At 40.8% G+C, this 288358-nt stretch overlaps 1 protein-coding gene across 5 annotated transcripts; it reads left to right on the top strand.

Moving 5' to 3' along the window:
• Positions 1-77734: 77734 nt before the first annotated feature.
• NOL4 (nucleolar protein 4) lies at positions 77735-278726 on the top strand. 5 transcript variants are annotated; one of them, XM_074880413.1, is made up of 12 exons: positions 77735-78772; positions 113180-113329; positions 123830-123941; positions 124453-124565; positions 128560-128692; positions 196445-196728; positions 229800-229979; positions 230720-230911; positions 242493-242606; positions 266261-266441; positions 270508-270588; positions 276782-278726. In XM_074880413.1, exons 1-12 carry the CDS (start codon positions 78563-78565, stop codon positions 276973-276975), a joined length of 1944 nt encoding a protein of 647 aa, XP_074736514.1. In that variant the 5' UTR covers positions 77735-78562; the 3' UTR covers positions 276976-278726. The 5 variants fall into 5 exon arrangements, with proteins under 5 accessions (XP_074736514.1, XP_074736507.1, XP_074736521.1 ...); XM_074880406.1 differs by having other exon boundaries at positions 77735-78829; XM_074880429.1 differs by lacking the exon at positions 77735-78772 and adding an exon at positions 79351-79724.
• The last annotated feature ends 9632 nt before the right edge of the window (positions 278727-288358 follow it).

The raw sequence follows: 288358 nt of genomic DNA, 5'->3' as shown, positions 1-288358 counted from the left end.
TAATGATACTTTGGAGCAATATAGGGCTTTACAGAGACTTTAATTTCATTAGCACATTGCTGCTGTCAGTGCCAGACAGCTAAATAGTGTGCAGCATTTTAAAATGGAAAGTAGTGTTAAACACGTATCATCAAGATCTCTGCACATACTGAGGGAAGTCAGTGGTTCATCTGTGGAGGTAATGTGATGCTGCTGCAAGAATGTGGGATGGGGATTTGGCAAACCTGGTTTCACTTCCTAACCCAGCTGGAACTGTGTTGCCCTTGGCACAGCCCTTTCCTTTCTGTTCCTCCACCTGCGAAAGGAGAGGGTGGGGTCCCTTGTAAATGCTTTAAGATCTGCAAAGGGAAAATGGAAGCTATCCTTATGGTGACTAGGTCTATCCTTAGCCACCATTTAAAATAGCTACAAGGAAGGTTCTCTATGGGAGCAGACACTTGAAACAAGAGTGTCCCGCACTTCAAACATGGGCACGTGCAGGATGTGAATATGAAGCTGTACAATCTTGAGAGGATAACGTCCATGAAATAATCTGCTGTTGGATCTAAAGAAGCCAAAGCTGCTTTGTCAGTTGTGTACATGCTACGTTGCGTGACAGGGAGCTGCTGTGTGACTGCACAACCTCCCTTCTGTCCTTGTGACTGCAATGAGCCCTGGCACCATAGAAATACCCTACTGCACTGCAAGATTCACCTTACAGAGTAAACAACACTGGGATCACACAAAAGCAACTGTACAGAAAGGGATACAGGGACAAAGGGTGCCTGAATAGGAAAGATGCAGAAAGGCACAAAATGAGTCACAAGGGACAAATTGTAATGACAAGTTTAAAAGGATGTTAGAAATGGGGGAAGGCTGAAGGAAGGTCTGCTGCTTAGTGGGGAGCGAGAAGAAAAGCAGGTGACACCAAGATTGACATATTCAGTGGTTTTCAGTCATAGACAAGGTGCTGGTACCCAGAAACTTAGCATGCTTCATTTTAACAGGTGTGTAGAAAAGTCCAAAATCAAGGACAGAATACATTTAAAACATTTAAGAAATGTAGATATATTGAAATAAACCAGGCCTGCTGAGCTCTGTGCTAGCAAATTTAAAGCACTGGAGCAGTCTTAGAAGTGCTAGCAATAATCTTTGACAGCTGCTAGAAGAAAAATCCCAGTGGATAAACATAGTACCTGTCATTAAAAAGGAGAAAATTAAGAAAATAGGGACTTTCAGGGGAGTCAGGTTATGATTGTCACTGAGAAACATTTTAAAACAAATACAGTTTGTTCCTAAACATGTAGAATGCAGTCAGGCCACAAAAATTTTTGAAGAACAAATCCCGTAAAATGGATCTAATCTCTTAAAACGAACAGTCTAGTGCCATAGGCACCTACTCCTATTGCTGCTGGTGACATGATGTCTCTGGGAGGCGTGCAGGAGGTGCCTCGCTTTCCCCTTCTGTTATGGAAACTTTGTACCCACAAAACACTTCATGTCTGCAGAAGTCCATCCCTTTCTGTGGGTGCTGGATTTACTGGGCAAGTGCTACAAAGATCCTGCATACAGGTGAATCCCTCCCTAACCTCTGACCATATCTGGAGGGAGACGGTCAGCTGAAGCCCTGCTGCTGTGTTGTTAGGACAAGGCAATTTGCTGCCTACGTAGGTAAGGCAGATGCCTGGCAGTTGGGTATGGGCTACATGCACTAACGTGGAGGATACAGTCCATAAGCTGTGTACATTGGGCATCCCTGACCTAGCTGGTATATGGTAAGCATCAGATGTGAGTAAGGCTTTTTAAAAGCTTTTGATGTAGTCCCACGTGATGTTATGTGCTGAACTTAAAAAAAATGAGGCCAGGCTAAAATCTCTCTGCAGTCTGGTAGGTGCACAAGTGGTTGAAATGCCACTTGTCCAGAGTAATTATCAATGATTCACTGTCAAACCAGGGGAATGTTGTAAGTGAGGTCCCACAGGGGTCTGTCTGGGGTCAGTTTTATTCAATGCTTTCATTAATGACTTGGATGAGAGTAACGATTTGTATAGAGAGTAAAATTTGTGGATGACATCAAGATGGAAGGGTTTGTGAGCACTTTGGCGAACAGGATTAGAATTTAAAATAATCTTGCTACACTGGTGAAATGCTCTGAAATCAATAAGATCAAATTCAATAAAGAATGCAAAGGACTCCTCTTAGAGGGAAGAAGTCAAATGCAGAGGTGCAAAGTGGAGAATAGCTGGCTAGGCAGTGGTACTGGAGGCAAGGGTCTGGGTGTCTGGGTCCTACAGTCAGTCAGTCATGAACTGAAGATGAGTCAGTAGTATAATGCTGCTGAAAAAGAATTCACCCCTACAACGACTTTACTGCCCCATAAGCTGAACAAAAGTAATTCTGGTGAATATAAGGATAATTACTCGGCACTACTCAGCACTAATTACTAAGGTTTGTGCCCAGTTTGGAATACCATAAGAAAAAAATAAAGCAAGAATGACTAGAGAAGAGGAAAAGGAGTGATGAAATTTATTTAATCTAGAAAAAAAGGAAACTGAGCAATAACCTGATAGCATTCTTTACCTGTGTAGAAGACTTGCAGACAAAATCAAGTCTTCTCCACACCAACAAAATGTAAAATGAGAACTGATTTGCAGCAAGAGATCATAATTTTCTCAGTATATCTCAGCATTTGAAGAGGTTTCTTAAAGAATTCCTATCATCAAAGTTTTAGAAGAACAAGACAGACAAACTTTTTTCAGGAATATGCTACACAGAGTTGGTTCTTTCTCAAAGGAGATAGGACCTTTATGTTTCTTCCAACCTTATGTATCCATGATTTTTGTCTAGCAGCTTAAATCACAAGAGATAACAAAATTCTTAACAATCTAATTCTGCAATTCAGTATTAAAGTGTGTAGTCAATACCAGTCAATTAATTCTGAGCTCTTGCAAGATAGTGGTGCACAGAACCAAAAAGCTAATATACTATAATATTTTGTTATGGCACAGATTCTTCTACTAAAGGGCTCAGTCCTAAGAATCTTCACAAATGTCTTTGGAGAATTATGTTACCTTTACTCAGGCAAAATAAAGGCTACTCATGTCTGTATAAAATTGAAGGATTGGGCTTCTTTATGTACTACCGGTGCACACAGTGCAAAACCATTTATCAACCTGGTGATATACGTCATTGACTTTTTTTCACTGGTATTTGTGGACTGAGTCCATCTAAAACTAAATCTTGATCCAATTCCATGTGTGAAAAGAAATACTGCGAACACTTGCTTTTGCACTTGTGTAATTCGTGCTGACCACTGCCATGCAGAACTGCACCGTGCCGACTGGGCGCCAGAAGGACAGGCTGGGTGGGCAGCTCGCCCCGGTCTCCACAGCTCTGCTGGGTACAGGACTTGCTCAGGTTGCAGCAGCTGAGGATCTGGCCTGCAGCATCTCTAGAGCACTGTTTTGCAGCTCTGATAATAACGTCATGAAAGGCCGCGATTTATTTTTGCCATGTACCCTCTGTTCTAGCATTTTGCCTTCTTCTCTTCTATTCCCAGAATCCTTGACTTTAGAGTAGAAGAAATGTTGTAAAATCGAGCAAGCAGCAGTGAAATGCCTTGTTCTTACCTGAAGTTTAATTTTTACCCTTCTTTCTCTCCTGAGGAAGTTTCAGATGGGAAAGAGCTGGGAAGCTTGCCTGGGTGTAAGTATAAGGAATGAGAAAGCTTTAATTTAGCGACCGAAACTGAGATCTGCAAAATCAATTCTCTTTTGAGGTAGTCAGGCTAGGCACCTGGCTGAAGGGTCACTCTAGGGATAGGGTTTTAGGTTCCAGATTCAGGTAGAGAAAATCACAGAGCTACTTACCACTGTGGGAGGAGCTAGGCAGGGGCTGTGACAGGGTTAGAGCTTGGGTTAGAGTAAGAGAAAAAGACAAGGAACAGAGTGATAGTGAGGTGGGGCTGTCAGGCAGCTACCAAAGGAAGCTGAGGGCTGCAAAAAGAGTTCTCATCTGAGGAATTTATTGTCTGGGTACAGCTAATCCTAACCCTGGAGTGCTCTGGGAGGGCTGAGGTTGGCCTTTGGGAGAGGATGTGTAGCAGAATCCAGCTTCTCAGGACAAAGCTGACCAGGAAGAAGTAGTAACATGAGGGTGGCTGGAAAGAGCCCAGAGCTCAGGTTTGAGTTTCTCCTAGTCTCATGGAGTGGGGGTTGGGGTAAGGTGGCCACAGGGAGTCTGCAAGAGAGGAATGACCAGTCACTTCTGAGCAGAAGCCTGCAGTTAGCTCCACAGGTTACTCAAAATCCTGCAGAAACCTGGTCTCTGCCCCACACCCTTTCTCTAACCCTGGCAACAGAGGCTGGAAGAGAGAGCTGTGTGGACGTGACTGAAAAGGACAGACGAGGTGCTGGCCCTTTTGGAGCCCAGATATCATCTTGGCTTCCTCTTCTCATGTCTCTCCTCATATCTCCACAGCAAACCTCCACCCCAATCCGTTCTGCAGCCTGGGCGGGGGGTACCTTGGGGCTACCTTCAACCCTGCTTCTGCCTCTTCAGTCTTCTGTTTTGCTTCCTTCATCCTGATCTTCTTGCTTACTGTAGTCTTGAAAGTCAAGTCTGGCTAAGTGCAGGTGGTAAGTGCTGCTGTAGATCTACTTACCCAATCTTCTGACCAACCCTTATGTGCATTATGATCATATAGTACTTAAGAGAAAAATCATCTGAACTTCGACTCTGAAACTGTAAAAGAACGAGAACAGCAGTAAGATGTCAGAGTCTAGCACCAACATCTATTTGGCTTTGGAGAGCGCTTGTCTCAGTGGCTGAACAAAGTGGATTTAATTTTATGAAGAGATTGCTTCTGATGGAGACACAGAACTGTTCACCAGGGGAAAGGCTGGATAGTTATATCTGCTCTGATTTGTGGTTAGAGTATTCCCCATCCAATGCTAGTGCCAGCTGTGCAGGTAGGTAGTGGAAAGAAGGCTCTATTTTCTCTAACAAATTGCATTAAGATTACAACAGAATGGGGTGAATGGCACAAGGATACATTCAGTATCTCACAAAGTTAAGGTCAGCTGAAGTGCACAGCATTTTATATTTCCTCTTGTGAAAACAGAGACAGAAACAGAAAAATGGAGCTCCAGGGGCTAGGTTTCATTCATGTCTGGCAGCAGAAGGAACAAGCACAGAGGTTAACACCTAATCACACAGAAGCTGGTTAGTGTTCTTACCCCAGTGAATATCTCCCCCCTGGCCTCTACAGCTTTGGCTGAGAGCAGCAATCCCAGCCTCTCCTGGTTTATGCTGTGTGACACTGAGTGCACATGTACTTGGCTGCAGAAGAGAACTGGTCTTTGGGCTCATCTCAAAGAGCAACTTTTTCATTGATGATACTGTTGACTTTAGTCACAACACTCAGCCAAGTAGAGACTCCATCATCTGGCTGTACATGGAAGAAAAGTAATAGGATTTCTTCACTTCCCTGATTTATGGAGGAGACAGGAAAGCCCTGATTTATTAAAACAAAATAAGTATTTCTCCAAAATAAAGAACTATAGAACTTCACTCAGCCAAGCATTTCTCAAGCTACAAGAAGACAAAGAAGTAGCAAGAGACTATGAATCAAATAAATTATTTTTTTATATCTCTTCTGTAGCTGTATCTGTGCCTTCCATCTGCAAGACTCTCTTTCCTGTTCAGCTATTCAGTTTGCAGAACAGAAACATTTGAAAACCTGACTAAATTGAAGAATGTTAGACTCTGTTTAAAAAATGCCTATAATATCCCTATTTTTTGAATTACCCAGCAACTAGTTCAAATACTTAGTATAGAGTGCATTTATTTTGTTGAACTCTGTAACAGTCCAGTGACAAATTATGGTGAATATCATTCTTTTTCTTTCATTCTGTGGTGAAGAATTTTCCCCAAAGGCAGATTTTGCTCAAATTGTAATTTAGGCCAGAAAGTTGTGTAACATTCAACTGCCAGTCATAAACTACGTTTCTGAGAATTGAACAGAAATGACAAAGTACAAAATAAAGTCAAATAATTACACTTTAAGGAATTAGCAACAACAAATCAAATAGGATATTTGATAGCAGAGAAGCAGGATGAGAAGCAAATGCACAAAATGTTTCTTCCTTGATAGCGGCACTTTAACCTTTTCATATCTTCTGGCAAGCAGAGAGAAGATCTAAGATTGATATGAGAAGATAAGGCCCCTCTGTGCTCTTCACACACTCTCTCCTTTGTATTTTTTGCAGGTCAGCATATCTACTTCCATTCCCTTTTTTTCTTTTCCTTTCAAATTATATTTTTGTCTTCAGTGAAATCACACCTGAAATTTTGGACTTTCACTATTACCCAATGAACCCCCCTCAAAATGTTGCACCTTGAAGCTCTTCGTTTACTGCCAACTCACAACTCTCCCTTGCTAGATTACCCAGTGTTCCAAGTCCTGTGTTCCAAGGCCCCTCTATTCTTTCTTTGCTATTCTTGTAAAGTTTATTAGTGGAAAAGTAGGGATAAATATACACATGACTAGATTGCGTCCAGAGCCAGTGTTTCTCTAGAATGACAATAGCCATGTTTATGCAGTGCTGGGGCCAACCAACCAAACTTTGCTAGAATCTAGCTGCGATTTTGGCAACCACTCAGGTGTTTGTGCCTCTCACTGCCGGCTGCTGTGGGGCTCATTGGCTCTGCTGGAGGCCTGTGCAAGGATGGCTGTCCTTGTTCTAGAGCTGAGCTGGCTTCATTCATTTGCCCTGCTATGGGAGCTAATATGTTACTCTGGAAAAAGAAGGAATGGGGGAGGTGCTGCCTAGACAGCTGAGCTGGACCTGCTGTAGTGACGGTTAGTTTGGAAGCAGCAGTATTATCTCTAGTGATATCAGCCAAAGTCATAGGGGTTGAATTCTTCCATTTTCTGAAGTTTCCTAACCCCGCAGTACCTGGGTGATGAAGAGTTGGCAACATATGTGTAGATGTTGAAGGTTTACATATAGCATCGATAGTGTCTAGACTGTTAAAGGTCTCACACTGTGGCATCCGTGCTGCTGAGATGATATCATCTGGTGCAGCACTGAGATCACTTACAGGAAAATCTTCCCTGGACTTGTCATAGCACCTGTCCTGGCTGCATAATGGTGTTAAAATCAGGCCTCGAAGTACAATCAGCAAATAATGTCAATGAAAATCTTGGAAAATAGCAATAGTAGAAAGAAAAAACATGAAAAATTGTCCACCAACCTGTGCATATTTCTGAGACATTAAAAAATACATTTAATTTCAGCCCTCAGGTGTTCACAAGACACTAAATTAGAAACATAATTATTCAATGCATTACAGTGAAGAGAAGTAGAGAGAGAACCCCATTTAGTGGTAAGGGAGCAAATAGCTGTGAGTAAACTGTGCTGACAGCCTTCCAGCTGTATCAAGGTTCATTTTCCTAAACAGTTTTGGGGCAGATTAAATAGGTGGGGCTGAGCTCTATGGCGACTACTGCCTTTTCTGTGGAGAAGACACCATGGACATTTAACACCATGCATCAGGAGAAAGATATCTTCTAATATTGATATATTTATGTGTTCCCAACCTCTAGATATGTTGGTTCCCCAAGTCATCAGTTAAGACATGACTGGTAATGAGTTTCGTAGACGTGCCATGATATCTGGTGTGTCAGCTAGAAAACAATGTCACCGATGACATATCTGCTGTTACCAGTCCCAGTGATGGTATGAAAGTAAGACCCAGGTTTTTTCGCTGATGTTTAAACGTGTTCACTAAAACTTATAAAACAACCCCTGATATTTTCACATCTCACAGAGGCATAGCGCTTGAGATACCAGACCTGTGGTATACAGTTTTGCTTCTACTGGGAGAACATTAGCACCACCAGCAGTGGCCTTATGTTATTTACAAAGTCCTGCTTATCTGCAAACTCCTCTATTATTCACACATCCATGGCAGCCAGGGTCAGGTCCAGTGGCAGTGAGTCAGGGAAAACACACGTATTTCATAGCAGGAACGTGGACAATGTGCTGCTGGGCAGCCTCCCTGGTGCATCAGCTGAACTGCTCTGAAGGAGACAGATTATGTACAACAGATTATATACAACAGACTTATATGCAACAGGATAAGACTTCACAGTTTATCAGTTTAATAGTAAAGCAGATGGATTTTAAAGAATTGGGGACTAATTGTCTTAAGTTGTGGTTCCAAGAGGAATCATGCGAGGCTTTAAGTACCAAGCAGTGGGGAATTGAAGTACTGCAGCTGTATGATGAAAGGCACTGAAGTAGTACAACTCACTTGACTGCTTCATATTTGTTCTAGAAATTTTGAAGCGATAACTTTGTTTGCACAGACTGTATTCCAGATCAGGTATTCGCTGTCCTCTTAGCACTGGTACTGAATGAGGAATAACTCAGAGAGGCGTTATAAAGCATTGTCAGTGTGATTCATGTTCTGGGTGCTCCAGCTAACTAGGCAGAAATGTAATTTCCTCCCTGATCCCGATCAGCTTTCTTTTCCCAAGTGCTGTAGTGGTCCAATATTAATAATATGGAACCAGAGCCTTACAGACAGCAAACAGATTGAGTAACTGTACAAATGAATACATAATAAGCCACCAGAAATCACAACAGAATTTGGGCACAGTAGTTTCAATACTCCGATGTGGTAAAATAAGGCTGCGACTGTTTGTGTCAGCTGATCAATTGACATAAATTATATACATGATTTCAGCTTCATTTAGTCTTTTCACCATTACTACTTCTAGAACCCCAGGGATAATTGTATTTCAAGAAAACAAGTAAACTTTTCCAGTGTTTGACAAAGTGAGATCTCTTTTGAAAAGACAGTCCTTTTCAAAGGCATTCGCTGCTCTAAACATGAGGTGGTGGCTCATAACATTCTTACAAAAAGCCTTTTAAAATTGACTGGCAGATTCAGCCCCACCTCGTTCAATTATAAGAAAGCAAATGGGCTGCAAAGAAAACCTACTTAAAAAGTCTCCCAGCAGGCCCTTTGGTTACTACCCAGTGTGAGTTACAAATTAGGTAATAGGAAAAGCAAAGAAATAACAGGCTTTAATAATGTTAGGCCTAAGCTAGTATTAGTCCACTTCTTATTAGAATCATATTAACACAAAGACAAAACCTTAGCACAGCTTACTTGAATAAGTTGAGCTACGTGGGAACATAGACTTCAGAACATTTTTTAAGTCACATTGCCCTGTGATCTCTCTATAAAAAATATAATTATCAGAGTCTTCAGCACACTAACACAAGTAGGGTACTTTTTAAAGCATCAGAACTCAAACAGACTATCAAAACTGATTTAAAGACTGACCTGCTTAAATATGAATGTTAATTCTTGAGTACAGGTAGATTGCATTTAGCATTCATGCAATGCATACCCTTCCTCACCCCCTCCAGCACTTTTATAATTGACTAAACACTGCTAACTTAAATCATGAATAACCAAGAGTGACAGACTTGGCAGAAAAGGCAGACCTCACAGAAAGCTGAGAGAATCGTCTTCTTGTGAATGCATTGTTTTTCAGGGATTTGTCCAGTTTGCTCATTAACACAATGCATCATTTTGGTCATGCTTGCTTGCTCCTAAACACCTTATTAGTTAAATGAAGATAGTGCACTACTGCTGCATCTTTTGGAGGCCGCTGACTTTGCAGACAGGGCTGAGCCACTATCTTTGCAGATGACTCTCTTCACCAAGACACCAGTACTCCTGTGCTGGAGGTTTCCACATGATAGCAAAGCTAGCAAAGGGGATCCTCAGACTCACCTGTGCAAAGGCATCTGCATGCAGCTGCTTTGAAGCTGAACTGTGCTAACGTTGGTGATTTTACACCAAAGCAGATTGAGCAGTGCTCACGTATTTGACTGCGCCTGATGATGAGCTGGATGGGACCCTTGTACCAGTGAGTGGTTACACGTAGGGAGCCACAATAGCATCTTCAGGTGACAAAGCTGGGGCCAGAAGACTCCTACTGTTGGTGCTCTCAGCCTAAGGGTAGTGACACTCTATGCACTCATCTACTGGGTAAAGAGACATGCTTAAATCAGTTTTGGTTTCCTGTTCCTCAGCTATCGGAGCCTTTCTATCAGTTATTACTTTAAACAACTGTAAGTGCAGTAAACAGCTGGCAAAAGGTTATTTGGGTTTGTACCACATTCATCAGATTAACCACTTTGAAACTTTTGTTTACAGTAAAGCAGAGGCTATTATATTGCCTTGCGGATTTAAGGCAGCAAAATCGAGCCCATGGGTTTTAGTGCCTTCAGTTACAGGCAGCAATATCTGCTGGTTTGCTGAGTTGGCATTATTGGCATGAATATATATGATCATGTCACCTGAGGGACATGAACACGACTGTATGGAGGCAAGTAACTTCAGCTGTGTACTCTGGGTTTATAACAGAGCAGCTCAGATAATGCCAGCAGAGAGATTAACTCCAGCTTGGATTCCACAAATTCTTCCTCTACGTGTTCCACTTTTCTATCCCAAAACAGCCTCCTTGGGCAAGACTGGAGATGCTTTTGAATACTCTGGAGTGATTAATCCCACTAAATGTTGACTGTCTAACCCATTAGCCCAGCAAAGATTTTGGCAAAGGGGTGCCATTTTAATGAAAAACAAATTATCAACCACGAGATCTACTGAGATATGAGGAGAACTAGCAAGACCATTAATCATTTCATTCACAAAGAAGAATATTTAGAAATTCCCCTGAAGTAATTTGATGGCTCCTTTGTAGCCTGTCCCCTTTTTCTGAAGTATGATCTGTCTGTCTTTGAAGACTGGACTAGATTTGCCATCCTGGATAAAAACCTCTGCTTCATGTCTTCCTAACATACAAGTTTAGTTCAGTATAGACCTCAGCTTTGTACTGTCCTGACACCTACGTAGGGGATATCTTTTCTAATGGGGATTTTTAGTTGCCTCTGCAATATTATACTAACCGTATGATGATAATAAAAGCAATGAGATGGCCTGAAGCTTCATGGGGGACTATCTGACAAGGAAAAATTTTGGAATTAAAAAAACCCCACAGGTTAATTTCACAGTCAGAACTTCTCCACATGAGAGGATTTCCACTGAAATGAGATGCTTCTCTTTAACTGCTTCACATTATCTACTCTGGAATAAGTAGAGATAAAAAGCAGTGGCCTTTTATCTTGCTGTAAGTAATTGTTTCGTTGTGGTGGTGATTTCTTTCAAAGTACTTCCTCAGTGCTGCAAACTAGAATTTTGTGCTCCTTGGGGCTGATGGGGACACAGTGCATTTTGGGATTGTGCCACTGGAATTAGCAGCATATTTTGTTGTTTGTCACTGTAAAGCTGCATTTGCCATATTCTCTCACATAAGAGTAAAAATACCATGATTTGTCTTTTGCCACAAGAGTTCATTGCTGTCTGACTTCAAATTTGTGGCTCAGGACAAAATAGTGATTGATGTGGATAGATACAGGACATACTTCTTCTAGGTACCCTGTTCCTGAGCAGTCAGAAGGCGGCAGCAGCATCTCCTAGATTATCTGCAGTGGAATTTACCAAATCAATGGGCTGGAAGGGACCTCAAAGTTCATCTGAGCTATCTGCCTGCCCCTAGGTTCAACTGTCCTATTTCAGTCTTCACTCAAATCTTCTAGAAGCCTGCACTGTCTAAAACTCCATAGCAGTAGAGTAAGAAAGCAAAGAGCAAGAAGTGTCACTGATCTCTGAAAAGCTTCACATTGGGTATGGCCCTTTTCAGGATCAGGGAATGCAAGAACAGCAACACTTCTGTGGTAGATCAGTCAAAGGTCTGGCTACCTCAATACTGTGTATCTAAAATGTTGAAATAGGGCACGTATGTTGAAAAAGGCCTTATAAGGAATTTCTCCTCTGATGAAGACGGTATTCAGACTATCTTGCTTAATAACACCAATAGATCTATTCTGCATTACCTTTGTAATTCCTTTTTAAAACTGTTTATGCTTTTAACCTGCACAATACCCTGTTCAATTAAGGTTCATGATTCAAGTCTGACTTGAAAAAAACCCTTAATTTTCTTTATTTGAAACTAGAGCCCTGAAGTCCTTTGACTATTGATTTGTGAAAAATAGTGACAGACTGTTCCCTGCTCACCTTTCACAAACCATTTGGAAGCTGAAGATTCCCACAGTATTTAGTTTGCCACCATATGGGAGCCACTCTATGCATTTATTGTTCTGAAATATTTCTTCTTCCTTCCTGTGCTCTTTGTGAAAGCAGGTGATTAGAAATATCTTGTACCGGGTTTGCGTGGCAAGGTTTTGGTTGCAGAGTGGGGGGCTACATGGGTGGCTTCTGTGAGAAGCTGCTAGAAGCTTCCCCCATGTCTGATAGAACCAATGCCAGCTGGATCCAAGATGGACCCACCACTGGACAAGCCCGAGCCCATCAGTGATGGTGGTAGTGCCTCTGTGATAATGCATTTAAGAAGGGGGAAAAAACAACCTGCGCAATTGCAGCCAGAGAGAGGAGTGAGAATACGTGAGAGGAACAACTCTACAGACACCAAGGTCAGTGAGGAAGGAGGGGGAGCAGGTGCTCCAGGCACCGGAGCAGAGATTCCCCTGCAGCCCCTGGTGCAGACCATGGTGGGACAGGCCGTGCCCCTGCACCCATGGAGGTTAACAGTGGAGCAGAATCCACCTGCAGCCTGTGGAGGATCTCACGCCAGAGCAGGTGGATGTGCCTGAATGAGGCTGTGACCCTGTGAGAAGCCCACGCTGGAGCAGGCTCCTGGCAGGACCTGTGGTTCCATTGAGAGAGGAGCCCACACTGGAGCAGGTTTGCTGGCAGGACTTGTGACCCCATGGGGGACCCATGCTGGAACAGTCTGTTCCTGAAGGACTGCACCCCATGGAAGGGACCCACGCTGGAGCAGTTTGTGAAGAACTGCAGCCCATGGGAAGGACTCATGTTGGAGATGTTCATGGAGGACTATCTCCCTGTGGGAGGGACCCCATGCTGGAGCAGGGGAAGAGTGTGAGGAGTCCTCCCCATGAGGAAGAAGGAGCAGCAGAGATGACATGTGATGAACCGACCACAACCCCCATTCCCTGTCCCCCTGCACCGCTGGGAGGGGAGGAGGTAGAGAAATGGGGAGTAAAGTTAAGCCTGGGAGGAAGGGAGGGGTGGGGGAAGGTGTTTTAAGATTTAGTTGCTATTTCTCATTATCCTACTCTAATTCGATTGGTAATAAATTAAATTAATTTTCCCCAATTTGAGTCTGTTTTGCCCATGACAGTAATTGGTGAGTGATGTCCTTGTACTTATCTCAAGCCAGGAGCCTTTCATTATATTTTCTTTCCCCTGTCCTGCTGAGGAAGGGGAGTGATAGAGCGGCTTTGGTGGGCACCTGGCATCCAGCCAGAGTCAACCTACCACAATCTGCTGCATTCAGGATGGGAATGCATGATAGATTTTTACAGTGGTATGATCATTTTTACTGTTATTTTCCTCTGCTCCTTTTCTAACAATGCTTAATATGCAATTTGCTTTTTTTGATCACCGAAACTTGCTCCAAGTCCACTTTCCTGAGTGGTAACAGCTAATTTATGTCCCATCACTATATATGTATAGTTCATACTTTTTTTCCTGTGTGTTACACTGCATGTATTCGCACTGAGTTTCATCTGCTACTTTGTCACCAATTAGTAAAATACAGCAAGAATCCTTTTTGCACATCTTCACAGTCAGCTTTACTCTGAACATCTGTGCCATCTGCAGACATTGCAACTTCACTCTCTACCTTTTTGCTATGTAATTTGTAAACATCTGGTACAGCACAAGCCCCAGCATAGATTTCCATAGTACTCCTGTCTTTTATTTCCCACCTTTTAACTGGGGAGTGTGTGACAGTTTATTAAGATACCTTCTCTCTTCTCAAGAGGCTTAGCTTCTTTGAGAAACTTGTTGAAACTTTGGCAATTGAAGTATATTACATCAAATTAATCCCTCTTATGCTCATTGACTTTAAAAAAGACCCTAATAAAATGGTAACTCAAAAATTCCATTTATAAGAACCACAACCTTTTCCCGTTGTGTCATACTTTGGCTTTATGTATGTTAAATGTATTCATTATCTTAGTTTCTACTAATTTACCTTGTACAGGCAGAAGTGGAGATTGGTTGAAGGGGATTTTGCAGCAGAATTGGGATGACCAGTGATGGCTGAATGACTTCAGACTGTCAAAGGATATTTTCCTGGAAATAAGCATACAGGAAACTCACAATGTCTAGTTGCTTCTAGTTAATTACAAGGAGATTGAGACTGAATGGACCACTGTGGGTGGCTGTGTTGCATGCTGCCATGAAGAGGTATCTTCTCTGCCTATCACATGTTGTCCAGCCATGGGAAGTTAGAAGCAGCTCTGCAAAAATGCTGTTCCCTGTTTTCAGCACATACTGTTTGTCTCCATACCAACCCACTGAGTTTAGAAACAAAAGGAATATGTCTCTTCTAACTCTTATTCTTGATAGCAACAGCAATGTGAATCTGTTTGGGAAAGATAGTGAGTGAATATTTATAATCTATCATCTATTTTCCCTAATGAAAACAAAACACAACACAAATTTTCGACATGGTTACTAGTCTGAAGATGAATGCTATTAGCATTTGTCTTCTTATCCCTCTACAATCATGGCTAAGGAAATCTTTCCTTGGACAGAAAAAAAGTAACCCCTATGTGACCATTACTGAAGCATCTGCAGCATGACATTAAGTTTTCTCTTTAGGAATTATAATTGAGTGCTATGCCCTGCATAACACTGAGACCAAAGGTTAGAGGTCAAGGTTGCTCGACAGAGGTCCAAAGACTTTCAGAACAGGTTGAACAGCCCACAAGACACCATCCTGAACAACAGCTGCCAGCAGCATGCAATCTGAAATGCCTGGCACACCTGCCACGAAGAGAGAACATGTTGTTTTTAAAATACTGCTTGGAAATTTTAAGTTGCAAAGCATTTCTTTTTTGTGCTCTGCATGTCCATGTGGGTGTTAAAATGGAATAGTGCATGCCAACCCACCAGGTGCGAAGGGGCTCTGCGTGATGGATCAGAGGGACCATTTTGCAGCCTGCACGTGCTTTTATGAACGCTGATCATTGTTTATCTGTAGCACAGTGGATGATCTATGTGAGAGCCTTCAATGAGAGGTTGAAAACCCAGAAAGGTTTTCCATGCATTCTCCAGATTTTTTCCCTCAGTGAGACTTTACTCTTTTATTTCTAACTGTGTACTCGGTGTGAATGCTCTGCCTTTCAGAATTAGCAGCTTCATTATCTATATAGATTTGTTATCAATTTTAGAAACAGCTAATGAGAAGAAGGTAGAAGATGCTTAATCAGTAAACAAGATGTGGCTTCACTAAGCAAATAAAATAAGACTCTGTTGTCCTTGATGTGCATCAAAACAAATATCACCAAAGGTGCATACACACATTTTTGAGACCATTTTGAACTATGCAAAGAGGGAAATTAAGGGGGTAAGTGGTAAGAATATAGTGTAGCAGTTAAGGATGAGTTAAATTTAATGTAAGAACTTCTTGTGGGAAGGTTTAGGGTCTTGGTGAACAGTCTCTTATTGGGGATCACCCACATATTGAGGGACTGTATCAGATTCATAGCATCTTTGGGAGCAGTTTGGTGTCTGTCAGAGTAAGCTACGTTGTGACTGGGGTAGCCAAGTGACAGATGCCTTTTCCCAGTAGAATAAGTACTAGGGACTAGTAGGATCAGGACTTGCAAAGTTTTGTGATATATCTCAAAGTTTTGAGATGACAGAAGTAATGGGAGGCAAAGGGATGACAGCTTTGTCAGGCCTTTCTTTACAGTAGTAATAATGACCTACGGATAATGCTCCTGCTCTGTCACACTGTCTCCATAGACACTAGTTGCCCCCTCTGTTCTGGCTAGACTGTGCTCTGTTATCTTGAGGCTGTTTCTGGCAGCTGCCAGATCAGATTGAAACCCTTTTTCTTTCACTAGTGCTTCCGTACATTCTTTTCTTTGCTCTTATCCTTTTTACTTCCACCTGTTCTTCACTTTCTATAGTTTGAGAAATTCTGTGTATCAGAGAGCTGGAGGCTCCCATGAGATCCCTGAACTTTGTTTCACTTTTTATTTTCAGTTCACTTTAAACTGTGTGATGATTAAGCCTGATGCCTCTAAGGGATGTTACAGGTGCTGAATTGGCAAAACTTAAAAGGCTGGTGCATGGGTTTGAGGGTTGGTTTTGGTTTTTTTTTCATCCCATAATTTTCAGTGACCTATGGTGCTGCTTGAAATCTTGGGAAATTTTGGAGATGCCTTTCTCCAGATTCTGAGGTTTCTTAACACAGATAGTTTTCTCTGGTCCATGAAACTACCAAGGTGTGTGCTGGGTCACTGGTATGGGAACAGGGAAAAGATGACCCTACCTTACAGTGAGGAACTTCACTGAAGGACTTGCTCTTTGTTGTGCCACTCTGGCTGTTCTGCACTTGGGAATGATCATGGGAGGTTTGTCCTTTGCACTTGTGTGGTGTATTGCTTGCTTCTATTTTGGATGTGACCACCACACAAAACTCTAAAATGCCCTGGTGAAGTCTTGGCTGCTGCAGAAACTACCAGTAGCCACTTACTTAAGACTCATCATCATCTAAGAAGGGAAAAGGAAGAAAAAAAATAATTTTGGCTGTTCTCAAATAAAAGAACAAAACAATTTTAAAACAAATAAAATCATAAATTTGGTACAAGGAAGAAACTCCTAAAAAAATTTACCTTGGACCCTTTGTCAACACTGAACTAATGGGTGCAAAAGAAAGAAAATTAATGATGCTAAAGTGGAAGATTGATTTCTGTTGCTATAACATTTCTCCCAAAACATTATTCAAGATTAACATGATGATGTAAGAAGCCAGCACTAATTTTTGGTATTACCCTCCTCATCAAATCATACATGGGATAATCATACACGGGTTGTTTTAGATAAATTTTAGTTAAGGAACTGTCCTGGTTTCAGTTGGGATAGAGTTAATTTTCTTCCTAGTAGCTGGTATAGTGCTGTGTTTTGGATTTAAGATGAGAATAATGTTGACAACACACTGATGTTTTGGTTGTTGCTCATCAGTGTTTACACTTAAGTCAAGGACTTTTCAGCTTCTCATGCTGCCCTGCCAGCGAGGAGGCTGGGGGCACAAAAGAAGCCTGTAGGGGACACAGCCAGGACAGCTGACCCAAACTGACCAAGGGATATTCCATACCATATGACGCCATGCTCAGCATATAAACTAGGGGGAAAGCTGTGTGGGGGCTGTAGCTCGGGAACAGGCTTGGCGTTGGTCGGTTGGTAGTGAGCAATTGTTTTTCATTTGCATCACTTGTTTTTCTTGGCTTTTATTTCTCTTTTTGTTATTTTCCTTTTCATTACAATTTATTATTATTATCATCATCACTATTATATTTCATTTCAATTATTAAACTGTTCTTATCTCAAACCACGAGTTTTCTCACTTTTACTCTTCCAATTCTCTCCTCCATCCCACCAGGGAGGGGAGTGAGCAATGGCTGGGTGGTGCTTAGTTGCTGGCTGGGGTTAAAGGAACCCAGGAACCCAGAAAATAACTTGATGTGATAAGGACCAGAATAAGTGGCATGGGGGACTAAGATCAAGGACAGCCTCCACTGTTGAAGAAGACTTGAAGCAAGCTGAGTGATAAATACATATGTTATGGGATATGGATTTAGGACTTATTTGGTCAGTGAAATAGGAGCAAGCAGGAGATTTTCTTGACCATGGTCAAGAAGCATTTTGAAGACTCAGAGGGAAGCAGTAACATGAGGTTGTCAAGGAGCTGGGGAGGAACAAAACTCTCAGCTGAGCTGTTGGTGACCTGAATGCTCAGGCAGCGGAGATGCAGGGCTGGGTGCCCAGGCTGGTGTGAGAGGAAAGTGGGTCACTGTTCTAGGAGACAGAGAATTCCTGTATGGACTCTTGGATGGCATCACAGTCTCCTTGATGTCCTAAACTCTTGCCATGTCACTGTCAGAGTAACATGTCAGGAAACTATCTCTGTAGTCTGGCCAGGTGCCCTGAGAATTGCTGGTCTTGTCTATGTTGTTTCCAGAGCACTTCAAATCCCATGACTTCATATGGCCCTGTAAATTGTCCTTCTCATGCAATGTTCAGCTTCAAAATTGTTCTCTAAATTCTACACCACCTTTTCCCATAAGTTCAAGTCTAGAAGGTGTGTTCCATCAGAAATATGATCTAGAGGTAGGGTAGACAAAACACTCTGATGGGCTAGCAAGGCGATGATTCAGGGACTTAGGAGTGCACAAAGGGAGAACTGATGAGCGTGAATAGACAGAGACATCTAAATGCTGTCATGTTAGAGCAGGATAAACAGAGAAGCCCAGAAGCAAGTAGTATCAAAACACCCTGGTCACATTGTCTTTTCTCTCTCTGTGCATGTGCCTCATTTCTCATTGGCTATCAAGCTCTCTAAAATAAATGCTATACAAACCCATTCAAATAACTAGAAAGGTAAACACAACCTAGTTAACTATAGTTTAAACTTTGTGCGGAGGGAGTTCATCCTGATGCATGTGCTTATTTGATTTTACATTATTGAAATGAAAGACAATCCAGTATTAAGCAACCAAACAATTTAGACAGTGACAGTTCTGAGACGATTTCTCAAAGTCAGTAACAGTGGCTGAGCAGTGAAGAGCCCATCCCTCTGCTGCTGTTGGCTGGCATAGCTCTACTGAAGCTCATGTTGTTAGCTAAGCATCAATTTTTGCAAGACACGAAAAAAAAGTAGTAAAAGACTCAGGATAAATTAAGAGACTTCTTAGCATTCAGTTTATTCATGTTGGTAGCCAAACAGATATGTTTGCTTAGTCCACTAGGATTCAATATTACCTTTAAGTATATGCTTAATAAGCAGAATAATAATACCTGCAACATTTCTAAGTGGCAGTAACAGTTCACTGGATTAAGAGGCTGAATGTTCCATAATACACAACAGCAATTGCTCATATTATTCTAAGAATTTTGCAGTGATGTAAGTGCCCTTTCCACTGGCTCAGGTATCACCAGGATTTAACAGACAAGCAAGGGTATAGCAGCAGTGGTACACGAGGTTACACCACAGATTCTGAGTTAGTATCACTTACTAATGTAGGAAATGGGAGCTTGCAGTACTGATGACAAAAGGTTGAGCCATCCAGTGCCAATATAAACTATCTTGGCTTTTACTGACAGCTCCTTTTCTTCATTTCCAGAGAAGCATTTCCAAGACACAAGATTTGTATCTTGCTGCTACATGCTTTCTACACACAGTGCTTAAGGGATAATCCCCAATGCACTGTAGTATATGAAGCAATAAATGGCTGCTGAGATTAATAGACTGAGCAAAGCTGAAGCATTTAATCAATCTCCAAAAAGTACTCATTGCCAGAATATTACAGGCAAGAGAATTTATTCCTCATGTATAACAAACCTTAACAGGAAACAGCAAAATTTCTATTCACCAGTGAGGACTTAAACTGCTGAGCTGTCCTCTTTCTTAAGAGGACACCTAAGTATGGGGTGGAGATGAGGGGACTGACTGCAGTCATACCAAGCAGGAAACAGGTACAGTCTTAGACCTGACTGGATAAATCTGCTGCAGGTAAGGGTTTCCATGCTTTATGTGGAATGGATAATGTCCTACTTCTCTGTTCCATGATATCTTTATTTAAGACAGAAGAATAATAACAAGTATTAGAGCCTCTTCCTGGTGTAAGAAAGAGCAGAATATGAGGAGACTTTGGACCTTTTTGATCCAGCCCAATTTAGATACAATTTACAGTAGCTGCCAGACTGCTGCAATTTACAGCACTGCTTTAAAGTTCTTAACTGTGCATCAGCAGGGATTACTACAATGAGGCTTACTCTTATAGACCTTGATGGACACCTTACAGCATCTAGGTAGTAGAATGGTAACAAGAGTAAGGAGCTCCTGTCCACAGGGAGCTCTTGTATGAACACATACGCCTTACCAGCATGGAGGTCAGCAGTCAGGCTTTCTGACTTCAAAAGTTGCCTGTAGGGTCCCAGTTTTCCATAGAAACACATTCAGTGACCTGCCTCAGAGGACAACACACTCCTCTTCCTGGCCTGAGCCACCAAAACAATCCACAGAGTTCAACAAGTCTCTCTCAAAAGAAATTCGTGTTTCATGATAATGATTGATGTAAAGATGTGATCCTTGAGGGGGCAGGAAGAAGATGGGAATACCTTTCCCTACACCTCCCCTCTTCACTCACACACTTTCTCCTGTATCCTTACATTATAAGTTTACTTGTACTTTACCAATATCTGATCAAATGGAGAATTAGAATTTTCACTATGAAACCACTTGTTATTTAACCTGGTCTGAGAAATGCTGGTGCATGGGTTGGATGCTCTGAGAAGTGCTGGTACGGCAGGCCATCTCACACTGGAGTCTTATCTCTGTTTGCACATCTTCTCTAGGTGACATACACCTCCTCTCCTTCTCCATACTATTGTTGCTGGTTGTCCCAGTTGTACATGTCCCCTACCACAGTCTCTTCCAGCCCTTCTTTATGATTTTCAGAATGTCGGTGCTAAACACTTCCAGAAAAATCATGCATGTTAAAGGAAATATATAATCAGTGGTAACTTGAAAATCTCCTATGTGACCAGTTGATGCTTCCTAAAGGCTGTCTGAGAACACTGATGAAGAAGCATCCCTGCTTCAAGCTCAGGTGTTTCAAAAAGCAGATCAATAGACTGGATTGGATATGAATCAGGTTTCTGATACTAATCTTTTCAATTTCACAGAGAGGGGAAAATTATAAAAGCACAATAAAGAGGATAATGGCTGTTCATTTGTAAGGACTTTTAAAACAAACAAATAGACAACAAGCAAAACCAGATTTACCTTGCCATAAATCCAAGGTAATCTGCTTTTCTCTAGTATCTTAGTAATGAATTCTCATTAGTTTACAGATGGGGTTGTGGCACTTAAGTGGATAATATTACATGCCATTGTTTATCTTTCTTCACTCATCTGATGGATGCCCACAGCATCCCTAGGGTGTTCTTACTTTTGAACTCCACGTGACTGAAATATGTATTAACTTTCAGTCTTCTATATAATGTTGTAAAGTCATGATGATTTTTAATGCCTGCAATTGAGAAATTATTTTTTAGAACAATACACAGACTAATCTGAACTGAATGTTAATAGAAAATTGTCCTAGTAAGTTAAATGGGAGGAAGGACTTTCTTAAGGCTTTACTCCAGGTTTCCTTTAGACAGGCTTTATGCTGAAGAGATTCTCCAGATTTTATTTACATCAACATAAACTTGGAGTAAGGGCAGTATCAGGTACTTTATGTTTCCAGCTGTAGAATATGCTCTCCAGAAACATTTTCAGAGCAGAAGGAACTCTAGATATACTTATCTTTCACAAAAGTAGCACAGTAGGAATAGTTGCAAGTTTTATTTCTTTTGCATGAGAAACATGTGAAAACCTTTGGGTGTTTTCTGGAGCCACTTATGTTCATCAATCCTTATCACTCCCAGTTCTGAGACTTTTAAGGGACAAGTTAGAGCCATTGGCGTTGCTAACTCGAAATGGCCTAATGTTACATTTTTTATTTTCTAGTTCTGAAAAACAGTTCAAGACTATATCCACATTTCAGATGTGTATTTTACAGGTGTTCTGAAAAACTCTGTCATCAAAACTTACATCTCTTCCCATGAGAACTTCAGGGATGGAAAATGTCACACTACTGTAAAGAAACAGATTTTGACTGTGACAATCCATAACTACTTTGAAACAATATTACCAATTAGTTTGAACTCAAAGCTTGGCCTGCCTTAAAATTATTTTCTATGACAAGAAATGTGTTTTTCATCTTAAAATCACATTTTAACTTTTTTTTTTTTAAAAAAAGAACATCCACTACTTTTTGCTGAAAAATAGAGTAAGTTCTAACAGAGTAACCATTTAAATGCATGATATTTGAAGTACTGTTGCAAAGAGAAGAGCTGTCCATGTAGAGAAAACAAATTAACAAATGGGAATCCAGTCCAATTCTTTTTTCCGTTGATGAGCAAAGGTACTTAGGTGAGACTGTATACCCTATTTTCAAACTACTGTTGACTTTACATTGCAGATATTCACGAAAAAATCCCAAAGTAAACTATATCATATGCTTTTGGCTTATGATCCATAAAAAGCGTAGAAGGGGGAAAACATTATTCCTATTGACTTCACTGGGAAGAAGAATTAGGTGCTTGGAAGAATACATAACAGTGTCAGAACTGAGGTCACTCAGTCCTTTCCCACATATTTAAAGGACAGTCTTGTCTTCTGACAAAGACATAATTTCTCTGGTTTCTTTAAACTGTACTTAAATATCTACAGCAAGAGAAGTGGATTTGTTATTGCCATATTCAGGAATTGACGCCATAGTAAAATAAGTGTGAAGCTCACTGCAGCCAGAATAATGGCTTTTTATTCTGACTGCATATTAACATTTTTATGCCTACTTTGTAAAAGATGTAATATTGCAAGTACAGGGTGACATGGGCATCAGAGATATTTCCCAATTAGCTGCTTTTATTAATTCAGAGAACCAAGAGCAAGTTCCATCCTGTGCTAGGGCAGGCAATTTTCAGTAGGGGTTTACTCTGACACAGTTACTCTAATGGGAACTTCTTAAAAATCAAAACACATGTTTCCCAACTTCTTTAGGTACATATATGACCATCTAATTGCTCCATGAAGAGCTTTTTGTAATCTCAGCTTTCCTGTTCTTAGCTTGAGGCCCTTTCTTCTTGACCTGCTATTTTCTGAGACTAAATCATTCCCTTCTTTAATTTATGCTGTTGGCTTGATATTATTTATAAACCCTGCTTGTTTCTCCTTTAAGTTTTCACTATATTAGACAATACAAAATTTGCCTTATACTTTCTCCATATAGTACAACTTATTTTCTAGGTTGTCATGGTTTAACCCCAGCTGGCAACTAAGCACCACACAGCCGCTCGCTCACTCCCCACCCCCCCACACCCCCCCCACCCCCCCCCCGCAGTGGGATGGGGGAGAGAATCAGAAGAGTAAAAATAAGAAAACTCTTGGGTTGAGATAAAAACAGTTTAACAGGTAAAGCAAAAGCCGCACGCACAAAAAAAGCAAACCAAGGAATTCATTCACCACTTCCCATCATCAGGCAGGTGTTCAACCATCTCCAGGAAAGCAGGGCTCCATCATGTGTAACGGTTACTTGGGAAGACAAATGGCATCACTCCGAATGTCCCCCCTTCCTCCTTCTTCCCCCAGCTTTATATGCTGAGCATGACATCATATGGTATGGGATATCCCTTTGGTCAGTTGGGGTCAGCTGTCCCGGCTGTGTCCCCTCCTAACTCCTTGACTCTGTGTAAGCACTGCTCAGCAATAAGGAAAATATCCTTGTGTTAGCAGCACTGTTTTCAGCACAAATCTAAAACATATCCCATACCAGCTACTATGCAGAAAATTAACTCCATCCCAGCCAAAACCAGCACACAGGTCTACAATAATTTTTGTTGCTCTGGACCATATTTTTTGGTTCTTTTTTATGGGTGCAAGGATTTTTACACTGTGTGAATTGGAACTGCTCATAATTCCAGGTGTGACTGCTACCTAAGCCATGCATAATCATCTTAACTCAAGATTTACCTATAATCCTCCCCTTTGATATATAACCATGAATACATTTGAACTTTCTGGTAATGGAGCTTCACTGCAAATTTTATTTGGTTTCTTACTGTTCAGAAAAATCCTAATCCAGCCCCAAAGAAGACTTGATATTAAAGCTACTTAACTGATTGGGAGGAAAAAGGAGAACTGAACTGTGCTATAGCTGAAATACCATAAAAGAAACAAAAAAGAAGGGGAACAAAATTCCGGGAGTGTATGTAGAAGCAAAGTTAGAGGAATTTAAGGTGATTCCATCAAATGTTACCAGGTGAACAGGATCCTTCCTTACAGACCAAACTCAAGGTTTCCCACCAGGACAGATCAAACTGAATTTACCACCTCAGGTCTGGGAGGCAACAGTCTGCCTTGACCAGCACCCTCATCAAAGAGAAAACGGGGGATGATTGTAATTGAAATGCAGTGTATCGGGTAGAGGGAAAGACAGAGCAGCTTCTGGATTCATACTCTCCCCTTCCTTTATTCCTCAAGCAGTGGCTACTGCCTCAGGCATCCTTCATCCTCCCCTGGTAGCACTACACCAGGTCCAAAGCTTGTGGTTTGCAGGTATTTTATCATCACTAGCTTACTAGCAACAGCTCCCTTCTTTGTCTATAGCTGGCCATGCTTCTTAATGCATGAGAGCTCAGAATGGCAATATGGACTCATTTGTGTTTGAACCTTTAGAAACATATACTGGGGAGGTTTTCCAGGCTGATCTTTATGTGCCTGCTTCCTCTATTTGAGCTTGAAACATCAATTCGAGCAGGCCATACCCAAGCAGTGAACCTTCAGCCAAATGCTCTTTCTACATATCAGGATGATTTGGTTTGGGCAGCTTAGATGATAACTTTTAGCAGAACAGAAAGAGGAAAATAAAATCTAAAATAATAGGAAATAAACTACTGTCAGCAATTTCTATAACTCAGTGGAGTTTCATATGCAGGAGGAATACAGAGTGATCTTGAGTGCATGGCTGAGACTCATTCTGCTACTGTATTCTGTATACTGGCTACACTGCAGCACACTTGAAGTTTTATGAAGATGAGTCAGGGGCTCCTGAGGTAACAGGAGCCAACAGAGAAATACCGGTGAAATACCTCAAAGGAATTAAGGGGTGTTCCTCTAAGAAGATTACACGGGTGACAGACCAGCTGAAGTGCCTCTACACCAATGCACGCATCATGGGCAACAAACAGGAGGAGTTGGAAGCCACTGTGCTGCTAGAAAGCTAATGCCTAGTTGCCATTACTGAAACTTGGTGAATCAAATCCCATGACTGGAGTGCAGCTATTGATGGCTACAGGCTGTTCAGAAGGGACAGGCAAGGAGGGAGGGGCAGAGGTGTTGCTCCCTATATCAAGAAATGGATAGTGTGCAGAACTGTCTCTGAAGAATAGTCATGAGCAGGTTGAAAGCTTATGAGTGAGAGTAAGGAACCTTGTGGTTGGTATCTACTACAGGCTGCCAGATCAAGGGGAGCCTATTGATAAAGTCTTCTTAATTCAGCTACAGGAGGCATCATGCTTGCAGGCTCTTGTCTTGCTGGGTGACTTCAACCACCTCAACAACTGCTGGAAAAGTAGCACAGCAAGCTGTAGGCAATCCAGGAGACTCCTGGAATGTACTGAGGATAAATTCTTAAGCCAGGTAATAGGCAGCCCTACCAGAGGGGATGTGATAATGGACCTGATGGTCATGATCGCAAGTGAGCTAATTGGAGAGATCAGGATTGGAAGCAGCGTGGGCTGCAGTGATCAGGCACTGGTGGAGTTTGCAGTCCTGAGGGATGTGGGTCAGGCAAAGAGTAAAGTCAGGACCCTGAGTTTTAGGAAAGCGAAATTCCAGCTGTTCAAGGAGTTAATCAATAGGATCCTCTGGGAAGCTGCCCTTAGGCACAAGGGAGCAGAACAGAGCTGGCAGATCTTTAAGGACGCTTTCCATAGAGTACAAGAGCTCTCAATCCCCAGGTGTAAGAAATCAGGAGAGGAAGGCAAGATACTGGCATGGCTGAGTCAAGAGCTGTTGGTCAAACTAAAGGGCAAGAAGGAAATGCACAGGCAGTGGAAGCAGGGACAGGTAACCTGGGAATAGTATAAGAATGTTGCCCAGTTGTATAGGGATGGGGTCAGGAAGGCCGAGTCACTTCCGGAGTTGAACTTCACAAGAGATGCAAAGAATAAAAAGGATTTCTACAGGTATGTCAGCCAGAAAAAGAAGGTCAAAGAAAGTATACCCCCCATGATGAACAAAACTGGTGAACTGGTAACAGCATACGAGAAGACTGAGGTACTCAACAACTTTTTTGCCTCGGTCTTCACTGGCAGTCTCTCTTCCCACACCTCTCAAGTGGATGGACTGCAAGATAGGGTCTGGGGGAGCAAAGTCCCTCCCACTGTAAGAGAAGATCAGGTTCGTGACCACCTACATAACTCTATGAGAACTGATGAGATGCATCCCAGAGTCCTGAGGGAATTGGCTGATGTAGTTGCCAAGCCACTTTCCATGATATTTAAAAAGCCACGGCAGTCAGGTGAAGTGCCCAGTGACTGGAAAAAGGGAAGCATTGCACCCATTTTTAAAAAGGGTAGACAGGAGGACCCTGAAAACTACTGACCTGTCAGCCTCACCTCTGTGCCTGGGAAGGTCATGGAACAGAGCCTCCTAGAAGCTACGCTAAGGTACATGGAGGACAGGGAGGTGAGTCAAGACAGCCAGCATGGCTTCACCAAGGGCAAGTCGTGCCTGAGCAACCTAGTGGCCTTCTATGATGGAGCGACTACATCAGTGGACAAGGGAAGAGCTACGGATGTCATCTATCTGGACTTCTGTAAGGCCTTTGACATGGTCCCCCACAACATCCTTCTCTCTAAATTAGAGAGATGCAGATTTGATGGGTGGACTGTTTGGTGGGTGAGGAATTGATTGGATGGTCACATCTAGAGGGTAGTGGTCAATGGCTCAATGTCCAGATGGAGATTGGTGGCAAGTGGTGTGATATGGACCCTTAGGAGTCCGTACTGGGACAAGTACTGATTAATATCTTCATCAATGACGTAGACAGTGGGATCAAGTGCACCCTCAGCAGGTTTGCAGACGATACCAAGCTGAGTGGTGTGGTTGACATGCCTGAAGGATGGGATGCCATCCAGAGGGACCTGCACAAGCTCAAGAAGTGGGCCCATGTGAACCTCATGAGGTTCAACAAGGCCAAGTGTAAGGTCCTGCACCTGGGTCGGGGCAAACCCTGTTATCAATACAGGCTGGGGGATGAAGGGACTGAGAGCAGCCTTGTGGAGAAGGACTTGGAGGTACTGATGGACATGAGCCAGCAATGTGCGCTCACAGTACAGAAAGCCAACTGTATCCTGGTCTGCATCAAAAGAACGTGGCCAGCAGGTCAAGGGAGGTGATTGAGACCTCACCTGGAGTACTGTGTCCAGCTCTGGAGCCCTCAGCACAGGAAAGACATGGATTTGTTGGAGCAGGTCCAGAGGAGACCACAAAAATGATCAGAGGAATGGAACAACCCTCCTATGAAGAAAGGCTGAGGGAGTTGCGGTTCAGCCTGGAGAAGAGAAGGGTCCAGGGAGACCTTATTGCATACTTTCAATATGTAAAAGGGGGCTTATAAGAAAGACTTTTTGCTAAGGCCAGTAGTGACAGGACAAGGGGCAATAGGTCCAGTCTAAATCTAGCCTCTTTCAGTTTAAAACTAAGGGAGACATTTTTTACGATGAGAGTGGTGAAACACCAGAACAGGTTGTCCAGAGATGTGGTAGATGCCCCATCCCTGGAAACATTCAAGGTCAGGTTGGATGGGACTCTGAGCAACCTGATCTTGTTGAAGATGTTCCTGCTCATTGCAGGGGGGTTGGACTAGATGACCTTTAAAGGTCCCTTCTAATCCAAACCATTCTATGTTTCTATGATTCTGTGAAAAACACAGTGTGGAAGATCATCTTTGACCTGCATATATGCAATGTATGCACTTTTTCTAACTACTCCATCTTTGGTACTTCCTGAAAACTTTGCACTGAGATCCACGCCTCACCCAAACTGGGAGGCAGCAGCTACTTCATTCACCCCATCAGCAACAGCACAGCAGACATCTGCAGAGGACAAACCAGGCATTCCTGAATAAAGTATTTCTAATGAGCATGACTGGAAATCACGTGAAAAGTGACTTAACATTTGCACATCATGTTACAAAAGATATAATTCAGCCACCAGTTAAAAGGATCTTATCAGGCTTTTTAAGAGATGCACATTTTGCACACCACAGAGAGATTTCTCCCCCAAAAGACAGCAGGAAAAAACATTCTAGGTACTGATACAAGAATATTCTCATGAACATCTCTCCTACACTATAACCATCAAGGGTGTTACTCTGGGTATTTGTTTTCTGTCATAAGACATTATAGCTTCTTGAGTGTTTTCAAACCATAGAAACATAAAGCAACATAAGTGTGGTAGGTAGACCTTGACTGGATGCCAGGTGCTCACCAAAGCCTCTCCTCAGCAGGACAGGGGAAAGAAAATATAATGAAGGGCTTGTGGGTCGAGATAAGAACAAGGAGATCACTCACCAGTTACCAACATGGGCAAAACTGACTCAACTTGGGGAAAATTAATTTAATTTATTACCAATCGAATTAGAGTAGGATAATAAGAAATAGCAACTAAATCTTAAAACACCTTCCCCCACCCCTCCCTTCCTCCCAGGCTTAACTTTACTCCCCATTTCTCTACCTCCTCCCCTCCCAGCGGTGCAGGGGGACAGGGAATGGGGGTTGTGGTCGGTTCATCACATGTCATCTCTGCTGCTCCTTCCTCCTCATGGGGAGGACTCCTCACACTCTTCCCCTGCTCCAGCATGGGGTCCCTCCCACAGGAGACAGTCCTCCATGAACTTCTCCAACGTGAGTCCTTCCCATGGGCTGCACCTCTTCTCAAACTGCTCCAGCGTGGGTCCCTTCCATGGGGTGCAGTCCTTCAGGAACAGACTGTTCCAGCATGGGTCCCCCATGGGGTCACAAGTCCTGCCAGCAAACCTGCTCCAGCGTGGGCTCCTCTCTTCATGGGTCCAGAGGTCCTGCCAGGACCCTGCTCCAGCACGGGCTTCCCACAGGGTCACAGCCTCCTTGGGCACATCCACCTGCTCCGGTGTGAGATCCTCCACAGGCTGCAGGTGGATTCTGCTCCACTGTTAACCTCCATGGGTGTAGGGGCACAGCCTGTCCCACCATGGTCTGCACCAGGGGCTGCAGGGGAATCTCTGCTCCGGTGCCTGGAGCACCTGCTCCCCCTCCTTCCTCACTGACCTTGGTGTCTGCAGAGTTGTTCCTCTCCCATATTGTCACTCCTCTCTCTGGCTGCAATTGCGCAGGTTGTTTTTTCCCCCTTCTTAAATGCATTATCACAGAGGCACTACCACCATCACTGATGGGCTCGGGCCTGTCCAGTGGTGGGTCCATCTTGGATCCAGCTGGCATTGGCTCTATCAGACATAGGGGAAGTTTGTAGCAGCTTCTCACAGAAGCCACCCCTGTACCTTCCCAACAACCAAAACCTTGCCAAGCAAACCCAGTACAATAAGACCTTTCACTGCTGGCTCATCAGGAGATCAATCTGTTCCTCTCAGCCACTGAGCAATGTTTCTGTAAGAGCCCTTACATCTGTGTCACTGCAGTTCTTTCCATTTAACCCCTTCTGGAAGCTCATTTAGAAACCACTGCTTGCAGGGCAGGTAGAAGTACACTTAGCTATTTCAACAGATCTGCAGCGTCTCTGGCTTTCCAGTACTTGTTTAATGTTCAGGCCCTCAGGAGATGGGAATCTAGGTGTTTCAGAGCAGATGCCCCAAATTATCTCTGTTAATCTTATTGTGTGCTAAGGTCCAAGGATCTTTTTTCAGCCGAGGCAGAGATCTCTGTAGCATGCAGCAGCTCAGCACCCTCCGTGGGGCAGAAGTACAGTGAACAGAAAAACATGGCAAATTACTGATATTTTTCACTTGGTATTGCGCTTATAAGGCTGCTGCCCATCCCTTTACAACCTGCTACTGGCACAAACCAAGCCTGCCGCTATTGTCTTTCTGCTGCTATTACCTTTATCAGAAGAGGCAACACCACAAGTCAGTTTTTCTAACCCACCAGGGCAAGAGGATGCCTATTAAACCTCTCTCTACCCAGGGGTGGATCTCAGCATCTTACAGTCTGTCACAGCAAACATTGCAGCCCTATTGGTGGCGATGTTAAAGGTTTCCCCCTAAACTGAGTAGAAGGAGAGCTGCAGTTACAAATAGCAGCTCAGGCAATCAGTTTCAATTAAAGAGTAATTCAGTGACAAATAAAACTCCAGGCACTACTGAGTTCCCATTTTGGTGAAAGAAAAAAACCAAACACCACTTTCAAATATATCAGATCTGCTTACATTATTTCATTATTAATAATTAGGATACTCGGGCAAAGCAGACCAAGCCTTTATTAGCTGAAGCAGCAGTTTGGCAGTGACTGGAGTTTGATTTCTCATTGATTAAGCAATAGATACAAGCTGAACCAGTAACCTCGTGTGAAGGGTATTAGAGCTGAATGCCTAGCAGATTTGTGTGAAGTCTTATGGCCATGGGACAGATCTATATATGTTGCCCAGGGTAAAACTGCATGAATGACTATGAAAGGAGAAGGCTGCTGCATCACATCATAGCAAATAATTGTTAATCGATCTTAGCATGAAATCTTTTTACACCTCACGTACAATAAACAACTTCTGTGGAAGGATTGATGCAAGAATATTCCCTTTCAGTACTCATGGGACTAAATGCTGCCTTTTATGTGGAAAAAATGGACAGTTGTTCAGTGGACTTCAGAGAAAAACCTGCTCTTCCTTTGCTAATCCCCACTCTGCCAGAAATACTGAGCAGGTACCTGGAGAAATGTCCTGGCACAGATGGTGACACCCAGTCCTGTACCCACCAGCTGCACAGCACCTACAGAGAAGCTCTAGCAAACCCAGCCCTGTCGTTCCCAGATGTCAACCTTGCCCCAGTGCCTAGAAATAACACTTCTGTAGAGGAGCTGTAAGAACACATTTGTTCACAGTCTGGTGCGGACATACTGGTTTAAACCTCTGATGAAGATGAATTTACAGTGATACGTCTGCTCTGGCATTGCAGCGGCTGAGGTGCGAACATTTTATTGCTGACACTACTGTGAGAGAACTAATCTGCAAAATAGAGCATCCTAAGCCACAGCAGCTCTTTGCCTCAGGGAACGTGAGTCAGGGTGCTTAGATTGCACTGGTTTCTATTAATTGCCTACTTAACTCCAAAGAGCCAGACAAGGCTATTTCATTTAAACTTACATTTTTACAAACTTAAAATAGAATAAAATATAGGTTATAGCAGGAGTTGCCTAAAAACTCATTAGACTTCATTTCCCTGTGTTGTAATGTGATGTGAGAATGAAACGATGGCACATATGGAGCCCCATGTATAAAAGAGCCTCTCTTGAACATTCCCTTTGCCCAATATTCAGGCCTTACATTTGACAGGAATGTCACGGTCTTCACAGAACAGACCTTGCCCAAAAGGCTCAAGCTCTGTCTTGCATAAGCATAAAAATAAATCATAACTAACACCTCATAAACTAGTAAGCTTACACTGTGTCCTGCCTCATGTTCCTAAAAAGCCAGGAATGCAAATACCCATCTGGATTTAAAGAGAGTTTGAAATGGCTACAGGAGAGATTTCCTGGGCAAACAGAGGCATTTGCTTTATTCGTGGTCGGTGAATTTTCCTCTCATATAAACCCCATAGCTGGGGCCAGCTATAGCAGAAAACGGTTATTAAAATCTGCTCTGTATTTCAGAGAATGCATGATCTTGGTCAGTAACACTTTGGACTTTCTTTTATTGCGTTCTGTAAAAGCAGCCTGGGATGCAAGCGGGCTGTTGAGGTAGAAAGCAGATATTTTCTCCGTATCTGAGTTATTGGTTGTTGCATGGCAGTTAGTGGATCCCATTTTGCCTTATGATTTCCAAGTGAAACTCTCCTTGAGTGGAGCCTAATCTGTGCTTGGGTGTAATGACCTGCGCAAACACAGGCAGAATTTCACACTGCAAAGAAGAGCCTCCCATAAGCTGTTAAGAGATGCAGTTGTTGAAAACAAACACTGGAAGCAATTTTTAAATGCCCAAAGATGCATTATTCAAACATTAAAAGCCCTGCTTCACTACAATATAATAGTCACTGACTGTTGCAGTGCTGTGTGAGAATGCAGAACATTTCACTGCAAAAATAGGATCTCCTGGGCTGAACAGCAGCTCTCCAGTGCACTTGTTTTACAGCAATTTGGGGACTGAGCCCAAGAGCAGCAAAAGGTCTGTTTAACTTCATTTCCCACAGGCACAGACTGAAGCAATATTAGAAGCAGACTGCACTGGCCTGTAGGAAACTCACAGTGTTGGGTTTTTTTCTCCACCGCCTGCCAAAACCCCTGATGCTCCAACTTTACCCCAACAGGGAGACAGAGGAAAGAGAGGGGGATGTAATGGCAGATGGCAACCCACAAGGAGGCGAGAACTACATGCTGCACTTTGGCACTTGGTGACAAGGACAAATTTACAGTAACCTAGTTTGCTTATAAATTGGATGAGAATTATTTGCCACTTTTTTTTTCCCCCCATCTTCAGTCAGATCGTTGCAAGGCATGCTAAAAAAATTTGATTAATTAATTGACTTAGCTTTGGGAAGCTGTACTTCTAATGCTGATGAAACATGAGAGAACTGACTTTGACATAGTTAAACCAGACATTTTTGTGTTATTCAGGCTTTGATACAGTTTCAATGTGTAGAGGAGCTGGGGGACAAATTTCCTTACTCAGTAAAGCACCAATGAGTTCTCAGTCATCACTGTTACCTGGCCTGAATGCTTCAGAAACTCAACAGAGGTTTTGCTGTGCTTTCTGCGTGTCTTTGCCTTCAAACAAAAGTGTGTTCGATGGAGGTAGACAACAGGTAAGGGGAACAGAAATTCACTTTCTCATAGTTTTCCAAAATTGCTTCTCCTGTCTGCTTCGATCCATTAAAATTAACTTGCTATCTAAAAGGATCTTGTCTAAATTAATTGTGCTGTCTCTGTGTAGTGTTTCCCCAAGGAATGCACAGAAATACTGTTATGTCTTTGCCTGTTCTTGGCTGATTGAAATATTAATTATATGAATAGGCCTAGGAAAATAAAAGTAGGTTTCTGTCTTAATTCATGTGAGTAGTGAGGTCTAATGCCTCATACGTGGAGCTTGCCAGTGGCCACTTTGCTGAGTGACCTGGTCCACTACTTAGTAGTGCTCTAGTCGGTCAGGGCAGATGCAAAGAAGAAACCAAGTCACGCAGGGAGTAGAGGCATATGCGTGGTGTGGGGCACTGCGGACGGCTCCAGGCGAGCATTGTACGGGGACTGGTGCTGCAGTGGGCACAGGTACCCTCTCAGGTCCTGGCTGCAGGGTCACACCCCTTCGTGCAGTGCTGCTCTGGTGTTAATTCAGCCTGGTTTTGCAAAAGTCAGACAGGGCTTAGTGCACTAACACTGCTACCTTGCTTTCTGCTCAGGGCTCACTCATTAGGTGATCACTTAGGGATGTCTACCCTGCCTTGCCTGACATAGCTAAGTCCCACACACACCAGAACCTGGCAGAAAGCCTTTGGACAAGTGGGGAGCCTTGGGGTTTTTTGAAACTCCTGGACAAACAGGACCTGTTTTCTGATCCAGCAAATTGAAATGTGAATGCTCTGCAGTGCTAACATATTTATGATTAAGATGGACAGGGCAGCTTTGTTTTCTCCTTGGTTGGTTGTCATTTGCTCATTTTACAAGGCCTCTCCAGGATTTTTAGCTACAGGAAGAACTTCCTTATTGACACTCCTATTCTTTCCACTGAAAGCAAACATCTAAATCATATAAGCTTACCTTGTCTCTAAGCAGAGGGAAAGGTAAATGTACATTTTCTCTGCCACTAGCTTACTTAGAACATTATATGTCTGCATATAAAATCATAAATATTTAGTTGGAACAAGAAATGAGTGCTTTGTATTATTTAAGAATGCTGAAATTGCAAACTTAATAGTTGCAATGGCTATTTTATGCTGCTCACCAGTGAACGTTTTATGCTCCTGCAATATCCTATTTCCAGTGTGCCTATTAAAAAAAACCCCAAGCATTTAAATATTTGAAAAACAGAACTTACTCTGTAATTTAGCTATGACCAGTAATATTTACATTTCAAAACTCAGACTTGATTCAAAAATAAGCATATTCCAGGAAAGTAGGTGTTTGCTTCTATGTTTGGTCCAGAACTTTCTCTCTCTGTATGTTGTACAAGCTTGTGTAATTCATATTCAGACAAATACACTGAAAAGAGTTCAGGTGTTTGCTTCCCACAACACAAGAAATTCTTTCAGACACAGTTGGGATTTACCAAGTCCCTTGGTTTCCCATCACAGGGTTGGTGCAGCCCAGAGCCCATGGGAGAGAATAGGCACTGTTTGTAACACCTGAACATCCCAGAAATGCTCAGACTTTGCTGTTGGCTCCTCTGAATTAAATGCAGAGCAACTCATTAACTTTGATGCTGCTGCCTTGCATTGCCCCTGACTGACTGAGAGCACGACTTGGTTCTGTGTAACTGTCACCTTGCTGATTTTGCACAATCATTTTGCTTGAAATGATGAATAATACCTGGGTAGTGTAAATTCCCCGAGGGCCGAAGCAGATGCTATCAACCCTGCCAGTGGTATTGAGGCATCTGGGAAATACTTTTATTTCCATACTTTATGCCTTAAGAACTTTGATACTTGATTGCAAAGGAGTTTGTTTTAAGAGACTGCAATTTCAGAAGACACACAGATAGCACTGAAGTTTTCTCAGACAATTAATAAAAACTGAAGAGACTGATGAACAGGAAAGATATTCTCCTGTCTGTAGTTGACACAAGGAAAAAATCAGATTCAGCTCAGCATTAGCATTTAATATCTATTTTTCATATGTCATCTATTGACCGTGACAGGGTCATCCTACCTTTGACCCAGATACCCCACATCCCACAAGCAGCTCTGAAGTTTGTGACAAGCAAAGACATATTCAAGCCCTGAAAACCCTGAAACTTTGCTTAGGAGTGCTGTAATTAGAGCTTGTGTCTCTCTACTTTGAGCTTCAAATCTGCTTAGCAAACCTGGAAGCTTGGCTCTAAAACTAGAATTCATGTTCAGATGCTGTGCTAGTTACACTCTAGATTTGTCAAAACAATCTAACCAACTCTGATAGGAAACCAGAAACAAGAAGGAAAAATTTGGCCAAATTCCTATATCCAAATATTTTTACAGCATGGGAAATTGAACTAATAATGCTTCTGTCTGGTTAACAGCTGTCAAAGGATGAAAAATAAGCTACTGGGAATGCAGTCAATCACTCACTCCTTTTAATGTGGTGTGAAATCCATAAAGGCATTTATACTGAATCTTAATGTGTTTTATGGAAAAATCACTGGTAGCTGTGTTGAAGAGATGCCAATTTTTAACAAGCAGCGTCTGGTGCTTTCCAGGCCACTCTACGCATGTGTGCTCTGGAGGGAAAGATGAGTCTGCACTCTGTTTGCCTCTGGGAATGCATGTTTAGTAACATTCCCTCTCTTCCCTCTCTGCTTGAGGTGGGTCACCAGGACATGAGCTTCATTCACAAAACCACAACTGAGCTTCATCCAACTCCTCTCTGTTGGTGACTGCAGTTTTTACCTGCATGCAGCACGACGGCTCCTCTCCTGGCAAAGTGCACATGCTGCAGTCCTGCAGCCGCAGCAGCGCCCGGGGATATAACTACCACAAGTCCTACTGATTTTGTGAGACTGTTTTTCTAAGACAGTGGAGCAGGTGTATCACTGATTGCAGGGCTGTAGCCTTAAGTTGTGTGCTGTATTGTTTAGCCAGTGGGTAATACTAACGCTTCCCTCCATGACACAATGAGATATTAATGCGTGTGAAGAGCTCAGTGTTGAACTGCACAAAGAACAGCCTATATATAGCCATAGATAGCAGCTTTTTAAATCAGGATGACAATTTTTGTGACCGATAGCATTGGGAAATGAAGTGCTCAGCGACTGTGCATAGAGAATGTGTGCTCAGGTTGTTGAAGGATTTGTGTTTCCCTGTGGCCTTGCTCTTCACTGGGGTTTGTTGGATGGATACAGCTGGATACAGCTGTGATGGTCACGGTCTGTGGCATCTTCCTCATCCTGCCCCGGAGGAGATATACTGTATCAGGTGGTGCTAATGTATGGTCTAAAGCCCCCTTTGGTCACCCTCCTCCTCTGGCTCAGCAGACCCATGGCAGGTTTTAGGCTGGTGAGTCCTGGGTGACTGCAGGGAAGCTCATCCTGCCCAAAGCACTCATACACGAAAGAAGAGCCAGTCCTGAGGCTTTCTGCCATTGTTTAAGGTGAAAGCACCATGTGAAATGTAACCTGTGACACTCTTTTCTTTATACCTCCACCAGTTCATCCAACTATCAAAATCAGGCTAGCCATTAAGGGCCAGTCTCAATGGTAGTTTTACACTATATAAACCCACAGTCCTAAGGACCTGAATAGGTGACAGCTCATTTCCCATAAACTCACAACCACTTGAACCTCACTTCCCTTGTGCATAGCATAGAATATTGTTGTGTTTTGAGTCTCATCTGGTATGCTCAATCCAGGTGATGTTTTTAATTCATTTCATAGAGAGAGGAACAGAAACAAGACAGTACCCCAATTATAAACTGACATATAACTTCCATATATGAGAATGGTAAAAAACATAGAAAAATACTGAATAGAGTCTTGCAGTTTGCTTTGCTGTTGATTACCTTTACCTAGTGATCTGTAGAGGTGAGCAGTTACTGTTCCTCAAATCAATAATTTACTCAGTTTCATAATGTGTCTTTCACACGTGAGTGAAGGCTCTGGTCCACACTTCCTCATAGCTCCATAATACAAATTATACAAATCAAGGCCATAGAAATGCTTAGTGGTGGGATGACACTCAGCATCTCTTCCTGATGTCTTGTCACATTGAATTCTGCTTCCCAAACTGGGAAGGACACGGGCATTGTCATAACAGGTCAGCCCAAAATAGAAAGTGAAAGTGCCTCAGGATGGCTGTAGGGCTAACACTGGTGTCATGGTTCCTGTCCAGCCTGAAGCCATCAGTGTAATAAAAGCTGTGGTTTCAGCTGAGTTCCTTCCAGACATTAGTTCAGAGTGCAAAAACTATCTGGCAGAAGCAGGCTCTGTGGAGGAAATGACCAGGGCTGAACAACCATGATAGTTAACCCAATTCAAAAAGAAGGTCATCTGTAAGGTGAATACACATTATACAGCTGTCCGCAGCCTGCTAAGCCAGTGAACAAATAGGAGCATTGGACTTCCAGTCCCTTAGCTCTAAGGAACATAACCATTCCTGAATTGTTTCTGAATTTATGTACTGTGTAACACGCAACTACAACTAAATATATTATACCAAACCAACAGTCAGGCTTTCTTTGCTCTATTTATTAATTCTCCTCTTTTAACTTAGATCAGCTCCCAGCCTCCAGAAATTGCATCTTACAGTAACATTGTATATTAGCAATATACAAAAGTTGGAGTCTTTCCTAATATAACTCCTGTGTTCCAGTGTGCTGCTCTTTTATTCAACTAAACATGTTATGGCCTTGTGCTTCTCCCTTTCACTCGTGCTGGAAAAGATACATAATTTGTTTCATTAAGATCATACCTCATAAAATGCTGTTTTTCCTACTGGATTACAAGTTCCCTCAGCTTCCACTGAATTCAGTAGTGATGGGGGACGCTTATGAGACTGAGCCTGAATTCTCAACTAAAAGTGAAGCATTTGGGATTTATTTCAGTCCCACTAAAATCACTGCGACATAAATATAATTTCAAACAAACATTTAAGTACTTTTCCAAATGCAGCTAGACTGCTGAACACAGGTCTCAACAAGAAGCTGTTTTCTATTTCTTACCATGATAACATATTTTGACACACCTTTATGATACCAAGTCAGTCATATATACTTTAAGATATTACAACCAAGAAAGAAGTCAGCCTGCTGTACTGAAATTCATGAATAAGAATCATCTTTGAGTGGTATTTCTGAAAATCAGCTACATCCATTTTTTTATTAAAAGTGCAGTGTCCCTATTTCCTGTGAACTCTTTCACTTCTGTATCTCCAAGGAAGCTCAGACTAGGAGTTAGGCAGCGAGTGGATAGACCAGGTGCACAGACTTCCAGACAGATGCTTTGCCCATGTGTGGAGAGGGCAATATTACACATGAGATGCCCATTAAGTGCCTACGGGTGTGAGCATGCCTAAGGAGCACAGGGGCCCATTTATGTACCACAAAAATCTCATGAGGACTGCTGTGACATTGACCAGAAGTTTTATACAGCCAAGTGTATCTTCCCCCACACACCTTCTTTTAATGTTTGGTTTTAATTACTATTTTCAGTGTATGGTTTCTTTTTCATTTAACTTGGGTCTTTGTATCCATTCCAGCATTACAGCTATAGTACTAAACATTTCCTTGTTGTCCCTGCAGTTACTTTTGTCTTCCCAGCTTTGATTAATTTTTGGAATTTATCTGAATTATTCCTTAGAGAGTCTGTGGTAATAAATCGTTGTCTAGCTGCTAGTTTCCCCCCTCAAATTCAGATACTAAAGCAGTAGGTGTTCTGGAAATGACTGTGAATGTAATACTTGTGATGGTTATGTATATATGGAATTGTTCTCCCAGTGATCAGCAGCATGAGCTTATCGCAGGTAGGACAATTCAATTGATGCAATCAGCTCCTGAGACACCTGAGAGCCTGTATGCAGACAGCTAGACTGGCAAGGGTTCCCAAAGTCACAAGCCACCAAAAGTCCCTTCGGGAGAAAGCTTTATAAAGAGAGAAGAACCAGCAGCAAACCCATCCATGCACATTAAGGCTGAAGTACCATTCCGCTACCAGCTCTCATTAATCTCCTTTATCAGACCACCGAGAATATCCCAAATATTAATTCTTGCTTCCCACTACCTCAGTGTGGCTTTACAGCAATGCTACAAAATCCTTTCTCCTGCCCTGCCGCCGCTCCTCCATCCCCCGGGAGCTCCCACCGCCCGACACAGCTCAGTGCCGCAGCTTTGCAGAGATACCCGTCGAGCCTTAACGCGAGGCCTCTCATCTCTGCTTGTCACCTTCATCTTCCACCACGAAGCCTCGTCCGAGGACGAAGGCGAGCAGAAGCCCTCCCCAACACTCCCCCCCGCGGGGCTGCGCAGGCTGCAGGGGAGGTGGGCAGGGAGTGGATCCCCTCCGCCGGTGTTTTGCCCTTTTTACCAGGAGAGGGAGCAGATCTCTGCACATCCCCCGGAGCTTTTGTTAAACCTCTCCACAGACTCGCAAAGCTCCGCGTTTTCTTAGCTGCACAGTCAGATGAGCGTTTAGCTTAAGACTTTCTCACACACGCACACAAAAGTGGCTTTTAAGCAGTTCTTAAATAGCTGTACATTTTTGCACCTGTGAGTCATTAGACACAGTCCTGCCACCCTTACTCATAATCCCGATTTTCACAAAGAATTTCCCTGGAACCTGTTTTTTTTTTGTTTGTTTGTTTTTTTTTTTTTGTTTTGTTTTTTTAAAAAAAAGAATTCCTGGAATTAAAGAAGACAGGAGTAGGCTGTCCAGAGTATGTGAAGAAATGCTACACATCCTTAGTTTCAGCAAGTGGAAGGTAATGTACTCGATTCAGGAATGAAAGACAAAAAGAGAAACAGGAATGCGTTTGAAAGATCATGGAAAAACAGCACGTGCAAGAGGAAATAAATACGATTTTTCAATAAAAATGTGAGAACAGCTGGGTTCAAATTGCAATACAGCAACAAATACCTGTGGCACTGTCTGTAGTACAACTCCAATTAAACACAACTTTACAAAATGCACAGTATATTATTTTCCTTTCAGATGTGAGGGATATAAAGCTTTTCTTGTTCCAGAGTCTCACTAAAATAAAATTGCCCAGAAGACACTATCTCAGAAAGGGAAGCTGTTAGGGCTGACAATGCTCCCACACGTGCAGGCAGGACAGTGGTCACTCCAGTCAAGTCATGTCTCCTCACACACTGCAAAGTAATATTCTGAAAGACACTAAAGACTGTTTGAATTTAGACAACTTCACAAGCCCACAACAACTTCATTTCATTGTTATCTGCCCTGGGGAGTAAGTTGCCTCTTTATAGCCTGTGTGCCATGTAAAAGCATCCAGTCTGTGTTTACATAGTTACCATTTATTTTAGACACATAATCAGTTCAATATGCTGGAAGATGCTAGTGTTACCAATGCGTCTTTTATATCTTGTGACAGAGACAATTTCATCTGCAAGTATTACAGGGCAGACTATGCCTAGGAGTCCAAAGAGGAGGCAGCTCTGCTCCCTGACCTTTTGTGCTCTTGGCAAGTTCATGCCAATGCCCAGAAACTGCAGGAGCAGCTCCAGCACTGCTACACGGCCATCCTTGCCCAGGAGTGTTTCATTTGCTAAAAAAACCACTGTTTTCTATAGCAAGCCATGAAGTGGGACCACCTGATGCCCCAGGCCCTCTCAGGCAAGTTAGACAGCACTGCAAGGGTCGGGAAACAGAGGGGCCTCCACCTCTCTGATGTGATTTCCTACCAATATAATGCCAGTTCTTCCACAGTTCTTTGGTTACGTTTCTGTATCTGGTCCTCCATCTTCAGAAACCTTGGCTGTGCAAGATCTGCCAGACCTAGGGACTGGGAGGATGTCTGCACAGCTTTTTAGAGGGTGATGTGCTCTGAACTGAATGGAAATCATATTGTAGGTGCCGTGCCTTTAGAAATAAAGGAACCTGAAGACATGCCCTGAGCCAATTCCAGTGCTTAGAAACCAGAGATAAACAGAAAGCAAAGTGACTGCTACTGAAATAGATGATGAACGGTTGTTTGAGGGAAGGCTTTGGGTTTTCTTCTCCACAGAGTTAAAACTGGAACAGAGTTCAAGTGGTGGTTCTCACCCTGCCATTTCCGCCTGCATCCATAACCTGTGTCCATCTGACTTCCCAGTTTTGCAGAAAGTCATGCCCAGGGATGAGAGAAGAAGGTCTCTCATGAGCGCCAGCCATGTTTTCCCAGCAAAGAGGAGACAAAGTTCCCCACACCAATGCCCAGCTCTGTGCAGGCTGCAAGCACTTTTCCTAAACCCAGCAGCTGGCCTGATTTCCTGGTTTCATGCTATTGTTAGAAAGGAAAATCAAAGCTGGGTATTAAAGAAATGGGTTAAATGGTGCCCTAAGTCCGTGAACACAGATGGGTGAGAGCAGAGCCTGTTTATAAACTGCAGCGACTCCGTCGCCTGGAGATGACTTCATGGCTGAAGAAATCCTGTAACCTTTTTCAATTGATGCCTTTCTTCTTCTCTCACATAAATGTCACATAAGGACATACACTACATTACATGAATGTCAGAGATAACTGCCCAGCAATTGTGCTTTGCTTTTACTTCCCTTTTCCCTCAAAAGCGAGTCCGTCCTTTTCTCTGCATGTGAACAAAAATGGGATTTGATGACAAAATCTAATACCCAATCTTTACCAGTCTATCTTTACCAGTAAAATTTTCAGAAAAGATGATAAGCAGACACACAAGTGCAGCTCTTTGCTGTGATTATCACAGAAAAGTATAATGAAGAATAGTCATCACTTTATCAAACTATATCCATTTTTTAAGCACCTTGATTAAACAACAGCTTAAATTCTGTAGAAGTGGCTGAGCCAAAGATGTGCCATGGTGATGTGCTAGTGTCTTCTCTTCCTGAGGAGCCCAAGGACAAATTCTTGCATGCTCTCTGCAGCTGAGCCAGAAGCAGTAGCACAACAGTTAGCTTCATTCCCACTTCTGTGCTATGGGCTTCACTGCATTGGGAGTTATCCCAAATTAACTACCTTCAATTAATTTCCTGAGTAGATGCTCTTATTTCGGAGCAAGTGCACCTACTTGTGAATTGGCATAACTCATTTTGCACACAGATATAAATTATGTATTCCTACATAATACATGTGCAATGTCATATCACTCATGCATGCCCGTGTGCAAGGCAGTAGGTACAGATGGGATCAGGCACATGGTGAAATTAGGGCAGGCTGCTCAGGCTGAAGAGGAGACATTTGAGGCTGAGCAGCATCTGCAGCTCCCCGTTATCCTCATTCCCATGTTATTTGTAAAATTGGCTGGATGGGGAAGAGGGGAAGCAGCTGGGTCCCAAGGGAGTGCTTGCTCCAAAGCCATTTCCCCTGCCTTCTCCATTCTTCTGCGGTGCCCACAGCTGCCCAGCCCTGCTGCATCGCATTATGGGTGCTCCAGGTCCTGTGCCCCCAGCCTTTCTGCCGTCTTTATTTCACACTGTGGGCATCCTCCTGGGGTGAGGCAGGCTCCTACTGCACTCCCACACCCCAGCAGGGTCTAGCTACAGGCAGGGCACCCAGCAGCTAACCCCCCACCCCAAGAGTGTCTCACAAAAACTAATACGTATTTGAGCTATGAGCTAAAAAACTACCCTGGTTTAAGAAGATGCAATGATTCCTAAGCGCAAAATTCCCAGACCATAAAATCTTCAAAACACCATTTCTGATCATTCTTGCAAATAGCCTTACCCAGGTGGGAAACACAGAATTCTCCTGGTTTCCCTGTAAATGGCTTACTGGTGGGCAATGCCTTAAGACCCAAGTTTTCAGGCCCTTCAGTTTCATTTATTTACCATCACTGTGACTAGTCAAGCATGTGCTTAAGCCTGTTGTTGGGATAAAGCCCCGAGGAGCTGTGCTATGGCATGGACATGCACACACAGATGGCCAGCGCCTGAACAAGAACAGTCATTACACTGAATCAGGTGTGGGCAAAAAACCCAAACGCCTTTTTGTGTAGCACCAGTAAGACTGAATAACATTCACATACAGGCTGACTACAGACACCTTTTTTCTTGAGGCCTCAGTTGCCAGTCACTAAGGGAGCAGAAAGGCTTTCGCTGTGGCTGCCTTTTGCTGGCATCTTTCCCTGAGCATCTGCTGTGACCCCTGTTGGGGCAGGAACCAGAGGGATGCCTGAGCGGCTCTCCCTGTGCTCTTTCCACCAAAGTCCATGGGGTACCTTCCTGAAATAAGTATCTTTCTACTAGTTGTGGGATATTTCAGTCCGCTTGCTCCTGTTTTGCTCTGAAATAATTTCTCCAGGAAATGCTCACCCTAGAAGTACTTGGAGATTTGCCTGACTGAGAACTGACTTTAAAAATGCAGATTTTCAACCTCATTTTTTAAATCTAATAGATCATTTAACTATAATTCATATTTCTGTGTTCCTCTCTATATACTACAATTAGACAATATACTACAATTGAATGCTTGAAAATAAAGCAAGCATAAGGTGCTCTGACAGATTTCTAGGCCTTCTGACATGGCCATTTTCAAGATAATATTAGGAGACAATAGGAAGCATAATCATTAACTACCTGGTAGTGATGTCAGACCTTCTGTCCTTTTGGGTTAATGTATGATTTAATTACCACAAATGGAGGTCTTCAGTATGCCCTTTTACCGGGATTAAGTTCTGGTTACATTTTGACATCCATAAAGACTTCAAACAAATACAGTGATCTATATGCATAATATGGTAATTGTGTCAACTTGAAATCGAGACAGATATTGATAATTATATGTAGTGAAAATGGCTGATAGCATAACCTATTTCACTGATTAATAGCACTAGTTAATAAAACTCCTGCTGACTTAAATCTTACCTATCTATCTTAAGATACAGAGAAAAAGTAAAAATGAAATATATAATATTTTATACTGCGAATGTAGCACATCTGGCTGGCATTTTTGGCATGATATATATGTGCAGACACATCACAAAGCCCAGGGCTGCATACATTGCAGACTAACAATGAACCACTAAACCCTTTATGCTGTGACTCTGAGGCCCCTGAAAATTACTGTATTTTATCCTACAGTTTCCTTTCCTTAGCCCACCCTTACTTAAAGTATACTCTACTAAATGGGCACTGATTTCTCTTACTAGCGGCATTCTAGAAACAACAGCAAAGCTAAATCCTGTGTAAATTTGCCTTGCTTTACTGCTATTTTTATTTATATCAAAATGTGGCTTGTGCGGTGGAACTGGTGGTGCTAGAGCTCTGCAGACAGTGAGCCTGCCCAGCCACTGGCCCCACAAGCTGCCTTGCCTCTGACCTGCCAGACCCCCATCACAGGCTGGGAAGGCAGCTCACTCCAATCTATCTTCACTACTTTGGCTAATTGTGGTGTAGATAGTTGTCAGCAGGACTTAAAGCAAAAGCATCAACTCATTTTCCTAGGTTAGTGATTTACAGCCAGATAACAAGTTATGGTCACTTTGGACAAGGATCAGAGGTGAAGCAGTGACCCGGAGTTGAAAGGTAATGCATCCTATTACCAGTCTGTATCTGACCACTGCCTTGCAAGCCTCCCCTTGCACTTGCTAGGGGAAAGCAGATGTCTTATTAGCTGCCATCCTTAAGTGGCTTTTGTAATCATGTCAACCTTGAAATAAGACGGGAGGGGGTGTGTGGGGTGTGTGTGGGGGGTGTGTGTGTGTGTGTGTGTAAACGATGGCCAAAAATGAGCTGCTAGATGGTTTAAATAGAGCAAGGAAAGACACTAGTGTTTAGAAAAAGAAAAATGCAAAAATCCACAGAAATATTTTTTCTACCTTTGTGGTCAATGAGGGAATAAGACTTGCATCCAGTTATCACAGATTATTGTGATACTTAAAATGGGAGGTGCTTCTACTGGGAATGGACTGAAGAAAGCAAGCTGCGGAAAAAATTAGGGTAATGCTCAACACTCATACCTTTATAAAATGCATAGTTAGTGTAAAGCCTGTCTGACAGGTAACCTACCCTCTCTCCCAACATCTAATTTAATTGATGTTTTAAAAATGTGGATGCCCATGCAGACTTCTCACTTGACTGCTTGAAAGATATTCTTCGTACCACTGAAAATCACTCTTTTAACCAAAGGGATTAATTTACTGGGGCTGAGATAAAACCTTTGATCCCTCTTTTCTGTCCATAAGAAGGAAGGCAGGTGAAGCAGAAGGTGGCACCGAGCTAATCTCAGGCCATGTGTATTTCAAAGCCGGGGAGGAGCACACCCTGCTCATGGCAGAGCGGCCAGGGCACAGCGAGGGCTGGCGGCTCCATGATGGGGGACACGCTGGGAGATGAGGGCACCCACAGCACGAGCCGTGCCCTCAGCAGTGGGGTGCAGGCCCAGAGGGTCTGGCCATGGCGGGCAGAGAGGGGTCCATTGACAGCCCCATGCAGGGCATGGGGTGAACCAGGCCTGGAGTCCATATGAGGAGGCCTAGGCACCTGGTTTGGCATTTGCCACATTTTTTCACTCACAGAAGATGTCATGTTCATGCTGTTACATATGAGAGAGAAGGTTTACAGCTGTTGGTCCAGTTGTTCCTCTCGCTCCAGAGAGGGCAATGGCCATGTGTGCTCTTGGAGGAAAAACTATCAGCAAGGAAGGAAATTAATGATGGAGTTGCTCTGGGATCAGAATTAACACTGCCCTTGCTCTCCTTTAGAGGTAGAAGTGCAAGGCAGGAGGTAAAGCAGCATACTGTTGACACCAGACTGGGAGGCACTGCCAGCTGGGCAAGGGATGGAATATTATGTGAAGGCATAACGCATGAGCATGAGGACTAGTGGGGTAAAAATGGAAATTTATCTAACAGCAAAGTAATAGTCTTCATGTTTCGGGATTAATCATGGAAATTTCTTTGAGTTCATCAGCTGTGAATGACAGAGGAGGAGTAAGTCTGGGTTTTATTAGTCACAAGGTGACAATGAGCCACTGAGATGTCTTGGCTGTGAAGAAAAAAAAGGTGACCACAAAATCTATTAGGCAAGGCACTTCCTACAGAGAGCAAGACTTATTAATGCCATCACAGAAATCTCTGGAGAGATCTCATCCCTGCTGCTTTATACCAGCCACTCTCAGTCAGGAAAGACGTGGCCAGCCTGGAGGAGAGGCAAAGGTGATGGCTGGGGGCAGTCACTCTCCTATGAGGAATATGCACAAGAGTAATTAGCTCAGCAAAAGACTGTAGAGCTACTATGATCGCTCTTCATAAGTAATTCAGAAGAGTTAGTAGCAGGAAGGGAAAAGGGCTATTTAAGTTAAGCTAAAGAGCAGTTTTGGCACAAGAACGAGTGGTGTGAGAGGCTGCAGGGATCCCACCGTGCCAGCAAGGGAGCTGAAGGAAGTGAGAAATGCCATTAACCTTTCTGGCTGTCCTTGGCTGTGGGCTGAGTAAACCGGCTCAGCTGCAGGGGACTTGGTGGGCTTTAAAAGGGAACTGGGAGGTTAATGACAAGTTCATTGGAAGAGAGAGCTCAGTTCTGGGTAGCTAGGGGCTTTGGACTGGGGTAATTAGTGGATAATATAAGCTGATGTCTGCTTTTCTAATAGGATATAGCTATTTCAAGATGCAGAGAAGTTTGGGATATTGAAAAGGATGAAACTCAGTTTGGTTTGTGCTGAAGAGTGAGGTTATGAAGCTGAAGTGGGAGTTAGCATTAAGCACAAGATCTCCTTGTCTGAGTCTGGGGTCTTCTGTCCCTGTGCCTTATGAATGAATGCTGAAAAGGGCAGAGGAAATACATGAAATGAGTATATATGTTGAGAGCAAACAAGAAAAGTTCTTCATTCACATATTTGAGTTTAAAGTTACTATGGCCAAAGTACAGTTCAGCTATTGGTAACTTCAGGCATATATAGGTTTGAATTCTTTCATCTTCTCTGACAGAAACCACCTGGCCAGATATTTCACTGGAAGAGCAGAAGTTCTATTGTACAGTAGCACAGAGGACAATATAAACTCTGCAAATCTGTGTGCTATCTCCAGCTGTGTACACTTCCAGCCTCCAGAACAGCCATTTCCTTTTTATGCTGTCAAAGTCAGTGATGAAGACTTCATTAGCACCAAGTTGAGGTGTGTTTGTGGTGGGGAGTCTTGCACCTGTCCAAGCTGTGGTGATCTGAAACTGTGGTTAAACGGTGAGCACCCTTTTTGAGTGACACTGTAATGTCTCTTGAGTGTCTTCTTAACTGCTTTTGGAAGTGTCCAAGGCAATATCCATACTTATAGAAGTGCCCTCCAGGTATGTGCCACAGAATGAACACCAGATATGTTATTTTTTTCAAGCTCTCGACCATTACACACAAAATACCCTTCAGAACTGTAAGGACTGCTTATCCAAAAACCCATGCATCTCCCTCCTAGCTGCCAAAAGCCTCTGTGGCAAAAGGAATCCTGTTCCCTCTACCAACAACACAGCCTGCACAGAGCAGTGCAAAGCTGGTTTTCAAAAGTTTGATGTTTGCTGCAGTGGAGGTGTTGTTAAGGTATAAGACACAAGTAGACAACTTTTCTCTGTTTTAATGGAGAGGTTCTTTTTGCCTTCAACTAATCTGAGAAAGTGCAGGCCCACTGGCTGTATCTGTTGTTCCCTGTGATGGCCACATTATGGTTGATACAGTTCTGTGTGGGAAGTAGAGATCCCAAGTAGTAAATGCTATCTCAGGAGAAAAAAACAAATCAGATACTTCCTTGTAACTCTGTCCCCCACTCTCCACCTTTCTTGTCACATATTCATTTTTACAACAGAAAATCAAAAGTCAAAGAGCAAGGCCTAATGTAAAACTTTGTTGCATTAAATCATGGAAAGGCAGTAACTATCCTGTCATCCCTGGCTGCCTTCTGAAAGCAAGTACTTGCTCTTGCTTAACATTACTAGCCTGAATATAAGATGTCGGTACTGAAGATTGGCTTGGTATGTTGGCACAGAAGATGTCCTAACATAGGAAGACAGGGTGGGAGAGTGACAGCAGGTGATCAAGGACTATCCACCCTCCTGAACAAGCATTAAAGGCTGATGGAGAAGTATGAACTTGATGGGGATGGGGGAGGAAGGAGTTTTGAAGAAACACTGATTGAGGTCATGAAGATTTCCTTTTTAAAAAGAGAGAGACAGAGGAACATTAAACACGTAATGACAAAGTAAATGGAGGAAAGCTACTGCACAGTACAGCTGCATGATAATCAGGACAGGTTATACATGTATTCACTAGCTATTTGCACTGATCATCCCAGGGACTTGGATCATGATGGTATCTGAGCATACAACAATAAAAAGAGATTTCCCAGGTGATTGTAGGCATGATCCAAAATGAACTACCTGCAGCTCTGTGGCCATGTTGTAACGCAATACTGCAGTATACCAAATATAATACCCAGGAGTTCAAAGGCATACTCTGGACCCTGTCCATCTCCATTCCCTAGGAAGCTGAGGGAACGCATTTAAATAGAATAATCATGTGAAAACCGGGATCTGTGCAGCTGTCCTTCTTAGGGACAAATAACTTCCATTGAGATCAGTGGGACCTAGTCATAAGGGGTCTGAACTGAAATCCTCTAAAATAAGTGGGAGTCCATAGTCCTATTTGCTTCAGCTCTGCTTTGTTCTGTATTTTTTCTGAGTCAGGAAAAAAAGATCTCTATTGCTTCAGGTTTGGAGAGAAGTGATATTTGTATTTCTATTAGTGTTAAAAATTGCATCCTTCTTTTAGTGTAGGAAGAAAAACCTGGTAAGCTATACTTCTAAAATGCCTTTTGGACTAGGCAGGAGTAAAAAAGGCTTCTTAATGCCACTGTTTGTAAAAGAACCCTTCCAGTGCTTCAATGTGAAAGTAGGCTGCCCTGGAATAGATATCTGCATCCTCTCATCTGCACCGTCATACTACAGCAGAGCCTGGCAAACTTAATTACCACACAGCGTTCTGTTTTCTCCCAAAGAGAAGAGAAATTTGTTTGCCTCTTGCCCTGGGCTGTCGCATGTTGTTCAGAAAGCTCCCATGCACCACCGGCACGGTCTGGGTGAGAGCTCCGCAAACGCAGGCCAGCTGCCAGGAAAGCTGCCTCCAGCTCTGCTGCTCCAATTCCTGAGCTGTCAGCTTGGCTCTTCCAGGGGAGCAGAGCTGTCAGGGGCAGCAGGAGCTGCACCACTCTGCTGCCCTGTTGTAATTACAGCACATCCAGCATGCAGGCTGTCAGGAATACCTTTATTAAACCAGTGTCGCTGACGTGGCTTTCCCTGCTAATGTGTAACACTGCTCTGCTTTAAACCTGAATGTTTCGGAAGCATCGGCAGTGGCTTAGCTGTATCAATCGCTGTTGCTGTTAGCAGTGCAGGTGGAAGGGTGGGAAAGAGCCTGAAGCTGATCCAGAAGAAGGCCTGCATTGATATCGCTTTTCCTGTCTCTGTGATGTGGGAATTGTCAGGATGCCAACAATTCTGCTCCCTTTGAACATCTTCTAGCAAAAGAGACTTCTGATTTCTCTTCCAGTTGAAATGCTTCCACTGGTTTCTCTTGGTTCCACCTGAAAAATAGGCTTTAGATCAGAGACTTTGGGCAACTGATTTTCTCGACACATTACTGATCCCTGGGGAGGTGGTTCACCAGTGGAAACTCCAGGAAGGTTCCAGTGGAATGTTGTCTGTGAAAGGCGAACTTGACCTGAAAATAGATTTTGGCTTCAAATATCAAAATTAACAGAAATGATTTAACTTCCCAGAAGAGAATCTGTCTTTGTGACGGTCAAGAAAAAGTAGTGCAGGAGGCCAGACCTTTTTGTACCCTCAGAACCCACTTCAGTCCTCCACCTTCTGCCCTTTAGTAGACCTCTGTCCAGCTGATGCCATCTGCCCATGACACTAAAACTACTAGTTACACCAGTGATGGTTCAAACTGGGAATACCTTCATTTTCACAGCAGTACCTCACATCAGGCAGTGGGTACAGATTAGCATGAGTCTCGCAGTGGCCTCACATATCCCAGAGATTCTCCAGGGCTGAAGACTTCTCACATGATTAGTTAAACACACTTCACAGTTGCCTTGATTATTACAACAGAAAGTACCATGACCAGACTGGAGGATCTGCTCTATATACTGTACAGAGGCCCAGCCCACAATATTTCTATTCACAGTCAACTATGTGAAACTATGTCTCAATCATAAAATCAGGCTCAAAATGTTTCTAGTTAGTACAATTACAATTCAAAGACTATTAAACTGTTTTTTGCATTAGTTTAGAAAAAAAGAGATTTAATCCAACTAGAAGAATACTATGTCCTGACTTGAAGAAGGGAATCACTGATTAACTTTTAGCATACAAAAAAATCTGCCAGTTTCTGCTAAGAGTCACCATGCTTTACACAGAAATCACCGCTGAAAATCAGAAGACCGAATTACTTTCCCCTGTAGAGGTATTAAGTACATTTCATGATGGGGAGAAAAGCCTGTTAGGACATTTCTCATTCTGGGAATTTGCAGGCTAAGGAATTAGCAGAGACATAAAATGAGGGCACTCGGGTAGGATAAGAAACTCAAGGTACTTTTACCAATATGCAATGTGATGGACTCGGCAGACACTTTACTGGAGTCTTTTTTTAACTGGGATTGATTCTCTATGGGTTAAAGCTGCTTTCGCTGCTCCAGTTTTATCAATTGGCTTGGAGGGTGAGCATTTTTTTCAGAATGAGAAATCTGCATCTAGATGGTCCAGGGTCAGCGCAGCTACTTCAATCTTGACATCCAGTATAGCAGACTGGGGCTGTGCAGGGTGGCAGGGATGTACCCAAGACCACCCTGTGTCCTATACTATCCTTCCTCCTTACACAGGAAGAAGTTAATTGGGATTTCTTCTCTAACCTGGGACACACAGGATTGATAACGTGAGCACCAAACCCTTATCCACGAAGGCTGTATAGGATGGCATTGCCTCTTGCCTGCACTGAGCACAGGTCAGGGAGACTACAGTGTAGCTTGTTGCAGGGACAGTATTCAACTTGTAGTTTTATTGTACAGAACAGAACAATTACTAGTTGATTTGGTTTAGTGACCTAAGAGTCTCTCAGAGCAGGTGCTGAGACTTTTTGTGGGCAGAACCCAAATGGTTCCCTTCACCCCCAGGGGGTTTACCATGCCAGGCTTCAGTCTTGCCAGTAAACCCAGCAGACAGCCAACCCTATAAAGTTGATGGGATGACTTACATATTCACAGATATGGATGAGTGCATGTTTGCAGGATCTGGATCTTCTTTTTTCCCCCTTTCTTTGAAACTTGCTGGACTACTAGAAGTCTTTATGTGTGTAACAGGCTGCTTTTCCTTACATCGTTTAGATGAGACCCCTGGGATAAGCCTGAGTATGGGAACACAGTGACTTCAAGTCAGCTCTGTGCAAGCACAGGGAGTGTTTAGCTTTCCATGAAGTACTCAAATCTCCGTGCTTTGCCCAGGTGTTGTTGATCACCTTCTTAGGAAGCAGTGCTCTCCCTTAATTTCTGGACTTTGCCAGGGAAACCATTGATCTAACTGGCAGCTCAAATTTATCAGATACTGATCAGATGCACATTTGCTGAAGACAAAGGTCTTTTTGATCAATTGCATTGGGAATTCTACCTGGAATTCAACACACATACGGTGTCTGGAGGCAAAGATTTTCACTGAGTTTTATCCTGAAGTATAAATAGCCTTTGACTATAATTGTTTTACTAGTTTGCAGTCATGTCCTTTCCGTACATGGACAAGATTTCTAAGTAAGGGTAGGTTATTAAGATCAGATTCTAGCAATGATTATGCTGCTGGTTACTTTCCTGCTTACAGCATGTAGCCTTCTTTCTCTTCCCTCCTCAGAGGGATTTAGTTCCAATAGAGACCCTTTTGTACTGAAACAGTAATTATTCTATTGTCTGTTGTTCACTTATTAATGTTGTTAATTCTCTTCAGGCATACTTTTCTCTTTTTGATTGGTGTCTTAACACTTCATTCTGTAATTTGCTTGCTGTTTTTTCCAACCTTATTGCAAACTAGAATTTTAATCCCTGAGCTGAAGAATATAAATCCAACTTTCTGGAAGTAAAAAATGAGGGATTTTATAGTTTATTTGATATTCAGAGCTAATAAACTCAAGAGACTGGAGAATGCTTATCATCTCTTAAAATTAGGCTTTAAATTCTCTTCATTGAATCAGAAGAACTGTTATAGAGATTTACTTGATTTTCTGGAGCTCTTCACCCCACGTGCATTAAAATGCAGCTAAATGTAAGTTACATACCCAGGGCAAGGGAATAGGGGTCATACTTACAGAACGGATATTCACATCTTAAGAAACAGCAGCATGCAAGAAGATATGAGGGTCCTAAGAAACCGGCAACATAGTAGGAGATCCCAGTGCCCTGCCTTGGTGATGGGCACTGTGTATGAACTGCCAACTTGTGAGGAGAAAAGATTTTGCCATTAAATGGGGTATCAGGGTCACCATTACCGGAATAGTACAGTCATTCTGCTGTTGGTGTTTTAAAAAAGAAAAAAAGGAGAAATCCAGAACTGAAAAGGACAAACATGGGGCCTGGACAGATGCTTTGAAGGGTGGAGGAAATGCCTTGCAGTGAGAGACTTTGACAACTCAGTCTGCTTAGGTTAGCAAAGAAGACCGAGAAGTGACTTGATATCACTGCAAAGTACCTTCACAGAGGAGAAACATAAATCCAAACAGCCTTAACTTAGCTGAGAAGGCAGAAGGAATGAGGCTGACAGAACAAGGGAAGCCAAACACAGGCAAATCTAAAATCAGTCATGTTTTTAACATTGCAGAAAACTGACTGAAGAAAGAACCAAGGGGCATGGTTGGCTGTTCATCTCTTCATGTCTTCAATCTTGTCTAGAAGATAAGGGTCAATTAAACATCAGCAATTTTGTGTGGTACAACCTTACTGGGTAACAGTTCATATCCCCTGTCATACCAGGGGTTAGCCTACACAACCACAATACTTCTGGTCTTAAACTATATGCTACTACAAATGAAGTGCTGCTTCAAGTGGAAGCACTTGAGTTTGAGGTTTCTTTTGTAATGTCCTACTGGCTCAAGCAGCGATGACAGGCAAATTTTTTTCCTCCTTCTATGTTTTTTCTGCTTTTCCATTTCTGAAATAGTGGATAATGTCACAAGTTTCAAGCCTTGATGTTTAAGTTCAGTGTGTTTTGAGATTGTTGGACAAAAGGCTGAGTATTAAAAGGATAAAAGGGTACTTCTGCTCTGGATAAAAGGCTGAAGTATTAAAAAATTCATATTTGCTCTAGAATAAATCTATGTATTTCCAGCTGTGGTGGAGCAGAAGAAAGACTGGAATATTTGCTTCCTGAAGGCTTATGTTGAATACCAGTAGATTACTCCTCACGGGGAGAAGAGGTACCTGTATCTATCTGTATGTGAGACAATTATCTTCACCATAAGAATAATCATAGGAGTGGGGTAAACAATCACTGAAACATTCCCTCACTGCTCTATTCCTAGGGAATACAGTTGTCTTACAAGGTCCTTTTAAAAAAGTTTATGAAGCATTAATTACCTGCTGTATCTGCTGTGTGAAACCATTGTTTCTCAGAGAACAGTGACTATGAGATCTCTCATCCGAGAATTGCCACAACAGAGACTTAAGGTGCTCTGAAAGGTAACCCTTGCCAGATTTGCTACTGAATTATTCTTGGCTGCTTACTCTGGTCTCAAATGCTGGTCTCATTTAAGTCCTAGCTAACTGAAGAGCCAGGAGCTGTGAAGTTATTTCTATTTTACTTTGATGATTTGGTATTGAGAGGGAATATTCCCCAAAGAGAGGTGAAATCATGACTACAGTTCATGGGTGGACATTTATTGCTTCTGGTTTATTGCAGGTAGGAGTTCCCGCCTACACTACAATCAAGCATGCAAAAGCTGTAGCACAGTAGGATACTGCTTGTAGAAAATGCTATTGCTTTTGAGTTCATGTAAAAAGGCTTCTCTGATAAGAGATATCCTAAAGAAGAGTATTACTGTGCTATTATATGAAAAGAAGCTTGTTCTGGAGCTGTCCTTGACAGAATGCAGGTTGTGATATTTTCTATCTTTATTTTAAAATCAAAATTATCTACAAACAGTCAGGGACTTTGGTAGTGAGCCAGGTGATTTTCCTGGGCTTCACAAGCACAAGGTGGTCAGATGTCCTGCAGAACATCTGTTGTTCCTTGCTTTTTTTCCTTTGCACATTGGTTTTAAAACAATTCAGGAAGTTCAAAAGCAGCATAAAATTTCTCATTGCCCTTACACATGTGGTTTAAAACTTTGTGGATATGTTAATAGTCAATTATGTGTAAAAGTTTCTTTAATCATCCCCTTGAAGCTTGAGGCTGGTGATATTAATGGTGCATTGGGCTGGTACTGGCTTTGTGAAGCAGAGTTTTCTCCAATACAAAAAGCTATGAACACCAGAAAAAATTTAGGTCTAGCAGATATGCATTGCATGGTACTTAACAGTAGTTTGAAAACCTAGTACAGAGAAAAATCTCAGGTTGGGCCCTTCTTGTTTGTTTAATTAGTTTAATTTCATTGTTTCATAAAGTTTGGTCCTTATCATTTTAGTGCAGATAAGTATTGCATCAGTTGAGGTGCTTCAGTGAAGTGTTTCTTAACGGCTCAGATTTATTTCAGCAGATAGATGGAGGTGTTTGCAACTTGCTGAGCAAACTGCTGGTGTTTTGTTTCTGCTCAGCAGAAACAGAGAGTCGTGTACTGAGCATGAAGCAAAGGACAGCTGGTGAGAAACATTTGGCTGAGGCCAGTTCAGCAGGCAAAATGTTCCTGGTAAGGCCCTCAACACATATTGGCTATTAGGTGATTAGGTCACCTTATTAGGCCATTAGGTTATGATTAGGTCCCCGTTTTTGTTTTATTGAGCTAGGGAAGACTAGAAGGCTGTTATTAATTTTTTGACCTATTTTATAACAGTTCAAAATATTCAAACGAATCGTGTTTGAAACCTCCAAGACTCATGTTCACAGTATTTTGCCTCATCTTAATTTGTCTAGTTATATAGAACTCTTGATCCAAGGTTCCCAAGGGGACCATAGACATGTAAACATTTTTAGAACAGATATGAAAATTGCAGCACAAAAACAAGTTGAGAGTTGGAATGCTCTGGGTGCTAGTTGTAGCTCTGATGGATTAGTAGAAGGACTGGAGAGATTACTAAATGCTTCAGTACTTCAAAAACCCTAATTTCCCTGCCTGTAAAATGAACATTTACCTACCTCTCAGGCTGCTGTACAAATCAAGCTCAGGCCTTTGAGAAGTTAAAAGGAACACTTGCAAAGTGTATTATAGTTTACAGGCAGCATCATTCCCCTCCCCCCCCCCCCCCCCCCCCCCGCCCCGCGTTTCACAAAACGGGAACCACTTCAGTACCACTAATACACCAGCTACCCAGTAAGAATCCAGTGATTTCAACTCCAAAAGGGCTTGAATAATTCAGTAGTATTTGCTATGTGAATATAAACCGTGACTGGGCAAAGTCTGATCCATAAACAGCCTTGACACTGCCCCCTCTTCCCCTTACACAACTACCACATCCAGTTAAATTTGTTGCATTTCATGATGAGGAGTGAAAGCAGCTATGCAGCACGAGATGAGCCTCCATGGCCAGCAGTATTTTATTAGCTTCTATTTGCCAAATACAATTTTCAGCAAGCTGGCCTCTTTACTATATGGAGTTTCCTGAAGATACTGTACATATATGCAACACGCATGTAAATGTATTAGCAGTTGAAATCTTTTTATTAGTACAAATAATATTGATTACTAGTACTAAGTACTGGTCTTTTTATTAATTTGATTTGTAGTTTGCCCATGACAAACGTATTTTTTTCCCCCCCTTCAAAGCAGACTGCTTGCAGTCTGTACAGCCTGAGATGCTGCTAATAAAAACTAAGCCACCAGTCAAAGAGCAACATCACATACATGCCAGGCACTGAATTGCAGAACGGTAAATTTATTTCTCACTTGTTCACTGGAATTATATAGGTTTTGTTGCACAATCAGCACTGACAGATATGTTACTGAGGTTTGAAACAGAGGCTGTTCTTTTCTTTGGGAAGAAAATACCTAGTGAGGGAGCTAGCCCAGAGCACATTGCAGGCTGTACAAAGAGGGCTTGGGATGAGTGGTCCCTCAGGCCACCTCACTGCTGGGCTCAGTGGCGGCCCAGCCCAGATTTCTATCCTGTACAAGCTTCTGGGACACTTAAAATAGCAAATATAAGCTTCTGAAAGGAAGCAAACATTAAGGAGAACGTTATTTCCACAGTTAACAAACATGAGACTCTCATTATGTGATCCGCCTCCCTCTCTCCTCCGCATCCACATCCGTATGCACACAGAAAGGAAGGCAACTGAAAAGAAAGCACCATTAAGACCACCAAAACCATCTGCACTCAGATTTCTTATGTGTGTGTGTGCGCCAACTGTTTGATTACAATGACACATTTGGAGGAGGGGCTTCAGGAAACGTGCAGCCCGTGGCAGTGAGTGCCTGAAAAGCGTTTGTTATGCTTACTTTTAATTTAGCGCATGCTTTTGCTTTTGTGAATGTATCTAGCCAAGACCACTACCCTCTTGCCATAATCTCTTAACAGCCAGAACAGAAAGGAGATACAGGTCACAACAGAGGCTGCACATATACCTTTTTAAATAACGTACCAATCCCTTCTTACATTGGAAGTTGATCTCCTTTAGAGGATAGTTGTGAAGTCCTGCTTAACTCTTCTCTTTTAATTTTCAGAAAGCATGGAAGGAATGTCTGCAGTATGAGACTGGTGCTCTCTTCATGCTGTGAAACATCTTCCTCTACCAAGGTTTATGCACTTTATGGCTTTGCCATTTAAAACAAATAACTCATTTTGTTAACTGACTGTTTACACTTTATCAAAATTCATTTTGACAGTGAATAAGGGAAGAGAGAAAGGGGAAAAAAATTAAATTAAACCATACTGATTTCATATAGGTTTTACTGATAGTCCTGTAGCCAAAAATAAAGTTAGAAAACACTACTTTTCAGTATGAAAAAAATCCAGGTAAATCACAGAACTCACAGAAAGCTAAAAGTATTAAGGGCTTCATGTAGGAAATACTCTACAAAATTTTTTACTGCATGAGCAGCTGTCATAAAATTATCTTTTTAAGTAGCTAGAAGACCTTTAAAACTTATTTTCTATAGGAACATGTGATCCTTGCTAATGTAAAATGCACAAGAGTAAGAAGACCTCATTACTGAGGCAGGATCATTTATTAGCTGCAAAGTGAAATAATTAAAGTTAACTTTGGGCACTGTTGTAAATAAAACAGATGTACCTTTGCACTGAAAATCAGCAATATTTTCACCATTAAAGTAGATTTCAGGAAAAGCATTTCACATTATTTATGCCAGTTCAGAAAAGAGCTCAAATTATTGAATCACAAATTTTCAATATCCAGCTTCTGTGATGATTGTGTATGACAAAGCCAATTTGAGGTGCTGGGAAGAATAAGCGTTGCCTACTTGCAGCACCTCAGCGTTTAGTGCTTTCCCTCTGATTGTGCTTTATTGCTGCATGGCAGCTTCCATGCAACCAGGAACGAGCATTTTGCTGGATAAGCAGGAGGTGGTCCTTTAACTAGTCACTTTTTCAGAAGCACAATATCAAGAAAAAAAGCGCAAAATCTCCAAGTTTGTTTCCACTGAGTTTCAATCAAAACAGCATTTGTTCTTCACCACAGTTACCTTGGTGAGTTTGGATGGCAGTAACTGCAAAAATAGAAGTTTCATAATAGCAAATATAGGCCATAAGAAACTCAGGCAAGGAAGTGCTACCTTTCTGTACATGAGCTAAAGCTGCGGGTAGGATTTTAAGAAGTACATTGATCACTTAGGTAAAAAAAAAATTGCTATTGATTTGCAATGGGATTTACACCTCTAAGTTATTTAGAGAGAGATTTTCAAGATGTATTTAAGTAGGTAAACATCTAATGGGATCGAGGGAAACAGGGAGGTTATATTCTCAAGGGCTCTTCAGCATTTGCAGTGGCCAGCATCTAGCTGCCCCATCACCTAGTCCAACCCTTGTCCAGGCCCAAGACTACCCCAGTGTGACTGACATCAAGTCAGGGTACTCATGTAAGGGAGCTCAAGAGACTAAAGAGCAAGGGGCAAGGTACACAGAAGAAAGGAAGGACCTATCTGAAACACCTATGAGGTGCCCACTGTATCCTCTTTATTATCCATACTGTGATTGTCTTACATAAAAATAATGAAAGGCAAAACATTTGTCATGAAATGTCATGAAAGGGAAAACATTTTCTTTATAAAATTACTTGTTTAGGGCCACAAAATTTCCTTAGAATATTTTCCTATTAAGTGTACATACCTACCATCTTCAAATACAACTCCATTATAAGTTTCAATTTATTGTGTAAAATGGTACTTAACGTTAGTGGAAACATACAGTTTTAAACCCACCTATAAAACTTATTGTACACAGAGTAAAAATTTATCTGTACCTAAGCTTCAAGTTAATGTTTAGCAGGCTTCTGTCATCTGTCCAACAATGCTTATACAAGAAAAATACTCTTTCCAGTGCTGCACTTGAGGCTGGGCATAAATTCCACATTTAAAAATGTGACAGAACTAAGCTTTGGAAACAGAACACGAGCCCATTTCCTAACGCAAGACTCCTAAAGTATCCACTCATATGTCTTACTAAATCTCTAGTTTGCAAAGCCCTCAAACACATGAATATATAAATATCCAATTTTTCTTCAGTTTAATCACATCACTGAGACTTAAAGTTTCAGTAAAATCGGCATTTTATTCAGAGAAAAAGACTGCATTACAAGAAAGTCTTTTTGCTTGCTGAAAACAAAAGAATGAAAACTTTTCCAGACTTAACACAAGATATCTCCCTGTTTCGTCTCTTTTGCCATGTTATGATTAAGACATGACATTTTCTGCTGCATTTTAATGTTGTCAATATTAAGTACCTCACAGAATTCTTTTGACACACCTTTCTAGACCAAATGACTCCTTGCTACAGTTGTTTGCTGCATCATGCAGTAGAATCATTTAGGTTTCATTCTTTGGGCCCAGGCATCCAGACAGTTTTTTACTAAGTGAACAGTACACCTGTCCAAGCCATGAGCAGCCAGTTTCTCCAGTCCCATACCAGGATTATCTAACCTTTTTTCAGCTTGTGTGTCCCTAAATATTTTCAGTGGAGGAATAAGTACCAACACAATGAGACTATGTAGTACAGTAAACTTAATGACAATACTTGATTTCCTAATTTATGTTTTTGGGGCAGCCAAGTTGTTCTGGCTTCAGAAGGGTCTGTTTTTCATTCTTCTTGAGGTTAGCCACATGGTTCCCCAACTTTCCTTTGACAGCTCTTCAGCTGCACAGAGCAATTTCTCCCCCTGCCCAGGGTGATCCTCACATTGGGGAACTCCAGTTCTCAAGTTTAGGCTCAAGCCAAGATGGAGAACTTCAGAATGCTTAACTTACTCCTTTGCTTATAAACCTGGTGTAGGGCCCAGTTTGTAGCCATAGTGAAAGGTTTAGTCTACATGCACTACTTACTGACCCCCTAGGAAAAAGCCCAACATGTAAATGATCTTATTTAAAATATTATTTACTTATTAATTATTTCCAGAAGTTTTTTTCCTTTCATCTTACTTTGTAATCTGGGTTATGAGTGTAAAAAACAGAAGTACATATAACATTTCAGTGGGGAAGTCTTGAAAGTGTAGCCACATTCGTGATTTTTATTTCAGATAGGCAATTCCGCATGGCTTTAGGGAGGAAATATTAGTTTTCTAATAAAATTCAAGGTTGGGGTCTTCAAAATAGAGCATCAGCCTTGCCAGTTTACCCAATCCAGGATCTGGAGTTGCACAGCTGTATCTTTTAAATGAAATTGTCAATATTAATTATTATTAAATATCATAATAGAAAAACAGGGTAGAAAGGGACTGCCTAGTCCCTCTCACTGTTTCAAGGCAGGATTAACTAAACCTGCAAGCTTTTACTCACATCACCCCCAATATTCGTTGCACCAATTTAAAGCCATTGTTCTTATCCACCATAACTGAAGAGATAGAGTCTTCCTCTCTGAAACAGTCTCTATATACTTGAAAATGACAATCATTCTTTTTCTCCCACTCCCAGATCTTTCTTTCTAAATCTAGATAATTTTTTTTTAAAAAAATCTTTTATTTGTAGGTTATGTTCTTTACTAAGGAGAACATGTTATTCTCCTCTGGATGCTCTCCAAGTGTGCCACATTGCTCCTAAAGTATAATATCCAAAACCAGCCACAGTGCTCCAGCTGAGGCTTGATCAATGATGGGTGGAAAAAGGATCTTTCCATGTGTCTTGCAATCTATATTTCTGCATCTCCCACTCTTATGAGGTTTAGGGGGAGTGTTGGCAACAGCAGTTGTGATTTATGTTTAGTATACTCCCAAGACCCTTTTCTGAAAAAATCTTGCCTAACCATTTATTTCTCATCCTCTATTGGGAAGGAATAATCAACTAAGAAATGTATTACATCTTATTTATTTTTATTGAATCTTACCCAGTATTTTTAATCCATTTTCCCAGATCTTTTAAATTCTGAATAACTTATGTGCACTTGCAGTCCCTCCCACCTTGAGTCATCTTCAAGTTTAACTCCCACTTCCATTGCCTAAGTCAGAGACCAAACAGCTCAGCATTAAAGCAACCAAGATGTCTCTGGCGCTTCACCCCAGATAAAAGGCTTGTTTCAGTGTCAGAGGAAGTAAGGTGGCCTGACACCTCCCCAAGGAACAGGCATAGGCTATTATTTATTTCTTTGCGATTCCCCCCATTACTTACCAGTCTTTTTATGTGTGTTCTTTCTACAGCTACCACAATCCTCTGCTTCTGCCATTTTTTTTTCCTGAGAAAGCTATCCCATTTACCTTTTTCCAGAACTTTACCCATCTTCAGAAACACCCGTCATGTTCTAAGAAAACTTTAGTCAGTTTTTAAGTGTTCTGGGCTCATCTGGTTTCAAAATATCTACCTTGAGAGCACTTAGTTCGCTTCTTACTCTTGGAGATCAGTACTTCAGCTAATAACTGCTTTTACAACACATTTATGCAAAAGCTATACACTAGTCATGAAATCTGATGTTTCACTTTTGTAAGTATACATCATATTTCCAAAAGTACATAAAATACTGGTAGGACTGTATGCTTTCAGCTTTTAGATATATTCAACAATTTATTAGTGAGTGAAGGACACAACATACTTTCAACAGCATTCCTAAATTTTTATCAGAGCTTCGTTGTAAGAATCAAGTTTCATAATTAGTTGAAGACTACTGTGAAAGCAGAAACCCAGTTGTTTACTGCCAAATCTATAGGCTATTGATGAGAGCAAGGAGATTTGTTATTCCATAGCTTGTCCTCCCCCCCATATTTATTGATCAGTATCTAACAGCTGTATTATCACTTAGTTTTCTTGCTTTGGGAAATAACTGATGTCTGCAGCAATTCTATCAATGCCTTTTTTTCCAGCCGTGAGGGAAAGGAGACAGGGGATGCTAGCAAGAGTCAAAGATTACATCAGAACTCAGTCTTAACTTAAGCGTGCGATGTCTGAAAAGCTCTGCTTTACCCATGTATTAGGGTAAAGAGACGAACTTGGCACACGTTTCTTCTGACCACCACTACTGCCTTGTTACATGACTGCTCCGAATACCTCCCTGCAGTCACCAGCGACCACAGAGCACTGGTTATAGTCTGATGAAGTTGCAACTACAGGATGCTCCAGTCCCATAGCAGAGACAAGAGGAAAAACGTGAGTATTAAGCAGTGCCATCTAGTGTAGTGCAGGCTCTCATTCACAGGGAAGGGAGCTGGCCTCCGGGCGTTGTTTAGCCTTTAACTATAAGGGAACCACGGTACTAAACCCATACACACCACAGAAGGGTTTTGATGGCAAATAAAAGATGCCAGAGAGGCTTTGTGCCTTTTAAGTTCTGCCGGATTTACACCCTGGATACCCAGATCTTTTTTTTTTTTTTTTGGATCTTTGCCTAAACTACAAAGAGGGGAGTGTGCCTGCATAAGCCTCTCTATAGATTTGAGCATTCATTCTGCCAGATTAAGAGACCCATTTGAACACTGCAATGACAGATGGTAAGAACTTGGTTGGAGGAAGCTACCAAACCAATTTGTGTACAGCACCTGGTACTGCAAGGCTTTAAGGGAAGCTCTAGCAAGATTTGAAGCCCTTGATGGTACAGATGCTTTCACTAGAGAATTAGAACTCCTACAGAAGAAATTAATGCACTCCCTAGTTTTAGGCATTGCTCAGCCTATACAGATCTCCATACTGCATGGTGGTAAACCCTCCATATTCCTTTACTAGAGTTCACGGTTGCAACATAGTTCAAGGACAAAAATATAGATAAAATACTCTACAAAATCACACCAATTGCTGCTAAAAGACAATGGGCACATACTACAATAAAATATCTCACATAGGTCTGCAACAATTGCTGTAATAAAACACCATTTGCATCAGCTGAACATTTTCCACTCAGCAAGCATCTCCTCAGCCCTCTCTTTCCCCTGAGCAGTCTAGCAGACTAGCTGGCTGAACTGAATACAGGCAACGTTTTCTGAGACTCTTCCTAAAGGGAATAAACCAATTACAAGCATAATTCAAAACCAGGTAAAATAGGTAAGCCAAATCTTAGCACCTGACTCCTTTCAGCTCTCTACCATCACCTAGATAGCAGGTAGATCAGCCAGTTTTGCATAATAGAGCTTTATCCTTAACGTGACCCAGTCTCTTTAGCTCTAGGAGGCTCCCTCCCTTAAGTAAGCTGCTTGTTAGCCTTATCTCATCAGCTGGGAGACAGCTGATTAGTTACAGGTGGAGGCTAAACCCATCATCTGAAAGTCCCATCTCACATGTGACCTGATGAATTATATTTTTTTTAAATGTGCGGAAAATGCCCATCTTTCTTAGTACATACATTGAAAATTAGACATTACCAAGAAACCAGATGACATTATGTGACCTGTGTTATACAGAACAATGGGTTAGATGAGACACTGGTTTCTTCCTTCTTAAAAACTGTGAACGTATTTTGGTTTGAGCAGTACAAGAAATGCTTCAACTTGTGCCTGAGTTGTAAAACTACGTACTCTACTACATGAGAGCATTTTTGTCACAAAGAAACTTTCTCTTTAAAGGAAGCAATTTCTTTGAAAATGGTTATCTATAGAAACAGGCAAATTAAAGCTTTTGAAGTTTTCATTTCTCAGTTTGGGCTTCTAAAGTAATCACCTCTGCAGATAAATATAACTGTATGTCTATTGTTATTCACAAAACAAATATTTGGAAGTGTACTGAAAAGCAGAAAAAAGTGGGAGTGTGACACCCGAGGTAGGACAAGGGGATGGGAAGGGTGAAGCAGGCAATGGCTGGTTGCTCCCCACCTGCTGCTTTGCCCCCAGCCCCATCTCTGCCCCTGCAAAGCAGGGAAATACAGAAGAGGTTTCTTCTCACCCCTCTGCTCTTCTGCTCTGCTATCCTGTACCTTTGCAGATTTGCCTGGTGTCCATAGGGCCTGATGTCTGGCTTTGAAAATGCTGTGTTAACACCTTACTGGCCTTGGGATGGGGAATGACAGCATCACCGGTCTTGGGAGAGGGAGTGGCTGGCACCTCTGTGCTCTGCAGCGGGTTTTCCAGCAGGTCATGGGTGGCAGTGGTTGTGTCCCCTCAGAGAAAAGTGCATCCATGTCTCTCTGCCTCGTTTAGCTGGGAAGCTGGAGGGGAGGAACACACCCTGTAGCTCTCCAGCGACAGGATCATTACATCCATCTCTGACTGAGGCTGGTAGCAATTATAGAAAACCCCAAAAGAAAGTGGCCTGACTTTATGCTGCCCACTCATGAAAACCTCCTTCCTTTACAGCAAGATCTTTGAAGACCACATGCCAATATTTTTGAAAATATGTCATTTATTGAGAAATCTGGAAAAGATGTCACATATTATTTCATCATGGACCTCCTGTCGAAAACCTTATGACGAGAAAACAGGGTCAGTTATCCCACTGTGGGCTCTTAGAAGGTGCTGCTAAGAGCAGGTAGCTTTGGCCATCCTGATGCCTCAGGGACTGCCTGGTAGGCATGCCCTTAGATTTGGCCCTGTATGTAGATACAAGGTCTACATATAAGCTAAATGTGGTGGTGATTTTTACATTTTATCGCTGTTTCAAAATGCTTTTCCAGAGCCTGTGTAAAGCAGCCAGGCATTAGCATCCCCCTGAGAAACTTCACTGTACAATAAGTGATTTTTAACCCATATTTGCTAGCGGCAACCCAGTTCCTAAAGCAGGTACGATAGTGGGGGTGGAGGTCTCAGAATAGGCAAATCCCTTATACCTAGTACACCTCTTACACGGTATCAATAAAGCTAAAGTGTGGGTTTGTCTAACAACAGTGATTCACGTTAGAAACTGGAGCAAGCTTTGGGGGGGTGCGGTGGTGATTGCAAAATTCCCATATAAAAATATGTTTTTTCAAAGTTAGGTGTGAAGCGGTTAAATTTTAACAGTGCCAGAGCCCAGCCTAGCAGGCATCTGTCAGTATTGGCCTGCATTGATGGGTTTTTTCCACTAAATGAAGGGTTCTGAGTGAGTTTATCTTGAATGTCCAGACTGCATTCAGGGCATTGCACACCCTTTTCAAAGGGACAGTTGTTCCTTGGTATTAGCAAAATTTCCGACTAAATATATAGTGATTGCTATCAAAAAAATTCAGGTCACTCTGGATGTCCTGAGCAAAATTATGCAGGATGTCAAAATCAGGAACTGCCCCAATAGCACCCTGATCTGGGCTCACTCTCTAATCACGTAATTGACCCAAGATTGCAAATAGGTAAGGTTCTGAGTGCTTTTTTATTCTTCCAAAGTTGCTGTTACCTGTTAAATTGCACTGCAGATAGCAGCAATTTTCCCTCCTTCTCCCTCATCCTCCAAAAATCTCTAATGCTTTACAATGCATCGCCACATATTGCTCATTTTGCCACCTGAACATTCTCACAGAAATGACTGACTAATCTCTGCTGTTAATGCACATCACTCATATCTGAATCATTCGTACCCTGTGCAAGCTGAGTCTCATTCAGGTGTTTAACACGCTAGTCCAAATCTATATTACTGTCTTTTTATAAAGGAGTGATTGTTTTGGTCTTCAGAAAGGAAGGTGGGAGAGGGGAGTATTTTTGTTTTCTGTTACAGTGTTGCTGTCACCTAACTTGAACAGGAAAAAAAAAGTGATACCCAGTGTCTAACTCTTTTCTTCTCTTACTTTTTGTTTGGTTAAAGATTTTTTTTTAATTATCTTCATTATATCTTGATATAAAGTTAGGAAAAGCTATTATGAGTTGTTCTTTCTTCAGAAAGAGACGGTGGATGATTACAGCAAATAGATTCAACTTGATCATGGATAAAATTCATAAAAGGTTATTTTCTGTGAAGTAAGTAACTGACATCAGTAGTTCAACCTACAGACTCTTTTAACTACTTTTTTTACTGCTCTTTCTATCCATTTGAACTTCCAGACCTAATCTGGAGGGAGAGGACATTATTTTTATACGGAATTTTGTCATCTCATTTTGTTAAAAAAACAAAGAAAAACAGTGATAAAAATCTAACAATTAGTTTTCTCACCTTTGCTTTAGTGTGCATGTTTTAATGTGTATGATCATTGCTTTTATTTTATTTCTCAGCTCAAGTACTCTGTGCTGTATGTAAAATCAGTTCTATTAACAATACTGTTTATGCAGAAAGAGCGATAGCACTGTAGCCATGGCAGTTCAAAGACACAAAGTTTGCAAGAAAAAGTTAACTAACCTCTTTGATTAGAACAGCTGCTATATTAATTTTTTCCAGCTGTAATAAAAGACACTCCCCCCCATCTTGACTCTTTTATATAGCTATGTACGTTGTAATGGCTTCAGATGCACTATACTGAACTGCCCAGAGCTACACTTTGAAGTAATGTTTATTTACAGTTCTCTATATAGTTGGTCTCCATGAGTTACCATCAAAATAAGGAAAGGGTTCTCCTTTTCCTTGTGAGCAGTAATTTTCTAGGTCAAGTAACATTTGCACTGAGGACTGCTCAGAGACAGACACTCTGCTGGATTTAGTATGGTTTGATGCAGTGGCTCGGAAGACCTTGTACAAGTATTGAAACAAAAAATTGTCTGCCTATTTTAAAGTAGATTTTTCCTTCTTATTTCATAGACCTCAGTGAAAGGTGATCAGGAATAGAGATGGCATTTCATTTTACATTTAGATCTGCATAACAAAATCCATGAAGAACTATTAATTGGTATTTTTGGATATTTTCAGTGTGGCAAATGCAGCATCATTTTGCCTCATCCAGCGGAATTCACTAAAATCCAAGTCAAGGTGTCTGCTGGCTTCAGCAGAGGCAGGACCTCATTCTTCACATTGGATCTGGGGTGTAATTTACAAAAGAGCCTGGAAAAATCAGGAGATCACATTCCACTGAGATGGACAAGGAGTGGGGCACCCCGCTTCACCCTGCAGCCCCATGGTGAACTATAACCTATGTGCGTTTTGGAAATGGCTGCCATCAATTAGATGTCAGCTCCTCAAGTAGCACAGGAACGATGGGGTGAAATGCAATGCTCTGTGCTGGAGGCACTCAGGCTAGATGATGATCAGGGGTTCCTCAGCTTTAAAATCTTTGAATCCATATATCAGACAGAATGTCCCATCTGAACATCAAGCATGTAGTCCTTCACTGTACATTTCCCAAACAAACGTAAACAAAGGGAAAAATGTTTGAATCATGCTTACTAGTTACAGTGGGACAATAGGACATAGGCAGCTATGCATTAGATATTTGGTGCAAGTTTATAGCTCATAAAACTGGAAGGACCATTTGTGATCATCTATTTTTTTCCTGTATTACAGGAGAGGTTACAGGACTTTCTTGAATTAACTCCAGCAGGAACTAGAGCATTTCTCTGAGAAAATCAATCAATTTCAACTTTAAAATATCTAGTGATGGAGAATCCATTACAATCGTTGGTAAATTGTTCTAATAATTAATTACCTTCCATGTTAAAATGTGTCTAGTTTCAAATTTCACTGGTTCTTGTCAGACTTTTTTCCACTTGACTGAAATGCCATGTAATATCAAATTTCTACTCTTCTATTTCTACAGGGAGATGGGAAGTTTATAAATGATAACCAACTTTCCCCTTAACCTTGTCTTGTTAAGCTAAATAGATTGATGTACTTAAGTCTCTCATTGAAAGACATTCCTCCCCCTCTTGTAGTCCTTCTCTGAAGCGCTCTCTGTTGGCTGATGGTGGACCCAAAAGCAAACACTACTTCAGTCACCACTGTACCTCTGCTGATACAGAGGCAACACAGCTTTACTCTGAGAAATCCTGTGGCAAATACGAGGCACTGACACTTTGACTCACATCCCTGGACTGAAAATTTACATTTAGTAGATTATTCATCATTACTCTTGATTTTTTTTGAGAGAGAGCCTTCATACCTATGGACAAGACCCCAGTACTATAAATGTATATACCAAGTCCCAAAGTGAGCCTGGAGATCCTAAGCACAGTTATGTTCAGCCTGAAATGGGTCTGATTTGGCAGGAGTTGTGTGCAACAGAGAAATGGATTTCTCTCTAGAAAGGATGCACGTCAACTGCTTCTCTAGATACACTAAACTGTGCCTCAGACATGGAGAACAAAAAGCAGCAACTCCCTTAACAGACTACTTTTCATGTGTACTCCAAGATCTGTGACTGTTGCTTGGTTTCCTAGACAGAATTTAAGATACTGGGATTTTTCTACAACACTCCACACAGTCTTTTTGGATGCCTCTCTTTTCCTGTTTGGGAATGCTACCCACCATGGCCAGGACACCCAGCAGTACCAGAGAGTTACAGACAGAGCAGTATCTGGAATGGTCGTTTACCTTTAGTTATCCTTTAGGATGTATTTCATGCTCACTCTTTAAAATGGGCTGATGAGAGAATTTGTTGTGTTGTATCTGTACATGGTTTTGAGAACAGAAGTGATAGAGTTTGACTTCAACACACTATGGTTATTTCCTGAAGTATGTTTGTAAACCTGCTGTTTGTTTTCTAGGGGTACTGTATCTACAGATGGATTTATTGTATTTTAATTCATTCTCAGAGGCCTGTAGCAAGTGATGGGCTAAGGGATCACCTCTTTCATGAATCCATTCATGATGTGTAAATAAAAATGACAGAACAAAGCAAGGTGAACAACTGGGCCAGTCAGCATGAGCTAATGTATGATGGACAAGTTTTGGTCTAGCCTATGTTGTTTTTCTGTTCCCTCTGATTAATTAGCAAAATGAATGCAGGAAATAGAAAGTCACTAATATGCCAACGGGTAGCTTTCTGCCCATGCTAAGCACAACAACAGAGTGGGTGTTTACAGAGCGGGGAGTCTTGAAAGTTTGGAGGCAAAGGCTGGAATGGTCTTTTCCTTCCCTTAGAGATTAGGAAGCACCATGGCCATACCTGATCTTACAGAGAGAGTAAATATCTTTTAAAAAAAGCCCAAACAACAAAACCTAACAGCAGAAACAGTAGAATAGCTTCCTAATCTACCCTGCCTATGGCTATGCACATTTCTACCTCCTCGGTCTCTGGTAGGACTAAGAGTAGTGAAGGCAAGGCATTGCTGATGAAGTTGAGTGCATTACACAATGAGTAAAATTCCCCTACTGAGTCATCATTTCTCTAGCATGTAGTATCTGTATAACAAGCTGGCCAGAATTTCAACACTGCGTACAACTTTTTCATGCACAAACATATTTTTTATTGCATATTTGTTTGAATGGGGATACCAGCTTCAGAAAACAAAGTACACCTCTGGTTCAAAAAATGGCTGTGGGAAATACAAGGAGCTCCAGTTTTACTTTCTTCCATAAGAACCATTATGGAAAGTTCAATCAGAAATGTATGAAAATATATAGAGCTTAACACTGCAGAGTTCAGTATGTGTTAAACAGAGTGAGGACTTTGCTAAGGCAGCATTGTTCTCTATAGGCTAGTGGTCATAAATACAAATATTCATGCAATCTTTCACATTTCAGGCATACTGCTGTCACTATCAAGGTTCTTCACTAAGTATTTTTTTCTGTTTCTGAGCCTTGAAGCATTAGCCAATGGGCTGTTTTTTTCAGACAGTCTTCCTTTTGGGAAGAGAGAAAGCAAAATTATATAAGAGAGCATGCTGGTTCAGGTGAATCACTCACGCTTTAGCAGCAACAGGCAAATCTCAGAGGTACCTTGGAGACTTGTAAGCATCCAAAAGATAAGGCACCAGGATCATTTTTGTTAAAGCCACTTTTGCATTGCTTTATATACTAGAGAGTGGTCATTAAATGGTTGGGGACAGCAGGTGGAGAAATGCCACTGCTTAAAAGAAGTCCTTCCTGAAACAAAACAGGCATTTTTGCTGCCTTGTGCTCCATCTTCACCTTTCTTTCCATATCCCAACTCAGGGGCTGTATCAAAGGGGTGCCGTGGGCAGAGTGGTCATGGTGATGTTCGGCTCCATCTAAAACTTCACTGTCAGTCATAAGACCCTGATTGTGGCTTTTGTTCTGAGTAACGTGAATATGGTATTAAGGAAACACAGGCACACGAAGGTCTAAATAAACCTGCTTTTAACAGCAAATAACCCTCAAGGTCTTGGTACAGATAAATGCTGTGATTCTGGCAGATCTCCAGAGACAAAGCACAGAGGGGCAGTCCTGGGCTCATACCTCATTTAATTCCTGAGCGCTGTCATCTTTCACACTTAGTGCCTCCTTGCCGCACTGCTTGGAGTAGGGCACAGCGGTTAGAAATCAGAGCGCCACAACTATTTCCCTGCTGTTGCAAACTATTGTGGATTTTTGCCTCTTTCTGCAGGTTTCCAGATTGACATAAAGGGCTGGGAGAGCCCTGGAGTGTAGGAGAAATATGGAATAGGTGTTTTGTCCTTGACTAAATGTTACAAGGTACTTAGACTAGATGGGACCTGTGAGGAGGTCCTCTCCAGGCCTGTATTCCTAAATTGGGAGACTGCAGGACACAACAACAATCTCCAGTGCCCTATCCTGGGCAATTTCTACATATGATGACTCAAAATTCTCTACCTCATTTGATTCCTGGCAGTGTCCCGCTGCCTTACAGTGGGCAAGGACCATCCTTGGTCAGGGGTCCTCTCCTCACTCCTGAAGGGTGAGGAATAACCCAGTCAGGCAGAGCACACAGAAAGCACAGACCAACAAACAAAACCAGCCAACCAGGAGAACCCTCCAAACCAAACCAAACCTGCTTCTTGGGTCTGAACCAATTTTACTTGCCATAAATTAATGGAGATCTGCCCCCACTTCTATTTAGAAATCCCCAGTTGTTCTGAGAACTCTTTATTTAATCAAGTTTGTTGGTTGTGTTTACTTTTTAAAATTAATGATCTTTCTTCTGTTTTTATTGTTTGGAATGGGGTTATACTGAGTACAATTTATTCAATATTTTAACAGGAACAGAGACCAGCCTAGGAAGTGTGCAATAGATAAGCTGCATTTGGTGAGTGGGGTAAAGTCACATGAAGGCAGATACTATTTATACTGTTCTGCTGCTTAAAGTTGATGCTAATGGCATGGACTTGGTGTTTTGATGATAACTTTATTCAGGACATTGAATGTTACCAAGTAAAAGCTACCAGTAATGACAGTTTCTGAAAGGGCACTTTTTAACAACCATTTTATGACCCTACACATATAACAGCACAATGTGCATGGTATTTTCACGTAAAGAGCATGGCTAGCTTATGTTAAAACTACAGTGGCACAAATTTGGGAAGTACTTTGAGCAAATTTCACCTGTGAAGCAAGATCAATTAGGTGAAGGAGCTAAAAACCATAAAATAGTGAAGGAAGTAGTATCTGCAACATGAGGTGACACTCATTTTTCCCGTCTTGGTCTGTAGTTATCAACCTCTTTAATGCCGTGAAGTGGTGGCAGGACCCCATGTTGCTGATGCAAAAATAAAATTTGGATTTTACTTTTACATCATATGCAAAAGTAAAACTTGGATGATATTTTATACTGGGGAGGGATTAATGTTGTATCCTGCCAAATATTTCAGACTGAGTAATTATCTTCCTTCTTCTTCCTCCACAGTCTCCTGCTGCTGTAAGGAGGGCAGTGCCAGCTAGTTACCCACACTCCACTCCACTGTTGGCTTTGTTTAGTAGTGGCTGACATGATGGCTGTAGAGCTGTATCTGGAACTTTCTGGAAAAATTTCCAATTATCACATCTTCCTCCATGGCAATGAAGTTGAGAACGCTAACAGAGATAGGCTGCTAGCATTTTCAGCACTGCCTTATTAGTCCTGGCTTGGTTTAGACAACACACTGGGTGATATTCCAGTAGCTGGTTTGTATTAGTTTTGCTCTAGCTGAGAAAGATATATTACCTGTAGAAAGAATAAAAAACCCTACACACACAAAAAAATCCTTGGTGCACACCTTCTCCTTCAAGATAAAAACAAGCAAAGTTGAATGTAAGGCATCATTATAACGTTAAAAAACATTTGATGCCCATATACCAACTTTAACACATTTGAAACATTCTTTTCATTCCACTGTATGTTACATATTTACACCCTTTCCCTTGCTTTATTACTAAAGAAATGAGGACATTTGCATGAAAGCAAGAGCTTAGGGTCTTAAAAGTTTGTCTATTCCTGCTTATATTTTCCCGCTCTGAAGGGATTGGACCCTTCTGTAGAGTATATCGCAATTGCTTCCAACCCAATGAGCTCTGATGAATAAGAAGCAGGAACTTTTAAACAAAGATCCTATTTTCATGCAAATATTCTCAGTAATAAAGCACAGAGTAAAAGAAATATGTGAAATTATGTTTTGCAGAACTGCTACTTAAAGCAAAGCAGCTTTGTAGAATGAAGCTGAGTCTGAATTTTTCTAACTGCACTAAGGGCAAGTGAAGTTTGAGTGTTTTCCATAAGAGATTCCAAGCATCTCCAAACAAGATCATTAAAAGGCAAAGATGAAATATATCCCAATATTATTCTAATCAGCGTCATCAACATCACTCTATGTGAAAAGTTCCTAACCAGAATTATGGCACCATTCTCTCATTTCTTTATAAACCCAGCAACAGCCTCTTTCCCCCAAAGGTTTAGCAATCTAGTATGTTCTTATAATGCATCTCCAAGTCATTGACTTGGTCTCCCCCCTCTTAATTTTCCAAACTCAGCAGTAACCGACCAAAACCTACTGAAAAGAGAATAATATTGGAATTGGAAGCAATAGAGAATTTGTAGGAAACATTTATATTCAACAATAACAAATAGTTTAGGCTTTGCTTCACAATAGCTCAATCAGTAGATAAATCAAAAACCAGGAGGCAGTTCTCATACATTAATACCACCAAGTATCCACCTCTCTAGTTTCTGGTCTTCTAAGCAGCAAATGCCTTGGAGTCAATGATCATCAAGAAGAACTTTCTAGAGTGGTCGTTTGCCAGTAATATTAGTAGGTGGAACGGTGACTATTTTCTCCTCGCAGAAGCCATGCCACAGCAGGGTCCTACCTCTCCCAATGTAATGAGGCGACGGATCATCCAACCGCTTGGGGGATTTTGTGGTGTACCCGAGACCAAAGGAAAACAGCGCAGACGAGCCCAGGCAGTGCGTGAACAGTGACTTCTGCCTCCATAAGCGGTAGGGCTGCCAGTGCTCATTGGTATTGCCATTACCAGGCTGTGAAGGATGTGACAAAAGACTTCCACTGAAATTCTCTCTAAAAGAGAGGAAAAGTTCTAGCAGGTACGCAGTTTAAAGTAAATAATCTGGAGTTGCAGTTTCTTTATTCCTCAGTGCATCTCCTCTCAGTTCAGCATAGAAGATTTTCAGTCTGCCCAGACTTCCCATTGTAACTCATGGACATGGCAAGTTAGAAGTGTCAAAATCATTTCTCTAACTATGTCAGTGAACAAAAAACAAGAGGCAGAAAATTCTTACCCTCAAAGGCTACCCTGAACCATCCAATAACTCCAAATCAAGCCCTGCGCTGAAATATTACAGTGCACGTTTTCTCTTTGGCAGAAGTCGGATCACAGATTTAAGCCAAAAGCCTTCTCTTTTTTTCAGCAAGTTTTAAAAACTTGAAAGTGTCTTCTCAGCTTTTTCTATGGACTCAGTGCTATGACACCACAACACTGTAATTTCATCTAGAAACACTGGTAACTTTAATGAGAGACATCAGGCCCCATTCTGCCCAAGTCTTCACTTTCTATTGCCAGTGGACTCGTTATAGCTGATAATTCCAAAAATACAATATTTATAACTTATTCATGATTTATTTTAAACCTCTTTCACAGCCTGATGCACATGAGGCAATTTAAATCACCAAAACTCTGTTTTGCAACTAACAGTTCATTACACTGAATGGAAAAGTTCACACATCTGTTGGTGTTGTATTGTTTCGGGCTGGCTGCAGAGCAAACAATCCAGCAAGGCACAGATTTGCCGTAGGAAGGCTGTCTCCAAACCAGAGGACAGAAACTTTCATTTTCTGACAAAGGCAAACGAGTTCTGCAGACTGCAGAACGCAGAAGAGCCGCAATCCATGGCATCAAAGGACCAACACAGCCCCTCTCCCCAAGGATGCCAAGGGAGTTTCTGCAAGTTCAGCTGAGTAATGGGGTGTCACTAGAAGTCTTGACAGAAGGGGGGTCTGTGCAAGCCCTTTTCCTTTCAAGGAGATCCTGGTCTGTGTTATTAAACCCTGTTAATTCTGATACCAAAAAACCAGAATGGTGAACCTAACCTCATGCAATTTTCCTTATTTAAATATAATCTTATAGTACTAACAGCAGAGCCTCAGATGACTTAAAAACTGGGGATTAAAAATCTGCATTCTAAACCCACCAAATAAATGCTGCTGAAAATACTACAGAGATATATATATGGATATACATAATGAGTATAGGTTACGCAAAGATGTTCTACAATGTATTTTTATATAAAAGTGAAGTCATACACCATGCAGTTGACCTTATTCAGATGACAAATTCTTTATGGTAAGCACCATTTTTGTGTCCTGTGCTGATCCATTGCCTGGCTTGGTGTGGGGTTGCAGGATGCTCCTATGACTTCTGGCCAAGCGATTAATGGAATCAGTAATAAAACATCCATACTTCTCACCAACGCAAATCAAAAATCCCAACTGTAAAACAAAGAAACAAATCCAGCTGAGTTAAATATTATGCTAGTTTCTACTCTCCATCCCCACTCCATGCCACAGTTGGTTTTCATCCGCTTGTTTGTTCTCTCTCCTGTCATTAAACAGTTTGAAAAAATAATGAGCATTTCTGTTTTTTTGAAGGCATGATCCAAACCCAACTGAACTTAGGAATTTGTCTCTGCTGAGAAGGCATAAGGCTCCTTACATGATCCAAAGCAGTACTCCTGGATATGCAATTATTTTCTGATATACTAAAGCACTCTTGCTTATTTCAAGCATTCCACTCATCCATGCTTTAACTGTCTGTATCGCCACTCCTGGCTTCGTTGCATCTTCCTTTCCCCCCCTTGCTTTTGTGAGCTTACTTTGGATTCAGGCATAGCGCAGTATCAGTATGATACGGAAGTTACCGAGACCCTCAGCAGGAGGTTGGCTTGAGAACAATTATCTGACAGAATTGTTTAGCAGTGCAGCCCAATCTATGTTATGACCCTTTTTCTAAATGTAGATATAATGGTGCATTAAAGTAATGTTACATCTCATAAAGCCTGCTGGGTGAGGGTTCAGCGAGGTTCCCCTCGCTTCCCTTCTGCACAGCAGTTTCTTTGTTACTGCCTCTCCTCCAGATCCTGTGATGGACGGGAGTCCCGCGCTCCTTGAACACTAAAACGGGGCTGCCAAGGTAATTTACAGGCCCTGTGGCCAACAAAAAGTCTCAGTCCTCCTTGGGTTATCTCTAAGTCCTACTTTTCTCCGCTCATTGTGCCAGCTTGTCTTTTCAGATTTTACCGATGCCAGGAAAGGTTTCAGCAACACAAACATCCTTCAGCACGCTGCTTTTAAACAAGTCTTCTTCCAGCTTCGCCTGTGTCTGTGTTTCTAGAGAGAAAGCAGAAAAGCAGAGAGTAAACACAGGACTGGGGGGAGAGAAAGAGAGGGAGAGGGAGGGCAGGGGAGAGGAGAGGAGAGGAGAGGAGAGGAGAGGAGAGGAGAGGAGAGGAGAGGAGAGGAGAGGAGAGGAGAGGAGAGGAGAGGAGAGGAGAGGAGAGGAGAGGAGAGGAGAGGAGAGGAGAGGAGAGGAGAGGAGAGGAGAGGAGAGGAGAGGAGAGGAGAGGAGAGGAGAGGAGAGGAGAGGAGAGGAGAGGAGAGAGGAGACAGGACAGGAGGAGCAGCAAGGGTGTGGTTCAGGCAGGGATATGGAAGCCGGGTTGAGGTGCGCACACGTGGGGCCGGCCCGATGGACCAGCGCGGTCCCACCGGGGCGCAGGACAAAGGGCTTCTCCCGGCTCTCTTAGCACCTTCCCTTTTTGCACTAGAAATCCAGGCTCGGCATTAGCAGCTCTGCTGGCACCGCAGCCCGCGGCAGCCTTTTCCTGTGGGGTGCAAGGTGGTGGAAGCGCAGGGTGCTCCTCACTTTCCCTGGGCAGGAAAAACCCACAGCTGCCTCTGCACCGGGTCCTTCCAGGCCCTGCGCGACTGGAAACCCAGGCACAGGCAAGATTTCTGCCGAGTAAACCGAGCGAAGGCTTGGGAGCCCCACAACCTCTTTCATTTCAGCGCAGCGCCCGGGCTTCACCCCACCTCGGCCTCCCCCTCCACCCCACGACGGCCGCGGAGCCGTGAAGCGGCCGCTCGGTGCCGCGGAGCGCTGCGCGGTGCTCGGCGCAGCCCGGGGTGCGATGCCGCCGCTCCGCCCAGCCGAGACACCACCCCCCGCCCCCCGCCGCCCACGGGGCCCCCCACGCGCGGCTGCGCCCCGCGGAGCCGGGTTGCGCGGAGGGTCCCGGAGGCGACCGGAGATACGCGGAGTGCTGGAAGGGGTGTTGGTGGGGGGCTGCCGCGGACGGCTCCCCCCTCCGCGTCTAAGGGAAAGCCCGTCCCGGCGGCGGCCACGTGTCCCCGCAGGGACACCCCCCCCACCGCACCCCCCCAGCCCCCCACCCCGGGCCCGCCGCAGCCTCGCCGGCCGGTGCGGCGCAAAGTGCGCGGTGCCGCAGCTCCGCCCCCGCCCCGCCGGCGGCTGCGGCGTGCGCGGGCCGGCGGCGGGGGAGGGGGGAGCGGGGACGGCGGGGGGGGGGGGGGCGCGGAGGCCGTCTGCCCCCCGCCGCGGCCCTGCGCGCGTTTCTTGCTCCAATAAGCAATAATTAGGTCCTAAGCTAATGATGTGTCAGCTGATCCGCTCGCTCCGTCTGCGCGCGGGGAGGGCGGGGGGGTGCGTGTGCGTGTGTGTGTGTGTGTGTGTGTGTGCTGCGCCCGGAGACATCGCCATGGAAACGCTGCCCTCGCCTCTCCCCCCCGTCCCCCCCCGCCCCCCTTTCCCCCCGGCAACCCGCGGCCGGGGCCGCGCGGGCCTCCGCGCCCCCGCCGCGCCTGCGGAGGCGGGGGCGCCGCGCGCGCCATCCCGACATGGGACAGCGCTGCCCGTCACCGCGCCGCGCCGCCGTCGCCACAGAAACTTTTGTCCCGGCGGCCAATCAGGGCGCGGGGGGGGCGCGGAGCGGCGCTGGGCCCGGCCCGGTGCGCCGCCGCCACCGCCGCCGCCGCCGCCGCCGCCAGCCCGCCGCGGAGCGCAGCGCAGCGCAGCGCGGGGAAGGGAAGGGAAGGGCGCAGCGGAGAGGCGCGGAGCAGTGCGCGGCTCCCGGCGCGCAACCAGCCCTCGGCCCGGCCCGGGTGGGACACGGCGTGCCCCAGCCGCGGAGGTGCCGGCTGCGGGCGGGGGCGCGGAGCCGGGCGCTGGATGGCGGAGACGCGGGCGGGCGCGGCCGCGGAGAGGCAACGAGAGGAAGCGCCGCCGCGGCGCCTTCCCCCCGCGGAGGGGGTGTCCTGCTTGGCGCGGCGGGGGAGACCGGGGAGAGCGCGGAAATCTCCGGCGTGAACTGAAACTGTGGCAAAGGGAGGGGAAAAAATATCAAGATTGCTTTTTTTTTTTTTCCCCCTTCTTCTTCTTCCCCCTTTAAAAAAAGGGGGTTTGCTCAGCATCCGCACGCAAACTTACTTGAATGCCTTGTAGCCAGTTTAGCCCAGAGACCAAAGGATACCCCGCACCCGAGGAGTCCTACATGTGTGAGCACCATCATTACACTGGCAGAGCAACCGAGAGCCGCCTCCTTTCCTTTACCAACATCCTCCTGGGACTGATCTCTCTCTCCTCTGGTCCAACATCAGAGACTATCTCGTATATATCTGGCTTTTGGTTTTTTCCTTTTTCTCCATCTGCTGGGATTGCTAAGTAAATAAATAGAGGAAAATTCCTAAAAGGGCATCTGAAAATTCAGTGGGACTGAATATGAGGAAATGAAATGCTCACAGCCCATTTTTTTTTAAATTAAAAAATATGTACTTAAAACGCGGATCGGATGTATTAGGCTTAGAAAATAGCAGGTAAGAACTTTCTTTCTTTCCAGTACCTTCATGCCCGGAGCGGGGATATCTAACGCAAAGCCGCCCAGCCCTGGAATAAAGGGGGAGCAAAGAGACCAGTTTGCCCTTCAGTGCTTCCTCCATCCTGCGCGGCGAGGCGGCTTTGGGCAGAGGCACAGCCCGCCAGGACAGAGACAGAAAGCCTTTCGAGAAGGCAGCCGAGGGCTGCCGGGGCGGAGGAGGGTGGGCTTTTTTTTCTTCTTTCTTTTTGTTTCTTTTTTTTCCCCCCTTCACCTGCACTATCCAGGGTGAATCCGGGTGCAGCTGATGTATGGAAAAGAAGAAGGATCCGAGTCAATATTTTCGCTAAGCCGAGGGATGGGATTTTAATTATTTATCCACCCGAACCCTCTCTGGGTAAGACGCTGCTGGAGCCAGTGGGATAGTCCTGCCTTGCACAATTATTAAAGAGACTGATCACGTACAGTGGGAAGGATAAGAGGAGCCTCCACCAAGCCCCGTTTTGCCTCCTCTGAAAAAAAAAAAAAATGAAGGAGAACATTGCCACACTATTGAATTGATTGCTGCCCCCCCTCACCCATCCCCCTCCCGGCCCCCCCCCACCCCCCCGAACCACCACCACCACAACAAAAAAAAAAAAAAAAAAGAAAAAAAAAAAGAAAAAAAAAAGAACCACCACCAAAGCAACCGCTGGGATCTGCCTGCACCGGGACCTCCTTCGCTCCGGCTCGGAGGTGGATGCATTTTTCATGAGCGCTGGGTGAACAGGTGCAAAGTGCGGCGGGGCGGCCCGGCCCCGCACCCCGGCCCGCTTCGGGGCGGCGTGTGCGTGTGTCCGTCCGTCCGTCCGTGTGTGTGCGTGTGTGTGTGTGTGCGTGTGTGTGTGTGTGCGGGTGCCTGTGCCTGTGTGTGCGCCCCGGCGTGTGCATGTGTGTGTGTGTGTACTAGGAGATTATGGAGAGCAGCGACCGGGACATGTACCGCCAGTTTCAAGACTGGTGTCTCAGGACTTACGGGGACTCAGGAAAAACCAAGACGGTGACCCGTAAAAAATACGACCGGATCGTCCAGCTCCTGAACGGCTCTGAGTCGAGCTCCACGGATAATGCCAAATTCAAATTCTGGGTCAAATCTAAAGGCTTCCAGCTCGGCAACTCGGACGAGGTCAGTGGTGGTGCTGGAGGAGGGAAGCAAGTGCTGTACGTGCCAGTCAAAACCACGGTTAGTAGAGAATTGTCTTCCTTGTTCTATGTCGGCCGCTGCAGCCCGCTCCGGGAGCGAGAGGCACAGGGGGAGCCGCAGCCACAGTTGGCTCCTTCCTCCCTCTTCCCCCAAGTCATCATCACCATGTTGCGTTTGCCTGTCACATTATACACCGCCGAGGTCTTTGTGGGTCCTTTTATTTAAAGCGATCGTGCGCACAACACACCCTTGCCGGGTCGGTGTCGTTCTCCTCCTCGGCCCCCCTCGCCCTCCCCGGCCCCTCGTCCCCCCGGGCCGCCGCGGCGGGTTTGGGGTGGGCTATTGTCCCGCTCCGGCCATTGTGCCGGGCCCCGCCGCCCCGGGCAGCGGCCCCCCGCCGCCGGCGGGGCTGATGCCGATCGATAGCGCTCGGGGGGAGCCTGCCTGGCACAAAGCCAAGCGCGGCGCCGGTCGGTGATTTGGGGGGGGGTGGGGGGTGGGGGGGGTGTTTCCCCGGGATATCAGTTTGTTTGGTGTTTTTTTTTTTCTTTTTTTTTCTTTTTTTTTCTTTTTTTTTTTTAAATTTTTATTGTTAGCCCGCAGCCCTGGAGCCGCCGAGCGGCACGAATGTGCCTGGCTGGCTTGCTGAAGCGCCGGCTGCGATAGTAACGGCGGCGGGGAGAGAGAGGATGCTCAACAAAGGGAAGAGAGGGCTCCGTATGCCCGAAGGAAGGGTGCATTTTGTTCCCTCTTTCTGGGGTTGCGCGATTCTCGCAGCCATAAGGCTTCCAACTCAATTCGATGCGCTTAGGGTAGCGTGGAGCTCGGAGCTGCGGAGCTCGGCGCGGGTCTGGCAGCGGGAGAGCTATTATGCTTGGTGGTGGCAGGAGCGACAGATTTTCCTATTTAAGAAGATGGGGACTGTTGGCTGCAAGTAGGTTTTGCCTATTGAACTCTTAATGTATCATTATTCTTACTTCTTATGCTCTGGGTCACGCAAGCTAAGCTTCTTTTGTCTGTGCGTGGGGCGGGTGGGGAGGGGGAGCTGAGAAAGGAAACCTGGCAATTAAAAATATTCCTGCCTGGGCATTTGGCTTGGATGAGCAATATTCCCTCTCTCTCTCTCTTTTTTTTTTTTTTTTTTTTTTTTTTTTTCCGGAGTGCCAGCTTATTCTGACCTAACGGGAAGGTTGCTGGGTGGCGCAGCGAAGGGGGCTTCTTGGAAAGTATTCTGGGTTGGGTTGTGACGTAGGCTGCCGGGGAAATCTGCCTCTCTCTGCCTCGCTGAAGTCATAAACCTGGGCATTCCCAGGGGCCGGCTTGTATTTGCCCCCTTGTCATCAGCGCCGTCATGGCTGCGAGGAGGCTGAGGTGGGAAATTAATTTGAAGGAGTTTACAGATACGAAGATTGAAAGTGAAAGAGAAGCTCTGGACAGTTTATTCCCTCTCTATGGTTTTTATTCACCAAAGCGTTCTAGGTTTGCCTATAGATTCAGGTTATTTGGCAGATTTCTGTTCTACCGTTAGATGACTGATTGCTAATCTCTGACCCCAGGGGGTACTGCAGATACAATTTATAATGAAAACGTTGTCTAAAGCAGAAGTCTCCAATTAGGTTGGTATTTTTTAATATCTCTTCCGCTCACTGAAATAATAATTTTGGAGAGTTAGTAGGCAAGATCATTTATTCCTAAGACTATCCTTTTCACTGCAAATTCAATACTGTAAACAAATTCAGTATTTTCTAAAATTACATTGACTACGCTACTAAATAAAAAGGCTAACCTAAATTTTACATGATGGAATTTAAAAATTAAATGCCCTGCTGGGCCTCTGAAACACAAGACGCAGTGATGATCAGCTTGTCTTTTTTTGTCTCACCTTTGCTAGACCATGAATGCCTGGAGTCCCACCTTGCATCCCATCTTCTATTTTATTTTCAGATCAAATAATCACAATTTTTCTCATTTTTTTTTCCCTTCAGAGATTTCAGTCGGAGGTTGAGCGCCTTGCTGGTGTTACCTTTGTTCATTTGGGGGAATCATACCCTCAACTGTGGATGTCTCTGTATGTCCCTATATATGTATTTATATTCATATAGAAGTAACTATCTTTAGGTAGCTTAAGCAACCTAATAAAGTAAGGATGCCTGCTAATAAAATCAAGAAAGGAAAGTTAACATGACCTATCTGTAAGCAATTCCTGAGTATCTGTACAGTACTTGAACAATGACATATAAACCCTTACAGAAAAGGTCTTGCATGTAGGTAGAATTTCCTCCTGCTGGCCAACACAAATCTCTTGTCCAACATAAATGAGAAAAGGTGATACTCAGCACTCATACAACATTCAGCTCTGAGAAACAAATGCTGCCCGCTTCCTAAACCCATGGATCTGGTATTACTATCCCATCCCAAAAGGCAGAGGAGTATTTAAGTAGACCCCATAGGGTGGCAATGACTTGTATGAGCTATTGCCAGGGCGGGGGCAGTGCCTGCCAGGTGCTAAAGGCTCAGAAACAACCCATTTGGCAGAACGGGGATGCAACCCCTGGCCTGGAGAGAGCCAGTGGCAAAGCTCCTATTGACTTCAAGAGGCCTAGGATTTCACCCAGCCAGCAACGATAAGTTACAGGGGGAAATAATGGATTTTCATCAGATAGTAACTGTTGTTAAGCCTTAAAAGTCCATTCCTTAATTTCTTTAACTCTTACTAATTATTTAAGAGTATATTTATGACCATTTAGAAACATCCTCGTTGTTTTGTTTTATTGTTTTTTCTCATTATTATCTCATACATTTGAGCCCACCTAGTCTGCACTGAGAGCCACAAAGAGTAACAGATCCCCAAATCGTGAATCTCTCCCTCATCCTATCCTCTCCCTCTTCTTGTCCATCACTTGATCTCACCATAGGTAAAAGTAATTTCAATTTAAAATTAATCACTGCTGGCAGCATGAGCGCTCCCTCTGCAGTAACAGGATGGATGAAATTACAAGTTGGACTCTACCGTCACAAGCTGGTCAAAAATAAGCAAATATTCAAATACTTCATTATGAATTATTCTCTCCTTGAAGCTTTAAGATTTGCTGCTCAGCTTTGCTGTCAGCCAGAGAGATTTGCTCCTGATGGTGCTGTAATCCACTGCTGCTGGTAATTAGACATCATTACTGCTGCGTTAAAGGGAAAGAGAGAAGGAGAGAGGACAGGCTGGGGCTAATTAACTACTTGATTCTAATGAAAGAAAGAGAGCCTGATAGCAACTGGGAGGTTGCACCGGAACAGGCTAGATGTACAACACAGACTTAATTGAAGCAGGGGTGTCTTGTAGTCTCACAGTAGCTGGGGCTTGGTCTACTTTCATATTCTGTGGGCAGCAGCACACGAGGTATTATTCTGTTTTTCCCTTGCCTGGTTGGTAAGTAGCTCAAAATCACAGGCCTATCTTCAATATCAAGTTTAAACATGCCAGCAAGGAAAATGCATAGATGATAATGTGCTGGCTTAATCTATTTTATGGGTATGGTCTCCTCAAGAGCAACAGGAACAAATCAATTTCTGAATGTTCACATCCCTCTGTGGCCTAGGAGATGCACTTCTGGTCACCAGGCAACAACATCCCCTGCAAAACAGCCATTTTAGGTCCAGGGTGGGACAACACACAGTAAGGTATTCCGATATTCAACCCAGTAAGTATCTCACTTCTGCAACTTTTCAGATGGCTACTGTTATCACCATAGGTTTTCTTTCATCAAGCCCAAGCTGCACTATATGAAAGTAGTGAAAATATGCCTAGCCTAGACGCACTGTATAAATACGTTAGGCCAACAAATATGCCAAATGGCTGACAGTATTGACTTTTAATGGTTGGTGCTCACAATCCATAGGGAGGTGTGGAACTAATATTTCTGGTATAATATCTTTTCTAACCATATACATGATTTTTATGGCAGATTTTTTTGTGTGTATTTTCTGCACAGTTCTTTTTTTATCGATTGGCAACTTGAAAACAGATTTCTTTTCACCACTTTTCCTTCTCTTGCTTAATGTTGTCCATAGACACAATATGGCTCCTGAAATCAGTCTTGATTTAAAAATAAGTTATAACATAATGGCCCAAGCTGCATCAAGGGATTCTAAGCAGAACTTTCCTTTAAAAAAGAAGGGCTAAGATGACTGCAGAATACCTCTCAAATATAGAATTTACATGGTATTAGCAAACTAAGAGAATGTAACCTCAAAGGCCAAGTTCAGATTGCTTTTATGTCATTATTAATTTGGAATGACTCCACTGACTTTAATGAAATCACAAGGCTAATGTATGAATTTTCCTGTGTCTTATATTTTCCAACTATAAGCATAGAATGAGGTTTCATTCAGAAACCAAATTTTGTTCAGTTTAGTTAAATCTTTAGATCCTCCAGAAGGATCTGGAACCTCTTGGATTGCCACTAGCAGACCAGTGAGGCTCTCTGCAGGTGCAGGGCTGTGCTACTGAACCTGATTACAGGATTTAGGGCTTAAAATTACAGGCCAGTCAGTTCCATGGAACAGGCTGCGTCCCAGCCCACCTCTTGTTTCTGTTGGTGATGAAGAACAGTACATGGACGTATGAGTTTATGGTTTGTTTGATTTTATATAAATGATGTTGTTTATGAACAACAGAAGCAGCAGATCACAGTATAAATAGCTTATATGTCAAAATATGGTGCTTTAAATTATCTTATGTTCTAAATTGTTCATTATTTTAGGGCATTTTATAGCAATCTGAAAATATGCCTCTTTGCTTCATTGTGTTTCTCCCCATTTTTGTTGCCATCAATATAAAAAAAAAATGAGTAAAAGTGTTGTCAAATATATATTGGTAGCTCTGTAGCCTACTGAACTGCCAACACATAATGGCAGTAAGTACCACAGAAAGGTGATGCTGAGGGTGAGCTATAATTTATCCCAAGGCACAATTCTGCGGTAGTTTACAGTCCCGTTAAATGCACCTTCCAGGCTCAGAAGTGGTATTTGAGCCCTGCCGTATCCATCCTGTTTTAACTGCCCACCACATTTTCCTTAACCCCTGTTCAGGTCTGCAGAGCTTCGTCTCCTCCCGCTACCCGCAGCCTCTGCCCTGCTGTTTGCAGACCTCCCGATGGACTCGGTGAGGAGGAATGCTGGTGAATCAGACAGACAGTGCTGGAAAATGGTCATGGCAGATGGAACAAAACCGGTTTAGTTGGCAACTCTTAATGCAGGCATTCAGTGATGTGTTCATGAATAGGGAGAATAACTCTGTCCTGAAATTTAAAAATGTTAAAGTGGCCATATGTAAGACGCATCTCCACACGCGTGTGTGAGAGAGAGGCAAAGGGAGATGAGGATCTGAGATTTCTTGGTAACAATGTTGAACTAGATTTTTCCAAAGAACTGTGAGCCAAAAAGAGCAAATTTTTAGAGGAGGAATTTTAAAGTGCTTCTTCTGTAAAACTAGAAACCATTAACGTTACTTTAGAAACATTAAATAGGGTGTAGCAATACCTTAACAAAACCTACTACTGATACATGCATCCCATGCATATGAGACAGGATGACAGATTCAGTGCTATCCCCTGGTAAAGGCCAGGCTTGTAGCTCAAAAATGAAAACTCTTCAGTTTAATTTTCATGCTGCTGCGAACCTTTGCCGAGAAGACTGAGGCGACAGTGAGCTTGGTTCTTTGCCGTCTTACCCTCAGCCTCTTGTTGGTGAAGCTGCACTGGCTTCAGCTGTGATGCAGCATGGTAGGGACTCCAGCTCTGACACTTCAGCCCTGATTTTCTTTAGATGTACCAGGTTTTGTTTCTGTGGCTACATAGCTATGTGATCACTGCGAAATGAGCAGGCATTTGCTAGCAAGTTAGTGATAAAATGGGCTGATAGGCATCAGTACAGCCCAATGGGAGTTTTTCTGATCTTTTTAGGGAGAAAGTTTCTTTCCCTAACTTTTGGGGTGATCACCACTGCTCTTGTTCAACACTCTAGACAGAAAGGAGACACAGTCTGGAGGGACTACACAAATATATACACAGAAAGACTCCACGCAGAGAGGGTTTATCATGCATACAGGCCCCTGGGTGAAGAGGGCTAGTGCTAGTGCTGGGACGAATGTGGGAGTTAATGATTCAAATTTCATTTTACGCTACAGAAATAAATTAAAATGTACTGACATTGAACCATCAGTTTTGGTCTGCTGTTGAAAGGAGGCAGCCAGCAGCTGCTGAGTTTGGTCTGAGGGAAGCTATTTGGGTCCTGATCTTTCCCCGTATGCAGGATACACCTGTTGAGAGTTTGCTGGTAAAAGAGGAACAAAACAAGCAGGGCAAATGTTGAAGAGAGATATAAATGAGATAGATGTGGAGAAAGATCATGAGACAGCATGGCAGGAGGATCATACCAGATTCTGCAGCCTCCCATGCACCACAGAGCATCACAGGAATCTTTTGTTCTTCATTGAGTAGGTCGATCCTGGTCAACACAGTCTCCATAATGAGTAGAGCTTGCCAGGATGTAAAAGATGTTTTTATCTTGTATATGTCATTTTAAACCTGCAAGAAGCCTATCTGACTTTAGAAAACTCAGAAGGTATTAGCTGGTGCAAGAGAGTTGTTTGCATTGTCCTGCAGCAGCACTGAAAGTGATCCTGTAGCTTTCTTAAATTACCTTTTTGTTCTATTTAAATAGATGAGCCTCTAAACCTTACACTTCCACTAGCAAGGTATTTTTTAATGGTTTATAAAAATAACATATCCAGGTAGGCATTGCCAATATCCAGGGAAGACTTGCTACAAGTTATGGTGTTGAGCATTCTTCCAGATGCAAATGGATTTTTTTAGCGATCAGCTTTATCACAGACAGTTGTACAGGCTTCTAACTGCTTATTCAATAAGTCTGCAAGCTGCAAAACCTGACAGTTACTATGTGCATCTGCAGGGATTACAGCTAGTTGTTGAAATTGAATCGTAGGGTTTGAAGCATTTAGTTGTATATGTGGATACTCTTCAACTTAAGGGGCTATCTGTAGTGAACATTTTACTTAATAAATCTGATCTATGTTAGAGTTAACCTCAAGTAAAGACTTTTTTCAGAAATAAATATTCTGTATAGACTTGGAAGGACAATTTTTATTAAATGACCTACTTGAGCCTAGGATGAAACTCATTCAACCTTTTTCACTTGACAGCCTGTAATTAAGCTCCCCTGGGAAATGAGAGGTTTTATATATTATATTGCCAGTAAGGTCTGTGTGTCTGAAAGTTTTGTAAATGTTGTTACCCCAAAGTTTTTAATACAGCAAGAGATCAATGCTATAACATTTTGACGGTACTTAAGAAAATTTAGGAGGTGAGATCACTTGCACTTAAATGACTTATGACTCTAACTTACCATACAATTTTTAAATGAGTACGTCTTGTGATTGCTCTCTTTGTTGCCTCTGGACTTATACATACCGCTACTGATACTGCCAGGTGAATTTTGGAGAAAACTTCTGTCCAAGGCAGATCCAGAGCTGAAGTAGCTGCCACAAAATCATGACCTATCTATCTGTAGGGTAAAGCAGCATTGTGTTGGCATGTGGGAAGTCAAACCTGGAAATGCGCTAATGTTCACTACCCTGAGCTGATCGAAGATGAGTAGCAAGCAAGTAATTATATAAGTATTTAGATACAATAACAGAAGAACAACTAAGATATGGCCAGAGGTTTCAGCAGCCAGGAAAGACAAGGAGTATGAACAGGTTGCACACAACTTTATTTTTCAGTATCCTCTCTGTTGTGGGTGATGAGGAAATACCTACCCAGGCTTTACATTTTTCAGGTGATGAAACTGAAGAATGGTCAGAAATAGAGAAATAAAAAAAGAGGTGATAGCAAATCAAGATATTAAATTGCAGTGTATCACCGGGACTAATACAAATCCAGAACACTAAAGAACTTAAGAGTGAAATAACTAAAATATTATTAAAATGTATCATTTGCCACTATATATGGCAATGATGCTGGAGGATAGCCAAAAATTTACTAGAAAAAGAAAAAACAAGGTGGTAAAGATAGTTCATAGAAATGACAGACCAGTGAACCATATTTCAACACGAGAAAAAAAAAATCAGTAAGAAAATAATTAAAAATAGAGTTGTTAAGTGTCAATATGAACTGTACCTGGTTGGTGCAACTAGTTTGGATTTTGCAAGGGTTAATTATGTTCCTCTAACCTGTCGTGTTCAGAAGTCTTTTAAAAAACAGTTTTCAGGTGAAACTTTGGTTCTGGCTTTCTTCTGAAATGAAACAAATCTGATACTGGCTTTATTAAAGCAGGGTTGAAACTTTGGCTATGACGACAAATTAAAGCTGGTGAAGAGTTGAGAAACCATAGGAAGTGTTTGATAGTAACACAAATGCGGTCCAATGTGCATATATACACACACATAAGTATATATGTATACATAGTATACACATAAAACTCAGACAAATTAAGGGGTTTCAACACTGGATGGAAATGCAAATTAATATGTTAAGGAAGTCAAAGAAGAATTGGGAGGGAAAATAGAAATATCATAACAAAGGAGAAAAGGAGAAATCATGGCAGGCAGAATTCCCAACAGACCACTGACAGATAATTTACATTTTATGCCATTGTGACATTAGCTTTTTGAAAGGAAAGGAAGAACTCAAGCTTTTCAATCATATTTAAAATGTATAGAATTAGTATAACATCTCAAGGGAAATACTGAGGAATAATTTCAAGCAAATCAATAAGCGTATCTTCAATAACCATAGCAGGTATAACAAAAATCAGCATTAGGAAAAGTATAGAGAATAATATTGAAAACTTACTCTTCTCATTAATTAAATGCTATGTCCTTGCCTTTAATAACATGCTTTAGTGTATTTACCTCATCTCTAAAAGGTCATGACAGATGAAAGGTCCAGGTAAGGTAACTGAGCTAATTAAAGGGGTACTTATAATAGATTTTAATGGTTATATCACCCAGAAAGATGAACGTTAAGAGAAAATGTACAGTAGAAAACAGATATGTAAAGAGGTAGAAAGAAGCTGAGAGAAATGGTGTGGTGTAAATACTGGTGAACAGCAGAGACAGAAAATTCAGCAGCCACCCTTTTTAATCCTATTCCATCTTCTAAGACTCTTTTAACAACCATCTCAAAAGGTAAATTCAAAGCTAGGCCATTGTTTTATAACCTGTAGTGTTAGGAATGGAAAGTCTGCATTGCAGCCCCTAGAGAAACTCTTGATTGATTCAGCCAAAATTTCTTCCAAGGGTTTTACAAGAGAATGATAGCTCTGTGGCTCTCGTAAGGATGTAGTATGCTCTTTATGTCAGTTAAGCTTTGCTGGCTGGAGCAGAAGTGAGGACAGGGTCACATTCCTGCCCTTTCTTCTCTGTTCCCTGGGGAGCACAGGCATTGGTGATGGCACTTACCTGCTGCCTTGCCATTACCTGGTGTCTTGCAGCATCTCCCCAGGTGTTTTCCCATAGAGCGTCTATCAGGGTTAGTCACGTTCCAGCCCATACAGTCGACACAAGGAGAGACTTGTGGAGTGTGGTGAAATCCCAGCATCTTCCCATCCCCTTCCCCTTTGTACTGAATTTTAAAATTGCTGGTGGTCTCAGCAGTCATGCTCTTGTTTCATGAACAGATTATTAAGTTTTAGGTATGTGTTCTTAGGTTGGCTGAAGCTAGCGGCAAAAAATAATTCGGTCATTATTGCACAGGGCACCTATACACACTGTATTTTGTTTAGGGATTTACTTGTTTATTTACCAGTTCCTGAGCTCTGAAACGTCTTTTGCAGACTCTCTTGGAGACTGGGACTAGATGGTTCATTGGTCAGTTTGGCTGTAGCAGTTTCTATGGCTCGTTGCTGTAGTGATATTACTAGTCTAGAGGAAGGAAGGAGACCATCAGGTTTCGGAGCTCCAGGACTATCCTGTGTGGACCAGTGCATGAGATTATTGTGATTTGCATGGAATGTTTGCAATGCACCATCTTCCAATTTACTCCACTTGTGATGAGAAGTAATGTGCTGTTTTCACCTCCGTATTTTTGTCTACTTGTGCTAGCTTTTTTGTGTGTATTTGTTGCAACTGTTACCAAAGTCTTACTACAGTGGAAGAAAAGAAAAAAAGAGCAGAATTATTAGGAAATAAATTGCAAATATGAGAGGAAATAAGCTCATTCAAATGATGACAATTTCTGGAATTGTTTTGCTTTTGACCAGTCTGACCAGCAAGTGTGGCATATATATAATTATATGACTTGTCCCATTGCATTTCTCAAGAAATTGCAGTGGAAAAGAAAACCGCATGTAACTCATTCTTTTCTCCCTTAATCTAGACATAGTCGTAATTTTTTTTATGACATCTTTTGATAACCTTTATCTTCTTATATTCTGAGAGTTCAGCAAAGCCCCACGGCCATGGTTGCCATAATACTGAAGTATTTCATTGGTCATGAGCAAACAGCTCAGCCTTCTTTTAATGAGTGCTATATTCCAATTCCAGGCATCTGTAGTTCAGACAGACCACACGTATTTGCCTGTTTTTGTCTCAATCTGGGTTTATCCAACAAGGAGATGGGATAGTATGTTCTGTATGGATGCAGCAGCAAAACCCAGAACTTCTCAAAAAGACATATATTGTAAACTGTTTGCACTTTGACCCTGCTTTTTTAGAAAACCTAAACAAATCCTCTGCTGTGTTTTGCCAGTGCACAAAGTTATCATTGGTTATCATTGTTTTGGTGTAACTGAGAGCTGAATCAGGCATACGGTGAGCTTTCAAGGAGTTAAATCTGCACCAAAGCAAACAATAAAGCAATACAAATAAAGCTAGGTCTACAGCTGAATAAAGCTGGTTAAAATAAGACTACTTTCTTCCTTTTTAATTGCCCTTCTGTATAGCAAATTTTAGCATTGTTCTCTTCAAATCAGCCCCGTTTTTGAGACTGAGGAAACTGTGTAACTGAAAAGACTGTTTTACCTGTATTCCTAATTGAACCTTACACTTTCATCTTGAACCAAAAGGATTGCTTTCAAAAAGTGCATAGGAAAAAGCATTACTAAATAGGAGAAAGGAGGTCAAATTTTATTAATAATAGTAAGTAGAACATTTTAATTAATAGAATTCTAATGAAGTATGTCTTTTCTGCTACTTATCATTGAACTTTAATGAATTTATAGGTAATTACCAGATTTTTTTTTAGAAAGTTAATTCTTAGTAAATGTAAAGTCAGGAAAATTTTCACATATACAGACTTCAAAAATTTTAAGAAATTTGCATTACCATGCTTGCTGTAATTTGAAAGCAGGCAGATAAACAAAGTACAATATAGATGGTTATGTGGAAATATTTTGAAGTTAATTAGTACTATGCCTAATAGATCCAAAGAGTGAACTAACAGATGTACAAAAGAGCTGAAAAACTGTAGCTGTAGGAAGTTGGAAGGAGTCAAGCTTGTGAAATCTGTGAGGCTTTGAAGGACCCATCCTGTCATCCTAAATTGCACTGGATGAAATCCCCTCCTGGGATAGGACCAGCAGAAGGTCTGTGGATCATTTTTTTGGTACAAAGATTATGCCCCCTGTTTTGAAGACATAATGCAGTCCTCGGGCGATGCTTAGACTTTGCAATGGCCAGTGCCCGACGGAGGAGTCCACCCACAAAGCATCTGCCATGTGCACTTAACACCCCGATCAGTTGGTATCGGTTGACTGCGTGACAATGACTGAATTCTCAGTAGGATACATTCAGATAAAGTTTTTCTGTTTGTAAAGAATATTTTACCGGTACTGCTATCCAGTTTTGCCACAGTATATTCCAGTGAGCTAGACCAGTGCTTAGTAAGTGTATAGACATATTTATAAAAGGTACAAAAATATATATAAAGGTTTAATTACAGCAAGGCCAAATTCAGCTGTAAAATAACACTAGGGGCACCCTGCTCCCACCTCTTCGGTTGTAATTTTCTGCAATGCCAGAGTCGCCCTCATGGCAATGCACTGTACAGACAGCTCTCTATTGTAGAAATCCCCATATTCTGATTGTTTAGGGAGGGAAAAAACAAGCTGGAGAACGTGCTTGATCTTAGTCCTTTAAACTCTCCATATATTTAAGTCAATTAAAAGTGCATCTCTTATCCTGTCCCCTTCCCAACTAAACATACGCAACACATACACTCACCTTCAATTACACTGTTGAGGTTGGTTGTTTGATTGTTTTTGAGTATTCTCCCTTTTCTGTGGATATAGCATTAGAACAGATGCTATGGGGAGAATTCAGATCTGTTTCCCTTTTCCCTGTCTCTTTTAACTATATTTACATTAGAACAATCCTGTTTCTGATAAGAGTGGAAGTGAGATGAGAGAACAAATGGAGTAAAGTGTTAAAGTCAATCAAGTATAAACAAACTTTGGCTTAATAGTTCCCTATGAGCTCATCCTAAGGCAAGAAAGTCAGCTCTGGGAGAGGTGGAGGCTGGGAAAAGTAAAATAAGCCCAGAAAACACATATCACACATTTCACAATAACAATAAAGTTAATGAAGTAAACCAGCTAAAAGAAAGCCGATGCTTCCTGTTAATTCGGTAATAAAACTACTATTGATCTTCAAAACCAGTATTTAAGCAACTAAGCATACCTGTTGGCCACCTATAAGCACAGAACAACCTTAAGATATTAACTACCTAACAGTTAAAACTGCTCGGAAAATGTGAGGAAGATGAAACAATTTTTGGGGAGGCATTGTTCGTGGAAATCTGATTTCAGCAAAATTTTGAACGAATTGTGTCTATTCCCCGGTATTTATTTCAAATTGGAGTTTATTAGTCAACATTTAATTTAATGAGTATCACAGCACGACATAGCAGAAAGTAGCTAAGTAGAATGTTGCTAGACACGAAAAAACTTGTCGTTATACAAATATGCAAATAATTAATATAGGTGCTAGATACGCCTCACAATTTGAATTTGAATGTGTTCGCCATTGTGTCATAGCTCCAATATCTATTTGGTGCCTGCAGCGCTATGCATTTTCCCCGATCCTTGTCATTTGTCTTTGCCGCTGCAGATTATTATTTACTAATAGGCAGAGAACAGTTTTTTTCCTTGTGTTGCCTTTATTTCCAGACCTTGAGGCCTGCTGTTTCTCATTTTGAATTCCAATCCAACGGCAGGTGCCAAGATTCAAATGTATATTATCTATGGGCAGTAGGATCAGCCTGTTTGTGTAACATCAGTTGAACTGAACCACTCACTGTGCAGGCTGCATTTTAATATTTTTAATCTTTCTTTGGAAGGCACGCTATTTTGGTGAGCAACCAAATGCAGTCTAAGGTGCACACGAGAGGAGATCTACAAATGGGTTTCTAAATCTAGGCTTCTGTAAAATTAAAAAATGAAACAAAACAACTTAAAAACATGTAACTGGAGAATCTATTAGGTCCAATCCACCCACAACCATCTGGAGCAGTAAGTTATCTATCTTATTTGTCTAAACAAAACTTTGGACAGGACATGAGCAGAAATGAGGTGAATAAGTTGAGCTGAAATAATTTGTACATTAATCTTTTAAAGTGTCCAAGGCCAAGAAGGCCGATTTTAAGAACTGCTGAATGACATTACCATAATAATGTGAAATAGACCATTTTAAAGGCAAAAACCTGTTCCCACTGCAGTCAATAGCAAAATCCCACTGACTACAATAGTAGTGGGATTGGTCTGCTAAGTAGCAAACCGTGCTTTAAAAAAATCAATACTTCAATTTTACAAGGTAATATGGATAGCAGTATAGTTGCCTATTATCAGACCCCATAGTCTGTGGATTTTATCTCTCTAATAATGCTGAGGTTCAGCACCTATCTTATGAATCATTGAGAGGAAAGACATAAGCCATTTCAAAGCATTTCCCCTGCCCCTAGCCGAGAAAGCTCTCCAGAGGCGGGATGCGCTGCACCGAGCGTGCCTCCATCAGCGCCACGCAGCAAGGATTACTCTGAAATGAATGACTGCCTGGCTCAGAAAAAAAAAAAAATAGCATTAATCGCTGTGGAGCTCGCAGTAGCGTTTGATGCCCAGAACTTCAATTCCAACTCTTAATACGCGTCAACAATAAACTGAAATGCCCCGAAATGGGTCAGGTTTTCATCTCAGAACACACCACAAAAATTACTGATGACGTTTATTTTTATTTTGCATTTTCCTCTTACGTTTCAAGCGTTGCAGTGTGATTCAAAACAGAGCTATATCCCGTACATTCATCTTTACACAAAGGATATGCATAGATTTTAACAGAAATAGAGACGGGCTTCGAGGAAGGGACTGAATTTTCCCTTAGCGGCAACACAAGGGCAGCCAGACCGCTGTGTTTTTATTCCCCGGAGCTCAAACCATCCCTTGCAAGACAGAGGGTTTTCTGGGTCCCTCTGCTCCGGGGCACGCCGTACCCCAAAATGTGTGTGGTGATGGGAGCTGCGGCGGCGAGAGGGGCTGGTGGGGTGTGTGTGTGTGTGTCCGGGTGTGTGCCCGCGGCCCCAGGCTGCGGTGCGGGGAGGCGGCGGCGGGCTGGGTGCCGGCGGGAGGCGCGGTGACCGTGACTCCATCGGACATAATGAGCGCAGCGGTTCGGCAGCCGGCAGACATTTCCTTCACCCCTCCCCCTGCAGCCATATGGTGCCGTAAACAACCGCCGCGCCGCGCGGGGTTGGGGTTTTGTTGTTGTTGTAGCTCCCCCGCCGCCCCCCGCCGCCTTCTCCCCGCGCTGCGCAGGCCGCGGGTGTCTCCCGGGGGTGCCGGCCGGTGCTCCGGGGCGCCTCTCCCGGGCGCACCTTGCCGGGGAGGGCGGCGGGGAGCGGGGGGGGGAGGGGGGAGGCGGGCGCGGAGCGGCGCCGGCTGTGGAGGAGCCCATCTGCCGCGGCCGCCCCCCGGGGGCCCGGGGTCCGCGGCCGCCCCCCGGGACCGCCCAGCCAGCTGGGTGCGGGGGCTGCCCTGAGGGGTGAGGAGGGGGCCGGGGACCGCGCCGCCGCTGCCCTCCCCCTTCCCATCCCGGTGCCGGCTCCGCTGCGGCTCCATTAATTGATTCGGGGCCCGGGCTGGCATTGAGGGCACGGGGGAGGGGGGAGCGCGGAGAGGGTGCGGCCGTGCCGCCATCGCCTCCCCCCGCCTGTTCCTATGGTAACAGTGGAATACCTCCGGGACACACACACATACTCTCTCACACTCACACACACACACGCACACCCGCTCCTCACTCCCACTCGCGGAGCGGGGGGGCTCGGCCGGGCAAGGCCACCGGCCCTCGGCACCGCCTCCCCCTCCCGCCGCGCCGCGCGGTTCCCATGGCGACGGGCTGCAGCAGCACCTGTGCGGTCGAGGCGGCGCAGAGCGGCTCTCGCCCGGCCATCGCCCGGCTCGCCCGCCGCCCCCCCGCTCCTCGCCCCGCCCCGGCCCGGCCTGGCTCCCGGCAGGGCCCGCTGCGAGGCCGGGCCAGCCCTGCAGAGAAAGGGCTGCGGTTGGTAGGGGCGGAGGGGCGTCCGACCCGGCCGCAGCCGCCATCCCGCGGGCCGCCGGGCCTCGGCCTGTGGCCCCGCGGTGTCTCCCTCCGGTGGGCCCACGCTAGCCGGTGCCGCACGGTTTAACGTGAGGTAAAATAGTAACTCCTGTGTGTTTTCAGTGCAGCACATGCCCCATGCATGCCCAGCATGGTGGTTACTGCTGGCACTGGTAGCACCCAGAATAATGCTAGCGCTGGAGATGGGTGGGTGACACCCTCCTGCGGCCGGAGCAGCCGTGGGTGGATTCCCACACCAGCTTTGCCCAGTTCCCGTCAGAGGATGGGTGCTGGCGTGTGTACGCGGCGATGTGGCTGGTACCTATTTCATCGGGGCGGTCCTGGATGTCCGCAGCGCGCTTGCACTGTGGCTGTATAGCTGGCGGACATCACAGGCCTCCGGGAAACAGCAGTTCGACTTAAGGAAGCCGTTGTCTTTAGAAACAAGCCCCGAGTCTCTTAAGTAAATTCACCGTACCATGACGTGATGCCACATGAGACACTGCTGGCAGATGTAGGGCTGCCCAGCGGCTCGGCAGCTACAAATAGTTGCAGTAAATAGTCACATGTCGTGGTTGGCGTGACTTGAGGTGCAGGGAATGGAAATAAAACCTTGCACCTCTGTCACTGCTGGTGTTCACCCTCGCTTTCTGCTTTTGCCTGAACCCAGTGCTTGAGATGTCTCTTGCTTATCAGCCTGGGTGCTCTCTTACCGTGTGTATGTAGCAATATGGTATGTAGCACAGTGAATAGTTATAGCTATCACTGAAAAGTAGTGTTGCTCAACTTTTGGCCCTCAAAGGTACTAAACCGGCTTAATACAGTCAATAAAAACGTTTGCATATAATTACGTTATGAAAATGCGGTCTTGGGTCCCTGACGTGCAAATATTAATATGATATATTTTGAAGCCAGGTCTGTCTCTCTGAAGAAGTCTTGTGAGTCTGTTCCTCCATGTAGCTGACTGGGGCAGCCCAGGATGCTGGGAAGGGGGTGGATAGGAGGAATGTCATTAGCCCCAGTTACTAGAAGAGGTTTCTCTTAGATGTAATATGAGAAAACTATTTTTTATCAGCTTCACTAAACGCCGGGTTGCGTGTCATCGAATACAGCTGGAGGACTCCCATTGTCTTTAATAGAATGCAGCTGAGACCTAAAAAGATAGTAAAATACCTGACCAATAATATCACCCATGAAAATAAAAATTTAATTCCTGTGTGAAAAACTAACCACAAAACCACATCTGTATCCTAAAGATGTTAATGTAAAAAAGAGAAGGAAGCTTTCTCTTTCTTTATAGATATTAAAATAGCTTAAAAATGGAGTGTTATCAACTGTTACAATTTCATTGTGAGTCCCATGGTGTTTTGTCATTTTTTTCTTAAAAAATCCCATCTCCAGTCAAATGCTTGTGAAAATTCTACTTTTGTGTTAAAAAAATAAGACAAAAATCATTTAGTAATCCCCATAGCTCTATAGAAGAGATTGTCAGTTTTAACAACAACTCCCTGTCAATTCTCAAAATCTCTCAAGGACCATGGGTATTTCATTATCAGCCTTTTGACTGATGAGTGTATAAAATGCTAGTGCTTAGTGGGGTTCTAGAGACTGATACTGTTGATTTATAAACCACGAATGGTCTTGCAGGCTGCTGTTTGAGAACTTTCATGTTAAGATCTGCAGATGTCCCAGGTGGACCCTGTAGACTTAGGAACCAGGAAAAAAAAGTGTTTTTCTTCTTAAATCATAAGATTCTTCAGACCAGTTTAAGGATTTTCCATACCGTATATCATTAATTCAAATATCAGTTCAATAATTATTCTTAAAACAAAGGCTATAAATATGAAATATGAGAAGACGAAGGATATAATTTCAGGAGAATCCTTGCAACATAATGCTGAGTAAGCTCTTTGAAAAAAACATCAGAACATTCTCAAAATAACAAAATCAGACTAAAATTTAATTGCAGAGATAGGAACACTGAATACTTCTTAAATTATATAAAGCTTAGCTTTATAATAGGGGAGTCTAGAAGCTTTGGTTTCTGAAGTTTACAAATCACATTGTAAAAGTTTAATATGAAAAAAATTGCATGAATATGCTGCACCATAAAGCAAGCTCTGGAGAAAGAGAGCATTCTAGTAAATGGCTTGCTGAAGACCGTATTTCCCAGGTGCCATCTCACCACAACCAGGAGGCATTCCTTCTGCTGCAACACAGGAGCCCAGGAGGATCAAATGTGAAAGTGACATCAATGCCATTATTTCTTGGCCCCATAATTCTAATAGGTTGACTTCTGTGGGACCAAAAATGCAAAATACAATGCTACAATACCTACAGCATCAATAACTCACGGGAATGAATTCAGAGAATTTATATAGCTTGAGTTATACATAGTTCCTTCTAAATCATTATGATCATCACCACCATAAAAGAAGTGTGACCAGCAGGTCGAGGGAGGTGATTGTGCCCCTCTACTCTGCTCTGGTGAGACCCCACCTGGAGTACTGTGTTCAACTCTGGAGTCCTCAGCACAGGAGAGACATGGGCCTGCTCGAGCGGGTCCAGAGAAGGCCACGAAGATGATCAGGGGGCTGGAGCACCTCTCCTGTGCGGACAGGGTGGGAGAGTTGGGGTTGTTCAGCCTGGAGCAGAGAAGGCGCTAGGGAGACCTTATAGTGGCCTTCCAGTACTTAAAGGGGGCTTATAAGAAAGATGGAGAGAGACTTTTTACCAAGGCCTGTAGTGACAGGACAAGGGGCAGTTATTTTAAACTGAAAGGCTTTAGATTGGACTCAAGGAAGAAATCTTTTATGATGAGAGTGGTGAGACACTGGAACAGGTTGCCCAGAGAAGCTGTGGATGCCCCATCATTGGAAGTGTTCAAGGCCAAGTTGAATGGGACTTTGAGCAACGTGATCTAGTGAAGAATGCCTCTGCCCGTGGCAGGGGGGTTGGAACTAGATGACCTTTAAAGGTCCCTTCCAACCCAAACCACCCTATGATTCTATGAGTCTGTCTCTGCAACTCATCATACCCAGTATAACTGAGGTCTGGGAAGGATGAATGCAAACAATAGAACGCTAGACTGGATGTTGTCATCTTAACAGATTTTTTTATTTCAGTGAATGTGCAGAGCTGAAACATACACTGAACAGAGAAGGAATGTCTGTAAGCTACAAGTGGAAACAAGGAGACCAAAAAAAGACCAAAAAAAAGGAGCATCTGAGCAGAAAATTTAATAGGAAAAAATGAAACAGAGCAACCTTTTTGCTTCAACATCCAAAATCTGAGGGAGTTTCAGAAAGATTTTTTTTTTGGTATAATCAGAAATCATAAAATATGTTTGTCAGAAAGCCTGAGGAAAAGGTGTTCCCGACCCCTGGAGGAGAGTGCAATGATGGCATTGTGTTCTGAAGTACCTTCAGATGGCAGGTTACTGTTAAAAATGACAGAGCAAGATGGCAAATGGGCTGTAGTGGTGAATAGATATATGGGATGAAACCCCAGATACAGAATGAAACCCCATCCTAAATGCATTGTAGCACCTGACGACAGCTATCTCAAGGGTCTGTTCATTTTTCTTAGGCAACATTTAGCCAGCCTGCCATGCCAGTAAAATATTATCGAATCAAATTGAATTTAATTTCACACACACCCATACGTAAAAAACAAACACACATATTTACCAGGCATGCAGCTGTGCCTGATGTCTCCCCAGAAAGTAAATTCCAGGATACATGCAGAATACCCCCAATGAAAAGTTATGCTAGAAATGATTTGATTTGATGGGAAATTACTGTGTCATTTCCTTTTAAAGACTGTAGCACTCAAAATATAGTCCTGTAATAGGCTATTTGCACAGAACAGATCAGGGCTTGTCTGCATGGTCTTTTTAACATCTTCCTGGTGATGCATGCTGATTTGGCAGTTGTAGATGTGGGATTTTGCATTTAGAATTTTCCAAGTGAGGGAGGACTGGCTTTATATGTGGTTTGGGTAGCAGGTGTGATTCATCAATAAAGTAATAGCATATTTCTCTTAGAGCAGACGAGGCTTAAATGATGCAGATAAAGTACATATTCAGTCCACATAGCTGACTCCATCTGTTGGTGCAAGTGCTGCAAAGCCTTTTAGGTTATTTGGAGATAGTGGTTGCTATAAAGTGCAAGCAAATGAGTGGGTGCAATGTATTTACAAAGAGGGAGATGTGATACAAGAATTCCTACTACACTGGCATCCTTGATTTTACTAAATGTTTCACGATACCCATGATCTCCTTCTGCAATGTGTCTTGGGAACTGTAGTCCAGGAAGAATTGAGCTTGGTGTAAGGAAAAGGTGAAGGTTTGACAAAAGCAAATTGCAGCTTCCTGTAGGCACAGCACCATCTCAGAAGATGCCGTTTAATGTTGAATGGATGCAGAAGGAAACAAAATACTGCATTTGCAAATTCAGGCCTTGTTAATGTTTTGTTCAGAATAAAAATGTCATTCATGTTGTCAGCAAGATTAAAATAGATGTTGGCTCTCTGTGTAACATAGATTTGAAGCTTTATACCTTTAGCCATCTCTAACATGTATGTGAAACTGTGATCTCTGTATCTGTATCAGCTTTGCTGAGGAACTAAAACTGATGATGGTGCGTCGTTAGTCCTTTGCAGGCAGAGCATCATTTTAGAGAGAATAGGACAATTTGGGAGGTTGAGCCATAGTTTATTAAAATCAATGTGAGTCTTCAGTGGGATTTTTAATTATGCTATTATTTGTGAAGAAAGAGTGTGCTGGACTCCTTGAAAATGAAGCTGGTTTTGGCAGGAGCAGAGCAGGAATTGGGAGCTGCGCTGGAAACAAGGCAGTGATATGTCAAAGCCTTAAGGAGGTGATCACCTATTTCTCGCTGCCACTGAGAGGCCCTTGCTAACTCTTTCTCAGCAGATATGATCTAATATGGTAGAGAAACTCTATTCCCCAAATGAGTCCTAGACGGTGTTAGTATCATGTCTGTCTTCCAAGTGAACATAACTAAGGAACAGCAGCGCAGCAGTCTGTAAACCTTTTGCAGCAGGCAGTTGGCATGGCCTCAGCCAAAGATTCTGTATTTACCTTTACTAGTCTGTAAAATAGTCTCTCAGAGGCAGTGATGAAAGCTACCTCAGAAGTGTCATTTAAGAAAAGTACATCATGAGCAACAGAAGACAGTCCCTTTTCTGCCAGGGGATGGGCTAATTGACCATTTGATTTTTTTTCATCTGTAATGTCTCTGATTTTGTATAGTACTATTAATCTCAAGAGATCCCATAGCACACTGCAAGCTAAGCCGTGAATTACAACTGGCTGTGGGTTGGATGGCTGTATCCATCAGTCAAACTGTACACAGCATGTGTGCATAATGAGAGGAAGAGAAACATTATTGTCATTATTATTACTGAAGACATCCGAGTGCTGTGTCCCATTATCTTAATACAGCCAGTATACACAGAGGAGCGAGAAAATGGGCAAGTCACTTAATATTGGCGAATTATGGTTTTGCTACAGTTTGAACGCAGTAGCTTAAGATATTGGGAGCCAGAGCACCAAATTCTGGTGAACCTGATAATATATAATAATAATACAGTCATTATACTGTATTTAATATGTAATTGAATTCTAATGCTATGTTTCAACTTTTCTTCCTGTTCTGATAAACAGCTGAGAAATTTAAAACTTTGTTCTTTTTATATAAAGAAAGTGCAAGTAAGGATACATATTCAAAGAAAAAAAAGTTAATATAGTGCTTAGTTCGTGTTTTGGGCACAGAGTTATACTAATAATTATGAAGATTCATACAGTTTGCACGTTAGCTGTTGCAGATATGAAAGAATAATCATGAACTTTAATTATACAGAGCAGACTATTTCATCTGCATCTTTCATCAACTGTGCTTTACATATACTAATATTAGCATGTGAAGCAATAATGTATGGTAGTAAATTCACAGAATCATAGAATTGTTTAGGTTAGAAAAGACTTTTAAGATCATCGAGTCCAACCGTTAACCTAGCACTGCCAAGATTAAAATGGGCATGCCTAGATTAAGGCAGGTGACTTGCAAACACCTGATTAATAGGGAGCCTTCAACTTGCAAATACTCTGATTTCCTGTCTTCTATCATGCATAAGATGCTGGGTAAATCTGATTACCTACTTATTCAAAACATGTATTTTTGCAGTACTGTTGAGGAAATAATATGTTTTCCTTCATTATTTGACTGTTTCTTTAATTCTGTTGAAAAAGAAAAGGGATGGTGGACAGCATCATTAGTGATCAGAACTGGAGCGTACCTCCACTAAAAAATTAAGAAGCTGAATTTACCCGATAAAACAGCCTTTGCAAAGTCAGTGTTGTGATTTGTAATTACCATTGTTTTGAACTGTTTGCTGTTTAGGGCATGCTCCAGATTTGATGCAGGAAATGTTCTGAGTAAAATTCGTGTAGCTGAAGGTCTAATCCCTTTCTGCTAGGAATTTTCAGCCCAGACATCTATGGCTGTTTCAGTTTCAAAGCAACATATTAAAGGAAAATAGTTCCATTCACCCTCCTGTTTTATAATCAGTGAAACATGTGCACGTTAGATAAGACTGCAAAACATTTAAAAGAAAATTCATATCGGGGCATATATTTAAAGTATAGACTTTCGAAGAAGGGGACCGCTATGTAGTAAAGGTCTGAATGAAGGCCACAACAAGCGTGAAGCCACTGAATTTCATTGCCAGTGGCAGAACAGACACAGATTTTGATTCCCAGCCCTCAGATGAGTGGTGGTGCCTGAGCATGCCTGAGAGAACATGCACACAGTCCCTGTGGAAATTGCTAACCATAAATCAGTTTAAGCCCTGAAAAAAGTGTTTGCACTGCATGAGGAGCTGCAGATAGACTGAGAGAGGAGCAAGGGGGAGAAAAAGTAAAAAGTAGTGGGGAAAATGCATTTTATTTTACTGCTTCTGGAGCAGAATGAATATCACTCCCACAAACATTTGAGTATTCTCACTGCTTTCAGAAGGGCATTAAGTAAGGCAAGAAAGACTTATGTTCTTGTGCTTATTGAAATAAAGGTTGATAGAGTTTATTTAGAGAAAAACTGAGTCTACTGGGTCTTCAAAGAAGTTCAGGAGACTGTTTTAGGTGGTTGTATTCTCTTGGTGTATAACCCTACAGGCCAAATAGAATTTGGTGGGCTTTCATGAAGGTTCATCATGTATAACATTAGCAAGTGTTTTCTATCACACAAACAGCTTCAAAGTAGTATTTGATACAGAAGAATTTTCCTTCTAAAGGAGATTTATCAAAAGGCTTTGTAAAAACTCCCTTTTTCAATCACCAGCGCCATTTTTCTCTTAGATTCCTTTTACATATATATTTCATTTACATCACTGTAGCAAAAATTAATTGGCAAGGTGAAACTGTAGATCAGTGTTGAAAATTTCTCCTAAGCAAAGTCTGGCTAATATTGACTTCAGTGTACAGTAGCAGCATGTTTGTGCTGAATGGTGATATGAACTCTCCATCTGCAGATGTCAGCCTCCTAACTATCATGCTGGTCAGGACTGAACATATGGTTGAGCAGTGTTTCTCAAAATTTGGTTCTGCTGGCAAGGATTGGCCTCTTCATGCTGTGGACTTTGTTTACAGTTGAGGAAGGGAGGAAGAAGAAAAGGAGAAAAAATTGGTGTAAATGATCTGACTGTCTGCAACAGTGCTTCCTCACAGAAACACAGGTTTTTGCATCTGGCACTTGTTCTTGCCTAGGTTACTCGGGAGAAAACAGTGCTGTTGTAGGAGTGAAAAAAAATAGGACTAGGGAAATGTAATTTAATTAAAGAAAAAGCCAACAAATAAGTTGTTAAACAGGCCCACATAAATCTGCTGAGGTAATTTCATTTTGTAAAACCTGATCTGTGCACACACACACAAATATTAACAAAACTACTAAAAAAAGCATAATATTTTTTATTTACTAACTGATTTAGTTTGCTGATACTTCTGAGTGCACAAGCCCTCTCTCAGGTCTGAGATCAAAACCCATGGTTTTTTAAAGATATTTTTTGAAGAATAACTTTTGCACCCCTCATAATGAATTTTCCTGAAGAACATGGCTAGATATTTGGTTCATGGCATTTGCTGGCTACACGGAGAACTTCTTGCCAATATCAGACATGACATTTGCTGCTTCTCTTTTGGATCTGTTGCAGAGATTGTGCATCCCATGTTTTGCCTTATTTTTCTAGGTACTGTGTTGCTTCATCTGAGAACAGACCTTCATTCTCCCTACATTTCCTACTTTGCTTATGTTCATATGTCATCAGTGCTGTAACACCACTACTGCTAAGACCGCCCACAGGCAGAAGTCAGTGTGCCAAGCACAGACCCATGCATTCAGTTTTGTACTAATCTGACTGCTGAGTCCCCAGTGGCCTCTATCCCTGGTCAGGTAACATTACCTGTGCAATTACAGCAAGGCCCTTCATAATCCCTGTCCGTTTGTCCTTGCTGAAATCTAGAGGGACCTCCATTAGAGGCTGTTAGTTTATACTCCAGGAATATTTAGTCTTGGAACTACCTCTTTTCTCCCTGGAACAAACAGCTTTCTTCCAGCATGGGAAGTATATTGGTAATGTGGTGAGAGAACCAAGCCATGTGTGGAGCACGGGGTGCCCTGGAGACTCCTGTCTGCTTTGGCGCCGAAGCTGGAGACAGTTGTTATTCTGCGCTTTGCCTTGCAAGCGAGGTTGCTGAACCAGTGCCTAGGTTGTATGAGCACCAAGGTTTTGTACAGTGATGCAAAGCCACTAATGTTTTCTCATCTGTCCCCACCATAAGCTGCCTGTACAGCACCAGTGCAGCTTAAAATCTGATCCCCAGTGTCTTTACTGATGTTGCTAATGAGGTTACCAATTAATGGCACCTAATGGTCTGTTGTAGCAGTGGTTTTGGTGATGGAGACAGCTGTCCTCTGGAAACTGGGCTGAGACTGTGAACTCATTTTGTATAAGCAAGTCAACAGCTGTTGCAGAAACATCGATGGGAGAGATTAGGTCACACAATTCATCCCCCTGCCACCCCAAGGCTATTCCTTGCAGTAGGCAGGAGATGGAAGGTGGAAGCAACTTTAAGGGACAGAAGCCCTTGCTGGAGTTGGACCCAGAGATCTAGACACAAAACCACTGTATCCTGTTAGTAGTCTTCTGATCCATCCTGTTCCCCTGACTTTTTGAAGTATTTTACAAATTAACTAGGATTTCGAAGTTTTGTCACTGAGCTGTGTTGATCTGTGGTGTGGTATCGTCTTGGCACCTGCTTGCAGTATGTAAGTCTTGGTACTTGCATATCATGTTATTTATTGAAAAAGTTCCCTCTGCGAACACCCTTGCATCAGAGGCTTATGAGTATTTGGAATGTAATTTAAAAATATACATTTAATTTCACAGGCAGCACTTTGGGGTAATGAGTTCTCATTATTTAAGCTTCACTTTAGTGTTAGGCTACTTTTGGTGTACAGTAGTTGCATTTCATCAGTCTGAAAAAAGGTGGCATTATAGATCTACATTGCATTCCCCTAGTGCTTGAATACCTGTAAAGTATAGCACATTTCAAAATATAGTTGTGTAATTGTTCATTTTTGGAACATGACAGGAGTGCTAAGAGTTAACATTTAGTTAGTAGTTTGCCCATTTCTTTTTGCTAAACTGATGACAATATCAGATAATTTAGAAAAAACCCCAAAACATACTGAACAGGTCCACGCTAGGATTCACACCCATTCATTTTAAAATCCCCTACAGTCAAACATATTTGGAGAGAGTTAGTTGTTTTATCCTGGTAACCTTATTTGGGAAAAGCAAATCTTTTCATGCTCACCAAGGTACTATACAGATAGAAAGAACTGTCTGTTTTGAGTGGAAAGTAAAACTAAGTTTTGTATGTATTGTCATTACTAGTAACTTTTAGAAACAAAGTCTCATGGAAATTAATGTACAGTGTGCTGAGCTGTCAGAGTGGGGAGCTGAAGTCCCTTCCCTCAAAATACTCACCAGGAGTAGCTGACCCTTCCACATTACCTGTGAGATCAAAAAGGCAGTTTCCCCTGCTTAGCATTTAGCTTGGCATTGCAGTCTTCTCTGGAAAAATCCTGAAGTAACTGTTTACAGCTTGGCAGATACAATTATTAGATAAAATGTATGAAGAGTAGAAAGACGTGAAAAAGTGTTTAAAGGGAATGTCTTTTCAGTATTTGTACACTTAGTGATCACTTGTGCTTCACTGAGTTGTTACCCTTCTATTTTTTGGCTTAGTCTGATGGTGTATTTACAATTTTTTGAACAACTGAAGAAATCTGTACAGAGAAAGATTACCACCAGCCTCAGAATTGCTTCTTTGAACTTTTTTTGCTGTCTGTTAATTAGGAGAAATCTTACTTTGTAGCTATCCTAATACTTAACCTCTATGTTCAGTTTTACTTTCAGTAAAAGAATAACATGTTACTTTAATGGGATGAATTTTCACACGCTTTCATCCTGTTTCATGGTAGAACTGAAGTTTTGGCAGTTTTTTAACCTTAAAACCTGCAACTTCTTAGAATTCACACAGTTACAGAAAATTCTGGTAGAAGTTCCTCATACCTAGATGAATCCTCTAATGAGTCATCGAGAAGGAATAAACACATTTAAATTTTGATCATGAATGTGAGCTTAAACAAAAACTTCAGTTAAATTTGGCTATGTTACACTCCTCCTCTGCTCAGTTATCCTTAATGTCCTAGCTAGGTTTATTTGCTCTCAGCTGCTTACCAAACAGTGAGTTTGAAGTGGGAAGCAAAGTGTGCTGGGTATTTCCAGAACTGTAGTGAGTATTTTTAAAAAAATAGACTTCAAAGACAAAACTTAATTATTTCTGATAGAAAACTACCCCACTAGAAAAGAGACAGCATCCTACAGGGAACAGGGAATAATACAATCTGGTTATCAAAACCAGAAAGTTATTGCTTCTCTTTTAAAATACAGGCTTCTGAACAAACTATTTCAAAATGGTCTAAGATCAGAAATTATTTTCAAGATGATTTTTAAAATGAAGAATTCATTGGTAAATTACAGTTAGGTTGAATTTAGTAAAAAAATTTGCAATTTGCTGAATTTTTTTTTTTGTTGTTGTTAGGAATTGACCAGAATTGTTCACCTTTGAAGTGCAAACTGCCATCTCCCTGCAGGCGTTATATGTGCTCTTCCTCTCTGTCCAATTCTAGCTTTGGATCAGTTGGAATTGTCTCGTACCTTTCACTGGATAGATGCATTTAATGACTGGGTTAATTGTTCCTGTATTAAATATACCAGCTCAACATACTTTTGTAGACAGAATACAACATTACTTTGCTTTCTCTGTCAAACAACTAAAGAAAAGGAAAAAAAGGCCTGCTGCAATCAGACTGTACCTAATGATTACATTAGATACATAATCTGTTGTTTTAACAGGCTGAGTAGGCAGGAATTTGCTGTAGAGGGAGACAGGCAGAGGGAGTAATGTGGTGAATATGGTCTCCATGTCAGAATAGGTGTTCGTTCAGCTTCTTTCTGCTCTGCCCAGTCACACCAAGGCCATGTGTGTCCCCGAGCTAGATACTTAAGTATCTTCCTCATCGGTTTGGGTAATATTCACCACAATGTGCATGTGTGAAAAATCCTATCTCGTTGTCTTACTAAGGAAGCAATGGCTGCATCTGCACTGGCGTTTTAGTTTGGAGAATGAATGTGCCTTTGTAACAAAGCTCCTGACCATGTTCACTGTGCTTTGTTTCACACTGCCATGTGAGCCATATTCCTTTCAGTGGAAGAAAACTGGCATTTGTTCCAGGTGTGCACCTATGGGGTTGTAACCAGAAGTGGATGTCCAGTGCAGGGGACCAGGTTAGAGCTAGCCTGGAATATGTACGGTGTGGAATCAGCTCCTTGGTATCAACTGCTTTGCTCCACAGATCTGCTACTCCTGCGGCGCCCCAGTTGCTCACAGAGATACAGCTCATGGTGTTTGGTTAGCTTGCAGCAACAGACTTCACAAACAGTAAAATGTGGCCTGTCTTGTGACCCGTTTTTGTCCAGAATGGTTGTGTAAATGTTTAAACACCTAAGGAAAAAAAAATACCAGGTGTTAGTGTGCTGAGGGAAAAGAATATTCAGATCTCAGTTAAGAAGTAACTCTTAACTATGAAGAGTAAACGGCAACGAGGGCTCTGCCTGTCCTGTATTCCTCACTGGGGTTTTGTCTGCCATTCCTTCAGGGCTCTTAGTGCAGTTGATCTTGAGGCAGCTTTTTGAAATTGCCTCTTGCTTCCCATGTCCATGCTTATTTTCAGTAGGAGACACAGGAGTCAGTAGACAGGTTCCGTGTTTCATTTCAAAGCTCTTCTCCTGCACTGACGATGTTAGATCTGCCTGTCTATCCACACTTCTGAAGAAGGATGAACAAGAAAAGTTTCTGCCCTTCTCCAATATGGAAAAAGCTTTAAATATTTATCTCAGAGACCACTGGCCATGTTATGTTGTTCATGCCAAAGGGGCCTCTGAAGATAACCTTTGAAGGTACCTTGTCTATCATGAAGTAATCTCCAGGCCAATTTTACTACACTTCAAGAAAAGAAAGATGACAGACCTTCCCTTTGCAGTTTGGCAAGTTGGATTTCACAACCCATTATCTGTGCTAGAGCTTAATTTATTAGAGCTAGCGACTCACACCAAATGATGGCCTCACCTGAAAGAACTCAGTAGGATAGTCCTTTTGGGTGGGATCTTTTAGACTGATATGGCACTCAGAATTCACCCCTTATTGTTTATGGACAGAGATTTGGCTTCAGTGCTTTCCCATCATCTGGACTGATCCAAGAGATAAAGGAGAAAGGGACCTCTGCTCAGTATTGATTTGGTCTCTCTTGATGTTTATTGGGTTTCTTGGACTCCCCTATCAAGACAGTTAGAGGACTTTTTCTCATCTACAGGTTTCATAACATCCCCAAACTTTGCGTCTGTTGTTTAGTTTTAGTCTCTCATCTCAAATGGCATATTAGTTTGCTATTTTACTTCACTTTATTCTCTTTATTTTCATGATCTATTTCCACAATTAGTTTGACCTGTTGCTGCTATGTCATAGCTTATTGATTTAGTCCTTGTAGGGTTTGTTGCTCTAAAGGTTCTAGAGAGAGGACTTGTCAGCTGGAAGTGGTTCTGGTGAGTATCTGCCTTAATATAACTGAATTTTTCCTGTCTCCATCTGCTGGTAAAATATGAGATTTGCTATTCAAATAGATCATATAAAGAGTAACAGAAACTATAAATTACGAATAATAAATACCCCTTTTGCTGTTACAGATACTTTCCATTAGGAACTGGATAGAAATGGTCCATTTATTTATTTTTAGGCCACTTAATAATAGCTATCAAATACTAATAACTTTTGATCTGTTGTAGATCTATACTGTGCTGACAAGAATGAGATAGATATTCAAATCAATGTACTAATAACCTGGGAATTCAAATCAGTGTGCTGATGAACCTACATTTGTTCATTTCTATGGGAGTAAGAGGCATTCTTAAATGGTCGTCACTCTTTTTAAATAGTAATATTTTTACAGTCACTGAGCAAGGAGATAAAGGAAATAACATATAACGGGATTTTCAATCTGTTCATTTATTTCAACTTATTTTTGCAGACAAATATATGAGGCTCGTGTTATACATAAACTACCACTGGTTCCTCCTAACAGTTACAATACAAAATTTTCTAGTGTTGAGTCCAAAGGGAGTAAAACACCTACATACAATCATGTCAGGAGCTCATTATGTATAAGCTAACAAGGCGGGGGTTTATGTGCAAAACTTTTTGTAAGGATACAGCTCATTAAGAGCACAATGTTTTAGTCAGCAAAAAACTTTGCTTCCCATCCAGGGGAAGTGCATCTTCAAGACTGCAAAAGGCGATGCTAGTCAGCAGAGGTGTGGCGACACAACTGTGCTTTAACTCTGGTGTTGTCTGAACTGGTTATGTCAGAAAAATGTTACACACCATATTTCTGCATTCAAAGCAGCCTTACATTTGTATGTGATTTATGTTATGTAATGAAATGTTTAGGTTGATTGTTATTTCCATCTACTCCTAGTGTTTTGTAGATGCTGCTGGCTTTGATGCGTTTACAACAGAGGTTTTTATAGACCTGAGCATTTTCTATAAAACCACCAACCAAGCCTTTACTTTTATTTTCTATTTCAGTTTATCATGTGTTTATAGGAATATTTTTTCAAACACTGTAAAATGATGATAGTTATATTCATTCATGAATCAAGAGGGTGTTTTATGAGACCTATTTCCCCCAAGAAATTTCAACATGAGATAGTGCAGGTATTCTGAGGCAAGGAATTGCAAGCACGTTTGTTTCAGTGGCTTTAGTTTTAAAGGCTTGTATTAAATTTTTTTCTCCTCTGCAAAGTAACTGTAAAAATAACAGGCTTTCATTTAATAGATCTTTTTGCTGTCTTGATGAGTTTTATCTGTTTGCTTTACTGGCAGACTTTTTCCCCTTCTTTACTCCCACTAGCCCTGTAGATTCCACCTCAGTAGAAAAAAATGACTCTCTCTTTAAGCAGTCTTATTCAAAAGGATACTTAGCACTTTCTGAGAGGTGTACAACTCTCTGTAAAAGTCACTTCTGTCCAGAAATGTATTCTTTGTGTAGATATCTAAAAACAAACAAACGAACAACTTGAATCTCAGAGTGCAAATGGAATTTGTAGGGCTGAAAATGAAAAGAAACATCTATTTATTTGTATCCTAAGAACGTAGGAAGAGCACTGAATAAACATGAAAACAAGAGTAAACAAGAAAGAGTAAAATTAAGTAACTTCTCGCTGGTAGAGATTGAAACCATTCCAGCAACTGTAAGGATGAATTGTATCGTGGCAGGGCCTGTCCTGCTGTTGACCAGAGAGGAATCTGAGGCAACTGGTTTAGGATAGGGGCATACCTCTATGATGGCTGGAACAAGTGGGATGAAGCTTGACCTAAAAGATTTAAGAGTCTAAGTCCAATTTTTCAAATGAAACATTCAGTCAGGCTTCCATTCCTAAGTAATTTTTGAAAGTAGGGCTTGGACTCTTGCCATGGGGAATGAAAGTACTAAAAATACCTCAGTGATTTATAAATATCCTTCTTGCCATTCTAGAGTTGTTAGTACCCAAGTCGCTTTGAAAGTGGCATTTAAGCTTATCAGTCATAGAGTTATCAAGAAGGAACTAAATTAGTATTTAGTCTATCCAAGATAGGATTTACTCAAACTATCCCTGACAGATATTTGTCTAACCTGGTCTCAAAATCCTTCTGTGACAGACATCCCATAGCCTCCCCAGGCAAACTATTACTGCACTTGACTATCCACATCAATAGTAAGTTCTTCCTAATGTCTAATGTAAATCTCCCGTGCTGTGGTTTAAGCTTATTACTTGTCCTGTCCCTTGTGGACATTTCATAGCCTTTCAGACATCTGAATAGCATTATCATGTATTCCCTCATTTGTCTCTTTTAGCCTTAGTTGAGGCTAAAAAAATGTCCCCTTAAACACTGTGAAAATTTTTACCCAAAGCCAGCTTATAAAGTAGAGCTTCTTTGTTAATGCCTTTATCAAATAGCAATTTCAGGATAAAAGTGTAGTGTAATGGCATATGGCAAGAAAGCCTGATACAACTGCGTCCACTTCAGAGACTTTATGGTTTAAATGGAGATTTGAGGCTGTATCGTTTGCCCAGCTTTTTATTTATTGGGATGTCAGTATTGGGATATCAAAAGTCTCAGTAAGTAGCTACCTTATTCAAGTCACCCGTCTGGTGTATTGTTTTTGCAGCTAAGGCTTACCTCTCTGCACAGCATTATGCGTTGCCAGATGGACTGAACAGCTTACTCACAGCACCTTCTGCAGCACTGCAGGCTTTCTGAAACAAAGTCTACCTTATTGCCTTATACAGCACCGAGCAGAATGAAGCCTGACCTAGTCATGTCCAGGCCCCACCATATAAAGTTATGATGAAATTACAAGTATAGATGTTAAATAATAGTACTGTCTTTGCCTGAAGCAGTTTCCACTCCATGTAAACCATTTTTTTCCTATCCTTGTTGACTGACTTTCTATTCATTTTCTGGCACTTCAATTATGAGGCATGACAGAGAGTTTGTGTAGATTTTACTTCCTTGTCTTTTCAGAAGTAGTAGCGATGCTTACTGTTTTATTCAGCTGGATGGAGAAATGCAGCTTCAAGAGCACACCCACATCATGCCTCCCTACCTTTGAGTATCAGTGTCTGGGGAGGGAGGTAGGAGGACCATCAAAAAAGAGCACTGCACACTATGGCCGCCAAAAGCAGCAAAATGAGTTTTGGTTTTGAGTTCCTTTTTTGAATGTATTCCTAATGTTTGCATGTGTCAGCTCTGCTGAGGTGGCATTTCAGGTTTTAAATTAGTAATGTTGTAATGCTTTTCTCTTTAATTAAAAAAGAGAACTCCCCCGTAGGAAATTCCTTAAAACAAAACTCATTAGTAATAAACAGATCAAATCTTTATCAGTTAATCAACACTATAAGCTTCTGAGTGTTTGGAGAGCAGTGTGAGATAACACTGTCGTCATAATAAGAGTGTTTGAAATCATTAGGGATCCCACCATGCCATTTGGGTGGTGAGAAAATAATGATTGAAGATGGGGCCCCCTACAGAGCTTACATGTGAATTCTGCTGAAGATTAAAGATGCAAGGATCTGGATTTTATGTTGGCCCCATCTCTAAAGCATTTTTTTTTAAATAGTGGGCAATAGTGGTGGACAATACCAAGCAAATTCTTAATGATGGTGATACCAGAATCTGTCACGATGTCACAGAATTTTTGAGCTGGTGGTTAGTGAAATTTTAGGGACTGTTCATGGGATGGGAGCCTCGCTGCCTTCTCAGAACAACTGTTCCTGGCTGATCTCTCTGAGGCTTTAACCTGTGGTGGAGGCTGCACTGCAAATTCCTCACCTTCCTCCGCCCTAAATCCTCAACAGTCCCTTCCATCAGGACTATGGTAGTCCTCCCATCACATGCATGCAGGAGTTCTGCTCTCGTCCAGCTCTCTCCTGGGGATAAAGAGCCCAACCTGCTGTGCAGATAGAAGGGACCACACAGCTTTAGGCAGGGACCTCTCTGAAGAAGGTTGGGCATACTGGAGCAGGACAGGACAAAACTTGTCTGGCTGGTAGTGTATCAACACCTCCTAACCTGGTACCATTTTGAGTCATGCACATTTAGAAAGTTGTGCTACAAAGGCACTGACATTTTCTCCATCACTACTGGGAGTGTGTCAGAGCTTCTCTGTGTCATCCTGGGGGGTTCTTTGGAGCCACTGGGATTATTTGAGTTCTTTCCATGAACTATGAAGAATAAAAGTAAGTGGGCTGGAATAAAAATAGAGACAATGAGAAAAATAAATGGTGTTTGTCCACATCCAGTGAACTTACTGGAATGGATTAGCAAGAAGTTATGAGCAGGGGGATGGCAACTGGGAGTCGTACATATTGCCTTTTCATTTCTCATCTTTCATCTTTATTTGGTTACCGCATCAATAATTGCATGTGTTTTGTCACAAAAGGATCAATGTAAATCAATTTAGTTGTGACATGAATTAACAGCAGCAGTAATGGTATTATCAAATGTGTTAAGTTTGGAGCACCCTTATTGGTTAAAATACACATTGAAGTTTAGGTGACACTGCTGCCTCCAGAGGTCTAAATTTAAATACCATGTTGGAGTACAAGTGAATTGGCCGTTGTTATTTTATTCTTCATATACTTATTTTGTATTACAAAGCACAGCCTGCTTGATAGGTGCCTTCTCTGAAAAAACAAGAGTCGCAGTTCCTGTCCCTTCATTAGATTTGAATCCATAGACAGGTGTAAGACAAAACCCCCCTCATATATATGGTCCTATTTAAAAGGCGGGAACTGACCTACACTGATTAATTTCAGAGACACTGGGGACTGTTTCTGTTTAGAAGTCTTCAACTACCATGGCACTATCATTTTTGAAAATCAGATGGTAGGTGTCCTCACTTTTCTGTCACTTGTTCCAACTGGACATCTGTGTGCAAAAATCACAAATTTTAAAAACATCCCTTTCTTTTCCTCATATTGTGATATGTCTTCATGTAGTATATTTTCAAGCAGGTTTTGCTGTAGTAAATTGTTTGTAACAAATTCCTTTGTATTCATAATTACAGTCAGCTCTGTCACCTGTGAATTAAAACCTTTTATTAAATACCTTTATGAAATGCTAGGTAGAGATTTACTGGGAGGGGAATGAGAGGATAAAAGAGCTGTTGTGTTCTTATTAACAGCTGCATAATGCATTTCTGTGCCACGTGTTTGGGACTGCTTCTGCCTTTGAATCTTGTTTGTGTATTTGGAGAAGAAGCATAGATACTTTTAATTTCTTTTTTTAAATACTGGAGTGAAAGATCACTTTCTATCAAGAGACCAAATGCCCTGCCTTGGCAAAATGGACTGCTTGCAAGGGTCCATATGATCCTTCTGATCATATAGCTTTCCTACAATACTGTTTCTGTCATTCACAGGGTGGGTGACCTTCAGATCTCAGTGGATCTGCTAAAAAAGGAGAATGCGTCCCATGATTATCAGAATTTACCTATTCATCCCATCCTCCTTACTTTTTCTTTTTTCCCTTTTTTTTTTTTTTTTTCTTTCAGGATGGAGTAGGTGTGGATGAGAAGCTGTCTTTACGGCGGGTAGCCGTCGTAGAAGATTTCTTTGACATTATCTATTCCATGCATGTTGAAACTGGGCCTAATGGAGAACAAATCAGAAAACATGCTGGACAAAAGAGAACGTATAAAGCAGTAAGTAAAAAAAACAACTAAAAGTGAACATCAGTCTCTAAAAGTGTGAATTACTTGGGCTTCGTCACATGGCATGCAATTTGTCTTTATTCCAGTTGGATTAGTACTGCAACCCTTACCCTCAAATCTATTTTGGAGATCTTTCAATAATGCATCAAAACATAAAGTTTAGAAATCACATTTTCTGTGTAATAAGAGCCAGATCCATTGACTTCAATAGAGATTTTCTCATTGGTACAGGCAGAGAATTTATTCCTTCTATAATGGTTTGACAATTTCTCTAATAACTCTGTATTAATTAATTGTTATTAAATGGATGAAGTCTTAAAAAAGACTTAGAAGCTGTTGCCACAACTTTGCTAAATGAGGTGCAGTACTTCAGCATATGAATGCAGTTGCTTTATAGTTTATTGCTGCAGACTAAGCGTACTTAATGGTTTAATGGTATGAAACTTGTAAATATCCTAAACTCAAAAGTCCGGAAAGCTACTAGGTGCAATGAGAAAAGTATTGAGAGGGCAGTTCTCACACCTGCATAAACCGGCTGAGTAGAGATTATTTCTAAGATTTTTAATTGCATGTTGTTGCTTGACCTAACCAGCCTTAAAATAGCTATAAGTAGCTTTTGTGGTTAGTGGCGCGAATATAACACTTTCTTTTCTTACGGAGAACTAATGAAACATTTACTGCACTTTCCCAAGGTGCTTAAAATGTATGTGCTTGCCTGGATTTGGATGGCCAAACTTCCATGTGCAGAGCTGTGGTAGTGCCAGTCACGCTCAGCAGTTGACTCTGATCCACCTACCCAGCTGTTTCCAGCTGCTGAAGCACGGTGGGCTCCCCCAGGGCAGCAGGGCAGGGTCTCCCATCCAGGGCCCATCCCACAGCACCGGCCAGGGTGCAGGGCATCCAAGGCCCCTCTCCCCATGGCCCCAGAGGGGCGAGGCTGGTGGGGGGCTGTGCACAGGGCCCAAGGTGACCTGTCACCCTCAACACAAGTGTTCTTCATGTTAGAAACAACCTGCAGTTGTGTCAGCCGTTTTTTGTCAGAGGTCACCAAAATGTGGGGGAAATCCAGGTTTCTGATACTCAGATCTTCAATTTTAGCTGTAAAAAAATAGCTATTTTTCCATTACTGTTTTTTTTTTCTGGTATATAACAATCTTTACTATGTATCTATGACTTCCTTCCCAGATATTTTATTTATAGGCTATTTCAGACGGTTTGTTGTGGGATAAGCTCTTGGCAAAATTTCTTATAATTTGTTCCCAGCAGTATTGATCTTAAGATAGATATATGAAGGAAGACATCAGTCATCTGGGTGTGCTTTTGTAAGGCTTGGAGTGTTATTTCAGGATGAACAAAGACAAACTGTCTAAATTAATTTTCATCTGTCACCTCAGCCATTTTGATACTTGGTCTTCTCTTTTAGAAAGCATTAGAAAAGTAATATTTTCATTGACCTTTCTATTTCATTTTACTTCAGTAAGCTGTTCAAAAGTATAGGTCACAAACTTTGTAGAATAATATACAAGTATAAGGAATGCTGCCAACTATAAATACAATACTTCAAGTCATCATCCTACAAATACAAGCCAACTATAATATTTACTGCCCCATGATTCCAGGTCAGATAAGAAATTTGTTTATTGCAAACATCATGAAAGACAACTAGTGTATCTTCTGTGAGGAAAACGATTTGTGCAGATTCAACAGACTACACAGTAGTTTCATTTGGTGTCAACTTTTATTGCAATTGAGACCTGAGCTTATTATGTTGCTATGAACAGAGGATAAGGATGCTCAAATGTTGGTGTCATTACCAGAGTCTGCAATATTTGTGCATTCATTTCATTGCATATTAGTTTATTAAGGTCATTGAGTCATATTTCCCAAGGACAGGATTCACATATATAATTTTTAAAGACTTCCATAGATTATAAAAAGGAAAAAAGACTCCAGAACAAACTAATATCAACTCTTGCTCTCTATCCCAACATGAGAATTAGGTTAAGTAAACAGGCCTCAAACTCTACCAGACTAACTGGGGAAATGCGTGCTCCTTTACTGGATGTGTCAGTGAAAATGCCTTCACTAAAAATGATGAGCTGTAGTGTCAGTCTGTTCCAGCAAGCCACGCACTATCTCCCCTCTGTGGCATTGCAGGAGGAAAGAGGTAGTATCTTGGGTAACTGTCTCACAAAACATTATATCCTAAAAGCTTTATAAATCAAACTGAAGTACTTTGACAGGGTTTAATTTTATTGAGTGAATTGGGAATGAGATTAATTTAGTCTTTTTTCTTTATTCACATGTCAAAAGTGAATCATCCTTGAGATCTGTGAGTGTATTTATCATGCATAAGTATTCACCAAATAGTTTGAGTGAAGAATTTTTACAGGAAGGATGGTTCACAACCTGTATGCTACAACTATTTGTTATTCATAATTCCTGGCATGTGATGATCACATTGCTTCTGCTCTCTGACTGGGTAACTGAAACATTTTAACAGAGAAATGATGGGGAGAAAAGCACCACAGTTTTGGTACAAAATTCCTAAACTTCTGAAGTTCATAAATGTTGTCATGGACTTTCAGTACCTGAGTATTTCTAAATAATTAATGGCACAACCCTAAAAATTGCAACATACTGATTTCAAGTAATTAATTTGATTATATGTGTGAGTCTCTATTTTCAATGGTAAACCTTCTCCACTCAAAATTTTGAATAGCACTCAAGCATGATTAGAAGGGTAATGAAATTGTCAAAGGTGACTTAATTAACTACTGTTTGCATTTATATGGAGTAAAAAACTTGGAATAGGTAAAGTCTTTTTAATTTTTGATAGAGTCACCCCAAATGCTGGAGTGCTCAAATACATCAGTATGTCTCTCTGAAAGCGTGTTCAGAACAGTTTACAAACTCAATTAGTGAATCTGTTATTTGCACTGACTTGTTTATGTTAACTGTGTGGTAATGAATGGCATTTTTACAACTGATTGATTTCTGTGGGACTTCCTACAGTGGTGCTGTACAAGAAGATAAATAGGATGTGGTGCTTGGTACCTCTAAAAGAGCAGTGTATTGGAAGGGAGCCTTTATATTTTAATTGGAGCAGCGATGTACCAAACTCAAACTTTATGATTTCCTGGCACAAACCCTATAGATTAATTAGGAAAGCACCTGTGCTTCAATATTTAAGTTTAGAATAAGGTTCCATTTTCTTCTCTGCACACTAACAAATGAAATGGGAATTGTACAATGTCTATGTAGATGATGTGGAAGAGTAACCTTGAAAACATGCGAAGAGTGACCTTCCCATTTAACTGGCAGGTTTTGTGCTCATTTCAAGTGCCCAACTTGTATACAATATAAGATTGATGGGCTGTGTTCCTTGCCAGCATAACTGTAGGTAGATCAACACCAGCAAAAAAAAGAGCTGGCTTGCTTACATATAGAAAATGACACCAAGAACTGTAAATTGTATCTGGAGTATGCCAGACTGAATGAATACTTAATACAATGTTTATAATCTCAGCTAGTTCCCTAGTTCTCAGGGAAGTTTACCAACAGGGAAAATGTCGAGGGCCTTGATCTGGGAGATAATTCCCTCACAAAGGCAGGATATGTGACACAAGGCCCCACCGAGTCGTTTGCTCAGCGGGGGCACAGGTGACTAGGAAGGTGCGGAAGGTGAAAAGAGCATGTTCCTTGGTGCCAAAGAAAGCAGTGGTGCCCAAACAGGTCCCTGCTTGTCCTGTATTCCCCCTGGGTCCTCTGCCAGTCTCCATAGGAAGTGGGGTGAAATATGCTGATGCAAGGAATTGGTTAAGTGGTAGGGAGAAAGTACCAAGGGTCCTTGTAGGGGTGACTCTGCTAGCACTTGCTGCTACATCTCGGTGTCCTAGAGGAACTGTGTTGTGTCGGGATAGTACTTTTCACTCTCTGTCCTAAAGGACTTATTTTTGCATAGGCATACCACCCTGAAAGGGGAACTGCGGTGTCAAAGTGGAGACAGGGATGCACAGGAGAAGAGTGTTCAGGAAAAGAATCCATCTGGTGTATTGGGAAAGGTGTGCAACAAGTGCATAGTGGGCTTTCTGTGCCTCTGTAGAGCTGCAATTCTTGATTTAAACTATTCAGCTGTGTCTAAAATTTAAATTCAAGTGCTGAGGGGTATATCACAAGTGGGAGTAACTGGGAAAAGTTGTGGCTACAGTAGCAGCATAATGCAACAGGCTCAAGCTGTTAGGACAATTCTTTCTGATTCAATGCAAACCAGGAAAAAAAATAGCCTTATTACATTTTTCAAGAAACTCAAATAGTCTGTGACGAGACTTAAGATGGAAAACATCTCTGCCTCCTCTCAGGCCCAGCTGTCGGTACAGGTAGGCCAGATTTAGTGATCAAGCCCTATATTTCAGAGTAGATTTTATTTTCTTTACTTTCTTTAATATTCTTAAAAAAGAGGTTAGATTTTCATTCATTTAAACAATAGGGTGCGTGCCTTATGTTTGTATGTTAAATCTGGACAAAATTTCTCATAACTAAGTGCTTCATCTACCCGAGAACTGTTTGTGTAAGTCTCATAGCCACCTTAAGCACCTTAAATTCTATGTGCATATTCTACTTGAATATTTTTACCTGTGAAGGATGATCTAATATCTGCCTGTTGAGCCTGCGTAGCCACTGTGCAAAGGCTTAAAATGTTACAGCAGTGAACTTGAGTTGTGAGTGAGGGTTGCGATGTCTGAGCAGGAGAAATGGGTCAGTTAATAAAACTCCCAACCCATGAATGAAAAAAGAGCGCTGCTCTGATGAGCTGGAAGAGAAGCAGGCTTGTAAAACATGGGGGAGATACTGATGTGTCAAGGGGAAGTAGCTTCAGGCAAGACTCTGATCAGATAGGTAGTACATACATATATAACACTTGAGGCATAACAGGAGTCTGTTAGATGTGGGGCAATATCTGGGGTCCTGTGATTCATCTAGCTGTTGCAGTAATAAATGTTTCTTGGTTTGGGATCAGGCTGCTGAGTAGCCTCCCTCTTTCCTGTCACCCTAAGAAAAAGATGGCGTGACTCTTTTCCCCTCCCAAAACAGGAATGTGCTTGTAAGTCCTGAGCATCACAGCAAACATGTTTTCCCTGGGGAAGAATTTTGTGACAGGTTGCACTGTGAAATATCATCATCTCCTTCCAGTACAACTTCCCTGATCAAACAGGGTTAAAGCAGGTTTGGGGCCTGGCTGGTTTCTGTCCAGGGCAGACCTTGTTCTTGGGGAAGTGGAAGAATAGGAGGTTTGTTCAGGGCCTTAACACGCTTAAGTCCTTGCATCCACGCAACTCCTGTGTGCACCACCCATCACTTTTACTCTATGGACTTGTTCTTTCTTCTTTGCAAAGGGCAAGTGTTGAGTGTCCTGGCAGTGGTCCCGCTAGCAGGTGTTCCCCACTGCTTCACTCACAGAAAGTGGCTTCTGCTACGCAGGGAGGGAAGGGAAGGGAGCTGTGAAGTGCAAGTTTAGCACGAGAGGGAACAGCATTTTCCCCAGTATAGCAGGGTAGTGAGCTCTTGATAAAACTCCCAGCAGTAATATATCTGCTTTCCTATATCAGACTTCTATTCTGACCTCTTGCTGAGGAAAGGAGAGGACTTTCCTTGGCTGGCTTGCCCTCCTGTCATCAAGAAACCAATTTCTGCCACCTGGTTTGATGGCTGTGGGCCCAGGACAGATTACCATCTTCACTCTCTCTCCCTGTCTCTCTCTCTCTCCTCTTGGAAATCTTCTTTGGATCATCTTCTCCCCCCCCCTTACTCTCCTTAATTAAAAAAATACACACACACACACCAAAAAACCCCTCTATTCTGACACATTGTATCTTCCAGACTACACATACATCCTCCATGTTAATTCTTTAGGGGTTAATAGGTTCATTTGCAAAATTTCACTCCCTCTCCTCACACTTGTCTTTCCTGCTCTGCCATATGTGTCCTAAAATCTGCCTTTCAGTTTAGAGCTTGTTAATTTTCCAAATAAAAATGTAGCTCTGGAAGCTACATCATCACAACACCCTGCACTTAAATCATCTGAATATTGGAGAGCATAATGGAGACTTTGCCCATTTTCTCTGCCTGCAGTGATGCAGTAGGAATGCAATACGCTTCTCATAGACAATTAGGGCATGCATCACTTAGGTCCAGTGTAAATCAGATTACATGCTCAGGTACTGGATTACTTGCCTTGTAGTAGTTGTGCTCTTCATGGGATCCAGCATGTAGGTCAGTTATAGGTCTAGAAGGCCTTCATTGTTGAGCGATGTTTTGGATGGGTTGATATATGTCAAATTCTATTATATCATAGACTTTTTGTGAACAGTGAAATAAGATCATAGAAGTTTTGACCCTGAAGCTGCTGAAGTAAACTCTATTTTCTTCTGAGTTCAGAGTTAAAACGAAATAGTGGATTGTAATGTTAGGAAATGTTTGCTTCTTATTCTGTAACTTCTGAGGCTAAAACCAATCCTATATGATTTTTGCACTCTGCTTAATGCTCCAGATGTCTCATTTCTTATATTTTTTTTCCCTTTACAATGTAAAAAGCATTCAGCTGTAAGAGCTATACCTACTACACAATTCCTAAACACCAACCTGCTAGAATCTGCTTGTTTTCTGATTTGTTCATGATACAGAATACCTCCAGATAGAACATAACATTTCTACAAGCAACAGAGGATATACTCATGTGCCATAAAACCACTAGTAAGAATAAGCAGTCCCATAAGGATACTTCTAAAGCTTCATATTTGAAAAAAAGTATACATAAATTTTTTTTAATGCAATCCAAGTAATGTTATCAATATAGTAAATCATCACTGATTGTTCTTTGATTGATACAGTCATATGCATGAGCAGTTTCTTCTAAGTCATGCCAAAAATATGCTGATCTGCATTGTCAGTGTGTGGATGTAAATAATGCAATATACCCCACTTCAATTCACTTTTCTGGCTTTATTTTTTCTTAAAATGTAGAACTGTTTGTGTTTGGTTTTTTTTTTTTGTGTGGAATTGCAATAAACCAATATTCTTTTATGGCAGCACATCACTGAATGAGATAGTCTGGCTGTATTTTTTGTTAGCTGACAACATAGAGAAGAGAGCTAGGAGCCGGGCCGCTGAAGGCAGTGAGAATATACAGCATCAGTGAGGACTGAGTCATTATTGTTTTCTTTCAGGTAGAATAGAGGACAGAAACAATTTTTCCTGATCAAGTCAGACCACTGACTAAGATATTTCTGTATAGTTACTTAGAAAGTGTCACAGGCCTCCAGGTTGTGCTCTGAAATACTCACATGCAAGCCAGCTCCATCAAGTACATCAGCGCAACCTTGTGCACAAGCTGGTAAAGTTTACTGAGGGGTGAAATACAGGATTTTGTGTTTGGCCTTGTGCTAATTTGGTTAGAAATCTTCCCATCTACGGCTGGTGCTAAGCCAGCTGGTTCAGAGCATGGCCAGAGCGAGCAAGTGGCTATCTGCATCTTATAAAGTAGGTGTGCCCTTCTTTAATGAGAAAGGCAAACAGGAGTCTGCACTGTTGGGGTTGTGAGGCTTGGGGTTTTTTCTTGTAAGCTTTTTGACACTGGAAATTGAAAAGAGCTTTTTGTGTATGTTCAAGCAGGAAGAACAAAGAACGCTGTGGATTTTGTCCTCTATGTATCTCTTTTAATGTAATACCTATTATGTTATGCCAATTTATAGAGGCTGAAGTCTTGGAATGTGATTGATTCAAATTACAAAGTAAACAGGGGAGGAAGTTGGTGAAAACTGCTGTTATTTAGGGAAGGGCATCCTTAAAACTGTGTTGCAGTGGGAGGATGGAGACACAAGCATCTGCTATGTGGACAAATTTAGTTATAAAACCCGGTTCCCTTATAGTCAGTGGAGCATACCTATCAAATCTGGTCCTTAGCTCACTTGCTTTCCATGGAGGATTTTCATCTTGTTTAAGCAGAACTGGAATTTTGACAGAGATTCTTGATTAGAATAAATGGAGCATTCCTATCAAATGCAGGCAACTAATGAATCCATGGGTAAGCTCCATTAATTTCAATACAGTGCTAAATGTGTTAAATGTTATGAGAGAAAGGTTGCTGCGTATGTGCACTTACCAATTTTCTTAATGCTAAATTCTAGCTGGTTTTAAGTTCTTTTTTTAGATTCCATAAAGCATGAGTATAACCAATGTTTTCATATTTAGAAAGGTAAATAAGCATCTGTTCTGTGCTACAAAAACCAGGAAAAATAATCTGAAAATACTTTTTTTGGTAGGATCGCCCATTCAAAAGTGGCTTCATTTAGTGACTTCATTTTCAGATAAATTGTTTCAGGCCCAGAAAAAGTCTTTGCCAATTTTTATCACAGAACAAATTTTGCTTTTATACTAATCCCCTTCTCATCTGCAGTAAGATTTCTGTTATGTAAGAAAACAACAACAATAAACAGCCTAAACAACAATACCATAAACAGAATTGTATAATTTGTGTTCTTATTTTACAATGCATCATTTCTATGTATTTCCATGACTCATGTCTCATCAACAAATACTAATTTAAACTCCACCTATTTTCCAAAATACTGTCACTGATAAATTTGGTCCATGGAGTTTTAGGAAACGTAAGTTTCAACACAGCTTAAGTAGGTGATAAGCCAAGGAGAAGAGTGTAAGAGAGTTAAAACTGGCCATTCCTCCTCCTCCTAGCACCCTTGTGAGGAGCATGAGTGATCTGCACAATATGTAATCCATTTACATCCGGTTAAAGAAAGTTACCTTGTCCTTTCTGTATCCACACTTTCATACACCCCACCTCCATCCTTCTGCACTTCCTACAGAGACATGCATCAATGTAGTGCTTGATAGGAAATCAAATCCTACTGTAGGTTTTACAATAAGGGAATAAAAGCAGATATCAGTTGACTCTTTCAATCTCTCTTGCTGGGACTTTGTCTTTCTTTAAGGATTATCTCCATTGCAAGACAACCACCTTGTTTGGGAAAAAAAGGCTAGAGTTTCCTTACAGCACTCGCACTGTTCAGTATGTATACATCAACATATATAATGAATCACAGAAAAGCCATGGCTTTGCCTTGTAACATCTTGAAAACATGCAAGTTTGGAGATTCTTCCACTCATCTGATAAAGCTGCTCCAGTGCATTGGCCTCTTAGTGAAGAATTTTCTGCTGATGTCGTTTGAATGTCCCCAGCTGCAGTTGGTGGCTGTTGTCCCTGGTTATACCCTCTGAAGAGTTTCTCTCCACAGTTTTTTAACTCCCCTTCAGGCAGTGGTGGGCTGCAATTAGATCTATCTCTGCCTCATAACCTACATAAAACAAATCCAGCTCGCTCAACCTTTCCTTCAGGGTTTTCTTTAGGTTCCAGCTGCTGTGGTGGCCTGCCGCAGCGCCCTCTCCTGCTTCTCAGCAGCTTTCTTGAACTGTGGAGGGACAACCTGGGCACATTATTTCAGCTGCTGTCTTACCAGCACTGCATAGAGAGGAATAATAACTTTTCTTATCTGCTGGCCATACACTTAATGTAGCCAGTATGAGATGTGCTTTATCTGTGATCAGAGACTATGCTGCTGGCTCATTTTCAGCTTGGCATCAACCTGCAGGTCCTTTTCAGTAAGGCAAAATGTCTTTAAAGATATATGCATCCTTGAGAGTGGGGGGAATGCAATCTTTAAAAACAGCAATAACTGCTTCTTCCTCTCCCCTTTCAAAAAACAAAACAAAAAAATCCCCCTGATGCCTGCTTATGAGTATGTGCTTGGAAAGAATGATAATGTTGAAATAAGAAAACAACCAAAATCTGTTGTTTCAAGGTATGTCCAGATAAAGCAGAGTCTTTAAAATTAAGCGATTCCCAAATTCTATAACTATTAGTGAAAATAACATATTTACTCCATAGTATTAAATCACAAGCTTTCCAACAATATTTTCACAAAACATTCAAATACAAAGTTAAAATAGTAAGGACACTGTCATTGCTGCTAATACATGGAGTCCTATATCTGTCTACTTATTGCTACAAGAAAAATAAATAGAGTACATAAGCCAAGTACTTTCTTTTTTAGGTATTAGTTATAAGAAAAAGGTCGCTTTTCCACTTTTTAAAAAAAAACATCCCTCAGTGGGATGCCTGTTATGTATGAATCTTTTTACTGAAAGGAATCTGAAAAAAACTGTAAACAGAAAACAACCCCACTTTTGGTGTAAGTGAAATTTTGTTCAGTATCAACTGTTATTAGCCATTAGATGATAAGTATGCAAATTGGATAGATGTTTCTTGAAATCCTACATAGTATGCAGAACATGCTTTCATTGTGCTTCCTGGCATTATAAGATAATATGCCTTATTTGGAAATGTAATGATCAGTTCTGTTAAATCATGTTCAATCCGCTTATATAATAACACCTATATTTTGTTACTCATTTCAGATTTCAGAGACCTATGCCTTCCTACCGAGAGAAGCGGTGACACGATTTCTAATGAGCTGCTCAGAGTGCCAGAAAAGAATGCATTTAAACCCAGATGGAGCAGATCATAAAGGTAGTTTTAGTGTCAAATAGTGGGATGTAAAGTAATTTTATTCCTAATAGCCATTTATATTTTCCCAGCTTAAGTGAGGGTTCATAAAAATTTGGTAGACTGGAACAGTTCAACAAGTCAGATCATCTCATTTACTTAAGCTGGAAGGTAGTGAATCTTCTGCTTTCACTTAAGGATGGAGTATAATACTATACGCGCCCTCAATAGAAAGATTATTTTGTCTGAAGGAAATAATTTATTTTGCTATGGAAATGTTTATATGGGGGCTTAAACATAAGGAATAGATAGGATGCATGTGCTGTAGTCATTTAGGGTAGAAGAACTTATCACTTTTCAGGGTTTGAACTTGATTTTCATTTTTCTTTGGGAGACTTCCATCTGTACAGCCTACAAGTGATTGAAAATGCCAAAGTTAGAACTAAATGACATAACTGTCTGACTTTGACTGCAGAGTAGGCTGAAGTAGCCTCCACAATTAACATATAATGCATAATAAATATTTTTATTGCAGATAATGGAAAACCTCCAACTTTGGTGACCAGTATGATTGATTACAACATGCCAATTACTATGGCTTATATGAAACACATGAAGCTGCAGCTACTAAATTCACAGCAAGATGAGGTAAAACCTGAAATCTTTTAAGTTTGTTTTCCTCTTCTCCTGTGTTCTTTGGGATTTGTCTTGCTGGTAGCCAGGAAACTGAACTGAAGATGACTGTTGATCCCATCTTTCTAATTTCATTGCTAAAATAGTCTGAAACAAAACCAAAGCTGTTTTCAAGTAATCAGGTTGAGAGAAAATGTCATGGCTTACCACCCTTCCATGGCTGGGGGTAGTATACTGTACTGCTTCAAATTACCTGAAGGTGCCCTTTTACTCTCTGGACCAGCAGAAAGGGTAATGGGGGCAGCATGTTCACCCAGGACTTAGTGCTGTGCTCAGCAGTGACTTTCATTGTCTAATGCTAGAAAACAATACCATCAACAGCTGAAATGAATGCCATGGTGTTCTCAAGGTTAGGAGCCAGGATGCAACACATTTTAGTAAGATAGATGTAAGCCCTGGCAGCATCAGTTGAAATGTTTAAGGCAAAAAAGCTTGATAAATAAGAGTAGGGGTTGCTTTTGAAACTTTGAATAAAAAGACAGGAAAAAAAAGAGAAGAGAAATAGCCTGAGAATCAAGCTTCTTCAGAGAGAACTGGAATTGAATTGTATTTATTTCTTCTCAAAAATTATTTTCTTTCTGTGATTTATTCAGAGTTTTTCCAGACTTTAAGAAGTGCTTCATCAATTGGATGACACCTACCAAATTATTTGTAATAAACTCATTTTGCTAGAAATGTGTTCATTTACCATTTGAGCTGCCAAATAGTTAAAGCCCAGCTATGTGCCAGCCAAAAAGCAGTCCTGCATGCTGTGTCCTTCTGCCTGACTACAAGATATTTTTTAGTAAAGAAAACCTCCAAAAACAACCCTAGCAGCTGGATTATGTTAAAGACCCTGAGTGACTCCTGACTTCTGTGAAGTTAGCCAGATTTCGTTTCATAATAAGTAGATATGGGCTATTGGTGGAGATTTATGAATTATTCAACACCCCATAGAATGGGGATTTCATCACTCTTCTAGAAATATCAGGATCTTTGTTTCGCTTTTGCCTTTTTTTTAATTGTAGAGGGTGTGGGGAGAGATTCGTGACTCGAGTTCTTTGTGCACAAATACAGCCTGGTCATTTTTCCCTCCTGCTGAGCCTCCCCTCTGCGTGCTGCCCCTTTTCAGGCATCTGGCAGCAGGATTTCAAGCAACAGGAGAGAAGAGGCTTTATCCCTGCAGTAGCCTTAGGAGTTAAAGGACTCCTTGGTTTTTCCACTTCTTCCCTTTGAGAATTACTCCTCCCACAATAGGGTCAAGCACTCATGCTAGAACAGGGCCACCTGCCGCAGTGCCTGAATGTTTTGGTGTAGTCCTTCTAGTCTGATGACTGAAATTTTTGTTAAACCACTTTTTCATCTAGGTGAGCCAGTGGCAACTATACAGTGGCAGCAGGAAGCACCATTGCTTGGTATCTCCCTGCCCAGCTCAGTTTTGCAGCTCTAATGTTACTGTGTATGTAATGTCTGCAGCACTGGATTTATGAAGAGAAAGTAATTTTTTATATGTTTTAGTAAAAATATCTTTCCCAGGGCAGAGAGGGCACAAGGAAAGTTCTCAAGATGATCTTTATGTCTTTTCTCAAAGCAGAGTTTTGCTAAGAATTTCTTTTTTTTCTGGGCTGTACAATTGTTGCACTGAGAACAAAATGACAGTGAAAATGTTGTAGTACAAAGCAGGAAGATTTCTGGTGCATACATTCAAACTATTTTATGCACTTAAAAAACATGCTTGGGTTTGTAGGAAGGCTGTTTCCAAGGTTTCATCAATCATATCTGTATTCTTGTGGAGGGGGTGGAATTGAGACAGGAGTAAACTTGGATCCCACAACTAGCTAGCACAGTGACTGAAAGCCTCCTAATTCTTCAATTCATCATTTTTAAGCTGAGGCCATCGATGAAAGGGAAACAAGCTTCATCTAAAATGAGAACTCATCACTGTGGGAATTTACAGCTGTGCTGCAACGAGTACTAAGATGCCAGTGGCTCCCTGCTCCTCTCCCCATGCCTGTGTGTCCACACAGATTCAGATAAATGTTTACACAGTTTGGGGAGCGAGGTGGAGATATTCTTCAGAGTGCTGTAGGCAAACACAGGCTGCCCATGTGTGTTGTTTTATACCTATGCAAGCATTGGATAACCAGAGCACCCTTTCTGGGAGCCCACACAGGTTGTCTAACCTCAGAATTGGAAAATGTAAGCTGCTGCTTGCTGGTTCCTGCAGGATTCAATGAGAAATACCACTGCGTCTTAACAGAGACACAGCCTTCCAGAAGGTCCGGGGGAGTTTGTGTTCTGATCTTGGTCTTTGAACATGCAGTGTGCGTTTTCCCTAAACCTCAGAACCAGCTTGGCATGTGTCTCAGCCCCGTCTGTCTGGGGCAGGAGGCTAGCGGGCATCACGGTTCTTGTGTGAGGGCAGTGTTCGGGTATTTGCTGCTGCTGTAACTGGGGTGCTCCTGCCTTATCTGGGCAAGGCAGACAGGTGCCCACTAGAGAAGCCCTCACTCTTCCATTTAGTTTTTTACAAAACTCTGAGAGCAAGGTATGTTTGTTTCATTGTTTGTCATTGTTCTGGTGTATGGTGCAGAACAGCATCATGTTGTGTGTTGTCCCACTCTCACTCCTGAATGGCATTTGGCACTACTTCATCCTGGTTTAACAAGTGTTGTGACTGCAGGGAACTTGCCTTCCGATAATGACAGAAATGCCCATGCAAGCTGGAAACATCACTGAGATCCAGGAGGGGAATTGGTTTAAGGGCCAGGCACTCAGAAAGAAGAAAGCAGCTATATTAGTATCTGTAGAAACCAGTTCACAACAAGTACACAGTAAATCGTATTCTAAAGATTGCTGTTTTTCTAGGTCAGTTCTGGTGAGCAATCCAGAAAAATAGAATCCTGTCAGTTCTGGTTTTGTTTAAAAAAAAAGAAAAGATTGGAAAAGTATTTTAAACTGATCTTCAGGAGATACAAAATTATTTGCTATATTTTTCTCTGTGTTCTTTAAAATGCTTTTCTTCAGTCTCAGAAAAGTTGAGACTAAAAATATATCACCTTAGGTTTGCGTGTTGCCTCAGCAGCTTGCAGAGCAAGGCTTGTGGATGGTTAATTTTTAATCCATGAGGGGATGCATGAACTTCAGTGGGACTGAAACAAGTGAAGTTAAACATTTATGTGAACATTTGCTGGTCTATGTCCAAAACGATTTTGCTTTTATAAATGGGGACAAAATATTTGATTGGGACTTTTACTTTTTGCCCTCTGCTATCTTCCCTAGTAGATGCTCTGTAATTAGACTTGATGGATAAATCATATTAAAGGTGTATAAGGTAGAATAAATTTGAAGTGATTCTCATGTGATTATATTACTTTGGTTTGCCATTGACTGTCATTTGAACACACTCAGAACTTATATAAGCTTTATAATTTTCATAGATGCTTCTTTAAACACAGTAGCAGTGCAAGGGTGACATCATGTCAAGGGAATTTGACTTGAATTTGAATAAGAACTTGATTCTTATTAGGTCAAGTTGCCATTTGGAAGTATCTTACTGTGAGTGGTTGTCTCGGGGTTACCGACCTCACTTGCAAAAGGTAGAAGATTCAGGCAGAGAATGTGGAGAGCTCTCCTCAACCAAATTTGAATAACAAGGACTTGGTATGGGGTCTCTAGTTACTAGGCCTCTTTTGCTAAATACTGTGGAAACAGTTATGAGTGTGTGGTAATGGAGTATCCTCATAGTTGAACAAATTGCATTTGTCAGATTATCATATCACATAAACGCTGTATTTTCCTTGCTCTTCTTTATGTGCTCTGCTTGTTTGCTTATATACACAAAGATTCAGCACGATTACACTCCATGCCAGGTGTGACTGAAACAAACAGGAATGAGTGAACTGCACATATAATGTGAACAGCAGCATATAATGATTTCTGACACATCTCTGAAACTTTCCATTTGCAGGATGAAAGCTCTATAGAAAGTGATGAGTTTGATATGAGTGACTCGACTAGGATGTCAGCTGTGAACTCTGACCTCAGCTCAAATCTGGAAGAGAGAATGCAAAGTCCTCAGAACCTTCAGGGCCAGCAGGATGGTAAGGCTCTCGTTTCGTACAGAAAATGTGGTATTGTGTTGTCTTTTTTCCATTCTGTGCCTTCATTTAGTACCTGCTGTGTTCTTTTCTTCATAGTGTGTTTCATTAGGTAATTTGAAATATATGTTCCCTATATCTCAGCATGAAGAGGATGAAGTTGGGTTTTTTGCAGGTTAATTTATTTGTTGCTTAGGCAACAGGTGAGTGCTTAGACCACTATATGTTAAGTATTACTATTTTTCTATTTTTATGTATGTAGTGTGACCATACGCAGGCATAAAAGGAAATGAAATGAAATTCAAACCTTTCTGAGGCAATCCAGAAGGCTGAGAAAGTTGTTTTTATTGGTTGAGATGAGGGAGAAGGGTGTGACAGCAGCATGGTTATTTAAGAGGTAGGAATTGGGATGTGATACTCAGAAGAAAGGATGAAAAAGACAAACTCTAAAAGGGAAATAGAGATAAGAGAGAACAGAATGAGCAACATTGTAAATTTGAATGTTAATTATTTCTAGATTAGTTACAACACAAAGCTAATCTGTTGGTGAAAGAGATGGACGTTTTACTTTGCATAGAAGATGCGTAGATGTGTACTTTTTGATTTCAGCACCTGTTACAGAACAAGTTAGATAGGCCTGGTTTGGAATGAACTTTCTCCTTGGCTATGGAGCTCACAAAGAGCCCGTCCACTACAGACTGTGACAGTGGCTAATGAGGGACATGTGAATGCGCAACACCCAAAGTGCAGGTCTATTGCTATTAGAAACAACACATTGATATTCTGTACTTGTTACTCCGTAATTTCCTGGTCATGTGTGCTAATTGAGAAATGCTTCTTATGTTTCTCCTGAACACTAAATATATGGGATTTGACAGTTAAACTGGATTCTTTCCACTTTATGCATCATGGTCAATTGCTAGCTGGTAAGTTATTTAGGTGAGAATGGGTGTGTTGCATAGAGGCTGATAGGATCTGGTGATGGGTAGAACCTTCTGCTGTGTTGCTCTCCTGACAAATAAAGAAGGATGTCTATGATGATTTGGTAAGCCAGTTTCTAACCACAGCTGTCTTTTGTCTCAGTGTCCTCAAGCTATCACAAAATTTGTGCAACTTTTGACTTAATTTCTATCTATGTATGTTCACTAAAGGAGCAGTTCTGGTGCACAAGGTGTAGAGAAAGGCAATTCACTTTCCTGTTGAAGTTTGACTTTTCAGGGCTATTATAATACTATTGCTAAATTAGAGTTTTCAGGGATACTTTGGAAGGTGCCGTTTTTATGTATCTAGCTTTCAGTGCCAAACTGTGCTTTATAGGTTTTTGCTTACCTATATACTCAATCTGTTTCACATATAGAGTGTTTCTTAATAGGAATTGTGTACATGTATATGTCTGAAATAAAAATTATAGCTCAGTACAATAAACTATGAAGAAATGCCTGTCATACATGTCTTAATACCTGCCATAACCAGATTCATGTGCCACATCTAATCATATTAGAACATAAGTATGAATGATAAAATGCTGCAAATCTGTCACTTGCTATTTAAATGTATGGGAAATAAATGCAGTGGTCTTTGAACTGCAGGTAGTGTGATCTTACAGAATTGCTTTAAATCTCTCATCTTTCCTTCCCTTCCTCCCAGATGGTACTTGCTCACCTTCCTAAGGCAATCCTATTTTTTGCTGCATCTTCTGGCTAAAGCATCTGCTGATAGAGAGGTTTGAAATAGCAGCTCTTCCTGCTTCACGGTTTTCCTGTGCTAGTTGTTGTCAGGTAGCGAACTTGAGTGTGGCTAGTTATAGCAACACTGCTTTTCAGATATGGGAGAAGAGGCTGAGGGAGGAACTGAAAGACGTTAGAGAAGCAGGAGAGAAAGAAGAGTGATAGGAGAGGGCAGGAAAAAAGAAGACTGGAAGAAAATAATGCACACAGGGATAGAGGGATGGAAGCTGGAACAGGAAGGAGGGAAGACAAAAGGGAACTTCAATGAATTTATCAGTACAATCCCTTTTGTTGTCACAGCCTTCACTGTAAAATTTTACAAATTTAATACTTAATTATAGCACACACACCCCAAAATCATCACTGATGCGTGATTTTGTCTGTCTAAAGTGATTCCTGCCCCTTTCCCTCAAACACTTGATGTGTCCATGAGAGTTATGTCAGCCACTACATTCAGTCCACAGATAAAGACACTTGGCATTTGGCTCATCTGAAGTGTCTTTGCTGCATTCTGGCAGGTGAAAACTTACTGCTGCATAAGGTTGCCTGTGCACACACGGTTGGGAAAAGGTGTCTGTGGTGGAATGGGACAGCACAGGTCTTCTGCTGCCCCAAGCATGTCCTCACTGGGAGAATAATATGCTAATGAAAATCGTTAGGAAAACTGCCGCCTGGGGTGGATTAGTGACAGCTTCAGTGTACCTAAAGGTGATGTGTTCTATCATTTTGCTTACCTGGCTTTCCATGTGAGGTGGCATGAGAATATTTTGGGATGTCTATTATTTTTTTTCCATGGATCTCAACTGATGTGGTCCTAGAATATAAAGAGTCCACGTACCCTAGAGTAACGCAATAGTGAGCTGGGCCATGCCACTGAGGGATAGATGGAGGCTCTTCCAGTTCAGTTTATCAGAGCACAGTGGAATGCTGCATAAAAGGAGTAAGATGGTTTCATATCCTTTTCCCTTGGGTCTATAGCTGCATTGTATTTAGGCAGGCATTTGGTTTTGGGACTCCCTTTCAGAGCTCACACTAGAAAATTTGACCTGAGGTTTCTCAATGTCTTCCAGTCTAGTATTCTGTGTTCTGCTTCTCATGATTGGGTTATTTGTACCTAAATAGAATAAAGGCAAATATGAGAGCAACCCACAGTATCAGCTGAAAGCAATAGACTACTTCACCCAGAAATGTCATGATAGGTAGGAAAAATGCTGAGGAGGGTGCAGAGAGGGAAGGTGTGTGTTTGCTTGCAGTAGATGGGTGCTGGTACTACACAAAAGTCCTGGGCTCTGCAAATGTACTGAGGCTTCGTAAGATTCCTTGTATAAAGCATATTAGGGTGAAAGAGAACAGGAAATTGAGGAAGAAATGAAAAGTGGGGAGAGTTAGAGAGTTGTATCCATAGTACTGAAGTTGCCACAATACTACAAAGGACAGTTCCCACTTTAAATTAGCCTTTGTACGCTTTTAAATAACAGGGCCTTGAGTCACACCTGCTGGTGAATGACTGAAAATAGCATCCTGAGCACCTGCAGGGCTGCTGCAACGATGGGGGAGGAGTTGGAAAAGAGCTGCTGCTCTTCCCTGGGGAGTTAGAAAAGGAAAGCAGCTTTAATTTGCAATCGGTTCATTCCCCAGCTGGGAATAGGGTAGGGCTATCTGGTTACCAGTGCCTCAGAGCTGCTTTCCCTAGCAGCCAGCTGGATAATAGGGCTGCAAATTGCTGGTGTGTTTCCTTTCTCTTTTGCAGCCTCTCCTCTTGCTGGTCCCTATTGTCTTGCTTCCCTATACATGCTACAGCTCTGTTGTCCTAAGCTGGTTCTTTGGAGCGAGCCCTGCGGACCACTCACTGGTGGGCAAAGGTCCCACTCGAGAGCTGTCTTTAGTTCTCCTTTCTCCTAATAATGCCCTAGGGACTCTGATGTTGCTGGATCAAACCCTTTTGTCCTTGTCTCAGACCACAGACAGCAGGCAGGGTTTGCAAACTGAGTTTGTCTTTTTTTTTTTTTTTTAATTAGTGCTTCAACCTGTACAAAAATGGTTTTTGTATTGAAAACTGACCTCTAGATAGGTCTGTCAGAGGGGTAACAAGACCTTCTACCATGAAGGAAAATAGGACTCTTGTTGCCTTTGCCTGTTAGCTGGAGCCCCATGCAGAACAGCTGAGTGTGTTTGCTCCCTTGGTGTGGTGACTCATTAGTTACCAAGACATGAGAGGTGTAGGGGGATGCTCTGATTAGAGGAAATTAAGAACCTGAACAAGTCTAGAAATAACAAGAGTTAGGTATAGATTTTATGTTGAATTTTTTTTGGTTTTCACTGTGTGAGCTATCAAATAAAAATCAGGGATGAGACTGACTGTAACCCAGTGATAGAGGCAGAATTCTTTTATTTTCAGTACTTCTCACTGTACTGAGGTACACCAAAACATATCAGTGCTTTGCCTGGATTTGAGTGGAGGACCTATGTAGTTTTTAGAAAATGATCGTTACATGTTTATACATATTTATATAGAACTTCCCCTCACAGGCACTGTATGCAGACTGTGCTTATAGCAGCTAACTATGACAAAATATGTCATGATTCAACCTTTGACAGGGGCTGTGCTGTCATCTTACATGTGGAGATTACTAATGAGTTTTTCCTGGTTGTACTTTTTTCAATTTACAGAAAATTGAGCAATAATACTAAAATGCAGTGGAGAACTATATCTTCAAATAGTTTGCGGTCATTTGGATGGTGCCAGTTCTCTTTCCCCACATGTTCAAGTTGCCAGGCTTTCCACAATATAGATGTAGGAGATGCGATTGTTCACATTGACTATTCCCTTCATTCATTTGGTGTTTGTGGTAGGTACAAGTATTGGAGCCAGTCATCTAAATACCTGTTTTCTGCATCGAAGCTATAATCTTTACTCAACGCCTTCACCTAAAACAAGTAACATCAGCTGATTAAGTTGTCAAAACCATGTATCTGTGCAAGGGTGCAGAGTTTGCTGTACCTGTGCTTGCAGTTGGTTTGTTCACTCTGAACTGAGTCCAAACTATTGGTGAAATGGCAGACCATTTAAAATTACATCTGAGCTGAGGCCAGGAGAGCTGAATTTTGTGATATATTAGACCTTCCAGTCTTGCTTGAGCCAGTGAAACTTGCAACATTTTGGGCAATAATCTCACTTCTTATGACTAAGGATGAAACAATAAATACTAGTCTTTTGAAAGAGATCTAAGATACCTGTCTGTCTCATGGCAGTGGAAAAGGAAAGAGGAGTACAGTAACATCCAGGCAATGCTAACAATACAGCACCTTATGCATAGTATTTTGTGACCTTGCTGTAATTTCCCTGAAGGGGAAAGACCACCTGTATGAACAGGTTTTAGATTTCCCCTATTCTGGGAGATAAGAGCAGAGGCAGCACAGGCTGAATGAAGGCAACAACCGCGTCCCAAAGATGAGGGCTGAGACAAGCTGGCAAGAGAGAATGAGGAAGGTCTCTCCTTTGGCTGCCCAGCAATCTGTTCTGAGGATAAGCAAAGGTCTCCTGTCTCTGCAGCTGTCAATCTGCCACTTTTTGCAAGCACCAGCTTCATTACTGAATAAAGCAAAAGACAGCACAGTCGCATGTGCATGTTTCGGAGTGAGTCTATGGACTGCACTAAACTGTTATCTTACATATGTCAAAATCACAAAGGTTTCTTTAGACAGGGAGTTAGTTACAATATATTGCTCTATCTGAGAAAAATAGTATAATCTTCACCTAAGCAGAGTTAAAGTGGACCTGGGAACTTGGCATATAGTACTAGTATTATTTTGCTTCAGTGGAGCTACACCTGGGGTGATTTGGCCCATCAGATTTGCTTTGCTGTAATATTATTTGCATAAACCAGTACATTTCAGAAAGAGGAAGGTGCAACAATAACAGAAAGCCAGAGAGTTGTGGAAACGTGGCATTTCAATGGTTTCTTTAGAGATGATACCTTATCAGTGCAAAAGGCACTGTGAGTGACACTGTAATGACACTTGAACAGTGTTAGGATGTCGGTGATAATGCATTGTACTGAGCCTGGGCAAGAGCTTGAAATGTTGGTGCAGCTGCATTAGAAACTTTCAGTCCTTACCATCATTAAGGAGAGCTGGGTGGAATTTTGAGCAAATCAAGTATTTTAATGTACTGGCTGCTGACGAGGCAGCTGGTATGTGCATTGTCATCAGAATACTAAGCCGATTATACGAGGCACTTCTATTGTACAATAAATGAAAATCTTACTTTGACTCTCTATACAACTCAAATTTAGTAAGAATTAAGCATCAGTGTCTTTCCACGGAGAGCACTCCTTCCTTCCTCCAGATTAATGGAAGGAACTTCCAGAACTTCACTGACTCAGTGGACCTGCCTAATCAGACAAGGGTCTCAAACCAGGATTTGGACATGAGCACCCTTCTCACTGAAGTGTAGCAAAGAGATTACTTTTACAACACCCTTTTTTAATATGTAGAGTTACTGTATTTTCATTGCTAGTTGCAAGCATCTTGTGAGTTGACTGTGCTGAATGTCTCCCCCCTGCTCCATTTTACTTCTGTGTGTCTTCTCTCATTTTTTAGTAACTTGTGTTCTTTTTTTTTTATAAGTCCTTGTTTGTTTTTTATCTTATACTGTAATTTGCTTTAGAGACTAAAATATTATTAAACATGAATTACGCATTGAGCAGACTCTCTGCTAGAGCCTGACTGGTCTGTTGCAACCAGAGAACAATCCCGTTTCTCGCACCACCCTCCCAGCTGCACAACTGTCGCTTTCTATTATGCTTGCCTTGAACAATTGAGTGTGGCTTGTAATGACAATAATTGCCTCAAAATTGTTTGTCATGTTTGCCTTGTTAGCAACAAACTACTAACTGTTGGTTACAATCAAGTTCTCAGCTATTACTCCATAATTACATCAGGGAATACTTGCAGCCAATAATAGCTGAGAAATTAGAATTATCTTTTCACAAGTAATGCTAAAATGCTTGCAGGCCATTCACTCTGTTCACAGCCATTCTTTTTCACATCAGCAATCTAGTGGTAAGTGAAGCCTACCCCTGTGTAAAAGGCTAGCCACAGACCTGTATCCTTTTGCATCTTTAAAACAGGTCTGTGGGATGCATCAGTGTTGTACAGGTCCTCTATCCATAGATATTTCACTTTGGTAATAATACTTACCAACCAAGCTATCTCTTCCTTACGCAGGTACTGAAGGGAACCAATTTGCTTTTGATTGTAGTGTGCGAGCCCTTGTAACTAAGCTTAGCAGGATTTCTGAAAGCATAGGTTTGGTTTTGGTTGATTTTCTTTGTTCTTTTCCTTTATCTTAGCATCTCTCAGGCTTTTCCCTCCCATTTCTCTGTAACATCAAAATTAAGGAGGGGTATTCTGGTATAGGGATTTAGTTTTGCTTTTCAGTACAGACACTTTACCCAGCTTATCCTCTTTAGCAGGGGCTGTGTGCACAGATCGCTTGATTTAATTTGATCTATTTCCTTACAGTATAGGTAGAGTTTTTTTATAACTACTGTTAAAATGCATGCTAGGCATTGACTCTCTTTTTTTTCCTATTATGTTTAATATAGAATAATATAATAGAGCATTTTTATTTCAGTAAAAGGAATGTAAAACAATGTGCTTTAAAGAAAATGAAATTTAGCCATTAATTCTTCACTGTGTTATATTTTAATTAAGGAAGCTATTAATTTATTTTTTTTAACAGGAAATTCCCTGGAGACATTGGACTGTCTTATGAAAGATATATTTTTACTGGGAAGTTCTTTAAAGTGTTTCTTGTTTGATATCTTTGTAATGCTAAACATTTAAAATTAGTAGTAATTTTTTAACCAAATACAAATCCTTTGATTACAAAGAGAGTAGTACTTTTTCAGCACTATAGTGTTCTGTGATATTTAACACATAAGAAGTGGTTATATATGTTTTTCTGAGATCTATGAAGCAGTATTTTCAAATAATTGATTTAATGTTGCCAAATAGTAACCATATTGTTGTGAGGCAAACCGACATACTACCTCTAGCATGTCTTAATGACAGGATGGAAGAAATTATATAATCATTCTGAAAGTTTCAGGATAGGCTCAACTCCAGTGGTGTCCTCCAAGTATTTGTGAATGCTGATAGCCTGGTTATTCTGAGAAAGATAGAAGTGATGGTTGCAGGTTGACTGGAGACAGAAAGATACCAGAACAGTTACATTTAGCATCAACACAGATTAAAATATAGCCCAGCTCTTTTACAAGTTTATTTAGCACTTGGTGACTGGTTAACAGCTTGCTGGGAGATGTGTGAGGCTCAGGCAGTCTCTCCACTGCTGCATGCTCGATGGGCACTAACCAGTGCTGGTTGCTGAAGGAGCACACTTCTAGACAGACTTTAGTAGCTACTCAAACACACCATGCAAAAAGATGGGAAGGAGCATACCTATTTATTTGCCTTTGTGGGCTGTACTCTGTGTTATGCTGAGAAACCAATCCAGAACCTTGGTTGTAAGGATTGGCATTAACATAAATTCAGACAAGAGCTGACATAAAGGAAGAATCCAAATTTATATAATATACAATTTTCAGACTTAGGTGCACAGAAATGAAGATAAATTGATGCCTTAGGTCAGCTCCAAGCTTTTCTCCATTTCCATCAGATAACAACCCATTACTGTGCTAGTCTTCCATCTGGAATGTGGTTTTCCACCAGAAATATTGCCCTGAGATCAGTCTCTACTGCAGAAGTCTCTGGTTATGGAGATAGTTGCATCTTTGTATCTTAAGTTCTTCCTCAATGCTTCAGTTTCGTTTCAGAGATTTTACAAGCCTGCTTTCTTGTGACATGAATCAAGAAGTCAGCTTAATGCATCTCCAAGAGAACTAGTGACTGCTTCTACTGAACTTCTAGCAGTCCTGATGTCCTGTGTGCTTTACTGGGTAGAGTTGTTCCCTAAGAAGAAGGTAGAGTGATCCTTGTTAATAACCATCCTGGATCCCTGCTATAAACAAACTGTTGAACTTCCTGACTGGAATGTGGAGTTCAAACCTCTGTATTTTGTTTTTTGTAGTCTGAAACTTGGATTTCACATAAGCATAGACATAGGCATGGAGATTTAAATGAGATCATAAACTAGAGCAAAGCATGTGGTTCACTAGCAGCTTTTAAGTAACGCAACAATAATAGGTACTTCGGGGCAAACATTGATTAGAAAATTTTGTTTTGTGCTTTGAGAAACACTGTGATAAAACCATGATATCAACAGACTAGTGTAAATTCTTAGGCACGATAATCACCATAACAGCTTTGATGGGAAAACAAATTATGAGATACAGACAGGGAATAATGGTTACTTTTTCTCTGCAGAGAAAACAAAATAGAAAGATGACATTTCAGTTACACAAAGTTACTGTTCGAAGAAGAATCAAAATGTCATAGAATCATAGAATGGTTTGGGTTGGAAAGGACCTAAAAGATCATCTAGTTCCAACCCCCCTGCCATGGGCAGGGACACCTTCCACTAGACCAGGATGCTCAAAGCCCCATCCGACCTGGCCTTGAACACTTCCAGGGAGGGGGGCAGCCACAACTTCTTTGTGTAACCTGTTCCAGTGTCTCACCACCCTCACAGTAAAGAATTCCTTCCTTATGTCTAATGTAAATTTACTGTCTTTCAGTTTAAAACTGTTACCCCTCATCCTATTACTACACTCCCTGTTCCCTCCCCATCTTTCCTGTAGGCCCCCTTTAAGTACTGGAAGGCCACTATAAGGTCTCCCCAGAGCCTTCTCTTCTCTAGGCTGAACAACCCCAACTCTCTCAGCTTGTACTCACAGGGGAGGTGCTCCAGACCCCTGATCATCTTCGTGGCCTCCTCTGGACCCGCTCAAGCAGATCTATGTCCTTCTTATGTTGGGGGCCTCAGAGCTGGACACAGTACTCCAGGTGGGGTCTCACAAGAGCACAGTCAAGGGGGAGAATCCCCTCCCTTGACCTGCTGGCCACACTTCTCTTGATGCAGCCCAGGATACAGTTGGGTTTCTGGGCTGTGAGTGCACATTGCTGGCTCATAGTCATTTTTCCACGCACTAATACCCCCAAGTCCTTCTCCTCAGGGCTGCTCTCAATGCACTCATCGCCCAGCCTTTATTTGTGCTTGGGATTGCCTTGACCCATGTGGAGGACCTTGCCCTTGGCCTTGTTGAACTTCATGAGGTTGGCACAGGCCCACCTCTCAAGCCTGTCCAGGTCCCTCTGGATGGCATCCCTTCCCTCCAGAGTGTTGACGGAACCACACAGCTTGGTGTCATCAGCAAACTTGCTGAGGGTCCACTCAATCCCACTGTCCATGTGACCAACAAAGATGTTAAACAGTGCTGGTCCCAATACCAACCCCTGAGGAATGCCACTTGTCACTGCTCTCCACTTGGACATCGAGTCATTGACCACAACTCTTTGAGTGTGACCATCGAGCCAATTCCTTATCCACTGAGTGGTCCATCCATCAAATCCCTGTTTCTCCAATTTAGAGACATGGATGTTGTGCAGAACAGTGTCAAATGCTTTGCACAAGTCCAGGTAGATGACGTCAGTTGCTCTTCCCTTATCTACCAGCTCTGTAACCCTGTCCTAGACGACCACCAAATTTGTCAGGCACGATTTGCCCTTAGTGAAGCCATGTTGGCTGTCCCCAGTCACCTGCTTATTTTCCATCTGCCCTGGCATAGTTTCCAGGAGGATATACTCCATGATCTTGCTGGGCAGAGAGGTGAGACTGACTGGCCTACAGTTCCCTGGGTCTTCCTTTTTTCCCTTTTTAAAAATGGGTGTTAGATTTCCCCTTTGCCAGTCAGTGGGAACTTCACCGGACTGCCATGACTTCTCAAATATGATGGATAGTGGCTTAGCCACTTCATCTGCCAGTTCCTTCAGGACCCGTGGATGCATCTCATCAGGTGCCATGAACTTGTACACCTTCAGGTTCCTTAGATAGTCTCAAACCTGATCTTCTCCTGCAGTGGGTGGTTCTTCATTCTCCCAGTCCTTGCCTTTGCCTTCTGTGTCTTGGGCAGTGTGGCTGGAGCCCTTGCCAGTGAAGACTGAGGCAAAAACGTCATTGAGTACCTCAGCCTTCTCCATGTCCTGGGTAACCAGGTCTCCTGTTTCCTCCCAGAGAGGGCCCACATTTTCCATAGTCTTTCTTATATCATCAGTGTATCTATAGAAGATTTTCTTGTTGCCCTTGACGTCCCTGGCCATATTTAATTCTATCAGGGCTTTGGCCTTCCTCACCTGATCCCTGGCTGATTGGACAGTTTCTCTGTACTCCTCCCAGGCTACAGGCTACCTGTCCTTGCTTCCACCCTCTGTAGGCTTCCATTTTATGTCTGAGCTTATCCAGGAGCTCCATGTTCATCCATGCATGCCTCCTGGCATTCTTACCTGACTTTCTCTTTGTTGGGATGCATCACTCCTGAGCTAGGAGGAGATGATCCTTGAATATTAACCAGCTTTCTTGGACCCCTCTTGCCTCCAGGACTTTATCCTGTGGTACTCTACCAAGAAGATCCCTGAAGAGGCTGAAGTCTGCTCTCCTGAAGTCCAGGGTAGCGAGGTTGCTGTGCACCCTCCTCGCTGCCCTAAGGATCTTGAACTCCACCATTTCATGGTCACTGCAGCCAAGGCTGCCCTTGAGCTTCACACTCCCCACCAGCCCCTCCTTGTTGGTGAGAACAAGGTCCAGCATACTACCTTTTCTCATTGGCTCCTCTATCACTCGGAGAAGGAAGTTCTCATCAACGCATTCCAGGAACCTCCTGGACTGTTTGTGCCCGACTGTGTTGTCCCTCTAACAGATACAGAGTGGTTGAAGTCCCCCATAAGGATCAGGGCTTGTGAATGTGAGGCTGCTCCTATCTGTCTATAAAGGGCCTCATCCGATCAGTCTTCCTGGTCAGCTGGTCTGTAGCAGATCCTCACTATAACATCTCCTGTCCCTGCCCTCCCTTTAATCCTGATCCCTGAGCTCTCCATTAGGTCCTCATCCATCCTGAGGTAGAGCTCCATGCACTCCAGCTGGTCACTGACACAGAGGGTGACACCCCCTCCTCATCTCCCCTGCCTGTCTTTCTTAAAGAGGCTGTATCCTTCCATTCCAGCCCTCCAGTCAGAGGAGCCATCCCACCACATCTCCGTGATGCCAATAAGGTCGTAGCCCTGCAGGCGTGTGCACATCTCTAGCTCATCTTGTTTATTCCCCGTGCTATGTGTATTTGCATAGAGGCATTTAAGTTGGGCCTTGATGAAGCTGACTTACTGGCTGCAGTGGATGGAATTCCTTTGTGCTGCTCCTCAGGTGCTCTCCTGCTGACCTGTGATCCCTCTCCAGGCTGTGGACATCTATTGCTGGTACTGGCGTCAAGCTGGTAGGAGTGGAATGGATTAAGGTTCTCCTCCCCTGGAAACTTTAGTTTAAAGCCCTCTTGGGGGGCTTGGCAAGCTTATGGCCAAAGATGCTCTTTCCCTTCTCTGACAGATGGACCCCAGCAGCTCCCAGTAGGCCAGGTTTCTCAAAGTGAGTCCCATGGTCTAAGTAGCCAAAGCCCTGGCTGTGGCACCAGTCCCATAACCAATCGTTGATTTGCCAGATTCGACTGGCCCTTTCAAACCCCTTCCCTTTGACCAGGAGGATTGATGAAAAAACTACCTGTGCTCCAGAGTCCCTTACCACCACTCCCAGGGCTCTGTAATCCTTCTTGATACTCCTCAGACTGCTCCTGGCTGTATCATTGGTGCCCACATAAAATAACAATAGCGGATAATAGTCAGTGGACTGTACAGGTCTCAGCAGTCTCTCAGTGACATCCCTGATTTGAGCCCCCAGTAAGCAGCACACCTCTCTAGAGAGTGCATCAGACTGGCAGATGGGTGCCTCCATACCTCTCAGAAGAGAGTCTCCTACTACTGTCACCCATTGCCTTTTTTTCAGTTGTGCTGGTTGTTATACGGGGAGCAGACAGGTCTCTCTTACTCAGCTCCAGTGTCTCTCCTGATGTCATGGGTCTTTTCTCTTCAGTCTGCAGAGCAGTGAAGCTGTTCTACAAGGGCACCCGAGGCTTCAGGGGAAGTCTCCTTCTCCTGCAGGTGTCCTTGTTGTTGCAAGCTTCCATTCTTCTGCATTATTGGCTCCCTTCCCTTCTGTGTGTGCTGGTGGGGGAGTTTTTGGCTGTTTGGCCATGGGCTGTGGGGCCACTCCAGACTGTGCTTGGAAGCAGCTATCTAACTCCTTCTCAGTGTCCCTGAAGCGTACTAAAATTTTAATGACTTAATTGGCAAAGTGGGTTTGTTATGTCACACTATTTAAGTGGCTCTTGGATGTTTATTCTGAAGGGAGCTGATGCTGCAGCCTGTCAAAGAGAGGATGAAGAGACTTGAGAACTTCTAATTTGAATTACCTGCAATGGGAGAAATAGGTTCTATTCAAGAGGAGGTGGTACAAATAGTGAGAGCAACCAGGTGGTCTAGAGAGGCAGAAGTAAATGGAAGCAACCAGTGCTGTCAAACCTCTTTTAAGAGGAGTCCTTGTATGTGTATGAAGAATTGATAATCTTTGAATAGTTTACAGGTCTGTATATGTCTGCTTTACCAAAAATATCTAGGATTTCTGTCTGTCTAAAAGCAATTGGTAACTTCTAAAAAATATCCTTCATAGTTAACTGTCCAAGGATCATATTTTAATGAAAAGTTTCAAAGAACTTTGAGATTTAGTGACTTGTCTTTTGGAAATTGTATCCAGCATGATCATGTCCAAAATATATGGGTGCAGTTAAAACCTTACTAAAATCAATGATAAGAATTTCTACAAACTGCAGTGGACACAAGGTTTCATCCTTCATGTTTTTGTAATAGGTTCTGGGCAGCTGAACTGATCCTAAAGTAGTTAATGTGGGTGCTGAAATTGCTACTGGTTCTTCAGTTAAACCATCGGTGCAGTTTATGCAGAGATGATAAACTTTAATTCAGTGAGTTAGCCAAGCTCTGTTTGTGTTCCTGTATCTTCCTTTCTGCTACATTTCTGTGATTCTGTACTAGTCATGTGTGCTCTCTAGGAACTGTGCCTCTTAGATTCCTGGATCAGACTATAATTCCCTGGTTATTCCTGTACATCTGTCACAGACTTGTAGTTTCACATACTGTTATATCTCCTGCAAATATGCCCTATTTTAATTAAAAGCATGGCTGTTGTAAAGCCTGTTAGAAAGGAAAAATATTTTTCTGTTCTCTGAATCAGCTAGTCAGCAGCATGCTTCCATTCAGTCCCTGGGAAGAAGGGCCTAAGATGATTGCTTACTCAAGGAGATGGGGAAATGGTGGTGACAGCATTAAAAGGCATGTGGTATGGCTGGATTTTGAAGAGTAAGATGATAGTCTGACCAAGTTCTCCAAAATGATTTAAGAAAGAGGGTTCCATGGTGATTCTTGATCTTAATTCTCTCTGCTGGCATTGTAAAGTGCTGATTTCAATAGAAGATTAAATGCAGCTTTGTAAGGGAGGGGGGTGGATGTGGTAAAATGATTACTTTTTCTCAGAAACAATTCTTCACCACCTAATAAACTGTGTGCACTCCTAGCCTTCTAGTCTTTTACAGGCAGCTCCAACTGCCATGGCCGTGCAGAAGAACATGCTCCTTTCAGAAGAGCTTCTACTGCATGGATGAATATGACTTGGATGGGAAGTGGTAGCCTTTGAGTCTTTTCTGGTTTTTTGCACCCTCTTCCAGTGTACTGCTTGGTTTTGAGTAGTCCAGTTGGTTGTCTGTGGGGCAGTTCTGTTCTATTTATGACTTTTTTTTTAGGCTGGCTTTGATGCCTTCTAGGGCATCTGCTGTTTTTGTGGATGCTTGGTATGAGCCTCTGTGAGTAGAAGAGGATGCTGCAATGAGGCTTTGGGGGGCAGGACAACTGGGGTGTTCCAAATCAGGCATGTGGCCCACCAAACTAGCATACTGTAATAGAACAAAAGCTCATTGGTTCTTAGCTGAAGTTACACCAGATCCTTGTGTAACAGGTGAGCTGGCTAACACCTGGGTGTGAACAGACTGGCTAATAAGACCCCAAACCTAAGCGACCATCAAGTACACATGTATGATGGAGAGAGCAGGTGTTAGCAGTACCAATATCTGTTTTTTGGTGTGTTGTTTTTTGTTTTTTTTTTTTTTTTGTATACAGGTAGAAGGGAAATAGCTACTTGGTTTTTGAACTGTTCCTGCCCTACAGAGTAAATTTCTCTGAATAATAATGAGTTTCTTTAAAGAAGGTGGGTGGGTCAGGAAGAACTCTAGTCTCCTATTCGGTCTGACTACCTCTTGGGAATACTGCAATTAGCTACACTTTGAATCTGAATGAAAAAATGAGGAGAAAACCACTCTCCTGACATCTCCATTATTTCTGCTGAGAGTGAAAACTGTCGCACTTCAGCACTCTTCAAGGCAGGAAAATTTTGGTTACTCTGCTTTCCTGTGTCAGTATGTAGTGGATGCCTTACTGTTTGTTTCTCCCTGGCTGTACACACAGATGTGAACAGAAATCAGTTCTGGGGAAAAATCCAGAGAGTGGAGGTTTAGGAAGGCTGCTTAGGGAACAGCAGAAGCTGAGCTTGCCAGTTTGACAAGGTTATTTTTCCAGCAGCATTTATTAAAAATAAAGTTAGCATTGAATTGTATGTTGGCCCTGTTGTATATTTCATTACACAACATGGAACAAGCACAAAGGTAATTCAAGTCTACACAGAAGTATCTAGGAATAGATTTTCTATTTGTATGTTTCATAACCATATTTATAAATCTGTATTTCTCTTATCACATTTATCTCTCTTTCTATAGTTATCTATTTCTAAGTAAACTGAAATGATCAATGAAGAGAAGGCAGAGCTTTGTGGCATGGGAATCTGTTACTAAGCAGATGATACATTTACTATGCTCTAATTAGAGACCATCTCAGAGAGTTCAGAAATACCATGGGCCTGAATTTCTAGAAGAGGCAATTCTGTTAAGGCTAAATCCATCCAGAGCAGTATAGAATGGTTTGTGTTGGAAGGGACCTTTAAAAGTCATCTAGTCCAACCCTCCTGCAATGAGCAGCAACATCTTTAACTAGATCTGGTTGCTCAAAGCCCTGTCCAGCCTGACCCTGAATGTTTCCAGGGATGGGGCATCTACCACCTCTCTGGGCAACTTGTTTCAGTGTCCTACCATCCTCATCATAAAAAAATGTCTTCCTTAGGTCCAGTCTAAATTTACCCACTTTCAGTTTAAAACTATTGCCCCTCATCCTGTCACCATTTTCCTTAGTAAAAAGTCTTTCTCTGTCTTTCTTATAAACCCATTTTATATATTGAAATGATGCAATAAGGTCTCCCTGGATCCTTCTCTTCTCCAGACCGAACAACCCCAACTCTCTTAGCCTTTCTTCATAGGAGGGGTGTTCCATTCCTCTGATCATTTTTGTGGCTCTCCTCTGGACCTGCTCCAGCAGATCCATGTCTTTCCTGTGCTGAGGGCTCCAGAGCCGGACACAGTACTCCAGGTGAGGTCTCAATCACCTCCCGGCACCTTTTGATGCAGCCCAGGATATGGTTGGCTTTCTGGGCTGCCATCACACATTACCAGTTCATGCCCAAGTTTTCATTCACCAGTACCCCCAACTCCTTCTCTGCAGGCTGCTCTCAGTCCGTTCATCCCCCAGCCTGTATTGCTACTGGGGGTTGCCCTGACCCAGATGCAGGACCTTGCACTTGGCCTTGTTGAACCTCATGAGGTTCACATAGGCCCACTTCTTGAGCTTGTGCAGGTCCCTCTGGATGTCATCCTGCCCCTCAAGGAGTGTCAATCACACCAGTTGGCTTAGTGTCATCTGCAAATTCACTGAGGGTACACTCAATCCCACTGTTCATGTCATTGATGAAGACATTAAACAGTACTGGTCCCAGTATGGATCCCTGAGGGACAACATTCATCACTGATCTCCATCTGAACATTGAGCCGTTGACTGCTACTCTCTGGATGTGACCATCCGACCAAGTCCTCATCCACCAAACAGTCCACCCATCAAATCCATATCTTTCCAATTTAGAGAGAAGGATGCTGTGGGGGACCATGTCAAAGGCCTTACAGAAGTCCAGATAGATGACATCCGTAGCTCTTCCCTTGTCCACTGATGTAGTCACTCCATCATAGAAGGCCACTAGGTTGCTCAGGCACGACTTGCCCTTGGTGAAGCCATGCTGGCTGTCTTGACTCACCTCCCTGTCCTGCGTGTACCTTAGCGTAGCTTCTAGGAGGCTCTGTTCCATGACCTTCCCAGGCACAGAGGTGAGGCTGACAGGTCAGTAGTTTCTAGGGTCCTCCTGTCTACCCTTTTTAAAAATGGGTGCAATGCTTCCCTTTTTCCAGTCACCGGGTACTTCACCTGGCTGCCATGGCTTTTAAAATATCATGGAAAGTGGCTTGGCAACTACATCAGCCCATTCCCTCAGGACTCTGGGATGCATCTCGTCAGTTCTCATAGAGTTATGTAGGTGGTCACGAACCTGATCTTCTCTTACAGTGGGAGGGACTTTGCTCCCTCAGTCCCCATCTTGCAGTCCATCCATTTGAGAGGTGTGGGAAGAGAGACTGCCAGTGAAGACCAAGGCAAAAAAGTTGTTAAATACCTCAGTCTTCTCCTTGTCCACTGTTACCAGTTCACCAGTTTTGTTCATCAGGGGGGATATGCTTTCTCTGACCTTCTAGTTCAGGCTGACATATCATGGCAGCCTTTCAGTATATAAAGGGGACTTACAGGAAAAACAGGGAGAGACTTTTTACCAAGGCTTGCAGTGACAGGACAAAGGGTGGTAGGTTTAACTGAAAGAGGGTAGGTTTTAGATTGGATGTAAGGAAGAAATTTTATGATGAGGGTAGTGAGACACTGGAATAGGTAGCCCAGAGAAGTTGTGGATGCCCCATCATTGGAAGTGTTCAAGGTCAGGTTGCATGGAGCTTTGAGCAACATGATCTAGTTGAAGATGTCCCTGATCATTGCAGGGGGGTTGGACTAGATGATCTTTAAAGGTCTTTTTCAATCCAAACTACCCTATCAATCTGTGATTGCAGTAATCAGGGTGAGAACTCATACACTTCAGTTTATAAGGCCTGTGTCAAAAAAGAAGGGAGATTTCTGGGTCATTACAGGTGGAATATTATTTATTTTTGCTGCCATGGCTGTTTGGGCCATATGCCAATAATGTAGCATCTTGAAAGGTCCCAAAATTGAAGAGTGGGTTGAATAATTTAAAGCTGGATGTTCTTGTTACTGGAAGATGATCAGGAGGCACTTCCTTCCTCCTACCACCTTTCATTTGTCCGCCTTCATTGTTAAAAGGCTTTTTTTACTGCTATCATCTAACCATCCAGACAGTTGGAGAAAGAGATGGATTGTGGAGTGAAAAGCATTGTGCATTGGTGTCAAAGTGATAAGAAACATTTTTTTCCACGGGTTCATATAGTTATTGGAGAAGAAAACTGAGCCTTTTTTTGTCTCTAAGGTGTGGGTTTTGGAAGGAGAGAAACAGTTTTCATAATAATCCTTAGTTCTCAGTCTAAGGAAGTCTAAAATATTTCTCTTCAATACTTCATGTTTGGTTATTTGCCAGCTGAATCTATGTCATATCAGAGGAAAATGATAGTAAAGAAAGGGGTGCTGATGGTTGAAAGGCATGTACTTCCATGAGAATGGACTGGTGTAGAGCAAATAAAAAGGTGAGCTATCTTCATGCTGACTTCTGGTTTGGATTCTGAATATGAGAAAAGAAAGTCAGTTTTAGCAGCAAGGAAAAAGAGTTTTCCAAAGAGTTGCCTGGCAGACAGAAAGAGAGGCAGTAGTGAGGGGCTTGGCAGAGGTGTAAGTGGTAGTCAGACCTCTAACTCCTGCAGAGAGGTAGCAGGAGAGAAAGCACTCTTCTGCCATTTGTGCCTTTGAAAGTGCTGCTATTGGTGAAGGTTTGCAAGTTCTCTTCTAGTCACTCCACAAAGAAGCTGTTTAAAAGAGTATTACTTGCCAGTGTGTGAAAGGAAAATGTCAGTGCAGGCAAATTTAGATGTCTTGCATCATATTCTCAGTGGGCCTACGGTGGTTTAGAGCAAATGAGTTTGTGACCTTGTTTAAAAACAGCTATTATTTTCTGTCTGCAGTATTGATTTCTGTGATAGTTGATAGTTGTCAGTGCATCCTTGTAAGTATGAAAAATATAATCTTAACTTCATTAATTATTAGGCACAGTTTATAAGTCCAAAGTGCAGTGGTAGTAAAGAAAACCTGCTGATGTCCACCTGCTATCCATTCTCATCTTCAAATGGTGAAGTAACCACATAGATGTTTGTGGTAAATGCCTGCCTGATTTCAGTACAACAAAATCTGTTTCGGAATACCAGCGAGTCAGTAACACAGCATAAGTGGTGTGCCGTATTATGTTGTCTACATTCCAGAAGAGACACTGTCACCTCTTCCACCCACCCTCTGCACGTGGAGTATCTTTTCAAAGCAATCTGAGGGTGTTTGCCTGTGCATTTAAATTGAAGGCCTGATTCAGTAGTTCTATTTTTCTAAGTAGTAATACTAAAGGAAGCATTTTCAAGTGGGAGCATTTTGGGGAGTATTACCATCTTTGTTCTATGTACCCATCCATACAACAAGAGTGACAGCCATTTCCAATGACTCAGAGCGTCATTAATCCAGAATGTTTAGAACTATTAGCAGGGATAGCAAAGCTCAGAAAGGTTACTCTCCCATCTCCCTAGTTAAATCAGAAGGCCAGTGGAGCTGGGGAAATGAGGCAAGGACGGGTCTTTGACAGAAGAAGAATTTCCGTTGCCTTGAGTCACAGCAATATATATTATTTAGAAGCTGGAGGTATCAGAAATTGCCAGCAATATGAATGAAGGCCAGAACATAACTTGCAGACTGTGAAATAAAGAAAATAAAATAGTCCAAAGATATGGTTTAATACATTGACTTACCAATGTGGTGATGCTGGAATTTATTGATGGCTGTAACTAATGTGTCTAAGAACTCTGGTGAATGGGTAAAGAAGAGGGAGGACATCGCTGTCCTATTCCTCCCATGACAGTGAACAGAGGTGATGGAGGTTTTTTGGCAACTACAAGCTCTAATGGGAGGGAGCTGTAGAGTTAGTGGAAAAAATTCCACCTTAAGTTAAATATGCACTACTCTTTAATGAAATGTGACCAGCTTTTGGAAAGAAAGGATGTTTTTTGGCCCTGAACACTGAAAATGATTTGTATTTGTTTTTGTCCTGGATGTTCACACTGATTCAGCACTGACTATATATAGAATTTTTTTTCTTTCATCAAATCCACTGCTTTGATATTAAAGAGGAGCAGCTTTTACACTAAGCCAGAAATCTGGAGGGTATTTTAAGATCCACCTACATCTTGTGAGATAGTCTTTACTACTCTAAATTAGATTCCCTAAACATACCAGATATGAGAATGAGTGGAACATATGTATTGGCCAAAGGTATCCGAAGTAGCAGCCTTTTCTTTCTGCATGCTACAGCTCAGCTCAGCCTGAAGTGTGACAGGCACTTTTAGTGACACGTTTGTGCAGGAAAGGAGAGGATAGCTGTGAAGATAGGCCAGAAGCTTTCTCTCTGGTAAGAGCTCTGCTGGCTGCATGACATGATTACATAAAAAGCTGTAGGGAAGCTGTGAGATGCTAATGTTATCAAGACAGGGCTGAGGCCTTGCTTCTGGATTTTGGATTATGATGTATTTCTCCTTATCCCTATATAGATCCTGTGCAGGCAAGCTTTGGCAAAACCACAAAATGCCAGTGAGTTCTTTTGTTCCTTGCTTTAAACATGGTCATCAATGAAACCTTTAAAGTCCTCATTTAAAACAATAAATCTCAGTGATGTTCAAGTTTGAACCCAGGTTCCAGGTCTCTATTAGCTAGTTTTGGAGTCCCTTGGAATGCACATCCACATCTTTAGCCCAAACAAGTTTTATATAGTTGAAAAGTATCTATGAACCCTGAAACTCACAGAGGATTTTGGTAGCAGAATCAATAGTAGATAGTTTCACCAGATACTCTGATTCCAGATCTTCAGTCTGCTGCAGGGTTTGCCTTGGGCTGGAGTCCCCTCAGGATCAACAGAGTCCAGAAAATGTCTTGAACACACAGCTTTTCATTATTAGCTCTCAAATGTGGGCTGCTGATGCTCTGACCCTCCTTGTTCCATTTCAGGACAAATTCAAACACATATGGAAGGGGATTCAAGCTTATTCCATTTCCATATTGACTTCACACTAAGATAGAAGCCCTCGTGTGCTTAGTTGCAATGAGAGAAACTCAGTTAAATGAAGCTGTTCCTATTGTGCGGCTTCCCACTGCTCTGTTTCCAAAGAGACTGTAACCAGGAACATACAGGAAGAGCCGAAGGTTGTCCAGAAGGGCTGGCTCTCCCCAGCTTCTGGCTCTGAGAAAGCTTTGGAGGAGCAGGGTAAGGAACAGGAATTTAGCTGTTTGGATGAACATTTGTCTTGGCAGGATGTGTCAAGAATCATCTGAGCTGTAAGCTCATCTTATTTACGCACAGTATACTTCCTGGGTTTGGAGGAGAAAGGAAAATACTGTTCTAATAGAGATTAAAGAATAATAAACAGTGCACTTCCACGGTATGTTCAGATCCTGAGAAGTGTTAAATAGTGGGAACTGACATACTTTTCAGTTTCCAATTTGTAGCTGTTTGCTCAGCAGTGCAAAGGATCCTCGTAAATAAATTAACCAAATCAACTGGGACTCTTTTTGTATTTAAAAAAAATACATGTAACTTTTCTTTGTACTGCTCAACCAACCTTGCAATGGCAGGTTATCTCTGCTGGCACACAGCTGAAACTTTCTGCAGAGTAATATTGCTTCCAGTGTTATCCAGATTGCTCAGCCAAACTTATCATTAACAAGTTTGGCAACCCTTAGGCAAAGAGATGATTTGATAATGAACAGCCATCATCCTATCTGAATAGACAGATATTGGACATAGATTGCCAAGATGTCATCTGCTGAACTCTTTGCAAGTATGAATGCCTAGCTGCAAATGATTTAAACTCTTTCTTTTTGAACTGCTCAGCCTACGATAATCAGTCAAGAATAGCTTCAATGAGTGTGTGCTGGAAGTTCTTCCTTGAGGGGAGGAGATTTTTGCTCTGGCACACACATTTTACATCACTGTGCTTTCCTGTGTGTGCTGCGATCTCTTTGGATTCATTTCCACAGTGTTTCTTTCATTCCAATGATCTGTCTTTGATTATGTATGCCCTTGATTACTTTTTAAAATCCTGTGGCATGGTAAAGGTTCAACCTTTTGAGAGTGTTGTGTTTTCTGTCTTTGTGTACACAAATACATGCAAGGTTATGTATAGAAGATATTTTCTAGATATCATTTAGGTTCTAAGCCTACACAGGTGGTGCAGAATTACATTTTTGTCACGATTTTAGGTTGTGAAAGTCACCTTGGCACAGAGGTCCATCAGAAGGGAGTAGATTTCATGCATAGATGCACATGGTTGTCCTTTAAATAAGAATTGACTTCTCTGACTGTACATATGATTAATCATTTTTTCACCAGCATATAAAGGAGGTCACACTGAAAATCTGTTGAACAATTTTGACTTAGTAGAGTTCTTTTGATTTAGTAATTCCATGAAGATGCAACATTATGTGACGAAGAAGAAATTATAGCTACTCTGAATCTAAAATCATAGAATCATAGAATGGTTTGGGCTGGAAGGGACCTTACAGATCATATAGTTCCAACATGGGCAGGGACACCTTCCACTGGACCAGGTTGCTCAAAGCCCCATCCAGCCTGGCCTTGAACACTGCCAGGGGGCATTCACTTCCTGGGCAACCTGTTCCAGTGTCTCTTCCTTATATTTCTTCCTTATATTTCTTCCTTGCCTCTAATCTAAATATTCCCTCTTTCAGTTTAAAACTGTTACCCCTCATCCTATCACTACAGTCCCTGATAAAGAGTACCTCCCCATCTTTCCTGTAGACCGCCTTTAAGTACTGGAAGGCTGCTATAAAGTCTCCCCAGAGCCTTCTCTTCTCTAGGCTAAACAACCCCAACGCTTTCAGCCTGTCCTCACAGGGGAGGTGCTCCAGACACTTGATCATCTTCGTGGCCTCCTCTGGACCCGCTCAAGCAGATCTATGTCCTTCTTATGTTGGGGGCCTCAGAGCTGGACACAGTACTCCAGGTGGGGTCTCACAAGAGCAGAGTCAAGGGGGAGAATCCCCTCCCTTGACCTGCTGGCCACACTTCTCTTGATGCAGCCCAGGATACAGTTGGGTTTCTGGGCTGTGAGTGCACATTGCTGGGTCATAGTCAGTTTTCCACACACTAATACCCCCAAGTCCTTCTCCTCAGGGCTGCTCTCAATGCACTCATCGCCCAGCCTTTATCTGTGCTTGGGATTGCCTTGACCCATGTGGAGGACCTTGCCCTTGGCCTTGTTGAACTTCATGAGGTTGGCACAGGCCCACCTCTCAAGCCTGTCCAGGTCCCTCTGGATGGCATCCCTTCCCTCCAGAGTGTTGACCGCACCACACAGCTTGGTGTCATCAGCAAACTTGCTGAGGGTCCACTCAATCCCACTGTCCATGTGACCAACAAAGATGTTAAACAGTGCTGGTCCCAATACCAACCCCTGAGGAATGCCACTCGTCACTGCTCTCCACTTGGACATTGAGTCATTGACCACAACTCTTTGAGTGTGACCATCGAGCCAATTCCTTATCCACTGAGTGGTCCATCCATCAAATCCCTGTTTCTCCAATTTAGAGACATGGATGTTGTGCAGAACAGTGTCAAATGCTTTGCACAAGTCCAGGTAGATGACGTCAGTTGCTCTTCCCTTATCTACCAGCTCTGTAACTCTGTCCTAGATGACCACCAAATTTGTCAGGCACGATTTGCCCTTAGTGAAGCCATGTTGGCTGTCCCCAGTCACCTGCTTATTTTCCATCTGCCCTGGCATAGTTTCCAGGAGGATATACTCCATGATCTTGCTGGGCAGAGAGGTGAGACTGACTGGCCTACAGTTCCCTGGGTCTTCCTTTTTTCCCTTTTTAAAAATGGGTGTTAGATTTCCCCTTTGCCAGTCAGCATATGTCTTCAGTCAGAATCTATTTTTCAAAATATATCTGAAAGAAATAGTATGTGCAAAGCAGCTAAAATGGAGCCTCATAAATGGGAAAATGGGAGGCCCTCAGGCAATGGGAGTTTAATTTTCATACTACTTTATTACTAATACTGTATTATTCCAAGTGTATCTCCTTAGGAGATAAAACCCCTCAATTCCTTTTGATTTCCCTGAGAGAAAAAGGTAGTTAATACCATCTGAAAAAAACATTACTTGTTTGTTAGGCCTAAATATCACCAAAGCCTTTTAACTAGTCACATGGCAAGAGTAAGATGGCCAATATTCAGATATGTTCATATAGATTGTCCTCTTACTCTCCTTGCCTTTCTGCATTTTGGTGAAAGTCTTACCATTTCATTTTGAGAAGTGTGGCAAAATAAAAATTTTAGATGTGTACCCAGGCCCCTGAACATCATTTCAGGTAACTTAGGGAGATGTCATGTCATGACAAAAACTCTAAGTCAGCAAACTAAATGAGCAAAGGCTTAAACTTTTAGGGCCGAATGTCCCATATTCAGGCATCCCTGTCTTTGATATTGCATTAAGCCTTATTATGTAGCCTGATTTTTTCAAAGGTCATCAAGGCCTGCCCTTTAGTGGTTCCTTTACCAAATCATTGCAGAGAATCCTCTCTGTTTTACACCTGCTGATAAGCACTGAAATGTGACAGTTTAGCCAAAATGAATGAAGAATCATTAAAATGAGTATTTTACCAAATACCAACAGCAGCTGACTCTAGGTATTGCTAGCTTAGAGTCATGGGAAGCTATACTGTGTGACAATGTTCTCCTGTCCCAGAGCTCCCAGTCCAGGCTGGGGTCTGTCCCGAGATCTCTGCAGACCACTTCTGACTTGCAGGTCTGAGGTCCTTCCCGGCAGCAAGCAGAATGAGGAGGGACGCTGAGTGAGCAGGGTGAGGGCATGTGCCCCAGCTGGGGAGCGAGGAAGTGCTTTCCTGTCCCTTTTAAGACTCAACCTGTACATAGCTCTTTCAGAGTGTTTGGCAAATATTTTTGAGTTAACCTCAGGAAATTTTAAAACATTTGCTGCTGACTCAGATTTGGGTTTTCATGACTAGGTACTTTGCTGTGTAATTTTATTAAAACCAGTGAGAACTGGGCCTCTAAATACTTGTTGGATAGCAGTTGCGAAATAAGATATTTATTATGTTTTTTGTACTCTAATAACATATTCCTGCAGTTTTGCTCCTGTGTTTATTTCCTGTTTTGTTTTCCGAAGATAATAGTTTAAAAAAAAAAAAAGTAATGTAATCATCAATTACTGTAATAGCCACTAGAGGTCTACTGATATCAAAATTCTGCCAACATCAAGAATTTCTGCAAGTATTAAAAATGTTTCATCCAAAATAAAGTGCTTCTTATTAAACATTAATTGTTTACTTTGTGAGGTGTATCTCTTTAATGCTTTGAATTTTTAACCTCTTAGTGTTGTTTTTAATTAAGTAGTATTTAACTGAAGTAGGGAAGAGTTGCAATGTAAAACTCACAACTGAAAAGAAACGTGACTTAAAAGATTGCCAACTATATTCAGCACGTAAGTATATTATAATGTAATTCACTGGACAGAATATATTTCCGAGTGGTTAACCTTGCAGCAAACAATGTTTTAATGAAATTGTTCTACAGTTAATGGCTTCTTATGGCATTATTGAATTCCATCTGTCTTTGAGGATTATTTTGTTTCTCAAACAATAAAACAATCTTCAAACCCTCTTTTAAATGACCTTAGTATGATGCTTTTTAAATTTCTAACAACAAGTGGGAAGTAGATTACTGTATTTCTTGTAGACCTAGTTATTCATAAGAACAGGAATGTATTTGTTGGGACAAAAGGAGGGGCATGTTACATTAAAGACTTTTTTCCAGAGATTTCTCTGCAGTTAGGTGATACTTATTCTCAGTCAAAACAAACACAAAACAAACCAACCAAACAAAATGGGTAAGTCACAGTTGCCCTGTGATTCATGAGCTCCATACCTAGAGTTTGTAGGGAATCAGGCTGGGGCATGAGAAGATCTGTTTGAGACCTGGCTGATGGTTAGAGTGAAACATGACTTTATCTGTTCCTGCTCGGCAAAATGTTTTTTCATCTTCTTTATTGTGGCCTAACAAGTCAGGAAACAGTAGCATGTGGGTCTCATAAGAAATGTCAGACTCCTCAGATTTAATCTGATGGTACTTCCTGTTTGGTGTCCAACAAGTGGGGATACTTTTTTTTTGCTTTTTTTGAGAGAAGGTGGTGTCACAGGTAGTGTTGGAGAAATCAGCTGCTGTGCTAAGGATACAAATGAGGCCTGGTTCAGCATACTTGCAAAACTTTCCTGATGTGTACTTAGCTGAATTGGGTGCTTTGCTGAACTGGGACGAATGTCAGTGGAAATACTGATTGTGTATTGTGTACTGCATTGGATCTTGTAATGAAATATTGTCTGTGTACTGACTGTGTTGTGACTGCTGTACTCCCCCCTGTTCTTAGCCTAGCACTAGCTGTTACCTTGTGAGTAGTTTTCTTCACTTACTGGAGGATGAGGGCTGTGATAGTGTGGTGACCTCAGTTAGTTCTGTGTGTGAAGTCAGTAACTGATGACTGGCAGCTAAAGAAAAGGAAAATCTATAAAGTATTTTTTCAAACTGTTTATTATAATGGAAAAAAATTCTGATGGCCACATCTGTCAACCTTAATATTTATGAAAGTATTCAGACGTGCCTCTTACTGGTTAGAGTTCTTCATATGAGTATATCTCTTTACTAAGAAGGGAAATCATTAGTGTGATAGCAGAACAACGCAGGATAAATGATTTTACTAAGGAATTTGGTAAACCTGTGTATAAATGGCCAATGCGTACATAAATCACGCCCAAGATAGTTCTCACTTATTGCCCTTTATGGAAATATTTATTTTTTGTCCTCCTTCACTTTAAAGAGGAAATGCCACATGAAGAGGGCAATTCTTTCCTTAAGAAAAACCCATGACATTAGTTCTTTTAAGAATATCCTTGCTTTCTTCATTGAACAGTCAGAGAATCACTCAGGTCCTTTGTGCAAAAGGCAAAAGAGCAGATTCAGTCAAGGCAGTGCTGGGAGGTGTAATCACATCTCCCTGTGCTGGTCTGGATCCAGCATCCCGACAGGGATTCCCCTCCAGGGAGAGCAGGTGGTGGAGCTGCTCTGCTCTCCCTGGGGTTTCAGGGGAAGGTCATTTTAAGTTGCTGTTAGGTCTCCAAAGAAGTCTTGCCAGTGAAGCTGGATAGAGCAAAACAGATATAGCCAGTAGCTGGGAAAAGGGAGGACAAAGGGTACATTCTCCAGCCATTTGTCTATCCTATTTATTTGCATCCATTCACCACCTCATATCTCAGCTCCTAAATGAAGAATTGTTTTATCTGTTTTCATCTAGTATTGAGACACTTGGTTGAAAAAAGGTATAGATTATTATTGTTATTACTATCAACATCCTCCTCCTCTCTCTGTTAATAGTCCCCAGAAATTGTTCTGGTGCTAGGTCCCCCATACGGACTTTGTGATGACTGTAGCTTCTGTACAGACCTGAGTTGTCTTAAGGCACTGGGCAACAGGCAAAATACTAGAACTGTGGCTTTCCTCCTGAACATCCCATACTTGAGAGGAATGAATGCTGAAAATGATTGGTGTGAGGGACAGAAAAGATACAAGATTTATCATGAGCATGGGCTATTATGTTTTTCATATTTAAGTAAAAGCAGATGTAAGCTATGTGAGGCTAATGGGGCATTACTTACAGAGTCTCAATGTAGCAAAACTAATGGAAACATTTTTATTTTTAGTTCTAAAATATAGTGTTAAAATGAAATTATATGGCAGAAGGGGTGGAGCCAGCACAGCATTTTTTCCAGATGTTTGAATTCCTGGTTATCCTTACCCCAGAACTGGTGATTCACCTCTTCAAAGCTTTATTCCCTCTATCTATGTCAGCAGTATGTGAACATCTCCACAGCTTCTTTTTCTGTTTCTGCAAGTAGTAGGTTTCAGGGAAAAGGACTATCTGGGCTAGGAAAAGGCACCTTATTTCCTTTTCCCTTGGAAAGAATGTAGCAAATTTCCCTCCTCTGCCTTCCTGTCCCTGTGAGGAGACGATGAGAAGTCAAATGACAGTTTATTAGCACTTGCTATGCTTGCCACTGTCTCAGGCTGGGACCTCAGCCAGAAACACGATTCAGGCATTAGGAGTAAATGAGAGGAATATTGTTCACTGCAAGATTCCCAACCCTTTCTCAAGCTCGTAGATATAGCCAACAGATTTGACTGAATTCACAATGAAAGCATCCTTAGGACCATAAAAGCTTTTTTTGTTTCATTTTTCGTTTCAGTTCTCCAGAAAATGTGGTTGATTTTTAGGAGAGCTGTAAGCAGAAATGCTTATTCAAGATGAATGAAATGCAAAAATCCATTTTGCTAAACAAAATGCGTATTTCAGGATATATCTATACTTATGTATGTATGTATGATTTCTCTAATCATTTTGAGAATTTTGGGCTTCTACTTTGGGGCACTTGATATCATGAAAGTGAAACTTATGGATAACACAAGTTTCTGGAGTTCTTGTTGCTTTATGTGTGAGATCAAAAACCTCTGCAACTTAAAGTATTTAGATACTGTGTTCATATTAAATACATTAATTAAATACCAGAGACTCAGTGAACTGGATATGGATAATATGCTGGAGAAAGCCATCTATGGTGCTGATTTTATTAACTGAGTTGACATACTGTGTATTTTACTTAAGGCTACGGTGTCTATAAATAGAATGGCCTCAGGCCTGTGGCTTAGACACAGGACCTGGGTTTGTGTGCTGCAAGATGGGTGAAAGAAAGCCTTGGAAAGGGTTTCCCTCTGGTATTAATACACATATAAATATGTGCAAGGAAAAGATGGCTTTTGTATGTACCATAGATTCAGTGGCTGGCATACTAGTAACCCTGTATCTGAAGCCTTTACTTCCAGTGACAGCCTAATGAGACACCGACAGTGGCTGTCTGCTTGTCCTGAGTGAATGTTCTGCATTATGTTGTTTGTGTTGTACTGAAAAGATGCTGTGAGGTTGTCTGACTGCTGTCCCCTTGGGAAGCTCAGGAAGAGATGCACTGAATCTCCTGTGAGGCTATCCTCAGAAACAGTTTTTTACCTAAATAAATACCATCTCCTGGGGATCTTCTAGAATAGTAACCACTGTATGACTGCCAGTATCTTTTCATACTGTGAAAATCTAAAGCCTGAACTATAGCATCTATAATATGGAGGCACAGTTAAGATGCATCCCCTTTTTGATGCTTTTTCGTTTACTGACTGAACAGCTTCAGTTGTATACACATACTGTTTGGGACTAAGCTTTCTTAGGGACTTTTGTTCTCCTTATATACCGTACAAAAGCTGAGGTTATCCCTGATGCATTCTCTGGTATGTGTGTGCTAAACAGAGGAGGGAAGAATTTAAGGCATACTGCCCTATTTCTGTGTGGGATTTCTTAACTGGAAATATATAAGTGTATCCTAAAAGTCTGCAGTGTGAGTCTAGCCCATCAGACCCACTGATGTGAGCTTTACAAACAGCTTGTATGTACTGCAGAAGAATCTTCATAGAAACCCCTTGTGTTTGATAGCTTTATATGGAAGAGTAGCAGATTTGAACTTCCCAATCCACAGCTCCTAAATCTTTTATACATAAATTGATGTGATATTTGTACACTTATGGAGAAATGTTAGCTAAAAATCTTTGCTGCTTCTTCAAACTCTGTTTAAACAAACATTACAAAAAATTTACATACAGAATACCAATTCATTATCATATTATGTTCTGTGTGCTTCCTTGAACTTTATTGCATTATTGCACCTTGAAAACTGATGTTATAAAACAAATTCTAGTACAAGATGCTCTAGTCTTAGAGAAGACACAATGAAGAAAGACTAGAATAGAAAGTACTGTGGAATGAAGAGACATTAAATAAACTCTTGGATTCTTCAGTTCGGAAAAAAAAAGATGTCTGAGGGAGGGGTATGACAGGAGTCTGTACAGTTGTAAGCAGTGTATGGTAGTAAACATGGTATTATTCTACACTGTTTCTCATACTGCAGCAAATTGGGACACTTAATAAAATGACTGGGCAGTGAGATCATAAGAATCAGAAGACATTTTTGCATACGGGGCTTCGTTAAGTTGTGGTATTATTGTCACAGAATGTCGCAGAATCTGAAAAAATGAACAGTTCAAAAGTAGAGTGAACATAGTCCTGAAGCATAGATCAACTGATGGCTAGTCAATACAGTTTTTAAAAATCTTTACTCAGAGAAGATCATAAAGTATTGATTGCTGGAAGCTGAAAGGATGTACTAGGAGAAGGATCATCATATTTTACTGTTCCTATGGTCTTTTGCTCAACATCTGCTTAGAATTGGGATACTTGGCAAGATGAAGCTTGACCCACTGTGATTATTTGTGCTTTTTTTAGATTTCCAAGCATCACATCTATATGTCAAATACTTGATGGTATACACTTCATAGTATCAAGCAAGCAAAGTCCTGCAGATAAAGCATCAGAGAGACAATCTGTAGTGAAACAGGAAGAAAAGGCAGAGTTCAGTTGCATGCTGTATTGAGAGCCTGCTGTTTGATTTTCAGTCTACATTGTGCTAATTATCATCATGAACCAACATAAAGGCTGACTGTAACCTGAATGTCTGTCTTAGCTCCCCCAATTGCCTAATATATTTTTGCCATCAGGTGAAGTAGAATTCTTTGCTGAAAAGTATCTGATCATTTTGTAGAAACACGCTCAGTTCCACCATCCTGAGGCTTTTTAGAGTTTGTTACTGCTGACAATTTGCTACTCTTTTTTTTTTTTTTTAAAAGGATAATACATTATTAGATGCACCAGTGGTTACACAAAGAAACAAATAGTTCGGACAAAAATGAAGTACTTCTGAAAAAATTAACTTTTTTGGGGTGGTAGAAGAAAACAGCTAGGCAGCAAAAATAGTACGTGGTGGAAGTAACCAGTGTGCAAGCCCTGCTCTGGTCATGAGAGAGGGTATGCAGAACTGAGATTCAGGGGGGTTGCATTTTTTTCCTGGTTACCTTTGCCCTCGTTAAGTCTCTTGATTTCTCTTTCTCTTGTTTCCTCTCTGGAGAGTGGAGGTAATAATACTGCTTTAAATCCATCCATTTTCTGTCTTGTTTGATTAAGCAGTAAGCTTTTAGGCCAGGGATTTTATTACTATGTATGGGTACAATGCTTGGCATAATGGTGACCTGATCCCAGACAGGGCATCTAAGTGCCAATGTGCTTACGTGTGTGTACATTAAGCAGAAATACTTAAAAAACCAAACCAACCAACCAACTAAAAGAAAAACTACTTGAGGACAAAGAATAGGCAAGTCCTTGGCTCTTCACTTCTCCCCTGTTTTCTCTCTTTACTTCCCCTTTTGTACTCTGCTGACACTCTCACTTTCTTTTCCTTAACCTTTCTCAGGTGGCAAAAAGAATCTCCCTAAAACAAAAGCCTGATTCTGCTTGATGGTGTTCTTCAAAGGGAAAAGTATACTGTCAGGGAATCACTACCTGAACTGCATGTGCCTGCCTCCTCCAAACACGCACTTGGGCACGTAGGTGTTCTCCTTAACGGTTGCTCTGTGCTGCAGCTGGACTCACCAGCTTGGCTGCTTGTGCCACCCTCATCTCTCTCTTCTGTGCAGAGTGACACACTTGTACATGCCTTGGAGGCAGAGCTCAGTGGAGACGCAGGTGTTACAGGCAGCCCTGCAAGACATGCCTACTGGCAATGTCAAACCAGTGTACCAGCTTTGCAAAAGAAAATCAGACACACACATCCATCCTTCTCACTGGGGAACCAGTACCTCAGGACTCTGGCTCTAGAAAGTGGTTCTCTGTGCATCCATGACCTTTTAGTGATTTGGTGTCAGGAAATGTGAACAAAAATTTAAAAATGAAATAAAAGGGATATTATTCTTTCAGTGAAAATCTTTAAGCCTGAGATGTTTGGGAAAAATGTTAGCATTCTCATTTTGATGTAATCAAAGCCCTTTATGTAATCTGAGCGTTGGTGGGGAACAGTCTTCCTGAATCGTGTTTACTAGTGGGAGTTTCAGAACTGATGCGTAGGTGGGAACTAACAATAATACCCCACACATCTCACTGCTGCACTGCGTGGATGGGGCTAGGCTGGTACCAAGAGTAGCCATCAATGTTAGCCTCACCAATTTTGACTTGCATAGGGGACATTAGACTTGCTAGAATTTCTGTTTTAGAGGCACCAGCCATATGATTGGGCAGGAAGTGGCACTTGAATTCCTCAAGATTGCCTCCCCCCCCCCCATCATGCATTTAGTATAACTTTGCATATTTTTCATTTCTTAAATTGGAAGGTCTCAGTACCATTAAATTCACCCACTGGAGGAAGATAAATTATGCAGGACCTGCATGAGCTGCTGTGCGTGACTGGAATTCCAGCCTCTAGTCTGGGCCATGCACTCCTCACTGAAATCATTTTTGCACCATGGGACCCCCAAATGGTTTTGTCACTGCTTGGTTAGGCTTTGAGCAATCCTTTTGTTGTTTGTCCAAATGTCCTAGTGCAGTCTGTAAATCTCAGCCCAACCATCCTTTACAGTGAGTGTCAATTCATCATCCCCCGCTGTATGTGAAGCACTTGGACCCTGATGCAAACCTTCATGACATCAGTGAGCAGTGGACTAGATCTTCAGTAAGCAAGGTTAGTCAGTGTATTCACAGGTTGCATACACAGGATTTATGTATGTTGTCATGCCTAGAGAATACAATTAAGAACATGTCTTTGCCTTTTTCATGGTGAGCAAACTGTTGCCAGTTAAAGCATCGATGTTGCAAAATGTACCATATCCAAAGACTGCTGAAATCACTGCTGTAATTCCCACAGATTTAAAGGGATTTTGCCATAGGACTCTTCCTTATTATAAAAGTAGTTCTTAATCTGGTAGTGTACTGCAGACCAATTGTGTACCACTGCTGGGAAGAAGCAATAGGGAAAGTTTTCACTTCAGCTGAGACTTAAAGACTGTTTAATTTTTTTATTTGTTGTTTTAGTGTAGGCAGTCCATAGAAGTTCATTCCTTCCTTCCTTTTGTGCAACGTACTGGAGTTTTGTTTTCACAAATTCACTGATTAAATATTTGTTTTTTCTCAGAGCAGAAGAGGGAAGAAGATATCAATCCCTGTCTTGACATGATAGTTTTTTCTGCTACTTAACTATACACATGGAGAATGCTTTGCTTTGAGCATTAAAATACCCTGTATATGTGATATCCTTTCCCCCCCACCTTTCCTCCTCTACAGTGAATACTCATAGATCAGTTTTATGGAGCCATCTCCATTCTGTCCCTATTAGATGTTCCTCAACTTTAATGTCTATTTGTGAAAATTAGCTAGCAGATGGAGTAAGCAGCCAAGGTTATAACCCAGGTAATGCTCTCATGTCTCAACTTTTGTTTATTTTTCTTATCTGAAATGCATAAATGATTTAGGGTAGGTGTCCTTGGAATATTTTCTTCATATAATCCTTTGAGTCTAATGCCAGCTGAGATACTGAATCAGTCAACTGCAGTCTCTTCTGGTGGGAATGTAAGATAACAATTTAAATGACAGTTTCATAATTCCCCTCTGGAAACTGAATTTAGCTGTTGCTCCTACCAGGACCGAGTAATTATTCTTTATATACTAACTGATGAAACTTAACAGAGCTTTGGAACTAGGTGGAAACAGTGAGAGGAGGTAAAGTTTTCTTCAGACTGTTCCTCATGTCCTCTTGACATGCTATTGCTTCAGCATCTCATACAAGTCTTCCGGAGTCTCATAGCAAAGCTGAGAACTGATGCAGGTATTTGGGTACAGATCAGTTATGCTTGAAAGGTCTTAGATCTACCTGTCTAACTGGGTGTTTGACAACCATCTGTTTTACAGCTTGCACTTTCTTTAGCTCCACCTTGTTCTCTTCCCAAGTTTTCATTCTAGCAGCCATGGGGTAATATGAGTAAATTTCTTACAAATGTAGTGACATATACTGAACCAGCATGAAAATTTGATTATGCAACTCTTTTCCCATATTGTATGTTCTTTGATTACGATGTTTTGTCAAGCCGGAGTTGGCTTTCTTGCCTCTTTTTATAGTTGTGCAAAGAAAAAGAACATAAACTGCTTCACTTTTGATTTTGGTACTCTTGGTCTTGTACCAAATATTTATCCTTAGATTTTAACAGATAAATAGCTGGGATGCGTTTTTGTCACTTTGCTGGGCCATTAACATGGTATTACTTTTCTTATTCCCTCATCATGATTTCTCTGTGTGTCTGTCATAAATGGCATCATCAGCCAATATGGTTTATGTAAACTTTGTTATTTACTGTGATCTTTAAGACAGAAATTACTTAAAGTATTTTCTCCTGCTCTGAATTCATAAAGCTATTCAGGGAACATTAAATAGAACTTTCTGCCTGGCATGATAGGGAAGCAGGCACTTTTTGTCTTTCAAAGCTGTTTGTTTACAGAACTTTCAGTCATCTCACTGTGTGTTGTTGCATTATATTTCCAGCTTTTTTTAATATCAGCATCTTTCTCCTTAACAGTAACTTAAGTCAATATACATGGGAAAAGAAGCTGTAAAATTCTAAAAAGACCAAATATTATATCAGGGAAAATCAGACTTCCTGTTACATTGACAACAGATCTAAACACATTCAAACACAGAAATGCACAGTAGGTCATCCAAAGTACTATAGTGACATGATTTGGAGTAATAGGAAGGAAATTTGATGCAGCTTCTAAAATTAATTTCATTTGAAACCATGAGCACTACAAAAAACATTTATCATACTGATAATATCTATTGCAATTGCATTATGCTGTGGGGTTTTGGTTTTGGTGGTTTTGGGTTTTTTTTTGAGGTAATGGAAAAGAATTTATGCATTTAGAAAACATGTTCCAGTAGAGCTATTTCTGCTTCTGGATAGGAAATAAACAGGTGGGAAATGTGCGCTAGTGTATTTACTGGTAAACCTTAAAATTAATCAATATCCCATAATATCATAAATATCAGCACTGAAGCAGAAATTACTTCCATAAAGCTAATTTAGATAAGGTTTTCTTTTTTAACTAAAGGTAGTATTTGATTTCTTCAATGCTTGAACAATAAACACTTGGATTTCCTGGGTTTTTGAAATCATCTGAAAAGGCCAGACTGAATAGTGTGGCATAGAGATGCTGCTTTCTGACCAAAATTATGAACACTAAAAGAATAAAGCAATAAATACACTGGTCATCTTAAATTTTATTTTATTTTTTTGTCTGACAAGCCCAACCTTATGCTAGCCTGCCCCATTTGGATAGATTATGCACAAAGACACAAGGTTGTAGAGCAAAATTCACATGAATAAACAGAAATCAATTCGCTTCCTTAATAGCGTGAAATGTAAGTAACAGATACAGAAAGGAAACAAATTCAGGGAGTATACTTCAACACCGTATAACAGAAATACACTGAGCTTGGAAAACATAGTTTTGGAAATGAGCTCTCAGAGTGTAAATAGGTTTTACATTACTGAACATTTTCATTTGTCCAAATTTACATGGTGCTAAATGCAACCTTTTTGTGACAGTACCCGGATCATATTTAATTTAAATATTTTAAGTGCCTGTGCCTTGAATTTCCTATTGGGGAATGTATAGTTTAATGCTCACACTTAGGTAGATAAAAATGATCTGACCTTCAAAGCAATGGAAGATAGCAAATGTGAATCTTGCAATGTTGTAGCTGGTATCCAGGGAATTGCAAATGAAAAAATCAGAGGTCTTCACTGGTCACATCAGTAGAAACTGCTCTGAAGAACTGGGTTTCTATGCAGAAGCATAATAATGCAATGTAGAAATACAATGTACTGTGGAAGAGTCAGGAGCTCAAACCTGTTAAGAGTCAAAACTATTAGTGTGAAAGAGTCACTACGCTTGTGACTGGTCTAGGACATGTGTGTGCTGTTTAGAAAAAGGTCAGGGTGTGGAAGCTTGAGCACTGGAATGCCCAGACATTCACTCAGTTTGTTAGCTCTCTCCAAGGGCTGTGCTGGGCCATTTCAGCTTGCTTGCTTCTGTGCAAATCTGTTGTAAAAGAAGGTAGCCCTCAGCAGTGGGGATAAAAATGTAATCCCTCTGGGTTTCCTGAAGACTTTTAACGAGACCCCTCCTAAAGGGGTATCTCAGTGGCTGAAAAATCAGAAATGGAGAATATGAATAAATATTTAGTTCTCTCAGTGAAGAGAGGTCACCAGTGGAGTCTAAATAGATTTGCAGTAGGGCTCTTACTGTTCAAAATATTCATAAATAGTTCGGAAAAAGGCTGGAGAGTAAGGTGACACATGTTGTTGACGAGACTAAGTTACTCGGGATCGCAAAACAAATCCTGATTTTGTAAAGAGTTATAGAAGAATCTCCTGGTACTGGGTGATAAAATGACATAAGAAACTCAGCTGTGGTGAATGTAAAGTAAAAATAATAAAGAAATGCGATCCTCAATTTATATACAATCTGCAAGGGCTGTGAATGGCTGTTAACCACCTTGGAATAAAATTTGCGGGGGGTTGTAAATAGATCTATGAAAACATCAGCTCAGAGCTCAGTAACGGTTTACAGACTGAGCATTAAGAATTTTTTGAAGTAGCACTGAAGATAGGGGTTAAACAGGATTTGTACATAGATGTTAGACCAGCTAGTCCAGTTGGAAAAAAATAGTGTTATGGATTGGTAGAAGTAGTGCTAAAGATATGGGTTTAATGGGATTTGTAGATAGATGTTAAATCAGCTAGTGCAGTTGGAAAAAGCAGACAAGCTTTTTGGCACACAAACCTTGATGAGGTTGCAGATTGAAGGACACTTGAGAGCTTAATATAGAGTTTAATATTGGATCCACCAGGAAAGAAATAGACAGCAAAACAGTGAACAGTAGCATCCCCTTTTTCACCACCATCAAAGACAGGATTTTAGGCTAAATTGACTTTCTCTGACCCAGCATAGCAGTTCTTATATTCCTGTCACATTCCTGTGCAAATTTATGTACCTACAGTGCCATTCTGCCCTCCCTTTTCCAAAAAGTATATAGAGGAAAAGGTATGGGGAAAGGTGATAAGGATGATCAAACATACAAAATTGTCTCCATGAGAGAAGAAACTATATTGACTATGACTCTTTAACCTGGAAAAAGGATGATTTAAGAGGACATGACTGACATTTGTAAAGTTGTGAGTAGCATGGAGAAGATTAAGAAGGACAAATTATTTGTTGTCTCTCATAATATGAAGTGTATGGGCCGTCAGATGGAATTAACACAGGTCATGACCAGAAAAAGTAAAAGAAGATACTTTTTTGTGCATCACAAAAGGATGCTGTAGATACCAAATTCTTATTATAGGTTAAAAAAAGAATAAGAAAATTATCAGAGGGAAAATCCTTGAAGAGCTTTAACAGGCAAGAATAAGCTATCCATTGCCTTTTTGCATTTTTCAGACCCAGGTCTGATCCCCAGATCATACACACCATATCCATGCAGTTCCCATTGAGGGTCCTCTTGGGAACACGACAACCAAGTCCCTCCGAGGACTTGGACATCGCAATGCAATGTCATTGTTGTGCTTTTACAGCCACTGCTGTGGAGGAATGTGGTATATCTGTATCAACTGGTTAAGTTGGGGTTGCATTGCAGATGAGACAGGATAAGTGTTATAGAGTGTGTACAAAGCTAGTCCTGCCCTGAGCAGCATGGACACAAGTCGGTCTGCTCTAGTTGATTCAAAGGCCGGAACCTACTTCCTAGTGTGGTCCACAAAGCTGACAATGTAATCAAGATATATAAGGTAAGGTTTAGGAAACATCTGACCGAAAGGTAGCTGGGTGGGAAACGTCTGACCTAAAGGTAGCTGGGTGGTGGGAGGGTAAGCCAGGGAAACATGCTCACTCTGTTGTCGGTCGCACCCCTAGCTGTTAACTGGTGTCAGGGTCAGGAGAGTAGATATGTTCTTATCCTCTTGCAGGAGAGTGGTAAGGGCTTACTGCTAGAAATAACAACATGTACTTCAAAGTCATTGTTATTTTCTATATATCCTCTTTTTGAATGTCTATCAGACATAAGTATGGTGTAATCTTTTATTGTTGGTCTCACTCCCCCGAGACCGACCTGCCACAAAGTAGCCCGTGTAACTCACAGAATCACAGAATATTTGAATTTGGAAGGGATCTCTGGAGATTGCTCAGTCCAACCCCGTTGCCTGTTTAAGAAAGTTATGAAATTAAGTTCTTAGAAGATATATAGGCAACAGATATTTGAAAGAGTATTTTTTATCTTTGCTATGCCTCTCCACCACTCCCAGTCTGATAAACTAATCTTACAGATCTAGAAGAAAGAACACCTTACTGAGAACATCTGTCCTTATCTTGCATTTATGATTTTAGTGTAGAAATAATTTAGTTTAATGTTGTTTAATATCTCCCATGTCTCACAATGGGGTAGCTTATCCCTTCAATGAGTACTTCTACATTTGGCACTACATTCCTAAAATGCAAAGCATTTGCTTAAGAACACAAAAATATATTATGATTTTACAAGTACAGGCTGTTTTAGTTTTTCTGTATAAATTACTTTGGCTATTAGAATGAAATCACAGCAACTTTTATCATTTTACATATTAAAAAAATCTTATCTCCTGAAATGTGTCATTACTTACAAAATAATCTGATTCAAAATTCCTGAACACTGATTCTGCTAATACCTACTCCTATTTGTAAACCTTGAGTAAAGTCAGTGAATTGAGAGGAACCACAGGTAGAGAAAAACAGTCTAAGAGGTACTAGAAATAGGTCCTGATTGCCTATATGATCCACTGGATAAAATTACTGGAGGAAAATTCTTAATTATATTACACATTTTCAAAAATAAACTAAGATTGTGTTTAACCATAGAATCATAGAATGGTTTGGGTTGGAAGGGACTTGATCTTTAGGGTCTAGTCCCAACCCCCCTGCCATGGGCAGGGACACCTTCCACTAGGTCAGGTTGCTCAAAGCCCCATCCAGCCTGGCCTTGAACACTTCCGGGGAGGGGGCATTCACAGCCTCTCTGGGCAACCTGTTTCAGTGTCTCACCACTCTCACAGTAAAGAATTAATTCCTTACATCTAATCTAAATATTCCCTCTTTCAGTTTAAAACTGTTACCTATCACTACACTCCCTGTTAAAGAGTCCCTCCCCATCTTTCCTGTAGGCCCCCTTTAAGTACTGGAAGGCCACTATAAGGTCTCCCCAGAGCCTTCTCTTCTCTAGGCTGAACAACCCCAACTCTCTCAGCCTGTCCTCATAGGAGAGGTGCTCCAGCCCCTGATCATCTTTGTGGCCTCCTCTGGCCCATGTCTTTCTTATGCTGGGGGCCCCAGAGCTGGACACAGTACTCCAGGTGGGGTCTCACAAGAGCACAGTCAAGGGGGAGAATCCCCTCCCTCAACCTGCTGGCCACACTTGTCTTGATGCAGCCCAGGATATGGTTGGCTTTCTGGGCTGCGAGCACACATCGCTGGCTCATAGTCAGTTTTCGATCCACCAGTACCCCCAAGTCCTTCTCTGCAGGGCTGCTCTCACCCAGCCTGTATCTGTGCTTGGGATTGCCTCAACCCATGTGCAGGACCTTGCCCTTGGCCTTGTTGAACTTCATGAGGTTTGCACAGGTCCACCTCTCAAGCCTGTCCAGGTCCCTCTGGATGGCATCCCTTCCCTTCAGTGTGTTGACGGAACCACACAGCTTGGTGTCATCGGGAAACTTGCTGAGGGTGCACTCGATCCCATTGTCGATGGTAAGAACAGTTTTGTTACACTCTGAAGTGCAAAAGCAAAAATTTTCTTTTTCATTTACATATTTAGGTGTATTCTGATTATTAGCTCTGCGCCATTAGTTCTGTGCTTAGAATATGAAAACTGAGCATTTGCTGTCAGAAGGTAGTGGTACAGCTTGCACTGCATTGATTTATCATTGCCCTAGGACTGAAGGTCACTCAGTGTTTTGTATAAGGAATTCATCTTACAAAAGCAGGATCTGAGTTACCAAGATATATTTAAAAAGAGAAAGGAAAGGATAGGGAATTAGGAGTTTTAAAACCCCAAATCACAGGTTTGATCCTGTAAAGCACTGGGCACTATTGCTCTATTTCAGCAAGACTTACATGTGCTTAAACCTTTTGTTCAGGGCTCAGCATTTAGCGCTGTTTAATCTCAAATGAATAGTTCTTAAAAAGAAGATTGATATTTCCTTTCATCCACAGATTTCAAAGGACTTTGTGAACAGCTATGTACAGAAACTATATAATAAAAAAGAGAATTCAGTGGTGATTTCACAGTTAAGAAAAAGACATGAAATCAAAACAGAAACCTTCGCTTTCTCATGTCAAATTTTCATGTTGGACCTATATATAGTTTTATTTTCCTGTCTTTTTTCCTGTTTATTTTCAGCACGAAATCCTTAGACTCCTCATTTATGGCCAAAGCTGTGAATTCATGCAGAAACATAGGACAGGATGTGTCTTCTGAGCTTCCACGTCTTGTCTTTAAACTGTGGGTGTCCTGTTGAGAGGAGAAGTGGCTGTTGTGTATTCACCTCTCATCCACCTACCAAGCAAGAGGGTAGACAAAGGGCACAATTCAGACTCCAACCTTGATAAAGGTAGTTTTTACCTTCAAAAAAGGTAGAGCAGACCTATGGGAGCAGTGAGAGAAGCTTGTTTCTGCTAAAGACAGAGCTGGTTACTCTATCTGAGTCTTAAAAGTGTGCTTCTTGTATGTTACACATACGTGTTGTTCCTTAGAGTAGATTGCTTAAATACATGTCATCACCTTTCATTTTATCTTATTCCTTGTTCTGGCAAGCTCCACCTGGTTTCACTAAAACAACTGCCTTTCGCTGGGTGTACCCAGGGATATATGTATGCCATAATGATACCTGTGAGCTCTTGGACATTCCAGGAGATCTCTGAACTTTGCACATTTAAAGTGCTTGTTTCTCTGTGTGTGTGAGAGGGTGTGTTCCTGTTGAGGGAATGATTTGAGTCTTGATCTGAAATAAAACCCAAAAAGTTTCAGCCAGAGATGGTAAGAAGATGGTTAGGGTTAATTTGGACGCATTTTAGTAGCTGGGTGCTACTTGTTTAGGGTGCTGGCAGGGGAATCCATTCCCTATCCAACTAAAGGAACATAGTACTTTTATTTTGTCTTTTGTTGAAAGACTGTATTTTCTGAAACATAAGATTCAGTATTACTAAGTGGAAGTTATGCACATGAACATTAAGAAATGAATGTTTGCATTCTAAGGGCAATATTTACTGATTTCTACAGTCATAGTTTGTGAAACAAAAAAGAAGCAGAACTTCACTTTCATTAACCATAATAGTAGTTTAGCTATTTTCACAGCATTAATCTTGCTGTTAACTGTTCTTTTCACATTGTGAGGAGACAGCATATGACAGGAAAAATCTGTAACATCATTCAACATCTGATTATATGCCCTTTTTCCTCAAAACCAATTTGCATGCCTACAAATATCAGTGTTTCCCAGTGGAATTGAAGGTGTAAAATATTGTTTCTCGAGCTGAAAATTATTTAGCCAAAGATTTTTCAGTATTTGGGAATTCTGGCTGGCTGATTTCAAAAGCAAAACCATATGTCGCTTACATGATTTGGCATTTCTCCAGTTGCATAGAACATGAGTGGAAAAGTGGAAGAAAAAAGAAAACCAACACTAATTAGATGATAATAAATACAGGTGCTATACTATGTGGTGTAATTCATCTTCATAGGAAGCTGTGGGATGAGTCAGTGCCAGCGGATTCTGACGGATACTGTTTTGTGCAGGTATATTCCTGATACATGCTAAGATCCAAATTAAGGTAAAACTGAAAGGATTGTGTAACACTGAGATACTTTTCAAGGTTACAGAACTGCAATATTGCCTAGCCACAGAAAAGAAATTGTATGCTTTTTGTTTGGTTGGGTTTTGTCTGGGGGCTTCTCACTGTAAATGAAATTAGTGTAAGTGAAGTCACTGTAAGTGAAATTACCAGGAGAAGAACAGTGATTTGATGATAATTTGGAGATCCTAACCTAGGCTTCCCCATGCCCCTGTCCCCCCCAGACTTCCCAGCAATTTCCTTAGCCATTCAAGGCAGCAGGATGCCTCCCTGAGAAGGCACCTTCCCTCTCCAACCAAAGCCTTATTCCCAGCCTTATGTGGTTTGCTGAGACTAAGTTAGTTGGGACTAACCTGCCAACTATCCTGTGTGACTTGCTTACAGGGAAAGCTGTTATACTTCTGCCCATTGTTTTTTGCGCCCCCCCTCCCCACAGGAGTTCTGGCTAAATGCAGCCTCTGAGGTCTTTCTCTTTCATGTATCAGAGATCGTCATGGAGGTTCTTTTCTTTTAAAATTTCCAGAGAGAGAAGTGGATTCAGAAGGTGTAGACTCATCTACAGCATTTTTAGTACTCAGATAGGTCAAGCCATTACAGGTACTGAGCAGACTGGTATATCTTACCTGCTGATGGGGTGCTGTGTGTGTAGCCACACACGTTACATGCTCGAGAAGGAAGGCAAAGGAGGAAGGAATCTTTTCTGTGCAAACAAACAGTTAAAAACATGACTAGAGACTGGCCTTACATTCTCAGTTGCTGCTTCTTTAATGTGAAGGCTCACTGAGACACACTTGTGTCTGAAATAACAGGAGAAGACACAGTCATGCTCCAGCCTCCAGGAATTTACTACAATAATACGTTGTGTGGTTTTGTAAGGAAATTGAAACACAAAGAAAAACCCTTTGCATGAAAATTTGATTGAACAATTAAAAATTCTCATTGAGAAAAAAAAGTATTTAAAGCATAGGATCCAGACATTATTCCGGGGCCGTAAATAGCTGATATTTACAACCTGGATTACTCAGTTTTCTTTTGCCTGATGAACAGGGCTCCCAAAGCTTATTGTGGCTGTTTTGTCGTTTATATAAGACACGTGGCCACTGTGATTTGCTTTTCTCGGTATCCCCTCCCCCATCAGCAGAAACCTTTGAGCTTCAAACACAGATGTTATACTGTGCTCTTTGTGTGCATGTATGTGTATGAGTGTAAAACCATTAAAGAAAAACCGTGTGACTAATATGCTGGAAAACCAAAGCTGAAGCGCAGGACTCGGCTTGTGACTTTATTTCTTTTTCTTTATTACAGTGAGATGTTAGTGTGGACTAAGTGTAGGACTAATGTGTATGAACAAGTAGTGGTTTAAAAGCAGCCACGCTGCTTATAACATCAGCAATTTAATGTAAGCAGGAATGGCAGTTTCATTAAATAATGCTATGATCTCTCAACCATATTCTTAACTAGTAATCTCCCCGTAGCAAAATACATAGCTAATCAACCTCCTAGCTTGTCAGTAAACTTGCAGGGGAATTAAATCCTGGAGGAAGAAGCCCATAGCCCCAGAGGAAGGCTGAGTGCATGTTTCACTGTCGTCTTTTCAGCTCATCTCAGTGGTCCCACTGCTAGAATGTGCTCTGTTGTCATGGCAACCCCATCTCCTGCTTCCTACAGGAAAGATTAGCTCGTACTGTGCACTGGAGAGAATTTAGGGGAAGTCAAGCTAATCCCTGGGTGCACTGCGAGAGAAAGGTTGGACCTCGCCTGAGGGATGCTGTATCTGCAATGATAGAATTGGCCTGCCACAGACACTGGTATTTAAGTTGAAGAGCAGAATTCACAGTAAGTGTCAGATCCTCCAGAGAGGAATATTGAATGAGGTTTTCTAAGTCTTGGTGAAGACTGTCCCATGCCAACAGTGGAATAACAGCAGGAGGCTGTGCGTGGAATACCAATATGTTTCACCCGTTCAGGTGGTATTTCAAATATAGATTCAAAGCCTCAGTTCCCTGGAAACTAGGTGATAAAATTTTAAAACATCATCGTGAGATGAGCACCTAGAAACCTGAAGCATGTCTCATTCGGTGCATAAAGCTGAACAAGTGACGATGAGCATGCCTTACAAATTGTGTATGCACTGTGCGGCGTGCTTAAGAATTCCTGTGTGCTGAAAAATAAGCGGGAAAGCGTGAGGAAACCGATCTGTGTGTGCTGCAAACTCAACTGCAAAAGTGCTGAACTATCAAATTAAGCGTGAAAATTTACAACTCCTGATTCAACCTTGTTTTTTCTTCATATTAAAACCCAAACAGAGAAAACATGAGCTTTTTAAAGGTATAGTCATAATACAAGCTTTTCTTTGAGGAAAACTCATTTTAATGTAGCTAAATTAAGGTGGTATGTGACATGATGCAGAGTGTGAAATGTGTGTTTGTTTTCTTGCTAGTAAACAGAGGGTATTCTAGCTATTCCGTTTCTGGTTATTTTAATGCTCTGGCTTTCTTTGATATGGTCCTGTATTTCACTTTAATAGATGCTGAAGACTCCCAGCTTTAAACTAGACTGTTTGCAGTAAGATTTTAACTGTCTGCTTTTTATTACTTCAGCTTTTCCTAAACTTGTTTTTTTTCAGCAGAGTTTATATGTTCAGCCTGTGTATTTTTACATTTTTAGTATGCATGCTTTTTGTTGTTTTTAATCAAAAAATAACTTTATCATTATTTAATGTTTATTTAATATATAAGTATACTCTAACTTAGATCTATTATGCATATATGTGTTTTACATGTATAAAATGTATGTGTGCTTGTGTGTTTCTGCAATACACACATACATATACATGTGCATATGCAGACAAATGAGGTCTTTGTTTTAATGAGGCCCATTAGTGATTCATGATAATATAACACAGAAGAAGTAAAAGACCTGTTTTCACCTTGAAGGATAGATATTTTTCTCCTATCTAAAATGTTTATTGTTGCGAAAAACTAATAAACACACTCAGTCTGCTTAAAGAAACAGCATACACTGTATTTCTGTGTGTGTCTGTAGAGTAAAAGGGGAAAGCATCTTGACTGATATGATGAAAGAGCACTATGTTGCCTTTCCAGAGACCTGGGTCCATGGAATAGATAGTGAAGGGACAGTTGTTTCTTTCTCCTCCCTCCCAGGGCAGCTCAGAAAGAGTCACAGAAAGAGTAAGCTCCAGATTGGTTAGTATAAGAGTGGTCTTCCCTGAAAACTTCCTTTTTTTTGGCTGGTTTACCAAATAGTAAGAGCATTGATAATCAAAGACAATGTCTGTCTTCTTTGTGGTTAAAAAACTCAGTAGCCAGCGTACATCTATTATATGGAGGAATATAGAAATAAACACAAAAAGTATGGAAGTTTTAAGCCATTATTTAGGCTGGCCCTTGACTCTGTGGTAGATGTATGGGTGATAAGGAATCCACACAGTGCCAAGCGAAGCGGAGATCAGGCTAAGAGAAAATTCATCAAATAAATGTTTTTCATTAGAAAGAGTGGTAAGAAATTATTGTCTGCTATCCATCAAATTAAATTACTGATTAAAAAGTCCCTTCTGTGATAAAATAACACAAGGTTAACATTTGTCAGAGAATTCATTGTATATTTTCACGACCTTTGTGTTTTAGAGTGACACCTTTTAACATAGCTGTTTACACCTTTTAAACAATTTTAAATGGTTAACTGCACAAATTTTCTGCCTTGTGTGTCCTTTTATTAAATTAATTAAGCAACAAGTTGGATTTTTTTTATCTCAAGGTCATTATTTGTTTTCCTTTTTTTCTCCAGCATTTAACATGTGTACGGAATAATGTTGGCTGGTCAAACATTGTCTCAGCTTTTTTTGTTTTCTGCAAAATGTGTGATTTTAGGAAGTTGGTCCAAGTTTTATTAGGACTGAGTTTTCACAAACAGACTAGAATTCCTTATCTGCATTTCCAGACAACTTTAAGCAGCAACTGTAAACGGGACTAACTGCATGTGAGGAAATGCACTGAGGTTCAAAGCATGCACCCAAACCCATAACCTGAGTTGCATTCTCTTCTGAGAAAAGGATGTGAACACTCCTTGTAGCAGTGGGACTGTATTACACATGAGCAGGTACAATTGGTAGAGACTGCTCACGCTCAGGAATCCAGGCCTCCAAACTTGAGGGAGCTCCTGTATAAACTCTGTTTTGATTAAATAAAATTCATTTCCTTGTGTTACCAGAAACTGAAAATCAGATGTGACTCTGTTTGCTGTATACAAAAAAGTCAGAGTTCCTAAACTCTTTAAAATAATAGACGTGGCATGTTCTGCCAGAGTTTCTCTACGGCACTCTCCTGTTGTGAGAACTGTTGGCTTCCCCACAGCAGTGGGTCACTCCTCTGCCCAGGCTTTTCTCCATTCCGCTTCTGCCTGGCATCCCCACTCCCTACGGGTATTGCCCTCTTCCTGAACTGCCTTCTCCCTGTGCCACTGTGTCCTAGTGTTCAGGCTGCCTGCTGGCTAGATGTTGAACTGGCTAAGATAATGCTTTTTGATGTGTCTTTTCCATACATAAAAGTTAATAGAATGATTCAATATATATACTGATTCACCAGATCAAGGTTTTGAATTATGACACCAATCAGAAAAATATTGCTAAGTGTGTTGCTCTCTTTCCTTGAAACATTTCTCACTATTGCAAAAATAACCCCCAAAACTTGTACAGCACAGCTTCTGCCTACAACCTCCATTTGGAATTCATGACTAACAATTTGTCCCTCTTTCATTGAGAAACTAATTCAGGGAAAAATAGGTAAGATGTTCAGCACTTCCTGGGTGGTACGCTGTACCTCACAGAACCTGGCCGTCTTTAAACATCCACAAATCTGATAAAATCACAAACTCTATTCTGTCCCAGCAGGGATCTTGCTGCTGGTATTCTCATTAAATCAATAACAGAAATCACAAATTTACACTATATACAAACTTTACACACAATGTATGTATCTCTCCGTATCAGAAATTTATCTTTCACATTTTAGTAAGAAAACAATAATAGTGATGATATTGTTTCTTAGTTTGAAGACATTTTGTTTCCTGAGGCATCTCTGCCTCTTTAATTCCTTTAAAATGTAAGTATATTTGTCATGTTTCCAAAGAGACTATAAATGGTCAATTCGAAGGTAGCAGAAGTGGCCATCAATGAAAGAAGTGTATCTTCAGTTGAAACAGGAAGTTTAAATCTATTGAGATTTTGTTTGGCTTTAAACATAAGCTCAAATATTTTGATTAATATTTGTATTATTCTTTTGTTTAAACAAATCTGCAAGGATTTGAAAAATATCTTTTGAGTTGACAGTTTGCCCTAATTTGAAACAGTAATAGCCAGCCACTTGGGAATATTTTTATTTTAAACCTCCTTTATCTTCTGTTTCTCCTCAAAAGTAAAACTCTGAAGCCACTAATTGTATGTAAATTGCATGAATTTAATGGACTAAATTATTTCCCAGGCTGCACACACCGGCTTCTGTTGGCTCTAGTGAGATTAAGATCATATGTATCCGAAAGGTAGATTTCAGCCCTGTGTATGATGTTCTTCTGGCCAACTTTGTAGCACTTAATTTAAAAGTGCTTTCTCAGTGCTGTTCTGCTGGCTTTGTGACTTTCTGTGTAAGAAGTTCTTTATATTAGCTGAAGAGCTAAACAAACCATCAGTGTTAATTTTTAGCAGGGCCAAATACAAAAGGAGAGAAAAGTAGATTTCCTGGGGAAGTTCTCTGTTTCTAGTGGTAGTTGAGATACTGTGTGCTGCCTGGCTCACAGCCCTAGTACTAAAAGGAGAGGAATTGTTCTTGTTTTTAGTTTTGTATGCTGTTAGCCATAGCAAACTGAATTTTTTAGTCTTCTCCAGAGGTCATTTGTGAGGCCATGACAGGAGGTGGCTGCAAGGAGCATGAGGGGCATCCATGCATCCTCGAGGGCAATGCTGAGTTTTATTTTAGATTCTGAATATCAAAATACCAAATGTTAATAATATTAATAATATCAAAATTGCAATTGCAGTAGAAAGTTATAAACAGGAACCCAGGGTTTCTGTCATTCTCTTGCCAGAATAGTCCACCTGGAGTTTTACAGGGGATAGGAGAATGAATGTGAGCTCAAGATCTGAGTGATCAATCTTTTCACATGTAGTGAATTTTAATTTCTCATTGCAAATTTATTCTTGACAATAGATTGGTCAATTATCCTGGTGTGGACCCCTTTAATGGTCTGTCTCTAGGTGGGTAATCAGTCATTTTGAGTTTGTCATTTCTCTAGTCATTATGGTTGAAATTGTTTTCTGAAACATGCTGAGGAGAAGACTACTGCATGTGTGGGTTGATGGCAACAACAGCAGCAATCCTGATTGCATCTGTGATTTGTGAATGCTTTCAGCCAGCAGCAAACCAAATGGGATCTGATGAAAACTATGTTTTGGATATTCAAGTCCTATGACAAGAGTGCCATGATATTCACTAATGTCCTTCCATTCTGCTCTTTGCCACTACATAAACTACTGAAGATTGTTTTTAATGGCTCATATTGTGGTTACCACATGATAGAAATTGCATTAACAGTACCAGTCTTTTTACTGTCTGCAAATGTGCTGTCAGCGAAGTCCACTTCTGATACAAAAGTTCAGCCTCTACTCCCTGTATTTTATCTTAATTTTCTGCAGCAGCAGCTGTGGTGTTGAGTTTGGTGGGGACGTGTAGTGTAGGAAACTCCTGGAACTGCAGTTTTCAGTGCTGAAGTTAAAAAAGAAATGCATTTTGGGAAAACAGACTGCTTGAGAATTGTGGGATATCTACCTAAAAGGGACTCCACATCAGTGATTTTCACCACATTTGTTAATTGCCATTTCTTGGAGATATTTTAAACTAGAGTTGTCTCAGGTGTTCTTCAACAGAACAAGATAATGTTGAAATTAAAGCAGTTCTGACAAAATTTCAATCTTCAAAGACTTGTCAAGTTCAACCCGAAAGATTTTGAACCAAAAGTCTAAAAGCCTCATAGAATGTTTTTCCTAGGGTTGAGAGATGCATGTTCAAACCTCTGATCTGAATCAAGTAGTGCAGTGACTTGAATTTAGATATTTTCTGCATCATTGGTAACTGCTCCATCTTAATCTAGATGTTTTATTCTCTTCTTTGCTCTGCTGATAATGTGTACACAACACGGGAGAGAGGCACTGACTCTGTATTCCACTGTTCTGGGACTTCAGCTAACATTGGAGAGACAGGATCAGGAACTTGAAAAGCTGTATTTATCTTTGTGCAAAGATACTCTGTGCAAAGAGTAGTGCCAAGGATATATCTGAAATATTACAAACTTCTCCAAAGAGGAAGATGATATCCTTAGACTGCCTTCTAAATGGTTCTCTATTGGAGCTGCTATATTTGACACAGGGTAATAAAGAGAGGGCCTTTCTTTGAGAAAGACTGTCCTTTGAGTCCTCCAAAATGTTTTTGTTCATGTGTTGGAGAATTGAAGATTTCTTTGCTTAGACAGCTGAAATTTCTTTAAGTACCCAAACTGACATATATAGTATGATCGGTCAGTTTGTGTCAACATTTTTCTGTATTTTGGAGCCTGTCACACTCATTTAATCAAGGGTAGTAAAATTATGCTTTCCCCAGATTGTTTTGTAATTTTTGGACCAATCCAATATCTAGTTCTGAATTTTCTTTTGATTCCTGTATGAAGAATAAGGAACAGTCTCCAAAGCTGTTGTATGTGGAGAACCTCTAGGTGCCATCAGCAACAAACTTTCCCACCCAAATTTGTGTTTGAGGTGAAATTAATAGATTTGATCGCAGTGTGTTTACCATTGCCAGCTTTCCCTTAGGTTATTCTTTTGTTGTTGTTGCATTGGTTGTATTATTTCTTTTGATGGCAGTTATTTGCAATTGCAGAAAAGGAAAAATCTGCTGGTGTTCTGTGAAAGAGGACACACTAGGCGTTTCATGCTGTTGAGTGTTGGTATTATTGTTTGATTTTACACTGGATATAAAAGATAACAGCCCAGCAAGATTGTAATAGTTATAAATAACATTCTATTCATGACCAAGATTGATACCATGTGTTTCCTTTTGCAGCATGCATAAATTTTCCAGTTGATCCAATAGTAACAACTTTCCACCCAAAAGTAATAAGCTTATTCTATTCTCAAACCCATCTTCAGATCTACGTTCTGGTTCTAAAAATTTTAAGCTAGCTTCTGGAAAACACAGTTCCTTCATTGTTCATCATTGTTATTTAGGAAGGAAGCTGATCAGTTTATGAAGGTGATGATAAGAATTGCAAAGCAATGACCTGGGATTTGAAAGAACTTCACAGGATTCTGTTGTTTTGATGGACGTTTACAGTTTATTTAAGCAGGAGAAACACTATCAGCAAGTGTTGCTCATTCTCTTCATTGTTTTTTTCAAACACTCTATGTTTTCTAACTTCTCTGGAAGCTAGGGAATAGGTTTGCCATACAGCTGTTTGTCGTACAGCTGTTTCTATTTCTAATGTGCATTTCAGTTAGATTAAAGTAGCTATACAATGATGATCCCTTCAAAATATAAAGTGTATCATGGACCAAATAATCTCATTTACAGATTTTAAAGGGAAAACAAATTATATAGCAGATTTTGTAATATCATTGTCCTTTGTTATTTAAAATAACACCAAGCACTTCTGTGAGTGCTCTTGCTCTGGGTTCCCCCTTCCTCCCCTAGCTAGTTCTGCAACAGAGAACATCATCTGTGGGCAGGATGCTTTGTTTACTGGGAGCAGCCTGCTGATTTCCACACACAGATTTGTTGGGACAGCTCAGCAAATGGTCATTTCTCACAATTTTATACTGCCCTTCATTCTCAGCCAATCTCATACGATAAGGAGGCCAAGTAGGTATTATGGTTGGACTCTTTGGTATGGTTTTATTCTTTCCCTTTCTAGTCCTCTGACCTTTAACAACAATCTGTACATAAATAGTTGTTGGAATTTTAGTGAGAATAGAACTGATTCACTGTGATTAGAACATTCTTAAATTTTGTTAGTAATGGTACCTCAATACTGTAAAGCACAGAAGCATGTGCTGCAAATACTCTGTGTGGACTGTCCCATGGCTGGATCCTGCTGGGCTACCTGTAGCCTTTAGTGAATTAGAAACATGGACCAGTTATTTCACTTCTTAAGAAATCTTTCCAGTCCGCAGAGAACTGCAAAACAGTTCATGGATTCTCTCTGAAGGGTGGTATTCTGTTCTACTTTCTGGCCTTGTTGAGTAATCTGGTTTTGAGAATAGCTCCCAGTGATGTTTCAGCAAGGGCAAACTGACTGCCTTTAATGAAAAGAAAATTTTTGGAAGTTACTAAAATAGTATTACATCCAAGAACCTGTAGTTCTGTTTTTGTTGGCATTAGCTTCTCAGAAAGGAACTGTAAAATGATAGTCTTCATGCAAAAGTTTTCAAGCACAAAGTTTTAAAGTTTTCCCATCTTTCATTTACACTTTTGTTTAATGTACCCTCTCATACTTGCTCTGTTCCCCACCCAAGTACAGTTTACTGCATTGCAGTGGCAGGGAAAGTTCGAAAGAAGTGATGCATCGCTTAGTCAGGTGGCTCGACAGTGAAAATTTCAAGTCCACAGCTCTGGTGAGGAATAGCAGTGGATATGCCAGAACTATCTATCAGATCCTTTGGGCTTTGTGAAGTTTCTGGGCATTGAATCATAGTTACTTGGTTTGCCAGAGATATTGTGCTGACAGACCATCTAGCAAAATCATTCTTTTTTGTCTTCAAATACCTCTTATTCTAGTCCATTTTTAGATGATGTGTGACCAAATGCTCAGCTATATTTTGGGAATTGTAAAAAAATTTATTGACTGTGATGTCTGTGCTGAAAATAATTTCTGAAAATGAAAGAGCGTGTTTTATTTTTGCTGGAAATAATTTCTGAAAGGGAAAGAGTGTGTTTTAATTTTGCCACTCAGATTGGAAGTCAACATGTCTATCTGTAGTGTTATGAGGCAGTTGGGATTTAAGAGTGGTGACTTTAATGAAGGTGGAAGAGACCTTGCTTTAGTATTAATACCTCATGGGAAGCCTGATGTTTTCTGCCTGGTATCACCCAGTTGGTGGCAAAGACCTCAAATCATGGATGTTTGCAAATCTGCCATTTTTCAACCAAAGTTGTATTACATGACTTGCAATTCTGCTGTCCTGGGCCATGTGATTTTTTTAGTAGGAAAAAAATATTAATTGTTGTAATCTTCCAAGCTGATTCTAATGCCTTGTGTATGATAATGCTTGTACATCTTTCATGGCAGTTTTGGCATTCACTACGTAAGAGAGATTTTTCAGGCTGATCAATGGGAGGCCAATCATCAGCACTGCTTATTTTCTCCCTTTTGTTTGATGCTTTTTATTGTAATCAGCATGCGAGAAAGACTCCCAATATGCTTATGTCCTTTACTTCTGTGGCAATATTTTTGTGTTCCTTAACATTGATGACTGTTGTCACCTTTTTCATTCTTTTGCTGGTGTTTGGGCTGGTGCTTAGCCTTTGTAGATGCTGAATATTTTTAACTTTTACTTGATACAGTGAAAAATAAAATTAGGAAAGCATAATGGATGTAACATTCAAAAATGATTGCTTGCCAGATGGAGAAAGAACATCAAGTTTGTTATCAAGTGTTTCCCTGTGTGGCCAGAATACTGTTTTCACTCAAGCAGTGAGGAGACCACCTCCTGTAATTACCCAAGGCATGCTCAAATCAGGAAACAATAATGTACATGCTGCCATGGACATCCATAAGTATTTTAAAGAGACAGAATAAAAAGCAAACTGAACTGAAAAGGGACACGTAATTTATATCCCTCAAACATGCTTATTTGCTCAAGTTTGTAATAGCAGCTTTCCAAGCTCTGGAATTCTTCATCAAATTTCTAAATTTACAGTTTATCTGTAACAGAATCCTACACTCAACTCACTGAGACTCTGTCTCAGCAAAAACGTTAATTACATCACAGTCATTAAATAAGGAAACAGCAACCCTAATGGAGTCCTGAACTTAAATATTTAGTGTTCTGACTTCTCATATTCTCTAACATCCACTTTCCTAATGTATCAAGGAAGTTTTAGTTCACATTGGTAATGCTAGAACTGCAATGAAGTACAAAGGCTGTAAGTTCCTATTTCATATTCCATGTACTTTTATTCTTGTTCTTCCCAATTCCATGTTTATTACCTATTCTTAAACTGAATTTCAGTATGTGAATAGTAGAGGCACTTATTTTACTCTCTGTTGAGTTACAAAATTTTCCTAAAAGCCAATATGTTAATATGAGTGGAGAGAACTGATTGGAAAGGATGTGACAGAACTGTTCTAGAGTGAAAACCAAGTCTTTTGCAAAAAACAGTTGATTTATCAAATGAAAGAGAAAAAATTCATGAAAATGCTAGGAAGTGTTTTCACTTCTAGTTATAAAGCATTTTTCATGTCCTAGCTTTTAGTGTGCAGTTGTAAATAACAATAAAATGGCTTTAATTTACTTGATACAAGCCTATACTTCTCTGTGTGAAAAAATTCAAAAGATTAGATTGTCATTTTGAAATCCTGAACTATAGAGCTACAAACCTGATGATGAAAGGTCTAATGAGTCTGAACTATTTGTAGAAATATTGTTACTGAGAGTTATGCTGTCAACTCAATTAAACTATTTTCGTTATTATAGAGGTACCCAAAATATTGGGCTGACAGAGCATTTTGAACTTAGTTACTGTTTGTTTTATGCACCTAAATAGCACCTTTAAAGCCACTGAGACTATACATTACAAATATAAAATAAAGAATGCTTGCAAGTCTTCTTCAGAATAGTTCTAAAATAAAACTTAAAATATAGTAACAGAACTCTTGAGCTTGCTACATTTGAGCATATATTTGAGATGCTCAAATCATTTGAGATATCTTCGCAATTCTCTTTTTATTTGTTGGGTATCTAAGATTTTTTCTTATTTCTACTTGGTTGTAGACTTCTAGTGATAGGCAAAATATTAACAGACATGATTTTTTTCATGTTTCAGGGGGAAACTTCTGCTTGGCTTTCTGCTAGGAATATAGCAGACAGGCAAATCAATCCATTTGTACTGTAAAGTTTGGGAGCTTAAGTCAGAGTTTGGGTTAAATGTTGCTAAGGACATATGAAGCTCAAAGCAGTCATTTCTGTTTGCTCTTAAGGCTTCTCCCCCCTTTCTCTCCCAGTTTTACTGATGAAGTGGGTATAATGAGCCTTTCTATAGCCTCTCTACCTTTATGGAAGAGCAGGCAGCAGTTTGCTGAGGGACTGTCAAACAATCATTTGTCTTGCTTGTGCTCAGGGCTTCACCCTTCCAGAAGGAAGTGCAGACTGATATCACTGTGTGAACCCACTCAACACACTAAAGCTGGTAGACTAAATTTTAGTCTTTAAAGGGCTTTATTGAAAATGCCAGTATTTGGGGCATCCAGTCTGCAGAGAATTTTCTCTCCTGACTCCAACTTGATCTTTTCTCTTTAGTTTTGTCTTCTGGCAGATCCTGATGAAGTAAAATATGACATCACACACATGTACTAGGTCCAAGTGGAAGATAAGTTTAACATAATTCCTTTCAGCCCCATTTGGGTAGATGTTTAGACACAAAACATGCACCGTACATGTTAATCTTTTGTCTGTTGCTGGCACAGCACCAGATTCTTCTTGTTGCCACGAGTGGCGGCAGCTGCTGCTGCCCTCAGCAGCCTTTAGCCAGAGCAGCATAAGCCTCTTCCATGCTGGGCAAGAAAGAGGAGAGGGTAAGATCTCCTAAGATACCTCTTTTTACTTTAAGGAGAAGGCTTCATATTCCTCCTTCTTTTCTTAATATGTTGCAGTCTCAAACGTCTTTGTTGCTTGATATGTTCTGTGCATGGTTGGACTTTTAGTAAATCTTAAAAGTCAGAGTTAGTCTGTCCTGAGCCTTGCTTGCCTGCCTGTCTCCCAGCCTTCCTCAGTTCATAGCTTCATATCAATAAACTGCTCTGAAGTCTGGAGTACTGATTGGGATGAGTGTAGGGCAACACCTCAGGCTTCACTCATATGTTATCAGGCTGAGAACTTGACCCTGCAGTGCTTGTCCAGAGATGGAGCTTTAATCCACATTCTCAATGCCAGATGACATTTTGCCTGTCAAATGTGAGCCTAAAAGCAGCATAAAAAGTTTTAGAATTATTGCAGGTTTTCTGTATTAAGAACTGCTTGATAGACCCTTTGCCACAAAAAGCACCCTAGAGGTTTCTCCAGAGTAAAGGGAAAACCAGAGATTTTTCTCCCAGAGGCAGTGAGAGCTATGTCTTTTGAAGTGGAAATACCAAAGCACAAGTACAAACTAGATGCATAGTGATAATAAGCCTACTGTGCACCCAGTGAGCTATTCAATTGGTTATTTACATGTGCAGTACCCTCTTAGTAGCCATTCTGCTTCATCTCCTTGTTGTGTATATGCAGGGACAGTAGCTCTGCAGGCAAAGTAAACATGCAGTCAGTCATGAAGCTTTATAAATGAGCCCTTCTATAACACTGTGACTGACAGGGCAGTATCATTCTGGTAGTTGCTGATGTCATGGAGTGGTAGTTGTTCACTGTCCTGTTATTTAATGTTATAGTTGAATAAAATATCTGCCTGTTTTGTGCCTCCAACAAGAAAAGACATTTATCCATGGAAAAATTGTGAATTACTGGGGGGTTTGTTTAATAGTTAAATAAGATTTATAGCCTGGCTAATGCTGATTCCACTGTGTATGTGCATGTGTATATTAAATTTACTATACTCTTGTTGACAATGCTAAGGATTAGTTTTGTAGTTTGCTTTGTTCTTTTTTCTTTTCATAAATGCACACAGAGTGATTTTTCAGAGTAGCTCCTGACCTGTTCCTCCATCACTGAAAACAACAGTGAAGGATTCATTGACTGGCATCGCACTGAAACTGATGGACATTCCAGGTTCAAATTTCAAGGCAGTGAGTTCCATAGCTGAATTCACAGAAGCCAACCACATCAGGAAAGCTACATGTATCAAAAGGAGAAAAAAAATTGTTAACATTAGTGAGGTTAGCTGAAGAGGACAATACATATTCTTGTAATGGAGCAAATGCAGTCTCACTGTGAATGAAGTGACCGAGCTCTGTGCACATCGCCCTGCTCTGTCCTCTTGAAAGACTCTTGCCCACCTCTTAATTCCTGTTCCTTGTTTCCTTGACACACTGCTGACATTTTAGTGGAAACAGAAATAGTGACAGCAACTTTTTTGAGGCACAGAGAAAGGTGTTTGAGTTTTACACAGGTTCAAAGAGAGACTGGATATTTGCATGGAGAAGAAATCTGCTGAGTGTCAGTATGTTACTAGAAACGACATCTGGCTCAGAAATACCTTGAGCTGAAAATTATTAAGGGCTCAGCAAGACACAGGGGGAAGAATTGTATATGCTTGCCTTATTCTCTTTCCTAAACATCACCTAATAGCCAGTGCTGGAGATAAGATGTTGGACTAAATGGATTTTTGATCTGACCAACTATGGCCATTCTTATGCTTCATGAAATGGGGAATAATAGAGGGTCTGAAATCACCTTTGTACCTCCATTAATTCAACCCCTGTTCCTTATCATAATATGAAAGGGAATGGAGAAGATGAATAGATATAGTTGATTTTGACTGGCTTTTAAGTTATGTATTGAACTTGTGCTTGAAACATGACTTGTGACGTAAATGAAGCATAACCGAATACATAACTGTGACAAATTGGTATTAAACAGTCCTTGTGAAAAATGGTGGGAGTGAAATGTGACCTCGCCTTTTTATCAGTTCATTTAGAAAAGTCTCTATAATTGTTTCATACTACAGAAGTTTCCGTGAGTCAGTGCTTTACACCAGCTTTTGTCTGATTCATGGTGTTCCTCTCCCAAAACTGCCTACTGTCAGTTGCCACCAGTAGAGCATTTTTTTTGATAGCTCTTGTTAGGAAGGTTTGCTAGCATTCTTTGGGTTTGTGGAATTACAGAAGGAATGTAATTAACTTAGTTTTAAATGTTTGCTTATGTAGCGTATTATCTTCATTAAAGTTGTATTTTAACAAAGGAAAAATAAAACATGCAATATTGAAGCCAAAGATTAAAGGGAATGGCATAGTAACTCAAAACTGGTCTGGAGTCTGTCACTCGGAGTCTGCAGTACAATCTCTTGCAAGTTATTCTGTTCAAATTAATCAGATTGCTAAGGTGGTATTTAGCAAGACCTGGGCTGGTGGTATCCGGCCCAAAACTGATTAAAGGAACCTTCATCATACAGGGCTTTGGTAGACAGTCTTTAAGAGTGGGTTTTATGACAGCCTGCACTTGCACAGCCAGCAGCTTCAGTCTCACTCATCCCACTCAGCTCATTCACATCCAATCTCCTCCTTTTGGAAAGAAGTTACCCACCTTACAGTAACTGCTGCTCTCAGAGATGCACTGTCGACAGGCAGCCCACTCAAAGTGTTCATTTAACCTGTGTGCATGCTCCCTTGGAGTCTGCAGGAGTCAGTGTCTGCTTGGGCTGCGTATGTGGCCCTCTCTCATCCTCACGCCTTAGAGCAGAATGAACAAAGTGGCCCCAACATTGCTTTGTTCATTTGCTGTGACTAGTCAGACTCATTATCACCAGGCATGGTTTTGGCTTGTGGGACACCCTCCTGTAGTCAGAATGTCTCAAAAGCATCAAAGGTGCTGTAAGGTTAATTGCTTTTCCATCGTTTTTTGTCTACTTCCTAAGCAGGCTATCTGCCTTGCTTCATGGCAAAAAAGGGAGCTGTGTTAGAGCTGCTTTGGTATCACGGGGCTCTTGCTTCATTCTTAGTGTTAATGAGAAGGTTCCTTATCTCCCTGATCCGTCACCATGTCTGTCCTTTCAGCAGATAGGAGCTTCCATGTGGCTGTACAGTTGTAGGACTGTGCCACACTACTGCTGTTAGAGCTGAAGGCCAACACTATGGATTAGTGACTAGTAAAATATGCAGTAAGTTTCAGGTAGCTGAAATCTCAGCTGTGTAAACTATTTAAGCATACTCTAAATATTAATTGAATTCTAGCCTGAGAATTAATTTGAGAGAGGGAGAGAATTTATTCAGAAATCTGTCTTTAAGTAGAATGGCTTGTTGACTCCTTCCTCACTTACCTGCAAGGAATTTGAAAAGTCTGTGTGATTTATAGTATGAAATTGATTGCTAAGAGTAATGCAAGAGATCCTTTAAAACATCTGGAGATTTTTCTCTCAAGGAGACAAGTTATATATATGTACCTTGGTTTGAGATTCACAGTACTTCAATGACACTTATATCAGCATTCAGATCTTAAATTTGTGCTCTCAGAAAACTGGTATTTGAGGGACTTGTTATTTCAGCCAGATTTGGTGCACACTTCAACTTGCTTTCCTGTAAGAAAGCACTCTTACTGAGAACGGTGTTGAGCATTTGACATATCTGGTCTGAAGACAGTTCTCTCTGGGTGGAGGAACTGTATTTTAACCTGTAACAGAAGAATCTCTAATTCTAGCAATATATGTTCTTTGCCCATTCATAAATCTAGACATTGTTTGGTAGGAGAACACAATCATAGATTAAGATCCGGTTTCCTGCTCTAAATAAGAGTGCCCTTAAACTGTCAACTGTCACAGAAATCACCTTGCAGAATCCAGGGTGTTAAATACAGAGAAATGGGGTATTGGCAGAAATTTATGTGATGATAATGTGAATGATTGTGGCAGATAATTGAAGGATCCAACAGTTCTGAGAATCAAAACTCATATTCACAGCATCTGTTTGCTTGGGCTTTCTTTGGCATTGTTTTTTCTTCCACCATTTCCAAGTTTCCTTCAAAAGCAGGGGTAGAAGCTAACACAGTGGTGAATGCAACGAGCCTGGAAAGTTCTCAGGCAGGAGCCTGGACTTCTCAAGTGTACAAAAACAAAACTGGTGTCACTTTGTGTCTAGTTGCCCTCAAGGTGATCTAGAAGGATGAGTTGGAAGCTCTAATGCAATGTGATGAATAATAAGAATCTAACTTGAAGTAGGAAAATTACTGCAGTTCTTGTTTTGAGAATTATACCTAACACAGAGAGTACTTGGACTGAAGGAGCCCAAAGTGTGTTGGTCAGAGAAGATCAGTTTGAAGCTCTGTGCAAGGTGGGAGAAGGAGTTCTTGTCATAAGGAAGTTTAAGAAATATTGGTCCATGAGTGAGAAGTCCATGCCTAAGCCTGGAGAGTCCTCCTTTCTTCAGCAAGAAGGCTGCTGCCCAATCCAAAGGTACCTTCTCTCTGTTCTTGGAGTCTTTTTGTGAGGGGTGATGCTCTTTAATCCCTGGAGGAGGATCTCTGCATAGGTGAGGCACCAGCTGGCTGTTTTTGAGAAGTGAAACACATACATGTTTTGCAGTCAGACTCTCCCTTTTCAGGCTTGAGTAACAAAAACAGTTGCAGATGTGCTTCCAGTCTTCCAGAGTGCTGGGGTAAGGGTTTGAAAACTGCACAGTTCCTAAAGATGTGTCCTGCCCTGAGCAAGCAGCAGCATTTGATGAGGCCATCATTCGCTGTCATGGTTGATGCCTGTGGATAGCGGTGGCCCTGGGAGGTGATGAAGACATGAGCTCATACCACAGCCTCTTTTGTGACTGGCCCAATACCCAACGCAGGGCAGGGAACCCCTTTTCTCCCTCCCTTCTCAGCTCCGAGCACCTGTGGCATGCTTCCCTGCAGGTCTTCCCATAAAACCCATCCTGTGGCAGCAGTTCAGACAGGAGGCATGTTCTGAAAACACACTGTCCTAAAAACATGCTACACCCAGATATAGGCTGATTGTGGTAGAGTTTTATTTTGCCCCTCATCAGCGAGCTATGGGAATGGAGCCTGGAGTGACCACCGACCAGCGCTGGTGCCAAAGTGAGGCCAGGGAGGGCCTCCCATGGGAGGGCAGCCCTGCAGTGGGCTAATGGCTGCTGCCCCACGTGCGCTAGGCTGGGGTGGGCCTGGCCTCCGCGGGGTCCCTGGCATGGGGCAAGGGCCAGGCTGGGCCTAGGCAGCCTCTGGCTGTCACCATGATGTCAGTGAGTGCCAGGGGTGCCACCATGTTCCCCAGCTGAGCTCCTGCAGCATCTCACTTGGCTGCCTCAGGGATGGGCCCCGGCCTCTCCCGCTCGGTGCCTGCCATTAGTGATGTCCTTGTCCTGAAAGAGGAGCTCTTGGCAAGCTGCCCCAGAGAAACACTCGCCAGCGGCCATAGCCAGGCAAAGCCTTGGCTCCCCTGGGCCTGTGCACAGCTCGCCCCAAGCTGCGATGCCTCTGCCTCTGTGGGATGGAGGGGAAAAATATTTGGTAAGAGAACAAGCTTTCAGCGTTAGCAGTTTATTGTTGCTGAGGTGCTGTGATAAGTAAAGGTAAGAAAACTGTATGAACAAACTGCTGGTCTCTACCCAGGCCCCATTTTAGGTGCAGCCCCCACTTGCCAGCCACGCTGGGCGCAGTGAGGAGGTGAGATCTCACCTCCTGCCCCCCAGAGAGGTGGTTGCCACTGGGAAGTGTGGTCAAAGGGACAGGTCTCCATGAAACATCAGATGGGAAGCACCTGTCCCAGAGGGGGAAAAGGATCTTGGGGTAGGAGTTAGCTGGGCTCATTGAGAGAGCTTTAAACTAGATTTGAAGGGGGAAGGGGACAAAACTGGAGATCCCAGACATAAGCCCCAGGGTAGATTACCAGAGTTTGTGGGCTGTTGTGCCAGCGATGACCCTCACCCTGCCATCTCAGTGGAGGCAAGGGATGGAGACATGCAGCACAACAAAGATGCAAGGGATATTGGTGGATCAGTAACTGTGGGGACATCAGCCAAGCTGAAGTGTGTGTATACCAGTGCACACAGCGTGGGTAACAAACAGGAGGAGCTTGAAGCCATGATGAAACGGGAAAACTATGATGTAGTGGCTCTCACAGAAACATTGTGGGATGTCTCCCATGACTGGAGTGCGCCAGTTGATGGCTACAAGCTCTTTAGAAGGGACAGACAAGGAAGGAGAGGCAGTGGGGTGGTGCTGTATGTTAGGGACTGTTATGATTGCTTCAAGCACAAGTATAGTGAAGACAGGGTGGCGTGTCTTTGTGTTAGAATCAGGGGGAAGGCCAACAGGGCAGATGTTGTAGTAAGAGTCTACTATAGGCCACCCAAACAGGACAGAGAGGTGGATTAAATATTCTGTAGGCCCTTAGGAGAAATCTCATGATCACTTGCCCTTGTTCTTGTGGGAGACTTTAACTTCCCAGACATCTGCTGGAAATACAACACAGCAGAGAGGGACCGGTCCTGGAGATTCCTAGGCTGTGTGGAAGATAACTTCCTGACACAGCTGGTGAGTGAACCGACCAGAGAAGGTGCCCTGCTGGACCTCCTCTTTGTGAACAGAGGAGGACTGGTGGATGATGTGGCGATTGGAGGCCGACTTGGGCACAGCGATCATGAAATAATAGAGTTCTCTATTCTTAGGGAGGCCAGGAGAGGGGGTAGCAGAAGTGACATCCTGGACTTCCAAAGGGCTGACTGTCTTGTTTAGGCACCTGCTTGACAGAATCCCTTGGGAGATGATCCTGAAGGGTATAGGGGTCCAGGAAGGCTGGGCACTCTTTAAGAAGGAAGTCTTAATGGCTCAGGAGCAGGCGATCCCCAGGTGCTGTAAGAGAAGCCGGCGACAGAGAAGACCACCCTGGCTTTGACTGCAACTCAGGGAGAAAAGGAAAGTTTACAGCCTTTGGAAGAAGGGGCTAGCCACTCACAATGATTACAAAGATGCTGTGATGCTATGCAGGGCAGAAATCAGGAGGTCTAAAGCCCAACTAGAAATTAATCTGGCTTCAGCAGTCAAGCATAACAAGAAATGTTTCTATAAGTATGTGAGCAGCAAAAGAAAGACCAGAGAGAGCCTCCATCCCCTGCTAGATGCAGTAGGAAACATGGTAACAAGTGATAAGGAGAAGGCTGAGGGGCTTAATGCCGCCTTTGCCTCAGTCTTTAATAGCAAGACTAGTTGTATTGAGGGAATCCAGCCTCCTCAGCCAGAAGACAGAGACTGGGAGAACGCTCCCCCCACAAGCCAGGAGGAGACAGTCAGTGACCTACTGCATCACATAGACGTACACAAGTCTATGGGACCGGATGGAATACACCCGAGGGTGCTGAAGGAGCTGGCTGGGGTGCTTGCCAAGCCACTTTCCATCATTTACCAGCAGTCCTGACTGACCGGGGAGGTTCCGACAGATTGGAAATTGGCCAATGTGATGCCCATATATAAGAAGGATAGGAAGGATGATCCGGGAATTTACAGGCCTGTCAGCTTGACGTCGGTGCCTGGGAAGCTGATGGAGCAGCTCATCCTGAGTACCATCATACAACACGTGCGGGACAACCAGATGATCAGGCGCAGTCAGCATGGGTTTATGAAAGGCAGGTCCTGCTTGACAAACCTGATCTTCTTCTCCAACAGGGCGACCTGCTTATTGGATGAGGGAAAGGCTGTGGATGTTGTCCACCTTGACTTTAGTAAGGCCTTTGACACCGTTTCCCACAGCATTCTCCTGGAGAAACTGCATGCTCATGGCTTGGATGGGCATACACTTTGCTGGGTAAAAAACTGGCTGGATGGCCGGGCCCAAAGAGCTGTGGTTAATGGAGTTAAATCCGGTTGGCGGCCGGTCACGAGTGGTGTCCCCCAGGGCTCGGTTTTGGGGCCACTCCTGTTTAACATCTTTATTGATGATCTAGACGAGGGGATCGAGTGCACCCTCAGTAAGTTTGCAGATGACACCAAGTTGGGTGGGAGTGTTGATCTGCTCGAGGGCAGGGAGGCTCTGCAGAGAGATCTGGACAGGCTGGAGCGATGGGCTAAGGCCAACTGTATGAGCTTCAATAAGGCCAAATGCCGGTGCTGCACTTGGGCCACAACAACCCCCAGCAGCGCTACAGGCTTGGGGAGGAGTGGCTGGAGAGCTGCCAGTCAGAGAGGGACCTGGGGGTGTTGATTGACAGCTGGCTGAACATGAGCCGGCAGTGTGCCCAGGTGGCCAAGAAGGCCAATGGCATCCTGGCCTGTATCAGAAATAGCGTGGCCAGCAGGGACAGGGAAGTGATCTTACCCCTGTATTCAGCACTGGTGAGGCCGCACCTCGATTACTGTGTTCAGTTTTGGGCCCCTCACTACAAAAAGGACATTGAATTACTCGAGTGTGTCCAGAGAAGGGCAACGAAGCTGGTGAAGGGTCTGGAGCACATGTCGTACAAGGAGCGGCTGAGGGAACTGGGGTTGTTTAGTCTGGAGAAGGGGAGGCTGAGGGGAGACCTCATCGCCCTCTACAACTACCTGAAAGGAGGTTGCAGAGAGCTGGGGATGAGTCTCTTCAACTAAGTAACAAGTGATAGGACAAGAGGTAATGGCCTCAAGTTGCACCAGGAAAGGTTTAGACTGGATATTAAGAAGTATTTATTTACAGAACGGGTTGTTAGGCGTGGGAATGGGCTGCCCAGGGCAGTGGTGGAGTCCCCATCCCTGGAGGTGTTTAAGAGTCAGGTTGACATAGCGCTGAGGGATATGGTGTAGTTGAAAACAGTCAGTGTTAGGTTAATGGTTGGACTAGATGATCTTCAAGGTCTTTTCCAACCCTGATGATTCTGTGATTCTGTGAAATCAGCCTTGCCCCTTGGCAGCCGTGTGGCGGCCATGAGTGCTTGCAGTCCCTGTGGGCCGAGGAGCGGGGCAGCTTGGTCCAGCAGTCAGTTACGAGCAAGGCCAGGAGGTGTTGGGGCCATGGCTGCCTGTATCAGAGGGTGAACATGCCTTTCCTCTCCTGGGCCAGACCCTCCTGCCCTTGTCCCCAAAACCAGTTATTCCTGATGTGGTCTGTGTTGCTGATACCTCAGAAACTCTTGCTTTAGAGTAGCCTTTATTCTTGGCAAAAATAGAGCAGCTGCCCAGGGATGAGAAATGTACTAAACCTTGTAGTTTAGTTACCTTGGTAACATCTGTAAGAAAGTAACTAGTGCTAAACCACTATTTTTCTCTTGATCTCTTGTATTGCAATACATATTTATATTTACTTTGCAAAAGTGTGATTTATAGCCATTGTAGCCATTCTGAATGTTATCCCGACAGATGATAGTTCCTGTTTCTAACAAGCAAGGTTAAATGATTGTAAAAGCAGGTATTTGACTTTATAGTAGAAACTGGGATTTACCATTGTTAAAGAAGTTTCTTCGCAGTTCAACCTCTAGGTTTGTTGTAGCAGAATCTCAGGCATCAGAATATATATAATAAAAAAATAAAATGGTACGGCTGGGAATAAACAGCTGAAGATGGGTGCCTCCAGAGAGAGACCCCAAACAAAAAATCTCATGGGCAATTATACCCTTATGATCTATGCACATGCCCTTCACGCGATCTTCATGTACCTTTCATGAGCCCTTTGGTCCAATGGTGATTCTGGTCTGGGATCTCCTAACACCTTATTGGATTCCTTCACTGTCTCCTGACAGGCCGTTATCTTGTCAAGTTGCAGCTTCTGCTGATGGTTATAGCCTTGAAACCTTCTTATCTTCTGGTTTGTGCCGGCTCTGGAGGCCCTCTTTTGCTCAAGGAGGTAGAAGTTCAGCAAATCTAGGTGAAAGTTAACAGCTTGCAGCCTAAGACCTCAGCAAATCTAGCTACTCATATTAAGTGAGTAATGCTAAGCAAGCAGTATACTAGATCACACAACACTATGACTCTAAGAGATCCATTCTATTTTGAATTTACTTATTTAAGCTAAACGACTAATATTTCTTAACACCATCAAGTAACTAAGCTTTTGCTAAGCAAAGCCAAAACCACGTAAATACTGTATTATTATTCTGAAGTATTGTAATGCTTAATTACATTTACTCAACATAGGAATTTTTTCAATGGTTGTGTTTTAGAACACATATAAAAAATGAATAGGGTTTCTTTTTCTCACATGTGTTTGTCAAACATTCATCATCCAGGGAAAAGAAAAGCATTATTGCTTATGATTACAAGCCAAAACTAACAGCCTTGCTTTGGACTTGGTTATTCCCAGATCTGGCTCTAGGCACAGCTCTCTTCCTACTCCATCATTCCCATTTAGCTATCTATGTCCTGGTAGTGGCTCCTCTGCACTGTGTGACCTGGGACACTTAGGTGCCAACATGCAGAAGTTCCCTAGGGATCAGACTTGTGTGCTGCAGAGTAGGCAGTGCCCCCAGCTTCTGGGTGGCTCTTTGCATCCTCTGATTACTCATCTGTTTCTCTCTTTGCTCCCAACAGCAGGGAATTTTCTGAGCCCTTCAAAGGGAGGAGCATCCCTCACTTGGTGACCGATTCAGTAATTGATTTAATTAATTTGAAACTGTCACTTGTTAAACTGATAATCAAGAAGCCGATTATCTGTTAACAGTCCTAACTACAAATCAGCGGTAACCAAAGTGTTTCTCTCTTAAATAAAGAAACCTGGATTTCTTTCTGGTATCTCAGAGCTTTTAAAATGAGTTGTAAATATAGCTATTTTCTTTAAAAAAATAAAGATCCTATATTAGAATGCCATTTTCTAGCTCAGAATAATAAAACTGCATATTTATTTCTGAAACTGCATTTAGAATTTTAACCTTTTTAATGTGTTATGTCCTGTAAGACATAGGTCTCAGGGCATGATAGAAAGTTTATTAAGGATAAATCCTGCTCACGTTACTCATTTATGTAGCTGAAATCTTCAAGCAGCCCCAGGTTTTAAAATCAGAACATTTCCATTGCTCTGTTGCAGATTGGGTTGGTGTACACATTTAAAAGTCTTATTCTAGGAATGTTATGTCTTTTATTGCATATACATTTGTATTTGTAAGACGTAATGTAAATGTGGTACGTACCAAAACATAGCTTCATTTTTTATTACAGCCATTTATTATAAAGCATTTTGTAAAACCAAAAAATGTTCCTTAAATAAAAGCATTTAAATGATGATTTTTATTATGTATTTTCATGAAACTAGATTTTTTTTACAGGTTTACAAAACAAAGCAATATAAAAAAATATGTTCAGAATGTGTGCCCAGTCCTGTATACTTTATGACATAAAAGTGTTGGATGAGTACAGCAAGCAAGCCACTGATGTATGATGGCTTGTCTATGGCTCTCTAAGTACTTAATCGAATTAGATCATTACCCATTTATGCAATATTTTCTTCACTTTTAAAATTCTGATCTGAGGGTGGTGAATAGTTGTTTTATGTATTAATGATGGAGAGTCAACAATTTGATTAACCATGTAGTTTCAAGCATGAGTATTTCTGAGCACATCCTTCAAATAAATCATCCTGATGTATTTTAAAATTCCACTTCTATATAAATGTGTTTGTTTATTTTCCATGGAAGTTGTTTAGAAGGGCCCAAAAGCAGATGATATATTAAGGTACTAATATATTAGTATTACGATACTAATATATTAGTATCGTGATACTAATATATTAGTACCATCTCATCCCGTATCTTCAGTTTCAATCCATACCCATTCCTGGCTGCTAAGCCCCCAGTTTTGTTTCCAGCTTCACTGTCTGAGATAAGCATAGGCTTGTAGTGCCCTGGACAGGTGTTTGCACCGTTAGCAAAACCATGTAAGTTGCCAAAAAAGAGATGCTTTAGAGAACAACAAGTAAGCAAATTGAGGGCCAAATTCTGCTGCCATTTAATCCATTGAAGGAGGAATTGTTTTACTAGATAGACTGTTGGCCAAAAGATTGATTAGAAATAAAGGGCTGAGTAGTAGCACAGGTGACGCATCCTGGTGCTGACAAACACAGGATACACAAACTCATAGGCATGTGAAGACACATATTAATCATACAATTCATCTGTAAAATCTTAGGGGTAACAACAACACAACCAGAGTTTTCAGATGTAACTTTCAGGTTAATTTAATCCTTTATTGAGCAGTATTTTAAAATATATTGTGACACACAATGCATGAGCAAAGTGAACGAGCACCTGAACAAAATGAAGAGAGGATCTTTGTTTCTGGAGTAACTTTTCCAGTATAATCTCTACTGCCAGCAGTGAATATATCAGATGTATTTACATCGTATCTGTGCAAGAGAATGTTTATGGATATGACATATGCTGCTCTGTGCCCTTAAAACCTGAGAACTAGATTCTCTCTCAGTACCATGTGCATCGCTGTTGATTTCAGAAATATGCAATACTGCAATAATGAACATGGTATAAGAATCTAAATAGATCCATAGGCATATGGACAGACAGATGGATTAAGGCAGACTTTGTCACTTTGTCCCTAAAAATCCTTTGTGATACTTATCTTTTGTGTACACAGTGACACTAAGGTGTCAGCCCATATCATTTCCCTTAACTTAGTAATATTTTATGGATCTACATAAAGTTTTTACTTGAAAACGTGGAGGAGTGTATGTGCACATTTTGCAGAAATGTACTGGTGCTAGTAATATAAGCCATTTTCATTCTATTTTGAAAAACATTGTAAAGGTTTAAATTATGTTTGAACTGGACAGAGATGATGATGTGGCATGTGACTGAAAATATATATTTTTTAATAGATGATTCAGCCGCAGAGAGTTTTAATGGCAATGAGACCGTGGGACACAGTTCCAATGCTTCAGGGGGAACACACTGCAGGGAGATGGCAGAAACCAACAGTAATGGCAAAACAAATCTGGAGCAGGATGAGCAGCCTCTGAACCTGAGTGACAGTCCCCTCTCTGCTCAGCTGACTTCAGAATACAGACTAGATGATCACAGCAGTAATGGAAAGAACAAATACAAGACTCTCCTAATTTCTGATCTCAAGATGGAACGGGAGGCAAGAGAAAATGGAAGCAAGGTAAGATGCTTCCACATGCTCCAGATATGAAGTGTGTAGCTTAGAAAAGGAAAAGATTTGTGAGGCCAAACCAAAGGTTATTCCCAGCTAAGCACTTAATGCAATGTGTCTAATGTTTGTCACATCATTACTCAGATGCGATACATAGATTTGTATGTTCTATTACACATATATGATGCATACGTACATTAAGTGTATGTGAATGTACGTGGGTGAATACATATATATATAGGCATATATATTGTGCTGACACACTGACAAAAACCAGTGCAACTCTCCATCAGGCATGAATTTTATCAGTCCATTTATTGAGAACTGTCTACATTACCCATTTTAAATATATATATATTAAAATATGTATATGATGTGATACATATATATATGTATATATACTGAGGTACATATATCTATGTATATTTATAGATGACCATCTCATTACATGTATTATGTATCTGTAGAATGAATCCATATGAATGTTAAGTCTGTATGCCCAAGCAAATTACTACATGTGAATTATCAACATCTAAAAGGAACTGATTCGGTTCCTTCCAGATTGTTTGTGTTACGCAGGCACCTAACCTGAATTAAAACTGACAAGGTTGCTTTAAGAAACTGTAATCCCCTGAGGGCTTTTCTCTGTAGTTTCCATTATGTGGGTAAGGAGAAGCGAGGATGGTTATATTGTAGATAAAGACAGATCCTACAGATTAGGTAGGAAGCTTTCTAGGAAGGTGTTTGTCATGAGGGCATACAGTAGGGAGGGTGAAGAAATGTCCCGTATCATAGAATTTATCCATTGATCTTATTGGTGACAAGTTCCTGATTTTTATCTGATAACTCCCAACTGGATTACCACTTTTACAGCAGCAATAATAGGATGTTAGCACTGGATCCAAATACTATTATTGCTAGTGACTAGCTTTCAGTAGCCCACTACAAAATAACCTGACAGCATAGATATACTTTGAATGGCCACATTTTTTGCAGAGCTTTGAAATAGGAGTGATATGGAAAATCACTTTTTCTAGGTATATCCAGAAGGGGATTGTACATGACTGATGTCTAGAGAACAACATTTCTTTATGCTAAAGTTTTAACCCCTGTCTTCATTGCCTGTGGAGTAAAAACAAAAACTTGAAATTTTTTTTCATTCAAGTGTCTGGTTTTGTTGGGTAGAGGAAAGGGACACCGAATGGGAGATTGTTAGTCTTTTTCTTTCTTGGCCATTCCAGTTTAGCAAATCATGTATCCCCAAACCTTCTCCATAAAATCTTTATGAAAACCTGTTTATCAGCATGGAATATTTTTGTTTCCACAAATTTTCGTTTTACTGAAAATGTTCTGAGTAGCTCTAGTCTCAGACTGTGTATACACTCCAGTGCTGGATTTACTCAGTACTTTGACTGTTGCACAGTAAGTCCCAAATTGGCTCATATGAACAGTATCTTCATTTGCTTCAGGGCACATTGTTCCAGTGAACCTTTTATAAGCCAGTCACCCAAATACTGATAGACACACAGGCTCTTTTGCCTGAGGTACATTGCTGCTTCTGTCATTACTCTTGCAAATACACAAATAAGATTGGTGAAGAAAGGGAGGAGTCTTGATGAGGAACTTAGTTATAGCGAAGACAAGAACATAGCCTAATGTTACATTTCCAATTTTAATCAGTTCCAACTCAGATGCAGAAAAAAAGGTATAAAAAAGTGTTAAAAATCCGTTTGTAATGAATTGAGATGACAATCAAAGCCATCTCATTCTTTGTTATTCTACAAATTTTAAGAGGCCTGAATCATCCCCCACATCGATATATTCTGTCATCACTCACTGTCATCCTACCCACTCTATACTGCCAACAATATACAGATTTGTCTCCCCTTTTTGTCCTAGTGAAACTCATGTTGATGTTTACAGTTAATTTAAGTATATGATCTATTAGGTATGCAGTAAAGGTTATTAAATATGGAGTGAAGACTTCAGGAAGAACACACTCCTGGGATAAACAAAAATTTGTCAGAGATCTGTAAGCTGAGTGTAGAGTAAAAGAATGTTTTTGTCGCCAGTTTCATATTTTACAGATGAATTCTACTCTTTTTAAATTTAAAAAAAGCTATAGAATATTTTTAGAAGTAACAAAAACCATCGATGTATTAGAATAGCATGGGACTGTACCGTATCTCAGTGTTTCATCTGCATACATATACACTCATATAAATCATTACTACTGTTTTACCTGAAGTGGTATCTTACATGCTAAAGAGTCAGAGAATGGTTTACAAGCCCTAGACCTGATTAAGGAGGTCCTCTTGCCTTCCCCTGGTGATTCAGGTTACTGGGCCCCTCCAGAAGACTGTTCTGGCCATTGCTGAGCTGATTAATTTTGAACAATGCAGAAGATCAAACTTCTAGTTTTGTGCAGTACTCACTGGATGCACTTGGGCAAGGGTATCACAAGCAACTAGCCAGAACTCTAATTCACTGCCAAAAAGGAAACAAAATAAAGAACAAGTAAGTTTAACAGAATACTGTAGTTTACTCGGAGCCACATCTCACATATCCTTATTACCCAGAATACACCAAGTATGTGGGTTGTTTTTTGAAGTCGTTTAGGAATTCTTCCAGTGCTCTTGCAGCATCTAATCTCCAGCCATTCGTGGTTATACAGTTATCAGATATGATTAGACCTCAATAATGGCATCATTGGTAGTGATGGGTAAGCAAATGTGTTTAGTGTAACCTCTAATCATGTTTTCATGAGAAAATAATCTGCAGTATTCACCAAATATCAAACTGATATGCCACTTCTTATAATGTAGTATTCTTACGGTATCTTTATGTGGCAAAGAATTGAGAAAAGTTATGTGAAAAGTTAGTGAAGAAAATATCTGGTTTCTAAATGAAGGGAAATATCTTTTAATTATTTGGCTAGCATTGCAGGAAGTAATACATTATGCTTCCTCCAGCTTCTACAATGGCCCATTCAGCCTGCAGAAGATGTTACTTGCTTGAGATGGCCAGGACCAACCCAGAGGCAAAGGGCTGGAGCTGGGAAGATCTGTTGGCTGACATGTTCCCTTATCTGCTCTGTCTGAGTCTCCTTTTTGGATACTGCATCATATATGATTTATTAAATTTGAAGCCACAGTTTCTCTGGTCAACTTGTATCCATTCTGACCTGTCACTATAAAGACAACACATCAGAGCTGAATCTAGCCACAAAAAGCCAAAAGATTACTTTTTTTCTTGGTTGAAAATGATCAACATATTATACCTCCTCCACTAAATCACAGATTTTTAAAGGGAATTTATTTTTTCTGGAAACAAGCGGTTTTGTTAAACTACATTATAGGTATTTGCCTGTACAACACTATTTACAAGAACGATACTTTCTTCATGTGTAGTGGTGGGCTCCACCATTTGACAATAGAGTTCTGATGATTGATAATTTTGTACATGCTGCAGAAATAGCTCAGAAGTAGCAGCTGATATAAAAATGGTAGTTTTTCCATCATATTTTCTTAGTAAATGTGACAGCTAATAGTCAAATGTTTTTTGAAAATGGTTACTTCTTTGTAGAAGTTAAATTTTTAGAATATTCATCTTGTCAATACCTATTTGAGGCAATTATATGCTTATGCTATATGAAAAGTTGGCTAGATATGGGCCTCATTCTGTGAAAGGGTCTTGGATGTCAAAAGAAGGATATGTAACATTTTCCTAAAATCAGGCCTCTCTAATGTACACAGAGGAGGTTATTAGTGGTTTGTAAGAAATGTAGTTTTTGGGGAATAATGACTCAAGTTTTCTTGTGTGAAAAGACTGACGACTAACTGGAGATTAGACAACCCTGTGACAAACTTTAATTCAACTTTTCAAACTACTTGGATATATTATTTAAAGAATGCTCTGTTCATTTCAGAATATGACTTTTAAAACTGATGTTGATAACACTCTTTAAACAAGAATGACGCCTCGGTGGACAGTGTAACTTTACTCTTTGACAGGCAGTGAGTATGTGTGGTAACCTCGTCTTTGTGTAAAAAGACCACATGCTGAGTGCAGTGAAGGGAGTTTCCAAGTTGTAAGAGAACCTTAAAATCTGGTCCAAAACGTTTTACTGTTCACTGAAGAAATGTTATGCCAGGAAGAAATGGGTTTTCATAGTCTTAATACATATATGTAAGTCTGTATGTATATATATATACACTTTATATATATGCTTTTATTAAGCTGATATTAGGGGACTGATCCTCCAGTAAGACTCAGATGTTCATGGCAGTAGAACTTTCTACAACCATTTAGGGTTAAACTGAAGTCAGTGAAATTTTGTATAGCCACAAAAATATATACATAAATTTACCTTAACAGGACTGGGTCTTTGTACTACAAAAGATTTATAAAGTACTCATCTGTAAATGCTCTGCAAATGCAGTTCTATGAATTCAAATAGTTAAGTGAACATATAAATTATTTTAGATCATTATATACTTATGTCTAAGACTGCTGGGTTTCTGTATGACCATGGTGAAGTCTTTGTAGCCCTGAGATTTTTTTGATTTCTGATTCTTGTGTTATTGCTTTTTCTTAGACCATATATTTTATTTTGAAAACTCATTATATAGCAAAACTTCTCTTTAGGATTTCACAGATAGAAACATATGCTACTGATCATGAATGCCTAGGAGATGCATTAAAGTGAGGTAACAAGGAGGACACAAACCATGAGTCCATTTTGTCCAGATACCTACTAACTGTGGACAGTTGGTTAATGTCTTCTTTCTTTCTACCAGATAAACTTTCTGATAGAAAAATTGGACACCTGCAGGCCCTCTGGATGTATGGCAGGCTAAGTTAATTATGCATTATGTGTAGCTTGAGTGTGTAATTGGCTGCATGGAGAAGTGCACAAGATAAGTAATTTTTCTGTAAGTCTGAAAGGAAAAACACAGTTTTAAAGGAGAGAACAGTAAGTAATGATTGCTGCATACAGTGACCTTTAATTATAATACTGCATTCTAATGTGCAGTTACAGTGGTGCACAACAAGGCAGAGCTTTCATGTAGTTTCTAAAAGGAAGATCTTACTTTATATCACTCATTTAATGCTGGGCTTTTGAAGTGTTTCTCAAGCTTTTTTCTTCAGCCTGATGTAAAGAACAGCCTTATTGTCATGATCACCTGCCAGGGGCTGTTTGCTCCCAACTATTGCAACTTCAAACTGGTGTTGTAAATGATGCATTTACACTATGGCAGGTTAGCCTGGCAGGCTGTCCACTCTTAAGACAGGTCCCACTCTAAGAAGGTATGTAAAGACTGTAACCTTGCATGGGGTCTGAAAGCCAGAGCATATGTGGGATCCTGGGTGAAGAGTCATTTGAAGCTCATGCATGCTGCTCTAGTTAAAACTTCAGTCATCTTTGGTGGTTAGTCCAGCTGTAGAATCTTGTAACATCTGCTTTGCTGGAGCTCATCACTACTGAAGGAAACCAGGCACAACCGTCCAAGCAGCCTGACCTGAATATACAAATATACAGATAAGCCTATTGTGATCTGCTGGTGCATCATGAACCCAGCTGGTTTCCAACAGTGCATGTGAATTTAGCCACAGATAGACACCATCTCTGAGGAGTAAGGTAGAGTTTCAATGTGTTTCTTTCTCACTCTGTCTCCTTTTTAAAGATATGATTACATCTTAGTAAAATAGTAAAGGTCATTCCTAATATCCAGTGAACATCATCACATCTGACATTGTGTCTCTGAGACATGTGAGGTCACTGTCTGTCTAGTTCCCCTCTGCCTGTATTTTTGTCTGCAGGTTTGCTTGGGGAAATGCTCAGAATATAAGGGAGCATACAGCTTTTTCCAAAGCAAGTAGAGTCCTCAGGAGTTAGTGGGCTTTTATATAGACCAACAGTAGCTTATCGAGTCACTTAGGAAGTAATTAAAAATTTTCTTAAGCAAGTGTGCATCTGCTTGATGAAAGAGGTAAAATGCAGACTGTGGGAATTTGGCACGTTGACGAATGGTGTTGAAGACTTTATTTTTTAAAAAATTTTTTTCTTTCTAATTTCATAACTAAAACATTTCTCATTTTTTTCTTTCATCATCATTATTTATATTCAAGGGGCATAAAGAGGTTTCAGCTGAATTGGAGCATTGTCATACGGTGCTTATATGATATGGTTACCTCAGCTCTAAGCGGGAAGGAAAGCTGGAAAGGGTAAAACAGAAGTGGCTCCTCCTCTTTTGAGGAGACCATTAAACTCTGCATGGTGGCTTTTTTGATACAAAGGAAATACCCTTTTGCCCTTCTAGCTTATGCTGGCAAGTGCCTAAGTTACAGATAATGAATCTGGGTTAGGAGTTAGTTAAGCCTTTCAGAAAGGAGTTTTTGACTCCAACTCTGCACAGAAGTTCTAACTCACCTCTCTTGCTTGAAGTTGGATCTCACTATCTAGGTATGGCATAAGAGGATTATTTTTATTTTAATTTTTTTTTTTTTTTCATAGTCAGATAGAAAGTGTTAAAGCAATGCTTTACTGACTGCTGTTTTGTTAATGCAAGTATCTTAAGAGTCTGCAGTCCAGGTGTTTCACAGCCTTATTTTATGGCTTAAGTGTTAAGATTAAGAAGAGGCTTAGCATGAAATTCTGTTTGCTACTGTAATGAATAACCTGTGAGGGGGGAAGCAAAGCTTGGTGAAAGGTATAGGCAGGACACATTACAACAGTTATTGGCATACTAGATTTTGAGCAACCAACATCATAAGAGTGGGGCAGAACGCAAAGCTAGCATGATACGCACCCTGTAGAGCAGCAAGACATCAGCACAGACTGAGCCTGCAGTTCCACAAGGGCCCAGCCTGCTTCCACTGTTCCAACCACAGCACCAAGGAGAGAATGGTGACTTCTTCCAGCTGTGCCTTAATTGTTATCCAATGCATTCCATCATTGCTGCTTTTCACTAAATCCTTGGAAATAGTTTGTACTGAGATTCAAAAGTAAAAATGATAAAAGAAGTGAACTGAAGGTGAAATCCACCCCTGCCGCCATCATGTGTAGGTGACATAAGGCTACAACATCTTTTGGCTTGCATCTCACATCTTTGATGTGTGAAGGCAGGCTCAAATGTTCTGTTGAAGTATGCATCTTTTTCTTTCTCTGCTATATTCAGGTTTGTGCAGAGGTAGCAGGCATACCAGTTTTTTTCACAGCTCCTTGGGAGATAGATACACTACAGTGGAAGGAGATAGGCCCCTTCTCTTCTCCTATGCATGGAGAACATTAATAAAAGGAGAACAAAAAGTGTATGCAAGAAGTTTTGCGATCTCCTCATTTTTTCCTACCCACTCACCTACACACGAGTGAGATAAACTAGCCTGTTTTCTCTTTCCCTATTGATTTCTCCTTCATACATAGGGTTTTTATAGGTTGGTCTCATTGTAAAGACTGAGTCCTTTATATTTTGCTTTATCATTTTATCAAACATTTTGGCTTTACTTTCCCCTACTTTTAGAAAATGAGAAAGCTGAGAAAATCACAATTTTCTAGTGCCAAAAGTCCATTTATTGGTTGTTTGGAGAAAGCAGTATAGTTCTATGAAGAAAAAAAAGGTCTTCTTTTTTGCTGCTCTTTAATAGGGGAACAGTTATAGACCACTGAGAAGCTTTTTGGTACCAAAAAAATGATGTTAGTCTAATGGTTTAATAAGCCTTTTCCTTGAAAAAGAAGTTGAATTTATAAAGCACTGTTTTTTCCAGACTTGAATCTTCTGATTTTGGGGGTTACCTATAGCAAATGCCTAAATAGAATGTTGTTATGAAGAGAGACAACTACAGGTGCATGAAAAAATCAGTGCAGTGTTTGTCAGAAAATATGAATGATCTAGTGTTCTCTAACAGTCACATTCATCAAAGTCCTTTGTCTATGATAACATCAGTTCTATGTCTAATTCCTCCCATTGGAAGTACATTTAGTAGCAGGTTTTCATGTTCAGTGAAAGCTCTTGAAAATGAAATTGGTTTCCTGCAGGGCGTTCATTACAATGATGCAAATCCAGATCAATTAAACTGAAGTTGATGATGCTACTCCAGATTTACATATCTGTAATGGAGAATACAATCCGGCTCCGTATGCATGTGAAATCCCAGCTAATGTAAAGCTGGCATGGCAGAGAATAACTTTTAATGTGACCTTTTATAAATTTTCTCAGAAGTTTTTTTTTTTTTAAAGGAACAAATGCACATTGGTCAAATATCAGGCAAGTATCAGGTGCTGTTGATTCCAGATTGCATGTATATTACTCACAGATCCAGCTGTCTACCCTCATTCACACTCGCCTCTGGAGTCATTGGTTCCTCATAATGAAACAGAAGCAGTTATACCTGGAGGGGATGCGGGACTTTTTCCAACTTGGTTTTAGTGGCTGGAGACCTGTTCAGACAAGAGAGAAAGCTATCAAGTGCATCTGCAATCAGTGAGGTAAGGTGTGTAAAATTACTACTTCCCTCCCCATTTACAGCCAAGAACTTTGTATAACTCAACAGCCTGGGAACCCAAGTCTGTACCTTTCAGGCAAATTCCTGATGACTTCAACCAGGGTTTGTTCCTGACACATACCTTCAAGGCTGGGCCTTGTTACAATGAATATCTTCAATCCCTAACTCTTGCTTTTGTGTTTTGTTGTTGTTTTTTTTTTTTTTTTTTCTTAGGAAGGAAATTGAATTTGTGTTGAAGTCCTACCAGGTCAAATGATTCACTGCAGCTTTTTCTTCTCCTTCTGTTATCACATACACAGCTCCTCTACCAACTAGAAAAAGACTGAGAGCAAATCTTGCTCTTGAAAGATTAAGTACTATTTGATGGTAAATTGAGCAAGATATAATGGGACAGCAGTAATTGCTACCTACTGCAATTGTGTTTAGTCTTGATATGAGTTACAACTGATGAACTGTCATTTTTTTATTTTTCAGATGCAGAGGTTGAAGAGCTGATCCTCAAAACTAATCTGTGATGAATGGCTTGATAATTGGCCACTTTCTACATGTTATACTCCTCCAAAACTGTACTGTTATTCAAGAAGTTGATAATCCTGAAATGTTACCCCAATTTTTAATTCTGATATTGAATTCTTTTCTATATACCCAGACAGCTGCAGAAGAAAGGGAGGAAAGCCAAAGATTTACTTTTTCTTTATTTCTTTAATGACTTTTATAACAACATATTGCTGAGGTTTTAAAATAAATATAATTTTTATTAGTTGTCTTACAAACATCTCACTTTCTAATCTTGTTTTTTGTTGAATCAATGCCAGTAGTCAAATGTCTTGCTGAATACTTGGTACACCTTCAAACTGTGCTTTTGTGTGCTCTCCATTTTCCCTCTATAGCAATTGCTGGGAATAACTAGGTACACTAGAACACTGAATGCTTTCTTGGATACTTATTCATGTAACTGGATTTGCAAGGTGATGTGAGAGAAGTGAATAGTTCCATTTTTTAATAGAGGAAGGAAGAAGTAGAATTCAACTTTATCTATTTAGTTCTCTTTCATCATTGTTGCTAGTCTTTTAACCCTCCTTTTGCTGCTTCAGCTTTTTCTGTTAATTCTCCTCTGTTCTCCTCCATTTGCTTCCAAAGACTCCTAGGAAGGCCTATCTGAAATTTTGTTTTTAGGAACAAAATAGTAGATGTAGATAATAATACCAATTACCAGAAAAGAGTCCAGTCCTCTGGAAATGGCAACCTAGGTAATAGACATTTACTCCAAGAGGATCTGTAACAGTTCAGCTCACTAAACGTCATAACGTGCATGAAGTTTGGATTAATAACCTTCATCCCTTATAAGAAACAACTGGTGCAGCTGTAATATGCCACCAGAAAAAAAGTGAGGTACTGGAGTCATTGTTGATGTCCTAGATCCCTGCAACAACAAGGGATTTGCTAGGTGGATTTCCCAGATGGTTTCCAGCAGTATCTTACTCCCTACAGTATAGGGAGTAAAAAAGAACAACCTCCAATAATCCCCATCAGTCTGCTTGACGTTTTGTCTGCCATATGTTTCATCAAAACATCCTGCCTTGTATTTCACCTCTAACAGTGACTGATTTTGAATACTTCAAAGCAACAATTAAAAAAGCAACATCTACATTAGTTATTGAGTCAGGGAGTGGATGGTGATGTAGGTAAGCATTGAAAGCTGTGAAATGTATGCAATGTTTATTAGACACAGTCAAAAGTCAGCGATCAAATAATTTTTCAAAATGCGTGGTAATGAATAAGCCACTGACTGTTACAAATATTACAGAACAGTATTCTTGCACAATCAGCAAAAGATCCTGGAAACTGCTATTTGACAACTGTGTAAACAGTCAACTTTTACTTTTCACTGGGCACTGATGAAAGAGTATGAAAACATGAGCAAGTATGAAAATATGCAGCGAAAGGTAGTGGTCTGTAACTGGTATGAGTTTTCATTCCACACATGTAAGTGTGACATATCGTGAAACATTTTAATACTGGATGATTTCCGTATGCATCTTTAGAGTTTTTACTAAGCTGCTGCTTCTTGGAGCTTACAGTGTTTCTATGAAATACTGCAGCTGTTGCTTGGATCTTGGCATGGTACAACTGAATATTTCCCATATAGATGCTTCTTCTCATCGACTGCTTTGGTCACAGACTGTCATTCCCAGTGTCCCTTCACACCTATTCAGTCTGTGTTTTCTTAACTCTTCTAATCATGAATATGCCATGTGCTACTCCCTGGATCTGATGGGTAATGATACATGCTGTTCCCTTCATATACATATATACATGTACACACAGACCTCTTTTATATATTCTTTTTTTCCCCTTGTCTGATGAGAACAGTCATATCCAGTGGCCATGCCCAAAGTTGATGGAATCATGCAGATGAATCAGGAGCATACGAAGAGCTCGTATCTCTTGTTGTTGAGGCACCTGCAATGACACACACCTAACCTTTGTGTGCAGGTGCTCCAGTAGACAAGCGTGTGTGATTGTCTTTCATGTGTGTTTTAATTAAAATCAGGATGATATCTTGTCTGTTGCTTCTGACTCCATTTTATATTTGGGTAGAGGTCGTGAAGTAACATGTTTCCTCCTTTTGTGTTTCCCATGGCATTTGGGAATTGTCTGAGTCCATCAGGAAGATCCCTTGCAGAACTATTCAGCATTTCTGCCTTGTACCTTCTGCCATTGAGCTCCTGGGCCGTACAGTCTCAGGATGGATAAAAGAATCTGCATGAAAAACAGGGAAAGGTAAGTTGATTTCCTTAGGGGTTACCACCAATGACCCCAGAATGGCCTGTCCTCAGTCCTCAGCATTATACTGTGAGCTCTATATCGGCTCTCAAAAAGACACATGAATATTCTTTGGGCCTTTGTGCTGAATCAGTGATATCTAAGTTTTTTTGGACCCCCTCTGAATGCATGTATCTTTGTCTCACTTTGTACAGTTAGTCATATGCTCTTAAAAATCTTTTGCAGATGGAACTCCGTGGGACTGGCCTGTATGAAAAACTGTATTAAATGACTAAAATAAAGGTTTTTAAAATTCCTGTTTCCCCCAGTGTGTTGCTTAGAGGAAATAACTGTGTTTAGTGGAAAAGAAGTCAGATGAGTCTGGGGCATGTGTGCCACCTCGTACCCTCTTGGCTCAGATGGGAGATGGAGAGATGGAGGAATGAGATACATGCATCTTTTGGAATATGCTTCTTGTGTCAGATGCGCCTTAAAGATGACTGTCTCACAAGGTTGATGCTTCTGTGTGGTTCATTAGATGCTTTTTAAAATCCACCTCTGTACATAATCATGCAGTTAAGTGTCCACCCTGCCTTCGGGAAACACATAATATACAGGTTTAAGTAATATTGAAAAAATATATTGGAAGCTATAGTGGATTTGAATAAGTGACAAAATGCAGAGGAACTAAAAAACTTGCTACACAAAGATGGAATTACCTTGTTAGAGATAAAGCAGTGGAGACTTCCCAGATCTCACTGGTTCTTACCAGTTAATAGATTGTCTTTTATTTTAGAAGACAAAGTTATTAAAAGACTCAGCAGATGTAACATTTTTTTAAGATAGGTTTCAATTGGGGTAAAACATTTTTACAATGATTGTAACCAACAATTCATATGCAAGTAGTTAATTATTATACAAAAATTTCTACATAAGGTAGTTGTTAGTTTTATAAATATTTGTTCTAATTAATCTGCAAGTTATTTGGCACGATTGTGTTATTTAGGAAAATAGCGACAACGGTTCTCTCCTGTTCAAAAGTTACCAGGTGATGTTCTACAGTGCAGGCATTCTCTTCTGAGCTTAACATCTATGAATCTGTAGAAGTGTCTTGAATGCTTAACGAGCCAAAAAGGCTTTTAGACTCTCAGACTGCCAGTTGCCTGGCATAAGCTTTTGAAAAACCTGGCTCAGATGTCTATATTTCATAGTCTTCAGTACTTAGCCCTTCATACTTCTGATCTGGGGTATAAAACCCAGGACAGGATATTTATTTTTACTGCACTCACTATGCCAATTCAAGATCATTCTTATTAGTGTAAGAGGTAAGTAGTTTTTAAGACTATCTCTAAACTCTGTTGAGATCACTTTTTGTCTTCCTTATTTTTCCCTTTTTTAATAGGAAATTGGCAGGGAGTATGCTTCTTTGCTTTTACTCTGTTTCTTTGTTTCTATGTTTAGATTTTGATTTTTTTTTCCTATTTAATGCTCACTTTATAATTATGTTTAAAGTACCAAGAACTTATATCTAGGGCTATATATGCCAAATAGCATATTTAAAAAATTGATTTAGACTGTGTGAATTGACTGTTCAACTGTGAGACACTCAGTTATCTCTACTTGATCTATTCTGCCCATGTGAGGTAGGCAGTGTCAGTGGTGGCAGGATCTTATCATAGTTATGTCCTTTAACTGTATATGATGCTGCAGTGTTACTTTTTACATTTGTCATTTAACATCTAGAATTCATACAGTTAATTTAAGTTTTAGGATATACTATTTCTAAGAAGATAATTCTGTGCATAATAACTTTATGCAACATGAGTGTGTTATTTACACCTTCACCAATATGTTAATTGCTAGATGTTCCTATATCTTAATTCTTTGGATTTACATAGCATGTTTGGGATTCTGAAAACATCAATAAAAATAAATCAGCTTAACATTGGATCAGTCCCATGAGGCAAGCATATTCCATCACTGTCTATTGATTAGTAAATACAGGCATGACATAATTAATTGACTTTCCTAAAGCCAAACAATCTGTAGGAAAGCTGGAGAAGTCGTTTGTTTCCTGTGTGCTCTACCTGAACATTAATCGCAGTACTAATCCTTATCTCCAGACATTACTGTTCAGTTAGGGTAAAGAGGCAGACTCAACTTCAATTGAATAGCCATTGGAAAGTTTCCTCTGGTTTTATTAGCATAGCTAAAATTCAAAGCAGTTTTTAAAAATGTTTGTTTTACTTTGTGTTTTGCTGGAACCATGAGGATGACAATTTCACTGATTGTCTTGATAAATCTATCCAGCCCTCATCATGAAAACGTACATATGTATACACAAGAGATCTTGTGGACTACATCGTTAATACCTGTGTGAATAAACCTTAGTTGCCTTAAAGTTAGATGCTTTCCTTAAATTTAGTCATATAGTGTCCCTGTATAGTGTATTTAGATAATACAGAAGTTAGCAGCTGTGGCAGTTCATCTTGGTTTTAGATAGCAGAATGGGATTCAGTTGCATAGAGATGGACATTTGGTACTCTTGTAGGGACCTAAGGTAATCTGTGCCCAGCATACACCTCTCTGGAAGGATGTGTGTCTCACACTGACCTTGTGTCATACTTGCCAGCACTGTACAGTGCTCTTCCATCCTAAAATAGCAATGGGGGTCAGTTGCCTTTCACCTAGTCATCTGTTTCCCTTTGAGAACTGTCTTGCACATCCGTATAGGCTCCTCTCTTGACAGTTGGATAAGTTCAGGTACTTTGGTGCGAACTGCAGTTAATTCCACTTACATTGATGCTATTGTCTTTTTTATATTCCTGAGGATAGGAGACCAACATTTGGCCTCTGAACTTCTTTAGAGGTGTCTCAGAACGTGGCCTGACTTTCAGAGTTGGAATGGATACAGCCATTCATTTGCTGATTGGATCATTGATTGAATTAAGTAATGAGTATGTAGCCAAAGCTGAGAGAACTGCAGGATGACGAGACTGTAGAAGTGTCAGAATAACTGTCTGAAGTTATTTGACAGTGTGATTTCTTCTGCTTAATTATGAAAAAAGTCAAAATAATAGTTCAAATCCCTGAAGCATTGGACTTTAGATTTCTAATTTATGTACAAAATATGAGCGTGTGTGTGCATCTGTGTACCTGCATCAAGCCATTTGTTTGACTTCCTCCTTAAATATTACTTCTTACCATACAATCCTTGTTTCACAATGCTGGTATATATAGCTTGGTTGGCTGAGTGCTCTCCTGATTGCTAAATTTATGTCCTACTTAGTAGGCCTATGTACTTTCCATGTGTTTCTGGCAAGTGCTTCTGACAGTGTGCCTTTATACACATCTTTAAATTACAGATTCTTTTTCCAGCAGCTCATTTTCTAAAACTTATATGCTTCAGCCGCCAAAGCCGTATAACTAATGCTGACACCAACAGATCCCACAGTAGCTTACATATACCACTTACTGGTGTTACAGCAGTTGGGCACTATGTTTACAATTCACTGGGTTTTGGGCAAGTGTTAACTGAAACATGTAACATAGAAAACAAAAAAGATTTAAAAATTAAGAGCTTTTTTTACTTTAAATAGCAAGGAATATACAGAGCTGAGGGCAAAAATGAACATCTGCTAGTGCTCCATGTCTTGCAGTGCTCTGCAAAGTCTTTCTGCAGCAGGTCAGAGGCTGGGTGTGCAATAGCCTCCCTCTTCCTTCCTTCTTTAAAATGGCTTTGTCACCAGGATGTGAAATTTCCGCTGCCATGCAGCCATTTTAGGCCCTCACTTCATCTGCCTGTTCCTTGTAATTGGCATAAATGACTTTTTATATTATTACCTCCTGTCTCCTGCATTTTGGGAACTCTTCCTCAATCAGCCTTACAAGTTAATCCAAGTCAACTGTGTTGTGATCTCTTACATAATTACTTATTGAGAGAATCAGCTCGAAAGGTGGATCCACTCTGTATGGTGATCTCTTCATACAGGTTTATTCCAACACGATCTCATGACTTTCAATATTTCTTCTTACACTTGTGCAGAAGCAGAAGTTTCTCCTGTTGCCTCTGCTACAATATATGAAGGCAAAAGCCAATAAAGAAGTCAGAACAGCTCCTATTCAAAACCCAGCTCACAGTCCGAGTCTTATGTTACCACTGCTTTAGTTCAGTGACCTTTTGTTGTCATTGTTCATTTCAGGAAAAAAGGATCTGAAAGACAATTTATTGACTAGAACAACTAGTGAGATTGGCAAGAATAGAAGACATTCCCTATCTGATCTTGGGAACACACATTTCAGGTCATTGCTTTACCTGTTAAAGTATTAAAAGGAGGAAAAATTCTGAAACTGTGGAGAAACCAGTATAATGTTATGGAGACTTTAATTTAGCAAATAGCATGCAAAATAAAAATAGTAGTATTTTCACAAAGCAGATTTGCTGTAGATTTTGTTGAATATGGGACTAGATTGGATGCAATAATACTTTTGTATGGTACTTTTGAAGAAGCTATTCCAAGAATTTTTCTACGTAGAGAACAAGGAAAGAAATGATCCTGTGTGTAGCAGTTCAAAAGCAAGACTGGCAGCAGAGCACTGAAGGGATCTTTATGCAAACGGTGTGTCAGTACTTAAAGCAGATTTGATCATCAGATCAGCATTGTCAGACAGAGGGTCCTCCATAAGGGAAGGCCATCAGGGAGCTGATGGTGGCCATGACCCAAGGGCAGTACCCTCTCTGATGCCAATGTAGCTCCACAGCACCCCACAGCCTGCAGGGCAGGGCTGCTGGCAGTAGCAAGTCCCACCAACAGCCCAGTGACCAGCAGACAAGCAGGAGGGGGTGGCAGGTCCCAGCTCAGTGCAGGAAGGGCAGGCAACAAGCCAGGAACAGCCTGGGATACCACTGGCCCGCACTTGACCATGGCATAGCTCAGCTTCAGTGGGGCTCCTGAGAAGCAGCACAGAGGTAGAGGTCCCAGGAGAGGTGGCCAGAAAAAATAAGGCCCAAAGGTGCCTCAAGCTTCTGACAAGGGTATGGATTAATGACAGAAAATGTAAGAGGGTTTTAAGTGGCAGTGGTAAAAAAATACGTGTTAGCTTCAGACCCCATTCCTATGTCACCTGGGAGGACTTGTATTAACTCTGAAAGGGCAAATTTCCTTGGGCTGTGCTCAGGCTACAGCCAGCTATCTTACACTATAGAGGTGTTTACTTCTGTCTTTAGTGGACATGCAGATCCAAGATACAGGAAGGCAAAAGGATGGCAGTTAATTTCAAAAATTAATGGACTCACTAATCCTACCCTAAAGCCTTTCATCCTTCCAGAAAAAAAAAACATGTTCTTACTTTGAATTAGTTAATCGAGGGCAGAGCAGCTTTCAAAGATCAGATCAAGTGAAGCACTAACCAAGGTAAACCATTTCTGGTGCACAAAGTTAAGGCATAAAGAGTGTTTCCATAGCTCCAGTTATTTAAAACCTGTGAAACATGAGCTCTGCAAAACATAAGGCAGCAAAGACTTAAGTTTGGCCCCGTGATCCTCCTGTCAGCTGTAGATCTTCAGAGATGTGCCAAGCCCTGGATTTGCCTGTGGTCATTAGGACTGACCAGTGCTGCTTTTTTTTAGGATCAAAAAATAATTAAAAAATACATTGTAGAAACATTACTCAAGAAGTGTCAGGTTGGAGGCTGATTTATCTGCACACAAAGAATAGGAAAAAATAAGATAAATAGGCTTCAGGTTTATTTCAAGGCTTTTTGTAAAACAGCTACTGAAACACTGACCCTCAAAATAGTGAGTGTAGTCCACAAAGCAAAACAAACTGATGTAGTGTTTCCTCTTGAGAGTTTTCCAACACTTCAACACTTTTCATGGTATGTGTGCAATTACTATATTTGCTTCTTAATTTCAACAAGATGATAAATAAGGATTATTTACTTATTTAAGATATTAGCATGAACGTATCAGAAAATGTATGGGGAGTGGTGGTAGGGGAAATAATTCATTGTGGTTAGTTTTCAGTGAGAAACCTTTGGCAAGGAGTAGTGAGGGAACAAAACAGAAATTTCTCAGGGTCTTTGAAGTTTTGCAACTGGATGGTTTTGCTCCATTTTCTGGAGTGAGAGTAGACCTGCCAGACTCCAGTGATATTTATTTTGTATTCCCGCTTTTGGCAAAGCATCATGAAGAGGAAGGCTGAAGAAAATATAGCTTCCTTCATCTTCCCTCTGGAGTTTGAGGGATGGCTTGTAGGGAATTCTTTTGCAGATCAAGAAGTCTGAGGTAGTAAAAAGGGAGTGGTCTGGCAAAAAAGGTTGTAAGCTCTTCTGTAGTTTTCTCACACTGATAACGCTATTAAGGAGAGTAGTTTGTGTATTTTTTTCTCTGGCTTTTGAAAGGCTGAATGGTAAATGGTAGAAATTTTTGCTTTCAGCTTTATAGACTTGGGGGTTTGTGGTTTTAAAGAAAGCTAGGGTTATCCTAAAACTCATGTGGAACTTTGATTAAGCATATCATGCAGAATTTATTAGCAATTAAAAACTACTGGATGGTCCATTTGTCGCACATAATGTCTTAAGAGCAGGGCCCTGGAAGGCAGTGTGTTAAAAGGAGCATGGCTGTGCGTAGACATATTGCTTCACACATTGGTTGACCTCTCATAGGTTTGTTAAATAAAAGTAGCTACTTAGAAAGTTGAATCTTTTTAAGAACATCACCTTATCAAATCATTTTCATGAAAGTTATTTCATGCCTTCAACAGATTTTGTATAACCGTCACTTTATATTTCTTGCCTTCAGTCAAGCTGTGAGGTTAAATTATATTAAATAAATTTTAAAAAAATTATCTCCCAGCCTTATTCAGTATTCTGAACTACATAATAATGCCACAGAACATATTCATACTTGTACATATATCCAGAAAAATAATAGTACTTGCTCAAAGTGCTATGGAAGTGGCTAATAAATGTGGAATTCTGCTCTGTATGGATACCTCCCACACACCACTTTGAAATTCATTCTACCTAGAGCAAGAATTTGCAAGTTACTTGTTAGATCTTTTCAAAGTATGACTTTCCATAAAAATATGTTTAGATGCAAAGTGTTATTTAGAGATTTTATGACAGACTGTTCCTGTTTTACTCATGTCCCAGGTGAGAAATGTTTTTAAAAAGCTTGGTTACAAGGAAAGTTTTATCCAGAAAAAATACTGGTTTGCTATACAGATGGTGCAGTTTATTCTATCAGTGTGAAAAGATGTTTGTTGTGGTGCTGATCATTGTCTTGATTTTGTTTCCTAAGGAAGTGTTTTATGCTCTGTCAGTTTGTCTGTCCCTGCTTAACCTTTGAAAATATTGACCAATTTCAATCTAATTTGATAAGGTAGGAATCTTGAGAATGTTGAGTTGCTACAAGTTCTGTGAAAATCTGCATTTGACTCAAGTAGAAAGACCCAGGTTACTGTCTTCATGAGGGCCTTTCATTGTGAGAGGCAGAAGCTGCTTGGTCAATGAGTACCCTCCCAGCCCTCAACAAGCCATGAACTCTTTCCCTGTAATAAGTGGGAGAGACATGGAGTGAAATGGAGAAGGCATGCCGGTGAGGACTTGGGAATCTAGGACATAAGTCAATAGGATTTCAGATTTCTTCAGTTCTACTTTTTGAAGATAAACTTGTTGAAGTATAATATGCTGGATATTTCTGTATACTAATCACTGAGCAGATATTAAAGCTACTCCTTTACAGGACTCATAGAGATGAGCTATGACTGCCAGAGTGAGTCACATCCCTGTATTTTGTTTGTTGCTTATGGCACTGTTGAAAGCACTTACTGCATAGGAAAATTCAATAGCTTGAACCCATATAATCACATTCATTTTAAAATGGTAGTATTGGAGTTGCAAAATTTCTTGACAAGACTGAAGAGGTCATATTTGCGAGAGAAAACCAATTTCTATATGCTTTCATTGCCTGTGTGGTGTTACTTTTTAACAGTGGAAAACAAGCTATTAGTGTCCTATGCCACATGTGAGCAGATACTTGTGTTCAACTAGAGCCCTACTATAGGTGTTGTAGGCCGAGGGTCTACAAAAGGAAATCCTGTTGTATTTACTTTGTTGACTGAAAGATTGACAAGTAGTTTAGCAAGTTGGAATGGAAAGCAAAATACACAAAGTAATATTAGAGATGTTGCCTTACAGACAAGTAGACTTTTCTGGTTTATAAATTCTGGCATTGCAAAGCTTTATGGTAAAAATTGCACAGGCACATATGTGTTTCAGGAAACCGTCTATCTGGGGACCATTTTCTGAGTCATAAAGTTTTCATCTGGCTTTTAGAAAATCTGACTGTAATCCCTTAGCTACAAAACAGATACACTGTAGCCTTTTCAGACACCTTACAAGTTCCTTCTGGCAAGCTGAATCACAGTTTCATTGAGAAATCTTACGTTTAGAGACTCATGGCTCCAAATGTCCAGTGCCTACCTAGATAGCCAGCTGAGATGCTTTCTAGAGGCACATCAGGGGAATCTCAAGAACTTTTGTGTGCAAAAATCAGTAAGACAAGAAGAGCAGATGAGTTTGTTTACTGCTTTGTGCAGCTATCTTTAAATCCACAGAATTTAGACTGTACCCTGACCCTTAGCTCACACACTGTTGACTTAATCGATCATAAGGAACCAGTAAAGATCTTGGGATAAAAACTCTTGGTACATTGATCACAGTGCAAATCCTGACAGCTAAACCAGCTTCAAGTATATGGGTGCTTTTTTGACCCCACATGACCTTCTGCTCTATGTGATCATCTCTGAGCTGTTCCTGATGTGGCTCACTAGGCAGGAAGCAAGTTTCATGCAGGAAAGTTCAGAGAGCTGCAGGGATGCCAGCACCAGCTGATGATGCTGGATGCACGCAGCAGGTCTGGCACACTAAGGGAAAGACTGCACAGATCGTGCATGTGCAAAAGAGATCATTCTACTTAGGTTCATTAAATCTGGTTACTCACTAGGGAAGGGGAACTTTAGTAAAGTGATCCTTGCCTTTCAGTTTTTAAAATTCTTGCTTACTGGTTTCTTGATCTGTGGCCTGGCCACACAACAGAGCAGAGTCAATGCCACTTCCAGTGACAATGATGGGGGGTGTTCACAGAAGACTCTTCTGTCCCTCACATTCTGTGCATCCTGTATTTGGGTTTAGTAAAATGCAACAGATGAGAGTTACATTCTGCACTCATACTCCAGAAGGATCTCAGCCTGTAGATCACAGCACTGCATGTCTTGAACTCAGGTAGAGCTCTGTGAAAGAGGAGAATGGGTGAGCACGCAGTGTAGGCAGCTGCAGCATGAGAGGAGGGGGCACTTCCTCAAGATAGGCATATGGATGACTTATTTTTATTTTAAAAAATATGTTCTATTTTGTTTTCCTCTTTGTTCTTTCAATTTGAACTATGGAAAGTAAGGATGAAGTAGTAGTCATATAACATAAGAAAGCAAATAGAAACAGACACAAACTTTTAAAGCTTTAGGCCAGTTCACATCTGGATCGGAACTTTTCAGCTAGTTCTCTTCATGCAATAAGCTGACCTAATATAGGATTGAATCCCTTTTCCCTGAATTTGGGGGCAGGGGGGAAAGATTAAATCATTTGAGTTGGAGCAAGATCCAAAGCAGTTTTTATAGCTGTTCACTGCTCCATAGTCAGGCATTGAGTGGTGATACCGATATGAGAAAATGCACTGCCTGCTCTGATTTATTCCATTTTTCTGGTATATTTCTAACTGGTTTTCCTCCCACAATTCTTCCTCTACAACAATATGGACTGAATGTGTTTTTTGGAGGAAGTGGAATTTTGCCAAATAGGATTTTCTACTCTGCTAGGGGAGTTCTCCATTGCTGGATGGTGATAAGAGCTGAGCCTTGTGCACTGGCTTAGTAAGCTAAAGTGAACACATGTAACAAAGTGGTCCCTAGAATTTACAACTCAAAATATCTCTCCTAACAGAAGCTAAAAATACTGTTTGTTGTAAATGAGTTTGAGCTTTTACAGACCAAGTCTATTAGATCATCTTGGAAACTTCTGTGCTCCTTAATGGCCGCATGGTTCCCTCTAACTGAGCTCAAAGTACCAATGTGGCAGAAACATTTTGCAGTAAACAAAGATTATACAACTACAAGAAATCACAGAGAGTACTGCAGCACAGAGTCGAGTTCGGAAGTGCAATTTCCTTTCCAAACAGCAGCTGTTCGGGGAGCTTACACTATGCCATGCTATCTTTGTATCATATATACACTTTGTACAAATTAGAAAGTGCTGTACCAACTTGAGCAGGTAAACTTATGGATTACAATGAGAGTTTCTGGTTTCTTCAGGATGGTACCATGAAAGCTATGATCTAACAGAGATACTTAATGATATTGGTAGGGATTTAGGAGGCTACAGTGATCTCCTATTCTTCTGGGGAAGAGCATTTGCTCTTCAACACAACTGTGTTGTTTGCTAGAATTGGTTCCCTGAACAATTTGATCAGGAATTGCCTTTTCTTTTGGGAGTCATGTTTAATGCTTTTTATAATATTGTCCTCCATCCCCACCCCCAAAATGTCAGACCGTGTCTTCAGCAGGAGCACAGCCAGAATAGCTTTAGGACTGAAAGGTTCTTTTGTTGTTCCTGTTTCTTGGTGATTTTTTTTATATCAATCCTAAGGATGCATTGGTCTGTAGAACTAATGGCTAGAGATTATCTTTATGAGGAATTCTCCTGCAATATTCTTATGGTTGCTGTCATGTGCTAACCTCAAGCAATACATCTGGCTTACTTGTTTGATAAATGCTTTATTTCTCCTTCCCTAAACAAGGAGGGTCAAACTACATGCATTTCTTACAAACCAGTCTAAAGATTTATTTGTGGTAGATAAGTAGGGAACTAATCAGTAATCTATTCCATCAGCTTCAGCTACAGACATCTCAGCTGCTCCACTATCACTCAGACTGTTGCAAACTGGAAACAGTCCCGTCCTGTCCCCCCAAGTTTAGGAGCCCTGTCGTCATCTGTCCCTGCTTGATTTGTCTCAAGTTCTAAATCTCCCCACCTGGCCCTTAAGCTATAATTAAGGCAATTAGCCTCTGTCTCCCAGGGTTAGTTGCTAACACAATCCAGCTGATTTACTTCCAGAGACATTTTATAAAGCTCAGCAAAGAAAAAAAAAGGTTGCTACTATAAACAGATAGAGGCAAGAGGCAGAAAGGAAAAGTGAGAACAAGCTGATCCTTCATTCTCTAGTTGTGCCCTATACTTCTCTGTAAGCAGTATGCTCCTCTCTTGCATGTGCGACAAATCAGTGTTGTGCCCATGTTGCATTCCTAGCTTTCCCCGCCCCCCCCCCCCCCCCCCAATCAATCTTTAATATGTCATCACTGGGATAATTATAAATGGTTCAGTACTGAACAGATTATTTTGGGATACATGCATGTCATTAATTGGCTTTGGTTTTTTGCATGAGTCTGTCTCTCAATATGCTACCATTACTGTCTTTTTTCCTCTAATCTGTACTTCTGAAGATGTAAATGATTGGTCAGACTCTCATGATCAAAAGAGAAGCAGTGACAGGACAGTCTCCTCTCGCCTATTCTGGCACATGACTGTAGTGACTGAGCAACACAAACTGAAGGAGGGAGAGCCTAAATTTGTCTCAAATGATGGAGATGGGTGAGTTGAAGTTCCCTCCTCTACTGTTTCCACTAACTGATTTTTAATCTCCTTCCCAAACATTTGCACTTCTGCCATGCTCAGACTGGAAGGGTGGAAGGTGGGAGAACCTCTGAAATGCCATTGTGTAGGAGTGAAGTAGGAAGAGGAAATCAGCACAGGGAAGAACTTACGATAAATTCAGAAAAAGTGCATGAAGAAAGGTCAACTGTTAAACCATTTTCCTCTCTCATATTGATCATAATTGTTAGTTCCTCATTATTTCCCACTTTTGTTCTGTGCACTGTGTTCTTCTTAATCATATGATTTAGGATAAAAAAATGCTGCTCCTCCTACCTTATTAGAAAATGCAGGTCCACAGCTTAGCATGTAACTGTGTGTTTAGCAAGTCCAGCTGTTCCTGGACCTCAAGTAGCACTCTTTTGCCAAAGTCCCGGCAAGAACAGGACAGAGGCATCCTTTCTCTTCATTGCTTTCTTTCTCTTTACCTGGTGAAAACAAATGCTCCCCTCCTTCGCTGCTGCTGCTCTTGTGACACACAAACCCTGCAGTGGTGATGTATTATTATCCCTGCATCTGTTTCTTCCGCTACTCTGTGGAAGTTTCTTTTGAAACTTTGTACAACCTGGAAGCCTCTTGCGTAGCTTCCATCTCCAGCTTCCCTGGGATACACAGAGACAGAGGAGCAGGGTGAAAGTAAGTGTCAAAAAAAAAATTCTTATCTCCTGCCTTCCTGATATAATTTGAAGTCTTTTGCCTGAGAATGTGTTTGCTCCTTGGGAACATTGCTCTGCAGATAGAAAGACCTTGCATATACCTGAGCTGCTATGGAGAAGTAGAAAACTTCACAGTAAAGAGTGAGAGGAAGAAAAAGGCGGTGGAGTAAAGGGGCAGGTACAAAGTCTTTAGATTCTCTGTGGTTGTAGTTCTCTTAGCAAGGACTTCATCTGTAGCTGACAGTTGTAGATTCAAGGGATGTTGTTCACAAATAAGCACATAATTTCCCAGTATAGATTCATGCTTTGGGACTTGAAAAAATAGCCTTATGTTTCATGTTTGTAATTGAAGAAGAAAACAGGTTACTGAACCCTTTTGGTGTCACAGCTTAAATTTATGGCAAGAGGGAGCGGAGAGAAGTTTAAGGAGGAGGATGTGAAGGAAATAGTATGAGAGTCAAGAGAACAATGCAAGAGGAGAATGAGGCAATAAGAACTAAAAACATAATGAGTTCAAAGAGAAAGAAAAGAATGAAAGATTTTAGGAGAAAGCAGCTTGGAAAAAATGGTTTAAACTGAACCGTGGGGCATGACCAGAAGGAATAGCAAAGGAGGAAAAAAAAGAACAAGGATTGTGGCAATTTTCTAGTTCATTGTAGATGTCTGACAAGGGGCCTGTGACTAAACCAGTGAATTGCATGTGGTTTGTATTCCCTGGTTTGTATTCCTCACTGCTAAAGTGGGGAAGGGGATTCTTCTACTTAGGTTTTCCAGCAGCAATATGCTCAAGATCAAAATAGAGCATCCAATGATGCCATGTTGATAAGAAACACTGCTCTTTTGTATTTACAGTAACATTAGTTCCCTGCATACAGATACCCCTAAGAAATTAAAATCCTAGAAATAAAACAGTAAGCTTAGGACATTTAAACTACTACTCAACAAATTATTTCACTTCTGTATCTCAATTCCTGCTTTTGCTGACAATAACTTCATACCTAAGTCAGACTTCAGAGGCACAGACTGCAGTTGTAGTATTCAGCAACTACTTTTGTTTTGAAAGCTAGCAGCAGTTTGGGATATTTTCTAACAATAGGGGTAGCACTTTTGGCCTTTGATGGCTAGACTGAGTTTTGTCAGGGATTCTGCTGTTTCCTTGCAGGAGAGTTCCTATGAAACTCAACTGTCTGTTGTACTCCTGCTGATGTGTTCAGTCATGTCTTACTCTTCTGTCACTTAGATGAGGACAGGCTGCAAAGAGAGGAGTGAGAGTCTTGAAGCTTGCATTGTGATTGTCATTGTGATATTCAGGTTTATATAGGTCTTATCCATCTTAGTTACTTCCTCAATGTCTTGCCTACATTAGAGGTTTTATTTTCAATTTAAATAGAATGAGAAGAAATTAATAGCCCAGTGTTTTTGCAAAATAGTTTGTAGCTCTTACCAGCCAGTGGTCTACAATTGACTAAAGAATTGGTGGTCAAAAATGTTCACTACCTGCCTGTACTGTGAACCTCAGTAGTCAATGAAGTATATTTCATCAGAAAAATGTTCTCTAATCCCCATATAAACTGTCACTATTTAATTTATTAAAGAAAACAAAAAAGAAAAAAAAAAAAAACATGACAAATAGAAGGCTGTGGAATCTGGGTGGAAAAGGTAAAGGTTCTTGGAAAAAGGTCAAAATTTCACCAAAAATTAAAAATGGTAGTTTTTCAATAGAAGTTTTTGATTAATACATTTTGACAAAAGGACAAGAACTCCATGGGGCACTACCAGGCTGTTGGCTTCACGGAGCTATGGTAGTGCCTATAATGTATGTTAATTCTGTCCTTAGGAGACCACTCATGAAGTTTCCTTACTTTTGATAATAAGGTAGGTTTTCTCTTTTTCTGATAAGGTAGGCTCTTACGAGAGTATGAGATCTTCATTCAGATCTTATGGTTTGATTTTGGGTGTACTACAGGAAATGTTTAAATCCTCTATTGGCTCACAGTTTGCAGAAATCCAGAAGTTTGTGATGGAGATTTCCTATGTGGCAGCCTCTGTTTCTCAAATTCACAGATCCTTTTAAAGCTTAAAAATAGCAGTGTATGATGCCAAAAATAATTTAGAGCTTTTATTTGATTCTATCACTATTTAGCTTTGACTTTTCAACTCCCACAAAGGACATTGTATTTTTACCAAAAACACAGCAGCCACATTTTACAACATGACCAGTTATTAGGGGCTTTGTAACTAGGGTTTTTCAGTATTTGGTTGAAAATACCTGTCTTCCTACATCAATGAAAGGAGTTCTAGAAGTCCAACACTTTTGTAAAATAAAAGCTGTGAGAAGTAGGCAAGTCTCCTGCTCTGTTAAATTGGCTTTGCCCTGGTACTCTTGACACTGGTGGGCTAGGGAGGTTTGGACATACTTACTCTGATCCTCCAAGAATTTTCCCTCTCCAGAATAGCTGGGGAGAGAGCAGGAGCCTTCCTGAAGGTGCCGAATCAGGTAATAAGAGATTGGTTGTGGACAAATTAGAAAGAAGCTCATTAAACTATTGTCTCTAAATATACTTCATTCTTCTACTTGACAGAATCCTCAGTTGCCTCTCTGTTTTCACTCTCTTACTTAATTTCAGAGGTTACCTCTATTAGAGCAAAGTGATGTATTTCAATAATGTTGGTCAATACTAGTGGTGATAGACCTAGGATAGTCTATATTTCAGCTAAAAGGAGAAAATACACCACAGGAAGATCTGTGTTTCGGGAGTGGGGGTGTGTTTCAATTGTTTCTTGTCTTTCAATTATTTCTTATCTTTCAATTATCCAAACTTCTATGTATCCAGATAAATCCTGCTGGAATGAAAGTGTCTGGGTAATTTACAGTTTACTTATTGCTAATAAATGTGCCTCTGTTTAATATTATAAGTAGATACTGTGATACAGACTGGCTAATTACTGAGAAAGAATGAGCAGGTAGTCTTAGGAACAGTCACTGTTCTCTCAGTGACTACTGTAAAAACAATGACTCTGGGGAAAAGACCATGTCAAAGATAATTCAGGAGAAAAATCTTTTTATTTCCTAGTTCCTATTGTAAGGAACTAAACAGTTGTCTTTCTGGAGCTCACATTGTTAACACAGAGCAAACAGAAAAGATCTTTTAATATTTCAGTGTAATACAGGTTTTGTGTATAAATGTCTTACACAATCTACTCCACAACACTCCACATGTTAGATAACACTTTTATGGAGTCAAACTTATGATAGTCTAGATTTCAGCTCTCCATTCCTCCAGTAAAAATGCTGTTATCCTCATGCTCCAAATAGCAGAATTATACACAATGACACCTTCCCATTATCAAGGGTGAGATTTTATGGAGGAGCTGGAAAGGCCAATTGTGGTGTAACAAGGGGAGCAAACTGGTCATAGTCAGATGCAAGGATATGGGTAGGTTGAGAAAATGTGGGACAGGTTTATAAAAATGAGGTTAATTGGATCTTGAAATAAATGGTGAGATGCTGGAATTATATTTGAGACTTCACAGTCTTTTCTGTAATGAGAAAAATATGATGGGCAGTAAAGTTCCACACACATGACCGTATGAAGGTTTAAAGGGGCCGTGTAAAAAGGATAATAACAGTAAAGTCTGGAAGAGAGAAAGGCATTGGATTTAAGAGGGATTGTGGAAAAAAATGGCTTATTAATGAAAAATAATAGAGCTGAACTTTTATCTATAAAAAACTGAAAGAGGATTGCTTAGGATAATAGCTGAACCTTAACTTTCCAGTTATGCCTCCTGCTTTACTGTTTGAATTGAGGAGAAAAAGATGGGAATGTTTGAATTCATAGTTTAATCTCTCTTAATACCAAAAGGGCACATATGTGCCAAATGTATTTTATGTTTTCTAATGTGTTATTTATATTACGTATGTTATAGATTTAATGTAAAAAAACCCCAATCACTACCTCCTGTAGGCAAGTTCTGTGCAATATGGAAAACTCACAGTTTGCACAGAAAAGAAGGGAGAACTCTGAGAATCCAACATAAATTTCAAATATAATTTTAAGGGGAAGATATAGGACATAATTTTCCCCTTAACTTTATAGGCTTAACCTTTTAATTTTGTTTATATTTAAAATAAAATGCATGCTTCTTATTCACAGTCAGTTCACCAAAACCCAGTGTGTTATACTTTTTTCAAAAACCTTGTCAAGTGAAGAATCAGTTAAAAATGTAAATATGAAATAAAAAATTAAAATTAAGTTCTAATTTAATTGACAATTCTGGGAAAAAAGTCTTCAAAGCAATCAAACCTGGTGTCACCAGAATATTCTAATCCCTTTCTGTATCATAGAAGTGTTTTTTATAAAAATATGTGTGCACAATAGCACATGGGAAAATATGTGGGAAAGCACACCTGATTTGCAAGAATAATTGCTGAAATTGTAGACTTTTGTGTATTCAGTGGTACAAGGGGAATGACTGAGATGTAGAAAGAGAAGGAAGAAAGGTTTGGAGATACAACTGAGGAGACAAGCAGAACTCTGCAGCTTTACATTATGGTTTTCTTTACTCATTAAAAAATCTTGTTTAGTAACTCTTATAGATGTGGAGGCAGATTTCTAAAAAACAATCGTGTATAGCCAGTAGAGTGTCTTCATCTCTGCCTACCTCACAGCTCCTTTCCTTTCCATGCAATATGGAAACCTGTGCTACTGTCTTGCCAACTTTTCACATCTCCAAATCTCTTCAGCTCACAGGAGTGCTATGATTTATGAGTGTCTAAAGTAATAACTGAAAGAATTACACACTATCCAACTAAATGTAAATGTGAAACGTAATGTCAATGTGAAAAATTAAGCTTCATTTAAAAAAAAAAATCTGCTGCACTTCCTTCAGAGGCTTTTTTCCCTGAAAAGGTGGGGTCTTTTTTTCCCTTCTGGAGTTTTTAAAAAAACCACAAAGCCATGATTTCTCCAATTTTTGGTCATACAAATAACCAGCCTCAGTAATTAACTTTCTGTCACTGAATAACTTTTGGTCCAGTAATCAACAGCCTTCTTTGTACACTCACCAAGATAGCCAAGAGTCTCTTGCTGTCAGTTGCTGGGAGTTGCTCTTTGAGAGAGTTTCAGACCAAAGAAAGAACATCCCAAGCAGACCAGTAGAATGATTACGAATCTGGAAAACATTGAGTTTCATAGCATGCATGAATTTATTGGGAAGAGAAGATGAGGGGAGGGGACATGATAACAGTCTTCAAATGTCTGAAAGATTCTTGTAAAGAGCAAAGAGAATTCTCTCTTCTCTAGGTACAGCTGTCCTCTATTGTGATATGTGGTAGATAGGTGAAAAAGAAATAGGCTTAGTACTGTTTATGAAAGTCAGAGGTGGGTGTTAAGAATATTTTAATAATTCTGAAGACAGTGAAACACTGATGGAGATTGTCTGAGAGATGCATGGCAACTCTGTCACTAGAAGTCTTAATATAACGACCAGACAAACAGGGGTCAGAAATGACCTTCTGACTTTGTTCTGTGGCAGCAAGATGAACTAGATGACACTGTGATGTCCTCCCAGGTCTTTTATTGTGTGATTTGACACTTACCTTACTTCAGGTAACTTTTGTTGCTGAGTTGTAATATATTGGAAAGGTGTTGATATTTCATGTCACAAGCTCCTGAAAGCAGATTGGTAGGCAAGAACCTTTACCTTCATTTTTATAAAGCAGAAGTGTCTATTATTGCAAGGAAGAGATTAAAATAATGAACTCAGAACCTTCAGAAAAAGTCAAGGACAAAGCGGCCAGAATATGCCTATCAACATTTTAGTATTTTTAAGACAACTTTATAATAATCTGAATGTTTGGGGAAGGCAATAGTCTTGGCCTTAGCCTTGGTCTCATTTGTTCTCCTTGAATAATTTCTCATTTTACATTTCTGTCATTTTCTTTTCCAAACCCCATTTGTTAAGCACAAAGGTTTCACCTGTGAAACATCTTGTGTGTACTAATGCTTCTACTCCATGATTGCTTTAATCTTGCATTGTTGTCAACAGAGATGTGTATGCTCCCTCTATTGCTTCCATGCTCATGCCTCCTGTCAGCACAAAGGTTTGTGCTTTCAGGTGGTGAACTGGAGCCAAGAACTGATCCTGGTCTTAAACAGACTAGCAAAAGAAAAAAAACCAAAACAGCCCCAATACGTTTTAACCAGGATCACTTCTCCAGTCTAGTTCACTGCAGGACCATAAAAATGTCAAGGGCTGTACAGGAATCTGAATGAGCAGGTTCCTGTCTGGCAAAGGTGGGAGTAGCCTTTTGAAAGGACAGTGCAACACCTAAAACTGGGGAGAAGAAAAAGTTGTCCTCTGCGGTCCTACTCCGTGTTTGTTTAGCACTGCAGCTGCTTAATAGAGTACCAAAAGAAAATGCTTATTGGCTTCTGCACAACTGCAGAGTCAACACTCTGTCAAGTGAGTAGTCAAGTGAGAGAAACAGTCTGCTCCTTCTCTGACTCAATATTCATCTGTGTAGAAATACAAAAAGGTAGAAATTTTATTCTTAACTGGCTTTTGTAACCTCTTCCCTCAGTTTGGTGACGAAACAGCTAGGAAAAAAACCACTTTTTTTTCCTGGTACTGTACACAGTCTTCAAATCCACAATGAATAAATATGGATTCCTGCCATACAACTTTCTCAGAGTATGTTTTTCTCCACGGTTCATTTAAAATGCTAAAGTTGTTCTTGAAATAAATATTTTGGAGAAGACATTGGACAAGGGTCTCTATGCAATGCTTTCTTTAAAAAAAAAAAAACCAAACTATTGCATTTTTGAGAGACATAGCTAATCCATTTTGGCCTATATCTCTTTCCTTCACAAAAGCAAATCTCAATCCTGGTGCATAATTTATGATCTTGGCATCCAGCCCAAACATATGTACATACTGAAATCAGTTTTGCATCTGTTTAACTTTATGCACATGAGTAGTCTAATTGGATTTAGTCTGATGAAATGACTCATGCGAAATCAAGTGTTTGCAGAACAAGGGTTTCAGACAGTAGGCTTCTTCAGGGCAGTAGCTTCTACAGCTTTATATGGTGCCTAGCACATGAAATGGCTTTTTAATTATCTAGAATCCCAGGTTATCTAGAACCCTTCTGCATGCTATATAGCTGTAACATGAGGTGAAATGAAGAAGCACAAAAGAACAAGTCTTGCAATCTAGGTCAGATCTTCTACTGCATAGCACTTGGACACAATTACAATAATTGTAACAACTTATTAATTATAACTCTTTTTTAAAAAAAAAATTTCTTCTGGAATCTCTTCAGGATCAAGGAAAATCACTCTTCCAGGCTGCAGCTGTTGGTCTTCTGGTAGACATTGGCCAGGTTAAATAGAATTGCTTATATATGCTAGACACTCTGGTGAGTTATAGCGGTCATCTCCTATCAGGATGGAACCATATTCTTCTGGAGCCTGATAATGCAATGGGTTCAACACCTGCTGCAAGGAAGAGTTATCTGAAGGGGTAGTAGTGTAGATATTCATCATCTTCCCAGAATAAAATATCAGTGTGTCAAGAGAAGGGACAGAGTTTTTTTGCTGCTCTCCTAAGTCTTATCTTTCCATGCCAGTTCACATCTGCCATCCTGAACCCTGGCTAACTTCTTGCCTCATAACTGTGCAGTCATAGACTGCAGGGAGAGAAGAGGTGATGCTGAGCTTGCTACTTGTTGAAGGTGATTGTACTCAGAGTCTGGTTCTTCTGTTTTCTTTTGATGTTTTCTCGTTCTCCCTACATCTGCTATAAGGGTCTAGGGAATGGAGAGTGGTCTAGAGAGTGAAGGGACTCAAAGAAGGGGTTGAGAGAGGCTGCAAGATCTGATGTTAGGAGCATTAAGGATTAAAAATGGAATTCCAGGGGATTAGTACTGTGAGAATATAGTCTGGGGAGGATAGATAAAAAAGGGAGGATTGGAGTATGAGTGCTGTTAAGGCAAGGCACGGAAATGTATGGGAGTGCCTCTAAAACTGATGATGTACAGAGTACCAATGTAAGCTGGAAATGAAAACAGGGAAAGAAAATAAGAAGCTGGAGTAAGAATATAAAGCAAGAAGTATACCTTAAAGATGAACGGTCTTATTGGCCTTTCCCTCTTACCTCAATGCCCAGCTGTGATTGGTGAAAACACCCTGAAATAAAGAAAATTTTAGGAAGCTCAGAATGTAGATCAAAGCATGTGACTTTAAGTATTTGAAATGTATTTCTGATTGAGGCATTATGCTCCTGACTTTTGGTGACATTTAGACAGGAGGCACCTAAAAAAAGCATGTATGTGAAGTTCATTGTGTAGCACCTGATTCAGGACTCTCTGAAGTTAATAGACTACAGTATGCTTTGAAGCAAGAGAGGAAAATATTGAAATATTACAGGATTAAAATATTATAGAAGTAAAATTGTGCTCTGAATTACCTAACATGAATCTGATGGCTCTGGTGAAGATGATACTCTCTGATACTGTTGTGTGACAGGGGGAAAGCTTTGATCTTAAACTGTTAAGTTGTAGAAGGCTTTTTTATTACTGATGTCTTTTTGTGGTCTGCAGTTTGAAATGTATGCAGAGGAAACAGGTAACTGAAGTCTTGATACTGCAAGGAAAAATTCACAGTATTGACTTTTGGTAATTTAAAACTTTTTGGTCCTACAAGTGGATACACTTTAATGAGATGGTCATCTGTTTTATCCAGCAAGCTGCTTTTCTGCCCAGGGGAAAGTTCTGAATACTGATCTGCAAAGGGAAAATGGCTTTACTGTATGATTCTCAGAAGAGCATTCAAAATGTTAACAAATGTACACAACTCTAATTCATTTTGGGGTTTTGCAAGTGAAACTAGAAGATAATCAATTCCATGTTTTGAATAACTTATTGCAGCTCTTGATAATATTTCATATTGATTGGATGAATATCAGTTTCCTACTTAAATCCGCTTTGCCTTAAAATGTGTAATTTTTAGTCCTTTAGAGTCTTGTCCAAATCAACTGCCCCTTATTTACATCTTGGCTAATAAAAAGAACTTGGTATTTGTAAGAAACTTCTGTATGTAGTACTTAAGCAAGGCTGTATGGCAAAGTTCTCATGTTAAACGTAATTATCGTAGGTAATACATTTGTTAATTGATTTACTGAATTTGCAGCTGGTTACATTTTTTTAAAGTACTGAAATGAATATTTTGTGAATTGTTCACTCTTACAAGGATTATGAGCACTTTATGTTGAACAAAGAATAAAAAGAAATCATGGAATTCTTTAAATATTTATAAGCATTTTTGATGAGTAGACCTTATTTCCATGGTGAATTTTTACAAACATATTATTTTTGTCCGTTTTCAGTCCCCTGCACATAGCTATTCAAGCTATGACTCTGGCAAGAATGAGAGTGTAGGCAGAGGTGCTGAAGACCTGTCTCTGAATCGAGGAGATGAGGATGAGGATGACCATGATGAGCAGGAAGATCCTGAGAAGGTCAATGAATCAGACGGGGTAGAAGCTGAGCGACTGAAAGCTTTTAATGTAAGTCCTCTTGCACTCATCTTGTTTACTTCTACTATTCCTTTTACATTGTTATTTATGGGTAAGTTTGACAGTATTAAAGGCACGTTAATTTAATTTGCAGGATTTATTTCAGTTATTATTTTAATGCACATTAAACTCTCGCCAGCAGATGACAGATTTACTGTGTTTTATTTAGAATTTTAAGGCAGAGTGCCATCTTTACCAGTGAGGAAAACAAAGCTTTGTTCTGTATGTGTGTGTGTGCACCCGTGTGTGTGGATGTGGATGTGTGTATGTGCATGTTCACCCACTGAATGGAAAGGGGCTGTAGCTAGTTTATCAGAAGACCATTCCAGTGGTCAGCTGTTCTCTATTGCTTTCCCAATGTATGTAATTATGCATGAAAACACAAGCAATTGTTCAAACAAAGAAAAAGTGAGAGTCAGTTCAATAAAATGATTAGCAATCACAGCTTATTGTTAATAATGAAACTTAAGTAGTGCCTATTTTCACAGTCTGTTCTGGTTTATCTCACAAGTTCTGTATCCTATAGACTATTCTTTTCTTGTCTTTTTTTATAATCAGCCCCCCTAAAATAACCCTTTAAAGAACTGTTTGCTTAATATTTCTGGCTTCCCATTACAAAGCTCTTCAGTGGATAGAAAAAATGTCTTCCTATCAGTAATCAAGACAGGAAGCTAGGAAGAGAAGAGAGCCACCCTCCAAACCCATCTCCTCTGTCTCCCTCTTGCCAACAGATGTTTGTCAGGCTGTTTGTAGATGAAAACTTGGACCGAATGGTCCCAATCTCTAAGCAGCCCAAAGAAAAGATCCAGGCTATCATTGACTCATGCAGGCGACAATTCCCTGAGTATCAAGAGCGTGCCAGAAAACGCATACGTACTTACCTCAAGTCCTGCAGGCGGATGAAAAGAAGTGGTTTTGAGATGGTGAGTTTTGATTTAAAACCCAGCCCTAGTTTCCATCAAAACCCCATATGTAAATCCATGGCACTATTTTGTTTTCATCTTAGTGTCTTTTTTTTGTTTGTTTATTTTTTGGGTAATACCAGGTCAGAGGTTTCTTTTTCCCTCCTTCATTCTTCCTGAATTTATTCCCTTTGTTCACTGGTTTAAAAATGCTTTGAGACACAGGAGTTCACAAGATGAACTAGTATGAATGTATAGGGAAAGAAGAACAAAGCAAGGCATAAGGAGGGAAACCAAATGATGGCATGTATAGTGACTTATTTCTTGCTTTAGGTTACCGTTAGAGATTTTTGCCTGGAAAAGTCTTTCAGTAAGATGGATTTTTCTTTAAAATGCCTCTGCTAACTGAATTTCTGTGAGCTCTGTAAAAATTAGGTCCTGCTAAAGAAATGGTATACCCAAGAAAATGCCCAGTGTGGTAACATCACACTGGCAATGGTTTTGGCTTTGGGGTTTTTTCTTGTACATTTTAGTCTATTACTTATCAGTAAAAGTTACTCCTTTGAAATCTTTCAGTTAACATACAGGTGTGCAAAACGTATTAAATGGTTTTAAAACACAGACATCAAGCTTACAGATTGAGCATCCCAATGGTTTAGTAATTGTGATTGAACCAAAACCCATGAAAATTGTGATGGTATACAACTGTCAGTGCTTTCAGACATTATTATTTTAGTATTACTCAGTAGCACAAGAATGGGTAATAATAAGTTTTCTTACCAACTGGCAGCTTCATTATCTCTAAAAAACTTTTGTATTTGCAAAACCCAGGAAAGTTGGAAGAAACTAGGTAGCCACACACCTTATGTCTTAGCAATCTCTCTGGCCTTTAGATGACAACAAAATCACCTCATCATTACAAATAGATACCATTTATTGATTAAACATATCATTTTTTTAAATGAATCATCTGCAAACCCATTGATTACATTAAAAAATTACTGGAGATAATTGAATTTTACTGTTTCTCTCTTTCTCTCTCTCTTTCTCTTTCCTGCAGTCTTTGCAGAATACTTATGATTTCTATATGTTGTTTAAGATGTTAGCTGAGAGTTCTAAGGACAAAATATCAGGTTTATTTATAGGGTAAGACCACTATTGGATAACACAAAAAGCAAAGACATGGACTAAATTTTTGTATGTGTTTGTGATTCTAATGCTGCATGGTATTATTATTTGAAATATTGGGATAACACTGTTTCTGAACAATGGAAACACAGATGAAGAGAGACAGGTAGAATAAAGGACATCTGTATAGATAAAAGTGCCAAAGACTGACCGGTGGTGTATGTGTCAGATCGTATAGCCTTCCGAAATAAAAGAAGGAAAAGCAGAAAGTAAATATTTTCTACGATACACTAAGTAGCATCAAATTGCATCTACTCACTCTGGATGAAAATAATTCAGCAACATCAAGTTCAGCTTTCACGATGCCAAATATTTTTATTTTGCTGTACTTTCAACTGAAAATACTTACAAAATTAGCCGATGCTAGCGAGTCTCCTCACTGTTCCAATTTATGGCCTCATTACTGTCATTATTTACACTGATGAGTGGTTATGTAAACTGACTCATTTTTTGTTATCTGAAAGACTTGTGCAACTGTTTTGCAATATAAATAAGGGACTTACTATCTGACCCATAAGAGCTAGGTTGGCTTGACTTCAGTGCACATTTGCAAATGTTACTTTCATATGAATAAAGGTTGCAGGATCAAATTTATTCCTGGGAGGCAAAAAGGAGCAGACATTACCGGGAACATGATCCTGGTAATCTTTATAATTCAGAAATATTCCCTATTTTTATAATGTTCCATGACAGTTTATGATGGGTTTTATTTATTTTTGAACAAACAAATTACCCTCTAAAATGTTGACTTCGCTGCCCATGAATGGAAATGACAAGGCACTGGAGCTCATGCCAAAGGTTTCAGCCCTCTTGTGCCTGAAGGGAAATCTGTCCTGCTTCCCCATTCGCAGGTAGGAACATAAGCCAAAGACTAACCTAAGTCTTTGGAGGAGCTCCCATTAACATCCTAAGAGAATAAGTGGTGGTTTATGTCCATGTCTTGAATAATTCTGAAATGTAATACATACCCATTTATTATTTTTAATTATTTTCTGATTTCTAAATTACTGTATCAGCATCTCCTGATTATAAACAGTTTTAGAAAATGCTACCATGGACAGAGGCACTTGACTGTATGATTATTTTAAATCTACTTACCATTTTGACAGTGGAAAAGAATCACTCTGTCTGGATAATAACATTTGTTCAAAACAATCATGAAGGGACATGTTGGTGTTGATTTGAATAAGGTGTTACCCTCAAATACAGCAAAACAGGATAATGATCTCCTCAGGAGCAATAGTGCTACCGTTGTTATATTAAATAGGATGTCAGATAATAATCTCCACAGGAGATGTCTTTTGCTATAGACATATTAAATACAAGTTTTTCATTTTGTTCAGGTTCAGAATGCTACATTTTGAGCATCTAGTTGCAAGAGAAAAAGAGAATTATCTCATATATGACAGTTCAGACTGTGTGTGGAACAGTGCAGCGCTCTACAGCATCATATTGTAAAGTGAAGAGAAAATGTAAACACTAAGTTAAATTAGTGTAAGACTGCATGGTAAAGATGAAAAAGCATGCCTGAGGCCTGCTTCTGTCAGTTATTTGCCATCTGTAATCCAAACGACAGTTCTTACTGTATAACAGGCCAGTTCTAGTTCTGAGGCAATGGGAAGGGCTCAGTTTCATGAGTGTTCGTATTGTTAATTAGTGTGTTTCTTAGTATTAATATTTTCAAGAGGTTGCTTATAGTTATTCTGCTTCTACTTATGACAGATATTTGTGTGTGGAATCCAAGGCAGCTTGCCTAGCTCCCTGTTACAAATATTCCTTTGAGGAGTTCCCTTTCTACATTGGAAATGCCTTCCCCGTTTGACTGTTCAGCTTGTAATTGTGCCATTTTCGTTCTGACACAAGCATATCCCTCAGCAAGGCACTGTCAAGGTTTTTCTCATAAATTGTAAGACTTTTTTTCTCCTCCCATTGTCCCTTGCTTATGGACTGTTGAGAATGTTCTCTTACTAAACTCTATGATCTTGCTCAGAATCTTTCATTGAGAGGGAAGTTTTTCAAGTCCTGAAATCACTGGCTTTTGGATGGGATCTCTAGGTTGTGCTTCCATCTGCACTGTGCTGTAGCACTTTGTGAAATTCTTAAAGTTCTTGATGTTCTTAAAGAAATTATTTTTCTCTTCATTAGCCCATAAACAAAAGAAAAAAATATATTGCTGCCTCTTTCTCAAGGACTGATATTAATGAGAATTCCTTTGTATACACTAAGTGTTTTGTGACCCATATATGCTATGCAAGAGGAATTTTCTCCCTGAAATGGTCAAATGACCTGTTTCACTTATGTTTTTAAAATCTGTCCTTTAGACTTGTCCCAGACTCTTTATTTACAGAAGAATGCCAATTAAAAAAAGATAGTAGACAGCTGCTGAGGATATGTGGTATGTATTTATTTAGTTACAGTCCAGAAAAATTTTGGAAGATAGAAATAATCAAATTAGGTTGAATTGACTTAATAATTAAATTTTCTTACTACAATCTTCATCTTCCCATCTTCATGATCTACTATCATCAGTCTCACTGCATTCATTTTGAAACTGCATCTTACAGTATCTTTTCCACAGTTATGCCATTTTTTCTATGTGCATCCCAATGCAAGAGCAAGGTCTTAAACTCTCATTCACAAAGAGATTCTTTGTTTTGTTTAAAAAAAACCCCAAAACTCCTTCCTAGGCACTACTGTAATAGAAAACAATAGTATCAAAGAACAAAATGTTCTTATGTATTGGAGAGGAAAGGCTAGTCATAAATGCTTTTCCTTGTCTGAAGACAAGTTTGAATGTGTCAGAGAAGAAGAGTCACACTATGCCTGAAGACAGTTCCTCGGTTACATCCCGATGTTGTTCATCCCAGCTCCTTCTGTCCTATTGCCAGCCTCAATAACAAATAGCTAAGCTCTGTATCTTTCACTGCTTCTGTCATCTGATTGTGCCAATTGGCTGTAAGAGGTGTTTTCACAATTTCCAACTGTGCACATGTTGATCGAGGTGTTTTAAATGTGTCTAGTGTCTTGGACTGCTTCTATATTGTGACTGAGCAACTTTGGTAGGGGCTGGTTTTCAGAAGGGGGTACATTTTCTGAAATCTGCCTCATTAAGATTTCTCGGGATAGGTATCTAGTTTTTAAGTTTTGGTTTTAGAGAGAGGAAGCTTTCGTTATTTACAGAATTTAGTGCTGAATAGTCCAGCTGACCTTGCAGTCACGTGGCTTTTCAGTCCGCAGGCCTTTTATGCCTGGAAAGGTCATAAGCTTTTTCAGGAAGATGAGGGTCTGTGGATTCAGGGATGCATACCTAATCTTGATTCATAAGCTGGGAGGCATTAAGAAAACTATCACAAGAACAGTTACATGAAGATCTACAAATAGTTACAGAATTCTTGCTTTGTACTATACCCAAAACTCTGTTGATTGGTCACTTTATTTTCTAAGCATCTCACCCTTGTTTGACAGTGGTTAGCTTATATAAGTCTGATGGGCTACCTGGGTGAAAAAGGGCAAAGCTACTCTCAGACAAACTTTGACCATTAGGTCTCACATATCCTTAAAAACAATAATTCTAGAAGCAGTTTCCCTAAGGCTCTTAAATATTCTCCCCCCCCCAAACAGTTAAGTGAGTATGCGTGATTTTTAAGAACTGCTTTTTAAATGTCTCATATACCTTTTGCTTTTCAATAACTATTGCAAGTATAGGCAATTTTGGAAAAGTGAGTGGCAGAAAAAGTTACACATTCTCCAGTAACCTTGGAAAATGTGAGGAAGTTGGCTTTGAAAAAGACATGGTATTTGGAAAAAGAATAAAAACTAAAAAATGAAAAATACCTAGCAACCTGATAGTGATTAGTCTTCTACATTCTGTGAAAGAGGAAAAGAAAGGAATGCAATTTTGACATTAGTTTCACTTTTTTTATTAAATTTAGAAAAAAACCAATCCCCTCCAAAATGGCAATAATTTCTGGTATAGAAGAAACCCCCTTTTTTATGGGAAAAAAAAAATCTGGGGAAGAAGGATGTTCGCCCTGATTACTTGTAAGCTTGAAATCAGAAAAAAGTAGTAAATACATCAGTTTTTCTTATGCTGTGATTCTAATTTAGATTGAGACCTCTGCTGCAGTGTTATTTGATTAGCTGGTTTGTGACAGTAGCTTAAGGATGGGGAGCCAGTTCAGTGTATTTGTTTAGGGAAACAAGAAATAATGTTAAATCAGACTCAGTGTTTCCTAGTCCTCTGATGTTTTGCTAGTAAACTGCTATTGGAGTGTTCAATTCAATCCCCACCTAACTTAGAAGGAGTTAGCATGGTGATTTCTGGGGTTCTCTGTCACTCTGAAATACCAGATAGATTTGGGATAGAAGTAATCTTACCTAAGTTTGCTAGAAAAATCAGGTGACTTGGGCTCCCTCAGCAATCAATGAAGCACTTAGATGAACCAATCCAGAGGGTTTCATCCCCAGCTGTCTCATGAGCCAACTTCTGGAGATACCTGTTTTTTCAATGAAACAAAAAAGAAGACTAGATGACTAGTTTAGACAGAATACTTGAGTTTTAGGTGGATAAAGTCAGCTGGATATTCTTTCTGTTGTTCACATAAGTCATTTAAAATTTCCGCTAGCCCCACTTGGCACAGCAGCAGCAGAACAGTGGTTGATTGGACTGTGTCACTTGCTTAACATTTAGACAGGAATATGGATAAGTTAAGATATATATGGATATATTTAGGTGCTGTCATAATCAAGGTGCAACACACAAGTTTCAATTAAATGTACTTTAAAGCTGAAAACTTCAAAAAGTGATGTGAACATCACTGAATGTTTTAAAAAGCCTCTTCTGTCATTTAAGAAAATATTTCTAGTTATTTCTTTGAATTCCTTAGTAGGTATTACAGTTGAGTATTACAAGACTGCAAGACTGAGCAAAATATATCAAACCCAAGACTGAAATGCAGTGCTACAAGCATTATAATGCAAGTCCGGTGGTTCATATTTCACTATTCTGTACTAACAATTACAAAAGTACATCCAATAGAGTGCAGTACTGTACTTCAGTATGTAAATTTAAAAACACTCTGTGGAAAGCTTTCTGAATCCTTTGTAACTAACTGTGTAGTGTAGGGTAGATCTGTGTCATACATTTCACTGCGTAAAAAAAAATCTCATGTGAAGATAATGTGTACCCTGTCTTGTAAAGTATTTTGGATGTTTTCTATGAAAAATGCTATTTAGGTATTGCATACTGTTATAAATATGTTGGGGATTTTAACACATTGTGTTAGATCTTATAAGTTATTATGAAAGAGTTGTGACAAATTTTCAATATTTCGTCTTGGAAATGAACTGGTCTTACCTGAGGAAAAACCTGACATGCAGGATAGCACTGGGGATGTTCATGTTGTTAGGAGCCCAACATGTGAAGAAGTGCTTAGTGGTACCTCTGGAAAAACTCAGTTACTGTCAGTGAGGCATCTTAGGCATTCTTCTTCACCTTCAGATGCCAAATCACTTTGAAAAATTTGAAACTATTTTTTTCCAAGTTTGAGTAATATATAAAATATTTTCTCATTCACACATTTATATTAGAGTTCATACATTTATATTAGGATCTCTATGAACAAAATGAAGTAACTTGTATGTTTATGTGCTTGCAACTGTCTTATACTGGAAGATCTCCTTTTCAGTGTTAATTGGCCTAAACTAGAAGGTAGTATTTATGCACAAATGTCAGGTTATAATGTTTGGTATTTTAGTGGGTGTGCATGGGTGCCCATTTTCTGACATAATAGATAGCTGTATTTTTCCAGAACTGAGTCAGGCTGGTGATAACATGTAAGAGTATCTAGACCAAGCTTCTCTATGACAGCTTTGGCTTTTAGTCATAAGTAAATACTGGATCTCACAAAAAATGCTAAGGACAACAGATCTTTAACCACAGGAGGACAGCACGTACTCGCAAACTTCTTTTTGGTGAATATACTGCTCCTAGTGGCTTAGACTGAAATATAATCCATCTATTATATCAATAATTGGTAGATTTATACCAAAAATATACCTTTAAAATTAGAACATAGTGGTTTTTTAGATTCCATACAGAAATACAGAAATTGTGTGAACACGCCAAAAACATACTGCAAAGGTACCTCACTTTAAACAAAAGACCTGGTAATACTGTATACAGTTGGTGTACTGCAAATGGGTATTTTACAGCATACTGAAAGTGCTAGTCTTTTTTATGTTAAGGAATCAGAGATTATACTAATAGAATTAATTTCTAGAGGATCTGGGCCAAGGATTTCTGATTTCAACTACTAAAAAATCAGCAGTCTTGCAGGACTACTCCATAACTCCAGAAAGTCTTGTTGTAAGATGCTTTGATTGTTGAGAGGCAGATCTAAAGCCCACCAAAGCCATGGAAAGATCTTCACTAGCTTTAATGTTCTTTGAAGAAGGCCAACAGTTATTTGACTACGAAGAAGTATTGACTAATTTGATTTCTCATTAAGAAATCTGCAAAAGTATATCTGTCAATAATTTTTACACTCTTCAGAAAGAGATAAGGGATAAATGTATAAAGTCTTCATATCAATTTGCATGAAAATGATCTCTCTTAAAACCATGCAGAAGTTCCTGTCCAATATGGTATGTTTGTTCTTTGTTGTCATCATCATCTACAGGCTCTGTGGTGGTCTCAGGAATCAGGTTTAAATAACCTTTAAATGCAGTTTCAAATATGAGAGGACTGGAGGTGGTTGGTCATTTCCCTTGGGCTACTGAGGGAATTTCAGCCACATCCTGAATGTCAGTCACTTCAAAAGATGTTAAAAACAGAGGCATCCGCATGTACATGAAATCTAGCAGTTTTCCCTTACATCTTTTGTCAAAATGCTTGTTGCCTATATCATGTTAGAGGCTGAACATTAGTTGAGTGTCAGCTGAAGAGATGTACAAAACCAAAAACCACTGTGTGTTCAAAAAGTGGCTGCCGTTTTAGTGCAGTCACACGCGGTATTGCCTTTGCAAGTAAACACAAAGGAATTCCGTATACCGCTGCTATGTGATGGACAGAGGCATGTATTCTTCTCAGAAGGTCTGTATTAAGCTGTTTTCCAGATTCCCTCTAAGTTTTATTCATCTCTTCACCTGAAAGTTACTATAAAATTTTCACATGCCCCTCTTCTGTCACTGGTTCAAAACAACAAAAATGTTATCCTGCCTTCTAATTTTGCCATGTAAATCTCTTGTTTTGGTAGACTAAAGTTTAGAGGCTTGCTTCTTTTCTGTTGTTTTACACATGGGTAGTTTCAGCATAGTTATTTCCTGCTTTACATCACTGTGAAGTGAAAGAAATACCAGACTGGGGCTGTGAATGTAATGTATCAAACAACACTAGGTGTGTTCTGCAAGTTAAAGCTGGTTGGGATTTTTTTGATAATGCCCTTTTTTTTTTTTTTTTTTTTTTTTTTCCCCCCCTTTAAGAAATATTAGTTTGTCAAAAGTTTCTGTTTTGACATAATTCAGTAAAATGACATCTGGTTTCCTGCTAGTCCAGTGGGCAGGTTATGGATCCAGGGATTGGGGGAGCCTGGAAGCCCTTGGAAATAAGGACTGCTTGGCTCCCACATTTCCTGCTGTAGTCCCAAACATGCAGGAACCATCACTCAGCTCTCAGCTCTGCAGAGGGGAGTCTGGGAACCTAGAAAATGCTGGTTTGGCTGAGATCTGCTGACTCCCTTCTGCAGAATTGAATGATGTTGCTTTTGCCATGTTTCCCAAGGCCTTTCTGTCTCACTCTCAGATAGGGAGTTGAGAAATGTTCAGAACCCCACAAGGACTGGGATGCTTGAGCTTCTTGCAGAAGTGGTTTTATAGCTGGTAGTCATGACAGAGATCATGAATAACCAGAAGTATAGAAGACGAGGAAATTAAGCTAAGCCAGAAGGGGCCTCTGAGCTTAGAAGATGAGGCTATTAATTCAGTTTATTTAAAAACATTTTTGAAAAAGTGGTTATTTCAAAGCAATTTTTCCTCTTAGGCAAGTCTTTTCAAAATTGATCTTTTTGACATTTCACGGATATGGCATTTCATGGAACAGAAAATCCTCTTTTTAACAGCTCTACATTTAGTGACAGAGGACTGTGTTCATCTTCTCAGTCAGTGCAAGACTAGAGCTCTGCCTGAGTTAAGTTGATGGAGCCCAAACCTTAATCAGATGATTTTTCTCTGGTGCTTTGTTACAGTGTTTTATTCCCCAGGTGACTCAACTGTGCATTCATTACATTCTCCCTAAGGTTCACTCTAGATAGTTCTTGACATGAACATATCAACAGCCAGCTGCAGTGATGAGTGAGAGAAATTATGAGTTAACACATATTTCAAGAGGAAGGTACTCCATTACTTGGAGGTTTCCTCATTTGTATACATACTAACTTAGAGTTCAATATTTCAAGAGTGAACACATAACCACTGCACTGCATTTCAGAGAAAAGCATGACTGCTTGATTTTTATGGTAACTCTTTTTTATTTTATAAAACACTTCAATAAACTTATTCTCTCCCATAAACAAATAAGATGGGGAAACTTGGGTTCATGTTACTTTTTGGTTAGAACATTTTTTGTCTCATATGTCACCTTCTAAAAGACTCCCTCCTCTGGAGCTCTGAGGAAGGTGTCTGTTAACTGTAACGTTAACTTCTGTAGCGACACCAGGGTTTAGCATCAGTGTCCTTCATCTCTTAGACTGATTTATTTTCAAAACTGGAAACAAGTTCAATAGTTTGTTCTGTCAAATCAATCCAAATATATTTTATTGTAGTGTTGCAGCCTCTGATTGTCTTTCTTACACAGCTGTTACACTGATGCCAGAGAGCTCATTCAGGTATGACTAGGGAGAAATAAGCCTATTGCACTAGTGAGGAAGACCCATAAATCCCTGTCAACTTCTAAAAGCTAGTTTGGCTTCTGGTCCCAGACAGACTGTAGTCCCATGCATTAGAGAAAGTACAACGTCAGATTAAAAATTGGCATTCTGCAGGGCACATCCAAAGTCAATAAATGGACTTTAATTTTTAAAGGTAAAAAGGTAATATTAGTAATGGTTGGCTCCTCAGTTTCTGGAATGTTACGAAAACCATAAAATCAGTTGAGCCAATATAATGAATCTGTTCTAAGGTTGTCTAAGAACTGAATGGAAATACTCCAAACTTTCTTCCAAAACTCAGTGACGTTTCATAGCAGGTTCATATTTATGCTTTTGAGAGTAAGAAGGTAACTCTTCAAAAAATCCCACCCAAAAAACACAACCAAAAAACCAACAACAAACAAAAAAATCCAACCAAAAAACCCACACACTTGGCCAGTTCCTCAGTAGGTATAAATTTATATAGTACTTTTGAGTTCAGTGAAGCTTTGAAAATTTATGGAAGTTCAGAACCTGGTTCAATAAATTGCAGTCTCTGGTATGTATATCAGTATCTGTGTTATTATCCCCATTTTCTTTATTTTCTTGGTAGTTCAGATATCTCTTTGTATATTAATGAAGAAGATTAGTTTTATTGTGAGCTTCATCCTCCAGAAAGATTGTTATGCATGTAATTAGGAGAAAAAGGTGTGTAAATAGTCTTCTTAATGAAATGGTAGGGAAGGTCATATTGGCTTTCATAACCAATGAAACTAAAAAGATTTTGGCATTCCCTTGGTTTTGGGGGATTCATTGCACCTTTAACCTAAAACATGTAAATGCTATGAAATTAGTAATAAGAGGTTTCAGATTGGAAAAGTGAACCATATCTAGTTGAACCACAAAATATCTACAGTGTTGGAAGGCTGGCATTATCAAAAGAAAAACAGATTTTTTTTTTTACATCATTTTAATCACATCAGTCATGTTGCAGCAAGGAATGCAAATACTCATATACTACAGATTGAGACTGCTCTGAAATGTTCTGACAATCTGTTATGTTTTGAGTGATGTTTCAACCCTATCACTTGGGTTTTTTTGTTTTGTTTTTTTATGACTATAAAAAACCCACTACTCATCTCTGTCACATGCTGTACAGGATAAAAAGCCTTTCAGTTTTCTTAACAAGAATCAGACGGCCAGAGTGCTGCTGGAACGCAGAGAATATGCCACTGTCTGTTCAAAGTACAGTTTAATGAGCCAGACTAAACACACTGGACAATAGAGCTGTGGGGGGAAAGGGCTTCTCGTGGATCTATGGATCAGCTGCAGCTTTAACATCTAACTAGTTTCATTTTTCATCTTTACAAGTTCCATTTCCCTGTTTTGTTGGTATAAACTGCATTTCAATGAGTGGACTTTCCTGCCTAGGTGATGGTATTGTGTGCTTTGAAAAAGGGTATCGTGGATTATGCTAGAAATAATTTCTGTGTTTCTTTTTTCTCTCATAGTCACGACCTATTCCCTCACACCTTACTTCAGCAGTTGCAGAGAGTATCCTGGCTTCCGCCTGTGAGAGTGAAAGCAGAAATGCTGCAAAAAGGATGCGGTTGGATAGACAGCAGGTACTGTGTTGTTTGGGGGTCTACCACATCCATATTTATAAATGCACTGGACTCATTTACATAGGATGCCATGCAGAAGGGTGGTGCAATCCCTTATATGTTTCTTACTAGCAAGAATAATTAAAATACAAAAGCTGTAGTTCTTTAAATGAATACACAAGCATGTCTTTGTCTATATTTACATAAGCTGAATGAGGGTGTCTAATATATTTATAATGTCTAGCTGGATAAAACTGTATATTTGCTTTTTAATGGTTGTAGATTTTGAAGGCATAGTGTGTAATCTGAAACTAGAATTAAAAGGAACAGAACATACAGTATATATAATTTACATAAATAACAGAAATGGTGCATGTATCCATGAGTCAGTCTGTTTATCTGTGCACATATTATCTTTCAAAATGTGTATGCATTTGTAAATATAAGGTGAAATAGTGTAAGTTTCTGAAAATACGTATTTGCCGGAAACAGAAAAGTTATTGTGTTATATAGCAAAATGCTGTCAATTAACTTATTAGTGAGTTTTTAAAGCTCATATCAATATTTATTTTATTTTTTCTTGTGTGGTTATTCACCTATTATAATGCATGTTAGGATTTCATAATTTTTAATTTGCTGAGAATTGCATGTTTTCTTTGTTTTTTAAAATCAAACCAGTAGTTCATTCCAGAGTTTATTTAGTTGCTCCACAGATGCAGTGAATGTCTAACATCCTATTGCAGAGTCTGTTTGCTTTATTTCTCTTCATGACTATCACAAAGTCAAATCTTAGTAATATCTTAGATGAACTTTGTGTAAAAGAGCATTTTCCTTTCATACATAGTCCATTGAGTTCTTTCCATCATGCCCTGACTGACTAAAGGATTCCTACTACTATCCCTAGAACATTGATAGTTTAGCATCTGGGAGTAGATATTGCTATTTCTTTTTACTATTATATTTTTGGCTAGTATTTTCATTATGGTGGTATATTTGCCTTAAAATTTACAAATAGCATGGAATGTCAAAGCACTGTAATGTTGAGTATGGCTTAGTTTAGAAGTAAAGCTCATTCAGATTCTGCAGGTTTTATATTCTCTCATTTGTTGTCTGATTTTTCAGTAACAATTAAATTTAAAAAAAAAAAAAAAGCTACAAAGTCGATGTGCTTACCCCAAGAACTAGAAAAGACCTGTGCAAACATCAGTTACTTTCATTGCACAAAACTAGTGGCTCAATTCCTTGGTCCAGCCAGAGTGAGGCAGTGTGTTCGAGAGATTTAAATGAGAATCCTGTAATACTCTCGAGGGAACCAGAGACCTGTTGAAACAAAAACAATTTTAAAACTGTAGACAGAATTTTAAAAGCATATTTTTTTTTCTTTTATTTGTGGTATTACTATCACAGAAGGATTTAGTAACAGTTCTTGTTGAGGGGAGAGGTATTTCTTTACTTTTCATTACAGAATTAAAAAACTGTAGGCATAACGGCTCCAAACCGATCACTTTAATTACAGTCTTGATGTTAAAGTAGCAAAGCTGCCTACGAAGAACAGGTGTTGGATTATGCTTCCTTCAGCTCTGCCCTCTTTTTGGCAGTGAGTTCTGGGAACACTGTGGAGACAGTTGCAAATAGCACCAGGCATTTCATTCAGCAAGCAGTAAATTAGCTGAGCTGATGTAGCTTTGGTGCTTGCAAAACTATTTGTGAATTCAGGATAGATTTGCTGAATAGTTTTGGCTGGAAAATAATATGGGAATGTGTGTTAGGTAGCTTCATAAAACTTATAGTGAGAAATTTACCCTGCAGGGCGAAATAGTTAAGTCATTAGAGCAGAAAACCTTGATTCTAGCTCCAGTTCCATTGAAATTTAATTATTTATTCCAAGTATGTGACATTAGCAAAATAGACCGAGAGCAAAGCATTCCAGAATATTTCTGAGTGGGGTATTTAACACACACTGCTGTGCTCGGTTCTTATGCTGAGATGGGAAGTGGACCTGTATCTTCACATCCAGGGAGAGTGCCTTATAGATAAAAGGGTTCTATCCTTCTCCTCTTCCTATTTATTCCTTTTACTTACTTTTAAATTTCCTTAATTTTTCTTACATATATCCAAAATGAAATATTTTCATTGGATTTTTTTTCTTAAACAGAGGAAGGTTGAAAATGTTCAGTTCAGCATGTTGTTTTTACTTTTCCATAGCTTTAAAAAAAAAAAAAAAAAAAAGCCTTGTTTTCTTGCTAGCATGTCTCTACTTTTCCTTTTTAAACATAAATTTTCAAAATTGGGCATTATACCCATGGGTGAACTCAGGCTTTCAGTGGAAATTTGGGAGGAGGAAAGTGGAAATAAGATTTGGATAATGAAAATTACCACTTCATAAAATATATCAAGAGACCAATGGAGGACAAGCATTAGACAGTCCTGGAAAGTAGATTGTTAAGAGGATCTGATAAGAGCACTCATTCATCACTTCCCCTCAGAGCTGACTGGAAGCATTGCATTAAAGGTGCTTTATTCTTGCACGCAGCACAGTGAAGGTCTGCCTTTTATTCTCCAGAGGGGTGGTCTGCCTCAAAGTGAGATGTAATTTGCATCCCCACCACCACCTTTTTCAGAATATTACCCATAAAACATGAATGTATTAAGAACACAGTGTTATACCCAATCCTGAAGCTAAGACAAAACATCAGCAGCTTCTTGAACTCCTTTTCTTGTCTTGTTTATGCTCTTTCCTCTTCTTCTCCGTTTCTCCTCCTGTCCCTGGTACAACATGGTCCCTGAGCAGGAAGTTCCGAGCATGTTGCCTCTATGTCCCTAATGGAAGTCTGTACTTCAGTAAAATAATATGAATTTCCAAACTAATTATGTTTTTGCCTACAGTGTTAATTTTAACAGTCTTTTGGTAAAAAACCATCTCAATTATTGCTCAGCAAAAAGAAACAAAAGTCAAAACTATTTCTAAGAGCTAATTTTTTCTTTTGAACAGATAGAGTATTGGCCATAGTCATGAGTATTAGCTGTTTCTTTCACAGGTAAACGTGAAGGGTTGGCTTTACATACCTATAATCCTGTGCACAGATTTGTTATCTCTTCAGAAGAAACCTCTCCAAAGTGTGTGTGTGTCTGCACACACACAAATTCTGCACCTTATGAATATCTTTCTAGAAGTATTTCTGACAGCTGAAGTGCTTAATATAGCCGTGATCTCGGGATATTGTTAAGTCTGATAAAGTTAAGTCTAAAGCAGAAAGAAGCCATCCTTCTACCTGTATGCCTTAAATTCCACTCACGTGATCTTTGTATTTCCTAACTCAAGGCTGAAAATTTCTGCCCACAAAATTCCAATTTTAAAAATAAGTTCATGACAGCTGGTCTCACTGGCATCAATTACTTATTTTTAAAGTTTCTTTCTTTCATGGCAATGAATTTGTTTCATAATGGGACTATCAATGTGGTCTTGTCTGTCATGAAACTAGTAACTTCCCATAGCTTTTAAAACAACAACAGTAAAAGCATTGTCAGTTTCTGAGACTTCTCTGTAAGGAATATAAATGTGTTTACTAGGTCATGGTAGTTTGGACTATAATGGTTTGGCTGTCTGACTGTGTTAGATGTTACTCAAGTGTTCTCTTTAGCTTCAGTGCATTTTCATTATCTTGAGATCAAGCTCTGTTGGTTGGCCAGTAGCTTAAGTGCTGAGAAGTTATATATTTGATACCTGTTACCGGACTGAAGAGTTCTGTCTCTTACACTTTTTAATTTTGCCTGGTAGTAAAAATAATTTATTCCCTTGCACAAATTTTATAGATTTATATATTGAAATTTTATAGGTTTACTGATTCTACTGCCAAACAGTGTAATGCTCATGGCACAGGGCTAGATTTGGTTGATCTTCCTCAGGCCAGATCAGGCAGTGGGTACAGAGGCAATGCAGAGCTTTTGTCTTGCTCTCCAAATCATCTCTGCTGAGTCTGGATACTGAAAAAGAGTTACTCCAATCTTGAATTTTGAGGACTTTTTTCATCACAGTTGATAAAAAATATAGAAACAATAATTGGATTGACCTTCATGACTTGCTTCAGTCAAAGATAGGAGAGGCATTATCTGAATCCTTAAGATTTCCTGTGCTTCTGAGTGATATCTTGGGATGCTCTCCTGGGAAAATTACATCTCTAACAATATTCAGTGTGAAGCAGTTTCACTGAAGTGGAAGTTCTGGACTACTGTCAACAAGACAGTCATGAAACAAATTAAGTAGAGCTAAAATACAGCCTTTTTTACATGCATTCATTATGTGTGCTGAACAGGATGACTTCTTTTGTTGTGTCCTTCACTTTACAAACCAAATTGTGTCTTGGTTGGCAAAAGAAGAATGGCTAAATAAGTAGAAAAATCTGGAAAAAGTCATCCACTCATTACTGTCCTGGGCAGTGAACAGAGGTTGGGATGCCTGTTTTGTGGGCTGCTGCTGCAGAGGCCTCGGCTCTGTGGCTCTACTTGTTGTCGATCACAGAAATGGAAGTTATATTTTAAGAGCTTAACCATTTTTTAATGGTTACCAGTCTTTGCTTTTTTGGAACAGGTATGTGTGTGGTGTAGTTTTTATAAAACCTCATCATAAAACAGCCTGGAGCACTGTTGGGTTATGGTACTTTGTGGAAAGGGGAGGTGGATTAGTCTTGTTACTGTCCTGTCTGAAATCAAAAAGACCTATGAAAAATCTTCAAGGGAAGATCTAAGAGGAAACAGTAGTTTATATACATCGGTGTGTGACAGACCTGCCCCTTTATTTTTCCGAAGGAAGATGAAAAGGTGAAATCTTCCTTTGGAAAAGCAAGGAAGAATGATACTAGAAAAAAATTGCCTTCACCTTTTATTTGGACACAAGTATATTTTATAACAGCTGCCTTTTGTTTCATTGTTTTGTTTTTTAGAATTAATTCTTTTTGCATGCTATCATGATGTAAAATTAATGACTAAGCATTTTTCTTCTAATTGAAATAAGAAGTCTTTGGCGATCAAGGCAAAATGTCAGCACCTGGGAGCAAAGAAGAAGGATGAATATGGGAAAGCAGGAAAAGAACTGAATCACAGAGTAGTATGTCTGTAGAAGTGTATGAACCTTTTTATGGACATGTCGTGTATAATCAACTAGATCATTTAGAAAATTGATGTAGCTTCATTTGCACCACATTGATTTGTACCAGTTAGGAATCTGGACCTCTGAGAATTCATTATTATATTTGGGGATAGGACAACAGTGGTCACATATGACTGTGAAGCCAGTGGACTGGATTCTCTCCTGGATTCAGTCCATGTTATTTTAGCAATTTGACCTCCATTTCAGTGAATAATTCATGGAGGGGCTACGATAGCATGCAGAGCTTTCTGGTCAACCAAAGGAGTGAGTTACATACACATCCTTTCATCCAAGTAGTCAGACATGCAATGTATGATTCTTTTGTAGTTACGTAGCAAGTAACTAGTTGAGACCAAAGAGAGCTTAAGCTCAGAAGAAAATGAAAGTTATCTTACATATCTCCCGTCCTAACAAAGGCATTTCTCAGGCAGAGCTGGTGCTTTTTAAATCAGTAGGCTCTTCACAGAGTGCTTGTCAGTCAATATTTTATAGAATATACATGATAAGGAAAATGTTTTCTGCATTTTCTTTTTTTTTTTTTTTTTATGGGAATTTAAAGAGTACGGTTTCTTTTCATTCCAGAGACTAGCTGAAAATAACAGTCATACAACTTTATAGCCTGACAAAGGTGTTGTCCTCATACCTTCACTGCACAGACATCAGAATAGTACTTTTCTTGTAAAATTCATAATTTCTTTAGTTTGATTTAATTCAGCTATTCTTTATGACTATCTACAAGGCAAATGGAAGATAATACAATGAAGCTATTAGGATATCTGTTAATCTCCAAGTGCACATGGGAGACAATTTCCCTTTCACTGAACAAACCAGTTATATGCAGACTTACATTAATTCCTCACATGAGCTCGTATTTGGAGATGGATGCAAGACAACTTTGAAGTTGCAAGAGTATTACTTCATCTCTATCTCTGCTTGAATTATTTCACTCTCTGCTAGGCATCTCAATAAAGTTCCCTCAATATAAACGTTAAATGTCTTTTTTAATAATAAGGTTAAAAGATATGATGTAATGTTAGGATAAATAAGATTAGGATAAATGTGTGGGTTACATTTCTGAGTCTCGTGAAAGCTACCAGTTTCTTTAATAATAAAAGCTAAACTCAGTAAAAAAAATCTTCAATTATTTGAGCTTTTCAAGTTGATAAGAGCAAGTCCACGCACTGTGCACAGACTGTCATGCACTATGATGCTGTGAAGCAGTTCTTTATGATAAACACTGAATGCAGTTTTTAAGAAACCTCTCATCAAGATGACAGCTGTAATTTTTTCCATGCTGTGATTTGTAACCAGGCAAATTAAATATCAATAATCATCATGGTGGAGTGAAAGATAATATCTAAACCCCAAGGAAGAGAAAGTTTAATGATCCCAGGTTTACACTGAAACATAAATGAACATAAATTTGCAAATAGGCACTTTAAACACATTCTTCACCCGTATTCTAGTTTGGGGGATAAAAGGAAGGCAAATGTAAAGTTTTCAGTGCTTTGGTAGCATATGAATAGGGTGTTAAGAATATTGCAATATTTAGTAATTTTAACAATATTGCTTTTAGCTGTTAGAAGAGTAGGAGTAGGTGGCTATTAGGTTTCTGACAAAGCAATTATGGCCTAGACACATATGCTGGGAGCTGACCTGACATTTGCCTCTGGATAGTTGTCATAGCAGCAACCTGAATAGAGCAGCTTGATACAAGTGCCGGTTGCAGACTGGGGTACAGGTTCTGTGCTAATGCAATACATCTGAATATTAATAAAAGTGCACATGTACTGCCACTTGGAAATCACCACTACTGTGTTTCCTTCCATTTATATCTAATTCCTAAATGTTCGTTTTTAAAAAAATTGAGGTTTGTAAGGAGATGTTAATGATCTGCCTCCATACAATTTCTGGTGCCATTTCTCTGCATGTAACAAGGGGGTTGACCTAAAGAAAGACTCTTCAAGCACAGTTTTGTTAAACAGAAAAAATGTCTGGCTGTTGCAGACCAGGAGCAGTTTGTGTCTCGATTAAGAAGGAAGGAAATTACTGATGGACAAATTACAGGTAATTGTAAAACTGTTTTGGAAGAAACTAATTAAAAATCTGAATTGCATTGAGGGCATGGACCTCCACTGCAGGATCACTATATGTGGCTTTCAGCAGTGAGGGGGAAGAGACCTTAAAACCTTTATATTTTGAGGACAGAGAATTTGTTTCAGCTGTGCCACTAATGCACAGCTTCTAAATCTTGACACTGAGCAGGTATTTCCTGTATTACCCTTCAGACAGCAGGAAAGAAGGATATATATTTGTGTCCCTGTATGTATGTTGTTGTTCTCTTTCCTGATCAACACGTGCTGCAGCTGCCAGCAGGAAGGAACAAATTGTAGGGTTCTTAAATGCTCTCTTTCTTCTGTTACTTGTATTGTCTGATTTTGTATCAAGGGCAGACTTGGACAATATTGGTTACAGAAAAAGGAATTATGCAAAAATATCTCCCACTGGACGGTGGAGAATGCCCTGATAAGGCAGTGCTTCTGTGGCAGAAGGCTGCAAATTCAGAGAGAGCACGGAAAAGTGGTTTTGTTTCAAGGAAGTGGAGTCCTTGCCACAGCTATTCAATACACAGGAAAAGCACACCAACTATACATCCTTGTTAGAGGTGGAGGAGAAAGCATCAGGAGTTCCCTTCCTCTTGGGTTTCACAAAGCCTAATTTGCTCTAGAGGATGGGAAAGAAAAGGCGCTTCATCCGTGCTGACCACAAGTGGCAGCAGTACGGAGGGATGGGGCCATGTCCTTGCTCTGCTGTATATTTACATACGACCTGAAAAATTCCAGCTCAGAGTGATTTTTACTTCAGAATGGGAGGCTTACGGAGTCTTAGATAATAGAAAAGAGCAAAGGGAAGCAGATAGTTCACTTAACATAAAGCAAACAAATAGAAATTGGTATCCCAAAAACCACAGGAGGCAAAAGTCACTTTAACTTTCAAAGAGCTCAATGCCTCTTACACTACAGAAGCTTTATTAATAATAGCTTTTTGTATTCAGACATCTCTTTGTGATTTGGTATTTAATAGGGATCAGAGTGATTTCTGTACTTCAGTACTTTATCCTTTTTTATCTGTGTTCAAAACGATCACTAAGACGACTGTAACGTCCTTGGATACCCACATGCTAGTTTGCATTTCAGGCCTTATTCATTTCCATCATTTCTCGACCTAATGATTATTTTACTTCTGAGTTGGTCTTTGGTTTGCTTTTGTGGTTCTAAATGATATGCTTTAACCACTGAGGCACAAAATGTTATGCAGGCACCGTTTAGCTGCATGTGGATTATTGTCAAGAGATCAAATTATGTACTAGTATTGGGAAACTTAGCTTCCTACCCAGAATGCACTGGCCATATTGTCAAGGGGAAGAAAATAAGCGGTATGCATTGTAATTTTAAATCCTGCTGCCTTTCAAGGCAGTGGCAAAATTCCTGATTTCAGCAGTGCTGGATAGGGTTCTGTCATTAGCAGATGCAGCTGGAAGGGACTGCTGAGTATCACAGGGCAATCCCCCTCCCTCCACGCTCCAGCCCAACCTACGTTAAATTTGCCACATGTATTGGAAAGGATTAATGTGCAAGGCATGCAATTGCAAAGAATTTCATGCCTTGGATTTACAGTGAGGCCCTAAGGTGAGCAGCTAATTTTTCACCTCAACACAGAGATCGTTAAATTAGAAAATGCTTTATTTTTCCAGGCTCTTCGTGCTGAGCATATATGGTTGAATTTCAAGCTCCTGATTTCAGAGAACACTTTGAACACCCTGAGCTGCAATAATATCTTGAATGTGAAGTAAAATTGATGCCAGTGTAAGTTTTCTGTTCTGGAGGTTGATAAAACTGAAGACTCAAAAATGGAGTGTCAGGTTGTTTCTTGGACAGGAACTTTTAAACAACCTTATCCCCCTTCCTGTCATAAGTGGAATGAAAATGAACAGGGACTGGAACAACCTTCTTCTCTGTGTCTTTAATATCCATCTCCTGTCAAGGAGGCAGAAGAGGAAAGGCTGGTCGAAATGTACGTATAAAAGTTCTCTCCTCAGGCCCAAAGATGGAGGTTTTGAAGTCAGGGCTTTTGTTCTTCCTGCTCCTACGTTAAAAGCCAGGAATAGAGAGCTTTTTACTTATCCCTCCCTTTCATATAGCAAGAAGATATTAAATGTGAAGAATTTTCTTGCCTTCACATGTTTCTAGCATAGAGACAAGTATGTTAAAAACATGATTTTGTTTTTCCTTTCCTGTGTTTAGCTATTGACTTCATTGCACACACCCTCCTGCCTACATCACAGGGAGGGAATAATATTTCTGGTGAGTAAACCCCTGTTGTCACGCAGAGTTTGGGCCAGTTTAATGAAATCAATGCAAACCCACTATGCATGTGCAAATTCTTATTTTTCAAGAGTGGTGTATTTTAGTTTTGGTTAATGAATTACTAGATGTAGAAGGCTTTAAACAATCATAAATTACTCCTAAATTCAAAACATCAGTTGCACAATGGATTCAGATATATTCCTCAGTTAGAACAGTGCAATTTACCACGCGGAAAATATATGTAGAAATGTACGCACAGACTGCTTATGTTTGGTAGCCAGAACATGTTTGTGATTCAACAACTGGCTTGAAGTCCCTAAACTAAATTTAGAAACATATTTTTCTAAGAAAAAAATAAAATATATAATAAGCTGTGGGAGCAGGAGCCGAGTGCATTGCCTGGGAGCAGCACCAGCTGCTAAAGAGGCTAGGCACAGGGCAAGGCAGCCAAGCAGGCTGTGGCCAGCAGCCCAGGCATTGTGCCAGAAGAATCCTCCCCTGAAATGAGAATATTTGGGGAATAGATTTGTACTGCAGTGCACAAATTTCATGCTTGGTACACATGGTATTTCATATTAAGCTTCAGTTTTACTGTCTCCATTAATGAAGCAAATAAGAAAGTGCATCCTCCAAAGGCCAGTCAAAGTTCATTTCTTTGTTTTTCCAATGGCTTATGCCACTCTGGTTTGATGATTGTGGAATCAAAAGGCCATACCCCAAAGCATCACTTCTTATCTACTGAATCTTTTAAAATACTGGAGTTAAAGGATGTGCACCAACTTCTGTCAAAAATTTATAGCTGGTCTTCTTCAGTAGCAAAACATTTTCTTTCTACTAAATAGTTTGAGGCAGGGTGCTGAGGTCACATTTTTTAAAAAAATACCTTTTATTTTTAAAATATTTTTTCCTTTTTTTTTAAACTGTAAAAGTCAAGTTGTACCTGAGGCAGTGTTCAAAAGCAGACAACCAGACATCCTGCATTGAATTCATAGAAAGAATTTTGGTTTTCACAAACATGCAGTTCAAGTTTTAACACAGATTTGAAATTAAATAACTAGCAATCAGATGTCTCAAACATAGGGCAAAATATCTTTAAAATATCTGAACCTACTTTTGAAAAGAAGAACCAGTCATTAAGTGCGTGCAAAAAGATAATTGCTCACTCTCCAACAGACAAGAAAATTGTTTTTGTAAAAGACAGCTATGTATAACTCCCACTAGAATTTACCTGTGGAAGATACACCATACTATAAATATGGCAATATGCTGGAATCTCCAGTGTGCTTATTTTTTTCTTTTCCAAACAAGAACACACAGACATTTTTAATTAGTTGAAACTTGAGGAAGTTAATTCAGCACTGACTTCAAATGCTTCATGTCTAGGCTGTCATCTTCTGTTTCTAAATGAAGAAGTATTTCATTTAGAATCTAATGTAAAGTGCTTTTCTCCATTCCCCCTGCCACACACTCCAATATATGTAATATTAAAAGAAAGTGTGGGTCAGAAGAGAAGTAGGAAGAGGATCTCAAAAGTCCAAATCATACCCCACAGTTTTCCAATAAAGCCTTTTTCAGTAGTTGCATCTCCATACTCCAGAGCTAGCAGGTGTATGGAAAGCTGGATTGTGTCAAGAAAATATGCTGTCAGTGGTGGGAGTGATACCAGTTGTAATGCAGTAGACGAAGAGACCTATAGTGGGAGGTTTAATTATGTTGACCGTGATGATATTGTAGTAATAAATCTGCAAAGCTGGCACAAGCACTGCTCCAGTACTCCCACACACTTTCCCCTGCATGCTCCCTAAACATTTGATTCATGAATTTAAAAATTTTCTCTGTTGGTGCTCTGGTGCTACAGTCCTCCTGCACTGAATGGAGTAATGCTGATCTATCCCAGCTGAAAGTGTTGCCCATCAGAGTCACTGAAAATGTCATGTTGGCAAGCGGGAACAGAAATGTCTCTCCCTATAGGAATGTTTCACTAAGATAATTTCTTGAGGACAGTACACATAAGTATGAGAAATGAAGAGAAAAATGCTTGATTGTGATCATAAAAGTGGAGCTGCCTGAGGCGTATCAAGGCTTGTTCTGAATGAGAGGAATACACCTCGAAGGAGGAATTTCTCCTGCTTTGCATCCTTCTAGTTCAGTAGTAAGTACTGCTACGCCTTTGTCATCATGTATCAGTTTCAGTAATACGTTGGTTCATTCAGCACCATTACCTGCAGGCAAAACTGCTCTTGGGATGGAAAAAGATGACATTGTTTTCTTGTGGTTTATATTGTTTCTGTTTGGAAGAAAGGTCAGATATTCAGACTCCTCCATTTGTACTGCCTGTCAGTGAGGAAGCAGCAAAAATGATCAGTAGCCATGTTCTGCAAGGTGCTGGCCTCTGCAAAGGAACTAGCTTTGAAAAGACTAGAGGGGATACGCAGCAACAAAAGAATAAACATGACATAACCTGTACTTCATTTCCACTGAAGTTTTTTACCTTTATTTTCTTCAGATTTTCAGCTAATCTAATTTCAGCAGGGGCATCCTAGGCTCTGGAGTTTATTATGCAGTGCTTCACTTTTGGGATCAGGCATGTACCAAATGAGCTCTCTTAGGAGCAGGCTTAGCAAGCAAGGTTCTGTGCCTTGAGCTATCTTAGGCTGAGTGGTGCAGTCAACAGTCTGGAGGGAAGGGATGCCATCCAGAGGGACCTGGACAGGCTTGAGAGGTGGGCCCGGACAAACCTCATGAAGTTCAACAAAGCCAAGGGCAAGGTCCTGCACATGGGTCGAGGCAATCCCAAGCACAAATACAAGCTGGGCAATGAGTGGATTGAGAGCAGCCCTGAGGAGAAGAACTTGGGGGTATTAGTGTGTGGAAAACTGACTATGAGCCAGCAATGTGTGCTCGCAGCCCAGAAAGCCAACCATATCCTGGGCTGCATCAAGAGAAGTATGGCCAACAGGTCAAGGGAGGGGATTCTCTCCCTCTACTCTGCTCTTGTGAGACCCCACCTGGAGTACTGTGTCCAGCTCTGGGGCCCCCAACATAAGAAAGACATGTTCCTATTCGAACTGGTCCAGAGGAGGCCAGGAAGATGATCAGGGGTCTGGAGCATGTCCCTTATGAGGACGGGCTGAGAGAGTTGGGGTTGTTCAACCTGGAGAAGAGAAGGCTCTGGGGAGACCTTATAGTGGCCTTCCAGTACTTAAAGGGGGCCTACAGGAAAGATGGGGAGGGACTCTTTAACAGGGAGTGTAGTGATAGGATGAGGTGTAATGGTTTTAAACTGAAAGAGGGTAGATTTAGATTAGATATAAGGAATAAATTCTTTACTGTGAGGGTGGTGAGACACAGGAACAGGTTGCCCAGAGAAGTTGTGAATGCCCCCTCCCTGGCAGTGTTCAAGGCCAGGTTGGATGGGGCTTTGAGCAACCAGATCTAGTGGAAGGTGTCCCTGCCCATGGCAGGGGGGTTGGGACTAGATTAATTTTATGGTCTCTTCCAACTCAAACCATTCTATGACTCTGTGATCTATGGAGGTGGTACAGCAAAGCAAAGGATCCTTCGATATTCTCTCTGGTCCCATCCTCTGTGGCAGGCTGAAGGAGTCGGTGATGCTGTTTCCCAAGGGAAACCGTCTTTCATTTGAAGGAAAATGTTGGCTGAGAGTGGGTGGGGAGGTGCAAATAGAGGAGGTGGAGATTCTCAAGATTGACTACTGAAACAAGGCCTAAATCAGTAATTTATCATAAGGCCCAAGGCAAGGGCCATGCTGTGCTGTTCTTTAGGTCAGAGTAAAAATCTGCCTTTGTTTTCTGCCTGTCCTGAGAGGAAGAAATTCTGTATGAGGCCTGGGCCATAACAAATCTCTTTTCTCTGCTGGTACAATGGGGAGGAACAAAAGTTCTACCTGCCTCCTCTCCTCTGGTGTTCCTCAGCAAAGCAGAAAATGGTGGCCCTGATGACTCTTCTGCTTTTTGCATGGCACCTATGTCCCTTTGATTTTCTACCACTTTCACCATGGGAAATGTCACATGTATTTTGTGAAATACACCGTGAGCACTTAGGAGTTTTGCCAAAACTCAAAGACACTGGCACAGTTTATGTATTCAAACCAGGTCCAGTTCTTCCTCTTACATGCTTGTAGCTTTTTGTAATCTGGTGGTGGCCATCATTGGACACATTATTTAAGATTGCACTGAGGACGTCACTGCTGTGCGTACACTGCAGTGCACTATGCAGTCTTGCACTATGCACCTGTCCTGTATGTTGAGCCAACTTTAAATTAATAGTGGTGAAACCATTAGCTAACTAAATTTTTTCATACATTAAAATTCTCTGGAAAAATAAAGAGCATGACCATGTCCAATATAACTTATGAAATAGCTTGTGAAGGGTGATAACTACAACCAAAGGCAAGAACAGCAGGAGCTATAGAGAAAGTTAACTTGCAGGATGCTTTCCATCATTAGTCCACCTCAGATGTGATTGCTACACTGAGTTACACTTTTTAACATTCCTTTGTCCCTCATGGAATAAAGCACACCAGGGGAAGCACATTCAAAAACCAACTATCTAGAACTTCACTAAAGAACAGTAAGTTTATCTCAAGCACCACAGAAAAAGATAGATGCTATCCTTTTCCATTTGGACAGAGACATGGTCCTTTAGAATAACCCAGTTTCTCTTTCTCCAGTGACTTTGCATCACAGTTATCTAAACTGTAGGAATAGCTCATCCATGTGTCCATGCTCAACCAGCAGCACTGGTGACCTCTGAAAGCCCATGTTGCTCTTCTGCTATCACAGTGGATAATGAACTGGCTAAAGCTGAGAGGCTGTGAAAAATGATCGCTCTGCTTTGCTATTGCTCCAACAAAAGTGATTCTCTGACAACTCCTTGCAACAGCCATACAAATACCTCTTCCAGAAAAGTTTTCTGTTCTGCAGATGAAGTGGCAGTGGTGAAAAAACAGGACTCAGACACTGCAATGTGAAAACACTAGCCTTTTATTTAATGTTAATGTACCCCTTCTAGAGTATAAATAATGTGTCATTCTATCAGAAATGCTGAAGACTGAGGTTCAGTTTTCTCTCTTCTACACAATAGCACCTTTTTGTTTCCATCTTCTTTTTCCGTGTCAGTCTTATGCTTTCATTTCTTGTTGAACACTGGCTCGTGTCATTTTTGATGCCTGGTGACAGCACTGATGCTGGCAGTTCATTTCAGCGTTAATAACCTGAAAGCAAAAGGAACCTACTGCCCTTCTAATCTGAAACTGAAGCATGGTGCTTTCTTTTCTTGGCTCTGTACCCTGTGTCAGGAGGACAGTTTGGAGGTCTTTGAACTTTTGGCAGCCAACTTAACATTTTGATAGACACTCTTCAAGTTCCTACATCACCATTGGCATTACAGGAGTTTAGATGACTAACTGGACTCTGTATTACACCTGATTTAGCTCAATTAGAATATATCAATATTTTCTCACCATCTAAAAAATTGTGTTTATAGTTTTTTATCTAAAATATGAAAAACATTTTGATACTGGACTTCACAGCAAAATCATCATTAATACCTGGATGTCTGGCAGTAGTATGTTCAATATGGTTGTATCTGCATTCTAGGAGCACTTTGTCATATAATGTTATGTCTATGCCAGAAAATTCTATGCTGAGACTGATGTGGTCTCCATGTAATGATGAGATGACAGACAGAAACAAGGAGTGTGGGATACAGGGTATGCACTACTGAGTTACAGGCAAGAGAAAGGCAACAATCTCTAGGTGTTTAAGAAGGGGACACCTTCCAGACCCTGCAATGGGAACAAAGAATCCCATGGCTCATCTTCCTTTAAATGCCCTGCTCCATGCAGGTGAAGATGGCCGCTTACCCTGGCCACTGCTTCTCTGCGCAGGAGCCAGAAAACTCTAAACTGAGACTGATGTCTCTCCATGTAATGATGAGATAGACTTGCAGCTAAAGCACAAATGTTCATCTTAGCTGGAATACCCAGCTCCAACTGAGCTACAAATTGAGTAGTATGTCACACATGAATAGGCTTTCTCATTTTTTTTCATACTCGATTTAAGTAAGTAAAAGTGAAGAAAATAATGCAGAGGGAGTGGTAGAGAAAAACACGGTCTAGGTCTGATAACAGAGGGTGGGAAATTGAAAGCTGTGCAGTCCCCCAGCTGTCCTTACAAGAGCAGAAATAGTGTGCATGCCTGAGGACAGCAGTTACAGCCCTCTTGATTTCACTGCTAAGTCCACCCCTGAATTATCACTTCCCAATCTAAAAAATATTTGGCATGAGTTCTGTGACATTATTTGAACTTGGCTTCATGTTTTATTTTAGCCAGCTTACTCAAATTCACTCTTAGTACTTTTGGGGAAAACCTTGGGGGACTTTCTGCTGGTTGTGCGTAGACTTCATTCGTAATTCTAGTGTCTTATCCTCTGACAAAGACCTGGAATGCTGTTTATGAAGGACAACTAAACTTAAAGGATAAGGAATCTGTCTAGAGGTGCAATTATTTTTTAAATCTATCTGTCCTGATGATTTTGGACAACAGGCTATGGGACTGTCAAAGGTGTTACCTTTTTCTACAAAACTTACCTTGCCTCCATGCTTAGATCACAGCTGTAAGAGCACCTTCTACAATATTAAAAGATGTTGTCCTTTTAAAGGACTATAAGTATTCAGTACTTTATATATGAAGGTCATCCAATGCAAAGGACTACTGTGAAGCTTCATTTGGATTTCAAATTCAGTGAATTATGTAGGTTTATTTTGTTTTGTTCAGACCTCCCTAGTCTTGACCAGGTTTTATTTAGTGAGTAGTAATCCCAACACAAACCGTAGCAACTGGAGAGGGGAGATAGAATGTGTGATGGAAATCAAAACTAAAGTGAAAACTCACATTCATCATTTGCAGAAATACTGTTTCCACCATTGCTAAGCACACTGAGTCAACAGCCTTACTGCAGCGTTAAAGGAAAATTTAGCCTACTGTGATGTGCCAAAATAATGTTTAGCTGTCTAGGCTTCCAGGATATTCGTCATAAAATTAAAAGCTGGGTCAAACACTAGAGAATTAATTTAATTAAAGCTAATAAAAGATCCAGTGTTCTGTCCAAACAATGTGTGTCATCAAAGCATTTGGTAGTATCATCACTTATTAAGATTACCTGACAATTCCCATTATAATACTAGTTAGGCAGTTCGGTGATTAGCTTCATGACCTTCAGCCCCCAGGGATTACATTTACTGTTCTGTATGTCTTCCATCTGTTGAAGTCTTTCAGAGACAACTTGAGCCACTTTCAAGAATGAGGAAACTTTTGTCCTGTAAGGGTAGTTTGATCCTTAAATGATTTGCCATTCCTTAAAAAAAAAAAAAAAAAGGCTCTGTGTTTGGTCTTGACAATATAGTGGTGTTGTTTATGCCAAGGATGTGAGACTGGATGCACATGCTTACACTCTCAAAACATTTTAGTTGCTAAATTCCCAGATTATTCAAATTTCAGTGGGTGTGGCTAGGAATCTGATGTCAGTGCAGAGCAGAAAGGAGGGGAGGAGTGTAGGGGCTGTGAACCATGGCAGGAGCAGAGATAACAAGGGATGAAGGGAAAGTAAGATTATGAGATAGAGTTGGATGAGAAAGTGAGTAGCTGATGTTGGTCTTGGACCAGCCGGGATTGGGGCGACGAGCAGAATAATGACAAACTCACACCAGTTTGTTGAAGGGGGAGCATTGCCAAGAGCAAATGCCGCCACACTGTATGCAAGCTCCCAATTTATTACCACTTGTTTACATAGGTTCATTTCTACTTCTACATCCTACTGACCTTCAGATTTTGTCTGTTTACTGCTCACACGCTCACCATGCACTTTGCAGGTGGTGTTCTGACCTGCTGTTTCTCACGCTCGCAGCATGGTGTTCTGTAATGTTGCCTCAGTTATCCACAATCATTCCTGTAACCTCAAACTCAGTTTACATTTTGGTAACTACCAATTCTTAATTCCCACAAGCTGAGGCTGGCAGTGAGAAGGAAACTGGTCAGGTGAATTAAAGAACTAGTGGTGAAAGAGTATCAGCTATTACTAGAGAAAAATAACGTGGGTTGAAAACAGGAGCTGCCCTGGCTAATTATGGAACCTGGCTTTGCTCCCTGTGGGACAGGATTTTGGGGGATTAGGAGACTGACAGGAGTCTGAGGAGGAAGAGAAAATCTCAGATGGGACCATCAGTGGATGTGACACTGATTAAATATAAATTAGGAAATTAAAGGGCTTATGTTGCTGAAGCTGCTCAGGGATCAGGCCTCAAGAGACTTGTTTGGGAAGTAGAGTTTAGGATTTGCTAGGCAAGAAGACTGAAACTGAGATAGAGAGTAGAAGATGAAACTGGAGAAGCAAGGAGGATGGAATGAGGAGTCAGGGATTTTGAAGAGACAGTATGAAATGAGTTTGAAGAGACAGACCACAAGGTATGTCGTGGGCAGGGAAGTAGCAGTGATCTCCAGGTGTCTAAGAAGGGGCCACCTTCTGGGCCCTGCCAGGAATCCTGTGGCTCATCCTCCATTAAACACCTTGCTCCATCCAGACGATGATGGCTGCTTACCCCAGCAGATGCTTCTCTGCGTGAGAGCTGAGGTGGACAGAGAGCTCCCAGCCCCACAGCCCCCTGCAGATTCAGCAGGGTGACCTGTGATGGAACTTCTGAGTTTCTTCCCATTATTTTAAAAATTAAGTTTCACAAACAGAAGCCTGTTATGTTGTTACAGTTGCAGAACTCAAGCACTTTACATATTAGGTAATGCTAGCTTAAGGTTGCCTTTGTTGCCAAAATCTCACCATCTGAAAAGCAGTGATAAAAGCCCTATCTAACAGGAGTATTGTGAGGATTAATTGGGTATGCTTTGAAAAGTGCTGCATGGTTTTATCATGTGTTTCTATTTATTTTACTTTTGATTCAAAAATCATAGAAATAAATTGGTGGGTTCCAAATGGGAAAAATATATGAAACATTATCTCCTTTCTTCTAAAGCCATACTACAAACTATTGAGGCTAAAAAAGAACTTAAAGCACATGAAAGCATGTTTTGTTTTTTCATGTGAATGAAATTTTTTTTCTATGCTGAAAAAATGGAAGACCGTATGCAAATATTGGGTCCCTGGCTTGCCTATTTGTTTGAAGACTAATCTGCATTTGAGTTTTCCTAACCTCAAAGTGGTATTCTAAGAGAAGTGTTTCTTGACAAGAACAACAAGCAATCCACATTTTTCAGTTTAACATATTAAAAAAGAAAGCATCAAGAAACATGAGGCAAAAAAGTGTTTGCCTTTTTGTAGCTTTTCTAATTGAGTGGGAAAAAATCACCTTGACATAGGGGCAGTTAAAAGCTGTCATTCTCGGAGTTGTTAATTTGTCAGTCTGGTGGATGCTGCATTCATGAAAGCAGTAATTAAGTGCATGTTGCCATCTTTGCCATTTTTGGAACATTATCATTTCTATTGTTGTTGCAGAAGTTTTGTTAGCTTTCTGGTCAGCTACCATTGTCCATGTGAGTTGATCTGCATACATACTCCCTTTTGGGATTTACATTTATATTTACATATTGCTGAGGCAATAGCACTGCTCTCTCTTAATGGAAATACACAGAATTTCTGACATTTGTGTATTCTTCTGATCAAAACTCAACGTAGCACAGATTTGCCAGTGCTTTTTATTTTAACAAGGTATTACTTTTTTCTATTATTTTGGTGGTGGTGAAGGAGATGGGGAACAGAAAGGAGCAGTGGCATTGCTAGAGTTGCTTCCACGAAGGACAGACTTTTTGAAAAGAAATGTGTATGCAGTGCAACCGCTGGCATGGGGAACAGGAGGCTGGGACACTGCCGGTGAGCCTCGCTCTTTGTACCACAGTCATGACATTCTGCACTAGCATCTGTGTTGCTGTGGATAGTATTTCCTTTTAAACTATTCATTAGCTGCTCAGGATATCAGTCAGAGCAGAGTAGGGTTTCCTCGATATACGGGTTATGCAATAGTTAGTTCATGAAATCTTTTCTAAGTGTGTACTGCCCTTAGAGGATTACTTAATTGCTTCTGTGATTAAAATTAAAATAAAATAAATTGCATCTATCTGCACTTTTAAGGAAGAAAAAGTGTTTTCCTAGTACAGACCTGGACACAAAACTGAGACATAGATCTCTGATCTCTGAGGATCACAGTATATACTTAAGCTTCCACTTTTTCAAGTGACCAGGTAACTTTGTATTTTAGCATGCTTTTGCACCTAAAAGGTATTTTTGCCTTTCTGTGATTTACATCATTTTCCAGATGATATGTTCAAGACTTAAATTGCTTCTCCTCCAAAATAAATTCAGAAGAGAAATATTGTTAAAAGGATGAGTTACTTTCATTGCCATATACAAAACGAAGATGGTATAAGTCAAATTCTAGATGGACAAATGTTTTAGCCACATCTTGTTCATACTTCTTATTAAATTATAAATAGGTTAAAAATAGTTAGTTAATACTTTGCAGGTTTTATAAATTTGTTATGAATTACAACAGTGTGTGTTCCAGGTAGTTAGGTCAAATATTTTAATAAATGGTTAGTTAATTGTTACTGATTATTATGAAATTTAAAAAAAAAAAAAAACAACCAGTTTAAATAAATTATTAAGACTTTCTAGTGTAAACGTAATGTAGGGGGAAACAAGAAATGCTGAATGACTAACACAGAATATTAAAAAAATCTGTTCTGGAACAACACTTTTTATTTAATGTCAACATTCGGTTAAAAGCAAAGGCAATTAAAATGAAAGAGGATGAACCTGTGCAGAGTAAATCTCAGGTATACAAAAGTCATTAGGATATTCATGTTCTCTCTCTCTAAGAAAAAGACAGCCTGGCTTCTTTATCCTTGGTGCGGCTGCAAGGAAAAAGGATACAGTTTTGCCTTTGGAAGTACAAAACATTTCTGAAAAATGGTTAAATGCCAGGGGAATGTATGAGAGGTAACACCTAACCCCCTGGGTCCATGCTAACAGTTTATAATCTTACCAGTAAGGCTGACAGCTGAGCCTGCTCAGAAAATGCTCACCAAAAATCCTGCCCTGCTTCTGCATTTATTCATCCTGAAGCATTGAACTAAGCACTTTCATGAGGCTCAGATTTCAGGTCTGAATTGTATGGTAACTGTTTCACTATTTAGGTACAGGTGATTGGTCTGCTCTTTAAAAATATATATAATATTTAGAGGAAGCCACCTTTTGTATAGTGGCCGAGAGATTAGAGCTCATACGCAGAACCGGGAGTCCTGGGCGCAGCATCTGCCTCAACCCCTTTCACCCCTTCAAGGAGTGCCTTCCCCACCAGGACACCTGGGCTCCACCTCAAGCCCCAGCCCATGGCACACCACGGTGTTGCACAGGGCTGCAATTAGTTCGATACAAAGATCCCCCTTGGGCAGCACAGCCCCAGCCTTGGATTCCTGACCTCAGAACAGCTTGTGAGTTTTGTGTTAGGGAGTAGCTGGAAGGGAGCAGGGCTGGAAACCTTCCAGGGCAGCACTTCTCTGAAAGGGAACTGAGTCATGCTCCCTTTTTGTTTGCTATCTCTGTAGCCCGATGAGTTGTGCATTTCTTTCCACACAGTGGCACAGCTTCAGCTGTGACTCCCACCACAGCTTTGCTTTGAGCCTGGTTGCTAGGAGATGGCAGCTCTGAGTTCAGGTCCTCTCCTCACCACAGCTAGCAAAGACCTTTCATTCCAAATTTACCGCCTCTTCACCATGTATTGCAACAAGGAACCAGAACTTAGTTGTCCCACTTCTTGGCCACGTGCTCTAACACGTGGGCTGGTAGGCACCAAGGTGCACCAGGTGCCCTTGCTGTGCCCTCTGGCCAGGCTCTGCTTGCTGTGCTCTCCTAGAAGCTCAGTGCATCAGCTCTGCAAGAAACTCACTGTTAGGTTTTCAATGCAATGACTAGTGGGGCTCTGGAGGACATATAAATTCAGGGACAGCAAACCTGTGGGTTCCAGACAGGTTAAGGAGACAGGCCCTGAGATACTCTGCTCAGCTATAGGAACTAGTACCCTTTGCACTGTACTCCATGAACACAGTCCAGGCCTTGATAAATTTGCAGAAGGTCCCTTACTGATCTTCGTGAGAATGAAATGGCTCTGAGTGAGTCTATGGCAGGAAGTATCATCTAGTTCTAGACACAAGGATACAGAACATCTCAGCCTTGAGAGTGTTAAAGATTTGGACGATGAGTTAAGCTTTGTTGCCAAGATAGAACTTTACTGTATAGCTTATGAATATTTTCTCATAGAAAATAATATATTTTCTTTTATAAGAGACAGCAATGTCCTTTGGAGATAAAAAGTAAATGATATTAGAGTCAAATTCCTGGCAAAAATACGTTGCAATTTTGGCCCTTTGTTCAAGCCTGTTATTACTTAAGAAAATGCGTAAGAGACCAGTTTGGCCAACTCTCTTAAAAATGCAAAGCTTTGCCTCAGCTCATATTAGTGCCCAAGGGGCCCCATTCTGATTGTTTATGGAATTAATTATCAGATGGTTAAGTGTTCTGTATTAAATATTAAAATTTCTGTTAATAATATATATACCTTCTCCTGAGTCATCTCAGTTGTGCCCAAGTCTCTTTAACCAACAAATATCTACAAAACAGGGATATCTTAATCTCAGAAAAGTTGATAGTTTCTTATTTGAGACATGGAACCGACAACTGCTGCTAATGCAAACAGGAAAGTTGCCTCAGAACCCTTTTTGCTTCAACACAGAGACTGGACGCTTTGAATTATTTGATCCCTCTGTGCTGGTATATACATTCTTATTTTTATGTAAACACTGTAAAAAAGGTTTGAGATATTTTATAGCATTCTTAATAAATTTGGTATATTTAGCAACGATTGTTGTGCAGAAGAGAGAGGCATATAATGGACAAAATCTTACACAAAGGGGAGATAATTCTAACAGATCATTTTTCAGTTAACTACTCTGAAAAGGTCTGCAAACATTCTCACCTCTGTTTTTTAAAATACTGATCTTCCATAGATCCATTTTATTTGAAATCACTGAAATGTATTTTCATCAGATAAGACTGTAAAATCAGGCCTGTTAAAAGAGTCTACAAGTTAAAGGAAACAAAGAAAAAGTTCAAATACGTTTGCAGACTAAATCAGAAATCCTGGCACTTGGGTCCCTGTGGTGGGCTGAACAGTCACACACTCATAGTTTTCCTTGTTTCCAACTACTAAAGTGCATTAAATCTCCTGTTAATGGTTTTCTTTTTTTTACCTGTGTCATTGCTGAAGTTGCCACAGGGGCATTCTGTGATCATGAGTGGAGGTGAGGTGCTCTAAGCAGTACCTACGCTAAGTGCAGATGGGGAAGAATACATTTTCACCTGAAACATGATCTCCTTTAGAGGAAAATTGAGGACTGTTGTGCTAAATCCTGTTAAGTATTATGCAAGCATCTAAGAGGCAAACAAGGGAGCACTGAGGGGAACTCATGGTGTACAGTCGCTGCTCATACACAGATAACAAATGCTTTCAAGTTGCGTTTGTAGAAGCATCCTTGTCACTTGGCCCTTGTGTGGCTGGACACTCACTCAGCCCTCTGCAAACATAGGAAACACTGTTTTTTTCCATTCTTCCAGTCATTTTTGAGACTGATACATCAAAAGTAGTTGGTGCATTCTGTATTGGTTTGTCTTATCAAGAACGGTATGATTCTTCGACTCAGAAGTGTCACTTCTGTACTCAGAAAGTAATGGCTTTTTTCTATCCTTTCCCACACTATGGAAACCGTGGACAGAGCTGGGTTTTGCAGGAGACTGTGAGCTCTTCAGGGTGTGAGAATGCATGTTCTCCTTTGAGAAACAGTATATGGTTGGCTTGTGGAGCACAAATAAATGAATATTCTCAGATTTGTAGGAAACTTATATTCTTGCTTATTTCTATTCTTTTCAGCTGATACTTGGACAATCAGAAACACAACTGTGCTTGTTTAACATGTATTATACTTTTCTGAAACAGTAGATGTGGAGTTGTAACAATGGAAAAGACCCTCCGTGCAAGGTAAAATGTAACAGTAATTCAAAACCTTTCCTTGTTTTTGCAGGACGAGGCTGCTCCAGCTGACAAGCAGTACAAACAGGAGCCAGCCCAGGTCACTTACTCAACATCAGCTGTTTCCAGCACACAGGAGGTGTTGTACATCAATGGCAATGGGACCTACAGTTACCATAGCTACAGAGGGCTCGGAGGTGGGCTGCTAAATCTCAATGATGCTTCTAGCAGCGGTGAGTTTCCTTACTTACAAAATGTGCCTGTGTGTATATGTGCTCATGTGTACGTTTCCCCCTGCTGTACAGAAAGCTAGTCCAAGGGGTTCAATATCCATACGCTATTATCAGATAATGAGCAGGAACACAGTCCCACAAACAGCTACTGCTGAGCAAAATACTTGCTCACTGCATGCTAGTCTCCTTTTAGTTTCAAGGGACTAATTCACAATAGGGCACGACTGAACCTGAAGTCTCTAACAAAGCTCAGTAAAAAAATGCCAGGTTAGGTCTTCAGTCAATTTGCATGACTTTATGAGGACCTGCCCTGTCATTACTGTCCTCTCCTATATTGAGCACAAAATGAGGCCATTTGTGGAGTTTGGAGTTTGAAAACACTGAACTCTGTATTTTGTAACATAAATTAATTGACCTAGATTTCTTACATGGTCTTGCTAGCTACTTTAATTTACTGAAGATAAGGATCTGGCATACCAAGTGTTAAATGAGAAATCAGCATATCCATCTATACTCTAAACTAAAAATGATGCAGGCAGTTATGTGTCACCATGAGCTTCTATGCACCTCTGAAAAAAACAGTGGTGTCATTCATTTAGACAACATTCCTTTCTTCTTACATTAGCAAGCTTTTGTAACAAACAAATGTAAGTGAACTGTATTATTTGTTTGAAATAGTCCCCTGTATTGATTTCATACAAATTCAGAGCAAGGGAAAAGGTTTGCCCATTCTGATAAACAAGGGTATTGTCTGTCTGTCAGAGAAAAGTGATTACTCTGGAAGCCTGAGGGTCTCTTGCCTCCAAGAACAGTATTTAAAAAATGTCTCAGAGGATGGAGAAATCCCTGGGGTTTTGTCCTGGCTGATCCCTCTCTGGCTGAGGAGAGGGCTGCTTCAGGCACATGGGCTGACTTAGGCAAGATGGTAATTGTTCAGCTACAGCCTCTCTATTCAACATGCTAAGCGATTTTCAAAGTGCTATCAGGGCTGCAGCCTGCAAGGAGTTATTGATATATGGTGTCCTGGTGACCTTCAGTCATGTCTACTTCCTCACCCCCCACCCCCAAAATCCTCAAAGGTCTGTGAATGATTTGCATTAAGTTTTCAAAAGGCTTTAAAAAGATAGTATTTTAGTTGCCAAAAGTCTTTGACTTAAAGAGTGTGAATGATGATTACAATTGTTTCCATACGCATGAAAAACACATCTGAGGTACTCAATATGATCTCTCAACAAGTATTTTTGTAAGAGTAAGACAGGCTGTGGAAATCTAGTTTCTTGGGAAAATGCACAAGAACTTTAAAATTGTCTTTTACATTGTGGCCAGAGAAGATCCAAGCCAGTTCCCACTGAAAACAGTTGGCATTTGCTCTTTCACCAAACTAAGAGTAGGATTAAACTCCCCATGTGTTATTTGTCAGAAGAAGCTATCAGAATTGTCCTGGTTTATATAATCTTAAACTGTGAGGAATCACAACTGTTTTGTGTATTTGTTCTTCCCTTCAAACCTCTAGTAATAGGATACATTTTCATAACTCCCATTTTTCAGTGAATTGTGGGATTTAGGCAAAAGTATTCTGTGTCACTTCAGCATGCAATTTTAAAAAATGAGGTACAAATTCAACATCATAAATTAGTGTTGCTTTCTGATTAGAAGCAACATTTTCTTTGTACCTTTAATGTAGAGGACTCCAGTGTTTTTTCACAATTAAAGCTCGAGATGGTTTTGCAGGACAAGCAGTGTTTATTCAGGAGCTGCCAGATGCTGCACAGCTAACACAGCCAGGGAACTGTGCAGTGCACTGCATTTCCCTGCGTAGCATCGCTGGGGTGGGGGTGAAGGGACCAGTGGATGCTTACAGTTTGCATACTGACATATGCTCAAACATTTCTTCTCCCTTGCCTTACATGCACTGGAAGAATTTTGTCTGTACGTCCTCTTACTTTGGCAGACTAGTAAACCATCGCACCTCTCCCAGATGGTTGTGCGTAGTTGGAGCGTTGTGGAAAGGTGTCTGTCTTCTCCACAGCGATCCTACAGGAGCCAAAGCACATAAGCTACACGAACCAAAAGTCTGTGTGCCAGCACTTGGAAAACTGTTGTTGATGCTAACAATATAGCTGACTGCTGATTTGTGACCCACCTGCCAGTTCAGGAAGATCATCAGGAAAGTTGTGGAAAGGCAACTCCATCAATTTCTTAGTTTCATTGACACAAAAGCAATCAGTAGCCAACCTAATTATCTCTTGTCTATTGAGGGTAAAGTGCTCTGCCTCCATTAGCTGGTTTCCCTATAGAAGAAATGGGAGGACTTGGAGGCCAGTTCTTCTCTGTTAGTCTTCTCTGATATGTCCATGGATGTTTGATTTTTCATTTGTAGACTAAGAAGAGTGGATGGAGTTGCAGTTGAGAGGGGTAACCATTGCCCTCCTGACAGACCTCACAGGACTCTTGTTTGCAATAGTTATTCTGTTTCAAGGACTCTGGTTCCAAACATATGCAAGGCTGTTAGGATGGTTAATGAGTTCCCTCTATGGAGAATAGGGTGTTGCTGGCAAATTGTTTTCAGGTCCTGCAAAGTAATTTAAGAATGCATTTCCTTTTCAGTGTAGTAACCCATCAAATGTTCTTGTCACGTTTACAAATGTTCTCCTAGTGTAAAAATAAATATACACCTCAGTCAGGATGTGTGTATAAACAAATACAGTCTGTTTTTGTGTATCTGCTAAAACAGAAAAAAGAAGTTGCAAAAGCTAGCTAAAACTCACTGCTTGAATACCTATTTCTGGACCTTCCCCCACAGTAATATGACTATGTCCAATTAGCTCTCCTATCTAGTAGTCCAACTGATGTGTGTATTTTGTATGCTGTGACTCATTTAATTTGATTATTCCCTCCACTATGAAGTTCATCCCTACTCTGATCCCATCTTACAGACTTAGCTATCTGCTCACCCAACTGTTTGGTGGCTCTGGCTCAGGGACCTCTCTGTGCCCACTGTTGCAGTGCTTCCCTCCTCAGCCTGTCCTTCCACATAGCTAATTACAGAAACATAATTAGCTCCTTACACAACTGTATGGAGCAAGCCTTCATGCAACTGCTCAATATGAGCAAGCAGAATGCAACAGCTTGTACAGTGACCCCTCCTTTATTGTGGAAAAAAGCACAGCAGGAAAAGGTTTGGGCTTACAGCACCAAGGTCTTTTTTTTTCCCTTGCTTTTAAACCCTTCAGGCCAAGCCATCTCGGCTGGAAAGCTTCACCCCATCACCAAGCAATCTGCAGGTTGACAGAGCCTCTGTCAGCCTGTACATGGGCTGGGGAGAAGCCTTTGTGCATGTTATCCTTGATTCTTGGGGATGTTAAAGGAGAGCTGCTTTTTGAGAAGGGTGGATTTCAACAGCTGTCTGTTTTAAGGCTAATGCAATTCCTGCTACAGAACTGAACGGAGAATCTCCAAGGTGGGGTAGCCCAGTGCATGTAAACAAAATTTTCTTGCCAGCTCCTAGCCAGCCACAAAGGTTTCAGCTGGCCCTGCTCCATTACACCTGGACTGAGCTTGGAGGGATGCCCAACTTGAGGGCAGGAGGGTGAGGACAGGAGACAGGATGCTCTGTTGGGAGCAAAATCTCTTGCTGTCGCCAGAAGCTGTTGAAGTCCCTGCATGCTTCCCGAGTCTCTCCTGACAAAGTGAGATTGCCCTGTCTCCCCACATCCAGTGAGTTGCTGTCTGCCCTCTCCCAATGACTGTCAGCTGTCAGGACTCTCTGAAGCCAGGGCGGACTTGTCAGAGCCTTGCTCTCCACAGCCACTTTGTTTCCTGAAATTCATTTTCCCTAAGAGGTGTGGAGAGTGTTTCTGCTGCCATTGCTGCATTTTCTGGAGATGATTTGGGGCTGTTTCTTCTGCATCATTGCCTAGTTTTCTAGGCAGAAGTGTCAGTCATTTCCCTTTGTGTGTGTAAAAAGAGAGGGTGTTTCAGACTTGATGGCAGACTGGCTGTGGAGAACATGCTCTTGTGTCATGATAAAACAAAGCAGCTGTTGTGTCTCCATTTCTCTACACAGATCTGCAGCCTACCTCCACCACAGCCACAACTCAGCACTGCATCCCAGGCACCACAAACGTCCAGTCCCCTTCCAGCTCAGGTGAGTCCTCCCGCCGAATTCGAACACATTCACACCACAAGAAAATCCTGAGCCCTGACAAGCTTCTCTTTCAGCTTCCTCTCCCACAGATGGACCTTCAGGCCATGGCGAGTGGCCCCATGGTCCAGCTGGTAGCTGCCGGATGCCCACCACACGGCTCACCTCTCCCCACTGCTCCCTTCCAGAGGCCCAGAAGGGCTGTGGCCTGCCAGCCCTTCCCCGCTTTAGCCAGGCCTCTTACCCCATGAAAATCAGTCTTCCTGGTTCTTTTGGCTCCTGCTCCTCCAGGCGATGCAGCCCTGCTGAAGACAACAGGGTAGTTGGGGGAAGCTCCTGGAGCTGATGCTGCTGAGCTGGCTGAGCCCCAGTGATCAGCATGTCTGTGCTGCTCTGGGCCAGGGAGAGGAGGGCCGAGAGCTCTGGTCTGCTTTTGCATGTGACAGTACGAAGGGTGCCTCATTTCTGCACCCTCAAATTTGGTGAAGTTATAATGTTCTGTAAAATCTTGGCATTTGCATGAACAGTTGAGGCTTCCTGGCAATAAACTAGGGAAAAGTCCAGCTGAGAATATCCAGTATGGAGCTAATTCTTAAAGTGCTCACTGGGTTACCCTCAGCATGGCTGGCCATGATGCCATGATGTAGGGATTGAATGGGATTTTTGCTGTGGTTGCTCTCTCTATTTCTTCTTTATACCTCTACTCTTGCTCAGTCTTCTGTGTTCTCAGTGCTACCCTGATGACATCAAAGTGGAGAGAGGGAGGAAAGACAAAACAGTTTGTCTCTAACACAGCTGGAGCCTAGGGCATCAGGAGACACAGAACAAGAGTGAGAGTCAGGAACATGGGAGAGTGTGTTTAGTCCTGTTTAAAAAAGGAAAAATGTGGGGTTGGGAGACGTTAAATAGTTTGACCTTTGACAAAGGTGGGAATTTCTTGCTGGGAAATGCTGACTGAATTCTACATTAAGATCATCCCCACATTCCTCTTGCCCCTTCCTCCTCCTCTTCAAATTGTCAGATACATGACATATGCAAGTATTAGTCTGCTCCTACCATAGGAATGCAGATGGAATGTCTGTGGATATATTTGGCAGTATCCTATTTTTCTACCTTTGCACAAAACTCAGGAGACAGCCATTAAGGCAAGACAGGTGTATGCCACATAATTAATCTCCTGTGGTGGATAGGAAACCTTACTGGCAGACCTCACATAATCATTTCATCACAAACCAGTGTGTTTGCTGATTGTTGAAAATGCATGATGTTCAGTGGCTATAGGCATTTCTGTGTTTTCACATCTCTTTCCTCAGGCAACACAGCAATTTCTTCTGCTATCTAAACTAGCTGAAGGTATGTTTTCCAGAGGGAATGGTGTAGAAGGGAGAAAGAAGCTTAAAAGGTCCTATTCATTAGTCCCTGTTTTCTTGATCTGAGATCTCTTGGCACTCAAAACGATAGTTTTAGGCACATCTGCTCTCTGTTTGAAGGCAGGAGGAAAAGAAACACTGACAGATGCATAATATCACAATAAAACATTCTTGCAATAATAAACACATCTGATTTGGAAAAAGTGGGATACTTTGATACTTTTTCTATTTGGTTTTATTGGTGTATATGAGAATTTAGTACATACTCACTTCTAAAGCCGCTCATGGAACAAAAGGGGAGAGGAGAATAGGTGCAATAGAAAAGATCCACAAGAGAGATTTCAAAGCATGGATAAATGTATTTTTCTATAAATAAATGCCACTGCTTTTTACATCTTCACTGAAAAAAGAGGTTGCTTAACTATTAATGAAAATGTAGAAGCACAGATGCTTAAGCACATATAGCTTTTTGAAATTATTTTTGTTATTCTAAATTATCTGTAATAGTGATAACCATTTTGAGATTCATTGACACATTTATTATTCTTTCAGTAGTTGTTAATTATAAGATTGGTAGCTACCCAGTGACAGCATACAATTCTTAAGGGATTTTTTGCTGAGACAGTTGATAGTATCTAACCAATCAGTTACAGCACATCTACATCTGACCCGTGTTTTGGAATTTGATATAAATCATGTTGCTAATGAGTAGCTCATGAGGCAATAACTAGTTCCATTTAAGTCTTGCAATTTACAGAAAAGCCATTTGTCCCACAGTGTATTTAATGGCAGATATTCCTAGCAGCTAATTTGATGAATGATTGTCTTGCGCATGAAGAGTGGGTTTTCAGAGTTCTCATATTCAGTTTGATGTGGTTCCAACAAGAACAATTTCACCTCACCGGGGAAATTAGGTCTGTGTAACTGGACTGAGGTGGTAAATCAAAAATATTCCCATGTTAAAGTGTCAATCAGGTGGCCTCAGCAAGAGGCAGCAGAACAATACTTCAGTCTTCTGAAAGAGTATAAAAGAAAGGATCTGTCTGAGAAATTTAACCCACTGCTTGAGAGAATGTTGTACTATTTTAAAAACATGGGAGGTGACAATTGTGAATTATAATAGTGTGCACTAAGAGAAATAAATAAATTTAAAAAGTATCCTGTCTTCATCTCTGCGATATATGCTTAATCTTTGCTTGCACACATAGACACTGTGGAACCTGGTAAGGTTTGCAATCAAGCTTTTTAATTGTCCTGAAGTACTCCAGGATATAGGAAGCAGTATGCTAAAATGTACACTATCACCTTGAGGGAACCTGACATTGCAAAATTCATTGCAAAAATATTCAGATTGCTCTCTGTATAAGGGTACACTTCCTTGTTCCTGTGAAGACTGGCATCTTAATAAATAATGTTAAGTACACTAAGGAAATAGTTCTATTTAAAGTAAGGATAGTTATTAAAAGAAATGGTGGTGAAGCTGTTCAGCTTTCTCCAGATATAGTCACCAGCTATTTTAAGTGTTCAGAATAGCTGTGATTTATTTGTCTGGTTAAAGAAATGTGATGGATATTTATGATTAAGATGTAGGTTCCTGTGTTTCGATAGCCGATTTGCATGAAATTACACAGGAAAAATCTACACTATAAGAATAAGATGCATTTATTCCTTATTTTCTGAACGACTAGGTGTGACTGATGAAGCTACAGATAAGTTACAGCGTTTTTAGCATATAGCAGCCTGGACAACCTTTAAGAATCAGTAATACTGCCAGTGAGTGTCTATCACAGCTATTAAAAGCTGAGACCAGTATAATATATCCTGGAGCTAGTCTCTGAGTGAGGTATTCTCTCAGTTATAAAGCTTGGGCTGTTACAGGCAAGCTTTGGAGGTGGGATGTAGGGGTCACAAGAGAATTTAAAAAAAGAACTAAAATCCTTATTGCTACATCAAGCATGGCTCGTTCGCTTTCTGTTCAGCTCTCTGCCAGCACATGCAGCTTCCCTTCCTGAAAAGGCAGGGGTGTACTTGCTGTCCTGAAACCATAGCTAAGAACACTTTTCTGTGTGTGTAGATTTCTTTGCCTTTTTGCTCAGGGGGCTTTTCTTTGAGGGGAAGGAAGACAGCACTGTGACTTGTTAAGTACAAGGCAGAAGTTGGGAAGTGAAGTAAAATCCTACTTTCCTAGTATATAGAAATAAAACCAAAATCAAGTAGTTTGCAGTAGCTGGGGTAAGTTAAAATCTGAGATTTCTTATTTCCTTTGTATACCCAAACTCTGCTGGGTCCTGATGGTTTCTTGTGTATACAGACTGCAGATTTGCACTTGCACAAAACTTTATTTCCAGTACCTTCAGGGATTCAAAGATATATATTTGAAGAATTCAAAAACTTTCCTCAGGAAGGAATACAGGGCCAGATTATCAGTTTGTGTAAATCACTGTGACCCTATAGACCTGGGATGAGTTACACTGATTTATGCATACTGGACATCTGGCCTTCTAGCTTTCCTTTCAGAGCAGTGCTTTTACTTTGTGTCATCAATTTTCATAAGGAAAACCTCAGAGATGTAAGCAAACACCTTTCTATGTATTTTTTACTTATGAGTGAAATAAACTTAATATCCTATTCAATCACTTAAAAATATGGATTGCCAATAAGAAACGCCCTTCAGTTTTGTTTCAGAAAAAGACATGCTCTGCCACAGAAGCTCTGTTCTGCCGTACATTGTGTGTGTTTTTGGCTGTGACATGAATGAGAGTCAAGGAAAGAACATAAAAGTTAAAGTAGGTTCATATGGAGCACAATGCCCTCAATATGTCAGTGGTAGCTTTTTCACTACCGCCTCAATAAATATAGAAGTCTTTAATGGCTTCTTACAACCATTCAGTCCAGCTGGCTTTATGATTTGTATACCCTTCTTCTTTGTGCTGTGTTAAGATTTTACTTAGAAATATCCTCTGAGCTTCTTCACACTGTGATCGTTTCCCTGCAGCGTGCGGTCATGCTGAAACAAATTCACTGGGCTAATTGTCCTTTTATTTATCCTTTGTACACTGGAAGTTATTTAAAAGTCAGTTCATTTATGCCGGTGTAAAACTGGATAATACAGTTGTAAGGCTAAGTGCTGTTCATGCTAGTTGCATAGTAGGAAATAAGATCTAATAGGACGCTTTCTGTTTGAGTAGTTTCTTTTCATATTCCTAGCTCTGCTTTCATTCACTCAAGGGGAGATTTTCATTAACTTCAATGAGTGTGGGGACGTGGCAATCTCCACATTCTTTGTGGTCTCAGCCATATCTCTACATAAACATAAAAGAAAAAAAATAAGGTTTATGACCAGATCTTCATCTTCTGGAAATCAGTACATCTCTTTCCGTTAGTGCTTAAGATAGTGAGTCTGGTTTTGAACCTTGTGATTCTGGTGGGATTATTTAGGAGAACCTCTAGAGTATGAATTTATATGTTCTGTATTCTACAGTTGAATATGCTAAATTTCAAGGCTTTTTAGGAAGCAAGGTCCATCCAATAAGCCAGTGCTGAGAAAGCCTTGGCATTGACGTACATTGTCCAGATGAAATTGAACAGTGACATTTTTCTCATAAGAAGGCAAGACACATCGCTTTAGATAACTTGATCCCAATTTCCAGGAGAGTATTAAGATTAAGATCAGGCTAGTCTGATCTTCTGCCTCCCAGAAGTATAAATTTGCTACACTGTCAAAATGAATGAGCAGTATTTTTCCAGATTTGCACATAATAAACCGCTTGATAGGTATACTTGCCATCTGTATCCTTCTATGTTTAAAAAAGTTCTTAGTGTAATTCTACCTGTCCAGGTTTACACTCCAGGAAGAAAAAATATGTTGTGTTAAATGGGAAACACAAACATCTCGTCAAAGCACCATGCATCTTAGCTGATTAATAACTATGGTCAAACGACGAGGGAAATTCCACACAAAGCCAAACTTCCTGGTGGCAGATGGTTTTGCTGATCATGGTAACCTGCAGACTTGCCCTCAGGAGTGCTGTTGTCTCCATGCAGCATACATGGTCTCGAGAATATTCTTTGATGAAAAGTGCTAAGCATATTGGTATAAGCTGCCAGTGCAACATGGTGATAGCTGCAGATTCCCTTGTCAGTGTTCAGACCTTACAAGATCCTTGCAATGTATCACCAGCTGTGTGCAGCCCCCCCCGAGATGATAGTGTACTCCTCACTGGGGCAGCCAGATTGTCACCAGTCTAATCTCATTCATGACCAGCTATTTATGTAAGTGATGACATGGCGTCAGGGCTAGTCAAGTGAATGACCATTTATCTACGTCTGTAAGGGATTCACAGTCTGGCCACAAGCTGATTGAAGCATAAAATGTGAAAATAGGTATCTAGACAACATAAGTTTTGATATTCTGTGATAAAAACTGCAAGCGTGCAGATTGCCATGAAGGCTACGATGGCAGCTGAAGCTGGGGGAGGTGCAGGAGATGAACCTTCTGCCTGCTCACCAGCGTCAGATCCCAGGGCAGTGTTGGGGTGCAAGTGGCTTACACTGTTGGGATACGCCCCCAGAGGGTAATTTTCTGCTGGCCTTGCCCCTCCTGTTACTTAAGTAGAATTTAAAGGGTGCCTGTCATATATAAATATAAATCACTGTGGTTCTTGTCAAGACAACTGGTAACTGAACAGTTATTGCTTGTTTCTGCTGCTTCTCACTGGCACTCAGCTGAGAGCAGATTTTGCTGCTCTGCGTTTGTAGCTGCAAACCTGGGAAATGTCTCTGGCGGTGAATCTGAAGCTTCTTTTCTTTTCCTTTCTTACCTGCAGGTCCAACAGATCTCAGTATGAAGAGGCAGTTAGCAACCAGCTCTGGATCCTCCAGTAGTTCAAGCTCTAGACCCCAGCTGAGTCCAACCGAAATAAATGCAGTGAGGCAGCTTGTGGCAGGGTATCGAGAATCAGCCGCGTTTTTATTGCGTTCTGCAGATGAACTGGAAAACCTTATTTTGCAGCAGAACTGAGTCATGTGACCTTCACACTGGCCTGGTCTTATCTCAGAGTTTCCACTAATGACATTTTGATTTCCCAGAGCACACATTTCAGTTACTGCACAGTCTTTTAGGAGAGTTAATTACCATAATGCCACACTGTTCTTGATCCATAAAGTGATGTGTTAAGGTGCTTCAAGTGAACTTCGACCTCCGGTATTTCTGAGGTACTTTACTGTGTCCAGCCTATTGCTTTTGTTTTAGTGTGTCAGCATAAATATCGAAAAAGTGGCTAGAAATTAACTCGTTCTAACAAGTGGAGGAAACAGAAGATGCTGTGATGGTTTAAAAAAAATGGTTCAAGATCCAAGTGCAATATTAGTGGAATGTGATACTGACTCATTGGACTTAAAGCTGCAGTATATGGCAAAACGTTGCCAAATGTCCTGTTGCTACAGGGCACAATTGCAATTAAAAGGATCTTGTATTTTAAAAAAATGTAATTTTTATAAAAAACAAAACAAAAGATTTTTGTTTTCATTCAAGATTTTTCATTTTTACTTTGGTAAACTTTTTCACTGGTCCTGAAAATGTTTTGAGGAGCTATTTTAAGTCCCCCCTTCCTCTCTTGAACCCCTGACTGTGCCCTTCTCCCCAACTTCATATTCTTTCTACAACGAGTAACTCCTGATGCTGGATAATTCTTCCCCCATGTACTGTAAATTGTCATCTATGGAATACCTTCCAAAGGAAGCATGCATTTCCTGCATTCATACCATTCTCAACTCCATTCTGTAATATATTGCAGCTTTATTAGCAATTAATAAAGAGTTGAGGGTTTTTTAAAAAAGACATATCATTGAGAAAAAAAAAAGATAAATTGATTTCTTACAGTGAGCTCATCTAACTCCATGATCACTGCTGCTGTCCTATACAAGTCCCTCTAGTTGTGATTGGATGTAGATGATGAATGTTAAGAGGTTGCAAGTGACAATCTGAAAATTTGCACTCTTGTGTGTATTTATTTTTCTTTCCTTAATTTAAGCAAAATTCTACCGAGGAAGGTCATTGACACTTCTGGTATGATTTGTATAATTCCCAGGCCTAGCTAAAACCTGTACAAACCTGTAAATGGATGCAGCTGCAACTATAATAAAACTCTTCTCTCCCCTTCCCCACTCTTCCCAACCCCTCTATTTCTTATTTTATAATATTGATTACACATAAATGGTGTTTTCTTTGTGCACTACAGCAGGCTTATTTTTAAGTATATAGAAAAAAGTACTTTAGTTTATGCTTACTGTACTATCTGTTCTGTTGTTTAGCTTTTGTTGAATAACAAGTTTCTTGTGCATTCCTAAATTTGCCTTATTTCATGTACAAAATTTTATGTAATTCCGTTTTTGACAATGAGTTTAAGGCATCAGTGATATTTTATATCTACTTGTTACATATAGTTTTCCAAGTAATGACTGTGATTGTGACCAAGTAATGTGCACTTTTTCTTGTAACTGTGGACATTGCTATGCTTTTTTTTCTCTAGTGTTTCTAGAATTACTGTTGCTTACAGTTATGTAAAAGAAAAAGAACTTTTGTGATACTGTTGGTGAATATTAATGTGAAAAAGCCTATGAAATATGAGTATTTTGGAGGTACATAGATACACAAACATCTCTAAGTTGTGGACTGATGTTCACATATTTAAACAAGAACTCAAAACCTGAGGGCTGGAATCATTTCCTCTGTTTTGTTTGGGTAAATAAACAGATTTCTGTGTTTAAATATATGATTGTGAAACATTATCACATTTAACTTGACATAGCATTTAAAGCTGTAACTATTATTGTCTTTGAACAGGAAAAAGGGCCTTCCAGTCCAATTTATGCAGACACACAAGCCTCATTTCTCAAAATTATTGAGTAAATTCAGTAGGCTGATCTAGCTGGAGCTTTGTATTAATGAAGAATTTCCTCAATAAGAACAGAAGTGGGTGGTCCATAAATCATGAGATCCGAGTCACTAGCATTTTATAATTTTGAGTTGGCTGGAGGCAACACCATTTTGCCACTCTACATTTGTTCTTAAAGATCTATCGGATGTCTTTTTAAAGGCACTTATTTTTGGCTATGAGAATATTGTTGCAAATTCTTACTAGTTGCTACCCATCAGATGAGAGAGATGCATTTGCTCCTAACATCTCACCATGCTTGTGAAAGCCTATAGCTTATCTCTACCATCAATGTGTGTTTGCCTCACCTTTCATTTTACCAGACAGTCAAAAGCCTGTTAGGAATCAAGTGCCTTTTTCCTCTCTTCCACTTTCAAATATCTACAGCTTCTTCTGTCTCTTGCATGCCAGGAGGGGATGAAGCAGGTACCTTGTGCCAGGTCACTATCCTGGCCTCATCTGAAAAAAGCTCTGGCATGTATCTTCCACAAAGAAGAGGAGTGACAACTGTGCCTAGGCTTCAAAGTTTCCTTAGTCCTGTTTCAGGGCACTGTGCCTCAAACTGCCAACTAAGCAGCAACCAGCAGTTTGTTTAAGAGGCTCTTTGCCAGCCAGGAATGCTTCTTCTCAGAAGGGCAGCCTTTTCAAGCTGTCTCGCTAAATCTACATGAGGAGAAGACGCTAGAGGATGGGGAGGTAAGAGATTTACTTCAGTGCTCTACCCTCTGACTCCTCTTTCCTCTCACCCAATTACTCCTTCTCTCAAGGGAAGGGTAGGAAAGTTGGGGATTACCATATGATGTTCAAGGTCTACACCTGGTCTCCCCTTTTTCCTGCTCCACCCCCAGCCTACTTTGATAGTTCTCCAACTATGTCTTCTAATGCACACACATCCTCTTCTTCTGTCTGCCTTATCTGAAATATTTAGGGTCTTCTTCAATTATAGGATCAATTGATGTCCTTCTCTAAAGGCTCACACAGATACTTAGTTTTCAGTCCTCAGGTGGTTTATCTATGACAAATTCCAGCAGACTGATGGGGTTTTTACTCTGTAGCATTTCCACCCCTAAGTACTGGGTTTATTAATCTCTTCTTTGGAACAATCATAGATTCAACTATAGTTTTAACTTCCTCTTCTTCTAAGAAGGTACTGAAATTCAGACCCATCCTGTGAAGGACAGACCATAAATTTCAGTCCATTTTTGTGTGTGCAAATCTAGATCCAAGCATCGCAACTAAATTTGCCCTCTTGGATCCAGTGTAGGTCTCAGAGCCACCTGCTCTCTGCCTGCCTTGAACCTCCTAAGGAAGTAAAGGCGCAGATGGAGAAGATCTTGCTCCAGCTATAGACTGAGTCAGGTATCCAGAAATAACTTCAGAGTTATTTCTTTCTCTTATCCACATCTTCTGTAGTCAGTGCCTGATCACCTCACCCTAAATACTGCTGTTAGGATAAGGCCGGTCCCTTCCAGCATAGGCATTTCCCCTGAGTACAACTGCTTAAGGTTGCCTTCAGAAAGATGTCATCCTTATATCCAATATCTTTATTAAACTAGTACTTCGTGCTGATTGATGTCTCACTACAGAACCTCATCAGTGGAGACTGGCAAGTGCTGGTCTTCCTTGAGACAGCCTCACATCTTCCCAGCTATCCTGGAGTTTCCTTGGGAGTGATTCTGAAGATCTTCAGGCTTCAGCGAGTTCCTGGAAAGGGAAGGATTGTGGGAGAATGTCATACAGTGTCACTGTTCCCATCCAGAGTTAAGTACCAAAATTGACCATGGTCTCAGTGGGTTGAGTCTCTTCAGGCTTACATCCAAACTGGGAAGACAAGTCATTTATCCATTCTTCTCTCTTCTCTCCCTGATTTCCAGGGTAATTTTTGTTGATAGGGCAAGAAACTGTGGGTAATAACTTTAGGTGCAACCTTAGGTTGTGGGAGTGGACAATCCAACCAGCTTAAAAACTAAACCAGATTTGTTTACTGCTTTCGATGTCACATGAAAATGTCCTAGAACACATGAAAAGAAATCTGGAGTCAAAAGTTTTTATCCAGATTGGCACCTTGCTGCCTGTCATCGAAGGAGAACACCACCATATCAGCCATGACGAGTACCAAAAGCTACAGAAAGACAACGCATAGGTAAGCAAGTACTTGACAGCTGAAAAGCTGCCCGTCCCATATGGAGAATGAATTTTCTGAATGATGAAAAGCAGATGAATGTGTACATGACCATAACTATAAAACTAATTGGAAAACAGAGTTATACTGAAGGGATTGGATATTCTTGCTGTAATGACCTGAGTCCCTGCTGAATATGGTTTAAGTGGAGGTAAGTTTTGTTGGTAAAACTTCATTGAAATAAAGAACAATTTCATTTCTCTCAGGTTCCTAGCACTGTGTTAAAAACTTCCCACAAATTTGTTAAAACTCCGCTGAATTTGGCTTTGAGTGGATTGTGAGGCATTCATAAGGAGAACATATGTTTTTCTATATAAAGAAAAGCTGATCTCAGTAGATCCTGGAGTCAGGATCTAGCCCTAACTCCAACCACTGTTGAAGAACAGTTACCAGCACATGAAAAAGAATTGTGAAATAATGGCAGAAATCAAGCAATGCCACACAGATGGTTATTGGAGTAAGTATGTAAGAATATAAAATGGCTGTACTGGACAAGACCAATTGTTCACAGCCTTGTATTCTGTCTCTGATAATAAATAAAACAGATAAAGATGTAGCAGATATGGCAGACCAGAAGAATAGAGCAAGCATATAGCAATGTTCTCTAAATGTACATCCACGGCCTACAACAGTTTGAGGCTGCGGTGGGTTGCCCCCGGCTGGCAGGTAAGCCCCCACCCTGCCACTCGCGCACTCACCACAGTGGCACAGGGAGAGAGTCGGAAGGGCAAAAGTGAGGCAAAAAAGGTGGGTCAGGTTTAATAAGTGAAGAATGAAAAAAGAAGTGATGCAAAGGCGATCACTCACCAGCTCCCACCAGCAGACTGATGCCCAGCCAGTCCCCAAGCAATGGCTACTTTGGACACACAGCCCACCCCCATTCCCCTCCATGTTTTATTGCCAAGAATGATGTCATGTGGTATGGTATATCATAAAAAAAATATCAGGCACAAAAGGCAAATGAGTTGCTTGAGGCCATGCAATCTGTGAGTGCCTGAGCCAGGTCTGTTGCCTCCTTTCCAATGTCCTGCTCCAGTAAAGCGTGCTCCAGATGTGCCAAGTGCAGTATGTAAAGTCCAAAAATCAGATTCTCTTTTTCTGCTAAGCTGTCCTCAGGACTGGATCAACTGTTGGGGAAGAGGATGCAGAAATGTTTTTTTTACTCCAACTCAAATAACCTGCTTAAATCTCTTTTTTGCCACTGAAAAAAGAGCACAAAGGAGCTGGAAAGGCTGTAAAATTAATAACTGCTTTATGAATAGAAACTGTATGTTGCGCCACCTTATTCAGTTAATTTTTCTGAGTGTGGAGAAAGATATTTTATGCAAAGTTTTTTGTTCCTTTTTCTAATAATGTCTGGAAACACAATGGAAAGGAGTTCTAATTATTGTGACTACATACATTTAATTTGTTTTGTAAGTACACCCTTGCTGTGGTAAGCCAACTATAAAATTATGGTGTAAGGAGAGTGGGGAGAAGGATCCAGTCTACCAATTGCACATAGATAGGATCGTCCTCATTTTGCCTGAGAGTCTAGGCAACCGTTGACTCAGCAGGGGAGTAGGTCACAGTAGCTAATTAAAAAGAAAGTGTTGCCATATTTTCAAGGTTTTTCTAGAAAATAATTTTAATTTTGATTTAAGTTTTTCCTAATGCTCCCCTGGAAATTTAAATCAGATAATTTTCCTCTTTTTCCTGCAAGGCTGCTGTTTTGTTATTGTAGGGATGTTAATCAGTTCTTGGTGCTGGTTCGTTTTTTACACTCAGTCACGACACAGTGAAGCACTTATAGCAGGAAAAGCACTAGGAAAAACTGGACAAATAGGAAGGATGTCTTACTATTTTTTCAAATATGTCTCTGTTTAACTGTTTTAAATTATTTTTATTTGTGGTTGCAAACTCAGGGTGCTTTAGCACCACAAGCTTGACCTATTTATTTTCTCTCATATGCTGTAGCAGGGAGGGAAGGATTTGCTGTGTGGAGGAATAGCTTCTAGCTGAGAAAAGCTCTTACTGTCCTAGCCAGCAGGCAGCCTTAACGGCGCTCATTTGCTGCCCCTGATATTTGAAAATTGCAAGCTACAAGGCATGCTTAACTTGCAGATCTGTTATCTAAGAATTAGAGGCACAGGCTAATTTTTTTTAAATGTCTTTCTCCAATCTTATTTTTTTTTCTTTTCAATGCAAACATTAAAGTATAAAGAAAAACAAAAAGTAAAATTATAGATTTAATATAAATCTTTAAGATACAGCATACAGTTGAGGTCCACATTCAGAAAACTTTAATAGTCTCAGTGCTAAAGTAAAAAATCATACGATTGCTCCTTTTAAAAAATTATTATTAACAGTGTTTGTTTACAGTATATGGAGTCCAGATTTCCTCTGTTACGTGGGGAAATCTCTACAGTGGAAATCCACCCTCTTCTTTGGACTAGGGTGTCAAAGACAGCAGCACACCCTGTCTATTCTCCCTGCCAAGTTCTTTGTCACTCTGTTACCTTACAAACATTGCTGATGAAGGGCTTGAAATCACACTCAATTAAAAAACTATCACATGGTTATTGACTAAGTTTAGTGGTTTAAACACCAAATCCTTTAGATCCTGGTAGAATCACAGAATTAATGAATGGGTTGGAAGGGACCTTCAGAGATCATGCAGTCCAACCCCTCTCCCATGGGCAGGGACACTTTCCACTAGGTCAGATTGCTCAAAGCCCCATCCAACCTGGCCTTGAACACTTCCAAGAAGGGGGCATCCACAGCTTCTCTGGACAACCTGTTTCGGTGTCTCATCAACTGCACTGTAAAATATGTCTTCTTTATATCCTATCTAGATTTACCCTTCCAGTTTAAAACCATTGCCCCTTGTCCTGTCACTACAGGCCATGGTAAGAAGTTGCTTTCTGTCTTTTTTATATATTGAAAGGCTGCATTAAAGTCTCCCCGGAGCCTTCTCTTCTCCAGGCTGAACAACCCCAACTCTCCCAGCCTGTCCTCATAGGAGAAACGTTCCAGCCCTCTGGGGTTTTTTGTGGCCCTCCTCTGGACTCGCTTGAGCAGGTCCATGTCTTTCTTGTGCTGAGAACTCCAGAGCTGGACACAGTACTCCAGGTGGAGTCACACTAGACCAGAGTAGAGGGGGAGAATCACTTCCCTTGACCTGCTGGCCACACTTTTTTTTAGGCACCAAGGATACGATTGGCTTTCTGGGCTGTGAGTGTACATTGCTGACTCATGTCCAATTTTTCATCTACCAGTATCCCCAAGTCCTTCTCCACTGTCAATCCATTCATCCCCCCATCTGTACTGATATTGGGGACTGACCCAACCCAGGTGCAGGACCTTGCACTTGGCCCTGTTGAACTTCATGAGGTTCACATTGGTCCACTCCTCAAGCCTCCCATGTCCTGCTTTCAGCCAGGATAGAGTTAACTTTCCGTGGGCTGAGAGGGAGCACAGCTGAAGGGCTGGGTCCTGATCGGTCATTGGAGCATTCCATATCATGTGACGTCAAAGCTCAACATATAGGCGGCCGCATGCTCTTGCGCATTTTGTTTTCGGTTTCCAGATTTGCTGGGTGGAGTTCTCTGGTGCAGTCAGATTGCTTCTGGGGACAGGCTGTGTACTGGTCACCGCTCGGTGAGCCACTACTGCATTTTACCTGTTTTGGACTACTATTATTACTGTTGGTTTTGCTAGTAAATTTTTTTTATTTAATCTACAAATTTCTTCTTTTGTCCCTCCCCTGTTTCACTGTGGGGTGGACGGGAAGAGTAAACAACTGGCCACGTGGCAATTTGCTACCGGCTGAGTTCAAACCACAACAGTTTTTGGCACCCAACGTGGGCCTCGAAGTTTGAGATAATGGCAGAACGGTTGCTTGGCTCCTTAAGATTTTGTTACCTCATTTGCAGTATGTATTTCCCATGCTGTTGCTCACAGTCCGTGAGAGTTGGGTTAAGATTTTGTTTTTGCTGTACTATGTGATGCTTATCTATGATGGGGTGCTGTCATCGGCCCTGGGGCTTTTTACAATTGTGTTTGAGGAATTCAGGAATTTCAGATACCTTTGGAATACTGATATTAACGTGGTTGTCTTATTGCTAGGAGCTAGTGTGTTCCTGCATGTGGTTCAGGTTTTGTTCAGAGTTAAGCAACTATTTAAAAGTATCACCTGGAAACCTACCCCAAGATTGCCTGGGGGTGTGTAGTAGCATGGACAAGTACCTAGAAAAGTGACCACCTCCAGTGTATTGGAGCTTCACTCCTGCACAAGTGCAGAATCCTGAAGAACTAGTAAAATATTTGGAAAAAGTATGTTGTCACCCGGGTATTCCAGAGAGGCACAGCTCACTGCAACATGCTGGGACCTAGCCCACGCATACCGAGTGCTATTAAACACTGTTCAGCACCCTCAAGAGGAAGAGAAGGGCTCTGGATCTGTTAACAAAGTAACAGACAGTGCAACCACTCCAAAGTCCACAACAGAAACTGCAGCCACTACAAGCCCGAGGACGGACGCTGCAGCTGAACCAGAGAACCAACCCACGACAGTGTCAGTTGCTCCCATACAGAAGAAGAAATACAGAAGAAGAAAATCCCCTTGTCGCGTACAGGGTGATGACGAACCAGGCCCATCACGAGAACAGAAGGAGGCAGAGCCAGTGATAGTCACCTGATCCTTATCCCTGAGTGAGTTGCGAGACATGCAAAAAGATTTCAGCCGCCATCCAGGTGAGCAACTTGTTACCTGGCTGCTCTGGTGCTGGGATAGTGGGGCCAGTAGCGTGAATTAGAGGGCAGGGAGGTGAGACAGCTAGGATCCCTGTCTAGGGAAGGGGGCATCGACAAAGCCATTGGAAAGAAGACACAAAATGTCAGTCTCTGGAGGCGATTCCTGTCAAGTGTGAGGGAGAGGTATCCCTTCAAGGAAGATTTTGTATGCCGTCCAAGTAAGTGGATCAGCACGGAGAGAGGCATTCAATACTTGAGGGAGCTAGCTGTACGGGAAAAGGTTTACTATGACCCAGATAATGCACGACTACCCACAGATCCAGATGAAGTCCAATGCACCCAGCCCATGTGGCGGAAGTTTGTACAAAGTACACCATCACCATATGCCAATGCATTAGCAGTAATGGATTGGAGGGACAAAGAGGCACTAACAGTGGATGAACTGACTCGCTGACTATGACAATATGAAGGAAGTCTCTCTTCCTCCTTCATCGTGGCTGTGGAGAAATTATCTCAAGAATTCCAGAAATTTAAAGTGAACATGTCCTACTCCCCACCCACACGGACTAGAGTCTCGGCTATTAGGAGCAATCGTTTCTCTACTCGAGAGAACCGGTACACACCACGGGGGAAGCTGTGGCATTGCCTGCATGACTATGGAGAAGACATGAAGAAATGGGATGGAAAACCTACCTACCTCCTAGAAGAGCGGGTATGTGAGTTGGAAGGAGGAACAAGAACAAAACAGGGTTCTTCTAAGAGAAATGCTGCTCTGGTTTTCGGTAATCAAGTGCCCGAACAGAGCAGAAAGGTCGACTTTGCTCATGATCCTATGAGAACTTCTGACTTGTATTCATAAGAAGTGAGTGATCAAGATGAGACTGAAATCCATGCCCACCACACTAACCCATTTGTCATTAGTGGGTATTATGACCAACATTAGAGGGGCCCTGCCTCCAGCCAGGCAGAGGACAGGGACAACCGAGTTTACTGGACTGTGTGGATTGGATGGCCTGGCACATCTGACCCTCAGCAGTATAAGGCTCCAGTGGACACTGGTGCGCAATGCACCCTAATGCCATCAAATTTTAAAGGAGCAGAATGCATTTGTATCTCAGGAGTGACAGGGGGGTCTCAACAGTTGACTGTATTGGAGGCCGAGGTGAGCCTAAGTGGAAAAGAGTGGGAAAAACACCCCATTGTGACTGTCCAGACGCTCCATGTATTCTTGGCATAGATTATTTCAGGAGAGGGTACTTCAAGGACCCAAAAGGGTATTGGTGGGCTTTTGGTATAGCTGCCTTGGAAACAGAAGGAATTAAACAGCTGTCTGTGTTACCTGGTCTTTCACAGGATCCTTCTGTTGTGGGATTGCTGAGGGTCAAAGAACAACAGGCGCCAATTGCCACTACAACAGTGCACCGATGGCAATACCGCACCAATCGAGACGCTGTAATCCTTATCCATAAACTGATTCGTCAGCTAGAGAGCCAAGGAGTCATCAGCAAGACACGCTCCCCTTTTAACAGCCCCATATGACCAGTGAGAAAGTCTAATGGAGAGTGGAGATTGACAGTAGACAATCAGTCACGCCACCACTGAGTGCTGCCGTGCCAGACATGTTGGAACTTCAATATGAGCTAGAGTCAAAGGCAGCCAAGTGGTATGGCATGATTGATATTGCCAACACATTTTACTCCATCCCTCAGGCAGCAGAATGTAGGCCACAGTTTGCATTTACCTGGAGGGATGTCCAATACACCTGGGATTGACTGCCACAGGGGTGGAAACACAGCCCCACCATTTGCCATGAACTGATCCAGACTGCACTGGAACAAGGTGAAGCCCCAGAACATTTACAGTACATTGATTACATCATTATATAGGGTAATACAGCAGAAGAAGTTTTTGAGAAAGGGGAGAAAATAATCCAAATCCTTCTGAGAGCCGGGTTTGCCATAAAGTGTGGCAAGGTCAAGGGACCTGCATAAGAGATCCAGTTTTTAGGAGTAAAGTGGCAAGATGGACGTCGTCAGGTTCCAATGGAGGTGATTAATAAAATAACAGCTATGTCCCCACCAACTAACAGAAAGAAGACACAAGCTTTCTTAGGCATTGTGGGTTTCTGGAGACTGCACATTCCAAATTACAGTCAGATTGTCAGCCCTCTCTATCAAGTGACCCGGAAAAAGAATGATTTTATATGGGGCCCAGAGCAACAACAAGCTTTTGAACAAATTAAGCAGGAATTAGTCCATGCAGTAGCCCTCGAGCCAGTTTGGACAGGACAAGATGTTAAAAATGTGCTCTAATACACTGCAGACAGAAAGAATGGCCCCACCTGGAGCCACCAGGGGAGACTCGGGGTTGACCCCTAGGGTTTTAGAGTCGGGTATACAGAGGATCCAAGGCCCGCTACACTCCATCCGAAAAGGAGATATTGGCAGCATATGAAGGGGTCCGAGCTGCTTCAGAGGTGATTGGGACTGAAGCACAGCTCCTCCTGGCTCCCCGACTGCCAGTGCTGGGCTGGATGTTCAAAGGGAGTGTCC

The sequence above is a fragment of the Strix uralensis genome, chromosome 1 (assembly GCF_047716275.1).
Source record: "Strix uralensis isolate ZFMK-TIS-50842 chromosome 1, bStrUra1, whole genome shotgun sequence".
NCBI classification, from domain to species: domain Eukaryota; kingdom Metazoa; phylum Chordata; class Aves; order Strigiformes; family Strigidae; genus Strix; species Strix uralensis.
The sequence above is the reverse complement of the archived record's forward strand: the minus strand, read 5'-3'. Positions and strand labels throughout refer to the sequence as shown.

What these genes read in the sequence shown, in the direction of transcription:
- NOL4 (XM_074880406.1), top strand. Translation starts at nt 78,563, where the DNA reads ATGGAGAGCAGCGACCGGGACATGTACCGCCAGTTTCAAGACTGGTGT. An exon ending in CAAGAGAAAATGGAAGCAAG is followed by an intron (nt 196,729 to 229,799) that starts GTAAGATGCTTC and finishes GTCCGTTTTCAG; the next exon opens with TCCCCTGCACATAGCTATTC. An exon ending in AGCGACTGAAAGCTTTTAAT is followed by an intron (nt 229,980 to 230,719) that starts GTAAGTCCTCTT and finishes TCTTGCCAACAG; the next exon opens with ATGTTTGTCAGGCTGTTTGT.